The sequence below is a fragment of the Martes martes genome (assembly GCF_963455335.1).
Source record: "Martes martes genome assembly, chromosome: 1".
Taxonomy (NCBI): domain Eukaryota; kingdom Metazoa; phylum Chordata; class Mammalia; order Carnivora; family Mustelidae; genus Martes; species Martes martes.
Window position 1 is genome coordinate 114,161,864 of NC_137888.1, and position 288,358 is coordinate 114,450,221.

The 288,358-nt window shown below is 45.5% G+C and overlaps 4 protein-coding genes across 8 annotated transcripts; all 4 read right to left on the bottom strand.

Annotated features, from left to right (window-relative positions):
- Window positions 1-83,215: 83,215 nt before the first annotated feature.
- Window positions 83,216-91,592, bottom strand: CPN2 (carboxypeptidase N subunit 2). The gene is made up of 2 exons (XM_080813071.1): window positions 91,476-91,592; window positions 83,216-85,184 (listed from the first exon to the last, which is right to left on the bottom strand). The coding sequence occupies exon 2, from the start codon at window positions 85,179-85,181 to the stop codon at window positions 83,535-83,537; it is 1,647 nt and encodes a 548-aa protein (XP_080669197.1). The 5' UTR covers window positions 85,182-85,184; window positions 91,476-91,592; the 3' UTR covers window positions 83,216-83,534.
- Window positions 91,593-94,159: 2,567 nt separating this feature from the next.
- LRRC15 (leucine rich repeat containing 15) lies at window positions 94,160-99,597 on the bottom strand (the record flags this gene model as incomplete). The annotated part of the gene is made up of 1 exon (XM_080817640.1): window positions 94,160-99,597. One exon carries the CDS (start codon window positions 99,595-99,597, stop codon window positions 97,846-97,848), a length of 1,752 nt encoding a protein of 583 aa, XP_080673766.1. The 3' UTR covers window positions 94,160-97,845.
- A 7,644-nt stretch (window positions 99,598-107,241) lies between these two features.
- GP5 (glycoprotein V platelet) lies at window positions 107,242-144,975 on the bottom strand (the record flags this gene model as incomplete). The annotated part of the gene is given in 7 exon segments (XM_080805675.1): window positions 107,242-107,433; window positions 107,520-107,631; window positions 141,834-142,069; window positions 142,071-142,601; window positions 142,604-143,254; window positions 143,258-143,348; window positions 144,929-144,975. Coding segments are annotated over 7 exon segments (1,860 nt in total).
- Window positions 144,976-147,552: 2,577 nt separating this feature from the next.
- On the bottom strand, window positions 147,553-239,537 carry ATP13A3 (ATPase 13A3). 5 transcript variants are annotated; one of them, XM_080802151.1, is made up of 34 exons: window positions 239,234-239,537; window positions 238,436-238,479; window positions 213,812-213,910; window positions 212,545-212,718; window positions 210,001-210,183; window positions 209,652-209,722; window positions 207,891-207,971; window positions 206,680-206,749; window positions 205,086-205,220; window positions 204,331-204,403; window positions 201,551-201,682; window positions 200,239-200,418; window positions 199,941-200,098; window positions 199,011-199,199; window positions 197,243-197,304; window positions 193,226-193,376; window positions 183,064-183,180; window positions 182,224-182,241; window positions 181,977-182,130; window positions 181,760-181,880; window positions 177,061-177,185; window positions 175,283-175,458; window positions 173,973-174,095; window positions 173,810-173,889; window positions 173,179-173,221; window positions 172,981-173,090; window positions 172,579-172,675; window positions 171,669-171,741; window positions 169,786-169,963; window positions 168,177-168,364; window positions 163,093-163,181; window positions 159,760-159,840; window positions 158,135-158,224; window positions 147,553-151,016 (listed from the first exon to the last, which is right to left on the bottom strand). In XM_080802151.1, the coding sequence occupies exons 3-34, from the start codon at window positions 213,860-213,862 to the stop codon at window positions 150,819-150,821; spliced, it is 3,771 nt and encodes a 1,256-aa protein (XP_080658277.1). In that variant the 5' UTR covers window positions 213,863-213,910; window positions 238,436-238,479; window positions 239,234-239,537; the 3' UTR covers window positions 147,553-150,818. The 5 variants fall into 5 exon arrangements, with proteins under 5 accessions (XP_080658277.1, XP_080658281.1, XP_080658279.1 ...); XM_080802155.1 differs by lacking the exon at window positions 199,011-199,199; XM_080802153.1 differs by lacking the exon at window positions 239,234-239,537 and having other exon boundaries at window positions 213,812-213,907; window positions 238,436-238,473.
- Between the last annotated feature and the right edge of the window lie 48,821 nt (window positions 239,538-288,358).

Consider the following 288,358-nt stretch of genomic DNA (forward strand, 5'->3'; position numbering starts at 1 on the left):
GACACCAGGGGAGATAGAGGATAGAATGAAAGCCCACACTGCTGTGCGATGTCTGACCTTAGGCACGTTGCTCAGCCTGCCTGACCCTTCGTTTTGTCGTCTTTGAAATGGGGTGTGTGCCTCACCCCCAGCACGCCCTGAAGATGACCTGTCCTGAAATGTTAAGCAGTGAAGGCAAGTTCCTGTTGGTTGTTATCACAGACTAAGTCCTCCCTGAACCCTCTCTCAGCCAGCCTCCAGATCTACTCTAGGTCCAAGTCTCCTCCCCGCCCCCAAGTCCCCTTTGCAGCCCTTCTCAGTGCCCCTCCCTGGAGAAAACTGCCTCACCACCCAGTCTCAGGACCCAGGAGGATCGCAGACCCCTCCTGTCACTCATATCAGGCTCCCACCTTTTTTCTCTTAGACGTGGTCCTTAGCCACATGTTCCTGGCTGACAGCACTCCCTCTTCCCCTCCATCGCCTCCCATTTCAACAGCCAGTTCTTTACCCATGTGAAGCTATAAAATGTGAGCTCAGCCATTCACCTCTCAGCTGAAAACAGAGGCGGCTGGCTTTGACGTTCAGGTGCTCTCCCCTTAGGGAATGCTTTCCTTCTTCCTTGGTCTGCCTTATCCTTCAGGACTCAGGGGAGTTATGGCCTCTTCTAGGTAGCCCCTCACTACAGGATCAGAGCCTCTGCTAAGCTCAGCGGTGCTTTCAGATCGCCCTGCACTGACCACAATGGACTAAAGTCACGTGGTCTTTCTTCCACTTGCCGGTGTCTGTCTCTTTCACTTGAAGGTGAGCTTTTGGGGAACAGGCCTGCAGTTTAATTCATCTGTGTACTCCCAGCAGGTAGGATGGTTAGCTTAGTGTCTGGAAGAGAGCAGGTACTCCATCAATACATTCTGAACTAATTTATGGCTCTCCGTTGTTACTCATCTCCCGCCCAAATTATCCAATCCAGTTGGAAGCATCTGGTGAGATGGAAATGGGTCTGCTTCATTCGGTATTCTACACAGTCCCAAGCACAGAGCAGAACCTCAGTGAAGAGTTGCTGGTTCTGAAGTCTGGCATCGCCAGCAATAATACGCCTGTGGTGTCTGGCTTGATTAGTGCTATTCCTACATCATCAAGAACAGACCTTTTCACATACGTGCTCAATAAACACATTTTGAATGGATGAATAGTGTGGCATCATAAGAGAAACACCATTCCTGGTTGGAGGTTCTGGGTTCTAGAGGTAACAAATTCAAACTCAATGAGGCCAAAAGAGAACTTCTGATTTTTTTAAAGATTTTATTTATTTATTTATTTGACATACACAGAGAGAGAGAGATCACCAGCAGGCAGAGCAGCAGGCAGAGAGGGAGGGGGAAGTAGGCTCCCTGCTGAGCAGAGAGCCTGATGCAGGGCTCGATCCCAGGACCCTGAGATCGTGACCTGAGCCGAAGGCAGAGGCTTAACCCACTGAGCCAGCCAGGTGCCCCACAACTCCTTATTTTCTCTAAAACTCAGTCCTTACCCCAAAGCCCCAGCAAACATTCCCCACCTTGATAAATGGTACCACCATCCATCCAGTTGCCCAGACTGAAATCTAGGTGTAATATTTGATTCATCTATTATCTTTGGGTTTTTCATTGAATCCACCAACAAGTTCTATAAACTCTGCTTCCAAAATATACCCACCTCTGACTATCACCCTTACAACCACTATCCTAGTTGAACCTGCTATCACCTTGACCTTGCAGCTGGTCTCCCTGCCCAGTACACACACACACACACACACATGCACACGCACACGCACGCACGCGCATGCACACACACACATACAGTATATCTTTTCATTTTATCACCATGGTCTATTCTATCACTTCAATGCCTTCCCACTTAGAATAAAATCCAAGCACCCAAACACCTCATGATGATCTACACACCATCTGACCCTGCCCCCCCCCTTTCCAGCTTCCCCTCGTACTAATCATCTCCTTCCAGCCACACTGGTCTTTTTGCCATTTCTGGAATGGTCAGGATTGTTTTTGCCCTAGAACTTGTTATTTCCTCTACTCTGAAAGCTCTTCCTCAATGCTACCCTTAGCCCAAATGTCGCCACCTCAGTGAGGCCTTCACAACCCTGCATGTGATAGTTCATTTTATGTGTCAACTTGATGAGGCTACAAGATGCCCAGATATTTGGTCAAACATTATCTTGGGTGTGTTTGTGATGAGATGAACACTTGGAGTGGTTGACTGAGTAAAGGAGAGTCCCTCCCTCACGTGGGGGACCCTTGCCCAATCAATTGAAGGCCTAAATAGAACAAAACATCTGGCCTTTCCTCAGGTAAGGGGGAATGTCCTCCTGCCTGACTACTTGAGCTGGTCTATCAGACTTCTCGAACCTTTGGACTCAAACGGAAACATCAACTCTTTTTGGATTTTGAACCTGCCAGCTTTTAGGCAGGAACTTACACTATCGACTCTCCTTGTTCTCAGGCCTTGCCACTCTGACTGGAACTATACCATCAGTGCTGTGGCTCTCCAGCTTGCCAGCTGCAGATCTTGGGACTTTTCAGCCTCCATATTCTTGTGAGCCAATTTCCTACAACAAATATTATTTATATAGTGATTCTGTTTCTTGAGAGAACCCTGTCTCATACACCAGGTCAAGCTGTATCCCTTTGCTCCACCCCCGTGAAGTTTTTTAATTTACTCATTGACTTGTTTGTATCTGTCTCCCCTCACCCACAAGGCAAACTCCTCATTCATCACTGCTGCATATCTCCAGACCTGTGCCTGGCACAGTGAGTGCTCAATAAGTAACAGTGGGCTCCCTTTTTGCCTCATTAGCCACATGACCTTGGCCAAGTCATTTTACCTGTGAGCTGATTTCTTCGTCATTGAATTAGGGATGACATTGTGTCTACCTAAGCCCAGAGCTGTTTGGAGGAGCCCTAGGTAGATGGCCATCAGAGTGCTCCTTACAAATGTAGGCAGTTTTCCTGGGCACGATGGGGTTGTGTTTTGTTCATCTTTGTATCTTCCGCCCCTCCTTTTACTCCCCCACCCTCTACAGCACTTTGCATGGAGTGGATGTTCAGTGGTGTTCATTTTCAACAATTAGATAAATCATTCCATGGTTGTCTTAATTTTTAGTCAATTACATTAATGATAGCAACATTCAAAACTCTCCTTGTTGCTGACTATCTTAATACCTAAAAAACATTGGTCAGAAAAGGGTGAATGTTGAGGGAAGGATAGCTGGAATGTGGTTGTATCTCATTGAACAAGATTAATAGGAACCTTAATGAAACTTTACAGTGCACAATGAAATGGGCTCTTACTTGTTAATGAGCGACATATTGGTACAGTCACTTCGAAAAGCAACTTGGCAATATACATCCAGACACATCAAAGCTTTCTGACCATTTAACTTGGTGAATTCTCAGAAAACCACCCTAGGTGTTTCCATGGAAAACAGACTCTGACACCTAAAAAAGGAACTAAAAATTATGAAACTCCTAGAAGAAAACAAAAATGCATATCTTTGCAACCTTTGCCTAGGCAATGGAGTCTTAGATATGATACCAAACAAGCACATAACCAGAGCAAAAATAGCGACATTGGACTTCATCAAAATTTAATAATTTTGTGCATTGAAGGACACTATTGAGAAAGTGAAGGCAACACAAAGAACAGGTAGTTGAATTTTTTAAATTTTTCTGCATATATCTGGTAAGGAATTTTTATCCAGAATATGAAAGAATTCTTACAACCTAACAATAGAAAGAAAAATAACACAATTTTAAAATAGGGAATTAATCTGAAGAGGTATTTCTTCAAAGCAGATAAACATACGAATGGCCCATATGCACATGAAAAGATGCTCCACACTTAGTAGGACGGCTGTTAAAAAACAGACAAACGAGCAGAAAATGGTTAAGTGTCAACAAAGATGTAAACCAATTGGAACCGTCATACACTGGTGATGGGAATATAAAATGGTACAGCGGCTTTGTAAACCAGTGTGGTAGTTCCTCAAAAAGTTATAGATTTAGGGGCGCCCAGGTGGCTCAGTCAGCTGGGCATTTGTCTTCCGCTCGGTAATGATCCCAGAGTCCTGGGATCGAGTCCCACATTGGGCTCCTTGCTCAGCGGGGAGCCTGCTTCTCCATCTGCCCCTGCCCCTGCTCATGCTCTCCCCCCACCAAATAAATAAAATCTTTTTTAAAAGATTTTATTTATTTATTTGACAGACAGAGATCATAAGTAGGCGGAGAGGCAGGCAGAGAGAGAGGAGGAAGCAGGCTCCCCAGCGAGCAGAGAGCCCGATGCGGGGCTCGATCCCAGGACCCTGGGATCATGACCTGAGCTGAAGGCAGAGGCTTTAATCTAATGAGCCACGCCGGTGCCCCAAATAAATAAAATCTTTTTTTAAAAAGTTATAGATTTAGCAAAGGACCCAGCAATTTCACTGCGAGGTGTATCCCTGAGAATATCGAAAGTATGTGTCCACCCAAAAACTTTGCCCATGAATGTTCATAGCAACATTACTCATAATGGCCAAAAAAGTAGAACTGCTGCAGATCAACTGATGAATGAACACCGAACATGTGGCACACCTGTACAGTGGGAGATGATTGGCTGTAACAGGTAGAAACACTGATCCATGAGACAGCATGGACCATATCGAATGATAATGAAATCATATTAAGTAAGATATAATTACAACTACATATTTTTTTCACTCGTACCTCTCTGGCTTTTTTTAGGTCTGGAGGAAAACACACCAAGTTTTAAAACAAATGTTGGCTATGGGTCGTGAGATTTGAAGAACTCCTCTTCCTTTTGTCTACTTTTCTATATTTCCTAAGCCTTCTTCCAATTTTTATAATAAAATTAATTTTTTAAAAGTTCCTAGCTGTGGTCGATAGTTAAAGTGTCCAAGTTTTCTCTTCTGCAAAGAGAACAGAGCGCAGGATGTCCCGAAGGAGACCAGACCAAGGATGGTCGTGGGGGGCGACACACAGCTCCCACACAGATGAGTCCAGGCCTGGCTGACGGAGGGCGGGGGCAGCCTCCTCACAGGCAAGGAGACTCTTCTGTTCCTGTTTTATGCTGTGCTCAGTTTTGTTTTGTTTTGTTTTGTCCATTGTCATTTCAAAAGTGGCATGAAGCAATCCAGTCCCCAGGCCAGCATCTTTCCTTTGTCTGCCCTCCCCTGACTATTTATTTCCTTTTCCATCTGGTGGCGGCAGCCCTTCAGGCGGTGACACCAACGATGTTGTTACAGGTGTCGGCTCACTCTGGTCTCATTTGCTCTGGAAAGAATTCTCGTTGGATCAAATGCCCCTGTGGAAACTCAACCTGAATTGTCTTCATTTTCTATCATTTTATTTTAACATCCCAGCGGTCCCCGCCAGTCAGGGTCTCCACCAGCAATTCAGCCATTCATCAATTTAAAGCATGGCCATAAGGTTCTGGAAAGCATCCAACTCCACAAAGAAATCACGTCTTTCCTTTTCATTTTTCTTCCAAAGCAAGAAAGAGTCTGTTCATCTGGAAACAAGGGATAATGACTTTTGAGTCAATTGGAAGCCGCTTTGAGGTGGGAATATTCAACGTTTTAATCACAAACCAAAAAATCCCCCCCCCCCGCCAACATAAGGTACCAATACTGTTACTGAGAAACTGGTGAGGTCACATTTTTATTTAATAATAAAGGTACTTAATTATTTAATGAATTATATTTCTCTTGTAATGATAACGACACTTATCACACGACAGGAGAACTTCTCTTATATGAACTCAAAACTCTCTGAACCACCCATAATATTATCCCCATTTTATAGATGAGGAAACTGAGGCATAGAGAGGTTGGGTAGCTTGCTGAAGTTCACACAGCCAGTCCTAGCAGAGGTGGGATTTGAACTCTGGGAGTCTGGCTACAAATCCTGTCAGTCGTTGCAGCTCTCCACTTTTCATTTACCACCACGGTGAATTACCATCAGGCCAGGAAAAAGACAGCCAGACTTAAGGATTAAACGAGTGCTAGAGCTACATTAAGGAACTTTTCGGGAGGACCGAGTTTTGCTTTCTGGAGTTGGAGTGGTTTTGCTCTAGGCTGATTTCATCCCCTAAAGGGAACCCACTGGGGTGCTACATGGGGAAGCAGAAGAAAGAAGACAGAATGTCCCTCATCAGCCTAGGCCTAGCCATAACAGGAAATCCAGACCATTCCCACGAAGGAGCCCCCTGACCCCTGGTGGGACAATCACTATTCTAGAGAATGCCCCAGCAACCTCAAAGGAGGAAAATGCCGAGCCACGTCATACACCTCTGGGGATATTGGCCCCCACTGTAGTGCATGTGGACGACATTCCGGTGTGTATCTCCCCAGTAGACTAGGTGTGACTGGTCCCCCCAGGTTGTGCAATATGGATTCTTATCCCTCGGTTTTCTGAAGGAAGTCTCTGAGATCCTGAGGAGATAGCTGATGCAAAACTGCCTGGTACGCCAACTCCAGACGTTCCTGCTCCAGCTGGTGGGTATGGGCTGTCCATGGAGGGGTCAACTTCTCCCCTAAAAGGGGAGCGTTCCACTCTGCCATGGGTTCTCCTCAGAGAAGTCTTATCTGCACCTGTCATTTCCCATTTCCATACTTCTCTGATTTTGGTAAACATCTGCCTAAAATTTCTCCTCACATTGTTTTTTTCCACAAAGTCTCAATCTTCTGGAACCCAACCCTGGATAGTGCTTTCCTACCCTACCTTTTCTCCATATTGAACGGGCCAGGAAGTTCCGTGGCACCCACTTTCTATGGCTTGCACGCGTCAGCCTGTGAATGTGCTTGAGCACACTTTACTTGCTCCTGCCCCTTCATTCTGAGGCAGAAATCGCCGTACTAGGCAATCACGGCTACACTGTGTTCTTTAGACACCTGGCTTTCCCCCTGGATTTATCCCGACTCTACGTCTGTCTGGACTATCCCACAATTCAGAGTTTGTTGAGCCAATATTCAGAGTAACAGCATATACTGCCCAGCCAAGCTGCTCTCATTTTACAAACATCACACCATTCGGGAGGCTTCCAAAAGTGCCACAGAGGACCAACTTAGAAGGGTCCCATGTTTTGTTTAATGCTTCTGTTGTCACTATCTCAAAGCTCTTGATAATTTTCATTATCACAATAACATCTTCATCTCGAAATAACCTTGCAAATTATGTGGCTGGTCTTGCTACAGCCTGTTATCCCCACTCTCCCCACCCCCACCCAACCCTACCCCGCTCCACAGTCCTGGAACAGAGAGGTTTGGTTCAGTGTAGAACTTCCAGGTTTGGTTCTTGAAGCCTTCACAAGATCTCTATTAGTTCTCTTTTTCTGATGAGGAGTCTTAGACCAGCAACATCTCTGGAAAATACAAAGGTCATCATCCCAGTTCTGCAAGTGAAACAGAGAGAGATCTGAGGCTTCAGCCACAGTCCCAGAACTAGGTAGGAAGAGTTCTAACTCTAGGACCTGCGGAAGAAGAAACTGGTTGTATCGGGTAGGGTGAGGAGTGAGTATTTTGTAAAGTGGTCAAACTAAGAAGTCCCTACAGCTTTCCCGCCTAGGAAGACATTACGGTGGTTCTTGAGCATCCAGAGAAAGGCAAGCGGCAATCATTTTCCAGAAGGCTGAGGGTTCCAGACAGACGGGCCACATTTGTGAATCTAGCTTGCAAAGCATTGCCTGACAAGAAAGCATAATTCTTATGTCTACAAGGGGACCTTGAGATGAGGAATCTGGATGTGAGTGGCTGTCCCAGAGGCAAACTCCCTAAAAGATAAAAAAGGAATTTGTAGCTGACGCACTGTTTTGAGATCACAAAGGGTCAGTCAGAGGGAGAAGGCAGCATTTCAAAAGCAAGCGAATGATCTAGACCTGGAAAGCCCCTAAGTCAAGGACGGCCAGAGACAGGACTGTGTTCTCTGACAAACACTGTGGGGAGATTTGGGGCAAGTGATTTCATCTCTATGGGTCTGGTTCCCCTTTTCTCAACTAGAATACTTACTAGTATTGACCAGAAAGGCTTAAGAAGAATAAACAAGTTTTTACATTAAAAGCAATGAGAACAGTACCCGGTGTAGTGTAAACACTCAAGAAGTGATGTGTGTTATGAGGAGGAGAAGGACCCTTCCTAACTAAACAGTGCAGCTAAAGACCTCAGGTTTTCTAGAAGTTTCTCTTGAGCCATTTCCTTTTCACCTTTGCCCCACTGGATCCCAGTGTCCTTACTCCCCACACACGTTCTTTCAAAATGGCATCTTGGATCCTGGGAAGAAAAGAGACTAGTAACTGGAGGACTAGAGGAAGGAACAGGACACCACCTTGGAAGTGTTCTTGCTAAAAAAAAAAAAAAAAAAAAAAAAGCCAAAAACAATGACTCCAGGCAGCCTTCTAGATGTAACTCCAATACACAGAAAATCTAGGGGACGGAAAAAACCACACCACAAGCAAACTACAGGACCACATCCAGTAAGAGCCATACTGTGGCGAACTCTACAGGGCAAGGAACTTAGTTTCTTCAAAGAGCAATAACAAACAAAAATGAAGGAAAAAAATAGAGGAGGAAATCTGTGGATTAAAACAATCTTAAGATACCATTTAAAATGTAAGAACCTTATTTATATCCCGGTTCAAATATGAGAATTATTTTCATCTATAAGAGAAACAGGGGAGTTTAAACACTGAATGAAGGATCATTGAATTACTGTTGAAAGTTTGAGGTGACCTAATAGTTTCACGCTTAATGCTTTTGGAAGAATCCCTGTCTTGTGGAAATACCAAAAAAAATGCACGTACACGTGATGTCTGGGCTTTGCTTCAAAAGAATCCAGGGAGGGGAGGGGATCGAGATAAAGCAAATTGGCCAGGAGTCTGAGAATCAATCCAGCGGCTATTTATGTGACTTTAATAATAATATTCTTGTTACTCTTCTATATGTTGGGATATCCTATAATAAAAAGGAGAAGGAAACCCGTTGAATCTGTGGGTCTGGGGAAGAGATGGTCCCCTGAGGAAAGTGTCTGCCCGGTTGAGACTATTGCCGTGGAAAGGCTTGGGAGGTTACTTACCTCTTTCTGCCTCTGCTTTCTTATGTGTACAGTGGGGATTGGATCATAACACATTCCTCGTGGGGCTCCTGTAAGTCCTGAAGAGCTAGATAGAAGTAAAGCGCACACTACACGGCCTGAGGGACAGGGTATGTCCCGTACAACTCTCGCTATTACTATTCCATACGAACCATCCTACCTCACGGCATCAGCCACAATTAAATCTCCACAGAACTCCACCCCTCACAAAGCACCTTCCCAGACAGCCCTCAGGGGAGCTTTGCCATAGCCCTTGGAGAGAAGTACGAGGCTTATTCCCATTGAGCAGATGGGAAAACTAAGTCTCAGTCCGTGGTGAGGAAGGCAGTTAATGGCCAAACCGGCACCAGGGTCAGGTGTGTGACTCCCTCCCACGTCCTCTTCAATGTACCAAGGTTGCCCTTTGGGGATGAGTCAGAGGCTAAGATGAGATATTCAGCTTTACGTCATCAAAAGCTCGATTTTGTCTCTGCGTGTTGTGTCCGGCGTCCTCTTTCCCTGGCTGGGGGAGGCTGACCACACTCATGGAGATAGCAGATGGTTCATAGCCCCCTCCTGGGCCAAAAGAAGGCACTGGGCTTAGGCAGCCTTTCCAGGGAGAGTTTGGCCAGCCAGGACTCCCTCCTGTGGCCAAGGAGCTTGTCACGGCTGTGCTGGGTGTGTCTGGAGCATGGGGCTGCCAGCAGGGCTAAGGAAATAGAACAGACAGGAGCCACCCCAAGTCCATGTAACTCAGGAAGGAGACTTCCTCCAATCTTCAGGGGGAAGGGCCAGGCAAGCGGGTCCCAAAACATTAGTCCAGGATTTAAAAACTAGCTTATTGCAAAGGGAGAGATCCCTGGGCACCTGTAGGGTGGTGTCTCTTAGTGATTTCTTCCAAGAACAGGTCTGGAGGCCCTGGGCTCTTTGAATATGCATTAATAATAATAATAATAATGATGAAACCTACCATATCTTGAGTGCTGGCATTGTGCCAAACACAACAGGCATAGTTCAGACATTCCTCATTCACCATATACTGTGGGGGAGGTTTTTGCGTTTGTTCAAACAATGCCAAAGTTTAGAAAGTAACTCCTGAAAACCTCCTTCCACGTCACCAACCCTGCCCTGCAGAGGTAGACATTACTTACCGTCCTGTGTGTTCTTCCTGACATCCTGACATTTGTCAATATCTCATCCAAATGATACATGCACACTCGCTCATGTGTTTGGCATGCGCGCGTGCACGCGCACATACACACACACACACATTTTTATTTTTATTTTTATTTTTATTTTTATTCAGCAACTTGCTTTTCCATATATTCATTGATCTTTTTTCCAATCCTATGCATAGAAACATGTGAGGGGCTATCAGGAGACCTGGAATAAGCTAGAAAGTTTCCTGGGTGTCTCTAAGGGAAAAGTATATATTGTTTAGAGCACAGCCTTCTAACCTCTGAGTTCATTTTGCAGCCCTGTAAGTTGTAGGGGACGGAAAGATCCCCAGGGGCTCCTGACTGTGGACACAGAAATGAGCTTGGCAACCTTCCCCTGTCCAAGCAAAGCCAGTTCGTTCTGTCCATTTGAAAATGCATTTCAAGATTTCTGATCTACGCATGTGTGTTTTATGGATTCTCTTTTGAGCCATTTGTGACATCTCTCTAGTTCCCTTCAACTTCCCTTTGAAGTTAAATCAAATCTTTCACAGGTATTCATTTGTTATCTGAGAGTTGTAATTTTACCTTTCCTGAAAACCCTCTTTTTTTTTTTTTAAGATTTTATTTGTTTGACAGAGGCCACAAGTAGGCAGAGAGGCAGAACAGAGAGAGAAGGGGAAGCAGGCTCCCTGCTCAGCAGAGAGCCCAATACGGAGCTTGATCCCAGGACCCTGGGATCATGACCTGAGCTGAAGGCAGAGGCTTTAACCCACTGAGCCACCCAGGCACTCCCTGAAAACCCTCTTTTAACAGCAAACATTACTTTCTTTATTGTAGAGGTGGGGAAATTGAGGTTTAGAAAAGTAAGCAAATGCTCAAGGTAACACTGTCGCTAAAGAGCAGAGTCTGGATTCAAAAGCGTGTCTGTCCACCCCTAAAGTGACCAGGAAATCCTGCCTGGACAGTTTTAAAGGAGCAGGTATTAGCTATCTAGGTCCTAGCTGCCTAGCCAGCTGTGTCCCTTCTCTGAACCCTCTCTTCAACCTACAAAGTGAGCGTGAGCCTTGTTAGCCCCACCGTATAGACAAAAAAGTAAGCTGTGCACAGAGAGGTCAAGCAGCCGAAGTAGGCTGCAGAGCAGGGCACCAGAGCCACTCTTCACTGCTACCTGTCCCTCCCTGCTCTTTTTCTCTGTGTTTTGGTAAACTGAAGCCACCCCGGGCTGTTGGGATGCTTATCAGTAGGCTCACACTGCCAGGAAACTTTGGTTTTGAAAGTTGCTGGAAGCAATGTACTCATTTCCCACGGGTGCTATACTCCCATGCCACAACTTGGGTGGCCGCAGACGACAGAAATTTTTCTCTCACATTTTGGAGGCTAGAAGCCTGAAATCAAGGTGTTGACAGGGCCATGCTCTGTCCGACGGCTCTAGGAGAGAATCCTTCCTTGCTTCTGCTAGCATCTGGTGTTTGCCTCTGGTCCCCCATGTTCTTTGGCTTATGGTGCGTCTTTCCAGTCCTCCACCTTCACATGGTGTCCTCCTGGTGCATCTGTGTCTCCACAACATCTGCGCTCTGTGTCTCTCTGTCTCTGTATCCAAATTTCCTCTCTTATAAGGACACCAGTTGTGTTGAATAAGGACCTGCCCACAGATCTCGTCTTAACTTGGTTAAATCTGCAAAGACCCTATTTCCAAGGAAGGTCACCTCCCGAGGTACCGAGGGTTAAGATCTCGATGTATCTCTTTTAGTGGGGGTGGAAGGGACACAATTCAGCCCATAACAGGCAGCATACTGGAGGTCAACCCCTCCCAAGTATCTTCCATGCACGCGAGTCTCACGAGAAGCTCTATAGAGGAGAGGTTCCTGTGGTGTCACAAATGTGGAAGACCCCGTACCCCGTGGCGATGCTCAGTGGTCATAAGCATCTAACATCCTGAAAACAGCTTCAGTGAAGAAACCCGTGGACTTTGTTGAGGTTGGCATGTCCCAAGCTTACTTGAGCATGGATATTCCTGGGCGTAGTGGTAGCTGCTGTTTTAATAATGTTCTGAATGAACTTGCTTGGGGAAACTCACACGGTGCACATGCCCTTAAGACCAATGAGGTCTAGACTCCAATTGTGACCTTGCTATCTACTCGATATGCGACCTTCGGCAATTTCTTTTCCTCTCTGAGTTTTGGTGTCCTCAGAAGTGCATAACATGGGAGTGAAAATTCCTAGTCACTTAGGGTAGGTTGACTGATAAAACAGAGAGACCCCCAAACGTATAACGGCTTGGAAACAGTAAGATATAAGTTTATTTCTTGCTCAGGACTGGGCAGGGAACATACCGGCCGGGCAGTCTTTCTGCACACAGGCATTCAGGAGCCATATTAAATCTGTGGCTTCTAGGGGCATCTGGGGGTGGTCCCCGTTCCCCCTGGAGCGGAAGAGATAGGGCTTGGAGGATCCTTCTGGGGAGGTTCTCATGGGCCGGGCTTTGTGTGGAGCAACTTACTTCTGTTCACAAGCCACTGGTCAGGACCCAGTGCTATCGCTGCAACTGACAGTAAAGGGGGTTGGAGAATGTGGTCCCTGGAGGAGGAATCATTTCCCAGCAGGACTGGCCCTAAAGAAAGAGAAGGACGCACTTCTGGCTGCCAACCAGCCATCTCCGCCACCCTAACCTTGCAGGTGTGTTCTGAGGCTCAAGTGCAGCTTCTGACACATGCAAAGTCCTTAGCATCACACACAACTAAATGAACGGCAACAGTTTAAAAATGAAAAAGATAGAGAAGAGAAGCGCCTCGAACTAGGAGCCAGGCGCTGGGGCACAACACAAGTGTGGGACCCTCCTCCCTGCTCTTCCCAAGGCATTCCGGGGGCTGCTGTCTGCTGTGTGGCAGGGAAAGGGGAGCAGAAGTCCTTGGGGTATCATTCAACCCAGAGCACCTCTCCCTCCCCCCGCTTCCTTTCCAACCAGATGGAGAAGCGTGTGCTCCAGAGTCTTGACAGCCTCGGGGCTCCCCAGCGGTGGCCCCCAGGACTGCAAACCCCACCTTCCTGCCGTTGCTGAGCCAGCTGAGGGGTGGGCAGCCCGCCAGACCCCCGCCGCAGCCCCTGGAGCACACGCCAGTTGCAGACTTTCAACATGCTGGAGGGAGGGATGCGGTTCTCACCAGACCTCCAGAGCCACTGAAAGCCTGAGCCTTTGTCCTGTTCCAGGCTTCCCCACCTATCTGGTGGCAAGGCACAGGTGAGAAGGAAACATCAGGAGACCTCCCGCCCTCTGGCCAACTTTGGTCTGCAAGGTCTCTCAAAGAATGCATGTTCTCTTTTTAATTAAGTCCGCATTAATTATTAAACCAACTGTACTTCAGATCACATCCCCAGCCCCTCCACGGGAGCCCAGTTCCAACAGATGTCTCTCACAGCCCCTCCCCACCTTTCTCGAATGTAAATAAGCTTTCCAAGCTGCCGTCAATATGTACACACAGCTCTGCTTTCCGCTCTTCCCATTCTGCTTTGTATACACTTTCCCATGGATCTGGGTCATCCTGGTGCTGAGTATCTCCCAGGACTGCAAAAAATATGGAAGACGTATTTTGTTTTAGACTCTTAATACCCAGAACATCTGGGGGATGCTCAGACAACTGGAGAGATTCTTGCTGATGCTGCAAGTCTCCAAGTACAAGTTCCCTTGAAGACAGAAAACGCTGGATTTTGCATCTGCTCAGAAGAACATGGGTTTTCTCAAGCACTGTGGATGGTGGGGTGTGACGGTTAGTGATTTCTGCCCTGGAAGTGGCATGATCTGCCTGAGTTCCCGTTGGCTGGAGCTGCGAGTACAGCCCAAATTTATTGGTTTTGATTCCTGCACTGTTCCCTGCGTAAATTAAAATGTGACATTATTACACCCTCCAACAGCCCACTGGTGACCTTTAGCACACTCCCCCCTCCACAGCCATTATTCAGCATAATTTGACTGGTTTCAGGCAAGTTGGGGGAGCGGGGAGGGACTGGAGGGGGCAGGGGAAGGCAGAGTCCAAATTAGAAACAGATTTAAAGAGCATTTGCAGGGAATTAGGCAGTGGGCCAGGAGCGCTTGCTGGCAGCACGCACAGCCCCTCTTTAGGGACTGTCAGCTCCTCCTAGGTCTCCACAGCGGATGTTTCCCCGGCCTGAGCGCAGCTGGGTTTCAGTTGTCAAACCCACAGCCAAGACATCTGAGAAGGGGGCGGAGTGCCTGCGTGCACACGTGTGTATGCGCCCAGGCCACATTCACACACACACACACACACACGCACACACACACACACACACGCATGCACCCAGCCCCAAGGCCACTCCCAGCACAGTTCCACACGTGCACACCTACAGAGGTGCACACTGAACTGTGCACGCACCCTGACGTGCAGGAGAGGCACGGACAGATGCGGGTGCCCACAGAGAGAATCAGGACACACCAACTTGGGCTGTGCCCCTCCCGATACTTCCCAAGAGGACTTTCAGAGCAAGTTTCTCAACCCACAGCCCCTCCCCCATCCCCAGAATGGCTCTGCGACATTGGGTTTGCCTTCCACCTCCCTGAACTTTTGTATCTTTCAACTACAAGGTGTAAATAAGGCAGCTGTGACTATCAGAATGAGATCGTAAAGGTGAGCACCCAGGTAAACTTCCAGCAGGTGTATTCAGACGTGAAAAATGGTGAGGAGGGTGGTGGTGGTTGATAGGGACGAAGATAACCAGCCTTTGGTTCCCTGTCCTCTCTAGAGGGGACATAAAGCTCTTGCTGACCTGATTCTTATCTTGTTATAAAGAGTGAGAAGAGCTTTGCATCACCTGGGGGAATGGGGGCAGAGAAGGACCAAGGATCCCTCCCGCTGGAGGAGGGCACGTGCAGCTCCCAGCATGCACCTCTCTGTGGCTCTCCACTGCCCGGGAAGCCTGGCCATGGGCTTGTGCACCAGGTACTCTGCTCTCCCATCTCCCTCCCCACCCCCCCCACCCCACTTCCACCCATATGCCTGCTATTCCTGCCAGTGTCCTTCACATCATCTCCTCCTTGGTACACACTCTTGGTGGGGAATATCTTCCCTTTTTCCCCTCTCCCTCCTCACCTTTACAGCTTCTCTCCAGTCATCCTAATTCCCAGAGCTTGAGTACCTCCAGCTTCTGATCAATCTCACCTGCCCTTTTCTAGGAACCTACTATGTACAAAAAAGCCTTTGTTCTGGGTGCTATGGGGCTAGGGGGTGGTCAGGGGTGCTGCTAGACATGAATTAGATGTCACCCCTGCCCCAGAGTGTTCCCAGCCCGGTGAAGGGATCAGCCTAGCACAAAACACCCTAAGAGACCCAGTCAGAAAATGTCAGAAGAGGGCTCAGCCCTGGATAGACTCTGGGAGGTCAAGAAACACTAAAGCCTAGCCTCTGTGCAGGTCAGAACACTCTATTTCAAGTGGCCCAATGTTGGCCAAGAACCGGAATGGGTGATGCCAGTTCCTGGAAACCAATTTCCACATGATGCTGGTCGTGAGACTCAGAGACCCCACTGCACATCACAGTGACCACTACCAAACTGCACATGGATTTTCGGGGTGGGGGGTCATGTTCACTGGTGGAGACCTGAGGGTGGCAAGGGGTAAGGCACAGAGGCAGGCTTTTCTACACCTTCATTTAGTCAAAAATATTAAAGGAGCACCTCCTATGCATTAAATGCTGGGAATACGATGATTAGCAAAACACAGACCGCGCATCATGGAGCTCAACGTCAATGAGAGAGCAACCCGTACACCAAATGGTGATCCAATGCAGGGGAATTTGTGTTCTGTGGGGACACGCTGGGCATGTGGGACTCTGGGGCACAGAGGAGCTGTCTCATTCAGACAGGAGGATAAGAGGCTTCCAGAGATGGGGGGAGCACAGGGGGCCCAAAGGAGTTCAGGATGGGTGCCAGGTGAAGAGGAAGCTAGAGCGAGGACAGAGGTGAGACAGGAGAGATCGTCGGGGAAGGTCTCGACGGCTCACTCTCTCAGTCACTGACTCAACAAGCACTGTAAGCAGCCACCTGCCAGGGGATCCCGTGCCGGGCACTGAGATTGTGACGGGGAGCTGGACAGGCACAGGATGGCTGAACTGAGGTGGTAGCACTGAGGATGGAGGGGAATCCATAGATTTAAGACACTGACAATCAGCTTCAGTTGGATGATGGAGGAGAGGGAGCAGGAATGACTTCAGGTGATTCTGAGATTTCCAGCCGGGTGCTGAGTAGGATGTGTGTCCTTCCCTGTGGGGGAAGGAGGCACACAAAGGGGAGCAGGTTGAGGGACTGGGGAAATGAGGAGGCACTGGTCTTGCCTGCCTGCAGGGCCAAAAAGATGGCAGCAGTACCCAGCACCTACATAACCGCCCAGGCAGGAGCCGAGCCCCAGGGGAAGATACAGGGAGCGTCTGAGACCGCACGAGCTTTGCCAGTTGCCTGGGGCCCAGCTCCGAACAGTAGGGTTTCAGTGTTCTAGTCATAGAGGGGACCTGCAATACAAAAGGCAAAATGTCAGCTCCTTCTGGGTCTTCAAATGCTGCCATTGTGACAACAAAAGGAATGCCAGCCCCCCCACCCCCACCACCACTGCCTGGTTAGGGCGCCCCCTGGAGGAAGTCTGCTAGGGAAGGAGCCTGCCCTTGTGCAGTCCATCTCTCTGGTGTTAGTCTGTTCCGACAGCACTGGCCCAGAGCTGGCCAGGTACTAAGTGCTCAATAAATGCTCTGCTAGGAGCAAGGAGACACTTAGCAGAAAGCAGGAGACTCCCGGTGATGAAGGCAGCACTAGCCTCACCTGGCCCCCCCCCTGAATTCTCCTTGAATTGAATTGGAGGGGCGCCTGGGTGGCTCAGTGAGTTAAAGCCACTGCCTTTGGCTCAGGTCATGATCTCAGGGTCCTGGGATCCAGCCCCGCATAGGGCTCCCTGCTCAGCGGGGAACCTGCTTCCTCCTCTCTCTCTGCCTGCCTCTCTGCCTACTTGTGATCTCTGTATATCAAATAAATAAATAAAATCTCAAAAAAAAAAATTGAATTGGAGTGGCTGGGTCTTCAGCCGCATTAGGAGAAAGTCCCATTTGCTTATTATCCTCCATGAAGATGGCAGCTTTTGCTGTCTGCCTTTACCCTTCTGGAGCATAGGTAAAAGGCTTAAAGCTGACACTCCTTGAAATCCCAAATGTTAGCCCTACAGATGTTTTCCCTAAAATACGGCGATTTTGATGAAGTCCAGGCTGACTTGCTGACTTGCTTAAAATAAATAGCCAGACATCACAAATCGTGCTGAAATTAAGGGCCTGGAATAAATGAGAACAGCCAACCCAAAAGAGAAGGAGATCATTTCAATGCTAAAGCTCACCTCCCTTAGAATGGCTTCATCTGAGCAGGTAAGTTTCCAAACTTTGCACCAAAGACACCTGGGTGGCTCAGTCAGCTAAGCGTCTGCCTTCCAGTCATCGTGATCCTGGGGTCTCGGGATCAAGCCCTGTGTCGGGCTCTCTGCTCAGTGGGAAGCCTGCTTCTCCCTCTCCCTCTCCCCCTGCTTGTGTTCCCTCTCTTGCTGTCTCTCTCTGTGTCAAGTAAATAAATAAAATCTTGAAAAAATAAATAAAGTAGGCTCTATTGAGTGCCTCACACAGAGTAGTTGTTTTTCAAAATGTCTTACGAAAAGTAAATTCTTGTATCTTCGAGTTGAAAGTAGACATATTAAACTATGAAGCCTAGTATTATTTCAGTTAATGAACAACAATGTCAACGGGAAAAGTACTGGGAAAAACTGAGTCACAAAAATGTCTCTTCCCAGATGCTGGGTCAGGAGTATCTTGCACTGGAACCCTAGATGCCCTGAAGTTGTCCCTGAGATATAAAATATGAGGAAAACACAAACAACTAAGAAATGGACCAAATGTGGCCCATCCTAGAATAAAGTGAGCAGTCGGGCCTGTACTGCGTGCCCAGAGGGTGTGTGTTCCCTGCCGGGCTGAGAATAGAACCAGCCGCCACCGGGATGGGAGTGGGCCTGGCGGACTTCCTGCCTTTTGGTCAGACAGACTGCCTTCCTGAATTACTAGGGCTAGGAAGTGGTGTTGACAAGGGTGTGGGGAGAGGGGGGAAAAGTCACACGTGTCACATACAACCCCCGCCCCGCCCTCTCGCCAGCTGCCGGCCGCACTTCCCCTCCCACAGACCAGTTACCTAATCTGCACCACGCTGAGATGGTATCTGGGATCTCTAACGGCTCTGCAGTCCCACAGTGCTGTAACTCAAATACGAGACCAGTTGTACGAGATAGGCAGAAGCCCAGCCCCGACTCCCAGTTTGCTGTATGTCATAATGCAATACAGCAGGTACGGCTGTCAAGGACTCCAAGAGCTGCTCTGTGCTGAGCCCTTGGCATGCACTCAGCAAGGTGACGTGACTCTCTGTGTGCCATCATGCCGCCGCGCACCCATAAGGGCATCGCTAGCACCCGTGAGAAGACGGAGCACACCCGAGATGGGGGAGATCACCCCCACCGGATCAGCCCCTGAGGTGTCCAGACCCTCACCCCAGTCTCTCCCCATCTCAACACGCTAGACACTGGACTCTTCTGGAGTTTCAGCCTGGACACACATAGGTCTCGGTTCTTCTCTCACGTGCCCCCCGACACCGTCAACGCCGGGAGGAACACTTACCCCAGACCTCCCCGCTCCCCAGGAGTGGGCCATGTGTCTGACCGGTGAAGCTGGGAGAAGAACCTGTACCTGCAGGACTCTGCTCCTCCGCCTCTCAGACCAGGCGATGGGCTGTGCCAATGCATCCAAAAATTATCATTTCAGTACGTGTTCAAATGCCACATATGGCTACCGGCCACTGTGAGGGATGGTGCAACTTTAGAGGCTAACCCACTGACCTCTTGTGTCCCTGCTTAAGCACTTCTGGTGGGGGAGAGGTCCCCACCTTCGGAATCCCTCTAGTTACTTGATGGGCACCTCTGATTGCTAGAAACATCTTCGTATCGTGTGGAAATCTGCCTTTTTATACTTTCCCACCTCCAGATTCGAGCCACACCTTCTGGACTACCTCTTCCCCCAAGGTGGCTCTTCCAGTGTTTAAAGATGGGGAACACGCTTCTCTTGTTCCCCAGCATACAGTTCTTATTAGGGTTAAACCCCCTCTGTTCCTTTAGCTGTTCCTCACATGATTTTGCTTCTTCGCTCCTCATGGGCTCATTCTCCCCTGGACCCCAATCTGCCACTAAACTTGCTTCTGTCTCTCTGAGAGACCGTCGGAATGGAGCACATCCCCCCAGAAAGTTCCTCAGCCCTTTTTTAATAGCCAGCTCCTTCTTTTCCGGCTACTGCCTCCCTGAGTCACTGCTCCACGTTGCTATTGTTTGATGGGACACGGCTTCTGGTTTCTCCTCACTGGAGAACGCTATATTTATAACTGCCGTGGGCACCTGTTGTTTTTTGACTACCCAGTATCCAGTCTGCCTAATTTAGAATAATCCCAAAATAGAGAGAGCTAGGGCCCTGCCCCCTGTGGCGGAGGCCAAAGGGGAGCAGACATTCACGCTCCACACCTCAAGGAACCCAGCCTCTCACAGGCTCATGCCTGAGCTTTTGAATCTGACAAAGAAGCACCAAGACAGAGGTTTCCAAGGTTTATTTATGGTGGTGGTGGCTGTCAAGAGTCCCCAGAAGAGGCAGCAAGCATCCTGAGGTGGCGGCATCGTGGGCAAGAACCCACGGCTGTTGTTGGCAAACAAGGCCCCAACCGACAAGGGAACCACAGAGAGATGGTGCCCTGGGCACACTGGCTGCTCCGTGGGTAGTCGCCTTCCCTCCCTGGGCCTCTGTGTGAGCGGCGGTGTGAGGTCCATCCCGGCGACGCACTTCCTTCCTGAGTGTTTAATACATCCTTACTGATGGTTAAGAGATGTGGCTAGGGATGCCTGGGTGGCTCAGTCAGTTAAACGGCTGCCTTTGGCTCGAGTCACGATCCCAGGGTCCTGAACTCAAGCCCTGCATCGGGCTTCCTGCTCGGCGGAGAGCCTGCTTCTCCCTCTCCCACTGCCCTGCTTGTGCTCCCTCTCTCACTGTCTCTCTTTCTGGCATATAAATAAAGTCTTAAAAAAGAGAGAGAGAGCTAAAAGTGAAATGGAGAGAGAGGTCCAGAATATCCGACAGACTCCTCTCCACCAGTTCTTCAAAACAGTTCTCCAGAAATCACTCCAAATCCACTCAGGGCACTGAACTCCAAACGGGTTCCTAAACTGAGGCCCAGACAGAGATGCAGACACTCCATAGCTTTCTCCGCTCACACCAGCGACAGCTGTTTCCACGGACAACTTGGAGGAGAGCCCTGAGGGCGTGGATGTACGGTGGCAGAGAACTTGGAGTCAGGAGAACCTGGTCCTCCTCACAGCGCCAGCCCCTCATGCCGAGGGACCACAGGAAATGGCGCTCCCTTGCCGGGCCTCAGGTTTGCCACAGGGAAAACAAGGCGCCGAGGGATTTCTCAGTTTCTTCTCAGCTCTGATATTCTGTGACTCTGAACCCTCGAGATGCTATTTCCTTGAGTCCCTTACTGCGTTTCCCCTTCTTTCTGGCTTCTATATAAAACGTGACAAGTTTATGAATAGATAAACAAAATGCGATCTCTGGATGCCATGGAGTACTATTCAGCCATAAAAAGGAATAAAGTGCTGACGCATGCTACAAAATACATGAACCTCAAAAATGTGAGGCTACGTGAAAGAAGCCAGTCACCAAAAAACCACACGCGGTATGCTTTCCAGAACAGACACATGTACCACCACATGACGCAGACTAGTGATTGCCTAGTGTTAGCAGCAAAAGGGTGCTGACTGCCAACACATACAGGATGGTGATGAAAATGTTCTAAAACAGTCTACAGTGGAGCGTCCAGGTGGCTCAGTCAGTTAGGTGTCTGCCTTCAGCTTAGGTTATGGTCTCAGGGTCCTGGGATTGACCCCCGCATAGGGCTCTCTGCTCAGCAGGGAGTCTGCTTCTCCCTCTGTCTCTGCCCCTCTCCCCTTGCTTGTGCTCTCTCTCTCTCTCAAATAAATCAATCAATAAATAAAAGCTTTAAAAAAAAATGAAGCAGAACTATAGAACAGTGCCCACCATACTCCAATGTGCTCACCATGCACCTGGGGGAGCTTATTAAAATACGAATTCTAATTTAGTAGGTCTGTGGTGAGCTCTGAGAGTCTCCATTTTTCTTCTTCTTCTTCTTTTTTAATGTTTTATTTATTTATTTATTTATTTATTTATTTACTTTTGAGAAAGGGAGTGAGCAAGCTGGGAGAGGAGCAGAGGGAGAGGGACAAGCAAATTTTAAAAAATAATTTTTGTATCAGTGGCATGTCAAAATAATATTTTGGATATGCTATATTAAATAAAATGTATTATTATTTTTTAATCACAAATTTTATTTGTGGATGATACCAGTAGTCCCCTGCCCCCCACTATTTTTTCATTTTCCTTTCTTCCTTAATAATAGATTTTTGGCTGGGCTCGTGGGGGTCACCCGGAATGAAGACTACATTCCCACTTAAAAAAAAAAAAAAAAAGGAGAAGAAGAAGAAAAAGACCACATTTCCCAGCTTCCCTTGCAGCTAGGTGGGACCATGTGACTAATCACCACACGGAATGTATTGGGAAAGAGTCATCTGGTTTCCAAGAGCTTTCTTTAAAAATTATGTAGGTGCACATTTGCCTTCCTCTTCTTTATTCCTTCTTTAGTCTCCATCCTACTGCCTTGAATGCAGACCTACTGCCATCTCAGGCCCTGAGTTCAAGGCCAAGCACAATGGCTCAAAAGGCAACTCTCATGATGGTAGGGATTTTTGTATTCTCCCACCCCCCCACTGCTGGAATACCAGTGCCTAATTGATGGTGAATAAATACTTGCTGACTGACTGATTCAATAAGTGAATAAATGAATACATCTGGGTCTCTAATGTACAAGGAAGGTGATGTCAGCCCCATACCACCCAACCTGGGCTTTTACAGGAGAGAAAAACAAACTTCTACCTTGTTTAAACCCAAACCTCATCCCAATCAATAGAATATCAAAACATCCCATAACTGCTTTGTGCCACAGACGGTTTACCTGAAATGTTATGCTAAACCTCAGTAAATCAAATCCCATTCCAAGTGCGTTGTGAGATTCATCTTTTCAATGTTGTGGATTATTTTACCATGACAAAATCTATCCTTTTGCTTGTTTAATAAGTTGAGGCTTCAATATTTCAAGTTCCTAAAATCAAGATACACCTCTGACCTTGCTTTCTTCCTTACGCGATTCAAAGCACTGTAGAAATCCAACCGAGCCACACTTCTCCTAACAACTCTAGGGTATAGGTGAGTTAGCATCAAAAAGAACATTTTGGGGGCACCTGGGTGGCTCAGTGGGTTAAGGCCTCTGCCTTCGGCTCAGGTCATGATCTCAGGGTCCTGGGATCAAGCCCCGTATTGAGCTCTCTGCTGAGCAGGGAGCCTGCTTCCCCTTCTCTCTCTGTTCTGCCTCTCTGCCTACTTGTGATCTCTGTCTGTCAAATAAATAAATAAAATCTTAAAAAAAAAAAAAAAGAACATTTTGTAAGATAAAGATGAGCTAATTTCCCTTCCTGATTAAGAGAAAAATTTCCATCTCATTTTCTGTCCAGTACACTTTGCTGTTTCTAAACCAAACCAGGAACTTTACATGAGAGAGGTTAGTAAGAGTGGATTTTAAACAAAAACAAGAATCTTTCGCATTTTTAAGAAAATCATTTCACTGCATTTGCCCGTGTTTTCAGCCCTACTGATGTCTGAAAGGAATTAAGCCTTTGTACATTGCTCCCTAAAAGAAAAGAAAAGAAAAAAATCTTTGTAGCTTTGGAAAAGACAGCAGGCTATTTAATCCTGGTATGCAAACAGGTGAGGATGGGATCCTCGTTGCCAATTCTCAGAAGAAAGAGATGCTGGGAGGGTTTCAATAAGCTCCAAGAGAGCAGGCAGCAGGTTAGATGAGGGATGGGCTTGCAGGAGAGTGGAGAGGGGTTAAGGGAGCGGGAAGAAGATCCATATGGACTGGCCCAGGATGTCTGCGCTCAGGCCCTTCCCAAGGACCGGCAGAGTTACAATTACCCATCAGCAGGACGGCAAAGAGAACACCCATGTGAGTCTTCACCCTTCCAATTCCTGGGCCTGGAGGGCCTCATGCTTCATTCCAAACTCACCAGGCTTTGAAGTTGTAGGAGGCCACGTATCAGCTGTTGGTCATGTCGGATTCCCGAGTGGTCACCCGGTGACAGGTCCTGCTAGAGACTCCCGCTGCTAGAAGGATCCCTTTGTTTATAACCCTAGAGGAATTCTGGAAGGAGAATTTAATCAGATGGCATCCTTGCTTGTCACCTCATTCTTCGCCTGGACTAGACATGTCATGTTTGCTGTTAAAGCATTGACCCATAAGCCCAAGTCCTGGATATTTCTAGATAGAACGTATCTGATATATAAGTTCCCCTTCAGCAGAAAAAAAAAAAAAATTAACTATACCAGTAGTACAGATTTTCCCAGAGCTAATTTCCAAACTAGAACGAAGTAATATACCTTTAGAAACTGTGTTTCTAAACTCTGGGGCCGTGTGATACTGTTTAATGACTGATCTGTGCTATCTTGGACAGTATGCGGATTCCGGGGTGTGAGAAGGAGGGAGCAGGTAACAGATTAAAAAATAGCAAGAGAGAAGCATGTTCAGAATGACGTCCACCTGTGAGGCCAGAACACGTGGCAAACGATGCCGTGGGGGTGGGGGGAGAGATGAGGCTGGAAAGACCCCAGAAGATCAGGGGACATTGGCAACGGGGAACCACTGACGATTTCAGAAGCTGAGCAGGACGGGTTAGGAAGGTAGCTGCTTGGGTGGCTACTGGCCTGAGGGTAGGAGGGAGCCAGCGTGATGACCACTGAGGGATCCGAGGAGATGGAGAAGAAATAGCAGCTTGGGAGGCAGACAGCAGAGATGAGGAGGTGTGGTGTGGACAGCGAGATCGGGACACCTCCAGAAGGGCCACGTGGGGACACCTCTGCAAAACCACCTGGGTTTACCTAACCCTCCCTTTTCCAGACTGCAGGGTAGCTTCCCATTTATCCTCACACTATCCTCCCCTCCATACGTCAGAAGGGAGAAGAATCCCGAGGCCCCACCTGGAGCCTGACCCTGAACACACAGGGCTGTCCGCAGTAACACTACATCCTTCCAGGTGGCAAGTGGCGCCATTTCTCCAGCACTTCCTGTGTGCCCAGCACGGGCCCCAGGCTTCCCGCACATTCTCTGGGTTTCCCACAACAACCTTTTATCTCATACAGGCAAGCCCAGAGGCTATGCCACATGCCTGTCTTCATGGCGCAGAAGCAGCTGAACGGTGTTCAAACAAGGCCTACAGATTCCCCTCGATGAGATTATACTCACCCATATTCTATGGCTTCCTGACAAGGATCAGATTCAAAAACTAACCAGTTCTATATCGGTTTCATTTACAAAGTCTTTCATTCACGCATTCACTCAGTGAGTTAACACTGAATTCCTCTGAGCACAAGGTGTAAACCCAGTCAACCCCACACTGGTGCTGGGGGTGAGGAGAGGGCTCGTGGTTGTATAAAAACAAAGAAGAGTCCCTGTCTTCAAGTTCAAAAGCAGAGATCTGAGAATGACAGCCCACTGCCTGTTTTTGTGAATAAAGCTTTATTGGAACTCAGCTGTGCCCATTTGTTTACATGTTGTTTAGGGCTGGGTTTGAGCACTGGCAACAGACGCCAAATGCCCACAACTTCAAGTATTTATTCTCTAGCCCTTTACAGAAAAAGTTGCCGACCCTCCGTCTAGAGTCAGAACCACAGAAGTCATAGATGATGATAAAACCTAGAGTATTGAAATGCCACAGATAAAAACCTGTGGGGATGGCAAGGAGAGACTAAAGCCACAGGCAGGATTCACCTAGGAAGTTTTCAAAATGCACATGAAACGATGGTCCTGGAGCCCATCCGTCTCCTTCTCCCATCCCCATGACCCCCACTCCTTACCCCCCCCCATCTTCCCACCCCCCACCCGGGCTGGTGCTAGCACGAAGTCCAGGATAAGGGAGGAGATGCTCAGGTGCTTGGAAAGTAATCCTGGAAGTTCTCTTTCTAGAACAGCCAAAGTTATGGCAGTAGCGGGGCTCTGCTGAGCTGCCTGACCTTGAGCCAATCGATCTACCCCCGGTCCCCAGATAGCAGCCACCTCTTACTGACCTATCGGGTTGTGAGAAGCAACTGTGGGGGGCTGGGACTTGTGAAAAACTGAAGTGCTCTGTACTTCCTGGGGGTCCCCGGGGCACACCCATGTCTGCACAGACAGACCGCCCTGAGGGGAAGGGTGCCCAGACCTGAAAAGCAAAAATGTCCGCCCTCAACGCAAAACCGCTTTTGTCCCCAGCTCAGCACGCGATCTTTTATTAATTCCCTCACAATACAACTGGGTAGGTTACGAAAGAGTCCTCCCCTGAGAGGAGTCATTCTTGCAGCTGGGAACGTGTGGACATCCCACCCCAGGAGACCGCAGTGTGTTTTCACGGAGGCGGAGGCCGCCTGGAGGCTGGAGCCGGCCTGGGTTTATGCTGGAGGTCTGGACCCAAGTGAACACATTTTTGTCTGGAACCGTCACAAAGGGGTCCTTGCCTGTCCACAGCCAGCTGGCCCAGGCCTGCGGGATGTCGTGTTCCCGGCTCCCTCGCCCTCCTCCAGGAAGCGCCTCCCCTGGCCCAGCGTCCGCGGTCCTTTTCCGCTCACACCCTGAGCCCACGTCCCAGCCCTGTCACGGCAGGCCGCAGCACCTGGCCGGTCTTCCTCCACCCTGGGCCAGACCCTCAGACGCAGGAGAAACCAGAGCTCGCTCAGCTGGCCAGCGCCTGCGCTTCCTGTCCAAGTGTTTGTGGCCGGGCTTCCTGCTGACGGAAGGGCGGCTGCAGCTCGCCTCTGACACCCCGAGAGGTGGCTCCCGGGGCCCCAGCCTCTGAGCACGTCCAGCTGGCACCAGGCACGGGGGCTGCAGTGCGCTCAGGCAGCTGTCAGACAACATTCACGGGGACACTGGGGTCAGGCCTCAAGAGCCAGAAAGGGGATTCCTCCGGGAAGAGAGGAAGCTGTGAATCAGAGCAGAAAGCCAGGAGATTGGGCTTGTGGCTGGTCCTGGGCAGACAGCCAGAGTCTGCATCACGGGCGCCCCGCATTCCAGAGTGACAGACCCCCATCACTTCACTCTGGCCCACCTCCATCACCACCTGCAAGCCTGACCCCTGCCTCCGTCTGTGGCTCTCCCCCACGCAGGTTCCCTCTGCCCCAGGTGAATGGGGAACAGGTCTCGAGCCCCCAACCCCCGCCTCTGGAGATGACAGCCCCGGCTCTGACCTCACGACCTGGAAGATTTTACCTTCACAAAGAATCAGCTTCCCTTTCACGAGTGGAAACTGGACAGTGAGAACATTTTCTAAGCGTGCCATGTTTATTTTTCCCCGTTTCAAGGGCACTGACATAGGAAATGGGGTTAGACTTGTTTTGTATAGCTCCAGAAGTCAAAACAAGCACTGCGGTTTAAACAAGGAAAAACTAACCTGCAGAAAAAGGCTATCCCATACGGTAGTGAGCATCCTGTGTTGGGAGGTATTCAACAGAAATCATTTGCAGAGACTTTCAAGGGCTAGACCGTCAGCTCTGTGAGGATAAGGCCCATAGCTGTCTCCATTTCTGTCGCAGGACCAGCAGCCGGCACAGAATCCAGCAAAGAGCAGGTGCTCCAATCATTCCAGGATGGAAGGGAGAGAGCGAGGATGGGAAGGATCAGCTTTGAGGACTCTGGAGAATAAATTTCCTCCTTTAGGAGAGGGTTTAGAGGAGCTGACTGGAATCCAGCTGCCTTTGATACTGTGGTTATAAGGCAAGGGTTAGGGGTGCCCACTCTGACCCCGAAACAAAGCTGAGCTCCCTTCCTGTCGTGGTACGTGTTCCCAGGCACAAGCCTTTCTATCTAAACATTCTGCAGTCCACAAATCCCCTGACACACTTTTTGTTGCTCACTTCTACAGAATCCTGGAAAATGCAGTCTCCATGAAAGATGTGTAGCTGGAGGCTCAAAGATGGTAAGCGGCTTGTCTGAGTTGAGACTTAGCCTCAGGTCTCCTGCTCCCGAGTCCCACCGCCCTCCTAACACGCATGTTAGTCTGCCTTACTGCTTGCCACAGATCTTTCTGTCCCTCAAGGCTGATATTATGGTCAAACCTAGTGTTTGGTCAAGCACCAGAAGTTCCTGTAGCCTTTGAAAAATGCACAGAAAACAAGAAATGGTTCTTTCTCTGCCTCAGTCCCAGCAGGGAAAATGCTTAGGCATTACCACTAATTGTAGTGACCAATAGAGGATCTGGGACAATTTCCAGAGGCAAGTTGACTTTCCAGGGCCAACCCTCTCCATCACCCTGTTGGAGGGATACAATCTCTTCCAAAAGTCTGACTAGCTGGAGATTAGGCAGGTCGTTTTGCTTGTTCGCCCTCTGATAACGGCCCTCCCCTCCCTAGCCTCCCTCCCCTTCCCTACAGGGGGCTGACCCCTGCAGGTCACATTTGCCAAGGCCCCAGCAGCCACAGCCAGGAGGGTAGAAACCAGAGTCTTTTTACCCTGGTAGGTCACCCTCTGTGGTGCCAGTTCCTGCCAGGAAACCTCCACAAGGGTTCCTGTCTCTCTGGTTCTGGAAACACCATCTCCTCTCTATGACTTTCCACCTGAGAATTCTCCTGTGGTGGCTGCCCACAAGGCTGCCTTTCACCCTCGTCTGCCCCTTTCAACCCTTCCAATGCCTGCATAACCATAACTGTGGAGGTTTCTGGAATGGGTTATACTTTCTGCCTGGCCTGTGACCAATTCCATGTCAGCGCGAGTCTGCTGAGACCCAGCCCAGAGAGGGTTAAACACACGGAATTATGGGACAGTTTTATCTTGACCACCTGTAAGGGAAGTCGAAAAGGCAGGCCGGCCAGAAGGCTCCTGAGGAAAAACCGGGTCTGCAGTTGCCTGGAGATGAAGAGGGAGGCCAAGTGTACCATGGGTCTGCACAGGAACCAGGAGACCTGGGGTTGGCCCAGCTGTCTCATCCCAGGCCCCTTTTCTTCTCACAAGACCCCACCCACCCCAGCATCCTTCAGGGCTATGACACTGTCGGTGCTTCTCCCACATGTGGGCCACACAGCGTGACTCAGCCTCTCAGAGCTGGGAGCGGGCCAAGCGCTGGGTCCACGTCATCTCTGCGGAGCTGGAAGAGGAGAGCTTGCTCAGAGATGGCAGCAAAGGGAGCAGGTGTCTTTTCTCCCCACTCCTACACCTGTGGCATCCGGGACTCAGAGAGGAGAGTCACAGACCCTTCCTTCCTTCCCCTGCCTCACCCCGCCCCCCAGCCCCTCACTCCCTCACGTCAAAAGGATCGAACAAGGACCTTTAACAGTCTTGCCTGGACAGGGACCCCAGGGGAGGCCATGTTCTCCGAAAATATCATTGGTGAGCACAGCTACATCATGTAGAGAGGAGGAAGGCCGGGCCTCCCCTTCAGATTTATGGACCTACTACACACAAGCTTGCCCCCGAGGTAAGTACTTTCACGTATTTTATGTCACTTCATCAGACTGTAATGGGAGAGAAACAGACCCCTCCCCAAATACATCAGGCCCTAGTCGATGTTTCTTCATTGGCTACCTGCCAGGTATCCGGTGCTCTACAGAGACAAGTAGACTGCGCTTCCTGCCTTCTAAGAAACTTCAGAACCTGGGGTCTGAAATCAGTCAGACCTGGCTGGGTTTGACTCCACGCTGCAGCAATCAGTGCGCATGTGACCTTGGGCAAATGACACTCGTCCCTGAGCCTCAGTTTCTTCATTTATAAAACGGACATAAGAAGGCTCTCATCTCATTGAGTTGTTGAAGGATTCATATAGGTAACACGCTTAGCAAGTGTCCAGTACTTGGTCAACACTCTTCACGAAGTGTTGGCTATGACTTCTTTAAATTAAAAAAATCTAGATTACACACACAGCCCCCATGAGAAGCATTTTTGGAGGCTGCCCACTGTTTCTGTTCACTCTATGGGTACATCACAGAGCCTTCTGACTCCAGAATAGGATAAAATATGGCTCTTCCTTTCTCAGGCTGTAAGTTGCCAGCAAAGCTGACCTCAGAGGGATCCCACACGCACTCAGTCCCCCTGACAGGCCCTGCCGCTGAGTTGCCGGATGTCCGCTGAGGTCCAAGGCTTGGAGAGTTTCCGGGACTGGCGGGGTCACACTGTGGCTGGGCCATGCCCGGCAGCCCCACCCTTCCTGGCAGCCTGGCCTCCTCCTTGTCTCTGAAAGCCTGCCAGTGCAGAGGGAGGGCGGGCAGAGGGAGATGGAAGGTCCTGCTGGGATGTTTGCCCTAAGGGAAGCCTGAGGGAGGGGGGAGAGGAGCGGGAGGGGGAGGTTCCACTCCACCCTCCCGTCCTGCCACGCAGAAAGTCCCGGCTCTGGAAGTGCCGAGTGCTCCTCCTAGTGGGGAAGGAGTAATGCAAAATCCCAGCCTTGCCGCCCCCTTCACCCCCCCCCCCGCCCTCCCCAAGCGGCCTGGCCCACCCCCACCCCCCTCACATACACCGTGAGAGGAGAGCCATCTCAGCCAGGCCTATTGGTGACACCAGTCCTGGCCTACAGCACTTCCCAGCTGAAAAAGTCCTTTCACATCCAGTTCCCACACTCAGCAATGTTTCAGAGGGTACATTTTTTTAACACCTCCTGTCCCAGACAAGAACATGGAGTCCCTCCCTGGCGGTCAGTCTCTGGCCGAGCTGGGACTAGACGTCTACCGGGCTTTTCATCCCACTTGGTACAGGTTTTGTTCAAGGCAACGCATTTAACAGCAGCAGAGAGGGAGAAATGGTTCCCTTCATGCCCCCTGCCCGCCCCCTCCATCTCCAGGCCTCACAGGAGCATGACACTGTCCTGGGAACAAGACTGCTTCTTTCATGTGTCCCTCAGTCACAAGAGCCTCAGTGCCCTGTGGTAGCCTGACCAACACCACCCCCTCTTTTCCTGCAGGATCTGCCTGTCTCTTTAAACCCCACCCCTCTCAGAGCCAGCCTTCCCTTCCACCAGCAGAAGAAAGGCTTTCTGCTTACTGTGGTCAGATCTAGGAATCCATAAGTCTCCTCCCCAAGCTATCCCAACCACACGGAAGCTCTGCGGAGCCCGGGGAAGCCCAGATAGTGGGGAAGTGGGTGCAGCAGCGAGGACTGACTTCAGCCCTGTGGGCCCTGTGGTTCCTCAGGTTGGAGAAGGGCGGTTTTGAAGTCACTCACTCATCAAGGAGAGGGAGGTGACTCTTGCCCTGCCTTCTTCACTAAAAACATAGTCCTTCCTTTGAGCTCTCCAGAGGCTGGCCTCCCACTCTGGGTGCCCCTACATGCAGCCCTGGGGATCCCCAGTCCCGGTAACGATCCCAGAGGCCTGGCTTAGAGACCAGCTGCCACTGGCCCGGCTCCTACAGAAGAGGGGTCTCACGGGGAAGGTTTCCCAAGCCTGGGAGTCTGCTCTCTTCCCTGGGAGAGAGGAGGAGGCCAGCTCTCTGCTCCCCATCCAGATCCTGCCATGGGTCAGAGCTGGGCCTGAGCTCAAGGACAGACCGACCAGACAGTGACCTATGTTTTCCGGGAAGGCAGCCAGTCCTTGTGCCCTCGGGCTTCCAGGCACTGAGGAGAGTGACAGAGCAGGCACCTGCCACTATCCTGGGTAGGCCTCACCCAGGCTCCAGCAGGCCAGGCATGCCTGGCTCTGGTCTCTGGGCCAGAACATTGCCCCAAGAGGGGACCACTATGCTCAGCCCTTTCCCTTGGCCACTGCTTCATGAACTAAACAGTGCTGCATGGAAGGGAACGAGGGGCATGACTGCGGCCTTAGGGCTGTCCCCCTTGTGCCAGAGAACACAGGGCTGTTTCATCCTCGGCAAGTCTTCTCTCCCCTGCTAGACTGAGCTGTTTCAGGGCACGGGAAAGGCATTTAACTTGGCCTCAAAAGTCCTGGGCTCTATTCCTGGGTGGTGTTGCCATCTACCTGGGACCACGGTCGTGTCACCTCAGCCCCCTGAGCCTCAGTTTCCTCAGCTGTACAGAGTGAGGGGGGAGGCAGTAACCCCCTGCTGTCCCCAGCTCCATGGTGGCTCCAAGCTTTAGAGTATAAGATGTCTGCGAAAGTCCCCAAGGCGCGACACGCTCATGACGGCCTCTCGTTAGTAAAATCTTATTGACCTGGGTTCATACTTCCGTCTTCCACATGAGAGGAGGGGAAATGAAAAACAGGAGAATGGAGCCGCTGGCTGGCAAACTTGGGCTCTCCTCAGCCCTCTTCCCTGAGCCCCCAGAGCACCCTTTCCAGGGAGGGCCCCTGTGGCTGACACAGTGTGGCTCACCAGGCTGAGGGCAGGAGGTGGGAATGACCCCATTTCTCACTTGGCAGAAGGGCCCTCCTGCCCAACAGAGGATGCAAGGGACCCTCCAGCCCCCTCCTCAGTGCTCACCCGGGAGGCACATTTCTAGCAAAGGGAATGGGGCTTGGACAGCCAGTGAAAAGGGTCTAAATCAGGTTGTAGGAGGACCAGCTGAAGAGACACCCGAACCCAGAGACCTAGTTCCCAACAGCACAGAGCAGTCCCGGGCAAGGGGATCAGACCTTATCCCACCCCAAACAGCCTTAGAGGGAACCATTAGAGGGCACATTTCCAAAAGCTGAGCTCTCCCACAAAGAATAACCAAGGGCTTGGGCAGCAGGTTGTGATGGCTGGAGGTGTTCTGTGCTCAGATTTGAGAGACCTGCTAGTGGGAGGCCCTCCCATAAGCTGGATCAGAGCGAAGGACATCAGAGATCCTCCCACTTCCTGGGGACCCCAGGACCCCCCGGTCACCTGGAGATGCGTCATCAGCCACACCATTCTGGAGGATTATTTGGAACAGAAGTTTGGCTGGAGCATGCTGCTGGTACCGCCAGAAGGGTGACGCACGTTGTACATATTATCCACACGCACGAGGGGCCCGTGTCTATCAGGACAGGAAATTTAATGGCTTGTAAACTGTTCTGGTCTCATGTCACCTTCTATTTACACACACACACACACACACACACACACACACACACACACACAGTGTATCTCTCTCCCTTCGCTGTATCCTAGTGCCAGGAAAAACAAGTCGGTGCATGAAAATAACCCACCCTGAAACGCAGCAGGCCGGTTGCCCAGGGCTGGGTGGTCCCCTGGTTGCCACACACGAGTCTGGCGCTCGGCATTCATGTGCCAAACCACCCCCTCACCCCCCCACCCCCCCCACCCCCGTGTCACCCAGAGTCAGGAGGGAGGCAGGTGCAGCCAGCAGCCAATTCCTCAAGAGGCTACTGGTGATTCTTAAGGTGGAAACAGCCAGGGCTGTCATGGAGCTCCCTGTCCTCCAGCCGCGCCACCAGCCCAGCAGCCCAGCCAGCAGCCAGTTGGTGGTACAGCAGCTAAATTTACAATCAGGAGAGGAGGGACCAAGTAGGTGCTTAACAAACACAGTTGAATGACCAAAAGAGAAAATTTCATGTTTCATTGCCGACAGTCCAGTGTTGGTGGAGATGTTGAATATTTGTGGAGATACTGTTAAACCTTATGTGTTGAATAATGTGTGGGTCCCTTGGGTGGTTCCTAAGGTCCTTGCACCCTGGGCTGGCACCTCCAACATAGTCGGGGTCTGTGATGCTCACAGACTCTGCTACCTAAACAGGACAGAAGGACAAAGCATTTTTCTGGTCTCTTAAGGAGCAAATGGGATTTTCTGAGAATAACCCTTCTTTGTTTTCCTTCTCACTTGCAGAAGGAGGGCTCAGGAGTTGGGGTTGACAGCCCTCTCTCTCCTCCCTTCCCCCCTCCCATAATTGCTTCCCTCCCTTCTTCCTCTCCCATCCTGACTATTTGTCATTCTCTGCTTGTGGCAAATTGCTTTTCACCTTTGAAAACCCAGAATGGTTGCTAACCAAGACAGCCTGGAAGGGTTTTTTTTTTTTGTTTTTTTTTTTTTTGCAAGCAGGGGGTGTTTAGAGATAGAAAACACTATTGATTACTCTCTCCAATAGCAGCGTCACTGAAATTCAATTTACTAAGCATTTGTGGGCAATCTGTGAGGCCAGTATCCCGCTGGACATCCTGGTGGTGTGGAGGCGGATCCTGCCTTTGAGGGGCTGTCAGACCAGTAAGAAAGAGATTATTTTGACTCAATAAATGTTTTCTTAAGACCTTACTAAATGCTAACCACTGGATGGCATCCAGTGAATGAGGGATAGGCCTGCCCTGAGCAACTCATCAGCATGTGGCGAAAAGAGAAATTCCTGACCATTTCAATACTCTGTTTTGGGTTCTGTGGAGGAAGAGGCACAGAGGAGAGGAGAGGCCAGCAGGTACTAAGAGAGCAGATAGGGAAGTTAAGTTCTAAAGGAAAGGTCGGAGTTCACCTGAGTGGGGGGAGGTGTGTGTGTGGGGAGGTAGTTAGACAGAAAGGCTTCAGAGAGAGGGACAACAGGTGCAGAGGTGGGCATGTGCTTGCTGGGTCCAAGGACTGAAAGGAGCCTCCTGTGGCTGGAGGAGGGAGGGAGGGAGCAGTCAGCATGAGGCAGGATGGGGGAGGCAGGCAGGGAAAGGATGGAGGACTGAGGCTGAGAGAAGATTTGCAGAATAACAAGAGGTCTATCGCAACAAGAAGATAGAAACTATGTAAGGGGGCAGTGAAGGAGTTTAGACATTATTGTGGAGCAACGGGGAGCTCAGGAGGGGATTGCTCAAGGTGGAAGTGGGGAGATGGCAGTGGGCAGACCATTCTGGAGGTTGTGGCCTGGAGGCGAGAGAGATGACAAGGGCCAAGGCAGTGTGACGTTGGGGTGCTGGGGATTGACAACTACAATAATAATAACGTGGTCTTTCCACCCCCCTACCACGTGAAGCCCTCATGTCAATTGCCCTCTCAGACTCTATCCCTAGGTCCTCCCTCACTCCATCCCTCCCTGCCTCCCTGCTCCCCACTGGAGATGGCATCAGGCATCAGAAAGCAAATGTTCCTGGAGAGTATGTACATTCTGTCGCAGGGAGAGAGAGAGCCCAGAAGCAAGGAACCCGTCCTGAAAATGGACACCCATGAGATGCCTCTCTCACCCCAAAGATTCTCACCCCTCCTGTGTCCATGTGTGTGCACTGATGGTCGCCTTACCTGCATTTCCAACACCTAGAAATGAACCAGAGGAGGAAAATCCTCCTTGAGAAAGTACAGTCTGACTTATGCATGAGAGGAGGGGCCTTGGGCACTGGGGGACACAGTTGATCACAAAACTTTTTTTTCTGTGAGAAAGCGTACCCCTGCTCCAATCAGCTGGCTCACAACCCTTTGGCCCACCAGTACACTAAGGCCCCTGGATTTGTTTGGTTGGGGAAGAGTCGATAGGGGGTGAGAGAGAAAACACAGGGTTGACGTGCCACGAGGCCTGGGTCCTGGTACATACTCTGTTACCGTGTAGATCCCTTCTCCTCTCTGGGCCTCAGTTTGCCCATCTGTAAAATAGGAGGTCAGAGTGGCTGACAGTCAAATGCCTATGGTTTCTGACCTCCTCCCTGTAAGGTATATGTGGGCCAATTAACCTGGTTCCCCCGCAGGACCAAGGGCACATCCATCTCCTGCCCCGAAACCAGCCCTTCCTGCCAACTCCAGTTATCTTTTCACACTGTGGTGAAAAGCAGCCAAGGTCAGGCACAGCCTGCCCACTGTAGCGCACTTGCTGGCCGGTGGGCAGGCAGGTGGGCAGGCACAGCTGATGAGGGAAAGCCCCTTCCCAGCCACTTCCCCCTCCCTCAGCACCCCCAGCTGGGCCCAGGTAAGGTTTCCCTGGCAGCTGGTGGCAGCCACCCCCAAACAGGTCTGGCCTATTCCCCTCCCTCTTCCTTTTCTAATTGGGCCTCTGACAGCTGTCAGGACTTCCCAACAGCTCAGGCGAAGGCCTCCACCCCAACTGCACCCAAGAGAAATGCTCCCACGCCTGTGCTAGGGTGGTCAGCACCCCCCTCCTCTTTCCCCCCCTGCCGGCAGGCAGCCAGTGAACCCCAGCCCCAGCCCCTGGGGGTGGCCAAGAACAGCCAGGGGTAGACTCCGGGGCTTTGCCTGTGTTCCCAGAGACAGCTGTGGAACTGGGGCTGGAGGATAGCTGAGAAAGGCAGGAAACAGTGGTGGGGAAACAGATCACCTGGTTGGAGATGAAGAGGAAGCTTCAAGCGAGGGAAACCGGGCCAGCTCGGTAGCGGGCAGGGAAAGCAGGAGAAGCGTCACCTCCTGCCCAGCACCCCCTCCCCAGGCCCACTCCCATCACCCTCTACAACCTCTCAGCCTCCCCTCACCCTGCCGTGCCCCTAACCCCGGCCCAACTGAGAGCCAGGCCCTCACCAGAGGGTGTTTGGTTAAGCCTTAGAGTCATACACACAGCAAGTGAGCTTGGTTTTTCTTTCTCCTTACCCTCCCTCAAGGCTCCCAGGAGGAGTAGAAACAGACCCAGCCCAGATTGCTGGACCTAGAGGCCTCTTGGCTCCACCACCCACACACCAGAGAGCCCCGTCTAAAGCGCAGTGGGAGAAATGGGGCCAGGGAGAGCAGGCAGGGCACTGACCACCCCCCTTGAGGAGACAACTGGCCCCAGGTCCCGGATGGGTTGGCAGCAGCTCTTTTTGGCTCTGACGAGCTCCCTTGGAAACAAATCTCTGCTACTCACTTCTTTCCTCTATTTGGCTGAAAACGGAGCCAGAGCTGTTGGCTTGAATTCTTTTTTTCTTTTTCAACTCGCTCCCTCCTATTTTCTGCTGCTTAAAAAAGGAGTTTTGAACCAAGACTTGGTGCAACCTCTTTGGCTTCTTAAAGTTTCTTTAAGAAAACAATGGTGATCCCAGTGAAAACATGGTGCCCCCTCCCGCCCCCCGCCCCCCGCCGTGTCTGCACAGTGCCTCACCAGGTAGAAGCTTCTTACAGGAATCTTGCATGGCCCCTGAGCTGTGGATGACACAGGGGTGACCCTGCCCACACCCAGGGAAGAAGAAGTTGCCCCAGGTCCCAAAGCTGGCCAGGGAAGGACCCAGGTTATCTGGATTCTGCCAGAGAAGGCCCCGGGGCAAGTTTCCTTGGAGCCTCTCAGGCCACAGCAGCAGGAAAGTGGAAGGAAGCCCAGTTCCTCACAAGACGAATTTCCCTCTGACTTTCTGCCCAGAACAACCTCCAACCGGACAACTGGGGGGCATACAGATGTCATCAGAGCTGAGGAACTACCTCACTAGTCCCCATGGGGATGAATCTTAACCCCCTCCTCCACCCAAAAGGCGAGGGTAGTGACTGGTGTGACATTTCTTGAGCACCTACTGTGTACCCAGCATCTGCCAGACACTATCTCATTTTAAACATGACAACAACTCTGCGGGGGGTGGGGGGGTGCAAGGGATGTTGTCCCCATTTTATAAGTAAGAAAAGCAAAGGTGGGAAATGGCAAAGTCATTGCCAGGGCAACACACAAGAGGATAGGGAGTCAGAATTCGAACTCAGGCCTCTTTGGCTCCAAAGCCCCACCCTCTGTCTTAGGGTCCCCGTGCCAGCACCTCCCGAGGGCACACAGTCCCTGCAGAGTCTCCCCTGTGGTGGGAGAAGCCAAGGGAAACACAGTGAGCATGGGCAGATGGCTCAGTGGGGCTCGGAACAAATCTCTTAATGGATTTGCAGGCAGCCCCAGGCCTGAAATGGGGCTGGACCTGTCACCTGAGCACCGAAGTCCTTTTTTAAAGTGTAACAGTCATGGCGTGAATTGCAAGAATTCCATCTGGCTCAAAACGTTCTTCATTGAGTCCCTTCTGTGTGCCTTGCACAGAGCTAGGTCCCAGGGCAAGCTTCAACCATACTCCATCCTTGTCCTCTCCGGGCTTTGAACAGGAAGTGAAGGGGCCGTGGACCATGAGAACGACCCACCGGCTGCTTCTGGCCTCCCACGGCTGAAGGTGGAAGCAAGACATGGAAGACGGAGGGGCTGCGCACAGTCTAGACAACTCAGAGGGTCGGAGTTGTCCATGTACTCAGCAAGCTCTTCTCCACAAGCAAGCTGCACACCCCCCTCTCCTGCCCGGTCTGGGGGCCGCTGCACCCGAGGGGCCTCCCACCCCCGGCATCACTAACAGCACAGGTTCCTTCTCACCTCCTGTCGTCCGGGGCAGGTGCTTCCACGTACAGGAACGTGAGTTCTAGGTGCTGGCTCTAGCTACTCAGAGATCTGCTGGAGGCTGGGGACATATGGTAGAATTGGGGGACATGCCCTGTGAGGCCGAGGACCCTCGGAGTGACTTCAGTTCCATACTCAGTTGAACCTGTCGTGGGCCATCATTGTGCTGGGATGGGAGAGAAAAACACGTCGGAGCCCCAGCCTTCAAGGGACTCCAGTCCGCAAGGACTGGGAGACTGTCTCTGGTCTAAGGAGAAGTTAAGGGGGCAAGAGAAGGGTAGACAAAGTGCTACAGGGGCTCCGGTGGGAGGAGTCGCCACTCTGCTTGGGAGGCTCAGGGAAGGCCCCTTGGAGGAATTGACTCAGAATGGACTGAGAGGGCAGCGGCCAGGGTTTCGACAAGGGGGAGCGGGGGTGGGAGGGAGGTCAGTGATGGTTCTATAGAAAGAGGAATGCAAAATGCTGCCTGAGCCCCGGCCTAGCCACACTGCAGCTGGCTTCTCCGAGGCTGCCTCCTCACTTCTAGAGCGGAAAACACAATCCTCTGCCCCTAGAAATGCCTTCCTGGGCACACTGGCCATTGAGACCCTCCCCACCCCCCCACCTTCCCGTCTTCTCAGCCACTCCCTGCCCCAAACACATCCTTTTGGGAACTGCACACTTACACAACAGAAATAAAACAGAGCATGAATGCCGGGGTGGCTCTTAGCTGTCCATCAGGGGCTCCTGATGTTTTACAAAGAGGGAAACTGAGGCCCAACAGTATCATATGACTAGCCCAGCATCGCTCAGCCAGCCAATGGCAGAGCCAGACCCGGAAGCACCTCATCAGTCCCAGTCTGATCACATGTTTGTGATAATCAGATTTTAGGAGTATCTTTTGGGGGCTGGGAAGAGTCAGCCTTGTCCCCCTTCTCTCCGTTCTGGTCCTCTGGGTCAGATCAGGTCCTGGTTTTTCCTTCCCATTCATGGGAGCCTCTTGCATCCACACTGTTGTGGTGTTTACTGCTACAGTATGTCCGAGTCAGGACTTACAAGACAGTCCCCGGCTGTGCAACTCGGTATCTGATTAATGGAACAGTCCCAGCCCGTCACTCATGGGGTCCTATCTGTCCTCAGCCTGAGCCCCTGAGGCTGAAGGTGAGAAGCTCCTGTTTTCAAGTGGCTTCCTTCCTTGGGACCTGCGTGGATGGACGGCAGCTTGCCAAGGGCAGCCAAGGGGTCTGGGCAACTGGAGAGGTAGGGAAGGGACACACGATGGGAGACAGCAGGGACAGATCGCCCAGAGTGTTAATAACTGCTCACCTGAGTGCCATCGCACAGGCCCCAAAATGTCAGCGGCTGAAGCCATCCTGCCTATGGCACAGGGAAGCAAGGGTGGAGAGGAGGGTGGCAGGTGACACACGGGACGCCAGGGTGGTATTTCCAGGCTGTGGATGAGGCTCTCTGCACACAGGGGAGAACAGCTGTTAGGGCGGCGGGCTCGTGCCTATGCCTGTGTGTGTTGCACTTCCGGTCCTCCGTGCAGGCTGTGTTTAGATTCCAACCGCATCTCCCACTGTGCATCCGCCTTGGGTTCCATGGCTGGTGGGGCTCTTCCTCAGGGGCAGGCAGTTTGGAGAAATGCCTGCGTGCGGGGGTGGAGGGGGAGCGCGGGGTCCAGACATCCCAGGCCTCAAAGCAGAGCTATAAAGCCGGGAGCTGGCTACAGTCCGGTGGCCCCAGCCACTCTCAGAGGGCAGGTGGGGTGCAAAAGGAAACAGACAGCTGCAGACCCGCTTGCACCTTCCAAGCTCTCCGGCCTGCATCTCCCTCCCGTTGACTGACGCTTTCGTTGGCTTGGATTTCACAGGATTTGGGGTCTGGGCCCTTGTTTTTTCTCCCCTGATGGAGGAATGGCCCACACTGTGAACACCATGGGTCCTGGCATCCTCGGGGAGGGGAAGGGGTCACGTCTGGGGCAGGATCGGGGAGGTACTGAGAGACCTCTGTCTGCAGCAGATACCACAGAACCTCAGGGCTGGAAAAGACTTCGCAGACCGAGTACTCAGAACCTCTCAGGTTACAGCTGGGGCCACTGAGGCCCGGGGCCAGGAGCCACCAGCCTTACAGAGGGGTGTAGGACATTGTGTGAAGGCCAGGCTCCCTCTGCACGAGGGCAGCCATGAACAGAAGCCCTGGGGACCTGGCCCTGTGGAGCCAGTGAGCCGGGACAGTGAGAGAGGGAGGGTACAGAGGGAACTCAGCCATCCAGCATGGCTTCAGACTTCGCCAAGGTCCCTGCTACCAGCAGGAGACAGTGAACAGAAAACCAACTCGCAGAGACCAAGAGTGAACCAAGAGCCCTTATTTGGGCCAATAATTGCCAGTCCCTCCCTAGGAAGCCATTCCCGAGGCCTCCAACAGGAAGCCAGGGAGCCAGTAACAATGACATCCTGGCTTCTTCCAAACTCCTGTTGCTCTAGGTGAAAATGGGTCACGGCCAGAGATGAAGGGGGACAGCAAGGAGACACCTGTGGTGGCCGGAAGACACAGTCCAGCCAAGGGCTCAGGTCAGAGACTCGAGTGCCGTTCTTGCCTGTGTCTCCAAAGCTTGCAAGGCCATCAGCAGTTCTCAGAGCTGCGTATTGTACCCAAGAGGCGGGAGCAGAACCAGAGTCTCAATTGTGCTGAGTCCCAGCCTTGCCTGGGGCGGGTGGCGGGGTGGGGGTGCATTGTAGGAATGCAGATTACTAGACCCCTTCTCCAGATTCAGAAGGGCAAGGTGAGGGCCCAGCCACCCACACTACCCAGCCCCCTGCCCAATGGTTCAGACGTGGGTGGAGGGGTAGTCCACCCTGAAAACCCAGGCCCCGTGAGCTAGGGATATAAAGTCACCCTTTAGCAACGACAGCCCAGGTCCCTCAACCACAGCCAGACTGTGCAGCCGCCAGGAGCACCATCTGCCTGCCCCTACAGTACGAGGGGTCCGGGAGACCAGCCCACAGGCCCACAGCGGAGGCAGAGGGCACCAAGACTCGGGGCAGTGCTGTGCGATGTGTTCCAAAGACTGCCCCAGGCTGCGAGGGCTGGGTCTGGGAGCCTATGGCAAGGGGGTGAACTGGGCCACCGGGAGGGCGGTCTGGGTGAGTGCCAGGCCCAGCGGGCTCAGAGTTCCCCACCCCGCAGGACCCCTGGGGGACAACGGACACTTGCTGAGTGAGGAAAGCAAAACTCTTAACGGTCTACACAGGCCATTACAGCTGTGCAAAGAACACGAACAAAGAGAATTTGGAGAGATGTAAATAGCTACATTTCGTGATCACCGGGTTCCTTTTTTTCCATAAACTTTGCTTAAGTTCATAATAAAAAAATAAACACAGGCAAATTACACTTACTTCACACAGTCATTTCTGGGTGGTAAGTTCTGTATTAAATTCAAAATTCATATGTGTGGGCTGAACTTCCCACATGGGCCAAGACACGAGTTCTGGGAAGGGGGGTAGATGCAGGGGCTTTTACTCTCTCAAACAGCCCCACGGGGGAACCTGTGTCCCCAACCCCCCCAAACCCTGTGTGTCCCACCTGTTCAGAACACAAAGCCCCGAGCTCCCGGGCAGGCAGAGGTCTGTCAGATTATCTCCTGGTCCCTTAGCGGGAAGTGGGAGTGAGGGGCGGTCTGACGTAGTACAAAGAGCACTAGACGAGATATCTGCATTCATTTCAAGAACTGAGTTGTCATTTGTGAAGACGGGTGAGTGAATCCCCCCACGGTGCCTCCATCCTCCCAAGTGATCTGTGCGGAAGTGCTGTGGACCAGCTACCCCCACAGAGGTCGTGGCTCCAGCCACGGTCCCCGTGGTCTTATGGTTTCTGTGGGCCGGGAAGCTTTGGCTCACAGTGTCTCCTGAGGTTGCAGTAAATAGTCCACCAGGGCTGCTGCGGGCAGCTGGGACCCTGCTGAGGGAGGAGCTGCTCCCAGGGTCACTCCTAGGCTACAGGCAGGCTCAGAAGACCATTGTCATGCTCCTTTATGCCACTGCTAGCAGGCTTCTCCGGAGGCTGCTGCACAGCCTGGCAACTGGCTCTCCCCAGAGCGAGTGATTCGAGAGAAAGGGGGACAGAGAACCCAAGACAGAAGCTACTGTCTTTTCAGAACCTCATCTTGGAAGTGACATCCATCAGGTCTGCCCTGTTCCCCAGTGGGCTCGTCACTAAGTCCAGTCCGCCCTCAGGAAGAGGGCAACTGAGATTGGCCTCTTGAGGGGAGTCGTGTCAAAGACACCATAGGGAGTTAGATCAATGATCCCTAAAGGTTCCAGGCCTGTGACTATGGCTCCCTGACCCCTTGGAACATCAAATGTGGTGGATACAAAGATGATCACAGGTGTCTAAGTGAGCCACATTCTCAGCTCACGAGAGAGGACCTGAGGAATGAGGAGGTATGTTTCTCAGAAGGTGTGCAAAGACCAGGAGAGCTGCCATTCTCCTCAGTGAAGCCAATGCCTTCAAGTAAATACCTGCTGAAAGAGGTTGGCCCATGGATGGGGCACCTGACTTGGGGGCCCTCCCGCTGCAGGGGAGGTGCAATGTTGGACTACCCGAATGTCTGGGGCCTGGCAGCTGGTGTTGAACCCTGCCCAGCCTAAGGTAGCCTCCCGCCAGCACAGGACATTCCCCGGTTTCCCTCATTCCTCCAAAGGACTGGAGAGGAGAGACCTTGTGGCAAAACGGGATGAGCCGGGTGGGACACGGTCAGTCCCCTCCTACCGACCAAGAAAAGGAAACAGAAAATTATTCAGAATCAAGTTCTCTTAAGAGGCCTCGTGGCGAGAAGTCAGTAGCCTAAGCTTGGTGTCAGATGGGTCTGGATATGAATGCTGGCTCTGTTGATACCAGCCCTGCCCCCAACTTCTCCAGTCTTGTGTCCACAACTGCAAAATAGGCATGAGAGAGCATACAGAACAGAGCCGTGAAAATTAAATGAAATAATCCTTTAAAGTCTTGGAAGAATGACTAGCACATCGTTAGTATTTCTAATGATATTATTGTTAATATTAGGATTACACAAGACATCAGAGTTCATCCACTTCAGCTATACATCGGGTATGGGACTCCCACCCAATTGACGATGACAGAGGACAGCGGGTCCACAGACCACTGCTTGAATACTTTGAGAGCCTGGGAGCTCACTCTCTGCCCTGGCGGCCTAGGACCACAGTGCTGACCCACAGTTGAACAGCTCGAACCAGACCTGGAGCCATAATCGGCCTTTCTGAGGCTGCCCCCCTCCCTTGCCTTCCTTTGTTCCTTTTGTAATGCAACAGCAAGTGATCGGTTTGAACTTCAAATGGGTCCCTAACATACCAAAGGAGAAATAACAGGGCACTTTCCTATTTTCCTATTTTAGTGTAGGTAAAGTCTCCTTGGCAATCTCCAGAACAGTTTACTTACCCTCGTTTGCATCTTGCTTCATTCTAGAGCCAAATTATAATTGAAACATTTGATTAAAAAAAAAATACACCATAGCAGATGTGCTCGGGGAATGGTTAAGAAGACGTTTGTCCGTAGGCTACCTAAACCAGTTTAGACCGGGAGAGGGTGGGTGGGTGCCATATTTGGGGGTGGGATGTTGTGTGTGTATTTGTAACCGCAAGGATGCACGGACACGGGAGTGAGCGGAATGGGTTGTTACATGCGTATGCGCGTGTCTGTGTGTGTGGAGGGGAAGGCACGCCTGTGTGTAGGTGTGGGAAGGCGTGGGGTGGTGGTGAGTGTGTGAGTGTAGTGAGGACCATCTCAGAGTGCTCCTGCCAGAGTACAAGGTTCCCCAAGAGCAAAACAATCACAAATTTGGGAGCACATTTCTATCTGGGCCAAGCTGCCTGCTCTTCTCAGGAAGCTGCCTCTGTTGGCCGGGATTTGAGATTTCTCTCGCTGAGGCCTCCAGAGAGACTTTCCAGGAGTGAACATACAGCCCAAACCCCCCAAATAAAATCACACCAGCACCTGGAAGGCCCCAGGCAGGAGGGTGTAGAAAACCCCAGGGGAAGATACAAGGGCTCACACCCCCTGGAAAGAGAGTGGAGAGCCAGCTACCCCCTCCAACCCCAGATTCACAGTTTGAATTTTTTAAATCAGTCTTCCAAGCAAACATCTGCCACTCTCCATCTTCTGAATGAAAGGTGAAGATCAGAATAAGAAATCTTTGTGTTTTCATTAGGTATTTTAGCAAATGCAATGAGGACATTCAGATTCGATTTCCCTGTTTTGTACACACACATAAGTAGTGCTAAGAGGATTACTTTTCCCGGGGGCTGCATCCTTCCTAAAGGCCCCAGTCAAAAGAGACCCTTGTTAAACAGCGTTTTCTCTAATTCCCCTGGCTTTCTTCCTTGCCTCGCGGGCAGACACCTCGCCCCACTCCCGAATCCACCCACCTCGCGGCCACCTTTGCGGTAAAGAGGGTCCGGGAACTCCATTCTCCTCCTGCCCCCGGTTCCTTAATAAAGCCGAAGATGAACATGAGCGCCTGCGGCAGCAGCAGCCGAGTGGGGAAGGCGGCCTCACGGAACCCTCGACGACCCCAGAGAAAGATGTAGCCTTTTTGCCTCTGCGCCAGTGAATGGCTTTTCGGGGGTTTTCATTAGGCCCTGGGTCTGCTGGTGCAGAAAGCCTCACAGATGTTGACATTTTTTTCATCCCTGGGTTAAGATGTCTTCCATAAGCTTTTATTCCTCATTTGTTACTTCTTTATTATCAGGGAGGTTTGGCCGCCTCCCTCTTCTCGTCTCTCTGAAGAGAGCAGCGGTAGCTGAGCCTGTCATTATCTGGGCCCTTTTCTCTTGCCTCCAGAGGCAACCGGGGCCTCAGGGGCCCCATTGTGGGGAACAGCAGGTAGCTGAGGCAGGCCGGGTCACTCCTCAGACCCTTTTGTGCGGAGGCCCCCTCCTCCCCGCAGCTTGGCTCTGGGGATGTGAAAGGTCAGGGGCGTGCCATGCTTCCATACCTGAGCTTTTGTTTGGGGCTGGAGGCCAATGATTCTAGAAGTAATTTCTTGGAAAGCGGTCTGGAGCTGTACCACTCCGCTTGGGGCTGGGGATGAGGGGACAGGGGGTACCTTTAAATCACTTTATCCCAAAAGACCCTGAGGGAAAAAAAATGTCTACCCAGAGGATGGCTCAGAGACATATCTGAATGGAAGCCTGAAACTTCCCAACTGTTGAGAAAAGGGTTTTGTGATAAATACGGGGAGTGTTCCACTGGTTTTCATTGTCCTTTGTCCCTATTCCCAGGAGCCCAGAGCCCACCCACACCCTCAGCTTCTTCATCTGTCAAATGGGACTATTACAGCCTCCTCTGCACACGTCATTCAGTGATCCTGCGTATTCCAATGGCCCCAGTGAACAGAAATACAGAAACAGAATACAGAAACCGTTCTACAAACTAAACGTTTCTGTCCAGTATCTTGTCCAGTAGGGGCTGTGCGGACCCTGACCTGAACGGGAGCCATCACACACGTTCAGAGGGCCAGGGAGGCCTCGGGGCAAGACAGGCTCTGATGATGGCAGATCCTCTGAGGCTTGAAGCCACGCTTCTTTGAAGGCAGCAGAAGGACCCCCCAGTCCTTACTGACCACCAGCTTCATAAGAGCCAATTGCAACGTGATTGGGAAGTACACCAATGGGAACAAGGTGCCTGTGGAAAGAAAGGGGATCTCTAGGCTTCCCAGACCTTACTTACCCCAAGTATCAGGCTCTTTCTGGACATCACATGTTAAGGAAGCTAGGTAGGGACAGGATCCTACTTGAGAAAAGGAGATCAGAATCACATGGGTACTAGAAACCAGCACCACAAACACTGGCTGGGAGAGCTGAAGCTGCATCCCCTACCTGAGGGCTCAGTGACACTTTGGGCGGGGGAGGTCAGGCTCATTCTATGTGGCCCTGAGGGTTGGAACTGGAATGGAGGAGCAAAAGCTGATGTGAAGACGTTTTGAGCATATCAAAAGGAAATATTTCAAATGGTCAGATTGTCTTAAATGGAGTGGGCTGCTTTAGGCCGTAGTGAACCCTCTGTCACAGAGAGCAATCCAGCGCAGTGGGATTCATGGAGATTTATCCCTGGATAAAATTTGGGGAAACATATCATTTAGGGCTGTCCCACCTAGCAAGCTCTTTGTAATTCTGAAAGTCCTGAAATTCTCCCATTCTTAATAAAAGGAAACATATCGTTCATTTTCTAGTGGTTAAGTTAAATACAATCAACTTCTGCCTCTGATAATGGTTGATAAAGATCACACTCAGTGAACAAAAGCAGATAGAATACGAGGGAAAGTTCGTGCTCTGAAGAGCCAAGGTCCATATCTGCAGATTTTAGTTGATGCCAGATACAATGGACACAATGTGCAGTGCAGTGAGGGGCGGGAATGGGCACTGGTGATAAAAACAATCTTTTCTTGTCTGGAAACCAGAGACACCATGATGGTGAAGAGAAAGAGGGTAAATGCTTAAAGGTAAAAAGCAAGAAGGAAGATCCCAGAATTGTCTGTCCACATCTCTGTCTGAACCCTGAACCACACTCACAAAGAGAAGATGCAAAGCAGATAAACTATAGTATAATCCAAAAATGGATTTGGTTTCAAAAAACCTGAAAAAAGAGTTCATCTTGTTCTCCCCTTCCACTATCCCTTCATGTCACTCTCCGACACACTGAGTGGGGATAATGCAATTCCACATTGAATACATTAGTTACCGTGCGTCAGATCCCTGTACTAGGGACGGGGTCCCCAAGAGGAATCAGGCATGGTTTCTGGCCCCGAGAAGCTCCGAATAAGCAGGGAGAGAGGTGTGCACTCAGAGAACGCTAATAAAAAACAGACTGATGGGGCAAAGAACAAGATAATCTTCACAGAGGGGACAGTAAGCTCTGACCAGGCTAAGAGTCTGAAGACTGGGGCTTCACCAAGGTGACACTGCATAGGACCTCAAAGGATGAGACAGAGTTCACAGGCAGAGAAGACGGACAGATGATGACAGAGGAAATGGCAGAAGCAAAATCATGGGGCAGGACCTCTTGTGATGTTTGGGCAGATGAACTGGAGAGTAAAGAATGGAGAGCGCTCAGTCCGTATTATAGCTTTTTGCTGTCTGATTATCTCTGTGCTTGGTCACCAGTGCCCCAGCAGGGCCATTCCTCGGGAGATGGGAATCACCGAGGCACCTTGGATCTTTTGGTTCCAAGGGAGCTGCCAGTTGTTAACTCCGAATGAAGAATCTTCTTTTAAGCCAGATCATCTCTGACACTGGATCAATGGAGTCAGGTCTACAATAACAGGTGTGTGTGTGTGTGTGTGTGTGTGTGTGTGTGTGTCTGCGCAAAATAAACTCATCTAGCACCTTCCACTTTATTGACAAAGAACCTTCTCACCTGTTAATGAGTTGATTCTAGCAATGCTCCCATGAGTTAGAGAGGTACAGAAGTGTGTCCGGTTTTATAAATGAGGACACAGGCTGGAGCAGCCACTGGGTTCAAGGTTGATATCCCCTGTTACAAAGTGCCTGTAGACTATAAGCACAGTCTGAAGCACAGGAAAACAGTGATTTATTGGCCACTATACTTTTTTAAGGCTATTAGCCCTCCATCAAAATGTCAAAAAGTCCAGTTTTCTGTGGACATAGGAAAAGTTGATTTTGACCAGATCAACAAGCCCCACACAGGGTTAAAAGTCATATCCTCTGGCGTTTCCTACTAATGAGTATGAAATTCACATTCAGTGATCCACTTAGTCTCGGGATGGAATGCTCTTACATTAATGCTAATTAATAATGCTCCTCTTCTCCTACTCCTCTTTGGTATATCAAATCATAGGGCATCGATGCTGGAAGGGCTTTAGAGGCACTGATAATGTGATATTAAGGTTTCTCCATTACTGAGCAGCATCTATTGGCACATTGGCCTGTAACCTGCTAAGAGGGGAATTATCAGGATCATTATTCCCATCTTACCAGTGAAGTAACTATCACAGAAAGAAGCGAAGCCACTTGCCCAAGTCCTAGAGCTAAGCCTGAAGCACAAATCTCACCATGCTTACCAATAATTGACCTACTACATCCAATTCCTCTCCCTCCCTCCCTGCAGACTGGATGTAAATTACATCTGTGCATTTCACAGAGACAGGCTGCTCAGAGTAAAGCAGAGGTCTGGCCTTGATGGCATTCTGGAGGGCTCCCCATCTCTCACACTCCCCCCAGAGAGGGAGAAACACAAATACCCTCTTTGTGCCATCATGCCTGTTGCTGCACACCAGCCGGGTCTTAACTTAAATATGACTCTAGGCCAGTATCAAAAGGAAGGGGACAGAGCCTACCTACCCATTTACGGGGAGCTGGCCACATTGTGTTGTTCTGGCCATGGCGGAGGCTGCTCCAGGGCGTTCTCTGGAAGCACATAATAGCATCCCCTGCTGACAGGCAGGCTCTGAAGCCAGCAGGCTGCAGCCAGAAGCAGCTCCCAGCAGGAGCTGGACGAGGCCGACAAGGTTACAGGTGCTTTTCATCCAGCCTTGCAGGAGAGCTCCAACTTCCTGCTGCTAGAAATTTGTCTGCAAATTTTTGTCTTCATTCAAATCGATGGATGGAGGCCTGGAGGCACTGGGGTGATATGATAACTTGATTAAGCCCCAGGACAGATGACATGGTAGCTCAAAGGCCATGTGCTCTCCTCCTTAACCTCTCCAAGGGAGACGGCTGGCTTTGCTGGTAATTGGCCCATTGTCCCTTCCACTGCACTTCCTACAGAAGCCCCCTAATCACCATGTCCCTGGGCTCCTCTCTAGGGCAGCCTTAAATACCCTCAGACCCATTAGACCCAGTGAACTATGAAAAATACCTATGCAATGTGACGTGCCAGAGTCATGATTTGAGAGGCCCAAAACGACCCTTACTGGAAACAATGACTTGTTAAGATACCCTCCATCCTCCACCCTGGGTGTAAACTGCAACACATTTAGGGATGAAAACCCTAGATGGTTTTGTTTAAAGGGGAGTTCAGACTTGTAGAATATTTTGTTCTCTAGTGGGAATATACCCCCTGACCTTCCATTCTTTTTCAGTTTAGTGTCTCTTGTTCGACTACACTTTATTGAGAGTGTTTTTGATCAAACTTTTCCAGATATGCTGGCGTGCACTGATGTACATCTGCCTTGGGTGAGCCAGTGTGAGTACGTCATTGCTTCTGGAACCGATGTAAGGTGTGGGCCTGGGGAAGCAGAGTACCAAACAGAATAGGATGGGTAGCTGGTAGAGAGATCGTTTGTCGCCGTGATAGGATTTTCCCCACTCTGTTGGAAAATCTGTCAGCCTCTGTACACTGGTAGACTTAAGGAACTTTAGGGCTGAGAGAGGGTTCAAAATGAGTCTCCTCAATTCTTTTTTTTCTTTTTTTTAGGAATATGTTAAGGAATAAAATTCACCATTGTTATTCCACATTTGAGATGAGTTCTTTTCTTTTTAAGATTTTATTTATTCATTTGACAGAGAGAGACAGCAAGAGAGGAAACACAAGCAGGGGGAGGGGGAGAGGGAGAAGCAGGCGTCCCCCAGAGCAGGGAGCAAGCCGGATGTGGGGCTGTATCCCAGGACCCCAGGATCATGACCTGAGCTGAAGGCAGGCGCTTAGGAGAGCCACCCAGCCTTTCTGAGATAGGTTCTTTTCTGAAGGACATCAAGAAACAGTTATTGGCACTTTGAAAATACGTACACTGTTAAAAGCCAAAGAAATGCTATTTTAAATTTTTCATTCATTTTGATTTATTGCCTGAATCTCCCTCTAAGAGAGAGGGCTCCGGTAGGCCAGCATCACCGTTTCTGTTTCTGTCATGGGAATGGAATGTCTTTTGAGCTGCTAAAGTAGATAATTCCATGCCTGGAAGAAAAAGGAAGGGATGGGGGAGGGGGAAGAACCGTAGGGGGAAAAAAAAAAAAAGATCCTCTCATTTCCCAATAATTGCAAAGGCCAGGAATGCGCCACAGTGGCATTCAGGGAAAGGCAACGATGCGTCCCACGGTGGCGTGCGCGCCTCAGTCCCCTGGTGCCAGCTGGGTGACCGGGAAGGCACTCCGGCCATCTGCTAAGGACCCACAGGGCCCGAGTCTTCCCGCCACGGCGCAGTTTTTTTCCAACCCTGGTTGGTGTTTCAGCCGCGGCCTCGTGGCCCCCAAAGGGCAGAGCGCGGCCGCGGGCTGAGCCCCGGCCTCGCGGCGCCCCGAGCTTCTGAGCCCGGGCCCCGCGGCTGGAAAGGCCTCTCTAAAGGGGGCGTTCCGCTCGGCCCACTGCGCCGCCGGCCATTGTCCCCGCTCGCCCCGCATGGGGGCTGAGGAAGGGGCTTCTTAAATGGTTTGCCGGGAACAAAGGGGTCCCGGGCGCCCGGCTTCATTACGGGCTCATCGGCCACACCAGCGGGCCCGCCCCTCGTCACACAGGCTCCCGCGGCTCCGGGCCGCCGCCCACTTTCTGGGCTGACCCAACCCTCCCCTCCTCTCCACCTCCTTAACCCCTCTCCCCTCCGCCCTTCCACCTCTCGTCCCCCCTCCTTCCCTCCTTCCCTCCTTCCCCTTCCTCCCCTGGGCTTCCCCCTTTCCCCTCCCTCTCCTCCCCCTCCCCCTCTCCTCCCGGCCTTCTCCTCCCCACTCTGGCCTCCCACCCCCCCCCCGTTGAGACTGCGACCCCCCCCTCCCCTGGAAACGCTGTCCCAGCGCTCTGCACCTGCCTCCCCATGCGTCCTTGTCCTCATCCTTGTCCTCATGCTCGTCAGGGTGGAGAAGCCCTAGCCACCTGGACTGAGAAGCACAGCCGCTGCAGGGAGGGGACACGTGTCTAAGACACCGGCTCTGGTGAACACGGGCTTGGCCCCACCGGCCCCACCGCTGTGTGACCCTCCTTCTGCCACCGCAGGCAGACTTGGCTGACTGCAACCGCCATCTGTGGGGCATCCGAGGGCCAGGATTCTGGCCTCAAATAGGCATATGGGTGACCCCAAACGTTCTCTTGGCCTCTCGCTGGACAACACGGAGAAAGGCATTCTGAGGGTAATAAAGTTTGTGGTGCTCCCCTTTCTAATAGGTGCTGCTGACATAATTACAACGTCATTAGAGCAGGGAACGGACTGGCTCCCCCAGCAGCCGCTCAGGAAGGGGCCTCTGAAGGGATGAGGTCCCAGGAAGCACAGGGCCAACAGCAGGCAGCCGGGCGGGTCCCAGCGGATGCCCTTTCCCTGGGAGAAAGCTTGCCCCAGAGTCCCACCCTTCCCCACCGCCCCCCAAGCTCCTTTTCTGAGGCACCAACCAGCCTGTGACAAACCCTGTGGACAGGCGCTCCCCGAGGCCAATCCTGAGCCTTCTGAGAATGGCCCAAAGGCAGGCAGAGAAGTCAAATGGGCCCTTTCCCGGAGCCTGGGGGTAGGAGGACGAGGCAGATCTTGCCCGGGTGGCTAGGAGGACGGTATCTGTGGACCATTGCCTTGATCCTCTCTCGCAGAAGCTCCGGTCAGAGCCCTCACAGGACGTGGGCGAAAGAACATTCACCGTCAGAACTAGAGCGCAGCCTCCCTGGGGAACTTCCAAAGGACAGAAGAGCCCTCCACTCGAGCTGTTCAGCACCATCTGCCCTTTCCTTAGAAGGCGGCCTCCTGGGGGTCCCCACGGAGAACGGGTGGTAACATTGGCCAGTGGGCTTGGGAAGGACGGGTGAGAAGCATGGACCCACAGGCAGCTAGGGACAGCGACATATCCTGCCACCATCCCAGCAGAAGGCCATTTGCTTCTTCTTACTTGCAGCGGCCCACGAAGAAGGCGGTTTATTACAGAGTGGAGCCCACAGCAGTTCAGGCTGGGGATCAGAAAGCCCAGTCCCAGATCCCAGATCCCAGATCCCAACCTAATCCAGACCACCTGCTGCGAGCCTCAAGATCAAGAGAATGTAGCCCAGTAGCACTTCAGACAGGTTGGCGCATGCCTGCTCCTCAGCGCTGTTCACCCCGGGCTGCAGTGATGCCCACTGTTCTCACCAGCTGTGCTGAGGTCTCCAAAGGAAAACAAAGAAGGAGCCGTGGAGGGGAGGGTCCAAAGCCCACCATCTTTTGCTTGCTGGGTTGATTTCTGGCAGACCTGCCTGCTAACCAGTCTGAAAGTATCACCTTCTTGGATGTGTATGTATTTCAATCTTCTGGTATTACTTTTTAATATTTTCACACTTCCTCCCTATTTCTCTACAAGGATCATGCATTAATTGCAGATTTTTAAAAATTTTTTATAAAAGAAACAAGAACTGGGGCGCCTGCATGGCTCAGTCGTTAAGTCTGCCTTCGGTTCAGGTCATGATCCAGGGTCCTGGGATCAAGCCCCACATCGGGCTCCCTGCTCAGCGGGGAGTCTGCTTCTCCCTCTCCCATTCCCCCTCTCTTGCTGTCTCTCTCTCTCTGTCAAATTAATAAATAAATTCTTTTTTTTTTTTAGATTTTTATTTATTTATTTGACAGAGATCACAAGTAGGCAGAGAGGCAGGCGGCAGGGGTGGGGGTGGGGGACCAGGCTCCCCACCAAGCAGAGAGCCTGATGTGGGGCTCGATCCCAGGACCCCGGGATCATGACCTGAGCCGAAGGCAGAGGCTTTAACCCACTGAGCCACCCAGGCGCCCCTAATAAATAAATTCTTAATAAATCTTTAAAAATCTTGGGGCGCCTGGGTGGCTCAGTGGGTTAAGACCCTGCCGTCGGCTCAGGTCATCATCTCAGGGTCCTGGAATCGAGCCCCGTATCGGGCTCTCTGCTTAGCCGGGAGCCTGCTCCCCATACCCCTCTGCCCTTCCTGACTCTCCACCTACTTGTGTTGTCTGTCTGTCAAGTAAATAAATAAAATCTTTAAAAAAAAAAAAAAAGCTGATTAGAGAGACTGAAAGCTTACATATTCCAGTGAATGAGATTCCTAGTTGAGACTGCAATAGACTCCGAAACTACCCAAAGACGTTGCGGCTTTAGCGTACTTGTGTAACATCATGTGTGGGGCACGGATGAGGAAGGCTGATGCCCCCAGCCCTAGACCCCAGGCTTATACAGTGTCTCTGCTTATGTCCTCTCGTTCCTTTTTCTTTTTTTTTTTTAATTTTATTTATTTATTTGAGAGAGAGGGAGAGAGAAGCAGACTTGCCACTGAGCAGGGAGCCCGACACAGGGCTCGACCCCAGGACCCCGAGATCATGACCCGAGCCAAAGGCAGACGCTTAACCGATTGAGCCACCCAGGCTCCCCGTGTCCTCTCCCTCCCGAAAGCGAACCTCTCAAAGCATCCCAGACTGATGACTACCATCCAGTCTGTCCAGTGTGAAGGGATGCTGTCCCAGAAGCACAAGGAGGCCAACTGCAGTCTTCCCGAGGAAAACGTGCCAAACAAGTTTTTGCCCCATCTGGGATAGTGGAGCAAATGGTGGCTCCACTGTTGGAATGCTCTTAAAACGGTTCTGGTGCGCTGGCCTCAAGCAAGGTGGGCCGGGGCCCAGGATGGATGATGTAGTCCTGGCCCCCTCTCCAAGGCTGGCTTGGGAAAGAGGTGGAAGGCTTCCATATAATGAGATTCCCAGCCCCACTCCATCAGCCAGGGGCAGCGAAAGTATCCAAGGGCCAGAAACCTTGCTCTGGCTGGAGCAGAAGGCTCTGGGCTGCTCTCTTGGAAGGAGAATCTGTTTAATCTGGAGCAATAGAGACCTCAAAATGAGCGGTATTTGTGTGTACCTGGGGAGATGCGTTGGGGAGGGGGGGAATATGTAAATATTTATTGGTGGTGGTTTTAAAAGTCTGGGGAGGAATCTGCTAAATGAAATTTAACATATATTTAATACTCAAAAGCCCTGCTTATAATGAAAAGTTGATTTTAAAGTCTAAAGTTTTGCTTTTTTTAAAGTCTATGAAAGTTTCAAAATTAATTTTGTTCAACCTCCTGTCTTAACTGGATACTTGAATAATAACTGAACTGTTTTTGAACTCTGATTTTGAACTAGTGAAAAATCTCATTTCATTAGACTGATTTCTAAAGCCTATAAGATTTCTCTCTAGTGGTGTAGGGCTCACCTGCCAGTCGTGGCTGAATCAGTATACGGGCATATGACCAGCCTCCACATCTCAGACCGCATAAATGCATAAAGCCAGCATTTTTAGGCTAGCACCATTCAGTTAAAATAAAAAAAATTGGACTTCAGTCTAACTCACTCTCTTTGGAAGTCGTAACATATCTGATACTTTAATAGGCACTCTGCATCAATAATGTTTGAATAATTGTGTGTGATAATGGGCCTCTGGAACTTTAAAGAACAGAGTTAAGTGACATCACCTTTGCAGAAAAAATGTATGTTATATCTACATTCTATATTTTATGTAATCACCATGGACTAGTCACTCTCATTATTATGATTGGCATTCAAAAACATCATCACAATAACCATTATATTCATTTGATCTTGGTATATCTCTTTAGTCAATATCTGCTTTGTTATTTATGCATGATTTCCTCCAATGTGCCAGGTGCCATGCTAGGGACCAGGAACTGAAACAAATGTGCATCGTTTCTGGTCTGGAGTCACATTCATTAGAAGGTACAAACACGGAAGCAAATCAAGATGATAACATGTTACAAATGTTACAGAAGTGAGGGGTGCCTCATGGCGCAATGAGTAGAGCATCCGACTCTTGACTTCAGCTCAGGTCATGATCTCAGGGTCGTGGGATCGAGCCCTGAGTAGGGCTCCCCACTCAGCACGGGGTCTGCTTGGGATTCTCTCCTTTCCCTCTGCTCCTCTCATGGCTGGTGAGCCTGTGCTCTCTTTCTCTCTGTGCAGAATGGATAAATAAATCTCTAAAAAAAATAAAGAAAGAAGTGAACAAGGAGCCAAAAGGAAGAAGATACAAACTCCACCCAGAAGAGGGAAGAGAAAGTAGGGAAGACTTCTCAAAGGAGGTGGCATTGAGAGTGTCTCCCTGCTGTCATCGTCACTCTATGGGACTGTTCCTCCTGAGTGGTCTCCTGGAGTCCACACTTATCACACAGGATTTATGCCTGTGAAGGTTCTGACAGTGTGTCGGAGGCCCAAGGCCTCCAGGTCTTCAGAAGGGATGGAGAATGGCCATTCTGGTTAAAAGTAACAGCCCGCTCTCTACAAGACGCCACCCTGGATCCTCTACCAACGAGTAGTAAAGAAAAGGTTAAGGGATGCCTGTGTGGCTCAGTGGGTTAAGCCTCTGCCCTCGGTTCAGGCAGTTGTCTCGGGGTCCTGGGATCGAGCCCCGCATCGGGCTCACTGCTCAGCAGGGAGCCTGCTTCTCCCTTTCTCTCTCTCTCTCTCTGCCTGCCTCTCTGCCTACTTGTGATCTCTGTCAGATAAATAAATCTTAAGAAAGAGAGAGGGGCGCCTGGGTGGCTCAGTGGGTTAAGGCCTCTGCCTTCGGCTCGGGTCGTGATCCCAGGGTCCTGGGATCGAGCCCCACATCGGGCTCTCTGCTCAGCGAGGAGTCTGCTTCCTCCTCTCTCTCTGCCTGCCTCTCTGCCTCCTGTGATCTCTGTCTGTCAAATAAATAAATAAAATATTTTTAAAAAATTAAAAAAAAAAAAAAGAAAGAGAGAGAGAGAGAAAGAAAGAAACGTTTAAGCACCTGCCTTGGCCTCAGGTTGTGATCTAAAGGTCCTGGAATCAAGCCCCACATCAGGCTCCCGGCTCAGAGGGGAGTCTGCTTCTCCCTCTGTGCTTTCTGAATGGAATCTTCAAAAAAAAAAAAAAAAGGACACATTTATTTACTCAACATTAACATCATGAAGGAAACACTTATAGTGACGACACATAAATTCTGAATCCTACTCTAGGCTTGGTGGCTCTGAGAATGAAGTTGGTCCAGGCGTTTTGTCCTTCTGCCTAGACCACGTAGCCATGGATTCATCATTCAGCAAACCCTCCTGACAACTGTGGCTGCTCATGGCTTTCCCCCCCTCACCTCTCATTCATTGGACTAAAGTTCCCTGAGCTTACCACATGGCAAACATGAGAGAAACAGCAGTGAGCAAAACAGACAAGACATCCTGCCTCCCATGAGCTTAACATTCTAGTGAAGAAGAAAATAAGCAAATAAGTAAGGGAAACCCAAGAGTCTCAATCAGGAGAGAGTTAGTGGGAGCTGCCGGTCTTGGTAGGAAGGAGCATCTTAGAACATTGTTAACAATCGCCAACACACAATGCTGGTGAAGAGCTGACCAGCCTTTAGTACATGTCATGATTATTGTGACATTTTCTACAGATGCTGTAGCTCCTTGTGCCCTGGTGGGTTCCCCACACCCACCCCACTACTGAATTGCGATGGCAGGGAATCAAAGAATAAGAAGTACAATGTAGAAAATAGAGCAGGGATACAGGGTGGGGAATGAGAATGGGATAGGTGGAAATTTTAAGTAGGATAATCAGGAAGGGACTTACTGAAATGGCATTTGAGGAAAGAGCTTGGAGGAAAAGAGTTCCAGCAAAAGAAACTGTAAGTGCAAAGGTCCTGAGGGAGGAGAGAGGGAGCAAAGGGCTGAGTAGCACAAGGCAGTCAGAGAGGTAATGGGAGCATAGACCATATAGGGTTCTACAGGCCTTGGGATGAATTTGGTTGACGCTCAGAGTGCCGTGGGAAGGAAGAGACATGATCTAAATTGCTTTTGAAAGGGTTATTCTGGAAGCTGTGTGCAGCGCAGACTGAGGCAGGGAGGGGGTCAGGGGAAGGGTGGAGGCAGGCAGAACCCGTTAGAAGTCTATTGTCATGCTCACGGTGATAGCAGTGAAGATGCTAAGTGTCAGATCTTGGAGGCAAATCTTCTGATTGGATGATTCACTCAGTGAGCCTAAAAGAAGATGCAAAGAGGATACAAAGGGTTTTTAGACTTGCCCTTAGCTGGGATGGGGAAAACTGCAGGCAAGAGGAGGTTTATGTGGGGGTGGGTGGGGGTGAGCAAGAGCCCAGTTCTGGAAGAGATGTGTATTTAGCTGCCCAGCAGAAACGTCTCATACGCAGCGGGTGCCAAGGAGCCCTGGGGAGTCGGTGTGCATGGATCATTTAAAGCCATGAGCCAGATGAGGGAGGATAGATAGATGAGAGTCACAAGACGGAGACTGCATGTTTGTCTTTGTCCCTCCTCTTTCAGGAAGCTGTGGAGAAGCTAGTCAAAGAGGCAGATGGTGCACCCCGAAGTGGAAGGGAACCCCCGGGATGGTGGTGTCCTAGAAACTGAGCAACAAGAAGGGAGGGGCGACTGTCTAATGCTGCTGACGGGTCAGGCACGGTGAGGACCGTGAACTGTCCATTGGATTAGCAAAATGAGGACACTGATGATGCTGACAAGAGGGTTTCATGAGTGACAGGATGACGGGAGTGGATTCAAAGTAGAATGGCCAGAGAGGGTTTGGAGTGGCAAATACAGATGGCTATCTTAAGAGCTTAGCTATAAAGAGAAGAGCACTGGGGACCTTTTTCTGGGGGAGGCAGCGGAGTCAAGAGAAGGTATATTTGTGTGGAAGAAATGGCAGCGTAGCCCCCCACCCCCCCCCACCCCGCCGCTGTTAGGAGAGACACAATAAAGAGGGAGAGGCTGATGTCGCAGGAGAGAGAAGGGAGGGGCTGGAGCAGTGTCCCTGAGCAGCCCAGAGGGCATGGGAGGGCTGGCGCTGGCAGAGGGGCTGGGCTTGGCCAGCGTGGAATGTTCATCCATAGGAACAGGACAGAGGCAGGGTCAAGGGCACGGATGCAGGCATGGGGCGTGGGGGGTGGTTACTAAAGCCCATGCCCATCCCTGATTGCTCTGTCTTCTCAGTGAAGCACAGGAGGGTAGGAAGTGGGATTGTAAGCTCCCGAGGGCAGGAACCTTGTCTCTGGTCCCCATAGTCTCCCTGGTACTGGCCGAGCACATGTGCAAAAGGCACTTCCTGGAGGATGAATGATTAACTAATTAATGATGTGTAAAACGGGCCAATTATCACAGGACGTGGAACCCATTAGCCCTTTCCTCAGTGGTCTCAAGCCAGATGCCTGGTGCCATCCCAACACACTTGCGTCCATGGCCGTCAAACCTCAGGGATGTCTGGGCCACCAGGGGACTGCAGCACATCCCTGCTCTTCCCTCTCTCGAGGCTGAGCGACAGGGGGTTGGCCTCGGCCTCCTGGTAAAACCACCAGTTTTATCTCATTGGAGATTAGCGGAGCATATCATGTTTGTCTCCATTTCTTGCTTTTTCTTCTTCCTGTTCACTCTCACGTGGTCTCATGTGTTGCCAAGCTCACCAAGAAGGACGCTGTGGGACAGTCTGGCCACCTGTCGTTAGAAGGGAAAGTTCGAAAACCACAACACATGACCCATTTGCTTTTATAGGCACATTAAAATTCAGTGGCTTCGTCGAGGCTTTCTATTAATGCCTTTCTATTAATATTACTAATATTCTATTAATATTACTAAGAGCTTAAATGGTTTGGAATGTTTGCGTCCAAGGCCATGCTATGGGCTGTGGAGGACAAGGTCTTGCCTGGGCTGGGGTAGGATGACCATCCCACAGGGCTCTTCAAGCCTAAGCATCTGGGTCCTCAGCCAGGGGCCACACAGCCTGGAGCCCACAGGCCACCAGAGTCGCACACTGGCGGGAGTCCCCGGGCTCTGCCATGTTGTCTAGTGCAACCCCCTCCGATGCTGAACAGCTTATGTGGTCACGTGGTCAGCCGGTCTTCCCCTTCTGGATGGACTGTAGCTTTAAAAGCAATCCGCTAGAGAAGCAATTGCCCCCAGTGGCTCTAAAGGCCCTTAGGGTAGGGTGGCCTTTCCTCTTACAAACAGGTGACACCATGGGTCAGCACTGGCGTACTGGGAACTCATTGCTCCCTAGTGGCCCCTTGGAAACCTCTGCAGAAAGGTGACAGTCTTCCCAGAAGATCCTTTCTTTGCCACGGGGGCACCAGAAGAGCAGCTGAGAACTGGGAAGAAGCCCTTAAATTCCCTTCCCATCAGGCTTGAGGGGAGGTTTGGTGGGGGAGCGGAGAATTCAGTTAGTCAGTCACCACATATTTGCTAAAAACCTACTGTGAGCCAGGCACTGCTCTAGATGATTCGGATACGTGAGGACAAAACGAATAAAATACACGCTTGTGGAACTCACATCCGAATGTGAGGGGAGGCCAAAACCGGTTCTGGGTTCAAGCTGGGCCCAGATTCCTCTCCTCCCGCAACTGCCCAGAGTGAGCAGCAGCTTCAGATCCTCGAAGACCTCCTGTCCCCTGACAGAGGCCCAGACACTTCCCAGCTGCAGCCTGTCGCAGCAGATCTGCAGAGGACATCAGCCAGTGCCGTCTCCTCAGAGAGGCCCAAAGCCACTGGCAATCAATGAGATCAGCACCAGCCACGGTTGGTGGCAAACCCTGGCGGGCTCTGGGTGAATCTGTGGGGTCAGCTCCCTGCCACCTGCTTCCTGCCTCAGTGGCCACAAGGGAAACACCCCCTTCTGAGGAGGGAGAGCCTATCACCCAGATAAGCTGCCGCCGGTGCCCCCACTTCAGCAGGAAAACCCACTGGTTGAGAAGCTGTCTCTCTTCTGGCTGTTTTCCTGACTGAGTAGAAGCAGCTCGAACACCTGCAGAGAGCAAGGAGATGGGAGATTACCTCTGAAACACCCTCCATCTCCCCAGATTCAGAACCGCCTCCCAAATACACCGTTTTTAGAGAAAAAGAAAACAAACTCAGATCTGCCACTGTTTGCAAACCCCAGACAACCTAGGGTACATCTTCTCCCTGTCATGGGCAGTGAAGAGTGGCTCCTGACATCTGTTTTCTTTAAAGAGCCTGTCAGAAAAAAAAAAGAAAAAAAGAGCCTGTCAGAGACACAGGGCAGCAACAGCCCACTGCCCCTCAGGCCTGGGGCCATGATCCCCCAGCTCCCAGGGCTGGGGAGGCAGAGGCAGCCTCCAAGGTGGGTCTCTGGGGGTTGGGGGGGCGTGGCCGCAACATCCCCTCACCCACAAACTACTGGGCCGGATTTTCCCAAACCGCTCAGAGCAAACTCCTCTTTTGGACTCCACACTGTGCATAGAAGTTCAGTCCTTGCCTACAGCTACGGAGGGAGATCTCCAGGCCAGGCACAAGTCACTCTGTGATATGATAAAATTTCTGAAGCTTAAAAAAAAGGTCAGCAAAATACAAAGACAGTTGCACGAGCTGTCTTCCCATGCACGGTTCCTTCTAGATCAGGATTTTCAAGTCAGGTGGGGTAAGGTAGGGGAAATAGTAGTTTTTCTAGGGGCTTTTTCAAACCACCTATAATCCCCCCACTTGCAGTTCTGGAGGCGCTAGTACAGGCCTCAGGGACCCTCGGACACAAGCGGCATTGGAAGCCCAGAGGGTCTGGTCAAGCACAAACCATTCTGCACCCCCGCCCCCGGAGTTTCTAATTTCATAACTCGGAGCCGGAGTCCAGAAGATACGTGACTAACTACTGGTTCGGAGAATAAACCATTTGTTGTTTATTGCAAAGGAGCAAGACCAAATGTCCCTGTCGTTTCTCTTGTTGCTGCCACTCTGAAATGGGGGGCGGGAAGCAGGGGGCAATGGCTTTGAGATGAGAATGTGACTAAGCCTCCAGCCCTATCTGTGTGCACTGCAGACTGCAGACTGCAGTTCCCTGCCGGTCATGAGCTGAAACCAGGCTGGGAGGCACCAGCTACTCTTTTAGCTGGAGCTTGGACATGAGGAGAACAGGGCACAGATGCCCCCCACGAGGGCCGAGAGCCTCAGCTCGTCCTGTGGCCATGCTGAGGGGCCTCTTGGGGATCAGTCCTCAAGCCGGTGCAGAAGCATTCAGAGGTGAAGGCCCCATTCTCAGAATTCAGAAGGGACATTGTGGCAACCAAACATACAGCTTTTATGGCCAAGTCATACCATTAACCCCAACTGGTCCCAATCATTACATACAAAGGAAGATGGCCTGTGGTTCCATGGAAGGAAAACCACAATCTTGGAAAAGAAGAATTTTTTTTTAATTTTTTATTTATTTGACAGACAGAGATCACAAGTAGGCAGAGAGGCAAGCAGAGAGAGGGGAGGGAAGCAGGCTCCCTGCTGAACAGAGAGCCCGATGCAGGGCTCGATCCCAGGACCCTGGGATCATGACCTGAGCCAAAGGCAAAGGCTTAACCCACTGAGCCACCCAGGCGCCCCAAAAGAAAAATTTTTTTAGAATTGACTTCTATCTCCTATGGTGTTCTCATCACATAAGAGGTTGTAGGGCTCCTAATTATACGAGGGGGGAATGGATTCCTGCACTTCCTCGAAGGCTGGGAACCACATGTCAGCATCTCCAGGGCCTAGCACAGTGCCTGAAATACACTAGGTCCTCAGTGAAAGATAAATGAATAAAGCCCTTAAATTTGGTTTACAAGTCAGGGCACCTGAGTGGCTCAGTCGTTAAGCATCTTCCTGGAATCAAGCCCTGTGTCGGGTTCCCTGCTTGGTGAGTCTGCTTCTCCCTTTGTCTGCTGCTCCCCTTGCTCGTGCTTTCTCTCTCTCTTTCTCTCTCTCTCTCTCTCTCTCTGTGTCAAATAAATAATTAAATAAAATCTTTAAAAAAATTTTTGGGGAGGTTTTAAGTCAATGCCTTCCAAAGGGGGAAAAATGCCATCACAGGGCAGAGCTGTGGGGGCCTCGGGCAGTCTAACAAGGAATCCTGCAGTCATGGAGCAAAAATCCTTTTCCTGATGCTGTTGGTCCCAGACATTTAGCTATTGGAGTAATTAAGACTGTCACCCATAGGCAGTCACCCTGAGCATTCAGAAACTGTCCTGTTACTCTTCCCAAGAGTTAACGATCTTCAGACCTTGAGATCTTCTGTTTGGGCTGGTTATCTGAATTACCGACAGAGGGCTGATTCCAGGATTCTGAGTCTTCTCTCCGGTGGTGTGTATGTTGAGGGGTGGAGAAGTAGGACGTTGCGAGAAGGGCTTGTATTCACACCCATTCACATACAGACATGCCCACGGAAGCCAACACCAAACCCAAGGTATTAGCTGTTTCACCAGATGATTCATTTTCTGCTCTCTGGTGGGGACACAGTGGGGAGAGCTGGCCATGTGTGGAATTAGTGACTCTCTGGAGATACACTCCACCTCGCACCTTCGGGGGCTTGCCTTTCTTCTTTTTTTTTTGCCCCAAATCCAACTCAAAGTGCCCTTAAGTAGGGATTGTATGATGTACAGGCCAGATGAGTTTACCAGTCCTCTTAGAATTTCCCACATTTCATTGTACCCCAAGACCGACTTCCATTTCCCAGACCGGTCTCAGTGATGTCCTAAGTGTTGGCCAAGATCATGGTAGAAAATATCCATTCATTTAGCATAAAATAGTTGTTGACACATGGCTCCACTATAGCACTCTACAGGAGCCCCTCCAAACATTAGAACTCAAAGACAAGATAAACTTTATCTCCCCTAAGGAATGAGTCTACTTCCTTTCCTTTTCTTGGCCACTAGGAGCCTCGGCATTCACTTTAGTAATAGCTTCAGGTTTTGTACATTTACATTCCTCCTCCTTCCTATGGTCCTGAAATAGGCAGATAATTTTAATCTTATTGAATGTGTGTTCTTTGGTCAAAAGCACCCAATTTCTTTTCATGTTTTATTTCTAGCTAAATTCAAGGTATCAATGATCTTTGTGTAAAACAGAGTGTGAGAAATATAAGAGCTGACTCTCAGAGAAGAAACCAGCTGCATAAAAAAAATTATTTGCCACAAACAAAAATTCCTGAAAACAATTAAGAGGTCAAAGTGGGGTACAAGCCAGTGATGCAACAATAACCTTGTGCCAGGGGGCTACTCCTTCTCTAGACCACCACTTTCTTTCATTTCTCCATGAAGCTTGGTGTTTGAGTCTCACATTGACCTCTCGAGATGATAACGGTCTTACTAAGACTTGCAGGAAAAAGTCGTGTCATGCTTAACTGCAATCTTTCCACATAGGAAGGCTTGTCTAACAAACACCCATTAGACACCCAGTGTTGTCAGAATCCTGCCAAGCTCTGGAAAAAGGATCTTCCGGAGAGCAAAGAAAAGAGTCCAGGCCTCTTTCCTCAAATGGTTTTCTCCCACCCGTGGTCATCTGTGTAGATAAAGGCTGCTGGTTCCCCAGCCTCCCAGATGGGTGTCTGAAAAAGGCTTTGGATTCTCCTGTTCTCCGGGGCTTTCAGAAGATCATCATGCATCGGGACTGGTGTGAGTGGGACCCAGTCTGATCCCTCAGGACTTCCGCTCTATGGAGCCTGGGTCCCACCACCGCCTTGCCCCAAAGCCTGACCACGAGCTCCGGGAAGGCTGGCGTGAGGTGTCCCTGTACCATGTAGTCCTGATTCTCTCCTCTAATCCTCCCCAGGCTTCCTCCCCGGAGCTGCCGTGCTGGGGGTTCATGAGCTGTGCGGGCTGGCCCCTTTCCCTGCCTTTTTTTAAATATAAATTTTAAAATGTGACTTGGAGATGAAAGCAAGAATGCCAAAAGGAGGCCGATGCTTTCTTGTGTTCAATTACAGCCCTGGGGAGCACCCCACAGAAGGAGCCGCTCACAGCTCCAGCCAAGATGAAATCTGCTTTTCCAATAAGCACTTCAAACAGCGAAGGAGGTTTTTGGCTGGATTCGGCACCTGGGAAGCCAACAGTTAATGGGGTTGGGCACTGAGGCCGGGCTCTCCGCCATCAGGGGAGATCTGAGGCAGCCGCTTTCACTGCCACTCAACTTATAAGGCACTTGCTTGCCTGCTTCCGCCAGACAAGAGCACGAAGCCCACCTTTGGACCTCACTGAACAGATCTTCCAAGAGGAGAGATTTTGTTAACCCAGTTAATTTCCCTCCATATAATTTTTCTTTGTTAGTTCTTCAGGCCAGATTCCTTTAAAAGAAGTTCTAGGTGTGGAACAGACCCCATTAGAAATGCAAATAATATGGAAATAAGGAAATTGAGGGAGATGGCTGGTGAGCAGGTGGATGGATGGACAGACAGACAGACGGCTGGATGGATGGATACACAGACTGGCTGGGGATGGAAGGGGAACAGCACTGCGACATAGAGGGGAAGCTTCAGCAGCTCTGTTTCATAAACCTGGAAACCGAAACTCCTCAAAGCAAATGACCCTCCCAAGCTCACCACTACTGAGCCCAGGCTAGACCCCAAGACTTCCAGGTCATGCCCTTTCCATGACACCAGCCTGCTGCTCCAATAAGCTGGGCTGCACCTTGATGGGACGACATCAACGTCTTGCCCTGCACTGACACAGGGCTCTCCAGACCCAGTCGTGGTCAGGAGTGCATCCTACCTGCTGGAGTTACTCAGTATTAGCCAATTATCAAGTCATACAGGGAATCGTCACCAGGACCCTGGATTCCAGCTGCATTCATGACCTCCTAAAGTCATACCTGGATTTGGGCAAATATTTCCTGAACTGTTAGGTCAGAGAGTCTTTTGCATGGAGAGGAAACACCAGGGTGCAGAGCAGGTATTTCCCAATTTGGGTGTGTGCCAAGGACTTGTCAAAATACACACTCCCAGGCCCCTTTCCGGGAGGCCCTGAGGGAGCAGGTCTCCATGAATACAGAAGGCACAAGTTCAAGAGCAAAACACCCATCTCTGAAGTTTTGGGTCAAGAGTCACCTTCTGGGCTAGGCCTCTCCTGACCATTATATTTAAAATCACAACCCATATACCATCTCTCTGGTCCCCCTGCCCTCCCCTGCTCCTTCCCCTCACAGCAGGACACGTTCTGTATACCCCCACGAAGGACCCCACGTTAGTGTCCTCCCCACACACCCCTATATTGCAGTCCTCACTCCAAAGGTGATGGGGTTTGGAGGCAGGGCCTCTGTGGCGTGACTGAGTTTAGAAGACGTTATGAGGCTAGAGCTCCCATGACGGGTTTAGCACCCTTCTAAGAAGGGGAGGAGCCCCGAGCTCTCAGTCTCTGCCCGCTGAGGACACAGCAAGACAGTAGCCATCTGCAAACCACGAAGAGGGCCCTTATGGTATTTTGTTATGCAGCCCAAGCTAAGATAGCCATAAAACCAACCTGTTACTTACACTCCTTTTTGGTCTTGCCCGCACTGGCAGCTCCCCAAAGGGAAGACCCATCTTGTCCACTGCTGAATCTCACGAGCCTGGAACAGTGCCTGGCTTGGCCCTCTCTAGGTTAGCGGGGCTGACTGAAGGACAAAGGGATTCCGGGGTAGATGGAATCACACACTTGAGAAACCCTGCTCCAGGAAGAGCTCACACCTTTGGTACTGGCCCAAAGAGAGTTGGGATTAAACTCTTCTCACTTCCGTATGACTTTAGACCATTGAAGCCCCCTAAGCATCAGTTCTCTCAACTGTAAAATGAAGACAATACTGGAATCTTAAGGTTGAAACCCAAGGACCCAGGGAACTGGGCATAGAGCATCACTCCCCTCAGTATTTCCTTCCTCTTTCCTCGTCTTCTGGGTAGGATTTTGCATTCAATGTCCTCTGAGCAGAAAATCTGCCTGAAGCCTCCCCCAGTGGGAGGGGCGAGCATTCTGCTTCGTGCCAGATGGAGAGAGGGGAGGAGGAGGAGTGCATGGAGGTCCCAGGGAGTGGGGGGAGGGGATAAGTTTAAGTGACCCAGGGGCTCCCTCCGCAGAGCACACAGGTTCACCCCTCTGTCCTCTGTCCCTCATCCCTTCCCACCAGCAGACGCTAACAAGCAATTTCTGGGGAAGCAGACTGCAAATCACGAGCTGGGATCCCCAACCCCAGAAACAGTGGCATCCAGGATGCCAGGCAGAGAGAACCCAGGCCAGAGACAGCAGGGTGGACACCCGGAGGAGGCATTCCTCAGGAAACAGCCCACCCCAGTTCCCTGGGGCGCTTGGACTACATCCCAGACTCTGGCAGCCCCACCTGGAAGGACTTACACCAGAGCATGGGAGCTTTGGGAGAGGTGATCCTGGAATCGGTGACTAAGGTTGTAGAATCCTTTTTCTCCGGGTGTCATGAAACAGGATTTGGAGGCAGAGACACAGAAAACAGGAAATGTCTGTGCACGTGTGCGTGCACTCAGACACGTACATTACATAGCCAGAAGAGAGGAAAAGAGGCAGCCCCTGTAGAGTGGGGTTGGGGCCTCTTTCCATATGGAACACAGGACAGTGGTGGGACACATGACTCCGAGCCCAGCACCGGTATGTAAGCGCTGGCTTGGCCACTTGTTGGCTGACCTAGGGCAGCCCCTCTCCTGCCCCCCTCGAATTACTCCCCTATGCGCCCTGAGCACAAGTCTCCGTGGTCCTCCCTGTGCTGGTGGCACAGGAGCCCCAGATCCCAGCTGGGCTCTGGCCAGAGGCACTCCGAGGCAGCAGCGACACCCCAAACACACCGTGACCTGGATATTCCTGCCGGCCACCCCCGCCCCACCCCTGCCCTGACCCACTCACAATCCAATTCAAGGCTCAAGCCTTTACTTTGTGAGGCTACACTGGCTGGTGCACAATGTGTAGTGACCTCCCACACCTCTTCCCTGGCCTCCTGTCCCCCGTGAGTGAAGGCCGGCGCCCACCAGGCTAAATTCCCTCCGAGTCCTGGGGAGGCCGTTTCCCTGCACAGCTCCTGCTGGGTCTATGACTCGGTGTTGCCCCAGATTCAGGTCGACACCTGGAATGACATCTGCCCCAACAAAGGGTCACTCACCCAAATTCAAAGAGAAACTGGTGTTCTTCAAATTGAACCAAACCGGTTTCCTTTGGAACCCAGCCACTACTCTCTCAACACTGCCTAAAATGTCACACCCAGCACCTAGTAGGAGCTCTGAAGGGCCTTGGCAGGAGCTTCTGAGGAATTAGCTTGAAACGGGACCTGTCAAGAACCAGTTGTGTGACCTTGAGCGACTCCCTTCCCCTTTCTGGGCCTCTGTCTTCCCCTCTGGGCTGGCCGGGCTCTCTGGCATCTGCCCAGTGTGGACATTGTGTCCCTCTCCCACCTGCAAGCAGCCTCCCTCCCGGGAGGGGGGGGTTGCAGGATGCCCACCTCACTGGCTGGTCGTGGTTGGGGGTGGATGGGGTGGGATTCACACAGGAGAAACCAGGAACAGGTCCTTGAAGTCAAGATCAGAAGCGGGAACGAAGCCTGCTTCCTGCTTCCCAGAATTACCTCCTCTCCCCTTCCAACTGTGAGCTGTGGAAGCCGGAAGGGTCATCAGGCACCATCCGCACCAGAGAGATTCAAGCTGCTTTGACCCGCACAGACCTTCACCAGATGAAATCTCACACCAGTGAGGCCCAGACAGCAAACAGATTTTGCGGGGAGAGGGGTGGGGGAGCAGGGATGAAATGGAACATTTATGATCCAAGCAATACTGGCCGGCTCGCTGGGAGAATCAACTCTAGGAGAGGGAGGAATGTCTTCAGCCAATGAGGGAAGCTAGATAAGAGAACATCACTGTGCTCCACTAGGCTCTCATCTCCAGAATAAACTCCCACCCTTGCTTAAAGAGTGTTGTTTTGTTTGTTTGTTTGTGTTGTTGTTGTTGTTTTTTAATTGACGTTTCATTAACAGCCAGAACTCACCCAGCTCCCACGCACCAAGATAGACAATGTTCCTTGGAAATGGCACACTGCCTTATCTGTTGCATTAAAGCTTGGCGATCTGGCCCTGGCCCTTCCACTCCTGCCTATCAAAACACATGAGCTGGAATTTCTGATCCACACAGCTCAGACAGGGGAGAAAGGGAAGAGCAGGCAGCAGGGAAGGAACTGAGCCTCGGAGTGCCAAGCAGAAGAGAAACTCCTAAGAGGAAAGAAAGTTAAGAGTTGGTTCCTGCTGCTGACCTGATAAATCCGAGGACTCAGGCCTGGGGGGATTTCCTGGCCCTACAGGGTCCTGACATGGCAGAGGAGAGGCAAGAAGCTGCTGGGAAGATAGGGTAGGGCACAGGGTCTCAGACCCAGTTGTCGGAGCGTGAACAAAGGCTCAGTACTCAGAGTGGGCCCGGCATCCTGCCTGGAGGAGGCGGGCAGCAGGGCTGGTCGCGTGAAGCAACTTGTCCCCGGTGGCCGCAAAGGCCGAATCTCTCCAGCACGGGGCACATCGCTGACGTCAAGCGGAGCGGGACCATGGCCAGCACTAACTAGGTACAGACGCACGGGGGAGGGCGGCCTCCGCCGGGAGCAGCTCCCGCAGGCGCCGGCCCGGATCCCCCGCGCGGCTCCTGCGGCGGGGGGGAGGAGTCCGGCCGGCCTCGGAGGTGGTGCGACAGCGCACTCTAGTGGCCAGGGCTCGGAGAGCGCCTCCGGGAGCCCCGCAGGCCTAGGCGTGGGGCCTGACGTTAGAATCTGGGACGTTCTCACCACTCCTTGGCCTCACGTTAGAATCACTTGGGAAGCTTTTAAAAATCTGAATGCCCAGCAGGCACTCCATCCCAATCAAATGAGAAGCTCTGGAAGCGGGACCCAGGCGCCAGTATTTGTAAAAACTCTTTAGAGGGGTGGCTCAGAGGCTAAAGGTATTCACTCTGCCAAGTTGACATAGGAGCTCTATAAATACATATATGAGGGCGCCTCGGTGGTTCCGTCGTTGGGCGTCTGCCTTCGGCTCAGGAGTCCCAGGATCGAGCCCCGCATCAGGCTCCCTGATTCTCAGGGAGCCTGCTTCTCCCTCTCCCACTCCCCCTGCTTGTGTTCCCGCTCTCTGTGTGTCTCACTCTGTCAAATAAACAAATAAAAATAAAATCCTTTAAAAATATACTTAAAATAATAGTAAAATACACATATGATAATTAGTTAATTAATTAATTAAAGAAAAAACCGAAAACCTCTCTAAGTGCTTGCCTGGTACGGTCATGTTCAGAACCAATTTCCTTAACAGCAGCAGTTGAGGCTGGAGGCTTCATCAGAATCACATGGAGGGCCCGTTAATACACAGATCAGGGAGCACCACCCCTGAGTTTCTGATCCAGTGGGTCTGTGGTGGGGCCTTGTTAGCTCCAGTGGCTTCCCAAGGGAGGGGATGCTGTCATGGCTGTGAACGCACCTGGAGAACCCCGGGCTAACCTTCTGTGCAGACTGGGCCATGGGCCGCAGCCCTGACATCCCCTGGGAGCTGGTTAGAGATGCAGATTTATTTGCCGGTCCCACCTGGGATCCACTGACTCAGAATCTATACCTTCTCTAGATGCAGGTGATTCTCATGATGTGAAGGCTTCCAAGGGCTGCTCTAAGCACCGTGTGGTCAAGCCTCGTGTGATGAGGCTGTTTCGAGGGCCAGCAAAACCTCTTTCCATCCTCCCCAGAACCTCTGGATCAGAGAACTGGATGGAACATTCTGGATTATCTGATCCATTTCTCTGGCATGACAGAGAGGGGAAACTGAGACCCAAAGAACGGAAGGAACTTGTCCCTGGTCAGTCATCCCGGGCGCCTCCAATTTCCTATACTCATGAACGTGCCCTTCCTCTCCCCAAGAGGGGGCACACATGAGTTCCGATCTTCATCCAGGCACCTTGTGAACTCAAGGGGGCCGGTGGAGGTCCGCATCCTTCCTGGCCCATCCGCTTGGAGTGCACTGAAGCAGGGAGCACAGAGGCAGGAGAAGCGCCCCAGAGAGCACAGCGGGAGGTGGCCTGCACAAGATGACCCAGGAAGACCAGTTGGAGACTTGAGTGTCAGCCACTGACTCTAAGTGTTGAGACTCATACCAATTTTTTGTTCATGATTCTTCTTCTGAAATGTCAAGGAAGAGAGATCAGAGGCCCGTCTCACAGTCACCTATCTCATAGACAAATCTGCACACGCTGTGCAGCCTGTCCCCAAAGTGGCCTGAATGGCCAGCTCTGGCCAAAACTCATAGTGGGTTTCCATCTTTTTATGTTACTGTTCATGCTGGTGGTCTGAGGGGCACGCAGAGTCCAGGTGGAGGGACTAGACGAACACGTGAATAAATGACAATGAAATACTTTATCACAAGATTGGAGGATTTGATGTCCAGGACAGTGAGGGGAAGGATGGTGTTTGAACAGATGGACGCTGGACAGATGCACAACAGGGGTCAGGGAAATCAGAGAGGGCTTCCTGGAGGCTGTGTGGCCATCCCAACTGGGGCATGGTGGAAGCTTGTAGGTGACCTCTGGCCTGTCCAAATTTGGATTTCACATTTCTTTTTTTTTTTTTTAAAGCTTTTATTTATTCATTTGAGAGAGAGAAAGAGAACACAAGCAGGGGGAGAGGCAGAGGGAGAGGGAAGAGCAGACACCCCACTGAGCAGGGAGCCCAATGCGGGACTCGATCCCAGGACTCTGGGGTCACAACCTGAGCCAAAGGTAGATGCTTAACCGACTGAGCCACCCAGGCGCCCCCGGACCTCACTTTGAACCACTCCCCCGCACTATCCGCGAAAGGTGCAGAATGAGACCCACCCTGTGGCATGTCCAGAATCTAGAAACAGTATGTCTGGCTGGAGAAAGGGCAGCTGAGGCTGAACAGAGAGGGAGGGGAGGGAGGTGGGGCTTGAATCTAAAGTTGAGGAGTTCAGGCTTTATCCAGGATCCCACTGGAATCTGAGTGACAATGCGATGAGGCGAAAGTGACTCCCATGGAAGTTTGGTGATGATGGAGCCTTTTTAGAGCCAGGCAGGCATATTGCTGACACTCACCGCCCCAGCTCCACGGGCTGGCGGTGAGACAGTCTCGAACATCCTTGATAAGTTTCTCACATTTGGGACGGCTACATCTTACCGTTCTGCATTCATTCACACTCCTTCCCAAAGAGCTGGGGGCAGGGGGCCGATAAGCAATTTGTAATCATAAAGAAAAACGGGCGGGTATTTGTTTTCTTGTGGTCTATCACACTGCAGCCACAGCCCCCTGTTCCCCGCTTCACAGAAATCAAAGAAACCGAAATTAAACATTAACCAGGATCATTGACAACATCCACGAAATGACATGGCCCGGTGCGAGGAGGGAGAGGACCCCCGACCCTCTGAGGGATTGTTCAAACAGGCCCGGGACCTGGGGGCGGGCCCCATTTGCAGGGGACTGGGAGGCCCGCTGATGCCAACCAGCACACTCTGTTCCAGCCAACAATCCCGTCTCAGGGCCGGCTGTGGCACTGGTTCCCTGGGGACCAGGAGGCTAAGAAAATCACATCACACAGGAGAAGGGCTCCCAAGGAGGTACCCCCAGGGGGCCATGGAAGGCAGAATGGAGAGTGATGCATGTCAGTGCCCTGTTGTGGGGGGCAGCCTTGGATGCAGGTCTTCAAGAATCAATAGGTTCTGTAGTAAGGAAGAAAGGGCAGTCAAGGCAGAACAGGTGAACTAAGGGGGGGGAAGAGGCAGCGTCTGGGAAGTGACTAATCTGGTGTGGTGTGTCAGGAAGATGGCCAGAGAGACTGCCAAGGCCCGAAGGCAGCTTGGGTCAGATTGGAAAGCCCAGCTCTAAAGGGCAGGCTTGGCTGGGAGGGTTCTGAGGGCCTTGTCAAAAGCCTCTGGGCCACTGTGGGGAGGGTGGGCTCGCCGGGAGGTCACGGTAGAAGGCTGCAGGGGTCATCCGGGCCAGGAATGATCAGGACTTGCCCCCGGCTGCAGCTGTGGGGAGGGATGGGCTCAGCAGGCTTTTCAGAGACACAGTCCCCCCAATCGAGTGACGAAACTGGGTGGGGGGAGGCGAAGTCAGGGACTGAACACTTTGACATTCTGAGAAAGGGATGTGTCCATCCGGGGTCCAGCTGGGTTGGCAGGAAGCCCGTAAGCACTTCTGAAGAAGGGAATTTAATACAGAGGGTTGGCTGCATAGCACCATAAGAGCTAAGGAGCTGAATGGGGTGTTGAGGCAGCACAGAGGTTAGCGATGGGAAGAAGATACCAGCTTCCACTAGGGCAGAAAGGACAAAAAAGGGAGGCAGGGAAACTAGAGCTGAGAGCTCCCCAGCCCAGCACAAGCCCCAGCAGGACATGGAGGAGGCCCAGTGCAGGGCTAGGGGAAGAAATGGCCCGGCTTCTGTCCCCACCTGCCCTCCCACCTTGCACCTGCCACTGGCCAAGCCTGCTTGCAAGCCAGGAGACTCAGACACCTGGGAATTGCATCTCCAGCCCACAAAGCAGGCAGAGAAGCCTGGGGCACATGTGACAGCAGCAGGCCAGGGCCTCACACGGGCACTAGAGAGCCGGCAACTGAGGATACTCGGTGAGTAGGAGAGGCCACTGGCAGGGAAGACACGGGCCGGGGAGGGGGGTTTGGCAGATATGGAAGGGTTGGCATGGCTCCAGCCGAGGTTTTCCCAGCTGAGCCAGAAGCTGATCCTGCCTGAGCCACGCCGTCCGTCCGGAGCGGAGCCTCAGGGGTGGTGGGGCAGGGCGAGGTGCGCTCAGGAAGCTCAGCGAGATCTCCCAGGCCTCCGTTCAGGGAAACAGGACGGTGCCGGGGAAACAGGGCTGTCCCAGGGCAGCCGCTGGACTCCCGGCAGTTTCCAATCTGACAGCAGCTAGCTGTGGAACTGTGAACAAGTAAACGAAGCCTTCTGGACCTCAGTTTCCCACCTGTGAAGTAAAGAGCATACCTCTCTTGTTGGGAGAATCGAAACCACAGAGAAGCACCTGGTGAGCAGGAACGCTCTGTCTACTCTGGGAAGACCAGGGATGCCACACAGACACCAGGCCCAGCCAGGACTCAGTAATGCCACTGAGTCCCTTGAGATGAGGGCAAGGCTGAGTCTGATGGGCTCCTGGGGCCCCCCAGGATTACCTACCTCCGCAGAGAGGCTGGGGCCACGAGCCCGCCGCTAACAGCTGTGCTCGAAGGCAAGTTTCTGTTGAGTTATAGCTGGCCGGCCACATCTCTGGCCGTTCTGTCAGGACCAGCCACCCATATTCCAAATGACTGAGAAGGCAGAGTGGCCGGCGAGGCCCTAAGCACAGCCAGACCAACCCATCCCTGCCAGGCTTCGGCCTGGGACCCCATCGCTGGCAGCGGGGAGGCGACCGCCCTGAGAGGAGGTACTCTCAACACCCTGGGAGCCATGGGGTCTGTAGATGGGAGAGACAGGATACAGTGGGAGGTGACTTCTTCTCCCCTTCTCCTTAGAGCCCCATTCACGACCACTGGCGAGTGTGGGGCCCAAGCTGGCTCCACAGAACACAGGGCAGGAAGTGATCTGGAGGGCCTCTTGGGCTGCAGGCCTTGCCCTGGTCCCTGAAATGGTGTCCAGTATCCTTTGGGCACTTTTTCCTGAGCGGAGGGCCATAGCTTTCTCCTGGTTGTGAGGGGAGTCGGCGGACCCCCTTGTCACAAGCTCCAGGTGAAGCCATCCACTATGCGGCCCCATCCCCCGCCATCCCCGTCTCACACAAGGGCTCCAGCACACAGAACTCCTTGTCATTGCCCAAAGTCCCCGTGTTTCCTAGGGGGTACTGTCTCTCCACCTAGAATCCCTCTCCTCCCCACCTGGCCACACATCTTGGATTCCCCAGCCTTTAAGGCTCAGAGCAAGCGTCGCCCCCTCGCTCCTCTCCTATACAGCATGGTGGACGGTATTTCCCAAAGATGGCGGCTCCGTGTACTTAGCCCATTCCACAGGACCTGCTGGCAGCGTGAGGGACTCTGCTTCCACGGAGAGGTGGGTCTCAGGCCCTCCCCTTGGGTCTGGGTGGGTCGCTGTCTAGCCCCACCAGTGGCGTGTAAGGACAGTGAGGCTTTGCGACTTCCAAGGTGAGGTCAGGAAAGGTCAGCTCTTCCACCTGGTTCTCACTCATATTCATGTTCATTCTCCCTCTCTCTCCGTCTCGGTCTCTCCCAACACCTGCCCTTGAACCCCAGCCACCGTGCTCAGGAAGCCCAGGGCCGACAGTGAGTAGAGGTGCCTTCAGGTCATTCCAGTTGGGGCCCCATGAGGACACCCAGACGAACTGTTCCCGCCATGCCTGTCTGCATGCTGACCCACAGAAACCCAGAGAGAACAAATGATCACTGGTGGTGGAAACCACTGTGTCTTGGGTAATTTGCTGAGAGCGATGGACAAAAGGACTGGTCTGGAGTCCCATGACGCCTGGGCTTCTGTCTGCCAGCCCCCTCGATCCCTGAGTCAGCCTGTGGGCTGACCGCACCAGTTCCCCACTAGACCGCGAGCTCCCGGGCCCCCCGCCGCTGGCCACCTCCAGGTCCCAGGCCAGACCCACTGCTGGAGCTCTGGGGGCTCTCAGTGAACCTTCATCCAATGAAACCCAGGAACTGGGAGAGAGACAATTAAGTGTATCAAAACCAAACTCCTGGCTGATTGAGTTACTTGAGCGACAGCTCTACCTGTGTGAGATACAGACTTCTTCAACCAACGAAGTGTCCGAGAGAATGTCTTCATTTAAACCCTTACAAGGGTTTCATGAACTGGTCCCACCAGGCTCTGGTCGCCTATGCAACCTGCAGAGGTTCATCTGCAGAGTAAACAGACATCAGGGACATGAGAGGACAGAAATGGACCCTGTGGCAGCGAACCCCTCCAGCCAAAGTAATCTCAGGGAACCGCCCTCATGTCCTTGGGTTTCTTCCCCCTGTGACTGCATAGCCACCTTCTTCTCACGCAGCCTCACTTCCTCCCTCCCGTTCAGTGCTGGGACTCTGTAGGACCCCTAGATGGTCCCCCTACTCCCTGAGGCTGTTCCCCACGGGGCCGTCCTGTGAGGCCCCAAGCACAGAATGCGGCTCTGCTGTCGTCTGGAAGGCCCTCCAGGCCGAGAGAGTTCATGATACAGACCTCCCCAGGAACGTTGCACAGTTTGGGGAGCATTTGCTCCTGCCTCATTTCCCCTGATTTCTGCACCATCATGGAAGCAGACTTAGCAGGAATGACAAGGCCCATTTTATAAAAGGAAGTGGTCCCCCCAGCTCTCCAGCCCGGACTTCTGCCTGCACAACACAGTCCCTCAACCCGTTCTGTCCGCTCTCAGCCAGGCTGCTCCTAGTCACCAGTGGAGGGAGGGGTGTCCTGCTGCACGTGCCCCAGGGGGAGACCAAACCATCCACAGCCGTTTGGCCCACTCAGCTCACCCCTGAGCATCCAGAACAAGTCTAGACCTCCTTGACCTGTCAGATAAATGAAAGAGGATTAGACTTGTACTTCTGTTACCAAAAGACACCCACACATGCACAGGTAGCAAAAAACAAACAAGGAGACAAGCCCAAACCTTTGGTGTACGTTCCCCGATTACAAAGACCCGTTTTTGGATTACTTACTGTTTGGGATGGTTCAAGATCTCTTGCCCTGTATCAAATATAAGAATCAATTTTGCTGCACCAGGCCTGTTTCACGAATGTCTACTTCTGTAAATATTTAAGGGGTACAGTCATGGGTCCCCCGTGCACACACACCTCTTTCTGGATAAAGAGGTCTCCAGGTTAGGATGTGTCTGGAATCTTTCCTTCTACACCTATCGGGTCTGGTCGCTGTCTGCAAGGCTGACATTCCTCAAGGGGAGGGATGAGCAGGCAGAAGGCTGTGGGCTGTGTCCCAGCCGGGTCAGGTTCCTGGGAGCTGTCAGCTTGGTTTCTGACGCCCCAGCGAGGCCATAAATAACCACAATGAAAGGGCAGCAGGCGGCCCAGGCCTCACCGGCAAGGCACCCCCGCCCATCAATCTAGTCTAATGAATGCTTGGCATTCAGGCTTCCGCCGCGACCCGACCCCGGCCCCAAGCATTCTTGGGGGTGCAGCGTCCCTTCCCAGGCACAGACTGGGTCAGCCAGGAGCACGTGGCTTTAGTCTGGCCCCGTGTCTTTCCCATATACTTTATGGATGCCGGAGACAGGCAGGAAGGCTCTCATCACTCAAAACGCATCCCCCCCTTCCAAGATGGGCTCCAGAAAGCAGAACTACAGCCCCATCCATGCCCACGTGGTGGGTCCCGTCCACAAAGGGCCCCACGCAGCAATCCCAGCTACCCGTACCTTGTGACAGCTACTCCACGGAGGGAGCTGGTCTTTGTGTTCCCTGCTCTGTGGGTGAGCAAAAGCCAGATGATACTCTAGCTCAACTGTTTGTCCTCCTTTTGTCCTGGCCTCAAGTGGCAATTACCTTTTATTCTTTCATTTGTACGTTTTGTTCTTACATGGAGTTTGCCTCGACTATCTCAACACTTTAAAAATACCCACCTAAAATCACATACCCCCCCCCCCCACTTCCTCTCTGTGTCTCTGGTCTCTCTCTGAGCTCTTGTGATTGAATTTGCATAGGTAAAATGCTCAGACGATCCTATTCTACCACCAAATAAAAACAATTTGGCTTATAACAGACTTTTCACCACATACCTCTACAAAAAATAAGATGCACCCTTTATCAGTGCATACATACCGCAACGTGAAGGCTCTGTGACCACGAGTCAAGCCCCCTCACTTCTATATGGGAAACCAAGGCCCTTCAAGTTACAGGGTTGGATAGAGGACCCATGTCTCCTAGGGTCTAGTGCACTTGGGGTCAGGAATGACCCCGGGACATTCTGGATGCCCCTCAGGCAGTCCTTATGGAACCGAGCCCCACGGGCAACAGCACCTTCCACAGAGCATCCTTGGTTGGCATTTCCCCTTCTGTCTCATGGTGCTGCCTCCTGGAATTACCTCCCAATTAAAGCCCATCCAAGTCCTTGTGCCCAGCTCCGCTTTCGTGAGCGTGCAAACTAAGCCCATGTTATACAGAATGTCCACTTTCTCCAGGCAGCTCAGGGTCATCATTACCTACCTCAGCTCATTATCCTCCTCCAGCTCAGTGCTGGACTAACGTGTCGCCTCGGGAGCCATGGAGGTGCCTGTCCCACTGAACAGCCCAGGCCCCTCTTCTCTGGAAGTTTCTGTCAGAAACTTTCTGTCAGTTTGCCATGTTTCCGTCTCTTTCTTTGTTGCTAGCAAGTCCCCAGCAGGACCACCACCCTCCTCCCAATGTGTGATTTTTTTTTTTTTTACCTTTAATCTACTCCAGTCTGGAAACCATATGACCAAACTTGATAGATTTGTGTCTAACATAAAAGTGAACAGAGTCTGAGCAGAGGGACGTTCCTTTGAGCAGTGCATGAGCTTTCATCTAAGGCACTGGAAACTTCTTTTTTTCTTGCTGCTTGGGAGATGTTTTTATTTTTTCCTGGTTTAGAGCTCTAACTTAGAGGCTAAAAGTTGGGTAGTGAAATTTTGCATGAATGACTTCTTATGTTTCAATTTAAATAGGGGATGTGTTCATGGGCTAATGCAGTGGGTCTAATAATACTTATCGCAAATGCCCTAAGGCTTTTGGCTTGCCGCTTGTTGGGATATGTCAATTTCATAGATCTGATTTTCAAGGCTTGGGAGACTTCAAGAGTTTGCCAGCTTCACAGATGTCAAAACAATATCATATACCAGAGAATAGTGGCTGACACACAGATTTGAGGGCAAAAATAGAATCAGTCCAGGGACTGAATACAAATCTCCCCATCCAGCCTCCAAGTCTAATTCCTCCCCGGAGAATCCCGTGTCCCCTCTCCTGGGTGGGAAGGAAGACGAGCTCATCAGCCGCGGCCGAGGAGTCTAGCTTCTCCCACAGATCTGAGAGTTTAGAATGCGCTGGGCCCTCCCCCAGGTGCCCATCATCTCCCAGGCCAGGTGAGCAGCCCTGGGAGGGGGGGGGCAGGATGTGGGACCCTCCACACCCCCATCTGAAGAGACATGCGCTCTCAAATCTTTCAGCACCTGCTAACCCGTTGAAGGTTCGGAGGCCCGGAGAGAGGAAGTGACTTGCCCAAAGTCACAGAGCAAAGTTGAGGCAGAACAGAAGCCACAAATCAGGTATCCTAATCTTTTCCTTCCCTCCAAGCCCAATTGGAACCTCTGTTCCCATTTACAAAGCCCTCCGGTAAAGTGGAAGTGGCAGCTGCTCTCACCAGGTAAGGGAAGGAGAAACATGGGCAGGGACCCAGGACCGCCATCTCCACCTCATAAGGAAAGGCGGGCCCAGGAACCACCTCAGTCAGTGAAGACAGTGATGGTTCATTGTATGTGTCCCCTTGACTAGGCTAGGGGCTGCCCAGGTAGCCAGTAAAACATGACCTCTGCGTGTGTCCGTGAGGGTGTTCCCAGAAGAGATGAGCATTTGAACCCGTAGACTGAGCAAGGCAGATCCATCCCCCTTCACCAATGATGCCAGTGATGGACTGGCATCACCCAATCCATCGAGCAAAAAGTTGGAAGAAGGGAGAATGTGCTCCCTTTGCTTAAGCTGGGACATCTGTCTCCTGCCCTTGGACATCAGAGGGCCTGATTCTCTGACCCTTGGACTCTGAATTACACCACGGATCTTCCCGCTTCTCTGCTTGCAGGTGGCAGACCATGGGGGACTTCTCAAGCGAGAGGGAGAGAGAGAGAGAGAGAGGTCCTACTGGTTCTGTTTCTCTGGAGAACCTGACATCCAGTTTTTGATCCTTCCTTTACTTTGGAACAATGGATTTCATCACTGACAGATCCAACACCCCTAGTATAACAAATGATTCTTAGCAACCCCTTCAGTCTCCTGAAATAAATTTCACAGAGAGTATAATCAGATCTCACAGAGAATTTAAAAATTAAATGCCCTAACTGCAATAAATTAGAAATAAAAGGTAGTGTATGATAAACTAATATTCCTCTCCATGTGAAAATGCTCAGGTATGACCTCACCAGAGATCTGATGAAGGCCTCGGAGGCTTTCACCTACTAGATAATGAGGAAAGGATGAAACTAAGAGAAGCTGCTTTCTGTTTATGTTTGAGTCTTTGAAATAAGCATTGCCAAGGCGGGGCAGGGATATTTTCCAAAGTCTGAACAACTGTGATGAAATTGTAAAGAAGGCAAAGCCCAGTCTTCCCAGCAGGTACATGCCAAGTTGCACTCCTGGAAAAGGGAAAGTGTCCAAGCCTGAAGGACAATTTTGGGGTCACCTGTGTCAGGGTCAGTGGCAGGCTGAGCTCACTACAGGATTTCACCCACAGCGGTGCCTGGAGGCCCGTCTGCAAGTCGTGGGCAACGCTGACAACTCACTGTCCTGCACGGCTGTCCCAGGGTGCAGGACGCGCCGCATCACCGGGACAGACCAGAACGCGCCAGGAAGGGGCGGTGCCGCCCCGGCAACCGCCGGCCGCCCCTCGGGCGCGGGCCCCCAGCGGCCGGCACTTGCCCAGAATTACAGGAGACAGAAGCTTCAGCAGCTCGTCCTCCTGCCCGAGAGCGGCTCGCGCTCCACCGAGTCGATGGGCCCGGCTGTCCCTTCGTGGGGGGAGGGCGGCTTGTGACTCCCAGGAAGAAAAGCGCAGCGCCCCGCGAGGGGAGCCGTTCCTCCAGGGTGCCGCAAGGGGGCGCCCTGGGCCGCTGGATCGCCGCGTTTGCGGGTTTCTGAAATGTTGAACCCTACGAGATACAGAAGTGGGGTGAGTTGAACACACAGCGTCAGAAAGAATTCTTTGATAGGCTTACATTGTGCTAAATTGTCTGATTTTTGGAAGCGTCGGCCACTCTCCATCATCCACAGTAGGTACTGAACAGTGTTGTCAATGGCATTTCCAGTCCTCCCAAATGATAGAATTTTGATATGTAAACAGCAACTTTAATATCCTCCCAGAAACGGATGGGAAGAGGTCACACCAATGCAATGGCCAAGGTCTTGCCTCCTGCCTGCCACACTTACCGCACTTCTCTGGAAATCATAATAACAGATAACATTTCTGAGAACCCATGTGTCCTTCTTAAATGAATGCACTTACTTCCCCCTCACCAACAGCACCGTGAAGTGGGCACCACGAAGCCCGTGATCAACAGTACGCATGAGGAAACTGAGGCACAGAGAGCTACAGTACATTGCCCAAGGTTACACAGCTGGCAAGTGGCAGGGAATCATCCAACTGTAGAACATTCAGGACATCAGGGCAAGGCGCCCCACCTGTTGGAAGGAGGGGCTTTGGGACGCCTTAGCAAGAAAACAAGGCAGCACGCAGCCAGCTTGCTTCTTCAGGATCTCCAGAGGGCATGCGGATGGCAAAACAAGAAACACCAACAAGAAGAAGAACCCCTATGAAATCTCTTTATATGGCCCGTTTCGTGGCTCGTTTCGTTCATGAATTCATTCAGACCACTACAGCGGGTGGGTCCAACCAAGCTAGCATTCGCACCACTGCCCTGGGTCTAGCTCCAAACAGCCATGAGACCCAGTGTGGTACAAGATAGAGACCAACTTTTCAACCTTGGCTCAGTGTTAGAGTCTCTGCGGGAGTTAAAGATAAAACTGGTATCTGGGTCGGTCTGCCCCAGGTGGATTGAAACAGAATCTTTGGAAGTAGGGCCCGCCCAGGCGCCTGTTGCTGGGGTTAACTTCACCTCTCCAGGTGATTCTAAGGTTCGATCAACATCAAGAACCAAACTCCTGGGGTGCCTGGGTGGCTCAGTGGGTTAAGCGTCTGCCTTTGGCTCAGGTCATGATCTCAGGGTCTTGGGATCATCAAGCCCCGGGTTGGACTCCCTGCTCAGTGGGAAGTCTGCTTCTCCGTCTCTCTCTGCCTATTTGTGATCAATCTCTCTCTCTCTCTCTCTCTCTCTCTCTCTCAAATAAATAAATAAATAAATCTTTAAAAACAAACAAACAAACCTCCTGGGGTGCCTGGCTCAGTCATTTGGGCATCTGACTCTTGGGTTTGGCTCAGGTCATGGTCTCAGGTTCGTGGAATCAGGTCCCATGTCTGGCTCCACGCCAGGTGGGAAGTCTGCTTAGGGATCTCTCTCTCCCTTTCCCTCTGCCCTTGCCCCCACCCCTTGTGCTCCCTTGCTCACTAGCTCACTCGCTCTCTCTCTCTCTTTCTCTCAAATAAGTAAATGAATAAACCTTTTTTTTTTTAAGACTTTATTTATTTGACAGAGAGAGAGCAAGAGAGGGAACACAACCAGGGGGAGTAGAAGAGGGAGAAGCAGGCTCCCCACTGAGCAAGGAGCCCAACGTGGGGCTTGATCCCAGGACCCTGGGATCATGATGTGAGCGAAAGGCAGATGCTTAACGACTGAGCCACCAAGGCACCCCAAATAAATAAATCTTTAAAAAAGAAAAGAAAAGAAAAGAATGAAACGTCTTTTTCTATAGCTGAGGAAAGACCTGGAGAGGAGCCATGATTTGCCAGAGGCGGAATGCTAAGGAAGGAGGGAGCCAAGTGTCTGATTTCTATCCTGGAACCCATCAAAAGCGTTAGTACCACCCCAGACAGGGCCAGCTCCACAAGGAGACAAGGACTCCTGGGGTGTGGGGCACACTCAGAGTCTCTTCTCTGCTGCCCTCAGTCTGAGCTGCAGGGCTGCTCAGTGCCTCCTGCTTCCCCTCAGGACCCTGTGGCCCCCTCAGTGATCAGAACTCCCCGCACCACAGATGCCGCTTCCCCAGTGTCCATCGGGTGGTTGGGTCAGCAGATAAAACACTGGATACCCAGTTAAACTCAGATTTCAGATAAACTACAAATAGTTTTGTATTGTGAGGATGTCCCATGCAACATGTGTATGTTTATTTGCAAAATTCGGCCATGCTACTCAAAAGAGCACAGCGACTCTGGTGTCGCCCAGCCAACCGGAAAGGGAAAACACGCCGCTTGCCCAGCCCACCCAGCCCCTGGCTGTCAGCCGGGGCTCTTTCCCCAGTGTCATTCAGCACAGAGAGAAATCACTCTATTTTAATTTAATAAGGAGTTAGAGTTTGGGGAAAACATAAGTAAGAGAAATGTCTACTCGATTATCTTGTTCCTTTATCTCTGGCAGTGGAGGTTTGACTCTTCGGACCGGCATCCATTGGGTAGAGGCCTGGGAAACTCCTGGATGTACTGGGGCGGCGATGCTCTCACCGGACAGCGGGCATCATCCCCAGAGGGAAGCCAGCAGTCTAACGGAGCCGGCCTTGGGCCTGGGGCTGGGAGAGCACTAGCCTGGGGCTGGCCTTACAGGACCCATAGACACTCAGGGCCTTGGGCTCCCAGAGGTGGCACAGTTCCCTAGCCTTGGAGGACTGATTAAAATTATTAATCTAGGGGTGCCTGGGTGGCTTAGTCGGTTAGGCAGCTGCCTTCGGCTCGGCTCATGATCCCAGGGTCCTGGGATGAAGCCCTATATTGGGCTCCCTGCTCACAGGGGGGTCTGCTTCTCTCCCTCTGTCCCTCCCTGCTGCTCGTGCTCTCCAGCTCCCTCTCTCTCAAATTAATAAATACGATCTTTTTTTTTAAAAAGGAATATTAATCCAAATGCCTCCGGGAATTGAACCCAGTGAGTCTGTTCCTTTGGCAAATCTGCTCAATTACCTTCCGTCACCTTAGAATTATGGTGGTTTTGATTTGAGCCTTGGGAAGCGTATTTTTTAAAAGGGCATCTCTGGACGCGAAGGAGGAGTTGCAGTTCCTTGCCTGCAGCTGACATCGTGCTCCTGCCTTCCCCCAAACCTGTCCCTGCCCTTGGTTCATGGCTTCACTGTCTACCCTGCCCACCACCCAGGAGATGTGCACCCTTGTCTGATCTCTCACTTGCCAGACCCTGAGTGAGTTCCTGGAGGGCCTGCCAGACATCAGATTCGTGTCTCCCTCCCCTTCCCCAGAATTTCATTCAGACCTGTCTACGCCGGAGGCAGGAGAACCAGGAAAGTGGCTTGCCACTGGAGGCAGGGGATGGGAAGGGGGAAATGGATAGACGGGTGCTCAGAAGACTTCCCAGATGGATGGGCCATGAGATCAAAGGGGAGGGGAGACTGGAGAACACACCCAGCTCCTGGGCTTTGCTGGAGGGAAATCCCAGAGGAAGCCGGGATGGGTTTGCTTTACACGTGTTTGCGGTGGGATAATCGAACACAGCGCAGCAGAGCAGGCAGGTATCTCCTCACAGAGGCAGTGAAAACCTGAGCCCGAGGTGGAGATGCAGGTCACCATGCATCCGAGCCCGGGGACATGCATGCGATTCCCCGGGGAGGCAGGACAGCAGGTCCCCGGCAGATCCCAGCAGAGAAGGGACGGGCGGCTGGGAGACGGAAGGTATGGCCGGACTGTGAGAGCGTGGTGTCCTGTGATCCAGAGGAGAACCATCGCAGGGAGCAGGCAGCCACAGGGGCAGATGCTGTCAGAGAGCTGAAAGCTGATGCACCTCCGAGCCCTGCTCACCACTCCTCCCCACTCCGGGCTCAGGGAGCAGCCCCCGTGTCTGCTGGACCATGGGGCAGATAGGGATGGGGGTGGGGAGAGCCAAACGGAGCCTCCTGAGGCCCCCCATTCATCCTGGTCTCCCCTGGCCATGGCTCTGGAAGTGGCCCCAAATGACACAAGTCCCCCCCACACACACACACCAGTCAGACCTCTGTCCCTCATCCTTCTGCTCACTTCTGCTTCTCACACCTCCTTTGTTTTTCTCTATATCAATTGAAAACAAATTTCCAGTGAGAGAGATGGAAAGGGACATTTGTCCTTTGAGCTAAAAGTCCCAACAGGACCGGGGTGGGCGATGCCTGAGGCTCAGAACCTCGGGCGGGGTGAGAGTGGGGGGCGGGGTGTTAGATCATCAAGAAACACCAGAGAGAATGTTCTTTTATTCTCCAGACCTCGGCACAGCTTTACAACGCTTGAGGAAGGCCCAGGTAGGGCTCCGCCTGGGTGATAGGAACAGAAGAGGGGAAGGAGGGAGGAGAAGGAAGGAGGACGGAGGGTCCCCCCCCCACACCACCCGCAGTGCCACCTCCTCCCCCTGGGAAATGCAGCTCCTTCCCAGCACCTGTAGAGGCAGGGCTTCGGCTCCTTCTTGGACCCCACCTCTGGCCTGGCGGGGCCCCCGGAGGCCACCTAGGCAGGCTCCCGGCTCCGCACGCCCTGCACCTAGCTCCCCCCTGGCTGGGCCTCAATGGCCACGGTGACCCTCACAGAGCCGCAGCTTGACTTCAAGTCCCAGTGCTGGCTGCCATTGAACGTTAGTCCTTGGGGGCCTGACCCCAGCCTGGGGGACAGCTGGACATTCAGCCAGCGGCACCGATCCTCACCATCGCAGGCAAGCACCACGGTGCCCTCAGGGTTGCTGTAGGTGCACCGGCTCCCGACCACCCTCTCCTCCGCAGCCAGGTCCCAGGGGCCCCCCAGCTCCCCGTCCTCTGACCCTGGGGCCTGGAAGCCCAGACGGTTGCCGGTGATGGGACACACCAGCTGCTCCTCCTGCAAGGCAGGCAGGAGCTGGCCCTTCAGGTAGGCGGGGCCCGAGCAGTAGGTCTGCGTGTTGAAGAGCCGGTCACTGTACTCACGCAGCCAGCCGAAGAGGTAGGCCAGGTGACAGTCACACTGCCAGGGGTTGCCGCGCAGGGCCAGGTTGAACAGGTTGTAGTTCGTGTCGAAGATGCCCTCGGGAAGCGTGGTCAGGAGGTTCCGGGAGAGGCTGAGCAGCTCCAGCTTGGACAGGTTCTGGAAGAGCGCTGGGTGCAAGGTCGTCAGGTTGTTGCTGCCCAGGTAGAGCCTGACCAGCCCCTGCAGGTCCCTGAAGACGCCGTCGGGGAGATGGGTGAGGGCGTTGTGCGACAGCGTCAGGGAACTGAGGCTGGACAGGTTGGCAAAGGCGTCCTTGCTGACGGCCTCCAGCCGGTTGTAGGACAGAGACAGGCCGAGCAGGCCCGGGGTGGGCGAGAAGAGGCCGGCGGGCAGCCCCTGCAGTGCGTTCCCCTGCAGGTTCAGGAAGGTCAAGTTGCCCAGGGAGGAGAAGACGGAGAGGGGCAGGTGGCCGATGGCGTTGTGCTGCAGCCACAGCTTCTCTAGCCGGAAGAGCCCTGAGAACACTCCGGGGGGCAGCTCCTTGATGGCATTGCCGTCGAGGAAGAGCTCCCGCAGGCAGCCCAGCTGGCTGAACACGCCGGGGGGCAGGCCGGACAGCACGTTGCTGCTCAGCCTCAGGGTCTGCAGGCTCCCCAGGGGCTCGAACAGCTCCTCAGGCAAGCGGGACAGCAGGTTCTGGGCAAGGTTGAGGGCTTTCAGCCTTCTCAGGGGCCGGAAGAGCCTCCCAGGCAGGCTCTGGAACCGGTTACCCTGCAACTGGAGAGACTCCAGGGCGTCCATCTGCTGGAAGAGGCCCTCGGGCAGAGCCTCCAGCGTGTTGAAGTTGAGGGTGAACTTCCCCAGCGAGGTCAGGTTGGAGAAGGCGTCGGCGCTGAGGTTGGAGAAGGTGCTGCCGGTGATCTCCAGGTCCTCCAGCCCGGGCAGCCCCCCGAAGGCGTTGGGCCCGAAGTGCTGGAGCTGGGTGTTGAGGAAAACCACCTTGGTCAGGTTGGGGCTGCCGCTGAAGGCCCGGGCTCCCACCGTGGTGAGCGAGGTCTCTACAAAGATGATGTCTGTGGCATGGGGCGGGATGTCCGGCGGGATGATGGCCAGCCCTTCATCGGAGCAGAACACCTCCTGGATGAAGCAGTCACAGCCTGCAGGGCAGGGCCGGGAGGGCCTGGCCAGGAGCAGGAGGCCGGCCCAGGGTAGCCAGGCTCTGGACAGCATCTCCTGATCCCAGCAGGAAGAGAGAACAGAGATGATGCCTTGATCAAGGGTGGCCAGTGCCAGGGTGGGCCAGCCAGGAGACAGGGATTAACTCTATCAGGGAGGCCACCCCTTGGGACAGTATGTATTTTCAGTGGTTGTTTTCATACAGCTTCATGGCAGCCTTGCAAGGTTCATGGGACCCGGGTTCGGACCTCCTGACGGGCTGTCACATGGCCTGTCCACAGCCACCCGGCAGGTTAGCGGCAGGACAAAGACCCAGGTCTCCTGGACTTCCCATATGCTTTCCAGTGGAGGGAAAGGGTGGAAGTGAGATTAAAAGGCGTGGAGGAGAGGGAAAGGAGGAGACTGTGGGTAGTATGGAATTTTTACGGTAATGTGTAAAATCTGAGCAGGTTATTAGTGCACAGGGAATTTTTAACCCAAAACCCTTCCTGGGTTCCCAAATCTCAGCACCTTGCAGAGCCTAATGATGAGACTTACCATATGCTCTTGTACATCAGCTGGGGCTGAGAGCAGCCGCAGGGAGAAAATGGGCTCTTTTATTTATTTTCTTTAAGATTTTATTTATTTATTAGAGAGATAGCATAAGCAGGTGGAGCACCAGCAGGCAGTGGGAGAGGGAGAAGCAGGCTCCCCCCTGAGCAGGGAGCCCAATGTGGCGCTCGATCCTAGGACCCTGAATTCATGACTGAAGGCAGGCGCCCAACAGACTGAGCTACCCGGGTGCCCCAATAAAACAGGCTCTCATCTTGAATTAGTCACCTGCTCCTTGCTACCACTGCCAAACGCTCCCTTCCCACCACCCCCCCACCTCCCCCACCACTAAGCCCATGGAACTTTCCAACATCATCTGGACAGGAGGATCCCAGATGCAGGGCTTCCACAGACCAGTGGATTTGGGGGTTTGGGGGTTTGTTTTAAATAAGAAAAGAGGATGAAGATTTAGTCAGCTAAAAATATTGTTTTAAACGCCAGCATCCAACCCCAGGTCACAGATTGGTGCTGCAGCTCCCAGGTGTGTTTTATGGCTCGTTTTTTTCCTATGTGAACCATGAGCCAACATGGAAAATTGAGAAATCTCACATTAAAAAGTCCAGATTTCAGGATGATTTAGGAGAAGGGAGCTCACGTTCCCACATGACAAGACCAGCTGAAGTTGGGCTTAATTGCCCCATGGCTTTGCGGGGGGCGGGGGGGGGGGGCTCCAGGCCACTACTGCTCCCACCTGTCATTTATAGGGCCTGTCGGCGGCCAGGTTCCATGAGTTCAAATACCAGCTCCACCACGTTCTAGCTCATTCTCACTATGTGACCTTGGGTGTGTTACTCAACCCAGTTGTGCTTCACTTCCCTGGTCTGTAAAACAGGGATAGTGCTGACCAGGTCAGGATAAGGCAAGGACTGAATGAGAAAACATAGCCAAAAGTTTTAGGTCAGTGTCTGACGTGGAGTGAGAAATTAATAAATCATGTTAATTATTGTTAAAAGTTGTAAGCCACCATCATAACAGAAAGGTGATTTGAACACCAAAAAAGTAGGAAGAACAGAATGTCCTTTAGATAGAATACATTTGGCTTTACCAGAAAGAGACAGACAAGCAGGAAGGGAGGAAGGAAGGAAGGAAGGAAGGAGAGGCAGAGAGGAAGGAAGAAAAGAGAGATGGGGGAAAGGAAGAAAGGAAGACAGACAGAAAGAAAAAAAACCCTTGAAAAACATAATCCTAACTTTTCTCAATTTACCAGTCCCCTAATAGCACTCACAATCCGTCTTGGCCCCAAGCCCTCTTTGCTGGCCGTGTCTCTACTGCCCTCTGCTGGCTGCCTCCTCCCTCCCGCGATTCCACTTGAGGCCAAAGGGCTCCCCATGGGCAAACACGGTGCTTATAAAAGCTCCCTGTTCCTCCTCCTATTCAGACACCCAATAGTCCAGTTTTTCCAGGAATATTTCTGCCTAATCAATAGAGAGGGACCATTTCTCCCATAGAAAGTGCGTATCTCCCTCGAGGCCCCTCTGTCGCTTGCACAGATGCTGAGTTCGCCGCAAGAAGTGGCAGGGGAGGGCTCTCACAGCAGCCGCTCCTGCCTGCCACTCAGGACACGTGAGTCTGTAGCCTCTACGTGCAACTACCAAAGAATAGAGTCTCGGGCTAAAGCTGAGCTCTGTAACTGCTTGCCTGGGGGTCGTAGAACCAGGGGGCACCCACTCATCTGAGGCGTGTTACAGATAAAGGGAGGGCTCGGGCTATAGAAGGATGAGATGGCCATGGTCTCAGCCCCACCTGCCAGCCAGGCTGGCGCTGGGGATCCTACACAACACCCCCAGGGGTCCTCACAGAAGCCTTCCCTGACCCCAGGAATATGGTGCCTGGGAGTAGCTCCTCGACCTAGGTAGTTAGCATAGTTCCCTGACACGATCGCTCATTGTGGCTGTCCCTGCTGTAGGAAAACATGTGCTTGGCATCTGGCCCAGCGCTGACCTGCGTGGGCTTGGTTCAAGCCCCAGTGAGTGATTGCCAGCCAGACCACGAGACTGCACAGGATTCGTCCTTCTCCGGAGGGTAAGAGGGAGTAATGTTTATCCTAAACATGCCATAATGCATAACAATGCATACTGTGCCAGTCCCCTTCCTTGCTAACCCCTTCAGTCCTTGGTTCTCAAAGGCAGTTTCCAGAAAACTTCCACTACAGTGGACATGAGGCCCTAGAGCGAACATACACAAGGGACCTCACCTGCTGTCTGTCTGCTCATGCTTAAGGGCAGGCACTGCTGTGACCTGGTCAGCCTAGGGAAGATAGACCTGAGGAGGCGACCCACACAAGCCCTGGTTCCTAGGTACCTGAAGCGTGATTGAAAACGGGGGCATAGCCTCCAGATGGATATGTGCCTTTGGTTTTGCACCGATGGAGGTGTCAAGGTGGGAAAGAGGACCAGAACGGGGCCTCTGAAGTTCAGGATGGGGGCCCAGTCTATGCAGTTGGAGGAAGCAGGGGATGGTAATCATCGTGAGGGTGTGGAATGCTCCCAACTATCCACTCCCAACCTAAGACTCATTCTCACATCACTCTAGAATGGCTAAGAGTTTGTGCTCTGGAGTCAGATAGTACAGATACAAATCCTGTCCCTAGCCCTCATAACTATGTGGCCTTGGCTGAATTGCTTAACCTCTCTGTGCTCCATTTCCTCATCTTCACAACAGCAAGCTTCAGTACTACCTTCCTCATGGGGTTGTTCTGAAGATTGAATGAGATAAACCGTGTTGAAAGTAGCAAACCCAGAGCCTGGCCCATAGTGAGCATTCAGCAATAGAACCTTAAAGACCCTGATTATTCTGCACTTGGACCAGCCCCAACTTTGTTCTCCAGTTGTTACAGGGGTTAGCTGTGGAAAACCTGATGAGATCATCCAACCTCCCCAGTTATGGACCAGCAAGCTGTCTCTCTACAGCATTTTTTTCCAGCTCTTTCCTCTCAGCCAAGGGAAGCTAATCATTGTTTTGCCTTTGGTTGAGAGGAGCACAGATTCTGATGGCTGTAGCTAGGCTACCCTGGCCATGGGCCCATTTCCCAACTGCCCTCACGAGCAGGTCACTGGGGGCTCTGGAGATGGAGAGCGTCCCTGCCTGGGCACTGTGGAGGCCAGCACCGGAAGGGACTGTGGGGAGCAGCCAGAAGATTCCAGCATCTCTCTGAGAAACCACCTCTGCATTTCTGCAGAGACCAGCACACGCCCACAAAAAATGTTCCATGCTCTCAGCAAGCCAGGGGATTCTGGCTCTGGTGGGGGCAGGGGAGTGGTTGACTGGTTGCAAATGGACTTTTTCCCCTTCTCAAATTTCTTTTAGGTTGATACATATCTGTGTGTGCCCCAAGCCAGTCTGTCATTCACCGCAGAGCCAACCCTCACTCCTACCAGAGGGTGACAGGAGCCCAGAGCCTGAACCCCAAACTGTCAGGGAACTGCTGCTCTACTCAGAGATGGCTACGTTGCGCTCTGCATCACCAACGGGGCCGGATTCTGTCCCAGCACATCTGGGAGCAGGAAGAAGGGCTTCAGAGGTCCATCTGGAGCCCCAGAAGGCCTCATCCAAGTCCCCTGGGAAGTCTGGTCTCCTTTCCTGAGCTCCTCCTTTCCCCAGCCCCAGCCAGCTGGCCCTCCCCAACCTGCTACCCACTTTGTCCGAGGTGTCTGGTTTCTGCATTTGTAAATGGAAAACAATCATGATAGGAACACTACTACCTAAATGACAGCTTTGTTAGAGTTGTGGTAATTAACTGAGATCACCGGCATTGAGTTTGTGATATGGTGATATAGTTAGAAATACATATTTGGTCTTTGCCTTGACTCCTGCTACAGAGATCCAAAAACCCTGGAAATTTCCTGAGAGATAATAGAGGGGCATCTTTTGTTATACATAATAAGGCCCTCTCGACGCACACGTTCATATTAATGAAGTGACTATCCATGGCTCTTAGTAAGCTTCAGATTATACACAAAGTATTTGCAGTAGTTATCTCTGGAAAACAGAATGGTGGGTGATTTTCACTTTTTCCTTTTGCTTTATCAGAAATTCTCTACAGTTTCTAAAAAAAAACAGGTCACGTTTGTAATAAGGTTGAAAGTCATGGGACACCTGGGTGGCTCAGTGGGTTAAGCCTCTGTGCTCAGCTCAGGTCATGATCTCAGGGTCCTGCTGTGTGCTCAGCAGGGAGCCTGCTTCCTCCTCTCTCTCTGCCTGCCTCTCTGCCTGCTTGTGATCTCTGTCTGTCAAATAAATAAATAGAAGTCTTAAAAAAAAAAAAAGAATGAAAGTCATAAACATTCGGATAATCATGTAAGACACATAGCCCCTGAATGCAGACTGTGGGCTTCCTGGACTTCTCCCCTCCCTAGAACCCATATCAAGAAGGCTCCCGGCGGCCCTGGTGGGAGATAGCCCGCGTAGTGAAATGAAAGAAGCTTTGGGGGTGGCTCAGTCAGTTAAGCATCTGCCTTTGGCTCAGGTCATGATCCCAAGGTGGCTCAGGTCATGATGCGAACGTCCTGGGTTTGAGCCCTCTGTCGGGTTCCTTGCTCCGTGGGGAGCGTGCTTCTCCCTCTCCCTCTCTCTCTGCCCCTCCCCCTGCTTGTGCACCTGGGTGCACGCACTCTCTCTCAAATAAATAAATAAAATCTAAAAAAAGAAGAAGAAGAAGAAGAAGAAGAAGAAGCTGTAAACCGAGCACTCCCCTTTCTTCAAAGGCTTCCGCGAGGGCACCACCTCTAACTCCCGCTTACACAGCCCTTTCTGCTTTAGGATGTCCCCGTGCCTCCTTGTTCCACCTGCACCCCAGGCCCGCACAAGTCACACAAGTCACACCTTCCCCAGGAAGCCATCCTTGACTATGGACCCCACAGGTCATTCCCGTCCTCAGTGGAATGCTCTAACTTCTGGTCAGTTGCGACCGTCTTGACTGTGACTTCCTGGGGGCTGGGGATGTCTCCTGCAGCTTGTCTTACAGGGCTGTGCACTCCAGCTCTGAGTGGCCCAGAGCTGAGTGCAGACCAGGTGTGCTGTGTCGAACTGACCCGAATGTATCTGCAGCTCTTGGTCCCCTGTATATCATGTCTTGTGCCCCTTGTGCTTTAGTGGAATGGGGATGCCCTTGAGCTCTGCCAGGGCTGTGACCTGGGTTCAGATTCTGGCACTGCCCCTACAGGCTGCGTGGGCTTGGACAGGTCCCTCCTTCACTCTAAGCCTCAATTTTTTCCATGCACGATTGTAACCTCGTCCCTTAGGGTTAAAATTAGTCCCCAACTGGATAATACATATGGTTACATTAGATAGTAAATACAACTCAATTAACACAATACCTGCCGAATAGTGAGTGTTGGATAACAGGTAGCTACCTACAGATTTTATTCTTGGAGTGACTATATCAACGAAACCGGAACTCAAAGGCGAGCCACACGATGGCATAAACAAGGCATAAACGAAGATGGAACCAGGCAAACTTGGACATATGGTCTTCCTGCTTAACCCCACCATTCCCTATGCACTCCCGGAGCACAGAGCCCAGACTACTTTATCTCAGGACCCCCGTGCCGCCACCTGCCTCCTGCCCCAGGCCAGCACCACCTCAGCTAGGGGCCACGGGGGCTTCTCGTCCCACAGCAGAGGACACGCATGGTGTCTCCTGCTTGGAGCCAGGGCCAGGCTCTGCCCCTGGGAGGAGTGGCCTGCTCCTCTTCTGCCCTGGAGCTGGGACCCGAGGCCAGATTCCTCCCCCGTCCCCACAGACCCCAGGAGACCTACCTCGAGGGGCTGAGAGGACGCACACCAGCAGCCCTGGTTCTTTCTAGGGAGCAGAAGTGTGTCCGGTGTGGCCTCTGATCAGTGTGAACCCAGCAGCCCCAGCGCTGATCAAAGTTCCCAGCAGTGGTCCCTCCCCTCACGTGGACAAGTGTTCCCGGAATGTCACCAGGGTCACAGGACAGGAGAGGAGAATCTGGGGCAAGGCCTCTGAGGATTAACGAAATGACCCTGAACTGTTCCCACGGACAGATCCCCACTGAGGCCAAAATCCAGCAAAGATCACAGGCCTGGCACATTTAGGGTCCTGGGGCATCCACCAGGCCCTAGAAGGTTTCCAGTAGGATGCAGGGGTGAGGACCGGAGCCAGGGATCCACGCTGACACCCCCTCCCGGTGAAAGGCCGGGCTGGTGCTGGGAGCCAGACAGACGAACGGCTAGCCACAGACACCTGCCTGGCTCTCAATGCCAGGAGGAAATCTAAGAGGGCTGTGGGCTTGTTCCTTGGTTTGCTGGTTTGTTTCATGAACTAACTTTCTAAACCCTCTCTGAGTTGAAAGGAGAGAAGATGGAAAGAGCTGAATTTGGGCCCAATACACAGAGACACACTTTCACCACAGGGCTAGCCAAGGATGAAAGAAGTTGCTTTGGAAAATAGTGGTTTTCCTGGGGCACCTGGGTGGCTCAGTCGGTTAAATGTCTGCCTTTGCTCAGGTCATGGCCCCAAGGGTCCTGCTCAGCGGGGAGCCTGCTTCTCCCTCTCTCTCTGCTGCTCCCCCTGCTTGTGCTCTCTCACTCATGCTCTCTCTCTCTCTCAAATAAGTAAATAAAATCTTTTTTTTAAATGGCGGTTTTCCTGTCTGGAGATGTCCATCCAGGGGCTGCAGAATGAGGTAAAGAGAGAGAGAGAGAGAGAGTGTGTGTGTGTGTGTGTGTGTGTGAGGTCCGCATGTGTGCACATGCGCACATAGCTAAGTGTGTCTTTGTTTTAAGGGGTGTGGTGAGAAGGCATGACTTAGATAAGCAGCCTCGGTAGTTTTCAACGTCCAGAGGCTACCATTCAAAGTAGACTGATGACTTTAAAACCCGTTGTGTGGTATTAATATCAATCTCACTCTTTTTCGTGACTTAACCAATATTTCTTAGGTATGCAAGTGGCTTTCATCAGCTAAATCCCAACGTTCTGAAGACTGTAGCAAGGAAACATCTTTCGGTGGAGACATAGTACAAATACACACTCTGGCAGAGGTACAAGGGAGCGAGTCAGAGGGAAGAGGGACTGGGAACACAGTGCGCTCCGCCCCGCCCTCCACAGTGCGCAGACCAACAGCCACAGGAGGCTGTACTCCAGGAACGGCCAGGGGCGGGGTGCTGAGAGAAGGGGGTACACCTCCGGAGGAGACCCACAGCCTGGCTAGGGGAACAGTCCGTTCTGCCCTGCGCTCTGAATGGCTTCTTGAGGCACTGACGCTGAGTTCTAGAGAGAGAGCTTATCTATTTACCAGTGTCACGGTGAACCAGAGAAACTGGGCATTCACTGGGATCTGGGTTCAAATTCTGATTATTCAACTAACCAGTCCTTACACAAAGTATTTAATCTTTGCAAGTCTTTGCCTGCCCATCTGCGGAATGGGTGTGGTAGCGGGCCAGGCTGGGTGTGTGTGTGTGTGTGTGTGTGCATGCACACGCACATGCGTGAAATCAAACCAGATAGGAGCAGCTGGCAGAACCCTGGGCGTATGTGCGCATGTGCAGAGGGGAGACTTGCGTTAAGAACTCTAGGGACCTTCTGGGAAATAGGATGAGAACTGTAACCCCTTTTCCCATTAGCCAAATCTCCAGAGACCTGTCTGAGGGGACAGGCTCAGTGGTGAGGGAAGGACGACAGGCCCTTCCCCCACCACTGACAGCGTCCGGCCCCATGATACTGTGAGCACATTACTGACCCGTTTGAGCCCAGCTTCCCGGGACAAGCTTACACCTGGCAGACAGGATCTAAGAGCTAAAAGAGCCCAGGAAAATACAATCAGAAGTGCCTACCCTGGGCACAGCAGTGGGACAGAACAGCAGAGCAGATCACCCCTTTCTCAAACACTGTGTCGCAGCTGTGCAGCCCCTGGCATCCCCGGAGACCTGGAAAAGTCCTGCGGACACCTGGACACTTTGGAGGGAGACACCTTCACTCAGATGGTGTCTTCTGAGGGCCTGTGACCCACGGAGACTGGTGCTAGGCTCTGACAGGAACGTGCAGTGTGCAGGAAGAGTCCCACCCACCTAAGTCTGTATGCATGTGTGCTTGTGCGTATGTGCGTATGTGTGCATGCACGCAGACAGGTTAAATGAACGCCTTTCTGGGGACATAGAAGAACCCCCAGTCTGGGAGTGTGAGCTCAGGCATTAGTTCACTAGGTGACTCGAGGAAGTTCATTTCCTGCCTTGATCTCAATTTCTTCGTCTATAAAATGGGTTGAACCTATTCTTAAGGCTCCTTCCAGCCACAGTGGCCTAGAGATATCATGTGCTCTTGCATTTAGGTTCCCCACTCACTTTCCAAAGGCTTTTTCTCAGCTCAGAATCTGTTCTCCATGAGGGTCTGCCTGGGTCAGCCTCGCACTCATGAACAGGAGTGGAAGCAACAGGTGTGAGAGCCCTTCGCCGAGACATCCACAGAAAGCACGTGTCCTGTGTACACCGTTTATTGTTGATTCTGTATACCAGATTTGTCATAGGCGGCATCCAGCAGACATGGACCCCCAACCCTGCCCACCAGGGCTTACACTCTATAAAACCCTGGGGGCCTAGAAATCTCTAAATGCGTCACCAAGCACCTGGGACTATTTGCAATGATTCTCTAAGCGAGGCAAACATGATCTACTTTTGAAGGCAGCATGAAGGCAACGGGTTGGTGAAAACGATCTTCCCTTAGGTGAAGGAGAGAGCACAGCTGGCAGAAGTATGGCCTGGAGAAGCACCCACCCCCTTCTCTGAACCACAGAGAGGGCTTCCTCCCCGAGCCCCCCACCCACCGCCTCCCCAGCCACCCCAAGGTTCAGTTCTGACTGTGGGATCCATGGGCTGAACTCTGTGAGCGGTTTGTAGCTAAAGGCTTGGACACAGCAGTGTCTGGTTACCAGCTCTTGTACCTAGTTATCTCTAGCTGTCTGCTCTCCACCAGCTTCCTGAGGGTGGAAACAGATTCCTGAAACTGTTCTTTTTCTTTAGTGGGTGGGTGAGCTGAATGTTCGCCTGTATTGACAAAGCTTTTGATCTACACGGTAGCAAAGGAGGTTCCGATGGCTAAGACTGTAGGAAGCAACAGGAAAGTGATTCCCATCTTCTTTACGGATAAAAGCCCAGGACAGGCCATGAGGTCTTGTACAAAGTGTAAAGAGAGAAAGAAAACCCACAGTCCACTGAAAATGCTGCAGAAGAAAGAGTGAGTTTGGACCCATTTCCAGGGGTAACAATAGTACCTATGCAGATAGGTGTTGTCCAACTTAAAGAGTTGATCTTAAAGAGTTGATCTTAAAGAGAAGATCCTCGTTCTGTGTTTTAAAGATATCTATACACAGTAGGCACTCTTGAAAAACAGTGGTTCTAACTGGCTTTTATTCTCTTTCCTCCAACACTGACCCTTCACTCCCAATGGAGACTGCTGGGCCTGGCAAGGTGACCTAGGGGCCAGTGAGCAAACAGGGAAATTAAAGTGGACTCCATGCCCTACCTCAACTTGGGGGGACCAAGCAGCTCACTCCAGGCCTGAGAATTGAGCAAATGTGATGTCTTTTTGGAAAGGGAACTCCATCCAGCTTTTCTGGTAGTTCCCTGAACAGACAACACGGTTCAGAGAGCCAAAAGGCCTGCCATGGAAGAGGAGGCGCAAGGGTTCCATCCAATCCACTCAGGCAAGCTCAGAGCATCGGGTAAAGAGTTCACCACTCCCAGCTGGGGGTGCTCCTACATGGAGACATCTGAGGACAGCTGCCCTCGGGCCAACCTGTGGCCTGGAGAAACATGTTGCTATCTTGGGCCCGGGAGAAAGGAACTCCAGTGTCATGCCCAATGCCAGGACTACCCAAGGGTTCTGGGTTTAGAATGGCAGGACATAGTGGGTAAAAAGGACTCCTTCCTCACCTCTCTGCCATCTTCCTCGATGACCCCAGGATCAATCAGGCAGGACATCATTGTGGAATGATGCCCATGTCCCAGGCTCTGGGCTTACTTCCTTTTGGCCCCTGGCAAGTCTTGGTACATGTCCCCCAGTTGCTATAAATATTCTGAAAACATTTTGGAGACCCAGATTTACCTTGGAGAGAAGATGTCTTTTGCCTTTGATAGGCCCCATCGTTCCCAGATTCTCTGGGACAGAGAATAGAAACTATGCAGTGAACTAGTTCTTACACACATCCCTTCCTGGACCCTTTTTGTCAGGGACCTGTCAGCATCACACGCGGAGGTCTGAGGGGATTTCTTATTTGCCTTGTGGGACAGAGGAAACTAGTAAGAGCCAGTCAGGATTTCCAAATCCTTACAGCACCTCCTGAAGTTCTTTCCTGAACAAACACAGAAACCTGAAATTCTCCATGTCACGGTTTTTACTTCTGAACTGACAGACCACTTGTCGGGACAAAGACATGAGTTGCCACGAGCACAATTTCTTTACCGGTGTGAGTACATGGCTGGCAGGAAGGGTGGTGAATTTATGTGGCTAGCACTCAAGGAGGGCGATAACTGTGCACCAGACGGCTCAAGTCTTAACAAGCAGGCCACAGGCAGCAGGAACTCCAGAGAGCCCCCCAGACCCAGGGTGACCTATCTGTGTACCCAGACGTTGCCTCCCATATGTGAGCATTCTGAACTTCAGTGTCTAGCCGACTGGAACACTGATGGAGAACTTTACCTCCCTGGAAGGATCACCAGGTTCCATTACACTCGGCTGTTCAGTTGAAGGATCTCATCTCAGAACTATTTCGCTTCCCCCAAATGGAAAGTGAAAATTAAAAACAGACAGAGGCAGAATGTGCCCAGAAAAGGCCCAGGCAGAGAGGCCTCTGCTAAGCAGCAGACAGCTTGCTGGCAGAGAAGCGTGTGTGTCTGTGGGGATCTCTGCTGTCTGCCTCTGACCGGGTCGTTCTGGGGGCCGCGGGGTGGGGGGATCTGCTAACATCTCCCAGCCAGACCAGAACGTACCCACATCGTCTCCTCTAGCCCTGGCACCTGGGCCTCAGCAAAGGCAGGCTGGCAGGGGCATCGAGGGGCCGTCCTGGCTCATGGGGACCCATCTCCACCAGCCTGTCTTCTCCAGTAAAAGCCCGGGATGGAGGATACTAGCGATGTCCTGTTTCTTGGTCTGGATACTGGTTACACGGGTGTGAACTGTTTGTGAAGAGCCATCATGTGATCTACACGGTGACACGCCCACGTTTCTGTACGTGTTATACTTTGGTAAGAAGCTAAAAGAGACAAACCTTAGGGATGAACATAAGGACCCCGTCCCCCCCCCCCACCCCAGACCCCCGGTACCAGGGTGCTTTCTCCATCCAGTACCAGTAAGCTGATTTTCCAGGTTGTTAAAGGTCAGACATTCTACATATCTTATTCCTCAAAGGACCAACATTTTCCAAGCAAAATTTGCAGTTTGGAAATCTCTGCGAGGCTGACGTGTTGCCCAGGTGCCTGTCTTCCGTTTCCGGGTATCGATCCCGTGAGAGACGCTGACTGTGGCTCTCTCTGCAGGCACGGAGGGACCTCTTCCACGACGTCCCGAAAGCCAGGTGCTTGGCAGCTCTGAGGAACCCAGCTGAGGGGATGGAAGCCTTCTGTGAGGAGAGAACTCACCCTGCCTTCAGGAGCAGAAAATCAAGGGAGACCTTTCATTTGCGGGGACCGGGGAGAGCCATGCCACGGCCAGGAGCGGAGCGAAGGAAGGGAAATCAACTTACATCCTACTTGGGAGAGAAGCCGTCCCTGTGGAGAACTATTCCCACAAAGTGAGCAGGCGTGGTGATTGAATCTACTGAGGCCGGCAGGACCAGGGACGCAGGGAAGCTTGATGTTGGAGGAGAGCTGGTGAGGCTGTGGAGAAGGGCTTTCTCGAATGAAGCCCAGGGATGAGAATGAGAAACCCCACGGGGTTTTGCCATGGCCGGTGGGATCTCCCTGGTGGTAGGGAGTCCCACAAGAGCTGGTTCTCCTCTAGTTCTCTAGAGGCGAACCAGGCAGGTCAGGAAAAGGTGGGGCGCACCTTTCTCTCGGGGACCAACGAGAGGGAGCGGGGGTCGCTCTGCGGACCCAGGGGTGGAGGCGCAACAATGAAACTCCCAGATCCTCCAGCAGCCACACGGTTCCCCAGCCCTGCCCCTGCCCTGCCTCTTTAGCACTCATTGGGTGACTTCATCTGCATCAGGACTGTGTGGTCCCTCTTCTTGCAACAGCAACAGCAGATGCAGGCAACCAGAGAACAGACCAGGGCAATGATGCCGATGACAATGGCAGCGATGGCCAGCCCACTCTGGGCCTGTGTCATGCCCCATGTGCCACGGTCTTCGGTGACCTCGATGGTGGTCAGATCGGTGTAGTCCTCCACGGGGCTGGTGAAATCGGTGGTGGAGATGGAGGTGGTATCGGGGTAGCTGGGTGTGTCTGGGTACTGTGGTGTCTCCGGGTAGCTGGGCACCTCAGGGATCACTGGGACCTGGACACTGGGGACAACCGCGTTGACGTTGATGATGATGAGGGACTGGCCTCGGACGCTGGGTGGGCTGAAACACACCGGGAGAGTATCCGTCCCCAACCTGGGCTTGTTGAGCAGGAGCCAATTGTGGAGCGGAAGGATGTCTGAGTCACACCTCCAGGGGTTGTCATAGAGCCGCAGCTCACACAGGTTCCCCAGGTGATCAAAGATGCCCATGGGCAGGTTCTCCAGCTGGTTGTTCTGCAGCTGGATGGTCATGAGGCCATTGACGTGGGCGAAGATATTCCCCGGGAGCTGTCTGAGGCGGTTGTTCTGCAAGGAGATGTTCTGCAGGTTGACCAGCATGCGGAAGACGCTCCCGTCCAGCTCTTGCAGCGCGTTGGTGTGGAGGGACAGCTCCCGAAGCTCCGCCAGCCCGTTGAAGGCATCTGGGGAGATGTAGTTGATCTGGTTACGGCTGAGGATCAGCACCTGCAGCTGGCGGAGGTTGCTGAAGACGTTGTCCGGGACAGAAGTGATGTGGTTGTCGTAGAGCCAAAGCTCACGAAGGTTGTGCATCGGCCCAAAGATCCCCGGAGAGAGCTCCTTCAGGGAATTCCCAAAAAGGGTGAGACGGTTGAGCTGGGGCAGCTGCATGAAGATGCCAGGAGGCAACTGGGAGATGTGGTTGTTGGACAGATAGAGCTTCTGGAGGTTACGGTTGTTGTGGAAGAGGCCAGGGGAAAGCATACCAATCTGGTTCTGCTGGAGGGCCAGCTCCTGGAGGTTTCCACACCCATCGAACGTGCCCATGGGGATTTCGGAGAGCCTGTTCTCATACAGCCGGAGGACCTGGAGGTTGCCCAGCCGCTGGAAGATCCTGGGCGAGAGGTGGGTGAGGCTATTCTTGCCTAGATTGAGCTTTGTGAGACCCACCAGGTGGTCGAAGACGCCGTCAGGGATATATTCCAGGTGATTGCCATGCAGCTGTAGCTCTTTGAGGTTGCTGAACTGGGAGAAGTGTGCCGGCTGGATCTGCACCAGCTGGTTGCTGGACAGAAGGAGTGACTCGAGGTTGTTCAGGCCGTGGAAGAGGCCAATAGGCAGAACCTGAAGCTTGTTGTTGGCAAGGCTGAGGTAACGCAGGGAGCCTAGGTTGCGGAAGGCACCGGGCATGATGTGGGACAGCTCATTCTTCTCGATCCTCAGCGCGATGAGGGCCGAGATGTTGAGGAACGGGGACTCGTTGAGTTCGGTGATGTGCGTGTTGAGGATCTGCAGGCTCATGGCATTCCAGGGCAAGGGGGTGGGCACTGCCACGATGCGCGCCCCCGAGCACTCCACCTGGGAGGCCCTGGAGCAGGTGCACTCACTGGGACAGCCATAGTAGGCCAGCCCCGCGCTCCAGGCTTGGCAGCCCACCAGCAGAAGAAGGTAATGTTTCAGCGGCATGGCCTCTGCAAGGGGAGAGAGCGCACATGAGTCAGGGTCATCTCACCAACACTGCCGTTAAATTTAAGCCAACATCTTTGGTGCCAAACACTGGCTTGCCTTCGAACGCCATCATCACAGACCCCAACTTACGCTACCTATTGTCTGGTCAGTCAGTCTCTTACACCTTCTCCCCATGCCTTTGCCCAAGCAATTCCCCCCACCCAGGGTACTCTTTGTCCTCATCTGAATCTTTCCCATACTTCAAGTCCAGCTCAAAAGCAGTCACCTCTCGGAAGCATGACTCAGATACCGTGAGTCGGCATTAGTTACCCTCCCATGCCGGGGTTCTTCCCCATGTCCACTAGGACCACGCCAGAGCTGGCACCATATGACATTTGCTGTGTTCCCATCTGTGTCCTTCTCTAGTCGATAAGCTTTTCAAGGGCAGGGATGTTCATCTTTCATCCCTATAGGTCCCTTAAGGCGGGAACAGTATCTTGTCAGGATACAAAACCCCCGGATCAGACTCATCTGTGTATCCCTCAGAGCACCTGAACTTGCTGTTTGGACGTGATCTCCTCAGGAGGAACAGAGAGGAGATGAGACCAAATAAATAGGGCCTGAACCTGGGAGAAGATGCTAAGACCACACTCTTGGAGGTCTGCTGGGCAAGCAGCAGCAGCCAGCTAAGGTGGGACGCACTGCCAATCTGGTGGAAAAGGTTACAGGGCAAGCTCAGCTCTTCCCCTGCCTGGTGCCAACCCCCACCCCCACTCAGCACCGCCCTGCCCAGCCCCATCACCTGAATCGACAACCTGGCCCTTTGTGAATCCGTTCACAGGTGCTTAATGGAGACTTAATTCAAACCACCTTCCCAACGAAAGAAAATGATCTGGGCCACTTCCCGTCTCACTGGAAGAGACTCTTGTGGCTCAGCCAATGCCTGGAGCCAGCGTTCTGAGTACTAGTTCCAGTTTCCACAAGGAAACATTAAGTGACCTTGAGTAAGTCCCAGAAAACCTAAGATGCACTTTGAGCTCAAAGGGGATAGGGCCAGATCCTCCCACAGGCGTGGTACTGATCTGGGGGTGGAGCCCAGTTCATGAAAGGTTGAATGTTTGCGGTCAGGGGTGACAAGAATTACCTACCTACATAATTAGAGATCACGTATACAATATGGTGGGGATAGGAGGTCTGGACGGAGCCCTACCTGCATGAATAGTTAAGAACCACTAACCAGCTGTTGGACCTTGAGGGAAACTTGGAGCCTTCAAGCTCAGCTTCCTCATGTGTTAAGTTGAGAGGATAACCTCCGCCCCCTTTTGAGGCCACTGAGAGGAACAAATAGTTGAATGGACGTGAGGGTGTCCCACACGGTGCTGTGCAAATGCGTGCGACTGTCCAGGCTCATCCACAACATGGACTCTGCCAGGCAGGAAGGCCTCAAAGTGGTTTTGATCTTGGCACTCTTACTCCAGGAACTAAGGATTTCTGTGTCTGTGTAGAGCAGCCTCTGTAACTTCCATCTGAGGTTCAAAGGAGTCTCTAACTTCCAAAGGGTTAAGAGCTGCTGATCATACGTTCCCACTATTTTATGGGGATGAAGGAAGCAGGGAAACTGAGGCTCAGACCTTAAGACCTGGAGCTCCAGATTCTTGGGTGAGCACTTTGATGCTCTTTTAACACAATGCATCTCCTTTTATTGAGCAAAAATCCTGAGTCAGAAGAAAGAATTTCAAATGATGATGTGTAGGACATAAACTGGTTGGGTGGAGAAGGTATTTCTCAGGCTCTCTTCCTGAACTCATGGGGTCCTAGTCTTGGCCCACGACTCAGAATAATCCAGACTTCCCCACCTGGCCTTGAGTCAATGCACCTTCATCCTGCCCTGTGCTGACAAGCCTGCTCTGAGGACAGAACCCAAGTTCACCCACCCAGACCTTGATTTTTTTTTTAATTTATTCACAGCCATCCAAGCACTGACCTGTTGTAATCTTGCATTAAAACTTGATGTAGGAAAGAAAGAATAATAATTGGCCAATAGAGTCTAGATGCTGAGGCATGGGGCCAAATGAAGTTATGGACACATCTAGAAGGACGAACCTACCTAGACAAAAGTCAAGTTCAGAACCTGAGAGTGGAAAATGAACAGCCTAAACAGGGGGCACAGAAAAAGTGACTCAACAACCACCCCAGGAGAAAGATTTAAGGCTTTTTATTGAGAGTAACAGAGAAAGGAGACTACCTAGAAAAACGAATGTGATCTTAGCTGGCACCATCAACAGAAGTATGAAGTATGGAACAAAGGAGGTGACCTTCTTCCTCTGCCCTGCCCCGGTCAGGCCACACCTGTCCTGCCATGCCCAGTCCCACCCTGAACTTCAAGAAGACTAATAACAAAACTGTCTCTTGAAGGCCTGCTAGAGAAGAGCAAGGGGAGGGTCAGGAGTCCCAGAAACCAGAATATCTGAGCATCCGTTGAAGGAACTGTGCATGGATAGCTAGAAGAAGACCATCTGTGAAGGAAGCTACTGGCACTTTCCAAGGATACAGGAAGGACTGCCCTGGGACTCACTATGGCTTCTGAGGTCAAAAGTGGTGTGTTGAAGCTCTGAGGCAGCAGATTTCAGTTCACCCCCAAAGAGAGCTTGTCTGAATCAGAATGGACAACTCATGGAGGTGGTAAGCTCCCCATCACTGGAAGTGTTCAAGCAGAGGCTAAGCAACTGTCTGGAAAGGAAGCTGGAAAGAAGATCCCTATACCTGCTGGGTACGGAACTGGATGACAGCTGATGGCCTGTCTATCCCCAGGACTTCAGGATTCTAAGGCTGAGTCCCAGAGCCAGGATATGAGATCCATCTACCAAGACGGATCGTGCCTATGCTCCCAGGGGCCTGAGTGGGCAGGTAGGGGTGTTTGGCCATCCCCCTGGTACGTGTGTGTGTGAGACTTACTTCTGGACTGATTTACAAAAGGTGGAACTCTGGGGCTCCTGATGATGTACTAGCTGGTACTTAGCTATCTTTAATGCCTACTCCTATCCCCAGCATGCTTCAGAATGGTGTCGTAGCCCAACCGTCAGAGACTAAACTAAGGGTCCATAACGCGGCAAACCCAAGGCAGTCTCTGTCCAATGTCCCCATCTGTCAGGGAGGGTGTGGGAGGAGGTGCCTTTGGAGGACCATCCCAGATCTTCTCTGCACCTGCACTCCCCAGCTGGGGTGGGGGCATCAAGCCAGCCCCAAGAAGGGCTCAGGGCCAGGGCAGGGTGCCTCCTGGCTTGGGAGGAAGAGAGAAAAGAGAATCCCCCTTATGGGAACAGAGCCACTGTTGTTTAAAATGGACCACACTCAGCTTGACAAATATTGCAAGAATTTGCAGATTTTCCTTTTTAGAAACCCTCATGTCTGCACAGTGAGTCTACCCTGGCCCCACATGTGGTGGTTTCCTGTTTTCCAGCACTTGTCACCGCCACAAGGCACTGACTGCTCCAAAGGCCCTCCGAAGAGGCCACCTCAAACCCAGCTGCAGAGCCCTCTCGGGAAGGAGGGGCCACAGAAGCAGGGCTGGCCAGCCAGCTGGGCCCTGGGATGTGGAGCAAGCGGGGCAGACGTACTCAGCAGCCCGTGGCCCTCAGCAGCTCGGCACGCAGCAGCCTAATAGCCCACGCTGCCCAGGGCCGCTTGGCAGCTGTGACAAATGCCAGTTAAAGACCCACAAAGCTACCCTAATTATACCCTCCTCCCCCTGGGCGGCCGAACGCGTTCCCCATCACTGCAACAACCCAGTCCAGCCCCCGTCCTAGGAGGAGGGCCAGCCTGGGATCTGTCGATGGTCCAGGAATTCCGTGAACCAAGCGGACAGACAGACAGCTCACCTGGACACTCCGACGCGGTCCCTCCCTCAGGAATAGAAGCGCCTGGCCCAGGCACTTGGGCTGTGAGTCTCTTCAGCGAGAACTACCTGTGACTCATGACTGAACACATAATTAGCCTGGAAGCCCTGGGCTTTGTTGGTTGGTGGGCTGGCACTTTTTGCTTTATTACCATCCTTCACATCCCCAAAACATGACGTCCCCTGAGAGCAGATGCCTTCTTATGTCAATGCCACGGAGCAAAGCTTCTGGAAAGAGCCCGGCAGACAAATGTGCTACTCTGGTCTTGATGCTAAATTGGAGTATGAGTTTGGGTAAATTCTCCAGGCCTTAGTTTCCCTCCTGTAAAGACTTCCAAGGGCCCTCAATAGCACTGATATCTTCTGACCAGAAATCTTGAAAGGTCATTCTCTTCATCCTCCCCGATACAGGTTACCCCGAACGGCCCAACACCTCCTGGCCTGGCCCCACCTTCACACGGAGCCCAGAGGAACTCATACCCAACTACCTCGTTTCAGGAGTTTTCCTGGCAGGGAACCACTCCCCACCCCCCCACCCCACCCCCCACCCCGGTAATCAGTGCATCTTCAAATAGCCAAGAGCCATTTCATGGGATTAGGGAGCATCTGGTCCTGCCCCGTCCAGTGCACCTGGGGAAACTGAGGCTCAGAGACAAGAGCTCCCTCCCTGGCCTGTACCCTCTCCCCAGAGAGGTCTCCCTAAACATGACGTCATCGGCAGTGACAGGCTGCCCCATCCAGCCAAGGGAGGCACCAGGCTTGTGTTGCTGAGGGCTTCCGTCCCATGGCCTCACCTCCGCCCCTCCGCAGCCCCCGCCAGCCAGTATCCGCTTCCATCAAGCTGCTCATCAGGCTCGGTCCAGCAGGTCCAAAGTCACCGACTGAGAGGCTCAATGCATAAAGACGCTCCCATCTTGTTAAACAGGGGGTATCCACCCTACACCCCATCATCCAGAAGATGCTGGGACGCTTGCTCCATAGACCTGACCTCACAGCACTGCAGCCATGGGGATTAAAGGAGTACTCCCTACGACGCCCTTAGAGTCCTCCTTGGTGCTACTCTTGGTGCTCCACTAAATGTCAGTGACATTTAGTTCATTCATTAGTTCATAGTTCATAGTTCATTAGTTCAGTGACATTTAGTTCATTCTGCTGTGGAGTAAAACCAGGATCTCCACGGGCTCCACCCACAGGGATCCTGATTCCTAGGTCTGGCTGGGCCCAGGAGTCTGCACTGTTTAACAAATTCCCCAGGTGACTCTGATGTACTTCGACACTCAGAAGCACCCCTTGGGGTCTAGCCCAGCCTCAAGACATGCTCCTGACCTGTGTAATTTACTGGCATGAACGGAGAGACTGAGCTCAGGACCAGGGAGGCTGAACGTTGGGCCACGCACGACCTCGCCTAGAAACCTCTACCCATATTTGCTTCTGCAGCCCTTACTGCAGCTGTGTCAGAAACCTGGTATTGGTGCTAAACTGAAGCAAGCCACAGAGGCTACTTCCAGAAGCAGTGCTTAGAGCCCCCCCGGGCATCAGCGTGCAAGGGCTTTTTGAGACTATCCAGTCAAACCAACTGGTTATTTTGTAGATGAGAAAACTAAGGGGCCCGGAGTGGGGAGGGGACTAATCCAAAGTCATACAGTCAGTTGAAGATTCCCAACACCCAGAGCAGGACTCTACCTAAGTGTAGAGCTTGGTGAACCCCTGAACCTTATCACGAGGCTTCAGGACCTTATCAGCCACGTGTGTGACAGTGCCTGGAAGAGGGGAAGAGATGGCTTTACTCCCTCCATCCTAAAATGGCCTCAGGCTCATATACAAGCCACCCTCCAGCTGCCCAGCATTACTAACCAAGGTCAAGCGCCCCTCCCAACTCCCGGGCTGCACAGTTTGGGGGGATGTTCTTCCTTAAAGCTGCTCTTATGCCCATGTTAGCTCAGTTTCACCTGGAGTGGCCTGGAAGAGTAGATGGAGGGAAGGAACAGAGGGTTGCCAGGAGGGGCTAATCCCATAATTTCAACACACAGCCCCTTCAGGGATTTACCCGAATTAAGAACATTGCACCCTAAACACAAATCATCCTGGAGCCCCAAGGGAAGACCGGCCACACCCTCACTCCCCACTTGGCTCAGCTGTGACCCCATCTCTCCTGGACATTCAAAGCCGAAACATTGTTCGTTTGTTTAAAAAAGAAAATGAGTAAGAAAAAGTAATTCCTTTCCAGCCCCAGGGTTTGGGGAGGTAGGGCTTCCGGCAGAGACCAGAGCAGGGCTATAATTAGCCTGGCAAAGCGGCCGGGGGTACAAACTTGCCAGCAGAGCAGGGAGAAGCTCCCACTCGGGCCTTGTAGGAAAGAAGCTACAGCCCCCTCCTCAGGCTGACACCTAGTGGACCCCAAATAGACAGAGGTGGATGAACCCCCACAAGGCATCTTGGAGACACTTTCTAAATCCTGTGTCCCCAAAGCCCGAGAGGCCATGAAACCAGAAGATACAGTTGTTGCTTCGTGGTCGGGAATCTGGGAAACAATTTGCCATGTGTAATCACAGCCTCGGGAGTACTTGCTGGCAGGACCGAGCTGGGACTGAGCTGGGACCAAGCTGGGACCGAGCTTCTCCCCCGCCTCTGCTTATTTCTCCCCATCTGGATCTACTCCCACCCACAGCCCCCCAGCCCCTCCAGTTACTGAGCAAGCCCCCATGGAGCGTCCACCAGTCCTGGGGGAGTCTGGGGTGCCCTGACTTTCTGCGGGGCGTGTTCATAACGCTCCCCCGCCCCAACTTCGCTCACATGCTGGTGTCCTCGTGGCCGAGCCCGCCCGCTGACTCAAGACCACAGGCAAATGGGACTGTCTGTTCTCGAATGCACCCCAGATGTCCTATCGATGCAGAATGAGAGACGTGCCAGCGCTTAGAGAAGTCCTAGATTCTGGGGGCAGTGGTACCAATACAGATAGGAGCTGCAGGAGATGAAGACAGGATCCCAGATAATCCCAGGGAAGCCGGAGCCTGACGGACGGGCATCCAGCACCTTCAGCCTGAGGGACACCTTCTCCAAGAATATCGCAGCCTGCCCTGAGGGAACACATTTGGCCCTGGCTCGCTCACACTCTGGCACAGGTGGGAAAGCTCTAGGAAAGTTCCAGTTTTCCTCAGCTGGCTCCTTGGCCTTGTTCTGCCTCAGTATTTGGGCAGAGACACCAGTAAAGCTACACCAGCGTCACAATTTTAAATGCACACCACCCTCATCACAATTCCTCTATGGCCCTGACCCCCTGCTCAGGACTGGCAGCCATGGCCACACCTGGACACGTCCAGCTGGCCAGACGGCAAAACCACCCAAATGGGGTGGCCTAAACCACACACAGGCTCAGAACCCGAAACAACTCTGAGTCCGCCGCTGAAGTCCAAACTGGAAATCTGAACCAGGCACGCCACATCGGCTGAGCTCACTCCTGCAGCAACTCTTAAGCCCCCAAAAAGAGGACAGACGTGTCTTCCGGTAACACCATTCCATGGGTCCTGGACAGACCCACACGCAGGTCGGGCCACCACGAGCCACCGCAGTGTGTGCTGGGGAAAAGCAGTGTTCAAAAACTCCAAATCTTTGAACAAGAGAAACTCTTCCCCCAGTGGAGCTAGTTCCACAAAGAGGTAAACTAGAGGGGTCACTGGTGTTCTAAAATTAGCAACTTTCAATACATCGTGCCCCCTGCAGAACATCTGGTCAACACCACCAGATTGACCTCATGGGACGACGGAGGATCAGTGGGGCAGGAGGCTGGTCCAGGAGCAGCCGCTGAGGGGGCTGATGGCCCCAAGCTGGCTGGGCAGTGGGAGGTCTGTCCTGGCACCCCTCCAGCTTGGCTCCACTTGGCCCCTTCCCGAGAGCCCCCCGGGGAGGCACCCCACAGCCCCCCGCCAGCCTTGCCCCAGGAGAGGCAGCGGCAGCGGGGTCTGCGGGCAGCGGGGTACAGGGATGAGTCGGCGCTGGCGGGTCGGTGGGAGGGAGGGAGGAGGCGGAGGCCGGTCTGCCCACTTACCAGCAGCGCGGCGCCGCCCGCCGTGGACCAGAGGGAGCGCGAGAGCAAGACGCGGCTGGCTGACGGCTGCAGCAGGAGTGCGGCGGGCCGGCCCCCGCCGTATTTAACCGGTCTGGGCGTGAGTCAGCGCCGGGGGGCCGTGCCAGAGGGAGGGGCGGGCGGCTGGGCCGGGGGACACAGCCTGCCCTGCCCGCTCGCGTGCCCGGCTGCCCTTCCGTCACGGTTTTTTTACAGGACACATTTTCCTCTTTTTCCTTTTCCTCCAGGGCTGTCCATCTCCACTCCAGAAAAGCATTGACTCTTTCTTTTATCTTTTAAACTTTTTATTAAGATGTAATTGCCGGAAAATTGGCACGAATGATACAAGGAACACTCTTATTTGCCTAACCCAATTTACGTTTTGTTCACATTTTGGCAAAAGCAGTTATTTTAAGTTCCAAAGAAAGATAGTTACCCCCCTCACCCCCAACAACCAAGTTCACCCTAAAAACAAAGTTTCAATTCCCACGGACATGGTCTTCTGTTCCCTCACTGCCCCCTCCCACAGGTGAGTGCGGCTGAGGGGCAGAGTTAAGAAGGAGAAGCTCCCAGAGCCTTTCACCCCTGCTGCCCACTCCTTACTGCCCTAGTGGGGGGACAAGAAACCGGTTCTGTTCTTGGTATCACTAAGGGAGCCTGGGGAAGAAGAGAAAGAGGTGCTCCTTGGTGAGGGGAGGAGGCTGCCGAACCCGGGCTTCTCTTCCAAATTGTAGCCTCAGTAAGGCAAGAGCTGCACTGGGCTGAGCCACCTGCCTTTCCCTGGCTCAGTTTACCCTCTCAGCCAAGTGGGGAGAGTGATATTTACACACCATGCCTCATGGAATGCCAGGAGCCTTAATTAATGTTTGCACTGTGCTTTGAGATCTGCGATGAAAGGCAGACATAAAAGTGCGTAGTGTTATTACTGAAATAGTCACTTGGGTGGCTTGCCGTGGTCAGGCCCAGGACCTGAATCACGGCACATTCCTCCTCATTGGAGGCACCATGATTCACAGCCAGCAACGGAATGCACCCAGTCCATTAAGTGACATGAGCCCAGGAGGGGCAGGACTGCTTGGAGGGGTCTCCACACGGCGCCCAGCCCCAGCTCTCCAATGAGCCTCCCTTCCAAATAATATTCCAGATGAAGAACTCCCTGGCTCTTACCACCCTGGCATTTCCGTATCTGCACAGTGGGGTTGTCAACTGCCTTTCCACAGAACCTGCTGGAATAAGAATACCACGCACCCCCGCTCCCCTTACCTTCTTTCCTTCCTTCTTGATTCTAACATTCAGCCACTCCGCACCAGGAGCTGTGGACAACAGGCATGAATCATACCTTTTTTGCCCATGAGGAATTGACTCTCGGGGTGGAGAGAGGAAGGATGGACATTTATGAAGCACCTGTTGTGAATCAGAGCCCACAGTCACCTTGTCACATCTCTACAGTGTCCTATCTACACCAAGTTTCTCAACCTCGCCGCTACAGATACTTGGGGCTAGAGGATTCTTGGTTGCGGGGAGCTGTCCTAGGTACAGGCATTCCTTGGAGATACTGCAGGTTCAGTTTCAGACCACCACGATAAAGCAAGTATCACAATAAAGCCAGGCAAATGGATTTTTTGTTTCCCAGGGCATATAAAAGTTGTATTTATACTATACTGTAGTCTATTAAGTGTGCAATAGCATTATGCCTAAAATAGTGTACAGACCTTAGTTAAAAATACCTTACGGCTAAAAAATGTCAACTACCATCCAAGCTTTCCGCAAGTCATGATCTTTTTGCTGATGGAGGGTCTGGCTTCGATGTTGGTGGCTGATGACCAACTGGGTGGTGGCTGTTGAAGTCTGGGAGTGGCTATGGCAATTTCTTAAAATAAGGCAACAAGGAAGTCTGCCGCCTTGATCTACTCTTCCTTTTAGGGACAATTCATGTGCAACAGGCAGTGTTGTTTGATACCATTTTACCCACAGCAACACTTCTTCCAAAACTGGAGCCAATTCTCTCAAACCCTGCCTCTGTTTTATCAACTACATTTAGGTTCTTCCTGAACCCTTTGTTGTCATTTCAGCAGTCCTCATAACATCTTCCCCAGGAGTAGTTCCCATCTCAAGATGGGATCCATAAGAAGTAACTCCTCATCTGTTCAAGTCTGATCACGAGATGGCAGCAATTCATTCCCATCTTCAGGCTCCACTTCTTTTTTTTTTTTAAGATATTATTTATTTATTTGACAGAGAGAGATCACAAGTAGGCAGAGAGGCAGAGAGAGAGAGAGAAAGGAAGCAGGCTCCCCGCCGAGCAGAGAGCCCGATGGGGGACTTGATCCAAGGACCCTGAGATCATGACCTGAGCTGAAGGCAGAGGCTTAACCCACTGAGCCACCCAGGCATCCCAAGCTCCACTTCTAATTCTAATTCTCTCGCTGTTTCCCCCACTCCTGCAGTTACTTCCTCCCCTGGAGTCTTGGACCCTCAAAGACATCCATGAGGGCTGGAATCAACTTCTTCTAAACTCCTGTGAATGTGGAATCACGAATGTTATTAATGGCACCTAGAATGGTGAATCCTTTCCAGAAGATTTTCAGTTTGCTTTGCCCGGGGGAGCCTGGCTGGCTCAGTCAGTAGAGCACGTGACTGAATCTGGGGGTCATGAGTTCAAGCCCCACATTGGGCATGGAGCCTACTGTAATTTTTTTTTTTTTTTTGCCCAGACCCATCAGAGTAATTACTATCTATAGCAGGTATGAAATATATTCCTTTTTAAAAAAACATTTTACTTATTTATTTGACAGAGAGAGAGAGAGAGAGAGCCCAAGTAGGCAGAGCGGCAGGCAGAGGAAGAGGGAGAAGGAGGTTCTGAGCAGGGAACCCGATGTGGGACTCCATCCCAGGACCCTGAGATCATGACCTGAGCCGAAGGCAGCCACCTAACGACTGATCCACCCAGGCGCCCTGAAATATATTCCTTAAATAGTAAGACTTGAAAGTAGAAATGACTCCTAGATCCATGAGCTGTGGAATGGATATTGTGCTAGCAGGCAAGAAAACCTCATTATCCATCCCCATCCAAGCTCTTAGGGACCACGTACTTTGTCAAAGAGCAGTAATGTTTTTAAAGGAATCTTTTTTGCTGAGCAGAAGGTCTCAACAGTGGGCTTCAAATATTCAGTAAACATGTTGTAAACAGATGGGCTCTCAACCAGGTGCTGTTGTTCCATTTATGGAGCACAGGCAGAGTAGAGTTAGCATAACTCTTACAGGTCCTAGGATTTTCAGAATGGTCCATGAGCACTAGCTTCAACTTCAAGTCACCAGGTGCCTTAGCCCCTAACAAGAGAATCAGCCTGTCCTTGGGAGATCTGAAGCCAGGCATTGACTTCTCCTCTCTAGCTATGAATGTCCTCAATGGCATCTTCTTCCAACAGAAGGTGGTTGTTTAGTGTGGCTACCATCATGGATGATCTGAGCTAGACCTTCTGGAGAACTCGCTGCAGCTTCTCCATCAGCACCTGCTGCTTCCCCTTGCACTTTCATGTTATGGAGACGGCTTCCTTCCTTAACCCTCATGAACCCACCTCTGCTGGTTTCCGACTTTTCTTCTGCAGCTTCCTCACCTCTATCAGCCTTCCTAGAATTGAAGAGAGTTAGGGCCCTGCTCTGGATTAGGCTTTGGCTTAAGGGGGTGCTGTGTAGGGTTTGATCTTCTATCCAGAACACTTGGACTTTATTAACAGCAATAGGGTTGTTTCTCTCTCTATATATATATATATTTTAGAGATTTTATTTATTTATTTGACAGACAGAGATCACAAGTAGGCAGAAAGGCAGGCAGAGAGAGGCGGGAAGCAGGCTCCCTGCTGACCAGAGAGCCTGATGCGGGACTCGATCCCAGGACCCTGAGATCATGACCTGAGCCGAAGGCAGAGGCTTAATCCACTGAGCCACCCAGGTGCCCCCCCTCTCTATTTTTTTTTTAAATCATTCATGTGTTCACTGGAGCAGCACTTTTAATTTCCTTCCAAAACTTGTCCTTTGTATTCACGACTTGGCTAACTCTTTGGTGCAAGAGGTCTAGCTTTTGGCCTGTCTCAACGTTCAACATGCCTCCTCGTGAAGCTTAATCATTTCTAGCTTTTTTTAAGGCTTTTATTTATTTATTTGACAGAGAAAGACACAGCGAGAGAGGAAACACAAGCAGGGAGAGTGGGAAAGGGAGAAGCAGGCTTCCCGCCAAGCAGGGAGCCTGATTTGGGGTTCGATCCCAGGACCCTGGGATCATGACCTGAGCCAAAGGCAGACGCTTAATGACTGAGCCACCCAGGTGACCCTCTAGCTTTTGATTTAAAGCTAAAGATGTGTGACTCTTCTTTTCATTTGAACCCTTAGAGGCCATTGTGGGGGCCATTCTCTGGCCTAATTTCAATATTGTTGTGTCTCAGGGAATAAGGAGGACCCAGGAAAGGGAAAGAGGTGAGGGAATAGCTTGTCAGTGGAGCATTTAGGACACACACACCACATCTATGGGTCAAGACAACTGTCTTGTATGGGTGTGGTTTGTGGCGATCCAAACCAATTGCCATAATACCAACAAAGATCGCTGATTGCAGATCCCCTTAACAAGTATAATCATAAGGAGAAAGTTTGAAATATTGGGAGAATTACCAAACATGACACAGAGACATGAAATGAACAAATGTTTTTGGGAAAATGGTGCCAACAGACTTGCTCAACAGAAGGTTACTATAAATCTTCAATTTGTAAAAAAAAAAAAAAAAAAAAAAAAAAAAAACCAGTATCTGTGAAGTGTAGTAAAGACACACACACGCACATACACAATTGAGAACTACTTGTCTACCAATAATCCTGTGAGTGGGAGTAATTGTCCCCATTTTACAGATGGGAAGACTAAGGTCCGGAGCAGTTAATTAATTTCCTCAGGATCACATGCTAAGTGACAGAAAAAAATTCAAACCCCAGACTGTGGGTTGTGTGCTTTTCCCAGCACTGTGTGCTCATACACACGTAACTGCTACATAGAGGTGTGGCCATGTTTAAATCGGTCTAGAGTAAGGATTTGGGGAAGTCCATGGGAGTGAAGTCCTCAGCATAAGGTAGCTAAATGTGGGTGTGTTTGGAGGGATGAGGCTTGAGTTTCCTGCAGAAGGTGGCCTTAAGTGATGAGGAGGATCCAGAAGTGTGGGGACAGTGAGTCAAGGAAAATCATCGAATCAGACTAAAGAGAGGCTTTCTACCAACGCTGAGTTTGGTGGGAGCCCAGGGGTTGTGACAGGTCTCCCTGGAGAGGGCTGGGATGTCTCCCTGAGGGGCGTGATGTCCCTTGCAGGCAATAGGAAGACACTGGGGGTTGTGGAGAACAGTAGAGGTACAGTCAGAGCCACACCACAGGACGAACAGCATGGCAGGAGTTCAGGTGTCATGGAGGACCCTTGGCTGTCCACAAGGCACCCAGTTTTCAAAGCACTCCTACCATCCTCTTTGGTCTTCATGACAGGACATGGCTTTCAACACAGTAACCCAGTCCATGCAGGAAGGACCAGTTCCCCAGTGACAGAACCTCTGAGCTTAGGTCCCTGAGGCCCCATCTTTCATAGGGAAGCACAGTCTCTGTTACAGAGAAAACAAAATGGCCCCAGTCAGTCCCCAGAAGTAAGATCTGTTGGTGAAAGTAAAAGCCTGATTCACCAGCCACAGGCCCTGGGAACCTCAGGGCTCACTTTCCAGCCCCCCTGGGAGAACCAGAAGGTCTATGTTGTCCCCTGGGCTTCAGAGAAGTCCAGTCTTTCTCACCCGTGTCCAGAGAACTGGAGGTCATGTTATCCCTTCCCCAGCACCCTGAGAGATGGAGTTGTGGCCCTGCTTGGTTCACTTCAGGAATGGGGAATTCAGGACCACATGGTGAAATCCCCTGGGTAGACTGGCAGGATAAAAAAGATAGGGAACACCCAGGGCTGCTAGGGATGTGGGCGGTCTCACGCACTGCTGGTGGGAACCTAAACTGGGAGAGCAACAGCTATCAAACCTCAAAATGTGTAGAGCCATTCACCAGGGTCTGTGCCAAATACACAGACAGGATTGTGTGTGTGCACAAAGCTACATGCCCAAGAAAGCTCGGTGCAGCACTGCTTGTAAAAACAGATTATTGTAAACAATACAAATGTCCGTCCATAACACAGTAATTCCATGCATTGCGAAAAACCATACCAAGTAGCCCATTTTAAAAGATGGGTTACGTTGGGGCAGTTGGTTGTGTCTGACTCCTGGTTTGGGCTCAGGTCGTGGTCTCAGGGTTGTGAGATTGAGCCCTAGGTGGGGCTCCGTGCTAAGCATTGAGTCTGCTTAAAAATCTCTCTCCCTGGGGCACCTGGGTGGCTCAGTGGGTTAATCCACTGCCTTCAGCTCAGGTCATGATCCCAGGGTCCTGGGATCGAGCCCCACATTGGGCTTTCTGCTCAGCAGGGAGCCTGCTTTCCTTCCTCTCTCTGCCTGCCTCTCTGCCTACTTGTGATCTCTGTCTGTCAAATAAATAAATAAAATCTTTAAAAAAAAAATCTCTCTCCCTCTCCCTCTGTCCCTCCTCACCTCTCAAATAAATAAATAAATCTTTGGGGGAAAATGGGATACAGCTTTATTTGCTGAAGAAGAAAAATATACCTGATGTATTAAGCAGATATAGATATAGATATAGATATAGATATAGATATAGATATAGATATAGATATAGATATATATGGATACATGTATATATATATATGTGTGTGTATATTTATAATAAAAATATGATTGCCCTTACTGGTTTTGGGGGGAAATACACATGGACACCTCCTCAGTTATACTTCAACATATGGGAGATGTAGTGAGGAAAAGTATCTCACTATTTGTCCATCGTGATCACGCAAAACACTAGAAGATGGTACAAAACATCAATTTTCCAATCGAATGGCTCACAGGGTCAGATCAGCACCCAAAGCTCCTGTCCCAGCCTGTCCCCTCCACCGCCCTCCTCCTCCTCCAGGTCACCCTGCTCTGCTCCCACCCGCTGCTCCCCGCTCTGTTGGAGGCAGAGAAACCACGAAGACCCTACCTGCTCCCCCGCTCATTCCCAAGGCCCTGGCTGCTCTCTGAAGGAGGAATTTTAGGTCGTTCCTGAGAGCAGTGACTCTCAAAGACCAACAGACAGCCATCCCTTTCACTCATGTGGACAGCATCTCCTAACAGGACTGAGAAAATAGGTCGCCATCCAAGTCTCTGTCGATTTTCTTGGTTTTATTAAAAAATGTCCGCCACACAGATGAGGAGGAACAGGAAAGAACAGTGCAGGTGAGAGAGAATTTCACCCAGTTATAGATCTGTATGTGTGTGTGTGTTTCTGCTCAGACACGTGTATGCACACACGCGTACCCATGTGGTCTCTGCAGCTCTGTGCACATGCTTAAAGAAGGGTGCGGAAGGGCGCGCCCACATCTGCTGTGGTAGGTAGAGGAGGGGACCAGTGACAAACACGAAATTTTTATCACTGTGTGTTGGCTTATGTTCCATTTAAATAAAAACGCATTTCTGAGCTGCGTCTCATGGACCGTTAGGACAACTGTTTTCAAAGACAAAAAAAAAAAAGTTCTACTTTTTCAAACATTTCTCTTTATTACACTGGGACCTGCCTCCCTAGAACTTCCACCCTTAGGTTCTCGTCCCCTCTTCAGGCCTCAGCAGGCCACCCCCTCACCTGGGGGCCATCGCATCAGACGTTTGGAACCCACAAACAGGCTCACTCCCTTCCATCTGCCCTTTAGACACATCACGCACAGTCCCTTCTCTCAACCGTCCTGGTTGCTCCCCATGGGGCCCCGCGTTCACGCAGCAAACAGAGCATTCAGTAAGTGGCAGGTCCTGGCAAGATGCCGGGAAACAGTAGTGAATTCGTCCTGAGAGGCACTCAAATGCATGACCAGTCCCATTCAAGTGTAAGGTGTATGTGGGATGGGGCCACCTGAAGGAGCCTCCCAGCCTTCCTGGGCCATGGGAAGAAGGCTTCCCCTAGGAGATGGCCCTTGAACGAAGCCTGGGAGGATGAAGGGGCATTTGGCCTCTGAGAAGAGCAAATAGCATTTGCAAGGGCCCAAAGGTACAAAAGACCATGGCTTCCTTCAGCACGTGGCAAAAAGTCTAAGATAACCAGAGAGCAGGGTTCGTGTGAGGGCTTAGAGGAAACTCCATCCTACAAAAAGAGGGTAAGATGTAACACAGGAAGGGCTTCACCAGCAGGACTCATTCCATAGGCCCCAGAGCGCCACAGAAGGGTGCGGCCAGGGACAGACACGGTCAGATTGGTGTAGGGCTGCTGTTTAGCAACAAGACATGATTCTGTCCCCCTCCTGGGGGACATGTGGCGATGCTTGGAGGCATTTTTGGTTGTCATCACTTGGAGAATGCAAATGGCATCCAGTGAGGACAGCCAAGAGAGGCCCTAGACATCCTCCAGGGCGTGAGCAGCAAAGAATTATTTGGATTGAGATGTCAATGGTGTGGAGCATGAGAAACACAGGCTTGAAGGATGAGTAGTTCCAGCAGCAGCATAGAGGATGGATCACCGGGGGGTATGGTGGAAGAGGGCAGGAAGACCTGATAAAAAATGATAGCAGTAGGTCAGACGGGAGACCGTGAAAGCCTGAGCTAAAACAGGGCAGTGAGAAAGGAGAGGAGACTGAATCATGAGGTGACAATAAGGAGTGAAACCGGTACAAGACGGTGATGGGTTGGTTATGGTGGGAAGTGGGGTGATACACTGGGACTGTTACAATACACATTAGGCCACCATTACAAAGTGAATCCAAAATAGCAAGAGCCTAAACAAGATGGACGTTTATTTTCCATCAAGCCTGGAATGGTGGCTTGACTCTATCAGGAACCAAGACCTCGTCTGTCCGATTGCTCAGCCATCCTCGATCCATGCCCAAAATTGTTGCTCTAGCTCCTGCCTTCACATTCATATTCCAGCCAAAGGAAAGGCAGGAAAAAGGAAGGGGCTCAGTCCTTCTCTTTAAAAGCATGACCTAGGGGCGCCTGGGTGACTCAGTGGGTTAAGCCTCTGTCTTCAGCTCAGGTCATGATCCCAAGATCCTGGGATCGAGCCCCACATCGGGTTCTCTGCTCAGCAGGGAGCCTGCTTCCCTTCCTCTCTCTCTGCCTGCTTCTCTGCCTACTTGTGATCTCTGTCTGTCAAATAAATAAATAAAATATTTAAAGGCATGACCTAAAAGCTACACACATCACTTCCACTCATAACCCATTGGCCAGGACTTAGACATGTGACTCCCCCATCTGCCAGGGAAATGTAGTCTTGAGTTGAGCACCATATACAAATTAAAATTTTTGTAACAGTAGAAGTAGTGGGAATCAGTCATTGGGAGGCTATTAACAATCCAAGCCATGGGTGATAAAAGAGAAAAGCCATGAAAGGAACAGCCTGGTTTTTGGCATTGGATGGTGGTACCATTAAGAGGACCAAAGGGACACCTGGGTGACTCAGTGGGTTAAAGCAATCGACTCTTGATTTCAGCTCAGGTCATGATTTCGGGCTAGTAAGATCGAGTCCCGCATCAGACTCCCTCTGCCGTTCCCCATGGGCGTGCACTCTCTCTCAATCTCTCTTAAAAAAAGGAAAAAAAAACAAAACCAGAAAACATGGAAATGGAGGTGGTAAGAAGCAAGGGGACAGACTCATTTGGACAGGCTGTGTTTGAGCCTTGCAGGACCATAATATGGACTGTCCAGTAGAGCCTGAAATCAGGGTCTGAGATCAGGGGAAGGGTTTGGGTGGGGATAGAGGTCTAACAAACCATAAAGGGGAGCTCACCCAGCAATGGAACTTAATCTGGAGTCCGTAAACCCCACCCACTAAAGCAGCCTCTCTATACCTAGAGTCCTGAAGGTGCTGCCTATGAATTCCCTGAAATTGTACGTAAGGTAGTGGAAATGTGCTATACACTTTTTCCAAGGAGACAGCTCATGACTTTCATTAGATTCTCAAGGGGTCTGGGTGCAGAGTGAAGTAAGAAGAGGGTTCAGAATGGCAGTCTGGGTATTTCCTCCCCTTATTATTGAGGCCAACAGAGGAAGAAGAGTCCACCACAGGGACCAAGAAAGAGCAATGAGGGTGGTCTTAGGAGCAGCAGGAAAGAGTGTCTGGAGGGGCCACAAGGACAGGCAGTGGTTTAGAGGGGAGTAGAAGGGGCAGGTGTAGGAGGCAGACTTCCAGAGGAAAGATTGGAGACAAGGCAAGTCTTGGCTTTTTAGGATGGCAGAGGATTAAACATGTCAAAGATTGCATGGAAATACCCAGCAGAGAAGGAGGGATTGAGAGGAGCAAAAATAGAGCAAATGATATTTTCCTCTCGAAACAGGCTCCAGACACCAACCTTAGCACTCGGGTGTGTTCCCAGCAGCACAAGAAGTGCCCACTGTCACAGAAAGGGCTCAGACTCATAGGGTGCTTTCCACCTCAGTCTATCATTGGTTTGGACCTTGGCAAGTGAATCCACTTCTCTGAGCCTCTTTGTCCCCCTGCGTGAACTCAGATAACAACCTGCCTGATGTGAATAACGAAAGGATTAGAAAAAAATCGTGTGTGAAATGCCCAGCTCAGGTCTTGATCACAGTCGATGCTCAGTAGTGGGAGGGCCCTTCTCGCCTCCCCATCCTTCCCCTCTTACAAGATTGTTGCTTTTTAGCTCACATGAAAAGGGCAGTCTTTGAGGAAAGGACTTTATCATCTTCCTACTCATTCCAAAGGGGCAGAATTTGGTCCATTCGAAATACCGCACACCATCCTCTTGTGGGAAGAATGAAGCCAGAAAAACTGGCAATATATAGAATAAGAACAATGAGACAAACAAACAGACAGTCACCTTCTTAAAATCCCCAGTGACAGCCGCCACACTCATCTCCATCCATACCCAGTTATTAGTGGTGTTTCTCCAAGGACAGGTGTCATGAGACGGTTCTTGGTCCCCAGTGTCCTGTTCCTGATGATGATGATGGTGTGTTCAGAGTCATGAGTGTTCCAAAGAGGCTATTTGGTTGGAGGTTGTCAGGCCTGGGAGCAGTGGGTGGAGGAGAGAGGATTTCACACGTGAAAAAGCGATCTTCAAACAAACAACTCAATTAAAACACCGGCAAATGACTTGAGTAGACATTTCAACAAGGAAGACACAGTGATGGCCAATAAGCACGTGGGGAGATGCTCACCACCACTAGTCATCGGAGAAACGCAAATCCAAACCACAGTGAGATACCCCTTCACACCCAAGAGGATGGCTGGTATCCAAAAAAACAGGAAATAGTAAGTGTTGGCGAGGGTGTGGGGAAACTGGAACCCTGGCGTGTGGCTGATGGAAACGTAAAACAATATGGCAATTCCTCAAAAAATTAAACGTAGAATTAGCCCGGGATCCGGCAATCCCATTTCGAGGTGTATACCCCAAAGAATTAAAAGCAGGGATGAAACAGATATTTGTACACCTGCCCCGTGTTCATAGCAGCATTATTCACAGAACCCCAAAAGGTGGAAGTAACCCAGGTGTTTAAAGGGATAAACATGGTAAGACACCGTTTCTATGAAGTGTCTACTGTAGTCCAGTTCAGAGAGGCAGGAGGAAGAGTGGTGGTCACCCGGAGCCTGGGGGGCTGACAGGAGTGGGGAGATGAGACTTCACGGGGACAGAGTTTCAGTTGAGGATGACGAGAAAGTTCTGCAGGTGATTACACAATATGGATATGCTTAATGTCACTGAGCTGGACCCTGAAAATGATTAAAATGGTAAATTTTATGTTAGGTATATTTCATCCCACACACACAGCAGTCCTCAGAGCGCATAATGCTGGGCAGAGTTGAAGACCATTGTTTAACTCATGAAAAGTTTTCTATGAAGTTAAAAACTTGGCCTGTCTAAAAATGTTAACAAAGATAAAGAACACACCAACCCAGTCTAAGTGAGCTGGGTCCTGGTTGCCCTGCGTGCCCTTGTCGCAGAGCCCACCCTCCTGCTCTGGGCTGCCCTCAGCCCTCTCGCCAGCAGATGTGTCTGAGCCTTGGAAGAAGGCGGACTTGTCTCTGGGTGATGGGACTATGAGCCATCATTCCCTTCCCTATAATTTTGTCTTTTATATTTTTTTCACATTTTCTCTATATGACTTGGCACTTTTTATAAGGAAGAAACCATTGCTTAAATTCTTCATATTTCAAAGACCTTAGCCTCCATGCCAGCCCCCATGAGCAAGGGCTCAGTGTTTCTCAGGAGGCACCCCCACCGCCCAGGATTAGCCCCTCCATGCGAGATGTTCTTCTCCCGGGTGAGTCACGCAGGACGGAAGAGGGAAAGGTTTGCTCAGCCAGGGTACAGCCGGAAAGGCGTGGTGGGTGGAAACAGGCCTTTAGGGGATGAATGGGACTCTGAAAGGGTCTGAAGGGGTAGGTGGGCATTGTAGGTGAGGACCATGGGGTTGGTTAGCCAGCACCCAAAGGGAAGAACCCCTACTGTGTTTGTGGGGAGTGGTCTTTTACAGAGAACCAGAATACAAAGCCCTTAGATGTCGGGCTGAGAAACTTAAACTTTTTTCCATAGGTGGCTGGGAACCCAGGAGGGGTGGTGATCATTATTGTTTCCTTTTTTTTTTTTAAGATTTTATTTATTTATTTATTTATTTATTTATTTATTTACAGGGAGCACACAAGCAGGGGGAGGAACAGAGGGAGAGAGAATCTCAAGCGGACTCCCCGCCAAGCACAGAGCCCAACCGGGGCTTGATCCCATGACCCTGAAATCATGACCTGAGCTGAAATCAGGAGTCCGCCGCTTAACCAACTGAGCCACCCAGGCACCCCTGTTTCGTTTATTTTATCAAGAGACCAGCCTGCCTGGACCAAGAAGCCTCAGGGTCTGCCTTCTTGTCCCACCAGCCTCCAGGACCGCCTAAGCCCAACCAGTAGGTGTCCCTGAACCTAGAGACTGATTCAGGTAAGTTTGCCAAATGCCTTCTTAAACATTGTTTTTCCAAGAGCCCATCCATCCCTTTCCCTCAAAGGGATTCGGGGAGAGTTTGAAAGGAGACAGTTAACAGAGGAGGGGAGGGAGGAGTCAGGGCTGGTTGCAGGAGGAAGGGAAAAGTTCTCTTTGGCCTCAAGCACTTTATTCGAGTTACATTTAATTGCACATTTTAATCTGAGACTTCCAAATTTTATGCCACAATAAAACAGGGCAGCCTTTGAAATGTTTAAACTAGCAACTTCGCAGTCCTCACGGCTGCAGCAACTTCCAGAGCGTCCCCACACCTAATTACAGGTCAGGGACGGGTGCTGGAAGAGCTGCTGTGTTTTCCTTAATTATTACATGAATGAACAAGTCTGTTTTGAATGCCTCGCATGACTGACATTTACACAGAAACACAGGGGCACGTGGGCTACATTTAGGGAGCCCCATCCTTCCCCTGCTCCTTCCCACTTCGAGAAACCTGCCTTGCTTCTCCTCTCTCTACAAATTCCTCTCAGCATGCAATCCAAAAAGGAACAGGAAACGCCACTTAGCCAGATAAACAAGTTCGAGAAAGACATGGAAACCTAGGAGCTCAGAACATGGACCTCAGCAAGTCATTTCCTCCCATTGGGTGTCAGTTTTCCCATCTATAAAGTGGGAACAGGCATTACACTAGGTAACCACGTATGGCAGCCTATTATTCTATGGGGAAAAATAATTCCTCTTTTTAGCTCACTTCATCTGATAAAGGGAAGGGAAGGGAAGGGAAAGGAAGTATAGGGAAGGGAAAGGAAGTATAGGGAAGGAAAGGGAGGGAAAGAGGGAAGGAGGCAGAAACTGGTCAGAGTTCAGATTTCCATCCATCTTGACTAATTTCAGACCTTCTTGACTCCTTGCACTGCCCACCACACAGTCAGTGCCCAGGCCAAACAGCTGTTTAGTAAATGATAATTGAGACCCTCTTTCCATCTTTTTCCCATGGCGCAGGCACAGAGAGTGAACCAAGATGGTGGCCCCTCGGGATCTAGAGTTGAAGAAGGTTAGAAAGGGTCTTGAGCACAGGAGAGACTTCCATTAGGAAGCTGAGGGGATTGTGGACAAGAATTCAGAGTGAGGCCCGAGTCCTGGGGAAGGAAAGAGTCTCCAGGGGCCTGGGGAATGGCCGCACAGAGTTTTAGGATGGCCCTGGTCTCCTCAGGCTGGGGGGCAGGGCAGGGCCAGCAGCTCTGGAGGGGAAGGAGGTGGTTTGCCTGGGTCCAGTTTAGGCTCGCGCAGTCGCTGGCCTGTGCTCTCCTTCTGAGCCTCACAGGCTTCAGGGACTCAGTTCCAGAGTAAGACCTAAAGAGGGTGTTTCAAACTGGAGCCCCTTTGGAGGGCATGCCGAGCTAAGGCCTCTGTAATCTGCCTCCTCTTTTGTTTTGAAAATCTCTTAAGTCCAACCTCTGTTTTCAGGCCATTTATCTGATCCCATATTCTGAAAGGTCGCAGTAGCTACAGTTCACAAAGTCAGACATTCTGGTACCAATGCTCATCTCAGGCCTTTGTCCCGCCCGCACGCCCCACACCCTCTTTTCCGAAGGACTTGTCAAGAAAACTAGTAAGTTGCCTAGAGTTTTCCAAATAAAATCAGTGTCAGAAGGAATTGAGCTTCTCCCTTTGCTTAAACAATTGCTTAAAAATGTGTTAGGATCCAGAAACATTTTTGCTGCCTCAGAGTGGTCAGGATTCTCACACCACTACGGACCCCAAACCATAGGTTTTTGGGGAGGGGAGGAAGAGGACAGGGACTGAAAGGCCCTAGACTTCATCTAGTTTAAATATGCATTTAATGAAACTGCATTCCAGAAAAGTGGAAAATCCAGTCAGTGGTTGGGATTAGAATTCAGTGTTCTGTCTTATCCCACACTTTTGGACTATGTTCTTCAGAAGACCAACATGTTACTTCTTAAGACTTCTGGTCAACCTTTGCATAAGAACTAAGACAGTTGAGATTACCATTATTCTTAATATGAAGCTGTTTGTTATTGCTCTGAAGGGCAGAGCACGGCTGCATGACAGGAATGCACACAGGTCCCATGGGAGAGCTGTCACCTGGATCCTTGGAATGACGGTCTTCTCTGGCATTGGCCATTTCCCTACTGGCAAATTAAGGGAAGTGACTGAGCTTTATTTCTGACAGCAGAAACTTTTGAAGACAGGAATGCAATGATGGTGCTTATTACAGCTGGGAACCTAGAATGAGGGAGGAAGTAGTTAACAGTACAGATGGAGGTCCCATGACAAGGGACAATCCACTCACCCCATCTCTCCTGGGGGGGCATTTCATCACATCTTGGATGGAGTCATGGTCCTCAGACCGGTGACTCTGGGTAGATCGGCGACCTGGTCATGTCAGAGAACTATGTGTCCATCCACACACCCATCCGTGTATTCTTTCTTATCTTCTCCTGCACGGTTCCAGAAAGGATTTGAGGTAGCTCCAGTAAAATGTAACCAAAAAAGTTAAAATCAGGAAGGAAAGAAAAAAAAAAAAAAAAACAAAGTGAAGGAAGGACTAAAAGAGATCTAGAAATAAGACCAAATGCCAATATCTCAAAATCCCTTTCACGGTAGTTCATCCAACTACACACATGTGATTTAGGTATATTTATCTGTGTGCCTACACAGACAACAATTTTTTAAATCTTTTTTTTTTTTTAAAGAGACAGACAAGGCTGACATGCAGGTTTTTGGGGGGTTTTTTTAGATTTTATTTATTCATTTGTCAGAGACAGAAAGAGTGTGTGCAAAAGCAGGGGGAGTGGCAGGCAGAGGGAGAGGGAGAAGCAGGCTCCCCGCTGAGCAGGGAGCCTGATGTGGGGCTCAATCCCAGGACCCTGGGATCATGACTTGAGCCAAAGGCAGATGCCCAACAGACTGAGCCACCCAGGCGCCTCTTGACATGCAGTTTTGCCCTCTTCTTCTCTCTTCTCCCCACCTACAATGCCCAGGGGCGGGAAGTGCCACAGCCACAGGCTCAAATGCCACAAGCCATGGCTGGGGGAGTGGAACAGCCCACAGAAGCAGAGACGTGGGGGACACTGCCTAGTCCGCTTCTGCACGCATCGGCACCGGAAGAGAGCCATCTCTAACTTGGCTACCTCGGCAACATCAGCCACCCCACCACGTCCTCTCAGCGTGGGTCTGAAACAGAAGGCAGCTGGAAGAAGCCGATGCCTGAGAAGAGAGGAGGGTGCGGCTCCCTGCATTTAATGGCTGGAAGGAGGAGGCTCAGCCTGTGGGGGAAACTGAGGTAAGGCAACCAGAGAGGTAGGAAGTGGGAGGGGAACCTTGCTAGGGTGGGCCAGACATTTGCCTCCTAGCTTTTTAGCAGGCAGTGAGAAAAAGGAAAACAGGTCCTTTTATCCCCCCAGATATGAGGATCCATGGCTGAGGAGGAGTGTAGTAACCTTGGGACGCAGACCAGAGGAGCCTTTCTCCCAGGGGTCTGTGCACAGTGGCCCCTCTGTCACTTAGTCCAAACGTTCTTGACACTAAGCATCCTCAAGACACAGAACCATGAGTTCCATGGCGTTGCTTCTTTTTTTATTTAAAGATTTGATTTATTTATTCGAGAGAGAGAAAGGGTGAGAGAGAGCACAAGTGGGGGGTGGGGCAGAGGGAGAAGCAGACTTCGCCTTGAGCAGGGAGCCCGATGCAAGGCTTGATCCCAGGACCCTGGGATCATGACCTGAGCCGAAGGCAGACACCCAACCTACTGAGCCACCCAGGCACCCCCATGGGGTGCTTCTCACTACACTCCTCCATGGGCCAGTGGGAATTGCCATAATATAGGAAGCAAATTCTGCAGAGGACCCAGTACGTGTGGTTCGGACCCCAGCTCTCTGCACCTCTGGCCTGTCCAAGGCACAGACTGTAGGCTCTCAGGAGTGCACAGGCCACATCACATGTCTCCTTCCACCACCTCTCCCCTAAAGATCGTTCCCCTCATCAGATCATTTGAACAACATCAGGTGGCCAGGGGCCCAACCCTGCCCCTCAGCCCAGGATTGAGGTGCCAGCTTCTTGGCAGAAAATACAGACCCACCCACGCTGGAGCGGCCCTCTCAGGAAATTCTGTCGCCTGAAAAGAGAGTCTTTAAGTGCCTGACAAACAAACCACCTTGCTTAATCTGAGCAGAAACAGTCATTCCTCCAGAAGAAAGGAAATGCAGGACATGGTTTTCAGCTGGGCATTTAAGTGGCAGCCCAACCCTCCATCTATAAACTGAGTCCCAAGGGCTGGGCTCTGCCTCAGAGTCTGGCACTGCGGGCCCGTCAGGAGGAGGACACGCTCTGGAAGTGGTGACACCCGCGGGCCTGTGATTCAGCCCCACTTTCCTCACAGGCACCTCCCCGTCAAGAGGGAGGCGGGGGGTGGGGTGGGAGGTCCACTTGCCCAGGGCCCTGCTGGCCCCCTCCTCAGGTCGCCGAGCCCCTCAGACCACCCTGGGCTCCTGGGGCCTCATCTCTGCCACATGTCCAGGGCAGCGTGGCCCAGGAGTCCCAGGGAGGCCGAGAAGATCCTCGAGTCCACAGAGCCTCCCCCACCTGAGGGAAGTGTGGATGGCTTTGAGATCCAAAGGAACCTCCTGAACTTACAGGAAACTGAGGCCAGACGGTGGGAGAACTGGCCCAGGGTCATACAGTCAGGGAACAGCCAGGATGGGAGTCCACACGCTCATGTTCCCTCTTTCTCAATCTCTCTCTCTTGCTTCCCTGTCTCTCCAGGAAGCCCCTGACCTCGGCATGTCCGACCCCAGGTACAGCAGCACCTGCCGACATGACGGGCCCATGCAGGGGCCACCAGCGAGAGGCCACGCTCTGGGAGGACCTGCCTCCCTCACCAGGGAGGCCCAGGGGACCTTCCAGATGTGGGAATTCCTCCCACAGAGCATGGCAGCTCACAGAGCACTTCCTCCCCCGTGTCTCACCATGACTGCTCCAAAGACGCCCATTGCCGGCCTTCCATGGGGGCAGGAGCAGGACTGAGATGACCAGGATGTCTCTTGCTGCCGCACTGGGAAACTTGAGACCCCGTGCTGGATGCCAGAGGATGAGCTTTGTCTTTGTGAGCGGCGACTGGCCAGCAGGTAACTGTGGGACACACGGACAGTGACCCCGGTTAGCAAGGAGCCTCGGGCCCAGCCACGGCACAGACCGAAGGAGGGACTCCGATGGCAGCTCACCACGGTTCCCACCAACCAGGAGTATAAGAACCACCAGCCAATGCGTGTTTCTGCCAAGCATGGTATGGGCAGTGGGAACGCACATGGGGACAGGGATAGGCACTTACCCTGATTCCCTGCCTGCTCTGGGAAAGGCCCTTCCCCACTTAAGTGTTAGGCAGGTGCGGAGTGGGGTCAGGCATTCCAGCCCGGGGGTGGGAGGGAGGGTCCGGTGACAGGGATGGGTCTTTGAAAGGACAGAGGTGGATGGATGGACATGGGGGGAAAGCGATTAGATTCAAGACCTATACTCAGGGTTCCAGCAGCATCAGAATAGGGAGGACCTTCTGGTCCAGAGCCCCCACTTTATAGGTGGGGATCTGAGGCCCAGCAAGAGGCAAGATTTGACTCAAAGTCACACAAGCTGGTCAATGGCCGATCAAAGATTTGATCCTTGGGAGGGCAACACTGGGTATCTAGCAGGAGGGACAAAAGCGTGTGTGAGAAAACCAGACACATGCTTTGGCTAGGGGCCAGCCCTGTCAGGACCATGTGGGAACCTAGGATTGAGCTTTTCAAAGCAATCTAGGACTCTAAAACCCATGGAGGCCTCTGCAGGTGGGAGAGAGCCCCCCCCACCCCCTCCCAGCAGCAAGCTGCAGAAAGCTTACTGTTTTGGGCAGCTGGTTTTCCGCGTGTTCGAGAACATGGACCCAGAGCACCCCACACCCACGCCGACACAATGCCTGCAAACTGGTCTTCCACTCAGCACCAGTCAGCTCCACAAGGCTGTGACCAAGTTCTCCAGTGGCAAGTGCCTCGGCAGTGGGTTACACCCATACCCACCCAGTTCAACCCAGGGCTGGGTCAATTAATCACAGACCCTGTGAGGGAGAAGGGATCTTAATGAGCATTTACCAGCCTCACACCAATCTCCATCAAACACTGGAATGCCTTCCATCGTGGGGCGGCTCAGCCACGGGCTGGACTCCTCAAGGACAGACAGCTCACAGCCCCAGGTGGCGGGCCACTCCAGCCCTGGATCGGGCTGACCCAGTTCTTCCTTGGACTCAGCCAAAATCCCTTCCCTTGCTCACCCTGTATTTCCTACCAACTGGTCCTCATTCTATCCCTTGAGACCTTGGGGAACGCATCCCTTCCTCTTCCCCATACCAGCCCTTTAACCCACCATATACATGGTGACCAGCACCCCCAAGTCCTCCCTGTTCTGGCTTGAACACCACTGGCTCTCTAAACCGTTTTCCATGGGACTGGGTTCAGTCCTCCCCCAGCCCTTCTCCATCCTAAGTATTTTCTACTACACACTCTCCGCTCAACTGCTGTGGGTCAACAGGTTTGAACATGGCATTCAAGTTGGAGGCCAGCATCTCCAATCATGACGCACAAGCCCCTTCTCCTTTCTGTTATCTCAAGCTTAAACTCCCTGATCTAAGCTTCAGAGACCCCCATGGGAAGGCCACGCTTGCCCGGGGAAAGAGAGCTATGGGCACCCTGCGGCTCATAATTAAACATATGTGGCAAATCCTGATTTTGCCAAACACTAGGAAGGAAGAAGATTTAACTCAGTAAAGGCAGTGGGGACAAGGGGGAAATCCCCCAACGGCACAATGTGCTCTGAAGCTAATGTGTGGGGTCCCTCTGCAGGGGCCAGCTTCTGGGGGACGTGCATTCAGGTGACAGCTGACTCTCAACACCCACTTTGCACCAAGCCCTGTAGTTCTATGATAGAAAGACTGTTCAGTAGATAGCTTTGGTCCCAAGGAGCCAGTTAGGGAGATCAGTACACACAGAATTAAAGCAAAATGTTCCAGATGCTAACATGGAGGCGAGAAAATGGGAAAGGTTAGTTTCCTATTACTGCAGTTAACAAATTAGCACAAACCACACATGGGTCTCCCTGAACTAACATCAAGGTGTCAGCAGGACTGGATTCTTTCTGGATTCTAGGAGACAAGCCTTATTCCCCAGCTTCTAGCAGCTGCCTGCCTTCTTTGGCCGATGGCCCTTTCTCCATGTTCAAAGCCAGCAGTGTTGTTGCTTCTTTGAATCTCTCTCTGTCTAACCTCCTGCCTCCTCCTTTCACTTGGGAGGACTCGTGTGATTACACTGAGCTCCCCTGGATAATTCACAATAGCCGATCTCAACCCAATCACTTCTACAAAGTCCCTTTCTCGCCCTGTCAGGTAAACCGTGTTCCCAGGGGGCACCTGGGTGGCTCAGTCAGTTAAGCATCTGCCTTCGGCTTGGGTCACTGTCCCAGGGTCCTGGGATGAGACCCTTGTCAGGCTCCTGGCTCAGCAGGGAGTCTGTTTCTCCTTCTGCCTGTTGCTCTCTCTCTCTCTGAAAAGTAAATAAATAAAATCTTTATTAAACAAACAAAACAAATCTTTGGCAGGCACAGGAAACAACCAACTCTGCCCATGGGAAGACCCATTACATTTGAATGGATCCTTCTAGGCTCTGCAAGTGTTTTACGCAGGAGAGCCCTGGCACAGGAGCCAAAAGGGATTCACAGGAAGAAGGTGCTTGCACAAGGCCTGGAGAAAAGAAAGTATGGCTGGTATTTTCCTTTTTTCATGGCTTGCTTATTTTTGTTTTTGGAGACCCAACCTCTGCTGGGTTGCCACTAGGGTTTAGAAGCTTACTACCCTCCACGGCAGTTCATTTCTTCCTATGGATGACTCTGAACAGAGAACCTTCCTTAAATTGAACCCACTGTCTTCGTCATCACTGGAAATGTTAGTAGATCTCATGGTGCCCAGGAGTTGGACCAGAAAGGGGTGCTGGGCAATGGGAGGGTCACGGCACACAGGGGTCTGCTACATTCGGAAGTTTCTCTGAGGTTCATCCTTGGACAGGCTGTTCTACCTAGATGCCTCAGAGCAGGTCACCAAGGCCAATAACTTATTAGAACGATACCATTCCCAAGGCAGGATGGTCTGCAGAATTTCACTGATGCCACCTCCTCTACTCCTGTGCTACAAATCAACTGAAAAGAATCTGAGCTGAGACTGAATTTGAACTTGAACTTGAGTGGATGAAAGCTCAGAAGCGCTGACATGTGGAGCTAGGGAGGAGGCCCAGCTCTCTGCCCTCTGCCAGAGATAAGCTGGGGTTCTGGCATCCTCAGTCCAGGTGGTCACCGCTGTCGCCCTTGGGGCGGGGGAGGGAGGGCATCAGAGGTCCAGGAGCTCTGGGCTGGGGGCTGTGGAGGGAGGACAGTGCCACAGAGAGGCTGGCCGAGAAGACACCTCCAGCATCCCTGATGTCTGTGCATGCTCTGTTAACATCCTTTGCCCCTGGGCCTCCTCTGTGCCAAGCAGCACCGTTCTGGGTGATGCTCTGGGGTGTGAGACAATGGAGCAGACACCACCCTGCCCTCAGTGCTGAACAGAGCTTTACTTTACAGCGCATTTTTATATCCATGACCTTCTCTGACTCTCGCAACCCCCTGGTGAGGGGAACTGAGTCAGTGGCAGGGCTGAGACCCGCATCTGAACCCAACTCACTGCTGTTCCCACTGCAAGTGGACACCACCGGTGGGCTCTGATCATTCCTGCTGGGTCAGGGCCGGGCCTGCAGCAGCTGCTAATGAGAGCCTGCACTTGAGATTTCCAGCACCAGAAGAGACTCTTAACTCTGGGGAACAAACTGAGGGCAGCTGGAGGGGCGGTGGATGAGGCGATGGGGCAACTGGGGGATGGGCATGATCTAATGAGTGTTATTGCCACTGATGAATCACTAAATTCTACCCCTGAAACTAATGATATAGTATGTTAACTAAATTGAATAGAAATATTGGGGAAAAAATATTTCCAGCTTCTTCCTCTTGTTTCGTCCCCTTTCCACCACCTCTCCCCACAACTCTTTTTTCTTCTGTATCTGTATTTCTCTATTTCCCCCTTCTTTTCTCCTTCTCCCCAGCCAAGAGCCCCACAAATGATGCTCAGCTCTCAGGGGCCCCTGCTAGGCTAGAGGGACTAGAACCCTGAATCAGAATGCCTACAACCATGAACATGAGTGTCCTCCTGGTTCCTGTGTCCCCCAGTCAACAGGTTCCAGCTTGGGCGGTTGAGCCATCCATACCAGAAGCAACATTGGGGGTGGGATCTGGGAAAGCTCTAGGCCAGAAGCCGGGAGAGGACCTCACATGACAGACCTGTCAGTCACAACCTTAGATATGTTACTGCCCCACCCTGGACCTCAGTTTCCTCATCAGTAAAGTAGGACAATAACACCCACCTCCCAAGGCAGCTGTAAGGGCTAGGAGAATTGATTTCATGGTGCTGGGCATGTATTCGATATTCAATCAAGGTTGGTTGACTGTGACAGCAGCTGGAGTACAGAAGCCTCCTGAGGGCTGGACTTGGAAATATCAATATCTGTGTTGGGATAATAAGAGCCAGGAAGCACCAAGAGAGAGGTAGTAAGGGATGGAGGAATGGAGTCATGGGGCAGAGGCTGCTCATCGTTTTTTCCCCTAGGCATCTCAGGTTCCCGGTACTCTGGACCCAGACACTGAGTGCAATTAATGCTTGTCTCTTTATGATGTTGATGAAATCATCTTGTAACATTCCAAATACCTAATGAGGGTGTGTGCAGCTACTGGACAGAGAGTCCTGGAATCTCCCTGCCTTTGGCACGCCCTGGGAGTAATGGTGATTTTTAAAAGCTGGGAAGCCCAGAGTGACTTCTCCCCAAACAGACTTGCTCAGTCCCAGTGTCAGTAGGGATTCAGAGCCCAACCTCCAGTGGTTCCAGGAAGAGAAGCCAATTAAAACTCTCAGTGGGTGGGGGAAGGGGTGGAGGATGAGGAGAATAGGGGGGATCCCAAAGTACAGGAGGAACCCAGGACCCAGAACAAGGGAGACTCAATTTTGCCCAGGGGCAATCAAAGAAACTCCAGAGCTAGAAACTTGTAAACTAGAAATAGATGGGACTTTCAGTTAAACAGGCAAATTAGTCACACCCAGTTGTCTTCTCTCCTTCCTTGGAGCTCATTTAGATGGCAGGAAAGGTATTGAAATGGTATAAACCCACAGCATCACAGGGAATGGGAGAGGCGTATCAGTGGATTGGAGACCTCAGCAAGTTTATGGAACAGAACAGTTGAAGGTAGGTAAGGAGAAGAAGGAAGTAATGACCAGCATGAGGAGAGAGAGCCCTTTTTCCTCACAGAGCCATATGGAGGCCTAAAGATTGATTACACCAGGTACAGGGCAGGACAGATGAGATGAGTTATGGAAGTAAAAACCAGGAAGTTAATTGAAAGCCAGTACATGGGACAGTTGTCTCTATATCCATCCCTAGGAAAACAACAACAACAAAAAAGGTTATTTAAAGAAATTACAAGGTCCTGGAGAAAACAACCCTCTACAAACATTCTTGCTTGTCCTAGTATAATACTCAGCTTGCTACCCAGAGCCCTAAAATGAAGCTTGCCAGCCCATGACTCTTGTCCACGTGTACAAAGTTCTCAAAGTCGGCTACCCCTGTTGCCTCACTTTTAAAATATGAACTGACAAACAAGGATTTAAGGGAAGGAAGCAACAAACACAGCAAGAACCACAAATCACAGAGAAAAGAGATAGTTCAGAAAATAAAAGGGAGGGGTGCCTGGGTGGCTCAGTGGGTTAAAGCCTCTGCCTTTGGCTCAGGTCATGATCCCAGGGTCTTGGGATCGAGCTCCGAGTTGGGCTCTCTGCTCAGCGGGAGCCTGCTTCCTCCTCTCTCTCTTTTTCTGCCTGCCCTCTTTGCCTACTTGTGATCTTTGTCTGTCAAATAAATAAATAAATAATCTTTAAAAAAAAAAAAAAGAAAAGAAAAGGGAACTTGAAAAGCTGCAAAATTTAAACTCTAGTGTCCAAAGAAAAATCCAAGAGACCACATCCATAAAAAAAGAATAAGAGTCTAGAAAAAGGAAAAATTAAAGAACAAGAATCACAGAAATGAAAAACTACAACTGCAAGAATTAACATTTTAATTCAAGTGTTAGAAGACAGACTTGAGAAGTCTCCAGGAAGTACAAGAGAGAGATTGAAAAGAGAAGGAAAAAAGAGAAGGTAAGAAAGATTTAAAGAGAGGACAAAAAATTAGGAAAGTAATAGAAAAGAACTTCACAAAACTTAAGGATACTCCTCTCCTGAGAACCCTGGATGTTTTCAGCAGTGTGAATGAAACTGAAATAAAGAGCAACACATGGGTGCAACATATTGAAACCAGAACATAAAGGACATAGAGAATGTCATAAGTCTTCTAAAAGAAACAATGAGTCAATTCTAAGTAATAACAAATTCTCACTGACAACCTTTGGGCAAGAAGATAATTTGAATTCAGAATTCTATACCTAGCTAAACTAGCAATCAAGTGTGAATGAAGAATAAAGAAATTTTTAGGCAAGGACTGAGAAAAGGGGATATTCTCTGTATCCCCTTTATAAGCAGTTATATAATGAGGTGCCCCTATGGTGGAATTTAAGTACAAACGTAACTTTTAGAAAAACTGCAAGTGGTTCTGGAACTTTAAAATTGAATCCCATGAAACTGTTGGTTTTTATGTTAAAAATGGTTGAATATCAGAAATTTCATTTGGTTCACCCTAACCCATATGAGCAGAAATGTACAGTATATCAGAAGATTAAGTTCAATTACAAAAAAAGAAAAATCCTTAACCAAGTTTGAAACAGTCAAACACAAAATTAAATAACGAGATACTGAAGATGGTTGTGTGTTCCCCAGGGAGTGAAGACAGTAAAATCCACAGCATGTTTGGAAAGAGAAAAGATGGGGCACCTGGGTGGCTCAGTCCATTAAGCATCTGCCTTTGGCTCAGGTCATGATCCCGGGGTCCTGGGATCAAGCCCGGCATCGGGCTCTCTCTTCAGCAGGGAGCCTGTTTCCTTCTCTCTCTCTGCCTGCCTCTCTGCCTACTTGTGATCTCTGTCAAATAAATAAATAAATAATCTCCAAAAAAAGGGGGAAAAAATCACTAAAAGAACAACAGACAACAAACAAAAAACCATATATACATATATATGTGTGGAGATATATATCCACACACACACACACACACACACATATATATATATCTGTGTGGAGATATATATATATACACATATATATATATATATCTGTGTGGATATATATATATGTGTGTGTACACATATATATACACACACATATATATATATCCACACATATATATGTATGTATATGTATATGAGAGAGAGGAATACAAATTTATTAATCTACCAGCGAGTGTGAAAAGAGGAGGGCAATAAAGCAAAGACAGAAAAATGGGAAATAGAAAACACAGAGTAACTCCATGGTAACAATACATCAGGGAGAAGCTAAAATAAATGTCAACAGAGCAATTTCAATTATTAACAGAAAGATGTTATCTAGATAAAATTTAGAAAAATCCAACTATATGCTGCCTACAAATACACACCTAAAGTAAAGCCAAAGAGAAAAGGTAAAAATAAAGCATAGAAAAATAGACACCATAGAGGAACAAAGCAAAATAAACTGGTATGGCTACAAAACCAAACCAAATGAAACCAAACAAATAAACAAAAAATCCCACATAAAATAGAATTTTGAAAGAAAATGCTATAGGAATAAAGATTAATACTAAATAATAACTTTTTTAAAAGACCTATAAAGCCTTAGGACCTTAAAAAAAACTTACATAAATAACCTTACAAAATATTAAATTAACCAGGAATTTTCAATTTCTATGTGGCTATTATATATTATATACATGTGGCTATATATATATTATATAGGTGTATATATAAAGTATACATACAATACTTCTATATACATCTATATACTATATATCAATTGATAGAATTATAATAGGAACTTAAGGAATTCACAAACTTTTTTCTGTAGGTCAGCAAACTAAAACTTAGTAAGGATACAGAAGTCTTGAAAAACACAATTAACAAGCTTTATTTATTTTTAAAAAGATTTTATTTATTTACTTATTTGAGAGAGAGAGAGAGAGCATGAGCAGCGGGAGGGGCAGAGGGAGAGAGAGAAGCAGACTCCCCGCTGAGCAGGGAGCTTGATGTGGGGCTCCATCTCAGGACCCCGAGATTATAACCTGAGGTAAAGGGAGACACTTAACCAACTGAGCCACCCCACTGCCCCAACAAGCTTTATTTAATGTATGTATAACAACCTGAACCGGTTTATTTATTTTTTATGTTAATATGTATACCCAGTGTGGGGCTTGAACTCAGGACCCTGAGATCAAGAGTGGCACGCTCCGCGGACTCGGCCAGCAGGGGGACCCGTGAGCCAGATTTAAGAGAATTTTTTTCTCAAGCACATAGAGCCATTTACAAACATTGCCTACGTACTAGGCCATAAAACAAATCTCAAAAACGTTCATAGAATTGGGATCACACAGGGGAGGCTCAGTCAGTAGACCGTGTGACTCTTGATCTCAGGTCGTGAGTTTGAGCTCCACGTTGGGTGTAAAGATTAAAAATAAAATAAAATCTTTAAAAAATAAAATCTTTAGGGGCGCCTGGGTGGCTCAGTGGGTTAAAGCCTCTGCCTTCGGCTCAGGTCATGATCCCAGGGTCCTGGGATCGAGCCCCGCATTGAGCTCTCTGCTCAGCGGGGAGCCTGCTTCTCCCTCTTTCTCTGCCTGCCTTTCTGCCTACTTGTGATCTCTGTCTGTCAAATAAATAAATAACATCTTTTAAAAAAATAAAATAAATAAAAATAAAAATAAAATCTTTAAAAAAACAAAAACAAAAAAATGAGACAAAGTATTCCACGACTGAGTTAGAAGTCAATGCAGGAGAGCTTCCTAAAAATCAGAATGAAAACATCAGAATGAAAGGCACACTTCTAAATAACCGAGTTCAAAGGCAAGCTCGTAATGGGAATGAGAAAATGCAGAAGGGGCCGCTGACAGAGACCAAACAGGAACAGCAATACCCCAGCCTAAAACAGGAGCGGCTGGCAGAGCGGCACCTTGGGCAGACGGCCATCCTGAAGAAGAGAACGGTAGGAAACTACTGGGCTAAGAATCCCACCTACGAAATCACGGGGAAGAAAACACGACAAAGACTCGGAGGAAAGAGAAGAGAGTAAAGAAGAAAGATGCCAGAGAATGCGACAGAAAACAATCATACCATAGAGCGTTGTCCCGAAGCCCAGTTTGCTTTTAGTAAAAGCTAATTAAATAGAAAAAATAGCGCAAGACGGATCAAGAAAGAGGAGGATGAGTCTGAACCACAGTGAGAACGAGGAAAGGACAACTACAGACACAAGAGAGATTTTAAAGCACACAGAAATAAAAATATGTGGAAAATGTGGGGATAACAATTTCGAAAACTTAGAGACAACAGGAACAATTTCCTAAAATATATATATAGTGTAATACCAGTGGGAAATAGAAGATTGAAGAGATCGCTAACCACTCAAAGCCATGAACTCTGTGGTTAAAAATAAGCCACACAAAGGCACACATGAGGTAGGAGCCGGGTTCCAAAGCCGCCCCCAAGCAGTCCTTGCGCCCAGAACTCCTGCTCCTCTGACAAGTGTCTCCCGTTCCAAGCAGGGCAGACCTGCATAAACCAGGAGGGTGCTGTTCAAAGGAGGAACTGTGACTTCCCAAGCTAAACTGTGAAAGACATAGTGACTTCTGTCCTGATAGCTCTCTCTGGAGGGATGAGGGATGCCCTGGGGGATACCAGCTGCCAGGTGGCGAGACACGCTGGCAGCCTGATGAAGAAGGCGGTGTGGCAAGGATCCTGCCATCGGCCAGCGAAGACTGCCAACCACATGAGAAACATCCTCCAGCTCCCGTCAAGACCACTGTAGTTCCAGCCAAGCTTCAGAGATAACCCATGAGCGATCCAGAGCCACAGCCACCCAATGAAGCTGCTCCCAGGTTTCTGACCCACAGAAATGTGAGCAAATAAATTGAAGCATCTAGAATTCGGGATATTGGGACACCTGGGTGGCTCAGTGGGTCAAGCCTCTGCCTTCAGGCTCAGGCCATGATCTCAGAGTGCTGGGATCATCCGCATGGGGCTCCCTGCTTAGCAGGGAGCCTCTTCCCTCCCCTGCCTGCCTCTCTGCCTACTTGTGATCTCTCTCTCTCTGTCAAATAAATAAAAATTTAAATAAATTTAAAAAAAAAGAATTCAGGATATTTTTAATGCAGCCACATATAACAAGGACACACACGATAAAACCAGCCAAGATGGTGTTGGAAAGGAGTTCTAGAATACATTCAAGGAAAATGTAATCATATTTTTTACAAACCGTTCCCAGAGAGATTGTCCCCACCTACTAATGAGGCTGTATAGTTTGAATGATACTATCAGGATCAGTCAAAATTTTCAAGGGAATCTCGTTAATGAACAGATAATAAAAGTTCCAAACAAACCATTAGCAAACTGAATCCAACATGTGTTTTTTAAATGTGTGATTAGGCTTGAGTTTACTTTATAGGATTTTAAGAATGAATTTATTTTTCAAAATCTATACATTTTATTCACCACTTTAACACATTGGAGGAGAAATACTATATGAGCATCTGAATAGCTGAAAAAAATAAAATTCGACACCTACTGACAATTAAAAAAAAAAACCACTCAGTGAACTAGAGCTAAAAAGGTCACGTTTATCGATGAAGCATTCAAGGCGTTCACCATCAGGATGCTTTTAAGGATGTTCCCCGTGACCAATGCTATTCAACATTGTATTGGAGGTTCTGGCCACTGCAAGTAAGATTTTTTTAAATACTAAGTTAATAAAAGGTGAAGGTTTTAATGGGAAGAAGCAAATTATTGGAATTATTGTCAGATAGGAGATAATTACATAAAAATAAATCCCATTTTTACATACTGGTAATAAACCATGAGAAAATGTAATTTTTAAAAAAGATAACATCTACAACAGCCACAATTCACAAAAGGGGAAGGAGAGCTAGGGAAAAATCTATCAAAATCTATGCCAGATTCTTATGCAAAAAGTTCTGAAACCTCCTGGAAAGATTAGAGAAGACCCAAACGGATAGAAAGGCCTACCATGTTCACAGATAATTGCACTGGTTATTGTAAAGGATGCAAATTCTCCCCCAGATTGGTTTACAAATTCCCTGCAATTCCTGTCAGAATTCCAGCAGGTTTCTCGGTGCAGCTGGCCTCACTGACCTTAATGTGTGTATGGAATTGCAGAAGGATGAAATTTTCTCCGAGAAGAACGAGGTGGAGTGGTGACTACACCAAGAATTATGAAAGCTACAGTAATGAAGACAGTGAGTTTCAGACTCGAGCAACAGGCCAGTGTTTTAAGCTACAGAACCCAGAAGCAGAACCCAATGCACATAGGGAAAACTGACAAGTGACAGAGGGAACTTTGCAGACCAGCACGGAAAGGCTGGGCTAGGTGACGATCTTCTGGGACAGTGGCATGCACATTTGTAAAACATACAGTTGGTTCCCTACATCACACTGCATAAAAAACAAATTCTAAAACAAACAAACAAAAAAACAAATTCCATGTAACCTAAAGCCCTATATGTGAAAAATAAAACTTTACAACTTTTCGAATAGAGGGGATGTCCTCTATGACTTGAGAGTAGGAAGAATTTTTTTTTCCCCCTTGAAGATTTTGTTTGAGAGACAGACGACAGCATGCCTGCAAGTGAGGGGGTAAGAGGAACAGAAGTAAAGGGAGACAGAATCTGTTTTGTTTTGTTTTTTAAAGATTTTATTTATTTGACAGAGAAAGACACAGCAAGAGAGGGAACACAAGCAGGGGGAGTGGGAGAAGGAGAAGCAGGTTTTCCTCCAAGCAGGGAGCCTCATGCAGGGCTCGATCCTAGGACCCTAGGATCATGACCTGAGCCAAGGGCAGATGCTTAGCAACTGAGCCACCCAGGTGCCCCTAGAACATAATCTTTATAGGGCCACTGAAATCACTCTTTTGTATTTGGTAGGCCTTCAGAAAATGAATGGCTGTTAATTGTATTTTGCAAATAGTTTTACTTTTTTGTTTTGTTTTGTTTTCCCTGCTTATAATTCTTCTTTTAGAATCTGAAGCAGACTCCACACTGAGCCTAGAGCCTGACCCGGGCTCGATCTCACGACCCTGAGACCATGACCTGAGTCGAAATCCAGAGTGGGACACTTAACCGACTGAGCCACACAGGTGCCTCGAATAGGAAGAATTTCTTAAATGAGATTCTTTTTTCATGAACCATAAAATTATATTGCTAATTTTGACTAGATTAAAATTAAAGCTGCCATTCCACACAAGACAGCATAAATAAAGTGAAATAAGCCACAAACTGAAAAAGAATCATTCCAAAACATACAATTTACAGAGGATTAGTGCCCAGGATATGTAAAGAATTCCTACAAATCAATAATAGTAATTAAAAAAGATAAAATTCTCCATTATAAATGGGTCAGTGTATACAGACAGATAATTTTCAGAAGAAGGAATCTAAACATTTAATTATAAGTTTAAACATTTAAAAATAAGTGTAATAAACATGGAAACATTTAAAAATAAATTCAACTTCAATAGTTATCAGGGAAACGTTAATATTAAACAATGAGCTACCATTTCATACCTACCAGATTGACAAAAATTCAAAATTATGATGCCATCGAGAGTTGAGGAGGATGTGGAATAATGGGGAATAAAAAGAAAAGAAATGGGAATCCATGTCCATCAATAAGAGAACAGATGAGCTGTGGAAAATTCATCCAATTGATTATGCATCTATTAAAATGAACTAGAGCAAATGCTTCATATGGATAGATCTCAAAAAACATGTGCAGGGATGCCCAGCTGGCTCTCGGAAGAGCATATGGCTCTTGATCTCACAGTTGTGAGTTCGAATCCCACGTTGAATGTAGAGAATAAATAAAAAAAAAATGTGAGCCCCGGAGAAAAGTTTGAAGAATGCTGCATGCAGAGTCCCATCATTTATAGAAAATTTAAAAACTGGCAAAGCACTATTTCAGCCTGTTGAGGGTGGTAGACCTATGTAGTTAAGAGTCTAAAAGCAGGGTGGGAGGGTGGGAGAACCAGGTGGTGGGTATTAGGGAGGGGACAGATTGCATGGAGCACTGGGTGTGGTGAAAAAACAATGAATACTGTTACGCTGAAAATAAAAAATTTAATTAAAAAAAAAAAAGAGTCTAAAAGCAGGGAGAGCAGGGAGGCCCAGTTGGTTAAGCGGCTGCCTTTGGCTCAGGTCATGATCCCATGGTCTTGGGATCGAGTCCTGCATCGGGCTCTCTGATCAATGGGGAGCCTGCTTCTCCCTCTGCCTCTGACTGCTTGTGCTGTCTCTCTCTCTCTCTGACAAATAAATAAATGTAAAAAAAAAAAGAAGTCTAAAAGCACCACTAGGAATATGGAATGCCACATTTATTAAGTAGCTCCCTGCAGAGGAGTACGCACAGAGAAGAGACAGGCGGGGGCTTTAAACTTTGTCACATTTCGTGTTAAAAAAATAACTGAAACAAATATAGTAGCATTTTATTATGTGGGTTGAGGTATCCATAGCTGTTACCCCATAATTTTCCAAGTGTTTGAAGAGAATGGCCAGGAGTTTGGGGGAGATGTTTTAGTTGGAGGGGGCACCAAAAGGTAAGGCCCACTGAAGGGTGTACTTGTTCTATGCTTTGCTCTGTCCCTGCACTTAGAACTGGGCCTGGTACAGAGGAGGTACTCCACAGAGAGTTGCTGAGTGCACAAGCAAATGCAAAGGCACAGAGGCACGTCAGGATACTGTGTTCTGAGAACTAATCAACGTAACAGCCAACGTCCGTTGAGCCACCTATGCTCCCCCTCAGCCACTGACTTCACTATGTGGCTTGGGTTATCTCATTTCATCCTTGAGACAACGGTATGGACCAGCATTCTCCTCGCTCTCCTTTGAGAGCTAGGTAGTTTGCCCAAGAATACAGTGGTTAGGACTAGAGTCCACATTCCATCAAAAAGTCTGGGTTTTCTCACAAAACAAACTGAGGGTTGGGGGGGGAGCGTGGGAGGGTGAGGTAGGGAGAGGGCGGTGGGGCTATGGACATTGGGGAGGGTATGTGCTATGGTGAGTGCTGTGAAGTGTAAACCTGGCGATTCACAGACCTGTACCCCTGGGGCTAATAATACATTATATGTTAATAATAATAATAATAATAATAAAAAGTCTGGGTTTTATGCTGTAGGTAAGTCTCAAAAGGTGGAAATAAACAGGACAAGGTAGGGCCCAGGAGCCCACAGTGCAGGGGGCACATCAACACAGACTCCAGGCTCTAGGGTGAAGGGTGAGCGGACCACCTGGCGGGGAGGAAGGTGCTTAGAAACCTGAGAGACGAGTACACAGCAGGGTACACTTGAGGCTGCCTGGGCCTCAGGGAAGGCTTTACACACTTGGCCTGGAAGAAGTCCACGTGGCAATGCCAGGAACCCAGCTCTTCCTGCTCTGTATCTGACTGGCGTTCAGATGACCCTGCTCTGGACCATGAGCACACAGACCCCAACCACACAGGGCTGTGACCAACCACAGGTGAAGACAAGCTGATTTAATGTGATCTCCCATTTGAGAAAGTTTGCTCTCACCTTCCCATGCACAGAGAAAAAGCCAACTCAGAACTCTCCTTTTGCAATCATGACAGCAGGAATAATTGCTTGCTCTTTAATAAGAGCAAACATTTATTAAGCATTGGCTGTATGCAGGGCACTAGGTGGAGTCAGCACATGATTTATTGCCCTTAACTCTCACGAAAGCTCTGTGAGGGCAGGTCCTCTTTGTCCCTCTCCAGGGATGAGGACCACCAAAGCCTGGAGAATTTGGGAGCCTGGCCCAAAGCCCTGTGCAGTTAGTAAGTGGTGGGGCTGGGATTTGACACCATGGCTGTCCACTCTCCAGCCCATGTTTAAACCACTGCTTCTTGCAAGCACAGACACACAATTAAGCAACAAAGGCTTTATAGCTCTCAGCTGGGAAACTAAATGAGAACGTGATGCTACCATAATAAACCGGAAACCAAGCTTATCATTACATTCATGAACACCCGGCCCATGAGAGGTGCTCCATAAATGCTTTGAAATGAGGTAGCATTTAGTTCCAGGAAATGGAAACCAACCCAGTGTCACAATGACACACTTCACCCACAGGGGAAGCTAGGAGAAACTTACAGAGCACGAACACATGCAGACAGAGCTTTCCTTGGCAGGCACACACAGTTAGGCTGCGGGTCCAACCCCCTCGAGGCTTAGGCCTCCCCATCCTCCCACTTCCGTCCCTGGGTGCTGAGATCCTGGCAGAAAGGCTTTGGGCTCTGTACCTCAGTAGGCCGCCTCTGAAAACAGGCGCTGCAGGAAGGAAAGCCAGCACTCTCCCCAGTAGCCCACAGTTCAGAGATACATAAAGTGAGAAAAAGATAGGACAAGGGAAGGAACCCGAAGAGTTCTGCTTTTCTAGGGTAAAGAGAACGATCCATCCTGTCCCCCAGGAAAAGCCACTGTCCCTGGGATCGCGCAAGGTCATTTTATTCATTCATTTAATAAACATTTACCGGACATCCCGTGCGGGAGACAGGCCCCGACCTGGAGTTGGCTGGCTCATCTGCACCCTTCCTCCACCGGGATGAGACCCTTCTCTGCCCCGGGGAAAGTGCAGCCCAAGCACACACACACAATCCGCGGCCCCTGGGGCACAGCGCGTAAGGGTACACAAAGGCCAAGCGTACGCACCCAATTTAGAGGTGTAAAGACTCCTTCCGCGGGGTGGAGGGAGGAGGAGGGGCAGCAGGAGGTGGGAAAGTGGGGGAGGGAAGGAGGGCTGAGGGAGAAGAGAGAGGAAGGCAGCAGCGGCCCGGCAGTATTCTCCCCTAAAGCCACCTCTGCCAACACTCTGACCCCGTTTTAATTAGGTGCAAGGTTTCCCCTTTGACTCGAACAAGAGCTCGCTCTCTCTCTCTGATTAATCTTCCAAAGAGCCGGCCGAGTTTAACCACAGCAAACACGATGATCTCCGTTATGACGGCCTGGGTAGCTAAAAGCAGAAAATAAAGCGCCCAGAACAGGCTGCGGTCTTGGCGTGGACCCCGGGCCCCCAGCTGCGCCGGGTCCCCGGGCTCCGAGCCGGCGGGCGCCAAGGCCGGCCGGGTGGCGGCTGGGGCAGGGCAGGGAGGCGGGGCCGAGGGTGTCCGGGCACCCCGGGTCCTTGTCCGGCAGCGCTCAGAGCCGCAGGCCGGCGCGAGGTCCGCGGCAGCGCGGGGGCAGGCCGCGGTCACAGCGCCAGGGATGGTGGCCCAGCCCGACTTCCGCCAGCCGGGGCAGATCCGCGAACGCGTCAACGGGCAGGATCTCCAGCTGGCCGTATTCGAGCCCTACCCGCTCCAGGCCGCGGAGGCGGCGGAAGAGCGCTCGGGGCCGGACCCGCAGCCGGTGGCGGCGCAGCGACTCGCGGCGCAGCCGGTCGAGGCCGCGCAGCAGGGCGCCGGGGAGCGCGGCCAGGCGGTTGGAGTGCTGCGCGACCTCCCGCAGCGCCGCCAGCCCCCCGAGGGCGTCCTCGGGCCGCGCGCCAAGGCGCGGGCTCACCGTCAGCCCGAAGGCGCGCAGGCCGCTCAGGGGGCGAAGGGCGGCGGCGGGCACGGTGCGCAGCCGCGTGCTGTTCAGCCACAGCTCCCCCAAGCCGGCCAGCTCCCCGAAGAGCACCTCTGGCAGCTCTGCCATCGGGTTCTCGAACAGGGTCAGGGAGGGCAAATCGCACGAATGAAGGAAGAGCGCGGTGAGGGGAGGGGGAACAGAAACTCCAGGCGGTTTCTGGAAAGCGCCAGGTAGCTCAGGGTCCGGAGCCGATCGAGGGCTCCGTGGGCGATGGAGCGGAGGTGATTCCCGTGCAGCGGCAGCTCCTTCGGGGCGCGCAGGGGGCTCAGCAGCCCCGTCCCCAAAGCCTCGAGCCGGTTCGAGTGGAGCACGAGCTTCTCAAGCCTGGCCTGCGCCGCGAGCAGTCCCGGGGGCAGGTGGGGCGGATTGTTTGCCGACACGTCCAGCAGTCTCAGGTGCCCCAGACGGCTGAGGAGGCGAGCGGAAAGGGTAGCGAGCTGGTTTGGGTTCAGGACGAGCTCCCGCAGGTGAACCAGTTTTCCAAACATGTTCTGGTCGATGTCCTTCAGCTCGTTGCGGTCCAGAAACAGCTGCTCCAGCAGCACCACCTTGTCCACCAGCGCGGCCGGCAGGTGCGTGATCCCGTTGCGCGACAGCCGCAGGGTTTTAAGTTTGGTCGGGTCGTGGAAGGCGCCGGGGCCGATGGAGGCGATGGGGCTGTCGGTCAGCATCACGCGCTGCAGGACCGCCATGCCGCCGAAGCTGTCGTTCCGCAAGGTGCCAGGGCCCATTCGGAAGAGTAGGATGTGCGTGAGGTTGGCGGGCAGGCCAAGCTAGGCGGGGCGGGACACGGGGCCCCCGGAGCACTGCACTGCGTCCCGGAACACGCACTTGCAGGCCGGGGGTGGGGGGCGGGTAGGGGAACAGCTGGGCGCGGGGGGGGGGGCAGCGCCGCGCAGAGCAGGCGCTCCTCAGCATGTCTTCAAAGGCGACAGCGGGACGTCTGCAGGCGAGACGCAAGGGCTGGCGCTCGGGTTCGAGCCTTGGAACCGTGCAGAGGCAGGAGTCTTTCGCCAGGACTGTCACTGACTTTGAATGTTACCCAGACACAACTAAGTAGCCCTCTTTTCCCAGGAGGGCAGATGTTCCTGGGTGGTGGAAACACATTCGTTTCACCCTGAGAGGTCTCATTCTTCGGTTCTGCTGATTTTCTACTCCCGGTTGAAAGCCCCGAGATTAAAGCGTTTTCCAGCTATAGTGAAAAGCCAGTGCTTTAAAATCTTTCCACAGAACTAATGAAAACAATCATTCTCACATCGAGGCTCACAGACATCCCCACGGTGAAGAGAGCCCTGCTCTTCCTGCCTTTACTCAGCGGTGGCTATAACCGAGTCAGGACGGTAACAGCGCAAAGTCTGGGAAAACAACAGCAACCACCACCCGATTCCTTGCACCACAATCGTGCTACGTGCACAGCACCTATTCTACAAAAACAGTAACACCCTCAAATAGCGAACACCTTCAGTTAGCCACAGCAAGAAAAACAGGGAATACCTATCACTTTATGCCATTCATTACTCTCAGCGTGTTTTTTTTTTTAAAGATTTTATTTCTTTATTTGACAGACAGAGATCACAAGTAGGCAGAGAGGCGGGCAGAGAGAGAGGAAGGGAAGCAGGCTCCCTGCTGAACAGAGAGCCCCATGCGGGGCTCGATCCCAGGAGCCTGGGATCATGACCTGAGCTGAAGCCAGAGGCTTTAACCCACTGAGCCACCCAGGCACCCTATTCTCAGCGTTTTATTTACATTAATTCATTCAATCCTTACAATAACCCTATGAGGTAGACCCTATTTTTATCCCGGGTTAAAGGATGATGAAACTAAGGCACAGAAAGGGTAAGTAACTTAACCCGGATCACAGAGCTAGAATCTGAGAATAGTATTTCAAAAAGGAACTATGTGTCTCAAAAAGGAACTATCATTTCTAGATGCTTAACAAAAAATATGAACTCGTGGCATTGAATTACATGTGAAATATACACACTACTACTCTGCCAAAACAAGGTTTCCCATATGTAATTTTACACAAATAATTTCTTGTACAAAATTTTACAATTTATGCCCATAACCAAGCCCTCAGTTACCCATAGTAATTTTTGAAGTATTTGGCCTTACCTAAAATGGTGCTGTACCTGAAAGTAACTGAAGGACTCAGGGCTTTGCCTGTGGTGCAGCACTTTCCAAAGGAAGAGGGAAGTATCCTTGCATCCTGAGGATAAAGACTTTACCAGAATAAAGGTCATGGAAAGGACCCTATCTCAGAGGGCAGATTCTGGTTTTTAATGACAGAAAGCTTCAAACTGAAAAAGAGACCATATGTAATTTAAATCCTACTGTCAACCCTGAGTAAGAGCAGAAGAGAGAGCAGTTTCTCCATAAAATGGCACACTATGACAGTGATGCTAGGACAGCTTAGTGACACGGCTGGATCACTGTGGCGACCATACCCCTGGATGGACCACACTTCCGTCCAATCTTCCTTTCCCCACCACATTGCCCCAATTCTCTATTCCAGTTCTCCTCTCCCACCCTGAGGAATAGTGAGGCCAAAAACATTCTCCAGTGTGTTTGAAAATGGCACCACAGTGTTGAAGGGTGTTCGTATATTCAATTTAACTTAGGAATATCCAGCTGCTTTCCACAGTAGTACCCATATGTAATGTCACCTACAGTGGATGACAGTTCCTGTGCCTCACAGCTCTGCCCATACTTGGAATTGATTTTTTCAATTTAATTTTTACCATTCATATGAAGTCATTGTCTCTGCGGTTTTTTCATTTTTCCCCATTTTATGAGCTTGAGCATCTTTTTGTATTTTTAATGCCCACTTGTACTTCATTTTCTCAGAGATGTTTGGTTCTTTTGCCCATTTTCCTATATGCAAAATATGCATTTTTTTAAAAAAAAAACTATATATTCTGGATGCTAATCCTTTTGTCAGTTTTTTGTCGAGTATCTTCAGCTAGTTTGTGGTTTGCCTTTTCCATCTTCTTCATGATGTCTTTTGATGGACCTAAGTCTTAATATAGACCAAGTTATCAATCTATTACGATTTATGTTTTTTGTATCAAAATAAGCCCTCCTCTCTTCCTAAGTAAAAAGAAGAAAGTTCTCCTATAATGCCTTACTGAATTTTATAGTTTTGTCCTTTCTTTTTAGGTCCTTAATCCATATTGAACTGATATTTGCATATGATGTGTTTGAGTGGAATCCAAGTTTATTTTTTTCCATTAACATAACCAGCTGTCCAATCCCATTTATACATAATTAAACGCCTTCCTTTAGAGCTACAATGTCAGTATAGTCATGAGTCCATATCTCATGAACGTGTGGGTCTGTTTCTGGGCTATTTGGTAATCCCTGCACCAACACCATACTGATAGACCCTTTTATTGTTTAAAACCTGAAAATATCCAGCATTTTAAGTGTGAAGAAACAGACATTCTCATACTACAATGGTGGATCATACATTGGAAAAAACTTTGGGGGAAATATTTAGCAGCATCAACCAAATTAAAAATACACATATCCTTTGTCCAGCAGGTCCACTGCTAAAAATACGTCCTATGTCTAAGCTCATTAACATTTGCGCACCAAATGGGGCACCTGGGGATTCAGTCAGTAGAGCACATGACTCTTTATCTCAGGGTCAGGAATTCAACCGGGAACCTATTTAAAAGTAACTGTGCACAAAAACACTGCAGGGGTGTGTGTAGTAGGAAAATAAAGAAAAAACCTAAGTGGCCACTAACAGGTTAGTAGTCATCTAAGTTATGAAACATCTGTGCACTGGGATGGCTTGTGGACTTTAAAAAGAATGAATCTGAGCTGCAAATGCAGACATCTCCCTCTCTGATACACAGAACGATGTGAATCAAGGGCAGCAGAGCATACACGTATGATTCTATTTGTGTAGATTTTAAATCAGAGTAAGACTTCGTGTCAGACTCTCGTAAGGTTCTGTGGCCCATTTCCCCAAAGCACTCTGATCAGAATGACCTCCAATGTTTATTCTTTGAAAAGAGCAGAACATTCTGACTGCCCAGAAGGGTATGAAGTTGTAGTCAGTAGAGGAACATTGTTGAGTCCATTTGCTGAAAAACTGGATGAGGTACTGAGAAGTATTTCAAACACTGAAGTCGGTGGTTCCTGTGTTTTCATGTCCTTTGAATTCTGGACTCATGTAGCAGGTCAGAAATCCGCTATGCTAAGTGGCAACTTCTGTATAAGTCACCCCGGCCTCTGCGGTTCGGCCTTTCCAAAGCAGAGCTGTTTGCCTGAATGAGACCCGCTTTTCTCCTCATTGAGGGGAGACTCTATGCGCTAGAGGGATCTCTGTGCACTTACAGAGCAATCACAGCTCCAACTTTGAACAGTGACGGTCTCATCCAAACTCCTCCTACTCCATCCTTCCCTGCAATACATACTTGAAACACAGCACCTGGCAGTGACACCCTGGGAAGAGAGACATGCAGAACCGCGGCCCTGCCACTTCTGCTACACAAAACACAGTGAATGGGAAGAACCTGGGACCCTAAACCTCCACACCACCCAATCAATCACACCACAGCCAGCCACATAGGCCACAGCAGGAGGCAGGCCTCCTGGAGGACCTGAGACCCAGAAAGACCGCCCACCCCGGCACAATGCCTTCTCAGGGATTTCTAGAACCAACAGTTAGTTCCACAGTTTCTCCCTCCCTGGAAGGGCTCCTTTTGCACCCATGGCTGCCACTTCACTTCCAACTTACAATGCGTTACATGACATTAGCTCTGCGTTTGACCTTCCCAACTGTTAACAGATAAGCCTGTAGTCTTAACATTTTACAATTTCCCTCAGACCTCCTTATACTTACCATCTGGTTCTACATTATATCTAATGAATGGGTTTCCACGGGATGGTCACACACATGATGTGGTATCTATGTGGGATGTGGTATTTATTCCCTTCAAAAATACAAAGTTAAAAAAAGGAAATGCACAAGTATGAAGTAGAAAAATAAATCCAGAAGGGCAGTATTTGTATGGCTAAAAGGTAAACAAATGTATAAGGAGACAGAAAAAACATGATATTTCATTCATTTTAATTTTTATTTTGAATAGCTTCAATCCAAAAAAAGATTTCATAAGGTTATTTACAGTAAATGTACAATTATGAATGTATGCCTTTTCGACATCAGGGTACCATTCTTGAGCAGCAATACAATTTAAAAAATATAAAGATGCAGTATCATTTCTGATATAAAGTTACTTAAAAAAAATCCAAAGTCTTAGGGAATTCACAAATCATAACAGGAAGCAACTATCTTATTAATTTAATGTGCACATAATTACCAAATTTCATTACATTAAAAATGTGTAAATGCCCAGACTGTACAAAAATTAACATCCCACATTTTGTCAAAAGTTCCCAACCACCTCCCACCATAAATATACAAAAACCTATTTTCAGATATGTCAAAATTGCATGCGTGAGATCTTAGAATGTTTTCTAAAGCTTGAATTTTGCTCTTTTCTGGGTATTGTACTACAGCCATTTGGGGAACAGAATACATAAACACTGATATGTTATTTGCCATGCCTCTGACACTGTGCAGTATCTTCACAAACACGGGAGACAAAATACATACAGTTAAGACTGCAACAGTTCTGTTTAAATGCAAGTGCAATTTGGAAAGCTCTCGAATGTAAGAATTATAAAACTAATATAAAAAGTATTTCTTTTGTTGTTGGCTTAGCCGCTTTTATTCAAGCATTATTTGCAGCATTGCTTTACAGCAGTTGGTGCTAGAAGATACAAAACATATAGTTACCACTATTTATATTTGAGGGAGAAAAAAAACTTTAAACAACCCTGAGGGAGACACACATTAAAAATCTTGTTATTTATTTAAAAAGTTAAAAAGTTACATATCATTATTTAACAATTACTTTCCCGGACATTTCTGTCCTTAAGTATGTGCATAAATAAAATTTAAATCGGCAATATTTATTAATCTTTAATACATCAAAATAAGATATGTACAGATTTTTAAATTTCGGTCTGTATACACTCAAATAATTTAATGTGAAGTTCAGGATCAAAATTACTATGTAACGGTGACCTACAGAGAGAGAACTCAGTCTGTCTATGGCACTGAGTAGGACCCACACCTGGATTCACAGACATTCTTCAAATAACATTCTGGAAACCATCAATTGCAACTTGAACAACCCACCTTCTCTATGTTCAAATCCAACATCCTACAAATGCTCTTCCACCTACCTAAAAACCTCATTCCTTTGAAAACAATATGGACAAATGAGATACAAAACCCTTATGAAACCGAAATGTTAAAAAAAAAAAAAAAAAGGTTGTAAAAAATACAGCTCTTTACGATCATGCGCTTTAAGATGTTAAATACAAACCGATAACTGGATTTTTAAGATGCTACTTAGCAATTACTTTAATTATATGCTTCAGTATTTAAATCAAAGAATAAAATTTACAATTCTGGGAAATCACTTAAGAATAATGCTTGTACACACTGAAAACGAATGTGGAAATTAGAAAATGATCAAGAGGATAAGTAACTATAGAAAACAGTGCTAATTCACAGCTCAAGAGGTCTAAGATGCATAGCTTCATAGAATCATTCATGGAACAATTGTTCTTACCTAATGTGTATTAATATCATATTCTACTTTTTGATGGAAAACTTCGATTATATTTTTTAAGAATCATCAGTGGTAACAGCAGTAACAGTGATCCTGAGTGTAACGTACATTTTCCTATAGTTACCTAACATCATTCAGGTCTCTGCAGCATAAAAAAAGAGAACCATGTGGTTCTATAGTTCTGGCTAACATTTGATAAACTGGTAAATATCTATCAGGAAAATAATGATCAGCTGGAAGTGGAAAGCACAAGCCTGCTACCAGTTAAGGAAGAACATAGGATAACATCACATAGTTTTAGGAGTTCAGTCTCCGTTTTATAGCAATATCAGTTTCCTTGTTTATCGTAACTGTGGGCTTTGCCAAACTGCTGGATCTTACCTGGAAAGGCATTTTTAAAGTTACTTTAATTTTGTTTAAAATTTAAACATAACCAGACAAAAGAGAAAGGTGAAAAATACTTTTCACATTTCTTTTGGCTCAATGAATGTCTATTCTTTAACTTTATTTCAACTTTTCTTCCTCCCAGAAATTCTTACAAGCAAAGAATGTCCTTTGTAAACATCCAATCTTAAATAGGTAAGCTCTGACCTCTGGCGCCACCTAATGGCATAAAACAAACGCACCAAGTTCATACTGCTTTGAAAAAATGGCTGTCACTCAAAACCACTCGCTCATTTTTAAGCCTCATTATTTATAGAAGAGACATGTATCAACCCTTAAAAATTTTAGGAGGTTGAAGTCTAACTCAAAAACTAAAACAAAACAAAACCCAATGCATTATTATCCTATGCTGTTAATTAGAAACATAGAAGAAAATAAAAATATTTAAAATGATATAAAACCTGAGGGTGGGGGGAAAGATGTGAAGAGATATTAGACAGATTTGTATCTACTGCCAAAAAAAATTTTTTTTCCTAGTGAAAATGGTTCTACAACATTTAAGTGAAGTAAATTATATTAGTGACAGCAGACATACCACAAGATCCACTTAATAGCTTTGAGGGACATCTGAAGAAGGCAGTGAAGCACCTTGCTGATTAGAAAAATAAAACCCAGGCAGTTTGTACAGAAAATATAAAACCATAAATGGAAATTACCTGAGTTGTTCTATAAGCAACACCATAAAACTCCTAGGCTATCAAAGGGAACTGGGTGTATGTATATACAGAATTCTTTGGAAGAAATTTTGGAATCAAATGAAACGGGATTTCTACCTATTTTCACGAAGGCTAATTAACACCCATTTTATTTACCAATCATGAATTTAGGGCTGGTATGTAAAACGAGGACTTTTTCTGATAAGGGGGTTGTGAAAATAAATTTAAATTGATAAATCAAGTCTCAGAAGCTAACGTTTTAAAAACCTACCAAATACCACTTTCTTCTGTACCCTATATAAGAGTATCACTGAGGGAGGGCAACAAGAAAATTCTGGAAGTATATATAATATGTAGTTACTGAATGAAGATATAGGATTTTACAGACTGATTATTAATTTAACTGATGGGCCAATCTTTTTGTTTTGTTCCATTTATTAAAAAAAGAAGAAAAAAGCTCTCTATCAGCTACTGTATTAGAAGGGACATAAATTGAAATGATGCCATTCTGACACAGAGGATCAGAATGTCCTAAAATTACATTCTCCTGCTACTAGCATACCACCGACAGTGATGCACTGCTATGTTATGGTGATGATTTGACATGATCCATTCTCCTTAACTAAAGCTTTAGCTTCCGTTGTTGTTTGAGGTTTTGGTGGCCATTCTGGATCAACCAAGAGCTCCTGAGCCAGATACATGTACTTTGCCTTTGGTATCTTCTTTCTACAGCGCAAGGCCCAGGACAAGCAGCATTTCCCCCACCGATCCACTGACTCCTAAGAAAATAAGGGGGAAAAAGAACACACTAGTAGATTAAGGTTTGCTTGTTTTTAACAAAAAAAAAAAAAAATTTATTAAGCATAATACATCAAGACAGAAAAATAAGAGGAAAGGACTTCTGAGTACAATAAATGAAAAAAAATCCAAGTTAAAAAAAAGTCAGCTTTTAATTATTTAGGAACATATTTTGTAAGATTGAGACTTTTTAAATTATCAATGCAACTTCATTTTACTTAGTTTTATGTACCTATTCTCTTGTGTACAGATACATTTTTTAAAATAACTTGCAGATCTGGATTCTTTAACACAAAATATCAGATGTGTTAAAATAAGTTTAAACTATTCAGAAAGGAAACATTTTTAATATTTAATATGGAAACCCTCATATTCTATCCCAGGTTATACCATTGCTCCTAGCAATTTAGCCAGCTGACCATTTTTGGAAGAAAGCAGTGTAAAAATATTATTACTATTAACGTCATCTTTCAAAAAATAAAGCATGATGAAAATATTGTTCGGCCAAAATTAGAAACTCAGATCGTGTTTACTGTCAATCACTTCTTTTCACACATTTTCATCAATATAAAACATTTTTCATTTTATAATTATGGTTTCCCCTGGTGTTCCACTATTGGAAAGAAGTATACAGAAAGGTATAAAATCAAGTACTATTTCTTAGTATTATTTCATTACAAAAAGCTCTGCTGGCACTAAAATCCTTCTGGATCAGTCCTGATGTTTTTAATGAATGTGATCTTAGATAAATTAATCTTCGAAGAACAAGAAGGCGGTCCCTAGTTATTATATAAAAATGTAAATTCAGAACGGGCCCTCAGAATTTAACTGAAATTTCAGATTAAAAAAAAAAAACACTGAAATAAGAAAACTAAAATGACTATACTAAGACCTTAGTTTTATTCACCTCTGAAGAACAGTCATTTCTAATTATTTTGGCTGTTGCTCTTTCCAAGCAGATTTTAAATTCCAGGTTGTTTTGTTGTGCCATCAACATGTAACTCAAGCTGCAACTAGGTTTTCTCTCAACTGAAGTACTCTCACCAAACGAAATGTAAAACTGAGGTAGGCATTCTCATGGCATTACTCAAAACGGTTTCATCATCAAGGAAGGCAAATTTGCTAGAACATGTTTTGAAACATGTGTTTCTAAATTGGTCAGCAGAGAACAAAAATAATTTAAAAACTCTTTAGAATTTTTAAAGGTCTTCTAGTTCACTGTGTCAACAAACACAGTAAGCTGCTCTGGTGCCAGGGATCACAGACAATAATAAGCTGTATGAGGATGGGCGGGGGCTACTGGGCATCATTCATCTAACAGCCTCTTCAATATCATAGCTACAGTTATTCTACCTTAAAAGACGTCTACAGGGAAATATCTAGAATACAAAAGAGACTAGGTACTAGGTGATCCAAGTAACACACACAACTGACCCTCGAACAATAATGGGTTTGAACTATGCATGTCCAGCTATGCAGATTTTTTTTCAAAAATACAGTCACTATGGTACTGAAAATTTTCTCTTCTTTATGATTTTTTTTTAAGATTTTATTTATTTATTTGACAGAGAGAGCACAAGCAGGCGGAGTGGCAGACAGAGGGAGAGGGGGAGGGAGAAGCAGGTTCCCCACTGACCGAGGAGCCCAACTTAGGGCTCTATCCCAAGATCCTGGGAGCATGACCTGAGCTGAAGGTAGACTCTTTTTTTTTCTCCTTTTTAGCTTTCATTCTGTCTTCACCTGGAGATGCCATGTCCCTCCGTGAATCGCCACATCTCAGTTTCTCCTTTTCTGGAGAGGACCAGCCTGTTTTCACTTCCCTTTCCAAATATCCAGGGTTCTTTCTGTCCCTGGTCACTTGGGCTATATTGCACTGGTCCTTGCTAATGGCACAGGATCTGAAGGCAGACTCTTAACAGAGCCACCCAGGCACCCTCCTCATGATTTTCTTAGTAACATTTTTTTTTCTCTAGCTTACTTTAAGAATATAATATATAATACATACAACACACAAAATGTGTGTTAACTGCTTACATTATCAGTAAGGGCAACAGCAGGCTATCACAAGTTTGTTGTTTTTTTTTAAGATTTATTTACTTGGGCATTGGGGGGGGGGCAGTGTGAACAAGCAGGGGAGGGGAGCCTGACCCGGGGCTCAATTTCATAACCCTGAGATCACGACCTGAGCCAAAATCAAGAGTCGGACAGCTTAACCAACTGAGCCTCTCAGGCACCACAGTAGTTAAGTTTTTGAGGAGTCACAATTTATTCACAGATTTGGGGCTGCAGAAGGAGAGGGCGGTTAGCACCTCTAACACCTGTGTTGTTCAAGGGCCAACTGTAATTCCTGTCCACATACACACACATGCTGTGTAGGCACATACACAGTACACCTTAATATTTAACCTAACAGGGGACTCACTACTTGGATCCATCTTTTCCCCAGTGTTTAAATTCTTCAGTGTTAATTGTGGAAAAGATCATTGTTCCTAAATCAATCTGAAAGCTGTCTTTTTTTTTTTTTTTTAATACAGCTTGTAGCAGTGTTAAAGGACCACAGGAAAAGGCTAATGGTGAATGCTGACTTTTAAAAAAAGCAAAAACATATAGGTTTGTCTGTCCAGATTGAAAGGCAATGAGACAATGCACAGCAGGCTGAATTAAGTGAAGTCACAGTCCAGTGTCTTCAAATTTAAGAAACAGACATGCCTAAGTCCACTGTTTTCTACCTGGAGGAAGTGAGGCAAGCAATAAAATTAAAGCTAATTTCACTGCAAACAGAACCACAATAGAAATCTTTTAAAATTAAGGTGCATATTAAAAAAAATCATTTCCTTATTAAAAACAAGTACACTAGTAATTAAGACAAAATAAATTAAGTCACAAGAAATACTAGGGAATCCCCATCCCCCTTCCACTATAACTAGAAACATTCTGTTCTGTACACTTTCCCCAAATATCATACACATAAAATACACTACAGGCAAGCATAGGTTTGTTAGTTTACAAACACAAGCATACCACATACATCCTCAAATACAACATAATTCACCGGCAGAGAAAAAGAAAAGGTGCTACAGGCATGCTAGAATGAGAAATGAACCAAGGGAGAGATGATGGTAGCAAGAGAAAGGCAAGTTCTGTGCCTCAAGAAGGCGAAGAGGTGGAGCATCACGGGGCTTAGAATGAGCACTCAGGTCTCCCCAAACATCTCGGCTTAAGTCCCCGAAGCAGGAGAACACTATAATTATAGCAACTGGATCTTCTCATTTGCTCCCGAAAGGGATGGTTAAATAGCCAAGTGTATCCCTCAAAGACGGGTAAGAGGCTACCACAGTCCAGCAAAGAGACCACAAAGAACTTTCAAAAAGATCTACAGCTAAAATTCTCCTGCTTCTTAGACCATTCCAAGCTGTTCATTCTAGAATCCCAATGCCAGTTTACTTTAAGGACATGTTTTCATGGGTAGCATGTAAAATACAAAGCCATGCTTATGGGGAAAATGTTGTAATGATACTGTGGTTTTCATAACAGTCTTCTTCCATACCAATCCTGAACATAAAATAAAGACAATCAGAATAAGCATTCTATCTAAATAAGCTCAAATAGTATTCTAAGTGGCATAAAGATTACAGTTAATACTTGCTTTTGCCCACAAAAGGAAAACATAATCAGGCACAAATCTTCAGGCAGGATCAAACTACATGACATGATCCTAGGTCCACATCTACCACTAAGTGGCCTCAGTTTACCAGACATGGGATACTAAAAAATCCTTCTTAGTAAGATAATATGCAGCACAGATCTTCCTAAACAGGGGTAAAGCTTTATAGAAAACTCTTCTTGCAATCAGAAACCCTGGGTTTCAACTCCCTATTCTATCATTCATTAGATGAATAATGACTTGACAAGTCAACTGAATGTTGCTTCTTTCTATAGAAACTGAAGTTAGAAATACCTTAAGATTGGGAGGATGCTGGAGGTGTTGTACAGTGTGCCTTGTAGGTCATCGATATTCTAGACAAAGTTACTAGAGATTTTCAGTTAAGGCTCTTGACTTCCCAACCCAACTGTCTAAGACCTGGTGCCTAATCCAGGGTATCCAGCTTTCAAACTTTCAACCCAACTCAGTGGCCCTTGGGTCTATATGGTAAGGAAGGAAAAAAAAAAGAAATAGTGTTTTTCTTCCCCCAGAATACATACAGCTGGTTGGGAGTTGCAGTCTGAAAAGACCTCATGGGATTCTTAGTAGTAAAGAGCACAGAGCAGACAGATGTGGAATCAGAGTTTGTGGCAGAAGAGAGTTATTACAGCAGCCACAGAAGTCCTTGATGTAGCAGGTAACTCTCATTTTCTTTTTCACCTTCAACCTTGGCACCAGGACATCTTGGGACTAAAAATTCTTAGTGGTGAGGCTCCTGGATGGCTCAGCATGGCTAAGCATCCAGCTCTTGATTTCAACTCAGGTCATGATCTCAGGAATCATGGGATGGAGTCCCATGTCAGGCTCCACACTGAGCATGGAATCTGCTTGGGATTCTCTCTCTCCCTCTGCCCCTCCCCACGTCCTGCTCATGTACACTCTCTTGCTTTAAAAAAAAAAAAAAAAAAAAAATCTTTGTGGTGAGGGGTTTGTCCTGCTTACTACTCTAGGATGTTTATTTAGTAGCATCCTTGGCTGCTACCTACACTACATGCCAGTAGCAAGCCCTCCCCCTCCAACTGTGACAACCAAATATGCCTCCAGATACCAGCAAATGTCGGGGTGGGAAGGGACAAACAGAACTGTCTCTGACTGCGAATCAGAGCCTTATGGTAATAGGACTAGCTGACTGGTTCTTGAAGGGTCACAAATATGAAAAGTAAAACCGCATTACACATAGACGTGTCAGAAGATGAAACTGTATCATTCTGTGCTAAAACACTACAAGAACTTTTTCTTTCTTTCTTTTTTAAGATTTTATTTATTCATTTGACACAGAGAGCACACAAGCAGGAGGAATGGCAGAGGGAGAGGGAAAAACAGGCTACCCACTAAGCAGGGAGCCCCACATGGGGCTTGATCCCAGGACCCCAGGATCATGACCTGAGCTGAAGGAAGGTGCCTAACCAACAAAGCCACCCAGGTGCCCCCACAGAAGTCTTTTCTAAAACCAGTAATTTTAAAAAATGCTTTCTTAATCATGACTACAGGAACTAAAGACTGAAATTCCTGTCTACCCCATGAATCTCAGGACAAAGTGGCAAACACAGGGGATGGTGGAGCTGCCTATGCTAGACCACTCTCTACTCTGAATACCTGAGGTAGGACTTAACATGAGAGACACAAACTCTTAAAAATAAGGAGGACAGATACTAACAAATTTCTAGAAAACAGGGATTTAGCAAATGACAGAATTTTCACCCACTTAATTTTGGTTGTAGAATGAGGAGACATTTCCAATTCAAATATTTTAAAGGAGGCTTATGATACCCACTTTTAACTAAATAGGGGTATAATGCCTCCTCATCTGTGTTTCCTGTTTAAAGATTTTTTTTTTTTAAAGTAATCTCTACACCTAAGGTTGGGGTCAAACCCACAATCCCAAGATCAAGTGTCACCCGCTATGCTGATTGAGCCAGCCAGGTGCATTTGCATTTCCTGTTTAGATCAACAGTTAGAGAACTCTTTGGAGTTGCTGAAAACTCAATGTAAATGTTTTCCTTGGCCTGGGCCTTTGCCAATACAAACATTTCATATGGGGACTGATGTTATGAGCCAGATTCTACCCTTTGAGGTCATGTAGTGAGGTAACCCCAGGGAAAAAACTTGGACACAGAGGATATTTAGCTAAAGACATGAGCCCCTGAAATAGCTGTGGCCATATCACCACCCTGCTTTGAGAAAAAGGAACTGAAGCTGAAGCCAGACTCATCCCATTACTATCAAAATTTCATTCTTCATCATAAAGCAGTAGAAAAGGAAATAGCATTCCACAGACCTCTTATAAAGAAAGCAATCTGTGATATTACTCTCGGCATCAAGCCTGCTGAATTAGCAAAATAAAGCTCAGGAAGTTGCTACTTAGGTAAGAGAAGGCTAAAAGGAAAATGAATGGCCCAACTCAGAAATGCCAGGGAATCCTCTTAAACTCTGAAAGCTTTCCCTGTGCCTCAGGATGAGCAGAAGATTTAGAACTTCTATGTTTTTGTAAAAGCACATCACCTACCAATAAACAGCAATAAGTCAGATAATGAGGTGGGGAGACATGGTACTGTCAAGTTCTCTATATCTAAATGGGCTGGATCAGAGCTGATTCAATGGTTTAAAAAAAGTAAGACCGACCTTACATGTTACCTTGTATGTTGTATTAAGTACATACATACAAATGCTTCTACACAAACCCTATATTATTTACATTCTGTATGATGGTAGGTTATGGCACATAATGATACTTCAACATCCAAACACCAGGAAATAGGTTTTACTCATTTGTTTCTCTTCTCTTTTTACTATGGAGCTTGCCTATCTGTCATATAACAGGCTACTGAATGGATCCAGACAATCAAAAGTCCTAAGCCATGATTTGTATGAAGATATGCATGGTCTCTGAGAATTTTTCTAAAGAGAGACCCTATGTCTGGAAAAGCTAAAAAACCCATCCCAAATTAAGGCACAGTAATTGCTGGCAAGAGATCAGAAATAACTCCTCAAACTTCTGGCTTCTGAACTCTGATTCATGAACAATTCCCATCTCATAACTGTAGTCATTTACATGAATCCCATTTAGGTTCTAATGGGACTCATGAGAACTGTAAACACAAAAACCAGAGAAAAATGGAAAACTTAACTCCCACCAGTGAGAACAAGACTTTTATAACACAATGAAGATAAGGATTGGAATGGAAAATAGACTTATGAAATTTCTGAAGTCCTGAAAAGCCTGTAACAAATGTTTGCCAAGAATTTTCTAGGACTCCTTACAGGGAATGAAATGCCAGGCACAGGGAAAAAGGTTGAGGCAACACACAACAGAACCCCATCCTACAGAAGGCAGGGCACACAACTAAAAGAGCCTAAATACACGTGAAGAATTGAGAGTAAGTGCTGATTTCCAACCTGTGGTGGCTGTGTGCTGGTGAAGCGATATTCTCCTTGTTTGTCTCGATTGAACACAACTTTCCAAAGGACCATGTCAAGGAAGAAGTTCTGAGAGATATTCCAGTGAGTTAAGAATTAAAAATGACTAAGTCATTCTTTATTAATGCGCACATTTTAAAAGGCTCATACAATGCTGCATCATTAGTGAAAAACATGACTTGGTTTTCATATAGACAATTTCAGTTAATATTTGAAAAGGATAAAGTATAACAGAACTTTTCTTTTACAAGAAAATTCTTGTAACAAATATAAATCACCATAAAATTCTTGATAAAATGGGGCCTCTAAAATTTCCACAAAATATGGCTTTTATTTGAATCCTTGGGTCTTTCCCATATTAAAATAATGCTTGTAATTTGAGGCTTTTTTCTTAACAATGAATTGCTTTCATTGAATAAACAAAATATTAATTCTGTATCTATGAGTATGACTTCATCAGAGTCCAACACAAATAATTCCTTTGATAGTGAGCAAGAATAATAAATTAAGAGATTATGAGAGGATTCCCTAAAAATTGTTTTTCTTTAGATTTTATTTTAAATAACATTTGCGTGAATAGATGGAACTTACACCATAGAAAAAGGAAAGCTTTTAAAATATATTATCTTGGATGTGCTTTCTAGTGTCCGTAAAATAGCAAAAATACTTTCCACTGGGCAACTTAAAAAGATCAGTAGCATAATATCCACACTGCCCACTATGGCCCAAATTTAAATACCAAGTCATCTTTTAGAAAGATAACAAATTAAGCATAATTTTCAAGTCGAGAACTATTATCACAAAAGTATACACATTTTCCAACAAATTACCTAATTTTAATTCAAAAGTTTGCTCTATAAAGAAACCCTTCACTTAAAAATCACAACTCTATCTCCTTCTTCCATTTCATATATTGCTACTGTAGGAGTGAATCATAACAGTTCTGAGAACAGACAGAATTTTATCAATAAGCAGCAAATAAAAACTAACTAGCTCCTTTTATAGAAGTCAACTTAAAGGCAATCCTAGTAGGTGAATAACTATATAATATACAATGGATCAAAGAGGACTTTAAGACCTCCAGAGGAAACTCGGAAGTAAATACCAAGGAGGCAGTTCCAGTAAGCAGCACCAGTAAGTTCACAGTGGTCATTATTTTATACTTTCAGTAAACTGTTATTAAAATTTACATTTTAACGATAAAGCCCCCTCCCTCTTTTCCTTCCTTAAATGGGAGATTTTACTGTATATCACAGGTCTCTGGTGGTACACACCCAATCTGATTTCATAGCACTGATTTACTAAGTTTAGGGCCACCTGAGCACCAATCTTCTCCCCTTTCTATAGATCACTAATTTTTGCTACCTCGCTGCTTATTTTCTCTTATCTGTGTAAGTGCAGCTGTGACATATCACTTAACCTAACAATTATCAGTTGTTTCTTTTCCATGGAAAAGGTCACGAGAGCTAAATCAATTTAACTAAAATGAGACTGAAACTCTTTGTGGGCTTTCATAATGTTACCTGTCCTCTTCCCCCAGGACTGATAAATCACCAAGAATCCTAGAGCAGCAACGTAGCCATCTGATTATCTGAAATGCTTACCTCCACCATGATAGATACAAGGGCATTGACAAGAACAATCATGAGCATAGTTATACGCCACTGATATGGTACACACACTATCTGTAAGACAAAAAATTTTTTATAAGACAAAATTTTTAAGTTAAAATTGTAGTATGCAGTTGATATTACAGCATTATATCATAATTTCAAAATTCACTGAATTCCTATTACATACCAAGCACCTTCATATACATTATCTACTCAATCCTTAACAATGCCACAAGGTATATCCACTTTGAATTCAGAGGATAAAACTCGAATGTGTAACTCAGGGTTAAAAGAATAGGGTACAGCAATTGAGCTTAGAGTCAAATCCTATTTACACAGACTGAAAAGCCCATGCTTTCTACTAGTTTATGGATTTCTAACAATTCCCTATTTTTAAACTAAAATCCTGTCTTTAAACAATGAAGCAGATACTGATCGAATAATGAAGTATCACTCAAAACTCTATATATACTATTACAGAAAGAACTGTAAAAATCAATTTAACAAATACAGTCTAAGTTTTCACTTCAAAATCTGGTTAATTCCTAAGATCTAAAAAATAAAACAAAAAAATCCCATTCATGCATTCACCTTTTCGTCAACAAATATTTACTGAGTACCCAGAAGACTGGGCTAGGTGCAGAGAAGTGATACGATCTAATATGTTATAGAAAAACACCTATGACTCCAGCAAGAAAAGATTTCAGGGGTGGAGACTCCTACAGTGATCAAGACAAGATGATGGAAGTCAAAACTAGTGATGGGGGCACAAAATAATAAATATATATTTGGTGTGGTGGCAACAGGAATGTCTTACCCTGAGCTTCTAAATGCCCTGGAATTTCCTGGCGATCATGTTTTTCATTCTAATTAGGCCACTCTTGGTGGGCTCCTGGATGACTTCAGGATGGGGCCTGGTCATCAGAAAGACTAAGCCCTGATCAGAAGCTTGGAACTTTCAGCCCCATCCTCCTCGGAAGGGAGAGGGGCTGGAGACTGAGTTAATAATTGACCATGACATGATGAAGCCTCCTTTAAAAAAAAATCCCTAAACTTCAGGGTTTAGAGAGCTTCTGCTTTGGTCAACACATCCATGTGCTGGGAGGGTAGTACATTCCGACTCCACAGGGACAGAAGCTCTTATGCTCGAGACCCTTCCAGACTTTGGCCTATCTCCCTCTTCATCTAGTCGTGTATCTGTACCTTTATTATAAACCAATAAACAGTAAGTGTTAACCTGAGTTTTACAGCAAATTATCAAACTTGAGAAGGAAGTTCTAGGAACCCTGATTTATAGCTAATTAGTCAGAAGTGAAGGGGATGGATGACTTGGGACTTTCAACTGGTATCTGAAGTTGGGGAGCACTCTTGTGGGACAGAGCCCTTAACTTGTAGGGTCTGTGCTAATTCCGGGTAGTCTGTATCAGAACTGAATTGTAAGATACCCGGTTGGTATCCAGAGTTGGAGAATTAACACATTTGGTGTTAAAAGTATTGTGAGGAAACAAAAGCTTCCCTTTAGGTGGCAAATGGGATGGAGCAAAGCTAAAACAGACTGAGTAAGAAAACAGAATCTAGCAACTGACTGACCATGCAAAGAAGAAAAGGACACATATACACACTTCCAACTTGGATAAACAGTGGTACCAAAAAAGACAAAAGCAGGGTTGAAGGAGAACATGATGATAAGCTTAGTTATCAAGATGCTGAATGAGAGAACTGACAGGTGAACCATGTGTATAATATTCAGTATGTCAGTGGATATTCAGTTTTAAAGCTCAGTTGTGAGAGATAGGCCAATACAGAAGATACTGGGGGGGAAGCCAGCACTACACATGAGCTCATCCAAATATACGGAGTAACACGAAGAAGAACAATGGGACTGTGTGAAACACTAACATGTAAGGAATAGGAGAGTCTGGAACCACTATGGAGAATAAGAACAAGGAGTCCTAGGGGTAGAAAAAATCAGAAGGGAGTACAGCATCACAAAATTACAGTCTCGAGAATGACTGCCTGGATAACTTGTCAAATACTGACAAGTGGTTAAGTAAGGCTGGAAAAAAACTAAAAGGACAAGTCTACTGGATTTAAGAAGAAAGCTGTTAATGCCCTTGACCAGGGCAATTTCATTAGACTGGCAGGGGTAGAAGCCAAACTATTTGATGAGTGTGTGAGAGGTGAGTCAAATGCTGCACTCTTTCAAGAAATAACCTGGCCGTGAAGCTGAAGACACATGCGGCAGAAGAGAAACAAAAATGGATTTTCTTCTGTTTTCTTCTTTTGCTTCAAGTGCTTATCTAAATCCCTCAATGAAGCACATGGGAAAACAAACTCATATACACACTGCTGGTTCAGACTATAAACTGTCATCCTCTTCGAAGTTCAGTAACACAGCTGCTTATACTTGAGACAAACCAACTATGAGCACGGGAAAGACTGCAAGTATACTCCTGTAATGTCGTACTACAGAGTAGTGAAAATGAAACGTACCAATATGGACGCATCTTAAAAATAATGCTAATGGGAAAAAGCAATTCCAGAAAAATACAAACGGTAAGACACCACTGTCACAAAGGTCAAAAGCAAGCAAAACTATCTCTCCGGCTTCATACAGTATGGTTAAGTGTATAATGAGAGAAAAAATGAGAAGAGTGGTTCCCTCAGGGTGTTTGGAGAAGGGTATGCTATAGTGCCTTACTGGTGTTGGTTATGTTACCGATTTCAGTTGGATAATGAACTTGTGGATGTTATTTTTATTACTCTTGTGCTTAACAATTTATTATACAGAACAAGTATTTCATCATTCATGAAGTTTTTAATGAAAAGATGAACTCAGTGGACAGTGAAGAAGAGGCAGTAGGTACAGACTATTCATGAAGTAGGTTGAAAAGGGACAGATCAAGTAACAGAGTCCAAGTTTTTTATTTTTAAAGACCAAGGAACATTTGTTTGTAGACAAGGAAAGGGAACCAGAAGCAAAGACTGAAGAAACAGGAAAGAAACTTAAAATATCAGCTAGACTCAATAAAAGCTGTTGTTTCAATTATGTTCTTTATTCTTTTCAGGGTACATATGGGTTAATATAACTGCATCTTAGAAAATTCAGAAGGAAAAGATCCTGGGGAAAGCAATCTGTCCCCAGTAATAAGAGAGCAAAGGAGGGGGTAGATCATAAGTCCTAGCAAACCTCCAAAAGTCCCATTTGGCTGTGTAAGTATCGTGTAATACTAACGTGTCATTTTCTATTACTGCCTTTCTGCTGCTATCCTACTTATTATCACCCTTAGACAACCAGTAGTAACTGATGTGCTGAACCCTTACCTGAAGAACCTGGTCAATAGAGGCAACTGGATGCAACATGATGAGTAATATGAAAACATACAAAATCATCACAGACACAACAAAAAAATCTGAAAAAGAAAGTAAAACAATTAAATTAGAAGTTCCTTAAAATAAAAATGCATATAATACAACTGGCAATCTTAAATTTGGTTTTGAATATATCTATTTAGGTTGGTGAGGTATATAAAGTCTGTGTTTTATGTTATTTTCTAGAGTACAGTACATTATTTAGGCTCAAAGACTTTACTTATGTGATACAGCATTTATAAAAGTAAGAGACAGACCTTTATGGACATTTATTTCTCTTTTTCCCATAGATAGCTACTCTGTAAGATAATCAAGCCCATATATAATTCAAAGACAGGAGACTAGACTATGTAGAGCAAAATGAGATTATCATTTAAAACATGTATGCACTAATTACTGTTGACTATGAAAGTACTGAATTAATATTTATTCCCAGTATTGGGTAAGCTATAATCCTAAATAAAGGCATTCTAATTTGACCATATTTCTGTTAAATGAATCCTACTTTCTCAATGATTTCCTCTGTAAAAATATTTCCAAAGAAAATGTTAGCTAAAATCCAGAAACTGAGCTGATTTACTATTTTAAATGTGGGTTCATCGCTTGCTGCAGTAGCTGGGAATGTTAATAAGTTCAATCAAGCAGTACTTTGCGTTACTTTACTAACTCAAAAATAAAACTCCTTTCTCATGGCCATGTTCTGTTAACTGTGTATATACACGCATGCATCTGTACTTGTATAAGCATACTCTTATATAATGAGCCTTAATGATCAGAAATTTCCCCATTATACTGATATTCCCCAACATTTTCCCCTTTTTTCTTTGGCTTGGATATTTATTTACAAGTTCTTATTTGAGGTCATCTTCAAACTTAAATGTTACTATAATTTTGTAAAACCAAAATTTTATTATAGAGCCTTCAGATTGGATAAAGAAGTTAATATCCTATTTTATGGACTGTAAAAGGATCTCATACTATTTTTAAATGTAGGAGTCATTTATAAATATAAACACTGTTAGTATGTCAGTTCAAAACCACAGGCCAATATTTACTGTCCCAAAGAAATAACAGCGTATTATATAGTTATTTTGTATATATACATTAATATACATATTTATTGTTCTAACAACTTAGGCTGGAAGTTCTATTAACATTCATGCCAAAGGGGGGAAACTTTTATTTTGAGTCACTGTCCAAGAGGATAAAGAATTTGGAACCCATGTTAGATTTGTAAAAACTTTTTCCCTTTGATTTTTATTTTTTTAAAACATAATACTAAATTGTAAATGGGAAATATAATATCCTGTTCAATATATGTAGCAACCAAAGCAATATGTAAGTTAATTCAAATAGTTATTATGGACAGTTAAAGAAAAAGTGTTTAGAAAGTGCTAGCTGGGAGTACAGAAACACACATAAAACAAAATCAGAAAAAGGACAAGAAGAAATGGTCAGAATACAAATGCTAGAGAATACAAATAGAGAGACATGGAGACAGAAAAAGTTATTTCAAAATAGTAATAGCCCGTATTGAGTATTTTCCAAATCTTACTGCATTTTTACAGCTATAAGCAAAATAGATTTGTAATCTAGTTCCTGATATATTGCCAGAAAACATTTTTTTACTCAGGCTCACAAACTTCTTACATCCACCTCAACAGTATTTCTCAAATTTTCCTGTCTTTCTCCTAGAGCCACTCCCTTTGATCACACCTCCAAAAACCCACCAAGATTTCCATGTGAAGCAGAAAATAAGTAATTAAACCTCTCCTTTGTTTAGCCAGAGGAAAAAGAGAGGCGCGCTGTTCAAAGGAATCTGACAGCGACAATGCATGGCTGACAGATGTATAGAACTACTGAAATGAAAAGATCAACAGAGAAACCAAGAATGGGAAAATCAGGTTTTCATCTTCTAGTAGACTGTGCTCTCTGCTCCTAGACAGTCCTGGCACTGCTACTGAAGTACAGGTAATACTCTTCACGAGAACACAGCAATCAAAACAAATCCTATGTTGGTGGTGACTGGAGATCAGCGAAGAATGTTCTGTACGTTATAAATTCAGGTTCTACCACAAAGCGTGTGAACATGAACAAGTCCTTAGGAGTCAAGGTATCTGAACTAGTAAGATGGGGATATGATGAGGATACCATAGGGAAGAGCCGACTTGGTCCTTAAAATGCAAAGCATTTGTAAATTCAAGTTATTATTATTAAATATGTCCCAACTTATGGCATCACAGACTTGTTAATGATACCAGATGGTTTTGATGGAATATGGCATCAAAATCAGGCACCATAAAGGTTTTCCTTTATATTCGCTCTCCTTAGTATATGACTCAAAAATAAAACCTTACACAGAATAAATAAACCTACAACACTCGTTCATGATTTTGATATATACTCCTCTTGCCGTTCCTTCCTCAAAAATATGAACTGGAGTATTCTAACCTATAACCACAAGTTTCAAGTCTTTGAGAGGCCACCTTATCTTGTAGGGCCTCTAGGTATCTGCTCCACCCAATTCAGACCTGGCAGAGGAACAGGAAAAACATGCATACACCCTGAAGAGGAGACACTGGCAGTTCAGAAGTAACATCTTCACAGACTGAGAAAGGACTTCAGTGTCGCAAGCAGAAAGTTACAGGAGGCAAGTAAGAAACTGTAGCAAAAATCAAAGCCAAATCCCAAGAGATCACATCTAGCTAAATGACAGTGTAAGAATTAAGTCCGTATCATCATGGTCCTTGAAATGACAGCATGGTTAAAGGAGAAAATAGAACTGGGCTAAGCTAAAGCTGAAAATGGGTCACCGCAGACTGAAATTCAGTATCCAACCAGGAGGAGAGAACAAAAACATTCTGACGAGAATGCCTGAAATGCCTGAGATTGAGATTTAATTTTTAAAAACAATAATCTCAAAATAGGTTTAATACATTTCACTGCTTAGATATAAAGAACAGCATTCAGCAAGTCCTAACAAAGAATGCTGTCAATTCTAAAGGAGAAAATGAAAAACTAGTGTCAGCTCTAGCAAAGCCTTAACCTCTCCCCATTCATTCCCAGTCTTATTTATACTTTACACATTGCTTTATACAGTTAGACTTTATTTCTATCACTTTCTTTATTCATCAGTAACTCCAAGATTCAGGGGCTCCAATGAGAGACAGAAACAAGATGTGAAAATTAGCAAAATACGTTTACGTTGTCTTTAGTGTTTCTATTTTATTTTTTAGGAGGCATGTTTTAAGACAGCATGCACTTCTGTTTATCCACCAACAAACACACACAAGCTGTTTATATTCAGGACAAAGGTTTTGTGGCTGTATTTTTGCTAAACGTAATTTTTAATACCAGGTTTTAAAAAAATAGTCCAGTGATCAACAACTGAGTTTACTACTTACTCAAGTCAATTTGAAACTAACTGCAAATACAAAATATCTTAATACAAAATTAAATGAGAATACAAAGCCTTTATTTCTTTTTTAAGTTTTCCAAATGATACAAAAGATACATTTTAAAAACAGGCAATTAATAATCTTTTTTTTTTTAAACTGGAGAAGCATGGATAGGGTGGATTTACTTAGATCTCTAAAATTAATTTCGCTGACATCGCCGTCTTACTTATCAAACAGTCTGAACACCAGGTTTCTTATATAAAGAAAGCATTATTCTCTGATAGAGGTTTTAGCTACACCTGGGCATGCTAAATACTTCCTTGAAATATAAAAATATGGAACTAAAAACAAAACATGTATGTCAATTTTAATTAAGTTCACTTTAACTAAAGCTAACTTTAGTTATGAAGTACTCTTAGAAGAAGTGATTGACCTTCTATGGAAGGCTTTTTGTCCCAAAACATGCTTCCAATATGGCTCTCAGTAATACAGATTCTGCTTTTTAGATAATGGATTTTTGTTTTGTTTTGTTTTTTCAAGATCTATTTATTTGGAGGGGGGAGGGGCAGAGGGAGAGGAAAAGAGAGAATCCTAAGCAGACTCCGAACTCCGCGCAGACTGATGTGGGGCTTTAATCCCATGACCCTGAAATCACGACCCAAGCTGAAACCAAGAGTCAGTTGGAGGCTCAACCAATTGCACCACCCAGGTGCCCAGTAATCAGTTTTTAAAAAAAAAAAGTAAAAAGTAAAAACAGATTTCAGTATTACTGATAGGTGAACAGTCTTAACCTGTCCAAAACAGAAACTAATAAAATGTGACCTACAAACCACATAGTGTAGAAGAATAAATAAGACATACGGGAAAATGCTTTGCAAACCCTCATGAAATAGAGATGTTAGCAGATGTTACTTACACCTATGTGACCTACAGTCTGCCAACCAGAACACGAGCATTTCTTTCTGACTATAGCAAAAGAATGACTATTCTAAAATACTGCAAAAATCTAAAGTTCTTTATGAAAAAAATTAAGTTGTCCCACATGTTAATAGTATATTCTCAATTTTTTAAAAAACTAGCACTTTATATACAGTAACTGATTTTTTCCCATAAACTCTAGTTTTGATCAATCGAGAAGCTATCTCCTACTGCCATAGTTAGATGAGTCGACATAGGCACAAGACTCCATTTTACTGACCCTTTCAGCAGTGAATGCAAAGGTGACACTGATGAAGAATTCCAGGTGAATAATGTCTGTGCCAGTATCAAGAATGATGACAAAGACAGCTGGCACTGTGCAAACCACCCAGAAGCAAAGTATAATACCCACTGTTCCAACTGAAGAACCTCTGTTCCTGTTTCTAATTCTAACTCTGTCTGCAATGGGCTGTAAAAATAAAAGCTGGAGCCAGAAGCAATAGTATGTGAAAACCAGGACTGTTTAGAACTGGTGGCTTTAATTTTCAACTTCAGAGTGGCAGCTACCATGAGAACAAAACAAGACAGTAAACATCTAAATCACTAGGTTCATTTTATGTGAAGACCCATCTCACTTTGAAAGAACAATTTCAACTCTACTCTTCTTATATTATTTTTAAAGAAAGCAAGCAGGATAAAAATCACAAATGCCAAACTTACAATTCTTGTAGCAAGGCTGCCTGAAGGGTTTTCCTTTTGAAAAGGCAATTGCCACTATGAGGTACTGAAAACTGGAGATAAAAAATACTGTGGTATTTTCATAATTTTGAATATTATGTGTATCAACATTGCTTTCATTGTACAAATGTGAAGAATTCCAATATAGGCTTCTCGTTGTATTACAAGCACTAGAACACAAAACATTTTTATATTACTAAATACTCATTTCCCAAAAGCAACCAACTTTACCTTAACGGTCTTAAATCACTCCCATTAACAGAAATAAGGTTTTTATAGGAAAACATCCAACAATATCAAGGTAAAATATATAGAACAGGCAACAGAGTGTTAAGGGTCTCTTCTCCTTAGTCACAGGCCAATCAGTTAATTCCAATCATATTTAACAAGTCCCTCTTATTTTTTAAACTTGGAGATGAAACTAATATCACACTGTACATTGACTATACTGAAATTAAAATTTTAAAAAAAGAAACACAACTAAATTTTGGGAGTCATTTTAACATGGTAAAGGTTCACAGACCTTAAGTTTGACCTTAGCCCTACCACTTTTTAGTTTAACCAAGGAATTATTAAATTTTTAAGCCCCCATTTCCTGGCCTGTAAGGGTGGGTATCACCTGCACTATCACAGGGTTTCTGTGGGGAGTAAGGTAACTCGTGTAGATGTCCAGCAAAGCACTGAGCACTGTCAGTATTCTGTGGCTGTGGTGCTCTCTCAGCTCTACTTCTAGTGGGCAGGACTGTCAAATATGTATCACACCCATTACTAAAACATTAGTTACATAAGCACAGGCAAGTAGTAACAAAATGTTAATCTGCTACAAATGAATTCTGGAAAGCTTCTCCAGAACAATTCCATCTATCTCTTTGCATATGCAGTGTTTATATGTATATATAGGCAAACATTAATATTAAATTTTTCAGTTTCCTAAAACTTTTAAAGACAACTTTTAGTCCCTTCATCAAGCAAGCTATAATGTTTGTATCTAAAAATGTAATTCTACAAAATTACCTCAGGGTATAGCTTACATGTTGTTTTGTTTTTTGCAACCCTGATATCAAGACCTAAGCTAAGATCAAGAATCAGATGCTTAACTGACTGAGCCACCCAGGCACCCCAGCTTATACATTTAATTAATTAAACTAATGTTATAATCTGTGACTGATAGAATACTCTACCCATAAATAAGAGAAGCACTTAAGTGTTTTATTTTTACAAGTTTTTTCAGATTTTAAAATGTCACTTCCTAGGTCTGGGGTAGAAAAGTTAGATGCACAAACATTCTGGGTTTAGAGAAGAGAACACTGGTTAATTTCAATGCTCTCATTTTACAGATAAGCTCAACAGCTAATTAAGAAACTGGTCCGATATCCCCTTCTTGGTAATGATTACGAAGAATATGAAGAACCTGCCTGACCATCTTTCTAAAAATAAAAGGAGTTACAATGATATAAAGTCAAACAGGCCAAATAATTTAATTGTTTAATCAAGCTGCCTGTAAAATTTACATACATTCTAAAACTTATTTCTGCTATGCATATATGTTACACACATTCCACAGATTCTTTAAACGGACTGACCAACTTACTCTGACTGTGGCTGCCATACTTCATACCAAGGTTGCTGCTTGACCCAAAAAAACCCCAAAGATTGAAATCCAATGCAGATGATGATCTGAGACAAAACGGAGAAGAGAAGGGCCCCAGATATAAGACCTGAGGGTGGTCTTTGCGCCACAAGTTCCTTCCAGGCAGGATTTAAACTCACTATAATGAGGAGGAAAAGGGGAGAAGTTTTTATCTATATAGTTATATAATACATAATCAGATTTATTTAGGAACTTAAATTCATTTTTGTCTAACAAATCTTAATATGAAAAATGTCCAAAACCCAAGCCAAATGTCATACATATTTAAGTCATCTGTAAAAGTAAACAATTTAGGCTTTTTCTAAAGTACCTCACAAGTACTTTTACATTAGCCTACTGAATTTCAGAGAAATACTAGTACAAGTAAAAAGAATATTAAACATAAACATATAAACTATAACATTACCATGCTTATATGTTAACTAAGTTTATATGTTAACTAACTATATGTTCAAAAATTTATTTCTGAATATTTAATTGAAAAGCTATAGTAAAAAGACTTATTTTCTTCCTCTTAAGACATTAACACACACACAAAAAGAAGACATTAACAAAGGTTGAAAGCTATATGAACAGTAACCAAAAAAGGCTTTGATAACTTATTAAGGTGATGTCCACCAAGTTTCTCTACTGTAACATTTCTGCTTTTCTTTTTGTAATTAATTTGTAAAAAGATATATAAAAATCCTGTTCTTCATTAAACTTTGACTCGATAGTTTTAGTATTCCCTAAAGATTGTCTAACTCACTGGTTCTCAACCAACATGATTTTGCCCTGTAGAGAACATCTGTCAATGTCTGGAGATATCTGTGGTTGTCAAAACCAGGGGAGTGTTACTGGCATCTAGCAGGAGGTAGAGACAAGAGATGCTCGTAAGCATCCTCTAATGCACAGAAAAGAAGCATCTGGCCTAAAAGATCAATCAGATCAGTGTGTTTCCATGGTTTAAGTCCATCATTCCTTCTATAGTTATTAGTTTGCATTTTACTCTAAGGAAGAGCTTTCTCTTCTCTCCCTACTTACTTATTTCTAATATGGACTTGTGAATTTTTTTTTTTTTAAAGATTTTTATTTATTTGACAGAGAGAGATCACAAGTAGGCAGAGAGGCAGGCGGAGAGAGAGGAGGAAGCAGGCTTCCTGCTGAGCAGAGAGCCCGATGTGGGGCTCGATCCCAGGACCCTGGGATCATGACCTGAGCCGAAGGCAGAGGCTTTAACCCACTGAGCCACCCAGGCGCCCCTGGACTTGTGAATTTTTATTTGATTAAACAGGTCATATCCCATTACATCATTATTTATTCTGACATAAACACAAAGACCAAAATAAACCACTATCTTCTGTCTCCTCATATGCTCTACCTAGGGACATGGCATCACTTCCGCCATACTCCTCCCAAGAATTCACAGCCTGAGTCTAATGAGACTACTTCAGACCAGACAAATCCATATAACTGGTTTCTCTTCTTTCATAAATGTCAACACCAAGATGTCCCCCAAGAAAGGCTGATGTAATATTCTGGATTTAAAAAGACTTAAGTGGGATGCCTGGGTGTCTCAGTTGGTTAGGCACCTGCCTTCAGCTCAAGTCATTATCCCAGGGTCCTGGGATGGAGCCCTGCACTAGGCACTCTGCTCAGTGGAAGAAAAAGATGGAGAAAGAAGAGTAAAACAACTAGGGCAAATAAAAACAACTAGTAGTAAAAAAAAATGAATTTATAGGCAAGAAGTATGCCCTATAATTATTGACATAAATTTACCAAAGTTTAAGGAGTTAATCAGAATTTCATATGCTTTTAAATAAATACTAAAGCAAATTACTCACTTGTAAATACCACTACCAAAATGATTGCCAGATCAATGAAAAGAAACTGGAAGTCTCCTAGGTTACTTAAGATCTACAAAAGTAATTTTAGAAACATAATTAGTTCTCAGAAACTATTTTTATACCACTTTCCCTGGCTTTAGATTTTTCTTCGATTTTAGTTCCCCCACTCTACCCGCGCCCCTCCCCCCGCCATCAATAACAAGGACCTGCTTAAAAATTAAAATACATTTGCCTTTGATAGTAAAATCTTTTAAGCTTTTTGACAAAAAGAAAATACAAGCTCTTACTTATTATATTCAACACCCTTGGAAATTAGTATCTCAAAGCTTCCTAATATCCATTTAACACCATCCCTCCTGATCCTTTCTACAAATGGTAGAAAGGGATAACTTCACAAAAACTCCCTAGGATGTCACTACTGTTTGTTTTGAGAAAATTCTAAAGTGAGATCACTTCAGTTATAAAATCTGACGGAGTACCTACGGACATTACCGTTTACAGTTTTTTCCAAATGCATAAAGTCCTACAAACTACTACTGAAACATCTTTCTCACTCTGGCCTTTTTCTGTAAATGTTTAGCAGAGTTAACTACAAATGTGAAATATGTCACAGCTTAACATTTTGAAGAACTCTCAGAAAGATGCCCAATCTGTGCTAAAGGGGGAAAAAAAAAAATACAATCATCTTTTACTCACAAAGCTTTAGCCACAACTGTCAGCCTTAAAGAAAATGCTATTCCAGATTAATGAGATTTTCAATCTGCTACTCAAAATATAATAAATTAAAGGAAAATTTATAGATGCTAGTTATGTAAGTTCCCTAATTAGTGGATGCATACATACTCCATTATTTTGGTTTAAATGCCTTAACAAAAGCACCACCTCTGTAAGCAATGTCAGTACTCACGGAATATAGCAGAGTAACACTGAAGTACTGTATAATGCTGTACAAAGCCATGAATTTAAACACACAGAAAGAAGTCATTAAAGCAGCACGGCCTTCCCTGGGAAAACAAATGTTGGCATGTCAATAAAAGCATTTGAACTCCTCTTCCAAATCACAGTAATATCCTGACTGATGAACATTAACATTCAATAGCTATGACAAAACACTTTTCTACTAAAAGATCAAAACTAAAGCAGAACCTGAAAGAGATGAAGAGTAGCAACCTGCTGCTAATGAAGTCAGAGATCGAATATACTAACACATCATCACAACAAATTCATATTAATTTCTATGATGATTTTTTTTCTACTTTAACAGAGCACACCACAAAGAGATAATGGGAACATGCTGAATTTGTGCTACCTGATAAGGTTTGGCACACAGGAAATACTAGGAGTTTTGGAGGTAAAGGGAGATGCCACTGAAGCCTCGAGCTCTGATAACGAAATGCCTCCATGTGCCCTCTTCAAAGCCTAGTGGTTTGAAGAAGAAAAGAGGTTAAGTTTTATAAATGTGACTTAGGCTAAAGAAAGAACTATAAATCACAAAAACCATACTTACACCACAATCATTTGCACCATCACCGCACATCCCAACAAAGTAACTAGAAACAAAAATCACATAAAGATTTTGATTACTTTTTTAAAACAAACAACATTTAACTTAAGATTCCACCAATGTTATTATGAAGAGCTAATAGACCGAGACCTCCCCACTGGAACTAAAGAATCTTTTTATCGCAAAGACTACAGGCATGTTGCTTTTGCAAATGGCATCAGCTTGTAAGTCAAATGACCTGGGTTATTGTCCCATTTCTGTCACAAGCTGGGCAAATCAGTTTTTCATCTGGCATCTCAATTTCCTTATCTTTAGAGCAAAGGTCTTGGGTCTGTACAGTCTTTAGTAATCTACTTTTACACTAAAACTTAAACATAATTATTTACACAAACTATGAAGTCACTTCTACAAGCTGAGTAAATGAACTCTATCTTACAGATATTACCTGGAAAAGGAATTGTAGATATTGTACTTTAACTAAATAAATTAGCACATGAACCTCTTTTAAAAAGGCACTTCAGAGCTGTCACCTATCTGATAGGTGACAATACTATATACATGAAATATTAGTTATTTTTCTGGTTTTGATAATGACATTAAAATCCATAAAAATAAAAAAAAAAGCAATACTTACTCTACATTTTGCAATGCTTCTATTAACTGTGTCTTCTGATCAGGTGCCATACGAGCAAATACAGTGCCATGCAACATCAACTGGAAAAAATAGAAATTTCTTTAAAATATTGTTCACAGTTTATTCATGTGAACACACACATACATAAACCCACATCACTAACCTTAGGAGCAAGGTCTTGGAAATGTTCTAATATCACTGAAAATGATTTTCCATTCATTGCAAAATGGTAACGAGTCACCTGAAGATCCTCTAAGCTATCATGGACCAGTTTAATTGGAATAGCCTGTGCATGAGACATTTAAAACAATATTTAGGCAGCCAGACCAAGTAATACAATCCTATTTTAAATACATTTGATCTAGGGGTGCCTGGGTGGCCTAGTTGGTTAAGCATCTGCCTTTGGCTCAGGTCATAATCCCAAGAGTCCTGGAATCAAGCCCAGCATCGGGGTTCCCTGCCCGGCAAGAGAGCCTGCTTCTCCCTCTGCCTCTGCCTGCTCTTCTCCCACTTGTACTCTCTCTGTGTCAAATAAATAAAATCTTCATTTAAAAAAAAACAACACATATATATTTGGTCTAAAACGAAATTCTTTTATTTGATAATTTACATAAAAAAATGAAAGTTTAACGTTTATTAAAAGTAAAAGGAAATTCAGTTTTAAGGTAATCTACCTATAGTGGTTATTTAAAAAACAACCAACCAACCAACAAAGGCTAAAAATCAGCTTTGGTTTGAAATAACGCATGGGGACGCCTGGGTGGCTCAGTTGGTTAAGCGGCTGCCTTCGGCTCCGGTCATGATCCCAGCGTCCTGGGATCGAGTCCCACATCGGGCTCCTTGCTCAGCAGGGAGCCTGCTTCTCCCTCTGCCTCTGCCTGCCTCTCTGTCTGCCTGTGCTCACTCTCTCTGACAAATAAATAAATAAAATCTTTAAAAAAAATAAAAATAAAAAAAAAAAAAAGAAATAACGCATGGACTAAATATTATAGACCACCTGCGTCATTTATCATTACTTTTAAAATAGCTGCCTAGGCAGCTCAGTCTGTTAAGTGGCCACTCTTGGTTTCGGCTCAGGTTGTGATCTCATGGGTGATCTCATGGGTGATGGGATCAAGCCCTGTGTCGGGTTTCTAGCTCAGCAGGGAGTCTGTTTGGGGATTCTCTCCCTCTGCCGCCTCCCCCATTCTAACACACTCTCTCTCCTCTCTCAAATAAATCTTCTTAAACAGTTAAAATAGGATAAATATCTGGAATTTTCATACTTTAAAATGGTGCTTCTCAAGTTCGGGCTAAATATCACAATTTGAGCTAGCTGGGTCTCATCCAGCCCTAATGAATCAATCTCTGAGGATGTGGCCCAGGTGACTGTTTTCATTTCTTTTCTGTTGTGTTTTAATGCACCACCTTTTATTTTTTCAGACTAAATTCAAACAAGCAAGCTTCAAAAGGGAAAATTCTTCTTGACATTACCTCTGAGTCAATTGCTGATGAATTACTGCACTGTGTTAGGGTGTCTGCATAATGCCAGTTTATCTTGGCAACTTTCCCATCCTTCGGAGGTAATGCTTCAGCAATAATAACTTTATCCTGAGGTAGTATCATTCCACAGTCTCTGGCCACAGAAACAGCAGTCAACATATTGTCACCTAATTTTCAAAATATTGAAAATACATTACAATTAAAATGGAAACATAAATGTATTCAACAATGAATATTTATCAAGAACCTACTACCCCATGACTGTGCTTGGCAAAATGAAGATAATGTACAGTATTACTCTTGAATCTTAAAGACAACAAAAATCAAAACATACTTTACAAAGGAAGCCTCAAATAATTCAAGCACACATATGCTGAACAGTCACACCATTCTCACAATTACAATTTTTAAAGCCAAATACATTGTGATCTCTATCGGTCAGGCACTAGTAGTACCTACCGACACCTGGCACAGTGCCCATATGCACAGAGCAGGTGCTCAAAAAATATCTGTTGGAATAACTTAGGAGTCACTGGGTCTGTACAAGAATACCTAGTGTCACAGGAAAAAAGGAACGGGTTCCAAAAGCAAAACAGTGAGCCAGGTAAACAAGAATACAATCTTCACAAAATAGGAAGAGAAGACAGACATCCTCTCAGTCAGGAGGAGAGAAATGAAAAGAAGCCCTATAAGGACAGGATCAAGAAAATATGCACACATGTGAGAGGCAGGCAAAGGTCTGCAAAGCCCACCGCTGCCAGAACTGAAGGGCAACAGGATTTCTTCCCCCAATTCCCACACACTATTTCCAACAGTGGCCTCTTGTGACCAGACAGACCCCCCCCCCCATGAGACAAAGGTCACAGTCCGTCATGGCAGGGAAAGAGAGGAAAGAGACAGAGATGGAAAGTGCTTTGAAGGAGCAATCCTTAGAACCAAGGAATTGCTGGGATGCTAATAAATTTCTTTACTTGAGCTACATAGTGGTAAGTTTGCTATTAGATGGATCTCAGAGTCTGAAACAAAAAAATGTCAATTGCCTTTTGCCCATAAGTCTTAGTGAACACATAAACAAGCCATAGAATGATTATCTTAATTCTTATTATTTACTAAGAAAAAAAATACTTAAGAGTTGCCACAATTTCACACAACTAAGGAATGGGAATTATCTAATATCAACAATATAATAACACCAGAGAATCATTTGGATATAGTCGTCAGAAATCAAAAACCAATCAAACAATGGCTATTTTCACTAGTACACATTCAATCAATGAAAATAAACATACTCTTACACATAAAAGTGTAATTCTAACAAATATCTATTAGTCATTTTCCATGCATCTGGCATGGTTCTAAAAACTGCACAAGACCCCAAAACGAACAAAACATTCTCTTAACTCTCTAGCGACACCTGGCGCAGTGTATACTTGTGCTCTAGTACAGAAAACAAATCTACAAACAGCTTACACAAGATAAAATAAGTGCTATAAAAAATATATGATTAGAGGGACAACAAAAAAGAGCAAAATCTAAATTTTTACGATATGCCCTTCACTGTTTTACTACTTCTATAAAAAGAATTTGTTAGGCCTCAGGAGAGTTCTGCAAAGTTATCTTATACCTTTAAAAAACACTCTGAGTTGAAATGAGGCAAGGTAGGATGGAGCCACTATATGCTTTTATAACTAATCATTCCACAATATCCTATAACCTGAACTCTTAAGAGTTGCATTCAATTTTTCCTGTGTCCTTTTATAAAGTCTAACCTGTGACCATGACAGTGCGAATGTTGGCTTTATGCAAATCTTCAAGTACTGCAGGGGTTTCTTGCTTTAATTTGTTCTGCATTACAATTAATCCCATAAAATCCATATTGTTTTCAATGACATCTCTGCAGAAAAAAGAAATTTTAACACAAAATGGTTTAGTTCAGAGAACAGATACTTTTCTCTTTTTATTAATAAAGCAAATTAAAATTCCCATAAATTACAAACTGAAACATTTCATATGCTGAATAAGCCATATATATGTGTGTTCAAGCTTAATATCTCAAAAAATTCATATCTGGAAAAGTAATTCTGAAGAGGCATATTTTGAAATAAAACATTACCCTCTGAAATGTGAGAAATAAGGATAATGTGAAAACATTATCTTTTAAGACACTGAACACCTGAAGTACTGAAAAATGTTCATCCTGTATTCTATCCACAAAATGAATGAACATAAATAAATCTATGCTTTACTGGCCCCCAAATATAACACAGCCTAACATAAATGTTAAGAGAAAAGGGAAAAACTTGACCATAAGCACATTCAACACAGTTATACTGCGTTCATTATTATCAAGCCTTTGATGATTTTAGAAGTGATCAAATCCTTTTTTTAAGATTTTATTTATTGGAGAGAGAAAGAGAGTGAGAGAACACAAGAAGGGGGAGGATCAGAAGGAGAAGCAGACTCTTCACTAAGCGGGGAGCCCAATATGGGGCTCGATCCTGGGACTCCAGGATCATGACCTGAGCCTAAGGCAGACACTTAACTTGACTGAGCCACCCAAGATGTCCCTAGACTCTTGATCAAATTCTTGATCCTGGAAGTGTGATACAAAAACTATTTAGCAGTCTGACAATGAGCCCCAGAGATGGGGCTCTTACAGTATTTATTAATATTCAGGGCACCTGGGTAGCTCAAACATTAAACATCTGTCTTTGGCTCAGGTCATGATTCCAGAGTCCTGGGATGGAGCCCTGCTTCAGGGTCCCCACTCAGAAAGAAGCCTGCTTCTCCCCCTCCCTCTGCCTGCTGCTCCTCCTACTTGCGCTCACTCGCTGTCTCTGTCAAATACACAAATGGAATCTTTAAAGAAAATTTCTTTTAAAAAATATTTATTAATATTCAATAGCTATCAAGATGCTATTCCTTCAAAAGTTAAGTACCCACTCTGCACCACCTGGAAGGTCAAAGATGAAAAGGTATGATCTCTACCCTCAAGGGGCTTTTGTGGGAAAACAGACATGCTGGCAAAGAGATATATGCAGGGGCGCTCGAGTAGCTCAGTTGGTTGAGCACCCAACTCTACTCTGGCTCAAGTCGTATCTGAGGCTATGAGATCAAGTCCCATTGGTACAGAATCTGCTTGAGATTCTCCCCAGTCTGCCCCTCCTCCCTCCCTCCCTCTCAAATAAATAAGTAAGTAAAACCTTTTAAAAAGATGTGCATGCAAAAATAACATGTGCTTCAGTATCATCATGGAGATGGCTGCATTCTTAAGAAATCTCAAGCTACTGGGGCGCCTGGGTGGCTCAGTGGGTTAAGCCTCTGCCTTCGGCTCAGGTCATGATCTCAGGGTCCTGGGATCGAGCCCCACATCCGGCTCTCTTCTCAGTGGGGAGCCTGCTTCCCCTGTTCTCTCTGCCTGCCTCTCTGCCTACCTGTGACCTCTCTCTCTGTCAAATAAATAAAAATAAAATCTTTGGGGAGGAAAAAAAAGAAATCTCAAGCTACTAAAATTCTATCACAGAATTATTTTTTTTTTTTTTAAAGTAGACTCCACACCCGGCAAGGAGCCCAATGCAAGGCTTGAACTCACAACCCAGACATCAAGACCTCAACTACGATCACAAGTTGGACACTCAACCAACTGAGCCACCCAGGTGCTCCAGAAATATCCCCCACCCCCGCAATGGAGAAAGAAGACTTGAGGTTAAGAACCAAAATTTCAGACTTCCAGTAAGAAGTGGTTTTTTGACACAAAATTCAATAAAGGCACTTTAAGTACAAAGCTCTAAACCCTAAGCAATCTTTGAAATATAATTTATAACTATGGGCGGTAAAGGTATTAAAGAATAGCTAAGAAACAATATAAAATGACACTGCTGGTGGTGATAGGAGAAATGCCTGAAGTCTGAAAGTATGAAGTCTGAAATGCACTTCAAGGAACAAAGCTGTACCAATGTGAAACCCTGGGGCCCAAGCACTGTAGCCATTTTCCCATGACCTGCTAGTTTCTGGCTACTACTGGTTTCCTAACTTTTTCCTAACAATAAATGACACAGGTCATGGAAATTTTGTCCTCTAATGAATGAACAATACAATATTCAACTCAAGATGTAAAGGTTCAAGCAGTAATAGAAATGCCAAAACCTGCCCCTGTAAGATAGAATGGAAAGACAGAGAAGGTCTTGGTTTATAGATGCCAAAGAAGGAGAGAAAGAGAGAAAGCAGTAGAGAAAGAGAGAAAAGTTGACAGGGATAGGATATTCTGGGCAGAAGGAATAGCTTATTCAAGGGCATGGAAGGATGTCTGATTAGGACAGGCTCAAGAACTACAGTCAAATCAGTAGTTAAGTCTTTAAGGGGAAAAAATGGCAAAAGGTGGAGCTGTAGAGAAAAAAGAGCCTCATGTGCCTTTCACAGGAATTAGAACACAGTATTTTACTGCACCTCCCAACCATGCACATCAGTACCATCAGCTGGCTACTGCTTTTCTTTTTTTTTTGAAATGTTCATGCTTAAACCACACCCCCCAAACATTCTCTGTGAACAGGCAGAATTCCTAACATAGCTTCTCCTGTTAGCTATTGGGCTATCCACTCCACTCCTTTAGTTCTCATTCAGAAAACCAGGATTCTACTATAAACACTGCCCTAACTCTTTAGGCTTAGGAATCACCTCCTTTTCAAAAGCTTGCATTAGGCCACTTTTACAAAGACCTACAATGGTACTTGTTTTCAAAAACCCAAAGAAATCTGAAGATTTTTCACTTTCAAGAAAAAAAGGGGAAAGGCAAAAACAGCATTCAGCATTTGTTTTACAGTGAGCCAATTCAGAAGCAGTGCACTCCCAAGCAGCTGGGAGTGGCCCTCCCAAGCTCCATCCCTGGGTATTACAATCAGCACCTCAGCATCAAGCCACATAGGTCTGAACTGTGCCTGTGAGCATCTTGCTCTATCTTGATTTATTGTGCCTGCATTAGCAAGATGTGTCCTAAGTTATGAGAGCTTAAGAGAGATTATTTTTGGGGTCTGGAAAAACTCGGAATTTTTTCCACATAAATTAATGGTAACGGTTTCCTCACTTTAAGCTATTCTGGCTTATGAACAGCTTCACAGGAACACTCTACTTTTGCATAGTGGGAAAAGATGTAATTAAAAGAAGTGTTAATAGTCTGTAATTTAGCCACTGCCCTATTGTTGTGCTACTGACACTATTTAAACCTGAACCTGGTGGGGGAGGAGGGTCGGAAGAGGGTGGTGGGGTTATGGACATTGGGGAGGGTATGTTCTATGGTGAGTGCTGTGAAGTGTGTAAACCTGGCGATTCACAGACCTGTATCCCTGGGGCTAATAATACATTATATGTTTATTAAAAAATTTAAAAATTTAAAAAAGAAAAAAAACCTGAACCTGTGCATAACTTGTGCATAATACACGTAGATAATAGCTCTTTAAGCTGGATTCCTAGAACTGCACTTGCGGGGTCAAACTGTATAAGCAATTTAAATTTTGACAGGTACTACACATGTTCATTAAAATCTTCTCAAGCCTTCACTAACACTTGATATTATCAATCTTTTTAATTTCACAAACCTCAGGAAAGAAGTGATGTCTCACTGTGGTTTTATTTTGTAGTTCCCCAAAGAACTAAATAATGTACTACAATTTTCATTTGTTCACTGGCCATTTGTATGCCTTTTTCTTTTTATTTTTTTTAAGATTTTACTTATTTATTTGAGAGCAAGCAAGTGAGCATGAGCAGGGGGGAGGAGCAGAGGGAGAAGGAGAAGCAGACTCCCTACTGAGCAGTGAGCCTTACTAGGGGTTTTACTAGGATTTTTTATCTGCTTCTATCACTTTCTCTTTTTCAAATTAAGTGTTATGTGTTTTGTTTCTTTCCTGATGCACATTCCTGATGGTGAACTCTTCCAGTAGATGATGGGAGGCCATTTACTAGAATTCCAGGTAGGAGACGGTTATTAGAACTGAATGCTAAAAAGCTCTGGAGACACTGTGGAACACAAATTGAAGAGAGGAAGACTAGAGAAAAGTAAATGTGATGATGGCAATGTCATTCGACCTTTGGGATTGGGAAAGAGTACTGGTATAATTGGTTATTGTGACTCATGAAACTCTGACCAAAATAATACTTGGTTCCAACCACTTGGCAAAACCAAGTAGATTCTTTGGGAAGAACAAAATACAAGAGAATTATGCTTACATTTTAAAACTGTATTCCTAAAACATGCCTGACACATAGCAGGCACTAGATAAATATTTAACAAACAAACTGGTAAGAGTTCTGAAGAGCTGTACTTGTATCTCAATCACCTAAAACAAAACACTGCATTAGGTGCAGTTGCACACATTCGACAAATATTTAATAAATACAACATACAAATTGCCATATATGACCCATATAAACAAACTTTATTGGATAAACTGTAGAAAAACCGTTCATCAACCTTACCTGCTGATATTCTGTACTTTATGCCATGTGAGTTTTGACTCTAATTTTCTGTGCGCAAGAGCAATCACACGGAAGCCTTGTTTAGTGTAATCCTCTAAAACTTTTTCAAAATCAACAGGAACTTTTAAAAAGGAAAAAATAAATGTTATTGTTAAAATTGCAAGTACAAGCTCACCCAAATACCAGAATTTCACTCAAAGCCTAGTTGCTTCCTTACCTGTTTCAGGTTTACAAAGACTGGCAATGACCTCAGGTGCTCCTTTCATGTAGGCATCCATCTTCTTATCCCCCAGCACCCTTGCAACCACACTCATACGTTGCAAAGCAGAAGAAAACGGGAACTGGCGAACAATTCCTATCTCATAAATAGCCTATGTGATTTCAAAAAGATGCATAAAGCATTTACTATTTTTTCAGAATTAAAGCAAGTATACTTAAGTAACAAGTAAACATTCTTTACTTACTGGAAGTTCAAACAGCTCCTAAAAATAAAGCGAAAAGAAAAAAGAAAATACCAATTAGATTCATTAACACACTCAAGTTTAAAAAAAAAAACAAAACTTGATACATCCACAAAACATTACTTAAAAAATAGCAAGGAGCTTTGATTATTTCAAACTCAGTTTTCAAGACTGCTTCTCTACTACCTCTCATTTAATAAAAATATATCCTTCGGTATTTTCAAATAATTTTGCTATCCTAAAATATTAACATATTAAGTACTAAAAGAAACTAAGGGGGAACATAATTTAAAATTCACCTAAAAATAAAGCCTTCCACATATCTTTTACTGAATCCTAAGAATACAGTTGCAATTTATTTTTTTTCTTTTCTTTTTTTTTTTGTTTAAAGATTTTACTTATTTATTTGAGAGAGAGAGAGTGAGAGAGCATAAGAGCAGAGAAGGTCAGAAGAAGACGCAGACTCCCCATGGAGTTGGGAGCCCGATGCGGGACTCGATCCCAGGACTCCGGAACCATGACCTGAGCAGAAGGCAGTTGCTTAACCAACTGAGCCATCCAGGCAATTTAAAAAAGATAAATCACCATGTATCTAAACCACAAGACACTAAGTTGCTCAATAAACAGGAAGGAAAAGTAATGGTAAAGAGAATTAAATCTTAATGTTTTACACAAATAGTGCTTGAAACACATCAGGTGTAGCTTTGGATAAATGCAGTTAAAATACTCTTATCAGCACAAGTTAAATAAAGGACATGTGATTTCATCTTCTAGCAACATTTCAAAATGAGAATTAAACATGAGCATCAACAGTTTATTATCCAACTTAACATGATTTCACACCATTTCTTGGTTTCCTGCAGGTGTGGATTCAGGAAGCAGCTGTTTCGCTGGACGAACCACAGTGGGCATAATTCGATTATGAAGTGCTGTTTCCTCTTCAGTTGCTTCTTCCAGAATCTAAAAGGAAAATATCCAACACATTACTTCATAAAATTCAATTCACTGGTTCTACTTTAAAAACAAAACAAAACAATAAAAAACATTATGGTTACCTTCAGTAATTACAAAAAAAAAAAAAAAAAAGGCAGTGCCCAAGGAATAAACAAACACTACTAGATCACTAAGGTGAGTAGAGTAAAATATAAGTGAAATCAGTTAAAGTTCTGACAACCCATGGAAGATGAGAAGCAGAAGTTAGAAGTAAAATAAAGAACCAGAGAAACAGAGAAAAACTTCTCATTTTGCTCTTACAACCTGCTGAATTAGATTCTCTCTGCAAACAACAACAACAACAACAAAAACCCAGAAGATTCCTGCAGTACCACAAATGTTCAGTCTATCATTCAGGGATTATCTTCTGCTACCAGGAAAGGATACAAAAGTATACAGAGCACAGGGGAGGATTTAAAATAGCATCGTAGGGGGATGCTGAGCTCACCTTGGCCCTCAAACACAGCCAGATCAACATCCAACCATTCTGAGCAAGTAGGAATACGATCTAAGTATTAAGAAAACAATCTGCACAGCTGGAGAGAATGTAGCAGATGCAGGGTTTGGAGCCATGAACTGGGAGGGGAGGAAAGCCAAGGAGCCCCGTAGGAGCAGGAACCCTTTTCAAGGAGCAAAGTAAGAAAGAGGGAGAGAGCGGGAGAGACCCCAGCAGGTGGGGAGCACACTGTAAGCCAAGACGAGGAGACCCCTTGGGCCGCATGTGGGAGAGAGTGCTCCTTTCCCATCATACATTTGGAAGTGTATTTTGCCTCTCCAAGGACAAAAGGCCAGCTGTGAGCCACTGAGCTCAGCAGGGACAGAGGTGTGCACAGAGGGCAGATAACCCCCAAGCAGCTTTTCACTGTGAGCCACAACAGACCTAAACCAGCGAGTGCAGATAACCCGGCTTCTGCTTTTCGCTGTCTACCACAATCGATTCAGCCTCTGTGCAACTGCTTTTCTGAGACAGAGTCGGGGACTGAGCTGCGGCTTTCCACTGTGAGTCACATGAAATCTAGCCTGTGTGTGTGAGCTGTATGACTGTTCTTCCCGGACAGGACGGTGCTGGTGCACCACAAGGTTCTCCTCTGGGATAGGGACGGGAGTGGGTATGCACCTTGCCAGGCCCCTTAAAACTTGGGAGTTTTGAATCCTAGCCACAGGCCAGAGATAAAAATACAGAAGATCTGTGGCACCAAGGGTACTGACAGCCCAGGAACCAGACAGGTAAAGAACAGGGAAATGAAAAAGGCCTGGGACACAAGAGATTATGGGCTTTTTTGAGAGGGCCTCCTGCAGAACGGTGGCCAGGAGTCCCCTCTCCAGGGACAAGAGGGTAGAATGATGCCATATCCTTCCTCTTCCACCACCATCCCTGCCCCACACCAGCTCCATGCAACTTCTGAGAGAAACACAATGCCTCCCCAAAGGCTGCAGTCCCCTACACTAAACCCTGCCCCCTGACCTGGCAGGAGCATCTTTACAAGGGCAAGTCAGCCTATAAACCAGCACAGCAGGCCTCTCCCTCAGAAGACCAACACAGGTCTCCACATGTACCAAGTCTACTGATTAAAGAGTGCTCCAAAACGTCAGCTTCTGGTGGAAAGAGGACCAGACTTGCTTCTTCTTTTCTTCCTTAATTTTAAAATTTTTTTTATTTTTCCATTTCTTATTTTTTATCTTTTACTTTATATTTTTTCTTTCTCTTTTCTCTTTATCTTTTTTGGGGGGTATCAGACTTATAATTTTTTGTTCATTTGTTGGTTTGTTTCCTACTCTTATTTTTTAGAACAGGCCTATATATTTTTTCTTCTTTTCTTCTTTCCTCACTCTTTATTCCTTCATTCTTTCTTATTCTTTGGCATTAGGCGTTTACAGTTTTTTGTCTGTCTGTGTTTTTGTTCCTTTTCTCCTGTCTTGGATCAGGCTTTTTTCTTTCTTTCCAAATTAACAGACAAATCAAAGCACACCAAGGTAAAGATCCAAACACTCCCTACTACAAGCACAGAAGGACTCTGTAGAGGACAGACCAGCAGGATAGAGAAGCCAAAACACAACAGCAGAGTGCACACAGCATACACCAGAAACACTTCCTGAAGTTTTTGTTACTTTTTTTTTTTTAAGATCTTATTTATTTGAGCGACAGAGTACAAGCAGGGGCAGAGAAAAGGAGAAGCAGACTCCCCGCCGAGCAGGGAACCAGCCGGGCTAAATCCCAGGGGCCTAAGATCATGATCTGAGTTGACGGCAGTTGCTTCACTGACTGAGTCACCCAGCCGTCCCTTCTTGTTGTTGTTATTGGGCTTTTTTTTCCTTTTTCTATTTTTCTTTTCCTGACAAAATGACAGGATGGAGAAATTTCCCCCAAAATAAAGAAAAAGAGGTAATACTCATAGCCAGGGATTTAATCAATATGAACATAACTAAGATGTCTGAACTAGAATTTAAAACAACAATTATAAAGATACTAGCTGGGCTTGAAAAAAGCAATGAAGACATGAGAGAATCCCTTACTATACAGATGAAAGAATTAAAATCCAGTCAGGCCAAGATTAAAAATGCTATAATCAAGATGCAGTCCCAAGTGGAGGTCATTAAAATGAGGATGAACAAAGCTGTGATACAGAGGATAAAATTATGGAAAATAATAAAGCTGACGAGATGAGGGAAAGACTATTAGATCATGAAGGTAGACTTACGGAACTCAGCAATTCCATAAAGCAAAATAATATCTGTATTACAGGGGTCCCAGAAGAAGAGCAAGAGAAAGGGATAGAAGGTTTACTTCAATAAATTTTAGTTGAGAACTTCCCTAATCTGGGGAAGGAAACAGGCATTCAAGTCCAAGAGGCACAGAGAACTCCCCTCAAAATCAACGAAAACTGGTCAACACCATAACAGATTATTATAGTGAAACCTGCAAATTACAAAGCCATAAAGAGAAAATCCTGAAAGCAGCTCAAGACAAGAGGACACATAAAGCTGGCAGCAGACCTGTCCACAGAGACCTGTCAGACCAGAAAGAACTGGCATGATACAGTCAACGAGCTAAATGGGAAAAATATGCAGCCAAGAATACTTTATCCCAGAAGTCTTCATTCAGAATAGAAGGAAAGATAAAGAATTTCCAAGACAAACAAAAACTAAAGAATTCATGTACCTAAACCAGCCCTGCAAGGAATATTAAAGGGGATACTTCAGGCAGAGAGAGCAAAAGTAATAAAGACTAGAAAGGAACAGACACAATCCATAGGAACAGAGACTTAACACGTAATACAAAAGCACTAAATTAGTATCTCTTTTTTTTCCAGAAAAAGAAAAGTTTTATTTAACCAAAAGTCAGCATTAACTGCTTCCCCCCAGTGACAAATTTTTCCAAATACCATATATTTATAAAATTCAGCATGTTAAAATTTACTCAAATCCTTCAATTACTTTTCTCTATTAGAGAATGTTCTGTTTCTTAGAGTTCCAAACAATAAAAGAGGTGATAATCTATTGAGAAAAAGGTCAGATGAGTGTGATGGATATGGCAAAAGTTCTTGGCCCAATGCAGTCATTCCCTATGGTGGTCTGGGATTTCAGTGGTCAAATGTTGTCATGGAAAACTATAGGCCCAGCCATATCTGATAACCAATGCAGAGTGCTTTTAGATCCATTTTTGATACATATAAATTTGTATCTTTCAATAATTATTCTGAATGTAAATGGACTAAATGCTCTAATCAAGACACAGGGTATCAGAATAGATTAAAAAAACAAGACCTGTTGATAAGCTGCTTACAAGAGACTCATTTTAGACCCAAAGACACCTCCAGGTTCAAAGTGAGCATTTATCATGCCAATGGACATCAAAAGAAAGCTGGAGTAGCCATCCTTATACTAGACAAGCTAGATTTTAAACCAAAGACTATCGTAAGAGATGAAAGACACTATACCATAATAAAGAAGTCTATCCAATAAGATCTAACAACTGCAAACATATATGCCTCTAACTTGGAAGCAACCAAATACATAAATAAATTAATAACAAAATTAAATAAATCAACTGATAATAATACAATAATAGTAGGGGACTTTAACACCCCACTCACAGCAATGGACAGATCATCTAAGCAGAAGATCAAGAAGAAAACAAGGGCTTTGAATGATATATACTGGACTTGATGGACTTGAAAGATATATACAGAGCACTTATCCTAAAGCAGAAGAATGCACATTCTTTTCGAGTGCACATGGAACATTCTCGAAAATAGATCACATACTGGGTCACAAATCTGGACTCAACTGGTACAAAAAGAGTGAGATCATACTATGCGTATTTTCAGACCACAATGTTGTGAAACTTGAAGTCCACCACAAGAAAACATCTGGAAGGACCACAAATACATGGAGGTTAAAGAATATCCTACTCAAGAATGAATGGGTCAACCAGGAAATTAAAGAATTTAAAAAATACATGGAAGCAAATGAAAATGAAAACACAATTCAAAATCTTTGGGATGCAAGGTGGGCTTACAAGGGAAGTATACAGCAATACAGGCCTTCCTCAAGAAATAAGAAAGGTCTCAGATACACAAACTAACCTCACACCTAAAAGAGGAAAAAGAACAGCAAATAAACCCAGCTAAATGCAGCAAAGAGAAATAATAAAGATTAGACCAGAAATCAATAAAACAACAGAGCAACAAAACTAGAAGCTGGTTCTTAAAAGGATTAACAAGACTGATAAGCCCCTGGCCAAATGTGTCAAAAAGAAAAGAGAAAGGACCCAAATAAATAAAATCATGGGGGCGCCTGGGTGGCTCAATGGTTTAGCCTCTGCCTTTGGCTCGGGTTATGATCTCGGGGTCCTGGGATCGAGCCCCATGTCGGGCTCTCTGCTCAGCGGGGAGCCTGCTTCCCCCTCTCTCTCTGCCTACTTGTGATCTCTGTCAAATAAATAAATAAAAACTTTTAAAAATAAATAAAAATAATTAATTAATTAATTTAAAAATCATGAATGAAAGAGGAGAGCACAACCACCACCGAAGAAATACAAATAATTACAAGAGAATATTATGAGCAATTATATGCCAACAAATTAGGCAATGTGGAAGAAATGGATAAATTCCTAGAAACATAGAAACTACCAAAACTGAAACAGGGAGAAACAGAAAACCTGAACAGAACCATAACCAGCAAGGAAATCAGATCACTAATCAACAATCTCCCAACCAAAAGGACTCCAGGGCCAGATGGCTTCCTAGGGGAATTCTATCAAACATTTAAAGAAGAATTAATACCTACTCTTCTGAAACTGTTTCAAAAAACAGAAATGGAAGGAAAATCCAAACTCATTCTATGAAGCCAGCATTACCTTGACCCCAAAACCAGAAAAAGACTCCATCAAAAAGGAAAATTATGGACCAAAATCCCTGATGAACACGGATACAAAAATTCTTACCAAGATCCTAGCCAAGAGGATCCAACCATACATTAAAAGGATTACTCACAGGTGCCTGGGTGGCTCAGCTGGTTAAGCAACTGCCTTCAGCTTGGGTCATGATCCTAGAGTCCCGGGATCAAATCCTGCATCAGGCTCCCTGCTCAGCAGGGAGTCTGCTTCTCCCTCTGACCCTCTACTTCTCGTGCTTTCTCTCTCTCTCTCATTCTCTCTCTCTCTCAAATAAATACATAAAATCTTAAAAAAAAAAAAAAAAAAAGAAAGATTATTCATCACAATCAAGTGGGATTTATTCCTGGGCAGGGATGGTTCAACATCTGCAAATTAATCAATGTGATATACCACATCAAAGAAAAGATCAGAACCATATGATCCTCTTAATAGCTGAAGAAAAAGCATTTGACAAAGTACAGCATCCTTTCTTGATAAAACCCTCCACAATGCAGGGATAAACAGACATACCTCAACATCATAAAAGCCATATATGAAAGACCCAAATATCGTCCTCAACAGGGAAAAACTGAGAGCATTTCCCCTAAGGTCAGGAACATGACAGGGATGTCCACTCTCACCACTGTTATTCAACAGAGTACTGGCAGTCCTAGCCTCAGCCATCACAAAAAGAAAGAAAAGGCATCCAAAATCAGTAAAGAAGTCAAACTTCCACTCTTCACAGACAACACGATACCCTATGTAGAAAACTCAAGACTCCAGCAAAGAACAGCTAGAACTGATACATGAATTCAGCAAAGTGGCAAGATATAAAATCAATGCACAGAAGTCTGGTGCATTTCTATACAGAAAGAGAAATCAAGTAACTGATCCCACTCAACAAACAACTGCACCAAAAACCGTAAGATACCTAGGAATAAACCTAACCAAAGAGTTAAAAGATTTTTTCTCTGAAAACTAAAGAACACTTATAATAGAAATTGAGGAAGACACAAAGAAATTGAAAAACATTCCATGTTCATGGATTGGAAGAACAAATATTGTTAAAATGCCTATACTACCCAAAGCAATCCACACATTCACTGCAATCTCTATCAAAATGCCATGAGAATTTTTCACAGAGCTGGAACAAACAATCATAGAATTTGTATGGAACCAGAAAACACCCCAGTATGGTTCTGGCACAAAAACAGACACACAAATCAATGGAACAGAATACAGAAACAGAATAGAGAAATTCAGCTCTATGGTCAACTAATCCTCAACAAAGCAGGAGAGAAAATCCAGTGAGAAAAAGACGGTCTCTTCAACAAATGGCGTTGGGAAAATTGGACAGCCACGTGCAGAAAAATGAAGCTGGACCACTTTTTTACACCATACACAAAAATAAATTCAAAATGGATAAAGACCTAAATGTGAGAGGAATCCATCAAAATCCTAGAGAACACAGGCAGCAACCTCTCTGACCTCAGTTGCAGCAACTTCTTGCTAGACACGTCTCCACAGGCAAGCAAAAATGAACTCTTGGGACTTCATCAGGATAAAAAGCTTTTGCACAGCAAAGGAAACAAGCAACAAAACTAAAAGGCAGCCAGCCTATGGAATGGGAGAAGATACTCACAAAGGTCTTATCAGATAAAGGGCTAGTACCTAAAATCTATAAAGAACTCACGAAACTCACCTAAAAAACCAAAAATCCAATCAAGAAATGGGCAGAAGACATGAATAGACATTTCTCCAAAGACATACAAACAGCTAACAGACACATGAAAAAATGCTTGACATCACTGGGCATCAGGGAACTACAAATCAATACCACAATGAGATGCCACCTTACACCAGTCAGAATGCGTAAAAGTAACAACTCTGGAAACAGATGTTAGCAAGGATGCCGAGGAAGAGGAGCCCTCCTACACTGCTGGTGGGAATGCAAGCTGGTGCAGCCACTCTGGAAAACAGTATGGAGGTTCCTCAAAAAATTAAAAATACAGCTACCCTACAACCTAGCAATTGCACTACTAGGTATTTATTCAAAGGATAAAACAACAGTGAATCAAGGGGCACATGCATTCCAATGTTTATAGCAGCAATGTCCACAATAACCAAAATACGGAAAGAGCCCAGCTGCCCATCGACAGATGAATATATCAAGAAAATGTGGTAAGTGTGGTGTGTACACACACGTGTACACACACGTGTACACACACACACACACATCGGAATATTACTCAGCCATCAAAAAGAATGAAACCTTGCTATCTGCAATGACAGGGATGGAAATAAGTCAGCACTGAGTGTTATACGCAACTGATGAATCACTAAATTCTACCCCTGAAACTAAGAATATACTATATGTTAACTAAATTGGATTTAAATTGAAAAAAAATAAAAGTATATGGAACTCAGATATGGCTGGCAGAAACACTGGATCAAGCACATATTGAGGTACAAAGACTGGAGTTTAGCGTTTCAGACTGAACATTTCTGGTTAAGATACTACTATCCTGTCTGAAATTTAATTTAAAAACACTTATTTTTGTTGAAAGAATTACAACAAAACGTGTATTAAATACACATATAGGGGCACCTGGGTGGCTCGGTGGGTTAAAGCCGCTGCCTTCGCTCAGGTCATGATCCCAGCATCCTGGGATCGAGCCCCGCATCGGGCTCTCTGCTCAGCAGGGAGCCTGCTTCCTCCCTTCTCTCTCTGCCTGCCTCTCTGCCTACTTGTGATCTCTGTCTGTCAAATAAATAAATAAAATCTTAAAAATAAATAAATAAATAAATAAATACACATATACAAGAAACAAGAAACTAATTTGACTTAAAAATGAAGGAATCAATCAATGGGAAAATGACTGGGAAGGGAACTGTGTCTAATTAACCATCTGGATACCAAGACATGTTTTAACATCTCTGAAACTGAAATATATCTTATATGGCATCGATCACATCACATAACAGCAGTGTCTGGTTATGTGAAAACATTCCATTGATACTTTGTGGTAAGCTCAAACATTGAGGCATCTCAGAGTAAACAAGACATACTATTGTACAAACAATTATAAAACCAGTTGTTTTTTAAGACCTACAAACAGAACACTAAATCTACTGAAAATCTGTTCAGCTGGAGAGAAGTTTTAGAGAACATCAAAGTTGATCAGTCTTATTCTGCCTTACTCTTAAATTTTTCTCTGTAAGCCTTTGGGGAATTAAATTTGATAAGCATTTATTTTGGGCTATCAGAAGATGGCCAGCCATTCATCTCCCTCCCTGTCAAAACATTAACCAAAATACCAATAAATAACCAAATAATAAACCAAATAAATAAATAAACCTACAGAATAACCAAATAAATAACCAAATAAATAACCAAATAAATAAACCTACAGAAGTAAACAGAAAGTTAAAAAAAAAACGAAAGGAAAAGGATCTCAAATATAAAAAGGCAAACTGAAACACACTGATGGGTATACCAATGAAATAAACAGTAGTAGCCCAGAATAAATACAAGTGGACATACAGGAAAGGTACATTTCTGAACAGCCAGAGTGGAGCTAAGCCAAAAAAAAAAAAAAAGAAAACCAGGGTCACCACCTAGAGATATGAACTACCTACCTGGGAGGAAGAAGGGCTGCTAATGGGAGCATCAGCACTCCAGAACACAGCTCTGCCCGGGCAAGCATTGTGGGAGCAGGTGAGGAGAGCAACCTAAAACGCTAGTAAAGTAACTCTGCACCTCTGGACTGAGGCATGCCCACTGGAGCCCTCACCCTCAGCACTCCCCTTGGTCAGCCTTCCCCCTCAGGGGAGACACATCTCAAGAAAACAGGCTAACACACTACAGGCAAGAATAAAATCCTAACTACCCAGAATTACCAAATCAAACCTTCATTCTTAAACATGGAAGTACCATCTAGATGTATAATGAAAACCAAAAGCATGAAGGAAAAAACCAAGTATAGGGAGGGGGGAAAAGAAAACTGACCCAGAGAAAATAATTAATTCAGAAGTCAGAAGGGAACTTCAAAACCAAGCTCATTACTGCATCTGTAAAAGAACTCAATGCTGTGAAGTGATAACCAGAAAACACAGCAAGCACTCAAATTAAAATGATCACCAACAACAAACAGAAAGCTATAAACAAATAAACGTGTGTGTGTGTGTGTGTGTGTGTGTGTGTGTGTGTGTGTCTCTCTCTCTCTCTCTCTCTAAAAACACTGAACGTAGAAAATGGCGACAAAAAAAACACTGAAGACACCTGGCTGGCTGTACTTTCCACCTGTGGTCAACAATTGTTGCTGTTGAAGATCATCTTACCAACCAGAGCCTACTACCCCAAGTTGGTGAGAGCTGACTTCTGCTATAAACATAAAGCAGGCACCTGAGCAGGTTGTCCTCTGTTAAAGGTGTTTAAGTGAGTTAATTTAACTATAACAGACACTTTTTTTTTTTAAAGAATTATGAATCTTTTTGTGAGGATGTATCTTTGGAAATTACCTAGTCCCTTTAATGGTACCATCAAAACAACTAGCAGAAACAATCTCCTTCTGCAAGGTAGTTTTTACTATTATTTTTCTTAAAGTTACTTGTGCTTTAAAATATTGAACTTACCCATCCAATGGCTTCAAACATTTTCAAATCAAGTGGATCACCAGAAAGCACTCCTTCAATCTTTGTGAGTGAATGACAAGTAGCCATACAAGCAACAAACTGAGACTTTACCAATATCTCATTGCAAACATTTTCTTCTGGCAAAAGGAAACTAAACAGAAAATGTACTGAATTAGATTCATAAGTCCCAAGATAATAAATATTCTATACATACTGTTTTATAAAATTAAAATATGGAAATAAAATTTTGCATTTCTGCATGTATTTTCACTATAGTTTTTGACATTCAAAAACATTTTCTTCCATGTAAATTATACTTAACTAAAATACCATATTACCAAAGATTCTAAATAATAATGCCAGACAAACCAAGAGAGAAAATACCAGATACCAAATAATTAAAATTCCTGCCTATGGCATATGATAGATCAGAATACATAAAATCTCTTCTGCAAAAACACAAAATGAATGTGTAACATGATCTTTTCAATGGGAAACCAAGCTCATAATCAAGAAAAGGAAATTTTCAAGCGCCGAAAATGGAAGGAAAGGAAAACAGAGGAGTATGAACCTGAGTTCTGCCTGAGGGAGGAAGAAAGGAAGGGAGCCAGCTCAGTACCCTAAGGCCCTGGGCTTTAATACCTACACAGAAACAGAAGACAAAGTCCTGGCCAGGTACAAAGTGGGGAGTTCAAACTGAGAGGATCTTTTTCACCAAAACTAGCCATTGCTCTTGAAAAGCATCCTTGGAAAAAGGATATACTAACAAAAAAATGGAGCATCCTGGACTACACAACCAAAGGCATAACTAAGAATAAGCTTAATTTCTCCTCCCCACCCCCGCAAAGTTCAAGAAAATAGTTAATATCTGTATAATATTTACTATGCGCTAGACACCATTCTACTAACTTTTTTTTTTTTTTCTTTTTTTTTTTTTAAAGATTTATTTACTGACAGAGAGAGAGAGAGAGAGAGAGAGAGATAGATAGATAGATCACAAGTAGGCAGAGAGACAGGCAGAGAGAGAAGGGAAGCAGGCTCCCTGCTGAGCAGAGAGCCCGATGTGGGACTCGATCCCAGAACCCTGAGATCATGACCTGAGCCGAAGGCAGAGGCTTAACCCACTGAGCCACCCAGGCGCCCCTCTACTAACTTTTTTAAACATATCTGATTCATGTTCTCCTCACACCAGAGGAACAGGTTTTATTGTCCCCATCTTACAGATGGAGAAACTGAAACAGAAGGTGAAGTAAGTTTCCAAAGTTACAAAGTGTGTTAAGTTGCAGAGCAAGGATTCAAACACAGGAGGTCTGGCTTTAGGGCCTCAACTCTGAACCACTATACCGTTCAGGAGAGGATCTGGGTTTGAACACAGCTACTGCAGGTCCAGAAATCCTCAGGTTATGAAAGCAACATTAAAGCTCATCTGGCACCACTGATACTACTCTTGGCCAAGCACAGTCAATATTCTCTGAGGAGCTCCCACAACACAGCCACAAGGAAATCACACAGAAAAATTCTGCTAAGCCCACGTCCATAATTAAAAAATGCACTGGGAAACATTCCCATGGCTCAACAGACACAACAAAGACAGGATTAGAATCCCATAAATTTGAGATAATAGAATGGCAATCTGAAAGAATGCAAAAAAGGGGGGGCACTTTTAAATTAAAGACTTAGAAAAAGAACCCCAGGGTGGGGGGGAAAGGAGGAAAATCAGATTTACAAAGAACCAAATGCAGTTTCTTGTTTAACCTATGGTTAGGATTCCCAAATGGAGAAAATAAAGAATGGGGGAAAGGTCATAATAGAATAGGGAAAAAAGCTGCAATTTTTCCAGAATTTAAGAAAAGCATGAATCTTTGGAATCAAGAACCAAATGAGTCCTACACAAATAAAAAGAGACTGCAAAAATCAAGGATAAAGAAGTATTCTTAAAACAACAGTAAGAAAAGGAGTCGGGAGAAACGGAATCACACCATCAAAGCGCCGGAAGAACCGCTGACACCCTGGAAAGCTACGCAGCTACACCATCCTTCAGAAGTGAAAACGGAAGCATCACTAACAAATACAGCTGCAGAAGAGGGCAATGCATTCCAGGGGAGTGCGACCGAAGCAGCAGTGGCTGGCAAAGACAGTCCTGAACTGAGGGAAATCTCAGCATGCAGAGTATAAAACCCAAGTCCTAATCATAAAATACTGTGCAACAAATACATATAAATAAGGGAGGGGAATAATCAAAAAAGTACTCTCCAGTCCATGGGTTTCCTGGGGGGTAGAGAAACCCAATAAAGACACCCATGAACTTTAGACACTAAAGATGACCATTAATAATTTAAGGACAAGCAGTAAAAGATTAAAATGTATAAATTCTGAGAAAATGTACGCAAATGTGAAAGAGAAATTTGAGAAAATGTGTGTGTGAACTGGGGCGAGGAATTATAGAAATAAGTCCCAATATATCTGAAATTACAAATGGGAACACAACAGCACAGGAAGATTAAAAAGCAAAGTGATGGAAAAGACGACACACTGGGCAAACATTAGACCAAAGACGACTAGGATGTGTAATTGCAGAAATTTAAGATGAAATAGAATTGAGGCAGAACGCATTAGGGAGAAATAAGGTCACAATGTGACACACTACTAATCAAGAAGATGTAACAACTCTGAAATTACACGAACCAAACTATATTCTCTTCAACTATAAACCTAAATCCCACAGACTTCTGAGGGGGGAAAAATGACATAAAACAACTACTAAGCCATCAAAAGACAACAAAAACAGAAGTAAAAAGACCAGACAGACTGTTGGAGTATTTTTGCAATGCATAGTACTGGAAAAGATTACCACCCAAAAATACAAAGGACTTCTAATAAATAAGATATAAGACTAGGAACACAACAGAAAAATTGTGCCAAGATACAAACTGACAATACACGGAAGAATGCTAAGTGACCATCCTTCCAGAAAGGTGAAAATAAGATTGGCTTATTAAGTACTGAGGAAACTGCAAGGAGCCACAATGAAAGACCATTTTGGATCTATCCATGTGGCAATAAAGAGAAGTCTGACAATACCAAGTTCGCCAAGGACTGGAGCAATAGGATCTTACACATATGAAGGGAGAGAGTGTGAGCAGCATCACTTAGAGAGTAACTAGGCAGTCTCTACTAAACCTGAAGCCATGCAGGTGCCCTATCACCCAGCACCCACATCTTTATGAAGCTAGTTTACTGAAACTCAACCACATGCTCACCAGGAGTTGTACAGAAGAACTGCAATTGCAGCACTAGCTGTGAAAGGGGAAAGGGAGAAAACAATGAAACTGCCCCATCGTAGAATAGATACTATGGTTCATTCCTATCATGGAATATTAAACAATAGTTAAGATTAATAAATTATATCTATACATACCAACCTGGACAAATCTTGAAAACAAGGTTAAAGAGGCAAAGAAAGTGAAAAGATGTACAGTATATCAGTCACGTATGTTTATTAACAGACAGGTCTTGTTTAGAGACATGTGAATGTAGAGAAAATATAAAAACATGCAAAGATAGTAAGAGAACACAACTTCAGAATGATTGCAGGAACAGATTAAGACTTTTGCAATATCTACAATATTTTATATCTTTTTGAAAGAGATCTGAAGCCAATATGACAAAATGTTAACTTATAATCTTTTTTTTTTTTAAGATTTAGGATTTGACTTATTTATTTGACAGAGAGAGATCTATCAATGTTATCTGACCCGGGGGAGGGGAAGGCAGCACGCGGATAGGAAGCAGGCTCCGTGCTGAGCAGAGAGCCTGATGCAGGACTCAATCCCAGGACCCTGACATCATGCCCTGAGCCGAAGGCAGAGGCTTAACCCACTGAGCCACCCAGGCGCCCTTAACTGTTTAATCTTGGTACTGGGTACACAGCTGTCATATTACTTTGTTTGAATATTTCATATTTAAGATACTTATTAAGAAGTAACTAATAAATGATCAAATCTAGCTAATATTTACCGTGTATTTTCCACTCGTTGAATCCCCCAAAGATCTAAACCATCTTCAGTAAGAGTTCCAGTCTTTAGAAAAAAAAAAAAAAAAAAAGCACACATGTACAAATTATGAGTAATTCCTCCAAGAACAGAAACCACAAAAAGTTACGCTACATATACATAGTAAAATAGAATACAGCTGTCAACAAAGGAAACTAGTAAGATCTCTGTATATTATAAAGTTAACTTCCAGAAAATAACTAAAGTTAGGGAAAAGGTGCAGAACATTCCTTACAGTACTGTTCCTCTGGACAGGTGGGGGAGCATAGGTGTTGAACCATATGTTTATGTGCTTGTATTATGAAAAAAACAGAACGTACCAATCAACCTATCATTCAATAAAGGCCTACACAGGAAGGAGACATTAGGACAGAGGCAGCCAAAAAGGGAAGAGGAACAAGTTAAATGACATCAAGAAGAAGCAACTGGCTAAATCCAGGATGTGAACGACCTGGTTTCTTTAATAAGATGATTTAGGACAAGGGGCAAGAAAAGCAACTGTTACAGATTAATTATAATCAATGCAATCATTATTAGGATTCTGATAGAAAAGACAAATTGTAAAATTTGAGGCACTTTTTGTGAAAGACAAGGAAATCTGAATGAGAACTGAATATTAGATAAACCAAGAATTATTAATTTTGTTAAGTGGAGTAAGATAAAGGTATTGCAATAATTTTTGGTGGGGGGCAACATCTTCTAGAGATAAAACTGAAGTATACTGGGTGAAAGAATGTCTGATGGTACCACCTTCAAAATGTGGGGACAGATGAAGTAAGACTGACAAAATGCTGATTAACCATTAAAGCTGGGCAATGGATAAATGCAGGCTTTTTATACTTGTATCTTCTCCACTTCTGTTGACCATTTAAAAATTTTAATAGTAATGTTTCCCAAAAAGGCATAAGTGAAATTTTTCAAACCGATAAATATGAAATACAGTCATGGGATATGATTTTTTTTTTTTAATAATCTATATGCCCAACATGGGGCTCGAACTCAAACCCGGAGATCAAAGAGTCGCACGCTCGGCCAACTGAGCCAACCAGGTGCTCCAGGATTTGACTTTTTTAAAAAACAGAATGTCTCACATTTTTTTCCTTCAACTGTGAACATGCACAAAATCATACACCTATCGTATCAGTTACCAAGAAGAGCTTGATGGGAGGTTTCTTGGTTAATATTTAATTCTCAAAATAAAACTTCTAAGAAAACTAATTTCAGCAGAGGAAGAAAAATTCTTTATAAGAGGCAAGGAATATTTCACACAGGTACGTAATTTGTCACTTTCACATAAGATCAGTGACTTACATAATTTTGAAACATATTCAATAAAATCACAGAGCAAATTTTAACTAAACATATATACATAACACCAATAAGATTCCAGTAAATATATCTATATGGAGCTTACTCTGTTAAAAACATAAAAGATCATGTAATTTTGACTACTACTATATGGCACAATTCTAGATATGAATGATTAGACAACTGCAGATTTGGGCAAATAAGCAATATCCAAAGTATTTAAAATCGAAAAAGAAAAAAAAAGCAGTGAGAAGAAATATACAAAAATCATTCATGTGCCAAGAAAGTTGAAAAAGAGGACTATTACAAGAACATTAAACAATCAGTGTAAATTGGTTGATAGAGAATACATACAGAAAACCTTAATCTAAGTATTTAAAAGCCATGAAAGCAACCTTTGAGAATGATTACGAAACTGAACCAACCTTGTCAAAGCAAACAAGATTCAGCTGTCCACAGATATTTATCCTTTGGGGACTGATACAGAAAATACCAATTTTTTTCAGTCTTCTTTGGGCATACACAATACCAGCTGTCATTGCAGCAGGAAGTGCAGGTGGCACAGTAATGGTAATGATATCCAGAGACTCGATAATTATTACCCCAATTTCTACCTACAATTAACACAAAAATTAATGTCAGGACCTCCCCCCATATCAAATATTTACTAATCTAATGTGAAGAATCCATAAACCATTTTCAATTTTACATTTAAAGGTGTATGGAAAAAAAAAAAAGGTGTATAGAGTTACATTCATCAACCATTTACAATTCCTCTTCCCTTTAGAGGCTGTAAAATAGGAAGCTCAGTGAATTGTCAATGGACTGTGGAATGAAAGCTATTTTTAAGGAAAGTTTTCATTTTAAGAGCTCTACATGCGTCACACACTACACACTTCAAAGTTCAATACACATCTATCAGACAATGACTCTTAATACCAGCACCGTACTATGCCTGTCTCTAAAGGGAATGGAAAAGGGAAATTTGACGAGGTCTCTTAGAAGTACCTTCAATTAAGTAATCGCAAATAACTTTAATGCTGTATATCCCAGAAGTTAAAAAAAGAGAGAGAAAAAATAAACCTTTGGTGAGTATGTGATCACCCCTCCCTCTCTAAAGTCACAAGAACAAGAAAAAGACCACCTAAAACCACAGCTGTCTCAAAGAACTTCTTGCTATGACGAAAACGTTCTATATCTGCACATTCTAAAATAACAGCTACTAGTTTCATTCGGTTAATTTAAATTAAATCAAAAGTATAGTTCTTTATTCTCATTAGCCACATTTCAAACCCTCAGCAGCCACATGCAATCATTAAGAATCAAACCCTATTTAAAGTTTACCATTTACATACCTCATTTAAAATGCTATTGATGATAGTGTAGATAAATCCAATACCAGCCACTGCCACAAGACACAGTAGAAACAAGTAGGCATCTCTGTAGAGTTTAAAATCGGTTGGTTTGGGATATAATATAGAACGAACAAGCTGTCCTTTGGAAGTACTAAATCCTTTAAAAAAATTTAAAGAAGAAAATTACTGTATTTTTATAAGAAAATGAGAATTATCTCCCAAAACAGAATCTCTTTTTAAACATTCAGTAGGCATCAAATACATTAAACCATGCAAGAAGAGATGTCATGTTTTCTACCTGTTCTAACTACTACAGCTTTGACAAGTTCTCCAGTGTAGAAACGAGTTTGAATTACAGTAGTCCCACAAAACAAAGTGTGTCGTTTATGTATTTCTGGACTATAGAATTCATCTCCCATTCCTTTTATGTCCACTGAAGGATTTGGCAAATTAGTCTTTGTCACTGGAACACTCTCTCCTTTAAAAAAAAAAAATCATAAAGCACAGAAATCAGTATCAAATGCACAAATCTTGAATTGTAAAATAGCCTAAATGTTATTATACTATTTCAATAGTTACTAGGAGTTCTCATATGAGGATAACAAAACTTACTCAATTAGCTTTCTGTCTACCAATTTCCTTAACCAAAAATATCAAGTCTTACCTCTCACAATAATTCCTGAAAGTGAGTTGCGAGTCAAAGTAATAATCTGGAAATGATTTTGTCAAGTTTCAGATAAAAAGACCAGGCAGCTGCCACAGCCCCAGCACCTGTTCACTGATCCCCAAAAACTGAACTGGGAAGCACGCTACAGCCTCAAGCACACCCAGATGTGAAGACCTACCCCTACCCCCATTATACACACATACACACACACACACACACACACACACACACACACACACACACAGAAGAGAAAAGGCATCTAGGAAAGGGAGTAGAGAAAATACATAGTATGGTAGTTCTCTCAACAACAAATTGCCAAATTCTTTTCAAGATTAAATTTTAATTCTCTGTAGCATTCACATTTCTTGTTTCAAAGGTGACAAGTATGTGGGGATATTTGTTGACTGTGTTTTAAGAGAAAACTCTTAACAATTTTACAACATAGCAATCACTTCTTTCCAGACTGACTCTGACAAAAAATAAAGAAAACATAAAAAGGTATCAAATTCTACCTTCAGATTATGGATTTCCAAACAGAAGTCATTTCAAAGTCTACTTTCCCACAATTTAAGGAAAATATAAAATCTTTATTCCCACTTTCTATACATCAAATAGGGAAGTAAATATGCTGACACTCTCTGCAGGCAAAGGACATATTTCTAATTCCTCTTCCCTTACTATAAAGTATTTCCTCATGTCAAAAGAAGTATGCCCAAAAATGTAGTGAACACCAGCATAATGATTTAGTACCACAACTGAGTATAACGCAGAATTTGCTCTCTTCAAAATAAAAAAAACTTCATTATCCATCACATTCATGAGTAAATATAAATAATAGTTTTAGTTATAGATACAAAATAGTTTTTAAATAGTTTAATCAGTAACTACTTAAATCTTCAAATCACTATAAACAACTGATCTCATTTTTACTCATTTAGTTTACCTGTTAACATGCTTTCATTTACAATGCAAGTACCATTAATAAGAACTGCATCACAAGGCATGACTGTCCCATTCAATGGAATGACCATAACATCTCCTGGCACAAGGTCTGTAGAGAAGATCTCTTCTATTTCTGGATTTAAAGAAAGAAAAAGAGAAATGTAAATATTCTTTAACTTGAAATAAAAACAGAATAAATAAAAGATCTGCCTGAAGGTCAACTGACCTCAATGCTAAGTTAAAAATATAATGAAGTTAAATAGGACAATCTCAATACACGAAAATAATACAAGATTATTATGCCTTAGGGTAACAAAGCATGGTGTTTAAGTATGTCAGACAGTTTGTCCCCTGACAGGATGCCAACTGCACACAGGTGATGCCAAGTCCCTTCTGACCAAACAGGCAGCCAGACGGCAATACTCAGTACAACAGCCATCTTAGAAAACAGAGCCCAAGCATGAGATCCCAACAGGTAAATAAGCTTAGATTTCTAAAACTCCTTGGAAACAACAGAAAGCATTGACAATTTTAGTGTATTTTTTAAAATTTTTATGTATTTGAGAAACAGAGCATGAGTGGTGGGGGGAGGGGGACAGGGAAAGGGAGAAGCAGGCTCCTTATTGAGTAGGGAGCCCAACACAGGGCACGATCTTAGGACCCCAAGATTATGATCTGAGCAAAGGCAGATGCTTAACCAACTGAGCCACCCAGGCACCCCAGTGTATTTTCTTTTTTAACAGCAATTTTTTTACACCTTTTTCTCACTGCCACTATTTATAACTCATAACGTTCCAATACCTTCTCAATATTCCTAAATAGTCCTAATATTTTAGGTCTATTTTAAATAAATTTATAACACTGCATTATTTTATCTAGTCCATTTCCTTGGAAATCTGTATTATATCCAATTTAGCCAAACACTTTTTAAGAAGAGCTTCCCAAGTAAAAGGAGGTTTTTCTTTAAGACTGTCTTACATTTAGACTCTTTCTCTCATTCTTTCCCTCCCTTAGGCTTAATACTATCCTCAGGAAAGAGTCCTGCTAGTTTGTATGTAAAGAGAAAACTATTATTTGTGATGTTAGTCTTTGGGCAAAAACTCTTTGCCTTTCTTTGCCTTCAACTAACCTATGAGGAAACAACTTCTGAAGAATTCTAATGTTAGTAAAAGCACATACTAGGCATCATACTTTTCATTTTTAAATAAACATGACTCTTTCAAAACTTTAATGCCACTTGTGAAAGTCTACACCTCTCAGATATACCAGGAAACAAAATACCAATGGCTCGTTAGCCTTTACAGAAGGGTAAGGAAAACATGAGTTGATTGCAAAGTCCTGGCATCCCCAGTGCCTTCAGCAGCAGCAGAGCAGTAAGAGGATGAGTGAGCACCAACAGAGAAGAGAGATACTCCCAACTAAAAGAACCCCAAGTGACCAGGAAGCACAGGGAAGGAAGCACCTGCCAGGCCAAACCGTGTTTGTGCTTGGACGTAGTGTACTGAGTCAAGAGAATGGAGACTGATTTGGTATTCTCAATCAATCAAAATAGCCAGTGCTTCCAAGGCCCATGCTGTTGTGTTGTCTCTCCTTTATGTCCTTTAACACTTCTTCAATATCACACCAGACCAACTAACGTGTCCAAAACATTATCCTTTCCTACAATACTGCTTCTCCTCCAGTGTTCCTTATTTAATTAAATGACACTGATGTCCATCCATCAAGCCTGACACTGCTCTATCACCTCACATCCAATGAATTACTAAATCCAGCTCAAGGCCCACATTTTTAAGTATCTTTCAGCCCCACCTCATTTTTCTCCATCTCCACAACCTTCACCTTGATCCATTTCATGCCTTCAACATTACTCTCCTCTAAACCCATCTGAACACAACAATGATTTTTGCAAAAAGGAAAACATCGAATCACTCCTCTGCTTAAAAACCCTTCACTGGCTTTCCACTGCCTTTTGAAATGAGCTCAAATTCCTTAACATGCCTTAGATGGCTGTCCATCATCTAGCTGCTGCACCTGGCACGCTGAATTTCTTTCAGTTATTACAGTGACCAAGCTCCCTCTCATTTCCAGAAGACTGGGCACTTAAAATCCTCTTCTCTCCCTCTCTCACCACCCCCTTCACCTACCTCTTATCCGACTAATTCAACCACTTAAAGATACTTTCTCCAAGAAGCCATCTCTGACACCTACAGTAGGTGAGCTCCAGTATCTAAATTCCCCGACCTCTAACCGTGGCATCTATCACCCTTTGTTACTATGCCTTTTCAACTAGACTGACGTTCAATGACAATAAGCAGTGTCCATCTTGTAATCACTGCATCTCAGTGATTACATCTCAGTACCTGTCACACAGTAAGAAAAAGAAAAATGCCATTTTACAGGAATGAATCTGATACACCCTCAGAGAGCAATACAAATCCAAACACTTTTTTTTACTTCTTAACAAATGAATGTATAGAGGCTCAGGGGTGCTGGGTGACTCAGACAGTTAAGTGTCTGACTTTGGCTCAAGTCGTTATCTCAGTATCCTGGGATACAGCCCCACATGGAGCTGCCCACTCAGCAAGTCTCTTTCCCTTTTCTTCAGCCCCTCCCTGCACTCGTGCACGCACACATGCACGCACACAAGCTCTCTCTCAAATAAATAAAATCTTACCAAAAAAAAGAATGTATATGTATAATATATTAGTCTTGCTTTAGTTATTAGTGCTTAATGGGTATCCTATTTGGTTTATTTTTCCAAGAGTTACCTTAAGTACTTACCTTCATTCACTCTGCAAACTGAAACTCTCACAGTACTGTGAGCTGCCACCATGTCATGCAACATAATATATTGCTGAAATAGGGAAAAAAAAATGTAAAAACTAGCTAACATAAACCCACTCTTCAAGACATATTAAAAAGCAAGGGTGCCATAAAATAAGGTAAGTTAATATGGCAAATACATATTACTCTGCCATTAAAAATGTCAAGACTAAAAGATTCAACGATTATTGAATGATGAGCTCAAGACAAAAAAAAAGACGCACTTTAATGAGACAGTCCTGCAAACAACAGAATAAGCCCTCCAGTATTCCAGTCTGTGGTAAGTACCTATAGATCCCTATGGCCTCTAAGCAGTCAAGTGGTAGTTTTACTCTAAAAAGCATCCACCCCTCGGCCACCTCAGAAAGAGAGGGGAGGGGCGCCTGGGTGGCTCAGTGGGTTAAAGCCTCTGCCTTGGGCTCCGGTTGTGATCCCGGAGTCCTGGGATCGAGTCCCGCACTGGGCTCTCTGCTGAGCAGAGAGCCTGCTTCTCCGTCTCTCTCTGCCTACTTGTGATCTCTGTCTGTCAAATAAATAAATAAAATCTTTAAAAAAAAAAAGAAAGAAAGAAAGAAAGAGAGGGAAGAAATACATACTCATATAATGAAAAGAATAACTATACTGAGTATTACTTTGTACCAAATACTGTTCTACACACTTTACATGTTACTACAAAATACACAGTTGTGAAAGCCATAATAAATTGGACTTACCTTTCTAATGGAATACAGAGAGCTTACAATTGACACTATAGACATAATCACAATGGCTAGAGCATAATAATAGTATTCATCAGTGCTCCACAGTATAACACTGAACAGCTGGAAAATGTAAAATGGGTTGAGAACCTAAAAAACAAGATTTTTAAGTCAAACTTATAACCATACAGATGTTCCACCTTTTCATTAAGAAATAAACAACAAGATATTTAGCGGATAAGCTCTATAGTGCCCTAGGGCAATATGTACTACTGAAAGAGCAGGGCAAGATGTTAGCAAAGTACTTTTTTTTACCACTAACCTACTAGGACTTGGCTAAATAAGCTTAATTTAAATTATTTGTATCCATTTAGATACATACCAAACCCAATAAAGACTAAGCTAGAAATAGTTTAAAATGTGTGTATTTAGCTGTTCTTCATTCTGCTTCAGCAATAAAGTACATTTGCTTCCAATAATTACCGGGCAACTAAAGGATATAAAATTCTTAATTAAACTGAACAAATGTTTACTTATTATGAACTCCAAATACCAATTTTCCTATAAGTCAAAGGTTCACTGGAGTCTACAGGAAGACAAATATGAGATAATAAGTTACACTACTTTGCATTCTCTAAGGAAATAAGGATTAAAACCTAAATGAGAAAAAAGAGATAAGGGAATCCTGGCAATGGACTTTATTTAGCCAAATTTCACAGTATCCTATCAATTTTATTAATAACGTCCCCCAAAATCTTAAAATTGATGCTTGTACGCTTTTCAAAGCATTTTCACATATATAGTCCCATTTTACTTCAAAATTAAACAAGATGATTTTAAAGGACTTCGGCCAATTTTATAAAGGAGCAGCAGAAAGGTTTTCTGATGATCAAAGCTAGTTACTCACAGGATTATATTACAAACCAGACTTTCTAATGCTTACTCACTACAATCTGCTATGTTGTACAACAACATTATATGGTCATTCTCAGGAACTGAGGGAAAACAATCTGTAACATCTACTGAAGGTATTCACCCAACTCTTGATCTTTAGCCAAAAATCGAAAGGAAGACTAGAGAGCCTAACTCTGCCAGGCAAAATTCTGTACCTCCTTCCTTTACACATGTAACTTTATTCACAGCTCTTCAATGGCACCTGTAACTGAGCTCTCACTGCAATAACTATTGACCCATTTCCCTCCCAGGATAAAGTACAAGTTCGTCAATGTCAATCATCAGGTCATGTTTTGTATTCTAAACTTATGGCACAATGCCTAGTTCCCAAAAATGCACTACAAAACACCACATGAAAAATAAACATGGTAAGTCAGCTGCATACATCTATAAGATAAGATTTACATGTGCAACATACTAAGAGTAAAAAAAAAATTGTATAGGCAAAAAAAGCAAAACAAAAAATAAGGTAACTAATAAAAAGGTAATTTATGTTCCCAAATTATTTCTCTACCACAGTTACTACTTTTACATTTCAACTTTAAAAAAAAAAAGAGTGAGGGGGAAACTAAGAGAAAACCAAGAATATTATATTACTTAAAAATCATGGCTCTTTCCAAATTGACAACTCTACTGATCACAAATGTTGTCTTACCTCCTTAATTAGAAGCTTAAAAACAGAAGGCACTTTCACAGTAATTTCATTTACTCCATAAAGCAATTTTCTATAACAGGAAAACACAATAATAGTGTTACATTATATTATATAATAACAGTATAACTTAGGGATGGCATTTCATTAGGTAAGGTTCAAACCACAGATTGCTCTTAAATATGGAACTTAAACATTCATGTTTCTACATACTTGTCTTCTACAATTCAATTCTCTACCTACAGTATTTAAAACAAAGTAGTGAATCTGGATAACTATACTGTTGTTTCATTCTGCCTCATTATCTCTGTGTGACGAGTATCTTTCCCACTAGTCTATATTAACCATGTCTGCAAACGCTTTCTTTTTCATCCTTGAACACAGCAGGAATCAAAAATTTTGAACTGCAATTAATTTTTGCAAGAGACTATAATATATTTGAGGGGTCCTGTATATTTTTCTAATGAGAATATTATACTAAAAATATTTATTTCAAAAACTATACATTTGACTTAAAAAAAGTTTTCAAAACTTTTTAAAATCCTTCCAACTTAAACTCCTAGTAGTACTTTCCATATGAAAGAGTAATGAGTAATTCTGAATAAGTCTGAATGAATTAAATTTTTAATATCCTAACCTACTGAAAAAAAACAGGAGTATAAAAAACTGCCAATTCAATTTGAAAATGATAATTATCCTCAAAATATACAATATGCTGGTATATTTTTATACTGTAGCAAAGAATAACATGATTAAAAAAGATTATGCATCTCAATTTAAAATATTCATTGTCGTAAATTTTTAGCTCATGCTTACAATTCCCAATACAATTCACAAAATCTAAGATGCCATCAATTATAAGACATACTCATTATTTTACATGCCATCAAGCCAAAAATGCTCTCAAGGATAACACTCTACCCAATATGACACATCCCTCCTTTAGATTAGGTTAAATGTGGAAAAATGTGCAGCTCAGAATTGATGAAATATGGTATATTTTCAGGGATATCAACTTCAAAAATTCCAGCTTCAACATTTTCATAATTCTTAAACTAAGAGACAGTCTTACCCAAATAAAATATAAGCTGTCAACTACTATGTCTATAAATACCTGTTAATATGTACAACTATACGGTAAAAGGGTGGGCTACATATACTACTTTATTTAGGAACTTTGATAACAGGTCTAACTTTAGTTGGATAAAAATTACCTGTAGGCATGCATCCCCTTTGTCAGTCCTGCACTATGCTTTTCATAAATTGACGTACAAGAAACACCTTCATCCAGTCCCCTAAATAAATCCAAAGTTTTTACTTTAAACAAAGTTTAAAATATCCAAATGTCTTAATGCCTCATTTTTCTATATTCCTGATTTTAAAGTGTGACTTCCTTACAAATAGAAACCCTTAACAAAAACTGAGATAATAAATGAGAATTTTTAAATCTCAAATTCCTAAGATAAACAATAATGAAAGTTCTAATTCTCAAATGTGCCAAATTCTAAGTTATCCAATGTATCTATCACACGATAAAATGGCTCTAAACACTCAAGTTTATGTAATAATATTATTATCCTTTAAGGTTGTACCAAAGCTATAAGAGCTAATAATTAAACTAATAAAACTAAAGGTAAAGTATGACTAACTTGAGAATTCCAAAGTAAAATCTCTTTTTACTTTTTATCTATGTAATTTTCCCTCTTCAATTTTTTAAGCTTCATGCTAAAAAATCCTATTCATTGATTTTTCTTTCAATGAAAGCATCAATCCAAATCTGTCCCTGTTCTAATACAAACCTAGAAGAGAAGTACAAAATTTATATAAGTCACAGGCATTGCCTAAAATCTGTTAACAGTTCTAACTGGATTCAACCAACAGATCTACTTTTCCCCCAAAATGTCTTAATTATGCTTATTTTAACTGAGATACTGGTCACAGCACTCTAAGGAGAGTTTTGTATATCACTTAACTCCAATCCTTTTGTACTTTTTTCAGGTAGAAAAACTAAGCTCCATAATTAACAGCTATCATTGGGAAAAGTTTAAATTCTGCGAGTTTCTATAGTTGGCAAACACCATATGGCAAATAGGTTTGAAATTTTTTTCCAACTTTAGCTGGTAACTTCTCAAAAGCAGCAAGGATCAGCTCCAAGTCTTTTTTTAAAAAACAAAATGGCAGCTCACTGGCAGTGTTCTATAAGGCAATAGTTCTTAATTAGGAATGGTCTTCAGAACTAAGCATGTGGAAATGCCCAGGGCTATTCCAGAGTATTCCAATTCTTTAGTGTCTGAGGAAAAAAATCCAGACATGAATATTAAATGTTCATAAGGTGATTCTCTTTATATTACTAATATTAAAAATTCCTTCAGCACTCAAGTAGTGATACTTAATGAGTGTTTGTAATAATCACTTTAACAATAGAAATAAAAATAGAATCCTAAATATCCTAGTACTTGCATAATTCGAAGCCTTCACAATAAATACAGTTTAAGGGATTCCTCCAATTTGTCCTACTTGAGGCTTAACGCATTTGACAATGTCTGAATCTTTATCCACATAGTAAAGTTAAACTTCCGTTGGTCTATGACTCCATCCCTCAAGGATAAATACATGGAACTATCGGCAAGTTGGGAAATGAGAATTCAGGTATTCTGACAGGCTGTAGAGTGTACTCAAAATTCACTCTGAAATGAATCCACAAAAAGAAAAGAACTCCAACTCAGAGTAGATTTGGAGAATCATACTGTTTCAAACTTTAATGTAAATCTTGCCAAGGTATAAGTTACAAGTAGGCTTTACCCTAAAATGGTTAATAAGTATTCAAGTAACACCAGGGAGGTTTTATTAAGTGAATAAAAAGTTATGCAATAAACTCCTCTTTGATTTTATGTAACACTAAAATGAATTCTTTTTTTATCTAGAACATTTTCAAGATACTCATAATATAATCCAAACAAAGGAAGAATACTTACTTTAAAAAATCAAAATTGTGAAGGGTATCATTCCAGAAGTATTTTACACTGTGGTGGGTGAAATAACGGACCTGCAGAACACATATATATGTTACATCAAAAGGCATTGTTTATGATGAAGTTTACTAATACAAATCTATCATCTATTAAAATTAAAGTGATCACATACAAATGCAATCTGCTTCTTCTACTAGTACCTAAACTGTGCCATGTATAGTAATAAATATTTTATATGTATATGAATTTATCCCAAACAAAAATAACTGCATGTACAAAATTATAGGTTATGATAGCATAAAATATAACAATTCCGGTTTTCAAAGAAACTTTGACACTAAGATCATTATACCTGCTGTGGTTGAGTCTGTGAATATTTATTCATCTCATGCCTATTCTCTTCAGCCAAATTTTCAGTTAGATGAACAGCATGGCCATTTGCAACTTTATTAGTCATAGATTTGGGGTTCAAAAATGGGTGAGTTTCCAGAGAAAGAAAGCGAATTTTTGCACAAAACCACATTCTGAATTCATCCTTACAAGAGAGAAAAGGATAAAAAGTCAATCATGTATATTACATAACTACCTGCATATTTTTTAATTCCCATTCTTTACAGATTATTGATTTGTCCCTGAGAAAGCATCACTTCCTACTCACTAAATGTTACACCATTTCAAGATGTATAAATTTTTTTAAATCCTGCTCAAAATTTTTGTTTTTCCATCTTTTTTTAAAAGATTTTATCTATTTATCTGACAGAGAGAGAACACGTGCACATGCGCACACAAGCAGGGGGAGGGGCAAAAGGAGAGGGAGAAGCAGATTCCCCACTGAGCAAGGAGCCCAGTGGGGGGCTCTATCCCAAGACCCTGGGATCATGACCTGAGCTAAGGCAGAAGTTTAACCAACTGAGCCACCCAGGCACACCCAAGATTTATAAATTCCATACATGAAGATGTATAAAAGCTTTCCAGTGTTCATCATTTTATGACATACTTCACTAATATAATATCCCATGCAAGATTATGAGTAATTTCTTAATTTAGCTATCAACATACTGAGGCTAGAAATTAAAGCCTCTGAGGAAACCATCAACAAAATGAAAAGGCAACCTACTGAATGAGAGAAGATACATGCAAAAGATTTATCTGGTAAGGGGCTAATCTCTAGAACATACAAAGAATTCATATAACTCAACAACAAAAACCCAATTAAAAAATGGGCAGGATGGAATAAACCTGTTTCCAAAGAAGACATAAAGATGACCAAGTGACAAAAGATGCTCAATATCATCAATCATCAGGGAAATGCAAATCAAAACCATAGTGAGATAATCACATCAGTCAGAATGGCTAATATCAAAAAAGACAAGAAATAACTAGTGTTGGTGAATATGTGGAGAAAAGAGAACCCTGGTGCACTGTTGTTGGGAATGCAAACTGGTACAGCCACTAAGGAAAACAATATGGAGGCTCCTAAAAAAATTAAAAATAGAAATACTATGAGACCCAGTAATCCATGTGCAGGTATTCACCCAAAGAAAGCAAAAACACAAATTCAGAAAGATATATGCACCCTTACGTTTACTGCAACATTATTTACAAGGGCCAAGATATGGAAGCAAGCTGAGTGCCCAGCAATACATGGATTAAGAAGATGTGGTATATATATTTATAATGAAATAGCACCCATTCATAAAAAAGAATAAAATCTTGTCATTGGGACAACTGGATGGACCTAGATGGTATTATGCTATGCTTATTATGAAATAAATCAAACAGAAAAAGACAAATACTACAACAAAAATCAAAACAAATACCAAAAACAAAACAAACAGAAACAGACTCAAAAATACAGAAAACAAACTGGCGTTGTCAAAAGGGGGGGGGAGGAATGGGTGAAATAGATGAAAGAGAAAAAAAGGTACAAACTTTCAGCATAAAAGAATTAGGTTATGGGAATGAAAAGTACAGCACAGGGAATATAGTCAGTAATATAATAACTTTGAATGGTGACAGATGGTCAGTACACTTACTGTGGTATTTCATGATGTACATAAACATCAAGTCATACTGTCTACCTGAAACTAATACTGTATGTCAACTCTACTTAAATTAAAAAATACATATACCAACAACAACAAAATGAACTCACAGACAACAGATTAAGTGGTTACCAAAGGTACAGAGTAAGTGGGGGTGAAATGGGTAAAAGTTGTCAAAAGGTAAAAACTTCCTGGGGATCTAACATCCGGCATGGTGACTACAGTTAACAGTACTGTAGGGCATATTTGAAAGTTGCTAAAAGAACAGACCTTAAAAGTTCTCATCACATGAAAAAAAATTTCTGTAACTTTGTACGGTAACAGATGTTAATTGCCGTTATTGTGATCATTTAAAAATCTACACAAATATTGAATAATTATGCTGTATGCCTGAAATTAATATAATGTCCTATGCCAATTATACTTCAATAAAAACAATTTCTTTAATTAAAAGAAAAGAAAAAAAATTAAAGCCTCCAATAAAATGCTTCCAATTAAGATTTAAAAAAACAACAACAACCAGGGAAGCAGCAGCATCACAAAGTAGAAACGCAGCTGGTCTAGTGGGTAACAGATCTGATATAGTCCTTAAACTGGCTGGTGACCTTGACAGACAAGCATCTTATTTCTCACTGCATCAATAATTATAAAAGGAAGGGGCTGATACAATCATTTTAAGATTCCTTTCTATTCTAATCACTATCACTTAGAACACAAATGCTTTTAGGATTAGTATTCCCAATTATATCCTAGCAGTGATGTGCTCCTCATATATTATTTTGAACCAAGTACACACAAAAGCATTATATAATGCTTCGAATAATCAGCTCCCAGTAAATACACAGACTTACAGTAGTCCTCAGCAGCACCACTTCACAGTCTCTAACCGCAGCTCTAATACAGGTTGCCTTCACCCGCCATTCAGGCATCCAGTAGAGGAGGAGAAGAAGAAAGCCACCAGTGCAAACCACTCCCAGAGAAACTATGGCAAGCTTCCAGCGACACAAATTATAGCCATAAATCTCCTGCATGGACACAGTGATCACACAATTGAATATCAAATGATAGGAGATAACTGCCAAAGTTCTTTGTTTTCCCAGTAAGTATTAACTCTAGTCATATAAAAGGCTGACTTTGTTTTTTTTTAATAAACTTTTATTTTTGGAATGATTTTAGATTTGCAGAAAAGTTACAAAAACATTAAGAGGTCCTGTATGCCTTCCTCTGGTTTACCCTGTTAACTTGGTACATTTGTCTAATTGAAGAGACTGACACTAGTACATTACTATTAACTAAACCTAGTCTCTATTACAATTTCACTAGTTTTTTCACTGTCTTATTTCTGTTCCAGGATATAAGCCATAATATCACACTGCATTTAAATGAAGTAAGTTTTAACTTTATTTTTCTCCCAATTAGCTAATTGTCACGATACCACTATGATTGATCAATTTGACCTCTTGACACAAATTATTTCATTGTTTCAGTTTACTACCACCCCCACCATTACCCAACAATAGTTGCCAAATTTAGCAAATGAAAATGTAGAGGGCCTAGTTAAAACATAAATTTCAATTAAAAATTAATTTTGTTTGCCCTATGCTATGTTTGGGACACGCTTATAAAAAATTTATTCCTTGATTATCTGAAATTCACATTTAATGGGGTGTCTTATATGACACCTGACAACCTTATCACCCCACTTCTACACACAAAGAGCTGAAAAGCTCTTTTTTTATTAAGCTGATTTCAAACATTTTTTATAAATCAAATTTAGAAATCTTACATTTGGGATTACACTTAAAACATTAGCTAATATAACTTCTTAAATTATCAAATAAAAAATATTAAAATATAAGAAATATAAAATGAAATAAATAAAAAATACATAAAAAATTTTTAAAAATACTTTAAGTATTAGAGCTCACAGTCAAACGAATTATACTAAAATCAACAAATAGAGATGTTACATAATCCCAATTCAAAAAGGCAGTGGGGATGAGAAAAGCACATTGACTTAGTGTTTTTTTGTTTTTATGTACTTTTCTACTTTCCTAGAATAATAAATTACAAAGATAATTCTTCACACTTGACAAATAAATTATAAAAACCAGTTACCATTTCATCTTCTTGACCCTGGTTGATAGTCTTCCTTTCTTCTTTGTCCATATCTACAGTGGTCTGATAGGTCCTGTGCTTCAGAACAGTTGAAGACTACTGAGGGGAAAGAACAACAAATATTAGGGAATTCTGCTATATCTTAGTAGACAATACAACTTCATACTGTTAAGACTTTGTTGTAATTATGTATCAAAGTTTAACTGATATTTAAGTACTCACTAAAGTGCTGGCTGGTTTTAATGATATTTTCAATAGTGTGCTAGTTCTTCTGATACATACTATCACAAAATCTGACATATTTCATCAATTAACTTATACTAACAATAGCCTTGATAGAAAACAATTTAAGCTCTGTGAGAAACTACTGTAAAATCTTCCCTTTTCATTTCCCAACTCAGAGAACAAATCCAGTTTAACCATCTTGAGCTAAAAATGCTTCACACAACTCAATTTATTGCTTGAAGTATAAAGGTAAAGCACCAGCAGTGAAAGCAACCCTAAAACCTCTCCATGATTATTAAATTAATCATCTAACAAATATTTACTGAGCACCTTTTACATGAATGGTAATGCTTGGCCAAGAGTCAATTCCTAAAGCAGGTGTACCCCTATTGGAGATCACTCCCCCATTCTGATTCTGATTCTGAAGTGCACTAAGCAATCTTCTGATTGTTTGACTACCCATGATGCTTGTCTAGGAGAAAATTCATTGAGCTCACTGACAAATTTTTTTCCTGTATTAAAAAAGGATACTGGAAGGGCGCCCAAGTGGCTCAGTTGGTTAAATGTCTGCTTTCATCTCAGGTCATGATTCCAGAGTCCTGAGATGGAGCCTGGCATCAAGCTCCCTAATCAGCAGGGAGTCTGCTTCTCCCTCTGCCTCCCACACCCCCAGCTGTGCTTCTCCCCTACCCCTGGCAAAAGAATAAAATGTTAAAAAATAAATAAATAAAAAGATTTATTTGAGAGAGAGAGAGCACACATTCAGGGGAAGGGCAAAAGGGCAAGAGGCAGACCTCCCATGGAGCAGGGAGCCCGACATTAGGCTGGATTCCAGGACACTGGGATCATGACCTGAGCCAAAGGCAACTGCTTAACCAACTGAGCCACCCAGGCACCCCTATTACTTCATGTCTTAAAGAGTTTTGTTAGGTAGAACCAGAGTAGCTTTTAGTTGAGGGCTAATTTGATCCCGCTACTGAAGCCAACACCCTTCTGAAACGCTCTTCCTGAATCCTTGTGCCCAGTGAGGTTTTCCACTGTGGGTTGGCAGGAACAGGCATTCTTCTCAGCTCTGTGTAAGCCCTGATGAGTTTTTCTCTTAATCCTTTTGGTTGGTGCTCTCCCTGATCTTCAGGAGTTTCCTCACACGTGCGCTGATCCATACTCAGCTGAAGACTTGAGGGGAACTACTTTGGATATTTTCAGTGTTTTTTTCTCTGTAAGGATCCCTTTACTGATAATCTGCCCTGAAAACCTGCCTACTCTGATGTCTCCCAAGACTCTTAGCTTCATCTCCCCAAATCAGGGAGACTCCTGGGCTCCCTCTGGGTTCCCTGTAGGATTGGGCTATGCCTTTCACATTCAGTCAACAATAGCTGATCTTTGTGCAGGGGAAGAGGTTGGGCTTGCTCATTCTCTCAGTACTCTATAGCAGTAGATTACGGTCCTTGAGAACAACTGCCACTTCAAGCCAGACTGATTTGGTGAATCAGGCTTACCATGGTAGAATGACTCCAGTAATATGCTTCATAGCTAGTCTCACCCTAGACTGAGAAGCAATTTTTACTAAATTGCTCACAGGGTTTTGTACGATAATGTGGCTTATTTTGGAGATGCTGGACCAAATATCTCTAAGACTTCATTTCCAAGATGGCACTGAGTCAAGGAATTTATAGGAATGCAAAATATCTAGTTCCAATTAAGTAACAATATCTGACATCCAATTAAACCTTAACAGGTATGCAAAGAAAACCCATAATGAGAAAAATCAATTAGCAGAAAAAGACCAAGAACTGACACAAATAATAGAACTGGTAGTTAAGGACATTAAAACAGCTGTTGTTAACTGTAGTCCATATGTTCAAAAAGCAAGAGAAAAGACTAAACACATTAACTACAGACATGAAAGATATAAAAAAGAACCAACTTGACTATAAAAGTACAGTATCTGAGACAAAAAAAAAATGACTAGATGAAATTAACAGCATATTAAGTATGGCAGAAGAAAAATCAATGAACCTGAAGACAAAATAATAGAAATATCCAAAATGAAAAACGAGTAGAAACAAAGAGAAGGGGAAGAAAAACCTGTAACATCAATAAAACATCAGACAACTTCAAGTACCCTATTATACATGTAAGATAGGAGGGACCAAAAATATGTGATGATATAATGGCCAAAACTTTTCCAAATTAGGTGAAAAACTATAAGCCTACACATCCAAAAAATCCTATTAAGCAAATAAAGAATGAAAAATTACACCAAGGCATGTCATTATCAAACTGCTCAAAAGCAGTGATGAAAAATATCTTAAAAGGAGCCAGAGGAAAAAGATTGTTACAAATACAAAGGAAGATAGGTTAGGAATAACATCAGATTTCTTGCTAAAAATAATGCAGGTGAGAACAGCTAAGCAACATCTTTGAAGCAACGAGAAACAGAATTCTATGCTCAGCAAAAATATCCTCCAAAAATCAGAGGTGAAATACGTTTCTAGACACAAAACCTGAAAAAAATAATCATGAGCAAACCTACATCATTAAAAAAAAGTGTTAGAGGAAGTCCTCAGGTAGAAAAATGGAAATGGAAACATGGAATTCCACAGAAGAAGGAAAAGCATCAGACATGGTATGTACATAAATAAATATGTATAACAATAGAACAAACAGCACAAAGAAATGGAAGTATACTCTTGTAAGGTTCTTACAGTATATGTGAATGAATGTAGTATTACTTGGAGATAAATTTTAGTAAGTTAGAGATATACACTATGAACTCTAAAGTAACCATTCAAATAAAAGAGAGTCACAACTAAAAAAAATCAACAAAGGTGATTAAATGGAACCATAAAAAAATACTAAACTGATCTAATAGGAAAAAAAAAGGGGGGGAGGAAAATGGAAACTAGAGATGAGACAAAAAGAAAACAAATAGCCAGATGGCTGATTTAAACCTAATAATATCAATAATCACATTAAATATGAATAGTAATTAAAAGGCAGAGATTGTGGTTTTATTTTTCAAAAGCAAGGCTGCAGAGGCACCTGGGTGGCTCAGTTGGTTAAGTGTCTGAGTCCTGATTTCAGCTCAGGTCATGATCTCAGGGTTATGAGATCCACCTGCTTTGGGCTCCATGCTCAGCAGGGAGTCTGCTTGAGATTCTCTCTCTCTCTCTCACTCTCCGTTTGCCCCTCCCTCTGCTTTCTCTCTAAAATAAATAAAATCTTAAAAAAAAAAAAGCAAGGCTACAAATATATGTTGCCTATAAGAAATGCAACCTAAATTAAAGGCACAGTAGGCTAAAAGTTAAAATATACTGTGCAAGTACTATTCAAATTAAAGCTTCAATAACTGTATTAATATCAGACAAAGGAGATTTCAAAGCAAAGAATATTATCAGAGATTAAAAAATATATATTACCAGGGATGTAGTCATTTCATAACGACAAAGGGGTTAACTGATGGACATAAAACCATAATCCTAAATATGTATACATTTAACAGATCATCAAAATACACAAAGGACACAGAAGATCTGAACAACATTATCAGTCAAATTGGTCCCAACTGATATTTACAGAACACTCTACTCAACTGCAGCAAAATATACATTCTTTTTACATATGCACAGAACATTCACCAAGAAAGACCACATTTTGGGACATAAAACAGATTCAAGTCATACAAAGTTCTAAAAACAATGGAATTAAGTTAGAAACCAGTAACAAAAAGATAGGTAGAAAAGATTTAATACCTAGAAACAAAATACACTTGTAAAAAATCCATGTGTCAGAAATCAATAGGGAAATTACAAAGTATTCTGAACTGAGTAACACTGAGGACATATCAAAATCTGTGGGATGCAGCTAAAACCGTATTTAGAAATTATTTATAGCACTAAAATTCCAAAATCTGAAAGAAGAAATGCCTAAAATCGTGACCTCAGCACTGGCCCTAAGGAAGTAGAAAAAGAATAGCAAATTGCACCCACAGCAAGCACCAAGGAGAAATTGATAAAATTCACAGCAGAAATCAGTGAAATAAAAAAACAGTAAAATGGAGTAAAATCAATGAAACCAAAGGCTTTTTTTTGAGATCGACAAAAGTGATCTTTTCTAGTAAGACTCAAAAAGGGGAGGAAGGCGGCACAAATTACTAATATCAGGAAGACGAGAGAAGACATTACTACAGATTCTGCAGATATCGGAAGTATAATCAAGGAACGTAATGAACACTTTACACCAATACATCAACTTTTCTGCAGGTCTGAACCTACTTCCAAATAAAAAAATTTTTAAATTTTTAAATTTTAAATTTTAAAATTTAAAAACCTCTCTATCCGTCATGGAATGGCCACAAGTTAGTAATTGTTAAGCTGAGTTAAAAGCTGAATGTAACAGGTATACGAGAGTTCATTATACTATAATCTTCTTTTTTTTAATCTTCTTGTTTTTTAACATGTAAAAATTGTAATAGAAACTGTTTTTAAATAAATAAAAGTCACCCATCTGAAACTTTGAGACAGAAAAACATTTTCAGAAGATACTCATTTCTGGCACCAAAGGCCATAAATCTTAAGAACTCTGACTCTATAAATCTCAAATTCACTGACCTAACTGATCATATACCAGGCATTATCCACAGTCTCTTACTGCTGAATTTTGACTCATTCTTCTTCACTTTTGTCTTTTATCCACTGCCTAGAAATAGAGATGTACTTCTGCACTTTTGTAAATCCTAATTTTTCAATGAAGAATGTATTAGATGAATAAGCATGTGTTTATAATTTTAGAAAAAGAATTACCATTAATATTCAATGTGTTCATTAACTTCATGTACTTACACTATTTAAAACCTTTTCGCCAAACACATCTCGACAGAGCTCACCTCAGTCTAACACAGCTATACTATCAACTCATCCTCCAGAGTTAAAAAGTGACCACAGCAAAAAAATAGTGCAGTAATTTTTTAAACAATCTATTTGTAATGCTCTTCTAAATTCAATTCTTGACCATTTTACCTCATTACTCTTTTTATAAGTGTTACTGCTCTAAAATTTAGCTTACTTTTTAAGGCAAAACTATTGTCTTACCAAATTTTACCAAACTGGAGGCATTAAAAATAATTTAAATTAAAAGTTGCTCTAAAAACTATCGGTTATTATTCTCTTTGAGCACACTATACCACATAGAAAATTATCAAGACTTCACCAAGACTTTCACATAAACTTTTAATAAAAATCCAGTAAGACAATAATTGCAACAGCTTATGTTTAACATATAAATATATATTTAAACTCTAAAAAACATGTACATAACAGAAAGCCTCTAACATTTCTGACTAAAGATAAAAATCTATATATTTTAAATGATATTTCCTATTAAGATGAAAAAAATACATATTAAGCTATTCTACCATGTATCTATTTAGAACATTTGAAGCATTAATATCGAACTTCTGAAATCCATTTAACTTTCAAAATAAAACTATTGTAGCTTGCAGGAGTGTATGTTTTTTAATCAAGTCAATTTCTAGATCATAGGAAACAAAGAAATTTTTCTTACCAAAAGCACTTTATCGTCATTCTTCCCAACTGCTGTATCAGCAGCACTTTCAAAAGCTGGCTATTAATAGTAAAAATAAAACTAAGCATAAAAATCCATTCGGATGAGAATTTTCTGCCAAATATTGTTTGATTCTTTGTGAACTGCTTTCAAAATGATTAAGATATTAAAATTTAGGATTTTTAAATTCACTGACTTTAAATGGGTTTTCAGAAGATATACCCTGTGCCACTGGTAGAGCTACTATTAAGTCCCATCTAGTCAGCACACTGAAGTCCCAATTCCACAGTGCATGCCTCAGCCTTGATCTTATCTAAATTGCAAGGAGCTCATAGGCTATTGTGCTTAACCAAACCCTTCCTTGCATTTACAATGAACATGATTTTTTGTGTGAGTAAAAACAGCAGCAGAGGACAAAGTGAAGCTATCAGAAATATAGCTCACTAAATCAAATGCGAATTCTTGGACATTCACTTATTTTTTTCACATTATATAATTACTAAGAACCATCTGTAGTGTTCTAGGATAAAAGTTAGTCATATCTCATTTCCTAAAACAAGAGGAGTTGGCCTCAACAGGCAGAAATCCCCAAACCTCTAAGCCATCTTTGCATCAAACCTGAGTTTCTTATTAGCTGGAACAACAGTTTTATAGTAGTCTGCGCATGGAAGGTTTTCTTCAAGGATATTCCACGTACATACCCAGAATTATGAAGTTGGTAATTTCACAAGGTGATTTAGAGTGTGATCTATAACTCAAGTAAAACTTCAAGTAGTTATTTTGAATAACACATTATTAGTTTTTCACTTGAGTATTTGCCCAGTTCAGAGAGAGAGAAGTAAAAAACTAAAATTAAAAACGTATTACTCAAAATTCACAAAACTAAGTTATTCTGAAAAATTCTTAAATAATCTTTTTTATAGTTTGTAACATATACTCTGCAGTTTTAGAAATTAAAACTACATTAAGATTTGGGGGACACTTTGTCGTGCACGGGTGCCACCATTGGTTAAGTGTCTGACTCTTGGTTTCAGCTCAGGTCCTGATCTCAAGGTCATGGGATTGAGCCCCATGCCCAGTTCACTCAGCAGAGTCTGCTACGACTTTCTACCCACCGCCCCTCTCCTCTGCTCACTCATACATGTGTGCACTTTCTTCTCTCTCTGAAATAAATAATCTTAAAAAAAAAAAAAAAAGGACTTTTTGGGCCACTCTGCATTGTTGAAAGACAGAATGAACATCCTACTTGGCTCTGTAGTTCTAGATTTTTTCCCTGAGACTTAAATATGCCTACCCATGTTAAACAGAAATTTGACAAACCTATCTTTAAGGACCATTCAGCACAAGATTTTTTAAAGATCCTTGTATGAACAGTTCAGCCAGCACTCTGAATATTATTTCACTGTCAAATCTGTAGCGTCCACACCAACTAAGATAACCTTCTGTAATTCAAAAGCAGTTCTCCCTTTGAAATAAAAAGTACCCTAATACATATAATATCCTTAATCTACTCACTGAACCACCTCAATTTTAAAAAGCTATACAAATATTTGTATAAAAGAATTTTTTAAAAAACTGAATCCCCTAACTATAGAAATCAAATTGTCACAACTCTTTATGAGGACAAAACTTAACACTTCAAGTCAGCTCCTAACAATAAGAATGACATAATATAATTTAATGAATACATGGAAATTTTACAAGGATACCAGCTAAATTTTAACAAAGCTCTAGTGAATACCCCTTTTATCACTTCCCATCTTGAACTTTCTCTTATAATACATGCTTTTGTTTCTGTGTTTAGGCTTAAGGAAGACCATTGTACCAAATATACACCAAACCAAGACTATTTACATTTGTAAAGTGCAGTCTTTGTATAATTATCCTTTTTTGTATGTTACAAAACAATGCCATAGCTAAAACAAAGTAAGTTATAACTAGGAAAAATAATGTAATTATCTGCCTTAGGATCAATATTAGAAATATTAAGAGTTACAACTTAGCCCACAGTACAACATACTTATATATGTCTTTATCACTTTTATTAAATACACTATTTAACAAATCAACCCTTTTATTCAGAGAAAACTCCATGTGGTAAGAGTGTCATCTTAGGTGAAACAGTGGCTTTGAGTATCAGTCAACTGCAAAGTATTTAATTAGTAAAAATGGGAAAAAGTAGCTTTGGACTAACAACTAATATCTATGTTTTAACTTTTGCTTTGTAAAAATGGAAATGTGTAAAAATTCTTTTATATACAACATAACTGCATTTTTAAAATGTCTACTTACATGAATGAGAGATTCTCATTTATTGAAACTAATGTGATCTTAAAACTTCTAAATTTCCTCTTAAATCCTCCTCATGTATATAACTTTTCAAAACTTCATATTCAAGGACTGAGAGTTACAAAGTGTTATAACTGTTAAACTGATTTCAAAATCTTACCTCTATTATGAAAAGTGCTGTACCAGGTATTAGGAAATAGTAGATAACATCATTGTGATAAGACCAGTCCTACAGACTGAATATTCAGAACAGGGAGAATCAAAAAGGCCTAGAAAGAAAACTGGCTTCTAATCACTTAGATAATCAAAAACCCAAAAAAATTGAAACAGTGGCCAGTAGTGGTGACAGTATATTGCAGAGTGAGAATAAGGGAGAGACTTTAGTGCTTTTTGAATGTTTTTACCATCTACACATATTAATATTTTAAAATAGTTTAAAGAAGGTAGGCTGAGCATATGTATAACTTCTAATTCTACTGTGCTTGGCCAACCTTGGGTGTGAAAATTGTAGGAACCTGCAAAACACTTCATGGTGCTCTATCAAACCATTCTCCAGATTCTTTGGATCTCTCTCAATTAGGTCTCTTTACCCCAGGCAAGATAAAGTGGTGATTTTGAAGTCCCCCTTAACAAGTACATTTCTAGTAAGTGACAGTGTGATTATATTTATTTTTGTACAACCCCTCCAAATTTTGACTCCACTAGGGAAAAGTAGCAGCCACTCACACACCATAAAATAGCAGCAAACCCTAAATTATTTAATCAAATTAATCCATCTAAAAAATTAATCCACCTACAAGCGTTAGGTAAGTATATATGCCATGTTCATTATTATACTAGGAACTGTAGGAGATAAACAATTTTACCCCAAAATACAAAAAAAAAAAAAAAAAAGAGAGAGAGAGAGAGAAAGAGCACACAACTCAAGAGTCAAGGTTTAACTTGTTTTTAAGACAATTCAACATGAACTATTTTGCAAGTTCCTTCACCTGTCATGGTTTCAATTTCTTCTCCACTGAAATGAGGCAGCTGTAATAGGCTATATGATTCATTCCAACTATGAAAGTTTTGACCTACAGTAAGTATTGGTTCTGTATGCATCTTGCTGTTACACTCATTCACCACTAGGTGATGTTCCAACATTGGTATGGAAAAGGGCTGACAGTTTTCAGTAGCCTTAACAGAAAAGCTGTGGATCAAAAGTGATTATGAGAAGTTGCAAGATTTTTGTTCTTGTTTAGTATGACTGGAGGTACTAATCTGGGAAAGCAGGGGTTGGCTAAATAATATAGCCTCTGTTTCATGTGTCTCAATGGAAAAATAAGACACAAACACAAAACAAATGATAATGGTGGTAGAGAGGAGAGAAGGCAGGTATGTTATTACTGCCTTTACAAAGATTACTCCCAAGTTCACAGTTGTCTAAAACTAGAATTTAGGGATTTTATAATGTTGTGAGGCAAGGGAGGGAGAACAGTAACAATCAAAGAGCACATGAACCTATCTGAGAACAAGATGAGGTGAAGTATAAAATTATGTGGTAAAATTACTACTTGCTCATTAAACTGGGGGTGAGGAGGAACACCCTTATACACTGTTACAAGTGAATCTGGGAGCATATGGGTGGTTTAGTTGGTAAGTGTCCAACTCTCGATTTAGGCTCAAGTTATGATCTCAGAGTCGTGATACTGAACCCTATGTCAGACTCTGTGCTGGGTGTGGACCCTGCTCATTAAGATTCTCTCCCTCTCCCCCACTGCTCCCTCCATAAGAAAAGGAAAGGAAAAAAAAAAGTGAATCTGTACTACATTTTTGGAAACCGACGGTATATTAGAATTTAATACTCCAACACTTTGATCCAACAATCCCAATTAAAAATCCATGTCACATGTACATATATAAACATGTTACCATTCATTAACTGTTTCTTCAAACTCATGAAATAGAGTACATGAGTTTTGTGCTTTGAGGGTAAGAGGGGTACTTACATGCAGAAACACCTAACTGAAACAAGTTTTAAAGCAAACACTAAAGAAAGTGTTTGGCATTTAATACAGTAAAGAATTGACAAATCTAGAGTTCTAATAACAGCTTGTATAAACAACCCAAACTGGTAAGTGAGCTTAACTGCCCAAATAAAAGCTACACTTTTAAATTTAGAAGATAAGCATTTCTGGGGTGCCTGGGTGGCTCAGTGGGTTGAGCCTCTGCCTTCGGCTCAGGTCATGATCCCAGAGTCTTGGGATCAAGCCCTGCATCTGGCTCTCTGCTCAGCGGGGAGCCTGCTTCCTCCACCCCCTTCTGCCTGCCTCTCTGCCTATTTGTGATTTCTGTCAAATAAATAAATAAAATTAAAAAAAAAAAAAGAAGATAAGCATTTCTGTTAAGCAATGTATTAATTAATGTTTCTTCCATTTTAATGTCAATTAGTGATCATTTCTTCTTAAATGTAATGCTGGTTTTTTTTTTTACTTTTTTTGAAGATTTTATTTATTTATTTATTTGTCAGAGAGAGCGAGCAAGAGAGAGCACAAGCAGGCAGAGTGGCAGGCAGAGGCAGAGAGGCTCCCTGCTGAGTAAGGAGCCTGATGTGGGACTCGATCCCAGGACTCTGGGATCACAACCTGAGCGGAAGGCAGCGGCCCAACCGAGCCACCCAGGCATCCCTAAAATGTAACACTGTTAATCCAAATCCCTAATAACTTGTTGGACGTTTCAATCAGCAATTTAAAATTAAAATTTGGGGGGATGGGATAACTGGTTGATGGGCATTAAGGAGGACACATAATGTGATGAGCACTGGGTGTTATAACCCAACTAATGAATCACTAAACACTATACCAAAAACTAATGATGTATTGCCTAAAATGAATTTAAATTTAAGAATAATAGTAAAATTAAAATTTAAACATTCAGGGGCAGGTACCTGGCTGGCTCAGTCGACAGAGCATGCCTAGAGTATATGGCTCTTGATCTTGGAGTCTTATGTTCAAGCCCCACACTGGGTGGTACAGCTCACTTTAAAAAATAATAATAAATGAAATTTCAACACTCATCAATTCTAAGACTCATATTATCCACATGTTTGCACAGAAGCCAGGATATAGTTTATATAAAACCTTATACTTGCTACTGGCAGGTGACCATCATTATGAAGTGGTCACTGCATGCACTGCTTCAAGTTAGTCTCAACTTTTCACAGTACTGTGTCATTTCAGCTGAGCAAAGTACATTGTTGGTAGTACAGTGCTGAGTTGAAATTGTTGATTAAAGGTATTGAAAAAGATTACACTGCAGCTGCATTCTGAAACAAAAATAATAGTGTACACAGGTAGGTACCCAATCAGAGCAGCAAGGTGCAGAGGAAGGGCTTGGAGGAGAAGGGGTGGGGGTGGGTAGGGAAGAGTCAAAAGGGGGGGGGCAAAAAAGCGGGAAGAAAACACTACAGAAAATTATATTCTAAGTCTTAAGTAGTATGTTAAGAAGGTACACACAGAATCCAGAGATTTTCAATTTTCTTATTAATAGCAAAACCCAAAATATTTTTTCTTTATTAACTCAGCAAGATAAACTTCAGGATTACTGTATTGTGTTGAAAAGAAAGCAAATTAGTTTTACTTGTCATCTGTACTACACTGTGGTTCACATTTGTTTTTCCAGACACGATGAAGGCCTGAACCTGACCACAAAGGAAGCATGAAATCACTAGGAAGCTATTCTGTACAAAAAGTACAATCCTGCTAATTTACAATTATAACTGACAGGCACTTCAATCACCTTTTTAAAATTATGTGAATTTAGGGGCACCTGGGTGGCTCAGTGGGTTAAGCCTCTGCCTTCAGCTCAGGTCATGATCTCAGGGTCCTGGGATCGAGCCCGGCATCATCGGGCTCTCTGCTCAGCAGGGAGCCTGCTTCCCCCCTCTCTCTCTGCCTGCCTCTCTGCCTACTTGTGATCTCTGTCTGTCAAATAAATAAAATAAAATCTTTAAAAAACAATAAATAAAAATTTAAAAAATTTTTAAAAAATTATGTGAATTTATCTTTTTCTACTTTATTCCTTTTCTCCAGTTGAAACCTACCCACGCTGACTCAGCATATAAAGGCAGTGCAAAGCCCTTAACTTCTGCATTCAACAAATATTTCAAAAACACACTTTAAATCACTGTTGAGGGGCGCCTGGGTGGCTCAGTGGGTTGAAGCCGCTGCCTTCGGCTCAGGTCATGATCCCAGTGTCCTGGGATCGAGCCCCGCATCGGGCTCTCTGCTCAGCAGGGAGCCTGCTTCCTCCCTTCTCTCTCTGCCTGCCTCTCTGCCTACTTGTGATCTGTCTGTCAAATAAATAAATAAAAAATAAAATCTTAAAAAAAAAAAAAATAAATAAATAAATCACTGTTGAAGAGGATAATGGCCTTACTCATTGTACAATCATCACAGAAATCTGAACTTTCTCTCTCATTTCCTATGGTCATTCTGTAATCCACTATCCAGGATTTAAAAAAAAAAAAAAAAATCAACGCATTTGGGTACTATACCAAACATAACAAAAGTAACTGACATTCGTACAGGGGTTTTTAGTTTACAAAACACTTTTACAGGGCTTTTCTACTTTACTTACCAGTTTTCAATCAATATCCTCTTTTAAAAACAGAAAAAAAAATCTTCATTTAATCCAAAATTAGCATTTTTGACTTTCCCACAAAGTCAAGCATGAGGTGACTTTATATCAAAACGCTTTACCAACAAATTAAGGAATTAACATGCAGACAGCACCATCTTTCAAGGGCCTATTTTTCAAAAATTCATTTGATAGTCAAATGTAGTTGAAATACTGACTAGGTTCCCAAGATTGCCCACAAATGACCTTTCACCTCCCACAATTCTGCTAAATTATACTTCATACTACAATAGCCTGGATCATAAGGCAGGCAGCCAGGTAACCAAGTTTTTTACTTCCTCTGCCCACTTCTTTATTATTAGTATTCCCCCAAGACTCCACATCCTCTGCCCAGTACTTAATTATTAATATTCTCTGGCCTTCTCTCTATATAACAACACAAAGGGCCAAGAGGCGCTCCACTGACCCACCTACGGTGAAAACTGCCAAGAGCTGACAATCAGTGTTTTCAGCACTAATCTCTCAAGCTCCAGACCCACAGATTTAAACATCAACCGAACATGTTTACATACAACTAAAATTCAACAGATTCATTTTATCTTTCTTCCAAACCCACCCCCCACCACAAACCATTCCCTCTACTCCTTAAATGAATATGATTTGCTAAAATTTCATGCCAGGATTTTGGAAGTCATCCCAGACTCCTTCCTACCCCACAAGGAGGTACTCAGTCATCATTTCTACCTTTCTCACACCACCCCCCCATGCCTAGCTCCACTGGCACTGCCCTCAACTCAGGTCCTGATGCCCTCTCTAGTCTCCCTCACTCATATCAACATATAATCCAGACATGATCATTTCTCTGCTTGAAATCTCAATAGCTTCCCATTGTCTGCAGCAGCATTTCCCAAACTGGCAAGAGTCCCTCCAAAATAAAAATTTGAAAAAGCATCCCCTGCTCATATAAACTGAAGAAATATACTGGATTAAGCAAACCTGAACAATCCTCTTACTAGCAAGACACTTAAAAGTCTAGGGCACCTGCATGGCTCAGTCAGTTGAGCATCTGACTTCAGCTCAGGTCGTGATTTCTAGGTCATGGGATTGAGTTCCAGTCGGGGCTTTCTGCTCAGGAGGGAGTCTGCTTCGCCCTCGCCCTCCACTTCTCTCCCCTGCTCATGCTCTTTCTCCCTCCCCCCCCTCAAATAAATAAATAAAATCTTTAAAAAAAAACAAAACACTGAAAACTCTTGACAATGCACAATACTATGTGCTTCCCTACCACAGAGAAGTAAAGTAGGAGAGTAGGAGAGAGGCCCAAGTGGGCTCCAAGGACAAAGTTTCAACTAAATGGACATGTAATACTCTCCAGAATGTGGCCCTGCCTAGTTGTCACCACCACCTGCCTTTCCCAAATGTTTATCATTCGCCTCTTACAAACCTTACATTCCACTTATATACAACACATTTGTAATTCCTCTAAGGGCTACTGTTTCCTGACTCCATTCCTTCTACATTGTTCCTTCTGCCAAGAATGCCCTTCCCTAACAGTGTGGCTGCAGAGCTCTTACAAGTCCTTCCAGACCCTGGTCAAGTTTGTTCTCCACCATGCTTTGACTGTCCTTTCTACCTTCCAGCAGAGGATAACTCCCATCTTTTTCTCTCCTTGTAAGAATCAGAACATCTGTCTCACAATGTTGGACTTACAGACTAAAAACCTTAAAGGCTGAAAACCAGGCCAGCCCCAAGCAATGGAGAAAGAATGAAGAAACAGAGCAAGACAAGGGGTGTGAGGAGAGGATAGAATCCTCCCTGGCTTTCTGGGTTAAATTTCACAACAAGTACATTTTATCTTTGGCATGCTCCACACTCATCCCAATGCCCTTTTCCAACTCTCCCAATACCCTCTCCTAAGTCCCTTGGTGACTTCATGTAACCGGGCACAAAACCTCCGTCTACAACGCTATCTTCAGTATCGACTACTTCTTCAACAGTCATCCTGCTCAGAAATTAATACATAAATAAGTTATAACTTCTCAAAGCTGAGAAACAGAAGATAAATCTCCAAATAACAAAACAAAAAAAAACTAGGGAGGAGATGCAGAGAGTGGGCATCGTAGTTCTACCATCCCCCCAATATAAAAGTCTTGGGAGTATTCCTGACTGGGCTTCCCTCAGTGTTCTCACTCTCCACTACATCCACTCCTGCACAGCAGCAGAGATGGGCACTACAGGCAGAAACAGAGCTAGAACGAGTGCTACTGCCATCCTCTGGGTCACCCATTCTTGGAATGAAAAGCTTTGTTCATCTGAGAGGCCATATATGACCAACTTCTCATTATTTGAGAAGTCTCAAATAATGAGAAGTCTCACTAACATGTTCTCCAATGAACTTAAAACAGTGCCTTTATCCTAGCCAGGCAGTATCTTGAAATATACCCTACACCATTGCTTGATTTAGGAAAAGGCAAATTAGCTGAAAAAAGCCAATGTTGCCCAAGTGTCCTAACAATTCAGAATAAATCTGCAAATACTAAGCTAGCATTTAGCAAAAATTATTATGGCTTATCGCTGTTTCTGGTTTCATAGAAAGTCATGTTGTAGGAAGTCACTCTCTGGGGAGCCTGGGTGGCTCAGTCTGTTAAGCACCTGCCTTTGGCTCAGGTCATGATTTCAGGGTCCTGAGATCGAGCCCCATGTTGGGTTCCCTGCTCAGCAGGGAGACTGCTTCCCCCTCTCCCTCTACCCCTCCCCCCAGTTTGTGTGCACATATGCCCACACTCTCTCTCTTAAATAAATTTAAAAAAAAAAAAAAAAACTATCTACATGTGCCAAATACCATGCTAAATGCTGGAGATTATATCCCTTGATCTATATCCCTTGACCTAAGACCTGAAAGGTGGGAAATTCATCAGACAAAGAGGCAGTAAAAAGAGGGGAAATAAAAGAGGCATGGAATCCAAGCAGAGGAATTACCACAGGCAGAAGTACTGAGGTGAGGGGTGGGGGTTGGAAGGATGGGTTTAACAGCTGATGGGCATGAAGCAGTATACCTGCCATGAGGAACACCAAATGATATATGGAATTGTTGAATCACTGTACCATACACCTGAATTTTTTTTTCAAGATTTTTATTTATTTGACAGAGAGAGAAATCACAAGTAGGCAGAAAGGCACAGAGAGAGAGGGGGAAGCAGGGAGCCCGATGCAGGGCTTGATCCCAAGACCCTGAGATCAAGACCTGAGCCTAAGGCAGAGCCTCAACCCACTGAGCCACCCAAGCGCTCCTTAATTGGAATTAAAATAAAAACTTGAAAAAAAAAAAAAAGTACTAAGGTGAGAAATCCTAGAAAACGTCATGAATACAAGTTAAACCCGCTAAAGCACAGGGTAGTCTCTAGGAAACAGCTAGAAATGGAGCTAAAAACATGGAACAGGATCAGATTACCTGTTATGATAAAGATATGGATTAACTTGCATGTGATGGAGATTCTGAATTTTTTTCAACTGAAAAAGACCAAAGCCCATATCACAGGGCCATATTCCAAATACAGTATGAATGGTGTCTTCGGACTTGTACAGTGCAGCAGCACTGTGTTCACGTGCTAGACTGTTTACCTTCAAGATGGCAGAACTCATTCATCAGCATATAGCCAATATCTAGCCCTGTGCTTGGCACATACAGGAACTAAAAAAAAAAATACTGAATAGTTAAATATGCCTGAAGGCATAACCAAGAGGCCCTAACCAGGCTTGCTTATTTCCTTCCTTCCTGCCTGCCTGCCTACAAAAATCACAATTCTTATGTACCACAATAATTGATAATTGCCACAAGTTTTAAGGGAACATGAAGAAAGGCCATTCACCATGGGCTGCATCAGAGGTAAGAAAGGATTTGGGGTGTGGGGGTGGAACACATTAAGATGCTTCTGAACCTAACTAAATTAAGCACTTTATTCTGTTCTCACCAAAAACTGAACAGAAAACAACAGTGGGTTAGTTAAAACTTATTCATCAATGAACTCTAAGGCAGTGGGAGTAACTATTAAAAGCCTATTTTCGTAGCAAAAAGATCCATGAAATAAAAATCCATTTTAACAGAATTTGTCGGGTTAAAAGATTTTATTTATTTTTGCGTGCGCACGAGCTAGGTAGGGGGACAGTGCGGGTAGGGCAGAGAGAGAAGCAGAATCCTCGATGAGCAGCGAGCCTGATGCAGGGTTCGATCCCAGGACCCTGGGAACATGACCTGAGCTGAAGGCAGACGCTAAACCAACTGAGCCACCCAGGTGCCCCCTATTCTTTCAAATATTTAAGTGCTCCAGACAAAATTAGGCTACTTGCCTGCAGTACCTTACATTTAACTTAGCAAACTGAATCACATTATTGCAACTGGCATTAAATAAGGATTCCATCTCTTATGCTTGGTGAAACAGTAAGGCAAAAAAATTTAAGAGAAATCTGAGGAAATCAAAGCCAAAACTAAATTACAAATGAGCTTAGAAAACTGATGGCTTAAGAAGTTAAGGCGCTAGGGCACGTGGGCTCGGTTAAGCTAAGCCTCTGCCTCAGGCCCAGGTCATGATCCCAGAGTTATAGGATGGAGCCTCACATCAGTCCAGTCAGGCTCTCTGCTCAGCAAGGAGTCTGCTTCTCCCTCTCCCTTTGTATGCACACTCACTCATGCATATGCGCGCACGCTCTCTCTCTCTCTCTCTCAAGTAAATAAAATCTTAAAAAAAAAAAAAAAAAAAAAAGAAGTTAAGGCATAATCTAAAGCTGGACGAAACATCTTTGGTCTTTGAAGAACCGGTGACCCACATTTAAAGCAATCAATCCAAAGGCCAGAGAAGTAAAATAAAATTTCAAATCTTCCTTTTAAAGAAAAGATGTAGACACATTTCACTAACCAGTATTTTCTATTGTTTTATTTTTATTAACCATTATTTTTAAATAAGGCACATGAAAGTCTATTAAATAAACCTAATTTAACATATTTTTACATTTTATAATGTGACCAGGAAGAGACAGAATCAGTAACAGTAACACAAAGGATGGGGGGAAATGATACACCCAGAGACAGAAAGGGAAAGACAAAAACACACATAAAATGTACATTAGAGATACATGAGGTTAACAGCTTGAGCCTTTTAGGACGCTGTTCCCAAAGATGCAAAATCATGGTATCTTTCCATGAAAAGCCTGAGTATAACACTATGTCATTACTGCCCGCTGCTCTAGTTAAAATAAAACAGGCAGCAATTCTCAATCCCACCCCCACACATTCTAATCTCTCTCCCTCTCTCTCTCTCTCTTTCACACACACACACACACACACACCCAATACTTGTTCTGAATACATTAAATGTTATTAAACCAATAATAGTACATTACCATTTACTGAGCCTCTTATCCTCACAATTCTCTAAGGTAGCTTTTATTCCCTCCATTTGTCAAATGAAGAAACTAAAAAAAGTTAAGTGACTTGAACCTGACTACAGAGCTAGTGATGAGGCTGGAACTCAAGTCACTTGTATATGGCTCTGAAGCCCACATTTTAACCACTATACCATGCCAATTCCCCAGACATCTTTAGCCACTATTACATTATTTTTATTTTTATTTTTTATTATTTTTTAAAGATTTTTATTTATTTAATTGACACACAAAGAGAGATCACAAGTAAGCAGAGAGAGAGGGGGAAGAAGGCTCCTTGCTGAGCAGACAGCCCGATGCAGGGCTCGATCCCAGGACTCTGAGATCATGACCTGAGCTGAAGGCAGAGGCTTAACCCACTGAGCCACCCAGGTGCCCCTACATTTTTTTTTTTAAACTGGTGTTTTTTACTATGCTTTTCCAAAAATAATGTTAAGATTCAGATACTTTAAATTTCATGAAAAACATCAAAAACTTATACAGTTCTATCTCTCTACCATTTACTTTCAAGTAAACTCTGCACCCAAGGTGGGGCTCAAACTCACAACCCCAACATCAAGTCTCATGCTCTAGCAACTGACTGAGCCAGCCAAGTGCTCCTATACTTCTTTTAAAATAATGCAGATTTTACTAGCAGTAAGGAAGATATTAACACTGAATATAGCTGAGTTTCAGTCCAGAATTACACAAAGTACAAATGGTCCCCCAATACTCCCCAATTTTATTACCTAGCCTTTTAATTATGCTAGGTTCTTTGTATGGTGTAATATACCCCGTATAACCCTAGGGAGGTAATAGATTTTCATAGATATCTAATTTCTTTCTCCATTATTCACATTGTGGACTCTTATCATATATGCATTTAACTACTCCCATTCAATTATCTGTGCTACACGAAAAAAAGAAAAACAAGAGAATACTTTAAATGATAGCAGGATGCCTGCCTTTACATCTTTGTCCCAGAGTGAACATGAAATGAAGACTATAAATTTGCTGTTCCTCAGCCAGTCTAAGTCCCATTCACTTGTCAAAAGGTATCTTGCATAGCTAATTATGATCCCCCCTCACCAAAAAAGTAACCTATTTTAAAAACTGGAGGAAAAACGGGCTGTTGGAATTGAAAAACAGTATGTCAGTTAAGAACCAGTTTTCTAACTGGTATCTTCCTAAAGGACCTTTTCAACAGTAATTTTGCCTATACAGGATTTCTACCTTAAATGAGAATTTAGGCCCAAAGCCCCCACATATAAGGTAAGATTTCACTTTACCCAGCTCTTTAAATTACAAAGAATTAAGAACCCAAACATGTGTCTTGTATATCAAATTAAGTTAATAACTAATGCATTATTCATCCTATTTCACAAATGGGAAAAAGCAGAGCAATAGGGACATTGTTAGAAGGCATGCTTGGGGCGCCTGGGTGGCTCAGTCAATTAAGCATATGCCTTTGGCTCTAGTCATGGTTCCATAGTCCCGAGGATCGAGCCTCACATCGGGCTCCCTGCTCGGCAAAGAGTCTGCTTCTGCCTCTACCTCTCCCTCTCCCTCTCCCCACCCCCACCTTCATGCTCTCTCTCCCAATCACTCTCTCTCTCAAATTAATAAGTAAAATCTTTTTAAAAAGAAGAAGCAGGCACACTAGATACATGTGGGAACTATTCCATGATTTATTTTAAAATAAAATAAAAATGTAGTAAAAGTCTGTCATGTGGGGCACCTGGGTGGCTCAGTCAGTTAAGTGCCTTTGGCTCAGGTCATGATTTTGGGTCCTGGCACAGAGCTCCAAATCAGGATCCCTGCTGCTTCTCCCTTTCCCTCTGTCCCTCCCCCTGTTCGTGCTCTCTAATAAATAAAATCTTAAAAAAAAAAAGCTGCCACATAATCAAAAGCAATCCTTAACACTGGTTCTCAGTACGGAAAAAAAACAAAAAACAAAAAAAACAGTGAGTAGTGAGATGAGCCATTACCAGAGTACAAAACCAAGCCAAGAGTGGAAAGAATAACCTACCAACAAACACTGTCTAACCCCAGGTCCTTTACTGGCATGCTATTGCTTATTCTCCACACGTTTCCTTTTCTGTAAAAAGAAGAGACTAATCTATCATCTATCTGTGACGATTCACCATATTGTTTTTCAATCTCACACTTCATTATTTCAATATCCAACTCACAAATTCCTTGTGAAGAAAACAGGTAAAAACCAAATAAAATAGAGGAGTCAATTAATCTAGCTTGCTATCAGAGGTAGAACTTTCATATCACCCACCTCAAAACAGATACAAATATTTTTTTTTTCGAGATTTTAAGTAATCTCTACACCCAACGTGGAGCTCAAACTTACAACCCCAAGATCAAAAGTTGCATGCACCACCAACTGAGCCACACAGGCATCCTCTAATATTTTTATTTAAAGCTTCTGAGAAAATCTACATACATCATCAAGTTCCACATCATGTAATCAGTAAATTCTACATAGTTAACTCACTTTTCTCAGAAATTCGTTTTCTTACCTGAGTATCAATAGATCATTAAAAAGCATGAGGGTCGGCAAAGAGAGGAATTTCAATTAAGAGATTGATTACAACTCACTTAATTCATACACATACACAAATAGACAGAGGGGTACTTCTTATTGGATTCTCAGTTCATACTAGTATTAGTGGTCCTGGGTGACAGGAAGAGGTAAAACATGTATCTTCATCTATACCCTCAAAGAAACAGGTCTCTGTGGAGCTCTGTTTCCAAAGATCTATATGGCCTCTTTCACTGGGGAGATGCCCTATGGTACACTCCTTTTTTTAAATTTGGCAGTTTTGTAGTTTGCTATTTGAGTTAATGTTTTACTAGTCAGACCTAACAAAGGCCCCATTATGAGCCTTCCGAACTAAGGTGTTACCAGATCCTCTGTTGGGACAGTCCTCTAGAGAGAAACTCTCGAGAGAGAGAGAACTGTCCCATGGAAACTCTTCAGCAATCCACATCCTCAACTTTCCTCGTTCTCAGACATTTGACTATCTGATCAACTTTCCCTTTCCTTCATTCCATTCTTCCCCCTCCTGACTAATGTGTTTTTTAACTAATGATTACAAAAGTGGTAATTTTTTATTACCATTCATTCATGACATTTCACATCATCTCTATTTTTTTTCATCATCTCTATTTTTAATCTTACTAATATAAATCTTTGGTGGGTTGTTTTGTTTTTTAATTAGAGAGAGGGCCCAACACAGGGCTCAATCTCATGACCCTGAGATCACAACCTGACCAAAATCAAGAGTTGGACACCTAACCAACTGAGCCACCCAGGCACCCCACTAATAACAATTTTTTTTAATTTTTTAATTTTTTTATAAACATATAATGTATTACTAACCCCAGGGGTACAGGTCTGTGAGTCGCCAGGTTTACACACTTCACAGCACTCACCATATCACATATCCTCCCCAATGTCCATAACCCCACCACCAACAAATGTTTTTAACTCATGGCTTATATAATCACTAGTTACCATTAAATCTAGGACATTCTACCCCACAGATACCACCTACTTTTCCCTAATTAAATAAACCCAGAACTTTTACTTTTTCTACATAAATCTTAAAAGATGTGCTTTAATTCCAACGCTCTTTTCTTTCTCTATCTCAAAAAATGAAGTCAACAAAATTCAAGTAAGGCTCTCTAATAATTATTTCCTTGCCTCTCTCATGTTTCCTGGACTAGTCAGATGGGTTAATAATTAGAACATGCTTTTAGTGACTATGGATTCATTCTCTCCATAATCCAGTTAGCTTCATTTCACACAAACTATCTCCCAAAACCAAAGATTAAATCCCATCAGCTACCTCTGGGGTGCAGATTTAACTAGATGAGCTATACAGCACATTCAGAATGCATTTCATCACTGGAACAAACCCTCTGCTGATGTTAGATGTCAAGCACCAGACTATCTTCTTTTACCATACCACTATGAACTGGTTTAAAAGTGTTATCTTTAATAAGTGATAAGTTGATAACTCCTATTCAACTTATGTTCCATTCACAATGTCTTCCACTTACTACATATATAGTTAATTTAGGTTACCAAATATACCAGTGGACAGAATCCAGCGTTAGACAAACCAAGTAATCAAGATCATTTCAAAATTCTATTTCTGTCTTCCCAGATTTTTAGTAATTACAACCATTATGCTGCCATTCAAGTATAAAGTTCTTATTTCCACCATTACCAGGACCATTGGGGAAAAAAAAAATACAGAATAAAGACAAAGTTTCACAGGATGCCCCCATATCACTGATCATGGCCCATCTCCTAGGACTGCTATTAATCTTAGGAATAAAGTGTACTCACATTTTTTTTTAAAAGATTATTTATTTATTTATTTATTTGACACAGAGAGAGATCACAAGTAGGCAGAGAGGCAGGCAGAGAAAGATAGGGAAGCAGGCTCCCTGCTGAGCAGAGAGCCCGACTCGGGGCTCCATCCCAGGACCCTGAGATCATGACCTGAGGCAAAGGCAGAGGCTTAACCCACTGAGCCACCCAGGCGCCCCGTGTACTCACATTTTTAAAACCTCATATTCACAGTGGTTACAAGACCACCATGTTATATAAGCAGAGCTTAATTTAGTATAGAGAATAAAAGGGGGAAAGGGAGAACATAAGTTCTCAGCTAATCCTCAAAATTCTCTGAGGTAAGTATTAATATTTGTTTTCAATAAAAATGAATTAGAAACCTGGCGATTCACAGACCTGTACCCGAGGCTAATAATACATTATACGTTAATAAAAAATAAAAAAATTTTTAAAAAAAGAATTAGAAGATGATGATAATCAGGGAAGTTAAGCAACTTACAATGTAAGGGCCTCTGAAGACAGCATGAATCTAGCTCTGTTACTGTATGTGACAAGCTGTTTCTATTTCTTGGTTTACCATGTTAGCTGTCTGTGACTCTGGGTAACTTAACATCTCTGAACCTCAAATTTCCCCATCTGTAAAATACAGTTTAAATGAGATAATCCATGTTAAGTGTTTAATTCAAAGCCTAGTCAAAGAGCTAGTTATGAAAAGTCAAAAATCAAACTCCAGTCTGATTTCCCAAGTCCGTGCTTTTTCTATATTACATTATGTTGTAGCTACCAACACACAATTATTAGCCACATAAGAATCCATATTTGGTATACGGTACAGGTGGAAAACTGATGTACCTAAATGAGACAACCGTTAAGGGCTAACTAAACCAACGGAAATATTTTAGCTCTAATAACTAATAAGCAAAACCACACAGAACTCATTAGAAGATAATATTCAGACATTCAGGCTTAACAAAGCTTTGCTCTAAATACTATAAAACTATTTCCCTACCTATATAAGATTTTTTTTTTAAGATTTTATTTATTTGACAGACAGAAATCACAAGTAGGCAGAGAAGCAGGCACAGAGAGAGAGGAGAGGCAGGCCCCCTGCCGAGCAGAGAGCCCATGGGGCTGGATCCCAGGACCCTGGCTGGGATCCTGACCTGAGCGGAAGGCAGAGGCTTTAACCCACTGAGCCACCCAGGTGCCCGGAATTTATTATACTTATCTCAAATCAAACCAAATTAAAATTTTAATAACCAAGCATACCCCAAGTAAAGTATTCTGGTTGACCTAGACAAAGAAATCAGCCCTCTCACTACATAATTTGAACACTGCATCAAATTGAAGCCTGTCAACTGTATTTTCAAAATAAATTGCAACTTCATATTTTCATTTATAACTATACTACTTATAAATTGAGACAACCAGTGTCATCACTTTTCCTACCCAATGCCCTGAGCAAAAACAAGCTTTGTTGTCCTAACAAAGTTCAAAAATCTTACTGAACAGTCTCAGGCTCCCCGATCTAGTATGGGATAATGCAAAAGGATAGTAGCAAAAGTAAAAAGTTGCATCACAATTAATAATAGGCTTACTATTTGGAACTTCCAGGAACTGATCTGCATTTAAAAAAGGGTTGCTAAACCAGAATGGAATACCCGAACAGATTTATTTTGGCATCCGTAGCCTATTCGGCAAAGCAACAATCCTCAAAGCAACAATCCTCCGGAGAAAAGAATGCCATAAAATATATGTACCTTGGTAAGGAGGCTGAGATCTAACAAAAGGCAGAGCACTTTTAACTATGAAATCACCCCTTAAAAGATAAGGAAATCAAAACACCTTCACTTTAGCCACAAAGCCTTTAGAACACAGTATTCACTTTGCAATAATCTTTAACGTTCCTGCATTTCTTGGATTTTAAAAAAATTCTAACTTCCTGACTCATAGATCTAAAATAGTCATTACATACACAAATCTTCTACTTGTACAGTTCAGAATCATAAGTAGGAAACATAGGTTTCTGTTTCTACGTTTACGACTCCATACCCATTAATTTTGCACTAATATAACCACTAAATATAGCTCTAAGACACTGACAATTAAAAGGAGTGAATTACGTGAGTGATTCATACCTCCTATGTCCAGACACCAAGATCCAAGGATGTTTCTGTCAGATCTATGGGAACAGGAAATGATAAACACCTGTCACAAAATCTTTCCAAATTGGGAAGCCCCGAACCGAGTTATTGTCAATCTCCAATCCATTCCCCCAGCCACAACCCCGCTAAAGATACATTGCCAAACCTAACTCTGTGAAGGTAATGGGGAGAATTAAAGGCCATAAAGAGAGTGGCCACGCAAGTAATGGAGAGAACCCCGGGGTTTTTCTACTATTCACTTACAGAGTCAAAGTGAGAGGCCTTAACCAATTAAAAAGTCACTTTTCCTCTCTGGGCCTCACTTAGTCATCCATAAAATGCGGTGATGGCAAGAAGCTGTTACTACTCCGACGTTAAGGACGAACTCAAGATGCCTTTAGGCAGCACCCGCAGAACACATCATGCGTCCTGCCCTTCGACCACCCATCTGCCAGACTTTCTAAAAGGGCTGGACCACCATCCTTACTCCCCAGTCCCAACGCAAGCAGCGTGTCCAAACCAGGCCTTCACACCCACAACGTGTATCCTTTTTTCTCGCCTCACCTGTCCCAGGCAGACATTCCGCGGTCTCAGCGCTCCCCTCTCCATCCCACTCATCTCCCCGGGGAAGTGATGCGGGATTCTGGGCCAGGGAGCCCAGCAGAAGCTCACCTGGTACCCGACAACACCCTTCTTCTCCTTCAACCCCCCGCCATCACCACCACCACCACTCACCTACTCCGCGCCCCGCTCACCCTGCCCCCGGCGTCCCGGCAAAGCCCGACCACTCACCCGCCGCCGCTGCGCCGTCTCCTCGGCGGCCTCTGGGCCGGAGCAGCCGAGGGACCGCGGGGGGCCGGAGCCCGGGCCCGCTGCTGTAGCCGCCGCCGCCTCGCCTCAGCCCAGCCCCATCGCCCTCGGCGGGCGCCGGCGACCGCGGGTCGCTCGGATTCGAGGCGCCGCCGCCGCCGCGCGCTGCAGCTCGGGGTGAGGGGAGGGAGGCGCCGCGGCCAGGCCCTGGCTGAGCCGGGCACAGGGGTGTCCGCGCTCTCCTCCTCGGCGCCCGCGGCGGCGGCGGCTTGCAGCCGGACAGAGCGAGAACAAGGGACTGTGACGGGGGTAGGCGGGCAGGGGAGGGGGGCGGTCTGCACTCCGAAACGGCCTCCCGCCGCCAGCGACGAAGCGAACCCCCCTCCCCTCCGCCGTGGCGCCCAGATCACGCTGCGGGGAGAGCCGGCGGGCGGGGGAGCGCGCGGCAAGCTCGGGACTCCCGCGCCCGGATGTGAGGTCACGTGGTTGCCTCATCCCAGCGCCGAGCGCGGAGGGGCGCAGAGGGGACGTAGTGGGGCGGGGCCAGGGGAGATGGGCGGGGCCACTGGGCAGGCCCTGCCCACCTCGCCTTTAATCCCCCTAGACCCGCGAAGGGAAGAAAGGGGCGAAGAGGACCTTTCTAAAGAGCTGTGTCCGGGGGAGGCGAGGTTACCAGCGGAGGACGGGTTTATTTGGCCTGGAGGAGGTGGAATTTGCCACCCTGGCCGTGCAAAAACAAGATCATAGTACAGATCTCCATTTAATGAACAGGGAAACAGAGGACCACTGAGTGACCTAGAATAGACTTGCCCAGAGTCAAGGTCAAGGTGGAAACTTGTGCTACAACGGAGACAAAACCAGACCGTGGTTCTAATCCAGGTGTCCTTCATTCCTTAAGAGCGCCACCACCCCCCATCCAAAAACAAACAAAAACTGTAATTCGCCTTCGACAACTAGCTCAGCGCACCCGGCCTCCGGCGGAGGACTGGGAAGCCTACGCAGGAGAAAGCTCCCACGCGCCCACCCCACTGCCTCCGGCGTAAAGGAGTTTCTTCCGATGGCGCGGGAGGCAAATTAAATACTTCCCTCCGCAGGAGCTTTATCTCGGCGCAGAGCCCCGGCCGGATATACAAATCGCGCGTTTGGTTTTCGCGGCGTCCCTTCGGCGACGCGCACAGGGGGCGCGCCCCGCCACCTGCAGCCTCGTGCTCTGGCAGTCTTCTGGCCCGAGCCTACCGCGCCCGCTCCCCTGAAGCTCCGCCATCGGTGTTGTTGTTGTTGTTGTTGTTGTTGTTATTATTATTATTATACCTTGCGGCTAACAGAACTCTTAGCTGCTTGAACGTGAGAAAGGGAAGGTAGCGCGCCTGCCCGACCCCTGGTCCACCGCACTTAAGAGGCACCTCGCAGGAAGCGGAGAAACACTCAGGCTCTGGTTGGTAGCACATGGTGACACTTCTCTGGGGTTACTGCCCGGGCTCCGTGACATATGCTGACACCTCATCTGGGATAGCAACTGCCCCGAGTCCACGGCGCAGGGAGCCAGGAGCACGCCACTTCTGGCCCCCTAAGCTGTGTGGAGCTGGACAGTTTCCATGCATATTTCCTCACGTGGCAGAGACAGCACACTGCACCTGGTAGGTGCGCATCTCTCTTCACAGCCCCTGGGCACAGTCTCACCTTTGTCTGAAGCCTCACAGTGTTCAAATGATGACAGAAGATAGGGGGTGTGGAAGCGTTGGCAAATTCTAAGAAGCTAACTTGGTGAGATTGAGCCCTCAAAGCCTCCTCCTCCACCTCTCCTGGCTTTTTGGCTCCAGGCTGTTTCCCCTCAGCCTTTTAACAAGTTCAGGTCTCACGTCTAAAAACCAAACTCCGGTGCCAGCCCTCCACTCCAACTGCCCTCTCCAGTTAGCTTCCAAGTGCTTTTCTCCCTCTCACACAGGCTGGCAGCCTCTTAAACGGTGTGTGTGTGTGTGCCCTCCTGTCCTGTCGTCCCCTCCCCACCCCATGTCCTCAGTTCTCAACACTTGGCCCTCTGGCTTCTTCGCCCCACCCATACCCCCTTCCCTAACCCTGCTAGGGCACAAGTAACTCTGACCTTCATTTTCCCAAAGTAGGCAGTTAGTTACTTCTCAGGCCTATCTCTCTGGATCACTCTGCTCCTTTTGACACCTCCAGATCGCTCTCACCGTCTGGAATCTCAATACTATCTTGGATTCCAAAGGAGTGCCCACTCCCAATTCTCATGTCTCAGTAAATAAGGCCCCTGCCTCCTCTGGTGACATCCATAAGTGACACCAGCTGTGAGTCTGCACCTTATGTGCCAGATTCCCTGTAAGCCCCACAGCTCCTCTCACTCCACTCTCCTAGCATTGCCTCCATCCTCATGGTTTCAACTACTGGGTCAGCCCTCTCCAGCCCCGACCTCTTTCACAAAAATTAGACCCAACTCTCTGGCTGCCTGTCTGCCTTCCTGCCTGGCAGCTCTATCTGGATACATCACACAGGCCCCCCAAACTCAGCATGTTGGAGAGACTGAACCCATCCACTAGCTCCATGTGGGCTCTCTCTCAGTTGGTCCCCACCAGCACCTACTGTCCTCAGAACGAGAAAGCTGGAAACCTTGATTCAGCCCTTTGCCTTATCAAGTAACCCAGTCCTATCTACTTCACCTCCTTAATAAGCCTCGAATCCCTACCTCCATCCCCACTGGTGCAGTTCTCGCCATCCTTGGTAGCAGCCGCCTGACAGTGGCCTTCAAGCAAACTCACCCTCCACTCAGCCTCCAGAGTGAACTACCTGAAATGTGCTCTCATTGAAAATGCTGTACAAGTTCCCCCTGGCTTCTCTGGCTGCCTGGGTGCCCTCCAAGGCATCCAGCATGAACCTGTCAATGCATTGAGGCTTTTCAAAGTCCCAGAAGAGCCCAGGGCTTCAAGAAGCAGCCAAAATCCCCAGGGCAAGGCAACACCCAGCCGGCCAAGGGAAAACTGTAGGAAGAAAAAAAGCAATTGAACATTTCAAGAAATTCTCTGCTACAGATGTCCTGGGGACGAAAGAAGAGAATTTGGACACTAACAGGAGGAGATGCTGAGTCACTAGGAAAGGCCTGAGCTTGTTTCTAGGCTCAGGGGAAAGACAGAGCCAGGAAAGGAGGAGAAGGCCAAGAAGGGTAGAAAAAGAGTGAAGCAAGTCCTGAGAAGTTCTGGGAGGCTTGCTGACTCTACACCCATGATGATTCTGGGCCCTGCAGCCACGCACACAGGGCCCAGCCCCTCCCTCCTCTGATCCTGCTCTCTCTTAAGACCCAGCCCAGGATCACAGCATCAAATAGACAACAGTCCTCCCCTGTAAGCTCTGACTTCACCTTCCACAAGGACCATGTGGCATCTCCTCCACCCTCAAGACCCCAATCGTGTTTGCCTCACCTATTCACCGTTACCTAGCCATTCAGACCCCACCAGGAAGAAACACCCACACATTAACTGCACCCAGTGGCTGTCCTTCACGCTAGTCAGCAAAGGGTCAGTGCCTGCTCCCAAGAGAGCTCACCCTTCACAGGTATGGTCCTGGGCCTCCCCAAGATCACACTGTTGCCAATTCTAGCTGATGCTTTTCAGACCTTATCTTCAGGATTTACCTCCTATCCTTGAAACACTTTTCTCTTAGTTTCCATAACTTCTTTCTGGAATCGCCCCTCCCTTTTCATTACCCCTCTCAACCTCTAGTGGGTGGAGGCCTACTTCTAAATGGTGCTGGTCTCCAGGGCTCAGTCCGGGTACATGTCTCTCTCTACACAAATTTTATCATCTCTTTGTTTAATTTGTCATCTATCAACTTCACAGGGGTTGTGGATAGGCTTCGAGGGGTCTACAAATTTCTTAAGCTGCCATGCAAAAACTTTTAAAGGAAGAAGTATAGCTTTCATCAGCTTCTTCAAGGTGTCAGGGATCCCAAAAAAGGAAAAGAACACTGAGCCACATGCAACCTCCCCTCGTGACCTGTCCATCATGGCTGTAGCTAACATCAAATAAATAAATAAAATCTTTAGAAAAAAAAAAAAAAGTGACCCACCCAGTGCTCAAACCAGAAACTAGAAACCTAGGAGTCATTCTTTCCAATCAAATATGTAGTCCATTTCAAATCCTTTCACATCTCTCCATTGCTACTGCTCTTAGAAATACCCAAGCCACCTCCTTCTCTCACCTGGGATACTGCCTTAGCCCTCAAAGAATTTCCTTACTTTCAACCTTCATGCCTTTCCAATCCTTTCTCACACAGCAGCCAGAGTTTATTACTGTGTATGACTCAGAGCACAGCTCTTGATGAAGGCTTCCAATTGCTTCCCATTTCTCGGAGAATAAAATGTGAATTTCCTTGACCTACAAGGTCCAGTGTTGGGCCTGCCCATTACTCCCCCTTTGCTGGCACTCCTCCACCATCACCCTCTTCTTATTCCACATCTGTTTCCCCAACTTATCTGATCCATATCTAAATATGCCTTCTTTTAGTTCCCCAAACATACCAAACTCCTTCCTGCCTCAGGACCTTTGCAAAACCTGTTCTTTCTGTCTCCTCCCTTTTTCCCTCACCTGGCTAGCTTCTTACCAATTCAGCTCTCAGCTTAGATGAGTATACATCAGCTTTTGAAAAAGCCCTTCCCTGGCCACTCATTCTTTATTTTTTGATGACCTCCATTTATTTTCTTTACAACCATTATCGCAATGTTAACTAATTGTGTTAATTACACAATGTAATTACATGTGAGTTTATGTACGTATTTAACACCTGTCTCTCTCACCAGACTTCAAGCTCCGTGAAGATGAGGACCAGCTGTAGCTCCAGAATTTTTCTGAAAGGAGCTTTAAAGTGGCAGTCTTTTTGGAAGAGGAAATGAGGGTTTGTCCCAAGACTGGTTGAGTGGCACTTAATTAAGAGTGACAATGTGTTAGTTGTTCATTTTTGTAAAAGGGGAGAGGACATTGGGAATTATGGGAAAGAGGCACATAAAATACCCCTCCCAAGCCATCCCTTGGTGCTTCTCCTAGCAGAGACTGAGTTGATTTCATTTATCAGTATATACTCCACGGTAGATGAAGCCTGGCATATGGTAGACAGTCAAATTTTATAGTCAGATGAATGAATGAGTAAATGAATGAGTAGTTGAATTCATGATCTCAAAAATCATCTCTCTGAAATGCCTTCCCTGAATCCCAGGCTAAGAATCCCTCTTCTGTGCATCTTTTTTTTTAATCACATTTACAACCTTAAATAAGTATCTGTTTGGTGTTTCTATCTTCTATTTGTTTATGTTGTGTATTCATATTTTTGTTTTTATACTTCTAATATTTTCTTGTGTTATTTGATCATAACAACATTGTCAATACTGAAAGTCGTAGTTACCATTATCTGTATTTTCTTTCTTTTTAAAGATTTTATCTATTCATTTGACAGACAGAGATCACAAGTAGGCAGAGAGGTGGGGGTGGGGTGGGGGGGTGGGGGGAGACGCAGGCTCCCTGCTGAGCAGAGAGCCCAATGCAGGGCTCAATCGCAGGACCCTGAAACCATGGCCTGAGCCAAAGGCAGAGGCTTAACCCACTGAGCCACCCAGGCGCCCCCATTATCTATATTTTTTTATAGGTGAAGGAACTGGGGAAATTTTACATAGATTATCTCATTTAATCTTTAGAGCAATCCCGGGAAGTAGGTACTATTATCATCTGTATGGTTACAAGTGAAATTGAGGAAAGCTTAAAATCCCATTTTACAGAATAGGAAAAGGTGTGAAATAACTCACTCGGGTTCACAGAGCTGGGAAACAATAGCATAGCCAGGATTCCACTCAGAGAACTTGGCTCCTGATATGAGCCTAATTCTTCACCGATATGATCAAATGAAGCCATAGGGATTCCTCCTCTCGGATCCAAACACTTTGGATTATCTGATTAAGACCCCAGACTCTGACTTCTTTCTAAGCAAGAATCTAACTAACCCATCTCCAGATCCTCAGCCCTTAGCCAAGGACCCAGCACCTGATGGCATTCAGTAACAAATATTCTAGGTTATGGATTACAAAGAATCCTTGACTTTCACAGCACTCCTTCAGACTAGCGGGGAAATGGTTATGATTCCCATTTGATAGAGATGAAAATTCAACTTCACAACTTCACAAGGGGAAGTGACTTGTCTAATTGTCTTTTTTTTTTTTTAAGATTTTATTTATTTGACAGAGATCATAAGTAGGCAGAGAGGCTGGCGGGGGGGGGGGGGGGGCGGGGAACAGGCTCCCAGCTGAGCAGAGACCCTGATGCAGGGCCGGATCCCAGAACCCTGGGACCATGACCTGAGCCAAAAGCAGAGGCTTTAACCCACTGAGCCACCCAGGCACCCTCTAATTGTCTTTCTGACTGACTCCAGCTCTCTTTTGTATCTCCTCTGATGCTTCCCTAAAAGGTTAGAGGACACATGTTTAGATTAGGAAGACTTTACCTTCAGAAAGACTGAAAAAGAAAAAAAAAAAAAATACTACAGCACTCATTGCCTTTTCCTAGAGAAAATGGCCATTAAAAGTTCTTCAGTGGGCACTGGGTAGCCCAGTCAATTGAGCATCTAACTCTTGATCTTAGCTCAGGTCTTAATCTTAGGGTCCTGCGTTCAGGCCTTGGGATTGGGCTCCATGCTGGGCATGGTGCCCACTTAAAAAGAAAAAAAAAGTTATTTGATTATGATGTTTGCCTAACACGCTTTCTTTCCTTTAGCTCTACCTAAGCTATTCTGTCCCCATTTAGCTGGAACCATGCAGGCCTGTGTGTGTGTGTGTTGGAACAGGAACAGGGAACAGAGCTGTGAGTCAGTTGTCTAGAAATCAGAGTCCAGGGGCTATCATTGACTTGTTTTTCTTTTTCTTTTTTTTAAAGATTTTATTTATTTATTTGTCAAAGGGGGGGGGCACAAGCAGGGGGAGTGGCAGGTAGAGAGAGAAGCAGGTCCCCCACTGAGCAGGGAGCCCAATGTGGGTGGGACTCCATCCCAGGCCCCTGGAATTGTGACCTGAGCCAAAGGCAAATGCTTAACCACTAAGCCACCCAGATAACCCTACTGACTTGTTTCTGTTGCAAATCAAAGTATATATTCTTTTTTGCCTCTGCCACAAAGCAAAAGCCAGGGGCCCCACATTCTTCTCTGGCCATGGTGCACTAGGATCTAGTGGTCACATGACACTGAATATTATTTACTAACTTGCTGTTTGGGTCATAGGGCCCTTGCTGGAGAGTGCTCAATGATGACATATAACCAGTCATGTGCTAGCAAACCAATCCTCCAAGAGGAAAAAAGCCCGGATTTGTAGCACCTACCAATGTCCTGGTGTAAATACTCCCACTACAGCCAATTTCAGGCTACCAGCAGTTTAAGCTGCTCACAAAATTCCTGAAAATTTAGCAACCTGCTCTAATGAGCCAACACAAACCAGCTCTAGCACATTGCTGCTTAGAGGAACTTCTCATGTGATGGGGAGAGAGGAAAAATACAAACAGCCCTTTAGGGACAAGACCTGCCCTATCTGCTGTTACAGGGAATTTCCCTGTGTTTAGATGTAAAGATTTCATCTCTGATGACAAAAGAGCAATTGTACTGGAGATGGGAAAACTGTGCTCAAGTCTCAGCTTTCTTAGAAGTAATGTGTTTATTTCTTGGAATTTCAATGTTAATGGAATGATATTACCCACCTCACAGGATGGTTGATTATCTAATGAACATTTACACAGCATTTACTATTCCCTAGACACTGTTTAGTACTTTAAACATACTCATTTAATCTTTATAATAACACTGTGGGGTGAGGCGCCTGCGTGGCTTAGTGGTTTAAAGCCTCTGCCTTCGGCTTTGGTCATGATCTCAGGGTCCGGGGATCAAGCCCCGCATCGGGCTCTCTGCTCGGCGGGGAGGCTGCTTCCTCTCTCTCTCTGTCTGCCTCTCTGCCTATTTGCGTTCTCTGTCAAAAACAAAAACAAAAACAAAAACAAAACTTAAAAAAAATAATACTGTGGGTTAAATACTATGATGAATTTAGAGCTGAAAAGACCAAAGTACAGAGAATTTAACTAAGTTCTCTAAGGTCACACAGCTAGCAAGTAATAGAGGTGGGATTGGAATCTGCTCCAGAGTCTACACTTTTACCTTCTAGAACCCCAAGTCAAAGCCAGCCTGTTTTTATAAGTAGTTTTATTGGAACATAGCCATGCTCATTCACTTACATATTATCCGTGGTTACTTTTGTGATACAACAGGAGAGTCCTCACAAAGCCCATGTGACCTGCAAAGCCCAAAATATTTATTATCTGGCCCTTCACACACACACAAAAAAGTTGTCTGAAGTTGTCTGACCCCTGCTCTATGATAACCTGCCTGTTTGAATGGGGTAAGACTATAGTCCCCAGGGTCAAGCTTGTTCTGAAATTGTGTTCTGGGCCAATAAGACAAGTAGAAAAATCACGTCAAGACACTAACTGCACCCAAAGGTTTCACTATAACAATTGTATCAGTGAAGTCGCATTAAAATGTAAGCTTCAGTAACAAATGATCCATGGAAATGTGTATTAATAGAAACATGTATCTGAATTCATGAGATCCCAACATCTCAGGGGTGGAATTATTTCACAGATTGTTCATTCCAACCCCAACTCTTCGCTTGGAGATACTGTTTCAGGTTTCCAAAGTTAATCCTGGAAATCCCTCGTGATCATCCCTTGAGTCCTGCAAGATGATTCCCCTCTATAGACATGGGCTTTTGGGGTTTTTTGGTTTTGTTTTGTTTTTTTAAAGATTTCATTTATTTATTTGACAGAGTGAGAGAGCACAAGCAGGGGAGCGAAACAGTAGGAGAGGGAGAAGCAGACCCCTGCTGCGTGGAGAGCCCGATGCAGGGCTCGATCCCAGAACCCTGAGATCATGACCCAAGCCAAAGGCAGACGCGTATCTGTCTGAGCCACCCAGATGCCCCATCAGGGGGTTCTTGCACAGCAGAGCAAAGGCATCTCTCTTACGGAATCCGGCCTCAGGCTCACATCTCCACACCTGTTCTGTCTCCAAGGAGCTCCACCACATGGCTGTTTCAAATGCCAAGCAGAGAAACTCCTCAAAGCCTATCACACTGACCTCTGGGACAGTCATTAAAAACTTCCCCTGACCTTTGCAGCTACTTCCTGTGAGTCTCTCAGGGACTGCTAGTGACTTGTGACCTATTTTGGGTTGACAGTTCTGGCTACCAGGATAAATGAGGAACAAGCCCAGCTACATTTGGTCAACTGTTTCCTTTGGGCTCCTGGCACCAAAAAAAGAATTGTTCAGTGAAAGGACTGTAGGTCAGACGGGTGCCTAATTGCCCCACTCAGGTCAGGAGATTTTCATTTCACTGTAAACCATGGGTCAATACCTCAAGAGCACCAGAAGGCTGTGGGTCACCTTATGTTTGCTGGAAACAGTTGCTTCCTTATAATCGTAGAGGAAAAGAATCCACGTGCTCTTCTTGTTAAGTTTGTTTTTTTTTCCCCCTCAAAGCAGAGACGCCTCACTGGACTGGGTAGATTAAGGAGACACTGGTTGAGCTCCTGTGTGAAAGTCCCATTGCCAAGGAATTTCTTTCATAAACATTCAAAAGTGAGTTGATCCAAAACATGCTTCCCTCAGGAGGTTACCTGTAATCTAATCCCGCCTGGGAAGCACAGTCCAAACAGCTCGAGGTGCTGCAAATTCCACACAGCTGCACAAAATGAAGAGAGAGGAAGACCTCAAGGTAGAAAACATCAGAAGCGTGTCGTGATTTCCACACTGTTCTTTGGCACTACGCTCCTTAAATATATTTAAGTCGCTCATTATTACTGGTAAAGACAAGCAAAGCAAAAGCTCTTGGGGCTTTACTAAAAATTCCCTCCGCAATTTTGTAAGCTGTCTGATTTTTTAAGGTATATTTATGAATTTATAAACTTAATTTCATTTTTAAATATACATATATACATATCTAAATATTCACAGACTACTTTACAAGCTCCAAGACAGAAGGCAGAGGCATATACACCTTTTTATCACTCACAACGTGGCCAGAGTAGTAGGTGGTCAGTAATTGCTCTTGTTGATATGTAACCTTCTTGAAGATAGGAACTTTCTCTATTCTGTTCATTCTGATAGCCCCAGAAACTAGAAAACTAGATCAACAGGTAGTACCACTCAATAAATATTGAATAAATTAGCCTATACCCTTAAATGCAGGAGAAGGAGGTTTAGAATTCGCAATACATTTTTCAGTAAATTCAGTCCTTCCTGTAAGGAATCAATCAGAGAGTTAGAGTCAATAGAAGATACATATTGACAAATAATGAAAGATTTTTTGCAAGCATTTGGCTGACATGATTGTGGGGGCTGGCCGGCAAGGCTGAAATCCGCAAGACTGGTCCCTAGCACTCTTGGATGGAATTTCTTCTATGGGGAAGCCTCAGCTCTACTCTTCAGCCTTTCAAATGGTTGAATTAGGGATGCCTGGGTGGCTCAGTTGGTTAAGCACTTGGCGGCTCCTCGGGTCATGGTCCCAGGGTCCTGGAATCAAGTCCCGGCATTGGGCTCCTTGCTCAGCGAGGAACCTGCTTCTCCTTCTGCCTGCCGCTCCCCCTGCTTGTGTATGCACACTCTCTCTCTGACAAATAAATAAATAAAATCTAAAAAAATAATAATAATAATAACAAACAAACAAATGGTTGAATTAGGCCCACTCATATTCTTTAGGATAATCTCCCTTACTTAAAGTCAATGGATTATGGAATTTAAAAACCTCTCCAAAATACCTTCATAGCAACATCTAGATTAGTGTTTTATTGACTAGCTGGAGCTATAGCTTAGCCAAGCTGACACTCCAAAAAGACATAGGAAAATCAATAAATGTAATATACCATGTTAATAGGATAAAGGACAAAAACCACATGATCACCACAATAGATGGAGAGAAAATATTTGACAAAATTCAATACCCTTTCATGACAAAAACATTCATGCCAAAGTTCATATCATTATTTGTAATAACCAAAAAGCAAAAATGATCCAAATGTTCATCAACTGATAAATGAATAAACCAAATATAGTATAGCCATACAATGGAATACTACTTGGCAATTTAAAAAAATGAAATATGGCTACATGTTACAACATGGATGAACCTTGAAAACGTTATGCTAAGTAAAAGAAGTCAGCCACAAAAGGTCACAGATTATATGATTCCTTTTCCCTTTTTTTTTTTTTTTTAGTATTTTATTTATTTAAGAAAGAAAGAGTGCTTCTGGGTTGGGTGAGGGTGGGGAGCAGCAGAGGAGGCAGGAGAGGGAAATAGTCTCCCGCAGGTTCTGCAATGAGCACACAACGCAGAGCTCAGAGCCCTACCCAGGGCTCGTCCCACAACCTTGAGATCACTACCAGAGCCAAAACCAAAGGTCAGTCACTTAACAGACTGAGCCATCCAGACACCCCTGATTTCTTGTCTGTGATATATCCAGAGCAGGCAAGTCCATAGAGATAAAAAGTAGACCAAAGGTGGGTTGCCAGGACTGCGGGAAGGCGTGAATAGGGAGTGACTGCTGATGCCTACAAGGTTTCTTCTGGGGATCATAAAAATATTCCGTGGTCATACAGTGGTGATGGTTTTACCACTCTGTGAATATGCTATAAACCACTGGTCTGTGTACTTGAAAAGGGTGATTTTTATGGTATGTGAGTAATATTTTAATAAAGGTGTTATGTCCAAAGAAATAGTATATTTACAAAGGGTTTAAATAACATAATAAGGGCCACAGGCCATGGTTCAGTAGTGCTTTATGTAAAGCTTCTATTCGTCTGGGTAGCATAATTCAATTCTTTCTTTGAATTAGACCATCAGAAGGCTCCAAATGGAATCATATTAATTTGGTGCACACAGTCACACTCACAAAGCTTCGTCTGAATATTTTACCCACAGTTTATAACAGTCACATGGAGCTTACTTCTGTACTTTTTTGCACAAATAATGAGGACATTGCCCATCCCATCATCACACCACTATTGTTCCTTGTGTTATAGAATATTTCATGAAAATTTGATGTTATAGCTTATTTTAGGAAAAGCAATATCCCTTAGGAATTATCATTTCTGATAATCAAAACTATACAACGGATTTTAATTTCTTTTTAGCCTGGGAGGAAACTCAGTTGAACCATAGCAATTACATTGATTGAAATAATTAACATTTTTATCTCCATTTTTTTCATTCTGTTTTTCTTCTTCTGTTCTTAATTTGCTATTTGATTACATGGAATTTTGGTGTAAGTCACCTCAAATCCCAAAATTTATTTGAAGGATTGATCCAGAATTTTTTTTTAAGATTTTATTTATTTATTTGACAGACAGAGATCACAAGTAGACAGAGAGGCAGGCGGGGGGGCGGGGCGGGAAGCAGGCTCTCTGCTGAGCAGTAAGCCGGATATGGAGCTCAATGTGGGGCTCGATGTGGGGCTCGATGTGGGGCTTGATGTGGGGCTCCGTGTGGGGCTTGATGTGGGGCTCGATCCCAGGACCCTGAGATCATGACCGGAGCCAAAGGCAGAGGCTTTAATCCATTGAGCCACCCAGGCGCCCCTGGAGGATTGGTCCAGGATTTTAGACTAAGGTTCAATATTTAATCATGCCTCACCTTAAATCAAGGTTTTTCTTTTCTTTTCTTTTCTTTTTTTAAAAGATTTTATTTATTTATTTGACAGAGAGAGACATAGTGAGAGAGGGAACACAAGCAGAGGGAGTGGGAGAGGGAGAAGCAGGCTTCCCGGTGCCCCTAAATCAAGGTTTTTCTGTACTGGCACTTTTGACATTTTGAGCTAGATAATTGGGAAGTGGGGGTTGGGTGGGCTGTTGCTCTGTGCATTGTAGGATATGCAAGAACATCTTCGGCCTCCACCCACTAAATATCAGCAGCAGCTCCCCAGTTTAACAACCAAAATGTATCGATACATTGCCAAATGTCCTCTGGAGGGCAAAATTGCTCTCAACCGAGAACCATGGCCATTAAACCATCATTGGAAAAACTGACCCCACCATACTTCCCAGTAACTCTTGAAAAGCACCTGAAATGCATCACTCTAGATGGAAAGGTGATAAATAGATACATAGATCGATACATAGATACATACACAGATACATACATAGATTCATACTTTGCTGGCTTACTTGTGATAAAACCAGGACATCGCTTCACTTGGGGCCAATTCCTAAAGCAGATCTGCTTCCATGTAGATCTCATATTACAAGGTAATCATTTTCTGATCTATTATGTCATTTGAGCCCTATAATCCATTAAAAAGGAAATTATTATTATTCCAATTTTTTGAGGAGGAAACTGACGAGTGAAAATTATCAACTTCTGGGCCAAACTCCAAATTCAGTGCTGCTCCCCTCACTGCTGGGGAAAGTGCCCTTTCTCCCTTTCTGTCCAAATATCACAGCTATCTTGCCCTAGGTGGGTAAACATTAGGGATGGAGTTCTAAAGGCTAAAGATGGTCTTACAAAGCACCAACCATCTAAAACAGCGTTTCACCCAGTCAAAACCAAGAAAACAGATTACCCCTTCCCGGAGGACATCATACTTTAATTAAAACGCACACATTTCCATTAGTTCTAGCTTTCTATTTACGGAGAATGCAGGGGATGGAGGAATGAGTTAGACACTGGTAGGGAACAATCAACCAAATGCAGAAGTGGGAACATTTTATAAGACAACTGGTCTGAACTTTTCCAAAAAGTCAGTATCTTGAAAATAAACAATCAAAAAACAAAACCATGGAGGGACTGTTTTAGAATAAAACAGACCAACAAAACATAACAATCCAAAGCAATTTGTGAACCTTGATTGGTATCCTGGTAATATATAAAAGGAATTCTTAGAATGAAGAGAATTTTGAGTTTGGACTAGATATAAGATTGTGGAATCAGTTTTAGTTTTCTTAGATGTGATAATGGTGTTGTTCTTATTCTTAAGAGATGCCTGTGGAAAGTATTTCAGGATAAATGCCATAATATCTGCAATTCTCAAATGGCTTGATGACATCAAAACAAGATAGAAGATAGATGGATAAAGTAAATACAGTAAAATATTAATATTTTTAAAAATGTAAATGGAAGCTATGAAGGAGTTTGCTGTACTATTCTTTCCATTTCTCTGAATGTATGAAATACTTTCATAATAGAAAGTTGAAGGGAGGGGTGCCTGGGTGGTTCCATCCGTTAAGTGTCTGCCTTCGGCTCAGGTCATGAACCCAGGGTCCCGGGATCGAGCCCCACAGGAAGCCTGCTTCTCCCTCTCCCATTCCCCCTGCTTGTATTCCTCTCTCACTGTCTCTCTGTGTCAAATAAATAAATAAAGTCTTAAAAAAAAATCAAAGGGACATTAACAAGCCTCCTTGATGCACTGATTTTGGAGTAACCCACATGTCACTTTGGGTGGGGTGTACGTGGGGAGGCTCCAAGGACCCCATGAACCCCCATAGCTGTGAACAACATTCTTTGTACAGATGGGACTCTACCTTCCTCTGGGGAGATGTTCTATAGCTCCTGATATTTTTCAAAGGGGACCCAGAAAGGACTTGAGGCTTGTCTGGGGATTTTAGGTCTGGGGCTGCAGATGCATAAGATTCTTGGTCTTGGAGACATTTTCTGGTGGCTTAAGCCACATATTGGAAATGGCTGCCTAAATGCATAGGATCTTAGAACCCTCCTTCTCTGCTAGCCTACCCTGGCTCCCTCCTCCCTGCCACGTGGTCTCCTTGGCGTTCTTCCCAAGCAAGAGGCACACACGGTCTTTGGGCGTTGCTTTGGCTGGTCCTTCTTGCAGCTCTGTCCTCCAGATGTGTGATTGCCTAACAGCCTCACCTTCCCCACCTATGCTCAGATGGCTCCATGTGGAGAATCTCCTGTTTAATTCTGCAGCTCCCCCCCCCACCACTCCCCAATAATACTGGGACCAACCTCTTATTTTTTCCATAGAACTGGTCTCCTAACTCCCATTCAATTTTATTTATCATGCTTTTTGTTTATGGTCAGTTTTCCCTGTTAGAAAATAAGCTCCCCAAGAACAGACGTCTTCGTTTTATCTGCGGATAAAATCCCAAATGCTTAGAGCAGGGCGCAGTACAGAGAAGCCACTCAATACTGGAAACATTGGTTGAATGAACATTCTTTCTCTGCAAATCAGGATTTAATTTCCACTGAAAAGGGACCACAAAGAGGCAAGGAGGGTGGAAAAGACCAGGAAAGATGGAGGACAGAGGTTATACTGAATGTTTTCATTGTTTAAAAGATGGACTATGGGCTTTGGGGTTGATGAAATATACAAACGGGCATTGGAGCTGTAGCTCCCCGTGTCTTGCACAATGTCAGCTAGCGCTGCTCTGTACTCGAAAGAGATTTGCAGCATCTCTTCCCGCCTGAGGGCTTACATGTTGCAATTCTCTTGTAATAAGTTCCTAAATATTTAATACTTGAATGACTTCCTAATAGGGTGTTGATTTACTACATCATAGGCATAATTAAGAGGCATCAATTCAGGTCTGTTGGGATTAAATTTAAAGCCTGAAAGCTTAGCTTTCAGAGCCAAGCAAATCAGACAACAGCAGTGTATGATGCAGGGAAACATTGACACACAAGCTCAGACTTGCAGCTGTGTTTTTCTAAGATCCTCACCTTTGCTTCGGGCCCCCTGGGCTACACCTTCTTCTGAGTGAGCAAAACCCAGATGAACCCCGAGGGCTGCTCTCATGGTGGGACTCCATGGTGGGTCCCACAGTCACAGTGCTTTTCAAGCATTGGGAGGAGACCCTGAGCTAACATTTATGGAGACAGCTTCCCTCTCATCTGCAAGTGCAGATGGATGTAGGTGTTCATTGTGAAATTTCACCAAAAACTGAGACTCAGCATCAGAGGAAAAACTGTTTGCTCGTAACACCTAAACACGCCATATGTTTTGCTAGTAACTTTTCATTGCAAACGTGCATGTGTTATCTGACCAAGCCCTCAAGTTACAGATGAGCAAATGGATGGATTGGGAAGGGATTATGAAAAGCTCTGACAAAATGTGGACAGGTGTTCTTTCCCCACTCTCAGCATATTGTGCACCCGGGCCTCTCAGTTTTCCCAAATCACAAAATCCTTCTCTTCCCTATGGATTCATCTCGTCCCTTTCTTAAAAAATTATTTATTTATTTATTTATTTATTTGAGAGAGAGCAAGTGAACGAGTACAGAGGCAGAGGGAGAGGGACAAGTGGAATTTCCACTGAGAGCCCGACATGGGGCTCAATCCCAGGACCCTGAGATCATTACCTGAGCCGAGGGCAGATGCTTAACATACTGAGTCACCCAGTAGCCCCTCATCCCTTTTTTTTTCATGCAAGATTACCTAAATCATTATTGGCCTCCATTCACAGTGGAATCTATCACCTCTGCTCACTTATTTCTGGATTATGAGATGTAGGGAAAATAGGTTTAATGAGAACTTCCTTTAAAAAAAAAAAAAAACCTTCTGTTTGTGGTTGTTGTTGCCATCGCCCATTGAAGAATTATTTCGTGAGTGACTGCCATGTGTTTTAGAGTGTGCCAAGCACCGGAGAAACAACAGTACGAAACTGCTCCTGTTTCTAGGGGTTGATAGTCTAAGATGGTAAATCAGAGAAATAAGAAACCAGGAAATTGAAACACAGAAAGAGAGATGCAGCAAAGGAGTAAGTACAGATGGTTGTGGAAACTTCCTGGTTACGTAAGGGACACTTTCGATAAGAAACAGCGTAGTACAAATCTCTGAAATAGGAAGCGAGAATGAAGACAAACACCCATAATGGCACAACCCGGGGGAGGCACTGTACACAGCGTGCCTATTTCCTTTCTGTCACTTTCACTCGTTTTCATATGGTTGTGCTTATCCTGAGGGTAGAATCTTTCGTCTGACTTTTTTCCACTTAATACAAGAATATGAACATTTCAGGGCACTCGGGGGGCTCAGTGGGTTTAAGCGTCTGCCTTCAACTCAGATCATGATCGCAGGGTCCTGGGATCGAGTTCCGTGTGGGGGGGGGTGGTCCCTGCTCAGTGGGGAGCCTGCTGCTCCCTCTGCCTCTCCCCCTCCCTCTTCTTGTGCTCTCTCTCTCTCTCTCTTGCTCTGCACTTTCTCAAATAAATAAATAAAATCCTTTTAAAAAGATAAGAACATTACCCCCCATTAGTAAAAATTGGTTTTGCGTGTTATTTTAGCCATATCAATATGCTGTCATCTCCTTATCCGGCCCCCCATTGTTCATTGTTTAATGTTTACATTAAATACTGTTTTCATTCATATTAACTCATTCTGCATTTATTGAACTCTTACCTTTCAAGAATCAGGCACTGGGTTTGATGATACAGAAATAAGTACGTCTGAGCCTCGAGGAGCTCCAAAGATGGAAGCAAAGCATCTACAATTAATATAAGATGACAAAAGGAGGCACAAGGGGTTTCAGTAGTCTAAGGAAGAAAGGGCTTACAAAGCAGCACAGACCATCAAAGAACAGATGTGTAGGGCACCTGGGGGCCTCAGTCGGTTAAACATCGGACTCCTGATTTCCTCTCAGGTCATGATCTCAGGGTTGTGGGATTGAATCCTACATCCAACTCCATGCTGGGTGTGGGGCCTGCATAACATTCTCCCTATCCCTCTGCCCCTCCCTCCCTAAAAAAAAAAAGAGAGAGAGAGAGAGTGCGCGAGAAAGAACAGATGTGTATTTTCTCATAGTCCTGGAGTCTGGAAGACGAAGGTGTCAGCAGGTCTGTTTCTTCTGAGGTCTCTTCCCTGACTCACAGATGGTCACATTCTGGCTGTGTCCTCGGACAATCCCTTCTCTTTGTGCTCACATCCCTAGTGTCTGTGCATCCAAATGTCGTCTTCTTACAAGGACACCACCCCCCGGAATGGATTAGGGCTCACCTTAACCATCTCATCTTAACTCACCCTACATCATCACTTTAAAGGCCCAAATTTCCCCGGGGGTGCCTGGCTGGCTCAGTCCAGAGAGCATGTGACTCTTGGTCTTGGGGTCATGAGTTTGAGCCTCACATTGGATGTAGAGATTACTTAAACAAACACATAATTTTTAAAAATAAAATAAAAAATAAAGGCCTGATCTCCAAGCACAGTGACGTTCTGAGGCTTGGGATCAGGGCCTCCACACATAATTCAAATCACATAAATTCAATTCAGCCCAAAACATTTAGTGACAGAAAATGCTTCATGAAGGAGGTGACACATAGCTGATTCTAGAAGGATGGGGAAGAATGGAAAATGAAAGGCGATAGAAGGACACAGCATATATATACTAAGGCCTAGCAACAAGAGAGAAGCTGCAGCATGCTTCGGGGAAGCATTTAAGTATTAGAGTAGGACCAGGGCAAGGGGTGGAGAGAAGCCTGCTTCTCCCTCTCCCACTCTCCCTGCTTGTGTTCCCTCTCTAGCTATGTCTCTTTGTCAAATAAATAAATAAAATCTTAAAAAAAAAAAAAGTCCGAGTTTAATTCCTAAATATTGTCACAACCTGAGGAAAAAAGATCTAGGCACAGTTTTAGCCAGCTAAAAGGGGGGGAGGGGCACTGATGTTGGGCTAAATGGTACTTTATTGGGAAAGGAAAATCTCCCCACCCCACCCCATCCCCCGCCGTGTTTGTTTCTATCTAAGTGGATTGACATGCATTCAACATTTCAAATTCAACATTACTCAGCTTTGGTTCTGTCATTCTATTTTATGTGAAACTCTGACTTCAAAATGCAGCTTTTCTCAGAAGAGTGCCGTGCATTCTGCTGTAGCCATCCTGAGTGGAAGTCGCTCCTCAGCACCTGCCTGAGACCAGCGGGAGGCACGCCTGGGGCAGGTGGTGCTCCACCCCCTCAGGTGCAACCTCTTGTAAATAGAACCTCTCCTGGTCTGGCAACACCACCAAGGGTCCGGTTTCCCTGTGGCCATGAGTCTGACGCCAATGCTAAGGATGGTGAACTTTTAAAAACAACCTCCCCTTTCTTCTCTAATCTGGTAGATAAACAACGCTCAAGCCAGGAACCAATCAAGTGGAGGAGAGTGTGGCTAAATCAAATGAACATTGAACTTCACTTTCTCTGATACCAGTGCCTGGAATCTCTTGACAGGTACAAGGATCTATGGGACAGGCTGTTTTGGAGAGCGTGGAGGAGGGGGCTGTCCCAGGGCCTGAGGTACAACACTGAAGAGGGTATGAAGAAAAGGGGGGTCCTCTTATCTTACTGCCTTCCTCCCAGCACCTACCCCCGAACCTCAAAAAGCCTAAGAGCCAGGCCATCAGTATCACTCTCCCATTAGAGCACTCCCAGGTGAGGTCAGAAAATACCTGAGTTGGGAGAGATTTTTGAGACTTTAAGTGCAAAAGTTTCATTTTACTGATGGGAAAACTGAGGTCTGGAGGAGGAAAGAGGCTTTTGCCAAGGTGATAGCCAGCTGGTGGCAGAGCTGATAATGGAACCCGAGCTCCCCTTAACATCACTCCCATGCTTTCCAAATTGTGTTTTGCCCTCCAAGTACTAGTTCCCCTCCTAGTTTTTCTATTGTTCACAGAAGTCCTTTTTCTCCCAGTTTATGACAATGGGAACCTGAGAGTCCTTGTTAACTATTCTTTTTTTTTTTTTTTAAGATTTTCTTTACTTATTTGAGAGAGAGAACTCATGAGCAGTGGGGAGAGGCAGATGGAGAGGGAGAGGCAGACTTCCCACTGAGCCAGGAGCCTGATTTGGGGCTCCATCCCAGGACCCTGGGGTCATGACCAGAGCTGAAAGCAGTCGCCCAACCAGCTGAGCCACCCAGGAGCCCCTACCTATTCTTCTTCATCCCACATTTCCAGTGAATGAATCCTACTGGATCTTACTTTAAAATATCTTGTTCCCTCTTCCAGTGGCCATCACCCTTGGCAGCAATGCTTCAGTCCTGTGTCCTGCTGGCCTCCCTGCCTCTGACCTATCTTTAACTGGTCCCGTAGGCAGCTAAACATTGACAGTAGCTGACAGTTGTAACACACATACGTGTTATCATTTTTTAAAAGACTTTACTTATTTATTTGACAGAGAGAGAGAGATCACAAGTAGGCAGAGAGGCAGGCAGAGAGAGAGGGGGAAGCAGGCTCCCCGCTGAGCAGAGAGCCTGATGCGGGGCTCGATCCCAGGACCCTGGGATCATGACCTGAGCCAAAGGCAGAGGCTTAGCCCACTGAGTCACCCAGGTGCCCCTATACGTGTTATCACGGCTCTAAGAGCTCTACTTTTATTATCTCATATACTGTCATAAAACCTGGATGCTTTTATTACCCCCTTTTATAGATAAGGAAACCAAAGCACAGGGCAGTCAGATAATATCTCTAAGATTGTACAGTTACCAACTGGCAATACTGGGATTTAAAAAAAAAAAAAAAAGGTTGGTGTCAAAGTCCAAATTCCTAACTGCTATGCCTTATTGCCTTCTTCTGAGGCACCACGTCACACCTCTGCTCAAGAACCTTCAGCGGCTCCCCCGTGCCACTGCGGAGAATTCGGAGTCCTAATTTGGCATTCAAAGCGCTGACTATTTTGGCTCTCTGGAGCCTTCATGGAACTTAATTAATTTCTCTGGGTCTCAATTACCTGCTCTATTGGTTGAGGATAACCATAATAGTAACCGTATCATGGGGCTGTGGGGAGGACTGAACAAGGTCACCCAGGCAAAAAGCACTTACCTGGGTGCCTGGCACAACGTGAGGCTTGATCAGTGTTAGCTGTCACTGAGTTATTTTGGGACCCTCTTTCTCACAACTTCTTCCTGGGCCCCTCTGACCAGGATGTTGCTGCAGATGAACGGTGTTTGTTGCTGAACTGAGCGCTGGTGTCATGCTCCCAGGCTAGAAGTTGTCCCCATTCCCATATGCCCACCCTGGTGGCCCTTCTTCAGCAGCCCTCCCCCACTGTGATCTGAAGTTCTGAAACACTAACTCCCTCCACATCCTCCTTCTCCTCACCATCTTCTGTTGACTCCCTTGTTAAACATTTATCAAGTGCCTATCTATTAAGAACAGAAATTCTATCTGGCATGAGACTTTACAAAAGGTTTCAAGTCACAAGCCTGCCTCTGTAAATCTTTAGGAAAGCCTGGGACATCGAGCGTGGGTCCCAGGGACCGTGGGCAGCAAGATGGTGACACAGGTGGGAGCCCATCCTCAGGAAGCCTGCAGCCTTGTTCTCTCCACAGGGGATGACCATCCAGGGCAGACAGTGGCAAGGCTGGGCGGAGCGGATGAGAGCTGGTGCCATCACTTTCCAGGCACAGGCTGGCTTCCGGCTGGGCAGACCCACGTGTCACCGGGCAGTGCTGGGGCTGGGGGGAGCATTACCCACCCTCAATGAAGGGAGGCTGTCAGACACAAAAGCTGCTTGCTCTCCAGCTATGCAGACCTCACCAGAATATCCTTGATGTCACCATCAGCCGAAAGAGCGACCCTGGGAGAAATGGGGACCGCTCTCTTCCCAGCTAAGTGAGGTGACCAGGTCCGCCCGGGGTTGTACTCTTCCAAGCACAGCTGAAGGCCACGTGTCACCATCTCCCCACCTCCACTTGGTTTTTCGGAGAAAGCTGACTGAACTTTCATGGTAATAAATTGCTACATTATCTTGAGCTTTTTAGTTGAATGGGGTCAATTTTGCTGTCACGTATCCTCTGCCTTCCTTCCACGGGGCCGGTGGGGGAGCAGAGCCCATGGTCCCCAACGGCAGGGGGCACCAGGTGTCTGGCAAGGGTTTGGAAAGGGCCCAGGAGCTGCTGCAGAGACAGCGCCAACAGACCACGAGTCTGGGGCTGGGGGTGGGAGGGTCCCTGCTGCAGATACGGTGGGATAGCCCTTGGGGTCCTTGGGGTACCGTCACAGTTGTAATTCGCTGTGCCAGAGAAATCAGTGTCCCAGCAAGGCTGGCAATAGCTCACAGTTTTACCGAGACGTTTACTCTGACTCGGAAATATGACTCCTCGGAATCCATCTTGAAGACACACAGGCAAAAATTCAGAAATTCAGTAATCTACCCAGGCCAGTCACTGCACCACTACTGGTAGCAGAGGACTGAAAACCGCCCACCCGGTACAATGGGGCCCCCGGAGCATCAGCTAGGGTTGGGACACGCTGGGGCGCTCTGCAGCGGCGCAGGGAGAAGAGGGGTAACCCTATATTGCTGGAGCGGGGAAGGGAATCGCCAGGAAGCATCCCTATGTGGAAAACGCCAGGTGAAGAAATTGGTTACAGTGTGCTGTCACAGGGGAAGGACACACGAATAGATTTTAGATGCTTAGTTACAGGAAAAGAGGAAGATAGACCAAAACAATTTTTTAAAGGTTATACGTAGGCAACGGGGACCCGAGTAAGGACTAGATGGAAGGTTGCCTCTTCTAAATATATCTTATTTGGTAGATTTCTTTTGATGTTTGTAGATACATTAGAAAATCATTTTTAAAAAATTTAGCTTTGGCATAATTTGAACAAAACCAAACAAGCCAACTTGTTTTATGGTGGCATAAATACACAGCAAGCGGCTCTTTCAACGACCTTGAAACTCAGGAAAAGTCTTCTCCCTGCAGAACGGCAGCCCCAAGTACAGGTTGCTCTCAATAACCAGGTGCCAAACCCACGCAGGTTTAGAGGTGTTGTTTCTCAGGGCACCTGGGTGGCTCAGTGGGTTAAAGCCTCTGCCTTCCGCTCGGGTCATGATCCCAGGGTCCTGGGATCGAGCCCCGCATCCGGCTCTCTGCCCGGCGGGGAGCCTGCTTCCTCCTCTCTCTCTGCCTGCCTCTCTGCCTACTTGTGATCTCTGTCTGTCAAATAAATTAAAAAAAAAATCTTAAAAAATAAAAATAATAGAAATGTTGTTTCTCTCCGGTTCGGGGCGTGTCTCCCGGAGCCCTGGGCTCCAGCTGCGGATCCAGCAACACCAAGGAAGGCAAAATTCATTTTGCAAGATGCAGGACGCACTTCCTTGTGGCTGCCTCTACTGAGAAGCTTGGTCCTTCGTTCTTACCCGTTTTTTCACTGCACGATTTTTTAAAAGTTTTTTTATTGTAATTCCAGTGTAATTAACAGAGTGTTACATTAGTTTCAGGAATACAATATAGTGACTCAACAATTCCACACATCACCCAGCGCTCATCAGGATAAGTGTGCTCTTTTAAACCCCATTACCTATTTCACCCATCCCCCTGCCACCTCCCCTGTGGTGGCCATCAGTTTGTTCTCTGCAGCTAAGAGTGTTCCTTGGTTTGTCTCTTTCTCGCTCTTTTTTTTTCCCTTTGCCCATCTGTTTTGTTTCTTAAATTCCACATAAGTGAGATCATATGGTATTTGTCTTTCTCTGACTTATTTGGCCTAGCACTATACTCTTTAGACCCAACCATGTTGTTGTAAAGACAAGATTTCATTCTTTTTTTAATTTTTAAAAAATTTTTTAAAGATTCTATATATTTATTTGACAGAGAGAGACACAGCGAGAGAGGGAACACAAGCAGGGGAAGTGGGAGAGGGAGGAACAGGCTTCCTGCCAAGAAGGGAGCCTGACGTGGGTTTTGATTCCAGAACCCTAGGATCGTGACCTGAGCTGAGGGGAGACGCCTGACAACTGAACCACCCAGGTGCCCCTCATTCTTTCTTTATAGCTGAGTAATATTCCAGAGTGTGTGTGTGCGTGTGCGCACTACATCTTCTTTATCCATTCATCTATCAGTGGACATTTGGGCTGCTTCCATAATTTGACTATTGTAAATAATGCTGCAGTAAACATAAGGGTGAATGTACCCCTTTGAGTTATTAGTGTTATTGTATTTTAGGGGTAAATACCCAGTTCACTACACAAGTATTAAGTGTCTGCTATGTGTGTGTGTGTTTGAGTGTACCACATGACAACATAAAGCCTTTTTTTTTAAGATTTTATTTATGTATTTGTCAGAGAGAGAGAGAGGAAGAGAGCACAAGCAGGGGGAGCGGCAGGCAGCGGGAGAAGCAGGCTTCCCCCTGAGCAAGGAGCCTGATGCAGGACTTGATCCCAGGACCCTGAGATCATGACCCGAGCCTAAGGCAGAGGCTTTGACCCACTGAGCCACCCAGGTGCCCCTTGAGTGTGATTTTTTTTTTTAAGATTTTATTTATTTCTTTGACAGACAAAGATCACAAGTAGGCAGAGAGGCAGGCAGAGAGAGAGGAAGGGAAGAAGGCTCCCTGCCGAGCAGAGAGCCCGACGTGGGGCTCAATCCCAGGACCCTGGGATCATGACCCGAGCCAAAAGCAGAGGCTTTAACCCACTGAGCTACCCAGGCGCACCGCCATGAGTGTGATTTTTTAAAAAAAACCATATGCATCTGTTTCTCCTCCTTCCTCCTCTCTTTAAGGCTACAAACTTCCAACAAGGCAATCTTCATGACCTTTCTTTTCTCTCCCAGATGCCTAGCTCCGTGTCAGGCACATTGTATTCCCTCAAAAAATGTTTACTGCCTTGAAAATGTATCCAGCAAGAGCCAGTTGTATGATGAGGAGACCCAAAGTTTCCTGCAAAAAGGTGAAAATGGCAGGCCTCGCTTTCTTCCCTCTAACCTCTCATTTCATCTTTATTTCCGCCAGCCTTGTTCAGAACTTGGACATAAGCACTCCCCTAAACGGTTGCCGTGCTTTGGTTCTCTCTTTTATTCCAGATTAATCACCAAGCAAGAGCACTTTAGCGCCATTGCCCCTCACTGAGAAAAGGCAGTGATTTGAATTCCTTAGCCTTGCATGCGGGGCCCTTCAAGATTTGGCCTTATGCATCCTTTCTAAGGTTCTTTCATACATACCCACCCATTGGCTAGGAGGGCTTACTCAGTCTTGACCCAATGTGTCTGATAGATCCGTTTATTCATGCTTGGGCTATCGTTTCCAGAAAGCTGTCTCCCTGTCTCGTTCCCAGATGGTACCCAACCTTCAAGGCCTCATTCCCTTCCCCACTCCGACTATCCCTGCCTCGCCAGCCAATTGTCTTTCCCTCCTGTAAACTCCAGTGCCAAGCATGTATTTCTTGCTATATGTGGCCTTTTACCCTTGGTTAGCTCCCTTATATCTGCTCGGGTTTTACTTTCTCAGCTACTCTGTGAGTTCCTCAGAAGCTGTGCACATCATTTCTCTCTCTAGGTCCCTACCTACAGGGCCTGCCTGGAGTGCGTACTTGATGATTTCTTTTCTATGGACTGATTTTGTAATCACCGTGAGGTCTGAACTCCTTAACGTGGCCTACAGGCCCCATATGTGTTAACCTTCTTCGGCCTCATTCAAGTCTCCTTTCCCTTAATACTTTATAGCTAGCCACCCCCAGTATCCATCAGTTCCTTAAGCACACCAGCCAAGACATCTCATGCCACTTCCTCTGCCTGGATATTCAGTTCCTCTTTTTTGTGTCTGGGTGACTCTTACCCAACCTTTGGGTCTGAACCCAAGCATTGCTTCCTAGACTCCTGCAAAACCACAGGTCAGTAAGGTGGGGGCAGCCAAACGCAGCATAGTGTGTGCATGTTTGGCAAGAGGAAATGAGAAATATCCACATCCAACCATTCATGGGCTCTCTCCACCTTCCTCTTTTCCCCTAGAACCCTTTAGGGGGCAGCCCTTTGAAATTATTCACAGGACCCCTGTGAGGGGGTCTTTCGTTTGCTTCAGTGTCTTTGTGTGCACTTTTCATTCTGCCTGGATTCCATTGAATCTGCCACTACCTTTCTTCACCTGGTTAACTCCTATTCATCCTTCAATGCCCAGCCTAGGAGTCTATAGAGTGGGAATGGTAGTAGTAGTTTCCACCTCAGAGGATTGTTGTGGGAAGACTACTTCTTGGTATATAGTAAATGGCTGACAATTTTTAGTTATTATTATGATTATTAGCACTAACATCATCTTCTCTTTCATGATTATTATCAGTATATATGCTACTTATATACAAGGGTCATGCCATTTATCATGCTATGCAGTATTGCTTTTCATGTGGGTCTCCCCACTACCATACGAACTCCTTGTTGATTGAATGGTCCTCAAGTAACTAGGTCATTCTACCAGCCCTGGAGAAACACCAACAATCAAAACTCAGAGCTGCAGAAATCCTCTGAGGGCTGTGAAAAGATAAACATCAACTGGATGAAAAGGCCGTGGGAAAAGGAACAAATAAATAAGCTTAAAAAGACCAACCACAGGACTCTTCTTCACCACTGGTGGGAGTACAAGTTGACACAACCTTACTTTGCAGGGAGATTTGATTCTTACAACTAAGATTTTAAGTGTGTATACCTTCTGACCAAGCAATATCACTTTCCAGAATCCATTCAATAAAACACTTACTCAAGTATGTGAAGATATATGATACAGTTGACAATTCCAACATTATTTATAAAATAAAAAAATTGGAAATAGCCCAAATGTCATCAAATGTCATCAAAAGGGAACTAATTAAATTCTAATTGGGAAATAGCCCAAATAGCCCAAATGTCATCAAAAGGGAACTAATTAAATTCCTCGTGATATTATGGGCACCCATACAACGAAATACTATGCAGCTGTTGTGAAAAGAAGGTAAAGCTGTATGTATGCCCTAAAGCTAGAAGTCCATAATACGTGATTAAAGTGGTCAACTTTGTTGAGGTGTAATACAATAAAATTCACCAAGATTAAGTAAGTTCACAATTAGATGACTTTTAACAAATGTATACTGTTGTGTGACCACAACCACCACAATCATAATGTTGATAAAAGACATCCATCATCCTAGAAGTTTACTTTGAAACATGTCATGGTCATTCTACACACTCATCCTCTGGTCCCTGGGCACCATTGGTCATCTGTTTTTTATTACTATGGCTTTTACTTTTCAAGAATTTCATATGAAATTCTAGAATTTGTCTCAAGTCTGGCTCCTTTTACTTAGCACCATGCTGTTGAGATTCATTCATGTTGTTGCCTACCAGTCGTTCGTTCCTTTTTATTGCTGAGTAGTGTTCCATTGTTGAGGATGTATCACAATTTACGGATGGACATTTGGGTTGTTTCCAGCTCTTGCTGATTATGAAAAATCCACTCTAAATGTTCATGTGCAGTTTCACTTAATTAAATTTTATTTCAAAATAATTAATAATTTATTTATTTATTAACTTATTTCAAAATAATTATAGATTCACATGCAGTTGTAAGCAGTAAAAGGAGAGATCCTTTTATACAATTTTATACAATTTCTGTCAGTGGTACCATTTTGTGGGCGTGGAGAGAGGATCACCATGAGGATACTGACATGGGTATAGTCAGGATACAGAACATCTCCATCCCCACAGGGGCCGCTTGTGTTGCCCTGTTAGAGCCACACTTAACCACCCTTTGCCACTCTCCAGACTCCCGCAGCCACTAATTTCTTCTCCATTTCCATAACTTTGTCATTTCAATACTGTCATGTAGTAGAATCATACAATACATAATGTGGGGGGAATCAACTTTTTCTACACAGCATAATTCTCTGGAGAACCATCCAAGTCTTCGCAAATATCAATAGTTTGTTCCTTTCTATTTACTGAGGACTGTTCCATGGCGTGGGTGTACCATGCTGTGTTCACCACAGTATGTTCAGCTGGTATGTTCAGCCATTCACAGGTGGGGAGGCATCTGGCTTGTTTTCAGTGTGGGGTTACTATAAACAATGTTGCTATGAATCTTTGTGTACAGGTTTTATGTGAGCATGAGCTTTCCTTTCTCTGGGATAAGTGCCCAGGAGAGCAGTGCTGAGCTGTAGGATAGTCGTGTGTTCAGGTTTTTGTTTGTTTAGTTTTTCTTTTAGAGACTATTTAATTATTTATTTATTTGAGAGAGAGCGTGACTATGGAGGGAGCGATAAAGAGAGGGAGAAAGAATCTTTTATTTTATTTTTTTTAAGGTTTTATTTATTGGGGCGCCTGGGTGGCTCAGTGGGTTAAGCATCTGCCTTCGGCTCATGTCACGATTTCAGGGTCCTGGGATCGAGCCCTACATCTGGGGCTCCCTGCTCAGCTGGGAGTCTGCTTGTCCCTCCCGCTCTGCACCTCCCATCCACTTGTGCTTTCTTTCTCAAATAAATAACATTTTTTTAAAAAGATGTTATTTATTTGACAGAATGAGAGAGAGAAAGAGAGCACAAGCAGGGAGAGTGGGAGAGGGAGAAGTAGGCTCCCGGGAGAGCAGAGACCCCAATGCGGGTCTCAATCCCAGGACTGGGATCATTACCTGAACTGATGGCAGACACTTAACCAACTGAGCCATCCAGGAACCCCAGGAGAGAAAATCTGAAGCAGACATTGCACTGAGCGTGGTGCCTGACACAGGGCTTGATCTTAAAACTTCAAGATCATCACCCGAGCTGAAACCAAGAGTCGGACACTGAATCTACTAAGCCACCAGTTGCCCCACGTGTTTAGTTTTAAAAGAAACTGCTAAATTAGTTTTCAGAGCAGCTGTACCATTTTACATTCTCTCCAGCAACTTATGAATGATTCCGTTTCTCTGGACCATCTCCAGCCACTTACTTCTTTGGTGTTGTCATTTTTATCCTGGCCATTCACTCTGTTAGGTGTGAAGGGATATCTCATTGTAGTTTAATTTGAATTTCCCTTACAGCTAATGATGATGATCTTTTCATGTGCTTACCTACCATCTGTATATCCTCTTCAGGATGTCTGTTCATGTCTTTGTCCATTTTCTAATTGGATTTTTTTTTAACAATTGAGTTTTGAGAGTTCTTTATATATTCTAGAGACTAATTCTTTTTTTAAAAAGTGATTTTATTTATTTATTTGACAGAGAGATCACAAGTAGGCAGAGAGACAGGCAGAGAGAGAGGGGGAAGCAGGCTCCCTGCTAAGCAGAGAGCCGACGTGGGGCTCGATCCCCGGACCCTGAGATCATGATCTGAGCCAAAGGCAGAGGCTTAACCCACTGAACCACCCAGGCGCCCCTAGAAACTAATTCTTTGTCATATATGTGGCTTGCAAATAGTTTCCCACTCGTTAGATTGTATTTTCATCCCCTTAACAGCACCTTTCATAAAACAAATTGTTTTAATTTTGAGGAGGTCCAATGTATCTGTTTTTCCATTCATAGCTTATGTATAGATTTTTTAAAGGTGGACATATGTTTCTATTTATCTTGGATAGAAACCTCAGCATAAAATTGCTGGATCATATGGTAAAGGTACATTTAACATTATTTTTTAAACTCCTGAACCGCTTTCCAAAGTGACTGTACACTTTCCCATTCCTAGCAGCCAAGTACAAAAGTTCCAGTTGCCCCATATTCTTGCCAACACTTGTCATGGCTAATCTTTTAAAACTCAGCCATCTAGTGGGTGCATAGTGGTATCTCAGTGTGTCTTTAATTTGCATCTCCCTAATGACTGATGATGTTGAGCATCTTCTCATGTACTTATTTACTGCCATATATTTTCTTTGGTGAATTGTCTATTTGAATCTTCAGTCAACTTTTTTTTAAATGTTTTTTCTTTTTTTATTAATTATTTTTATTAACATATAAGGTATTATTTGCCCCAGAGGTACAGGTCTGTGAATCGTCAGGCTTACACACTTCCCAGCACCCACCATAGCACATACCCTCCCCAATGTCCAAAACCCAACCACCCTCTCCCTGTCCCCCACCCCCCACAACCCTCAGTTTGTTTTGTGAGATTAAGAGTCTCTTATGGTTTGCCTCCCTCCCGATCCCATCTTGTTTCATTTTTTCCTTCCCTACCCCTACACCCTACAGCCCCCCGCCATGCCTCTCAAATTCCTTATAAAAGGGAGATCACATGATAATTGTCTTTCTCTGATTGACTTATTTCGTTAAGCATAATACCCTCTAGTTCCATCCACGTCATCGAAAATGGCAAGATTTAATTTCTTTTGATGCCTGCATAGTATTCCACTGTATGTATGTGTGTATATATATATATGCATATATATATATATATACACCACATCTTCTTTATCCATTCATCTGTTGATGGACATCCAGGTTCTTTCCACAGTCTGGCTATTGTGGACATTGCTGCTATAAACATTCGGGTGCACGTGCCCCTTCAGATCACTACATTTGTATCTTTAGGGTAAATACCCAGTAGTGCGATTGCTGGGTCGTAGGGTAGTTCTATTTTCAACTTTTTGAGGAAACTCCATGTTGTTTTCCAGAGTTTCGGTCGACTTTTTAAACTGGTTGTATTGTAAGTGGTTGTTGTAAGAATTATTTATATATTCTGGATATAAGCCCTTTGACCAATCTATGTTTTGCCAATATTTTACCCCAGTCTGTGGCTTACCTTTTCATTTTCTTTTTCTTTCTTTTTTTTTTTTTAAGATTTTATTTATTTATCTGACAGAGAGGGAGAAAGCACGGCACGGAGAGCAGCAGCAGGAGAGGGAGAAGCAGGCTGTCCGTGGAGTAGGGAGCCTGATGCAGGGCTCGATTCCAGGACCCTGGGATCATGACCTGAGCCGGGGGCAGACGCTTAACCAACTAAGCCACCCAGGCATTTCCACTTTTTCGTTTTCTTAATACTCTTTTGAAGACCAGAATTTTTAAATTTTAATGAAGTACAATTCATCCTTTTTTCCTGCTTTCTATGGTCTATTGAGTATATTATTATAGTCTCAACCCAAGGTCACAAAAATACTTATTTTTTTATCCCAGAAACGGTCTATTTCCAGCTCTTACATTCAGGTTTATGGTCCACTTCAAGTTAATTTTGTATACAGTAAGAGGTAAGCATTGAGGCTCATTTGTTTACATATGGTATCAAGGATTAGAGTACCACTTGTGGAAGAGTGCCATTTTCTCAATTCTAAGGATGTTGCCAAACTGCACGGTCCATAGGAAGAGTCCCTATAAGGCTGCCTTCACTTTAGACACCAAATTCAAGTTTAGGGGTTTCCCAAAACCATCTTCAGCTTTGATACTTCCCTGGAATGACTCACAGAACTCAGGAAAGCTTTATTCCTACAACTACAGATTTATTATAGTGAAAGCATACAAATTAGAACCAGCCAAAGCAAGAACACACAGGCAAATCTGGGATTCCAAATATGAAGCTTCTGTCATTGTCAGGAATGTGTTACCCTACTGGCATGGATATGGACAGAGCCTTGCCATCCATGGAAACTTACCCGAGCTTTCTATCCAGAGATTTCATTGGGTTTCATTAGGTAGGCACAATGGATGGAATCATTGCCTGTGTGGTTGAACTCAGTCTCTAGCTCCGTCCTCCCTGGTGGCTGGCCTGATATCACAGCACCCAATGTCCCGAACCTCTAATCACATAGTTGGTCTTTCTTGCATGGCCAGCTCTTACTCCAAATCATCTTATTAGCATAAAATAGTAGGTGTAATTCCAAGGGCCACCATGAATAACAAAGACACCCTTCTTGCTCAGAAAATTCCAAGGGTTTAGAGGTTGCTTCCCAGAACTGGGACAAAAGCCAGACCTCTTTTGTGAAGCCACATTTCTTACTACACTGCATCTTTGTCAAAAATAGATCCACAACATGGTTCGTATACAAAGGCTTAGGCTACATATGCATAGGTCTATTTCTTTATTTTATTTTATTTTATTTATTTATATGACAGAGAGAGAGAGGTCACAAGTAGGCAGAGAGACAGGCAGAGAGAGAGGGGGAAGCAGGCTCCCTGCTGAGCAGAGAGCCCGATGTGGGGCTTGATCCCCGGACCCTGAGATCATGATCTGAGCCAAAGGCAGAGGCTTAACCCACTGAGTCACCCAGGCGCCCACATGGGTCTATTCCTAGACTCTAATCTGTTCCATGATCTATTAGATGGAACTATAGAAACTTTGTATTTTCTATGGAAAATATTTTTGTAATAGTTAATTTTTAAATAATGCGCACATAATACTTCAGTAGTCAGTAAAAAAAAAAAAAAAATAGGGATTTTGAAAGGAATGTTACCTGCCTAAGTAGAAATAAGAAACTAACATAATGGTTGGAATATAATATTGGGGAAATTTTCCAGCAAATAGAGCAAGAGGTAGAAAATAAGAGAGAAAAGGTAAGAAATAGAGTACTAGTTTGGAAGGCCTCGCATCCAAATTGCAGTATTTTCAGAAAGAGAGAAGAGGAGAAAGGGGTTGGGGAGAGGACTATCAATGGTATAATTCAGAGACAGAATGAAGGACTGCCAGATTGAAGCACTCCTAAGTGGCCAGTACCATTTTAGGGACCAAGATATTTCGCTACTTCCAGAGAGGATAAAAAAGTGGGTCGTATACAAAGTTGAGGAACCAGAATGGCTTCTGATTTCTAATCAGCAACACTAGAAACCAAAATAGTAAGAAGGCTTTGAAATTCTGGGGACGCCTGGGTGACTTAGTCAGTTGGGCTCTGGTCATGATCCTGAGGTCCTGGGATTGTGTCCTGCATCGGGCTCCCTGTTCAGTGGGGAGCCTGCTTCTCCCTCTGCCTGCTGCTCCCCCTGCTTGTGTTCACTCTCTCTCCCCCCCTCCAACAACAAATAAATAGAATCTTTAAAAAAAAAAAAAAAAGCAGAAGAAGGCTTTGAAATTCTGAAGGTTGTCATTTCCAATCTAGAAATCTATACGCAGCCACACTATCAAGTATGAAGTCAACAAAACCAAAAGACAACTGACAGAATGGGAGAAGATATTTGCAAATGACATATCAGATAAAGGGCTAGTATCCAAAATCTATAAAGAACTATTCAAACTCAACACCCAAAGAACAAATAATCCAATCAAGAAATGTGCAGAGGACATGAACAGACATTTCTGCAAAGAACATCTGAGTGGCCAACATACACTTGAAAAGATGTTCAACATCACTCAGCATCAGGGAAATGCAAATCAAAACCACAATAAGATACCACCTCATGCTAGTCAGAATGGCTAAAATTAACAAGTCAGGAAATGACAGATGTTGGCGAGGATGTAGAGAAAAGGGAACCCTCCCACACTGTTGGTAATGCGAGCTGGTGCAGGCACTCTGGAATACAGTATGGAGGTTCCTCAAGAAGTTGAAAATAGAGCTGCCCTATGACCCAGCAACTGCACTACCGGGTATTTACCCCAAAGATAAAAATGTAGTGATCCGAAAGGGCATGTGCACCCCAGTGTTTATAGCTGCAATGTCCACAATGGCCAAGCTATGGAAAGAACCCAGATGTCTTTTGACAGATGAATGGATCAAGAAGATGTAGTATATATATAAAATGGAATATTATGCTGCCATCAAAAATGAAACCTTGCTATTTGCAACAACGTGGATGGAACTAGAAGGTATGATGCTAAGCGAAATAAGTCAGTCAGAGAAAGACAATTATCATATGATCTCCCTGATATGTGGAATTTAAGAAACAAGGCAGAGAATCAGAGGGGAAGAGAGGAAAAAATGAAACAAGATGAAACCAGAGAGGGAGACAACCATAAGAGAGACTCTTAATTTTAGAAAACAAACTGAGGGTTGCTAGAGCGGAGTGGAGAGGGGAGGTGGGGTAACTGGGTGATGGACATTGGGGAGGGTATGTATTATAATGAGCCCTGGGTATTATATAAGACTAATGAATCACAGACCTGTACCCCTGAAATAAATAATACATTATATGTTAATTAATTGGATTTAAATTTTTTTAAAAACCCACCCAAAAAAAAAGGAAGGAAAGAAAGAGAAAAGAAAAGAAAAGAAAAGAAAAAGAGGTTGAGTTTGCAACAGAAAAATAAAAGAGTATGAGAGTAAAAACAGTATTTTCAAGTCTGTAAAGTCAAAATTTTTCCTATTGTGCACCCTTTCTCAAAAAGCTCCTGGACAATGTACTCCACTAAAAAATAAAGCAAATCAAGGAGAACGATCCAAAATAGCAGAGAGAAGAAGAGATTTCCCTGGAGGATGGTGAAGGGAAATCCCATAATAGCTGTGTACCGGATGTAGAGAGCAACCATTCCATTTGGAGAAGTGTGACTCAAGAAACAAATCTTATAGGAACTCTTGCCATCAAAATCCCCACTAACATTACACCCTCATTTAAACTGGAGGATGGGTTTATCTGTATTTGTCATGCCTTCACCATGTATTGAAGAAATTCCTGCCCATCCTTCTATGCCTTGCTGCTATAAACAGCTGAGAACATTCATTTCCCCCAAAATTCCCGTTTCTGCAGTGTTCTGCTTTGACTTACCCTTGAGAGGTTCACATAAGCTATCGTCCCCTTAGAAGCAGAAAATACGAAGCATCACTCTCCCTCTGCCTCCATTTCTGTCAGGTGTTCAGCACATGGCCCATACTGCAGATGTCCCCAATGCCCAGGCACAGGTAAGCCCTCCCTGCTAGGGACTTACTTACCTTATAAACTTAAGTTCTTTATTCATCATTGCCCCACCCAAGGCCCTGTACCCAATTCAGTACTTGTAATTTTGAACTCATAATCTTTTTTTTTTTTTTTTAAGTAGTCTCCACACCCAGTGTCGGCTTGAGTTCATGACCCTGAGATCAAGAGTCCCATGCTCTATCGACTCGGTCAGGCTGGTGTCCCTAAACTCATAATCTTAAAGAGCCCCCCAAATTACAAAATTGTGAGGCCCGGCAAATCCTAGATCTGCCTCTACTCATAATTTTGTCTTCTGACTTCCCCAAAAGAGGCTTATGAAAACTCAGAAAAGGGGCACCTGGGTGGCTCAGTGGGTTAAAGCCTCTGCCTTCGGCTCAGGCCATGATCCCAGGGCCCTGGGATTGAGCCCCTTATCCAGCTCCCTGCTCAGCCGGGAGCCTGCTTCACACACCTCCCACCCCCGGGCCCCCGCCTGCCTTTCTGCCTACTTGTGATCTCTCTGTCAGATAAATTAAAAAAAAAAAAATCTTTAAAAAGAAAAGAAAAGAAAACTCAGGAAAGTGGCAGCTTAACCCAGTGGCTTTATTCCCCTTGTCTTTCTGGAACCATCTCATCTAACACTGGCAAGAGGACTCATTCCTCACACAGCCAGCTTTGTGTTTTTCAAATCCGAGGGATAGATTGTTTAGGGCGTGTAAGGCGGGGAGCAGAACAGTAAAGAAAACTAGAATGATGAACAGCAACGTCAGCACAGTGCTTCCCGGGGACCACGGCGTAGTCAGAAAAGGCAGAGACTGGGAAAAGGAACTGGGCTTCAGATATTACTGGGTAACAGGGGTTTGTTTTATTATTTATCTTTAAACTGTGCATATACTTTTCTGTAAATGTGATGCATTTCATAATTTAAAAGGAGGCAGAGGTGCTTCCGGGGCGCCTAGGTGGCTCAGTCTTTGAGTGTCTGCCTTCGGCTCGGGTCATGATCCCAGGGTCCCGGGATCAAGCCCCACATCGGAATCCTTACTCAGCAGGGAGCCTGTTCTCCCTCTTCCACTCCCTCTGCTTGTGTTCCCTCTCTCGCTATTTCTCTCTGTCAAATAAATAAATAAAAGATTAAAAAAAAAAAAAAAAGGAGACAGAGGTGTTTTCAAGGACCTTGTTTCCTTCCGTAAGGGTGGGAGCTGGAGAGAGCAAGGGAATATGCAGTCGCTGTCAACAGCAAGCTAAGTACAAAAGGAAATGATTGTTTTCTAACACTGTCATAAATCTATGCCTGGTTAGAGAGGAAAGCAGTTTGTGCAATAAAATCCATTGGCTGAGCAGAGAAAGGGCAAAATCCAGCTGGCTTTCCAGGCCCTCCTGGAGGTGATAGCACCTTGCTGTGGTCCAGCCGTGTTGAGGTCCTTGAGATGGGGAAACTGAAAGGACCCCGTGAAGGGCTGCCTGTTTGCTGCCTCTGTCTTTGCCAGGACCTGCAGCCCTGCCTTTCCCATACCTTAAAGTACGTACTCCTCATAAAAGGTGAGAAACTTAATGATTTCTTTGGAGCCTTCCAGCACAAGAGATAACATCTAAGAGTGACTTGTGGCGGGGATGGGGGGAGTGGGAGGGTGTCATGATGTAATTTTCCAGACCAATGACTCACCAAGACTCCTGGTTCCAGGGTATAAGGGACTCGTGACTCGTGGAGGACCCTTATTTGTTTTAACCAGTTCCTGGATGCCTGAGAAGACTCATATACCAGACCACAATCCTCAGTAAAAACCCCGACACCAAGCAAAGATGAGACTCACTCTTCTGTCCTTTCCGTCCAGTCTTACTACTCTAGAGGAATAGCTCCCTTCCCCTGACAGAGGAGCAAAAGCCAAGCCGAGGACAAAGCACAGGGTGACATCCTGCAAACCCCCTCCACCACCCCTGCTCCCTGTGGGATATGTGTGACATTCTTCCAGGAAACTTCCAACTACCTTTTTTTAAGACTTTATTTGAAAGAGAGAGAGAGAGAGAGAGCCTGAGCAGAGCAGAGACAGAGGGAGACAGAGAAGCAGGTGCCCCGCTGAGCAAGAAGCCTGATGTGGGACTCAATCCCAGGAGCCTGTGATCATGACCTGAGCCAAAGGCAGACCCAAGTGGCTGAGCCACCGAGGAGCCCCAACTTCCAACTACCTTAATGCTTTGCTAGAGGGAAAAAAACAACTTTAGCCTGATAATAGCAAGGCCTCCAGTATCCTGAGGGATTAGATATCTCCCTTTTTCCTTACCTCCCCCCAACCCCATAGAATATAATCCCCCATTCCTCACAATGCCAGTGCAGCAGCTCATTCTGCCCATGGCTTCTGTCCCTATGCTTTACGAAAACCACCTTTCTACAAAAACATCGCAAGCATTCTTCTTTGGCTGTCGGCTCCAGACCTCACCGACATTCAAAAACTCTATCACCAGGACCTGGAGGCTCGATCCTCTGCTGAGGACAGACAGCACCCACCATCACCCTGCCCAGGGCTGATATATTCAACCCGGAGACGGTCCATTGCTCATAGTAAGGACTCAGGAGTTCCAGAAAGAGACGTAGAAGCCATGCAGCCCAGGCCACAGGAACATTTTTTCCCCAGTCAGTTCTCCTTCTGGTCTCTGCCTCCCTTATCTACACATATGTAACCCTCTAGACAAGCCTGTAGATAAGCTCAAACCAGGAGTTTCTGGACCAGACTCAGCCCTCGCAAATAAAGCACAAGTGATTAGAACAATCGGACTAGGCTCCGCACAGTCACTGAGAAGGGCTAACTGCCCTGGGGACAAGCAGCTGGTGGCTGTGCCTGAAGGGACAAGCAGAGCGTGTAAGGCCTGGCCCACAGCCAGAAATAGTTTAGATTCCAGAAGTTCTTGCTGTGTCAGAGCAGCTAGAACCCTTCCTTTTATCTAGTCCATCAAGAAGCAGCCTCGGAAACGAAGTAGTAAGACCAAGCCTAGAACAGAGTTCTAACAGCCACGTGTTTATTGTTCTTGCCATCGTACTGTGCGTCTTTGATCCCACGATCTGAGCATCCCACAGTCAAGGGCCTGCCACCAGCCACAGCAAGGTTATGGGTCTTCTGCTGGCATTTATATAGGGTTTTATCTTTGTAACTGCAAAAACCATATGCTCTCAGCTAGCCTGTTGAGTGGATAAACAGTGATTACCCCTTCTTGATTCTACCTTCATAATATGGCAAGTTCTCCGTGGTGAGAATTCTAATTTGCCGTCTATTTTGCATTCCCCAGGCCCTGAGGAAATGCCATGAATTAATTAGTGGAATCTGTAATAGCCAAATCCCTGTACGTTGTGCATTAGGACATCTGCAATAAACTGAAAGACTTACAACTTTTTAGTGAGTGGACTGATACACCCTAAAGGTATGAATTCTGAATTCCTTTCCAGAACAATATGGGGTATGTATGAATAAATATGTTATCCATGTCCCAATTTAGGGAAAGAGCTACTGTAGGAATTGATGTCTGTTACTCTGAATGTCAAGGAGACTGGGCACCTTTTTTCTGCTCTATCCTTGGCTTATTTGGAAACAGGGGTGTAGGGGTAAGTGCGGAATTACATACAAGATGGACTTCTCTGTAAGGAAGAGTGAGACAGAAGAAGAAGGACGGCCTGATTGTCCATGATTCACTTACTGAGAAAATATTCCTTCTCTATGCGAGGTTTTATGTGAGGGGGTGACCGAACATCTAGTGAGATCTGCAAAGAGCCTGATGTAAATAACCACCATACAGGACAAAGAGAAGATGGGATAACTGAGAAAATGTCTGCGGCCTTGTGATGGAAGTGTCCTCGGTGGGAAGCCCAGCCATCTGATGCCAACCAAAGCTTTGCCATTCACTCTGGGCAAATCACATCCCCTCTCTCTGGGGCTCGGTGTCCCTCGGCTGTGGCATTAGAGGTGGGGAAGAATTACAGATCCCCCACCTGTATAAGGACCCCACAGTCCCTCTGTAGCTTTCAGTCTATGGCTGTCCTGATCCCTATGGAGACCATTTCAAACCTTCTCCACTTTTCTCAGATCCCCAATCCCCAGTCTTAGCAAATGATCTGGCTCCTTCATGCACAAAGAAAAGACCAGTCTCTACCAGGGCCTGGGGATTGCCTCAGTCTCCCTCTGCCACATCTGTGCCCGTGCTCTTCCCTGTCACTCACAGGCATGAAGGAAGCATCCTTTCTCATTGGTGTTTAAATGACACACGTCTAGGGATGCCTGGGTGGCTCAGTTGGTTAAGCCATCTGCCTTCAGCTCAAGTCATGATCACAGGGTCCTGGGATCCAGTCCTACATCAGGCTCCCTGCTCAGCCGGGAACATGCTTCTCCCTCTGGCAGCTGCTCCCCCTGTTTGGGCTCTCTCTCTGACAAATAAATAAAATCATTAATAAATTAATTAATTAATTAAACATGTCCCAGTCATTCCCACCTTAGAAACAAAACACCTAGATATTCTGCTATGTTACCATCTAAGAGTTTTATAGTTTTGTGTTTTACATTGAGATCTATGATTCATTTTGAGTTAATTTTTATGAGGGGTATAAGGTCTGCACCTCAATTTCTATTTTTGCTTGTGGATGTCCAGTTGGTCCCGCACCATGTGCTTTAAAAGACTATTTTTTTTTCCTCCATAGAATTGCCCTAGGTACTGTTGCTATACACATTATATAGAAGAAAAGAAGTTAAGGAACTTTCTGTAGGATCACACCGCAAGTCACTGGAAGACAAAATCCAACTCAGGTTATCTACTGATGAACTTACGCTCTTGTCCAGGGATCTCCGTGGTTCGTCTCTTCCATGGTTTCCACTCTTGCCTGTCTATGTATTAATGAAGAGACACATTTCATTCTAGAAATAAACAAAGAGGCTAAAAAAGACAAGTAAATATTAGCTATAACTCTGTTACACGGAGATAACCGCTGTTAACAGAAATCAGAAATCCTTCCAACCTTTATCCTCTGCATTCATCCATGGTAGGTTTTTACTATAAAAATTGGATGATGGGGAGTGTGGGTGGCTCAGTGGGTTAAAGCCTCTGCCTTTGGCTCAGATCGTGATCTCGGAGTCCTGGCACTGGGCCCGGCATTGGGCTTTCTGCTCCATGGGGAGCCTGCTTCCCCCTCTCTCTTGGCCTGCCTCTCTGCCTACCTGTGATCTCCTCTCTTTCTGTCAAATAAATAGATAAAATATTTTTAAAAATTGGATGATGATAATGTATTCTGTTTTATAACCTGAATTTTTTTTTCTTTTTACTAATACTAAGTCACGGGACAGTTTTCTTGTCAGTAAACATACCTTTGAAACATAGTTTTTATTGATGTGTAATACACCCTCACACAGGTCCCCATTTTTTAGCCTGTCCTTTTTGGTGGTCATGTCATTTGCTCTTCTTTGCCCTTTGTATTTAAATTTTATTCCTCAAGCTTAATTCCTAGCAAAATAATTCTTGGGTCAAAGAGGCAGGCGCTCACCTTTCTAAGCCTGTGCTCAGGCAGCAGCCTTGGTCAAGTGTCCAGCCACAGCCTTCTTGGAACCACAGTGGGAAGGTATTTGATGTGCCCAAGTCCCAGGCTATGTGCCAGGTTTTCTTTGTTTTTGAAGATGTCAAGTTTCATCTTTTTTTGGAATCCTCATATAGGAAATTAGCAGAAAGTACATTGCTGCTAGCCTGGTACCATTTTGAAACAGAGAGTCTTCTTTATCTTGCTTCTGTAAAAGTGCCTGAGCGCCTGCCAGTGTGACTGTTGCCAGTGCTAATTTGCCCTCAAAGAGCTCAACCTCCAGTATGCACAAGGTGGGGTGGGGTGGGGGCAGAGACAGGGACGGGAGCATTGGGGGAGGAACCCACACAGCTAGTGAGTGCCATGCAGACTGTGGGAAGTCATATTATAAATTCCTCTGACCAGAGGAATAACCCAGAGAGGAGAACAAGGTTAATTTAGGGTTTAGGAAGGTGGATTTGAGAGCCAAGAGACAAAGGAAAGGCTTGGACAAAGTTCCCAGAGATGTGGGAAGACTTTGTGGCCACACTTGTGGCCATAGTGGATAGAACGTTAGAGTGTGTGTGTGTGCGCATGTGTCCCATACAGGAAATAGTGAAAAGGATTTGATTTATTATTGTGAAGGGTCTAAATGATATGAGACTTTGAATGAAGAGTCACAAGGTTAGTTCCTGTACTACAGGTACCAGGAAATTAAGGAAGGACTTTTCAAAATACTATGTACTCCGATCAGGGTCCTACAACCAGGAACAAAATCCGACTTTCTGTGAGGCTGTATTCTGGCCCCAGGGTTGTTCCCTTCCCTGCCCCCTCCTCCCTCCACCCGGGTCGTTAGGAGAGCTACCTGCCCCTCCCTCAGCCTGACAAGTACACGCTCAGAAGGTTTCAAAATGTTCAACACGTCTCCCTTTTTTTTTTTTTTAAAGAATTTATTTATTTATTTGAGAGACAGAGATAAGCAGAGAGGCAGGCAGAGAGAGAGGAGGAAGCAGGCTCCCTGCTGAGCAGAGAGCCCTATGTGGGGCTCGATCCCAGGACCCTGGGTTCATGACCTGAGCTGAAGGCAGAGGCTTAACCCGCTGAGCCACCCAGGCGCCCCCACGTCTCCCTTTTTGATTCAGACAATATTTAACTACACTGAGTCTCTTGGGTGGTGAGCCTCCAAATTCTCCTTGTCTTGCAGGCCAGGGTAATCATTTCGGGAGTTTGGTGCTCGAAGGGCCAAGAGGGTGAAAAAAAGAGGGGAAGGTGAAGGCCCAGGGTGTAGTTCTGGAACTCACCGGGTCCTGGCTTGGTTGCCCAGAGAAGTTACCATAGAATCAGAGAATTGGTTGCCGGGGAAGGAAAGAGGTCCAGCCGCAGAGGACAATGGTGGCAGTGGTTGGCGGGGGGCAGTTTAGGAAGTTTTCCTAGGGTGCAAAAATTGCTAGTTCCGTTTGTGGCTGCTCCTAATATAGCAGTCTGCTTTCCCCTCTAATCTCAGTGTGGCCACCACAGCCTTCCAGCCGCCTTGCCCCAAGGGCCCACAGGAGCTGCTGTTGAGATCCGGCACCCACAGAAAGACACCCCCTGCGCCCCTACTGGTTTTGCTGAACATTGCAGTTTGGACGCCCCGCCCCCCCCCCCGCCTTTTCTTCCCCCCAGAAGACAAGTTTTCATGAGCCCTGGCTTATATTCCGTCCTTCTCAACTTGAAAATTCTTCTGCTCCTGGCTGGAGAGCTAGTCCTAAAGCCTGAGAAGACACTGAAGAGGCGTGGGCTGAGGGCTTCAAGCTGGCTTTCCTGGGAAGGAAGGAGCGATTTCCAGGCTCGAGACCTGGTCCCCGCTGTCACACTGCAAGAGGGCCTTCATGCGGGTGGACAGGAGCAGAGTTGGGGGGGGGGGTCCAGTCTGCAGGGGCCCTCCACGCCTGGGGCCCATCACCGGTCGGAGTGATGGCTGAAAGCAAATAAGCTGCCATTACCCACTTTTTTCACAACACCAAGAAACTGGAAGAAACTCTGAGTCAGTCCCTATGTGTGTATTTCCACTTAACCCGCCAGGAATCTTCTGCCTCGCTTTATGCAAGAAGCTATCATCGTCGTAATCAGGAATGATAATTTTAGCAATGATGGGTAGGAAAACCATGCTAATTATGTCAAAACAAAACCCGCATTTTTCAGATTTTCCTCTTCTCATTCAGCAACCTCTTCTATAAAGAATCAGAGAGTCAAATAACATTAGCTGGTTCTTCCTCATTTTTTAGGACCCCTCGACAGTTGGGGGGTGCCTGGAGACCAGCCCCGGGGGCCTCTTCTAATCACCACGTAGCCCCTCCTGAGGGGGCCGTGGATCCAGCCCCCTGACTTTCTGTCTCATCCTGTGATTGTTCCCAAATGCCTCTCCCAGATCCAGACCGCCAAGTACCACTGACATCCATCACCATACGCACGTCCAAGAAGCAAGCCCTCCCTCACATTTCCCTCACCCTCCCTTCCTCAAAGCCTTTCCTCCTAGCCTCTTCATCACCCTAAATCAGAACTATTTCCAGCTGCTCAGGCCTCACACCCTGAATTCATCCTCCATCCTTCTTCCTCCCTCACTTCCTATCTAAACTATCAGCAAATCTTAACTTGTTCTATTTCCAAAATATACATCCCTCTCCCCTCCCCCCTCTACCACCCTGGGGCCTGACGTCATTATCTCGCTTCTGGAGGGTTATGGGAGGCCCTGAGCTCACCTCCTCAAGTCTATGGGGATCCTTTTGTGACATGAGTCAGATCAGGGGGCTTCCCCTCCCCTGGCCCTGGCCTTCTCCCTCTGCCCTGCCAGCCGGCCCCTATCCCTGACTCTGCTCCAGCCGCTCTGGCCTCTTCCTTGAACAAGGCAGACACATTCCAGCCTTAGCAGATAACTGCTGGGCCGGAGCCCGTCACTTTCTTTCTCAGTGTCTCCACTGAGTATCACCTTATCAGAGAGGCCTCCCTGTAAACGACAAAGCCCATACCCTTCAGATGTCTCCTGCTGCTTATCCTGTCATCCCTCAGCATTTTATCTATTCCTTTGTTTGCTGATTGTCTGTCAACCGAAAAACCCCAGCCCCAGCCCCAGAATATAAACTCAGTGAGAGCTAGGTCTTTGCTTGCTGCTAAATCCCCAGAGCTTGGCACCTAGTAGGTGCTCAATAAACATGTGTTAAGGGGGATGGAAAGGCCCTGAGGTCACTGGGGCCAAATGGACTTTACACATGAAGATACCAAGACCAGAGAGGACTTGTGCCTAGAGGAGGCCACTTAAGAAGATTAATAGCTGTGTTGGAACAAAGGCCCAAGTGTCCTGAGGAGGAGTCAGCTCTAGTAAATTGAAGCCCACAGCCAAGAGGCATTCCTACACAAATAGCCAATACACTTTTGTCTGTGTGTATTGTGCACTAGTTAACTTTAGGGTATAATATACTCCCATGCTCATATTCTATTCTTACTCCATTTTGTGAGATTTTGTGAAAAATACTGACCATTAATTGAACTCCATGAACTATTTCTGGGTTGTGACCTGGAGTTCGAAACTAGTACTCTATGCTACAGAGTAAAAAAAGAAAAGAAAAGAAAAAGAAAAAGAAAAAAAAATCTTTCTATACCTTCTCCCATTTTTATAGTACTAAGAGACATGGCCAATGCACACACTCATTAGTTTTAAAACTTTTAAAAGTGCCGTAGGAAAACGATCTGACAGTAATTCCATAGTGGATGTGGCCATGCAAAGCCATAAAAGAAACACCTAAGGTCTGGTGTCTTGGCTTTCCCAGTTCATGTATATTAATCTCAAAATGTCATCCGATTCCTGATTCTATCGCTGTCAGTTTACAGTTCTGAATTTCATGCTATGCCGTGTCATATTCATTTGCTTGGTTTTGTGTCTTGTTTTCTGCAGCAACTCAGGCTTGAAAATTGCTGCTTTGTGCTTGCAGTCAGAACAGTGCATTCCAAAAGGAGGCAGGCGGAATGGCGAGGGTTTTCACATAGCTGACTTTGTTTTGACAGTGATGGTATCTGACGGAGTGGGAACTGATTACAGCCCGACACCCAGTTGCATTGTACACGCTGACTATTCATAGCTGCTGGGGGTGGAAGGTACACAGGAGTGTGGGGGCAAGAGACTGAGAAGCTGGTCAAGCCCAGGACAGGGAATACGCAGTTATGCAAGGCATGGAGGTCAAGGTCATGTTTAAAATCAAATCTTTAAAATAATTGGCTCCGGCATAATAACCCTCTGGTCTAAATTTATCCCCCTCCTAGCTCTCACAGGACTGAGAGCAGCTAGTGTCACCAGTCAGGAAAAAGGGAGAACAGGGTCCAAATCTGTGTCTAAAGGAAATCTCAAATGAAAATCGGAGAAGATTTGACCTGGCTCCTTCCATGTTATGGGATGCTCCCTGTCATGGGATCTTACTGCAGGAGAACATGGTTATATAAGACTCAAGATAAAGTCATCACCTTCATATTTATTGCTATCGTCAGCCACGTGGCTGGGAATTTCCTTGGGAATGTGCCCCCCTCCCACTCTGCTCCCACTCTGCTCTTCTCACATTGTTGGGGAGAAAGACCGGGTGAGATCTGAGACCGGAGTCCTTGATATTCTCCACCTGTCTCCCCATCCGTTCCCTGCCCTGCTCTGTGCCCTCTGTTTGCTGTGCCCTCTGTTAACTGTCACATCGGGCTCCCTGTACCTCTAGCTTCCAGTTGGGCTCAACCAATGGGAGGCACTGGCAAGACATTCCTGGTCGACTTGCTTCCCCCGCTGCCTCCCACCACATCCGCCCTGCTTTGCTCCCCGCTGGACTGCTCTTCCAACAACGGTCACGGCCTTTGCTGCTCTGGCTTCTGTGGGGAAGCCCTTCTGTCATGGCTAAAGCTGTCAAGGCCTCAGGCACACCATCGGCTCCCCTAATCCTCCGGGTCTGGTCCTATTTCTGGGCACCTGGCCATTCTGTTTTAGTTCCTTCACTCTAGCCATACCTTTGTAAACAGTTCCTTCATGAAGCCCTTATTCTCCCCACTTCCTCCAGTTAAACACTTCTGAGTAGGCACCTGCTGCCCGCTGGGACCCTGATGGGATGTGCTCGCTCTCATATCCATGGATGCTCTGGGCCTTGCTCGTGCTCTGGATCTCACCGAAGTCCAAGCAGGCAGAACACTGTGCAACCTTGAAATCTGACCTATGCTCCCAGCACAGGCCTGTGGCTCTCCCTCTGTGTCTATTCAGGTCCTGCTTTTTTTCTCTTTCTTTCTTTCTTTTATGGATAGTTATCAGCTACTAAACACCCAGCTGAAGGAATCTCTTGATTTTGTTACACAACTTTGGGCAGGATCCGGTCCGGTCAAAGCTCACGGTAGTCACTCCAAGTTTTTCAGGCCTCGTTCCTTTCCAAGGGCTGGGGAGAGCTGGAAATGTGCTGGTGCAAGCTAGTCCCTAAGGAAAAGTAGATTCTCAGGTCTGGAAAGAACAGGAAAGGTCATCTGGGCCAATCCATTCCCTCTGCAGCTGGGAAAGTAAGATCCAGGAAGAAAAGACACCCTTAAGAGAGACAGGATGGGAATTCAAAGCCCCTGAATATTTGTCATCAGATCTCAGAGTTGGAAGGAGGACTAAAGGTTGCACCACCTGGCCACAGTCAACAGCGAAGTTCAGGGCTCTGCCGGTTACAAGGGGGCACTGCCAGAGCCACAGTGGCCCCTGGCAGCATCCCAGGCTGTCCCTAGCCAAGGACAGTTCAAACAGCGCTCCAGGGTGCGATCTGCAGTGAAGACACACCAACCATGTCCCCTCTCCTGGCAGGGCAAGCTCCCTGCCCACAGATCGGCACCCCCAGGGCAGCTCAGGTGTGGGCGGCACAACCTTCCAGTTGGGGGGAGTCAACCCCAGGCTGCGCACTGGCTATGTTCCCGACCCAGACTCACTTCCTGGGTCTATGTCTAAACCAGCTTTCCCAGCTCCTGGGGGCTAGATGGGGCCTTGTAAATCATCCTTACCCACAGAAACAAGTGAAAGTGTTGGATCACTGCCATCCGTGGTGGTGGGGACAAAACTTCACTTTCTCTTCTGTCCATCTGGCTGGAAGCAAAGGATTCCAAGACAGTGAAGTTAGCAGAGGGGTCCAGCCAGGATGCCAAAGGAAGTCTCTGGAAGAGAGCTGTGTGGGAGCCCTGCCCCACCAGCGCCACCCACATCTTACTGTTAGAGGAGTGGGAAATAAATAAGTCTTTGTCGCCCCTAATATTGAGATGAGGGGTGGAGAAGGGGGGGCGGCAGCTAGTGCCAAGAGCCCAGGCTAATACAGAAATTGAGTCACTTTCCCGGTAACCCCTCAATCCCTCGGGCTTGATCTTTGAGAGACATCTTCAAACCCTCCTGTCTGCCCCTCATGGTAGTCTCATTCCGCAGTGTCTCCCTCCCACCCCTCCTCTCTCCACTTTCCCTCTCCCCTGCCGCTACCACCTGGATGGCTCAAAGGGCCTTCTAGAGGGTGGTTTGCTTCCCTTGGAAGCTCCCTCCAACTCTGCCAGAACCATCTCTTTCTGGGGCCCTCTGACCCTCCTCGGTCCTCAAACAACACACCTAGTTTGCTCTGGGAATTGCCTGGATCCCCATGGTCATCTCTCGGCCAATTTTCTTAAAGCAAAGTTGCTGGTGAACAGCAGTATTCTCTCGGCAAAAGCACACAGAAGGCTCCATTAGCTCCTTTATTGTTTTAAAGGGACAATCATTTAGGAGCACTATTTACAAGTTTTTGATAACAACAACAATAATAGCAGTGACAGAGATGATAACCCCACCTTTTTTTTTCCATTGTAGAAACTTCCAGTCATTCACCCTATCAACCCCTTAAAATAGTCCTTCCTATCTCCACTCTTCCCTTTTGGGACATGACCTGGGTTTCTATGTCTAATCTCCAAGATCCTAGGGTGGTACCCATGTAGAGATTTTTTTTTAATTGCTTCAGGCCATAGGGGAATTTTCTGCTGAGAAAACAATGAAATGTGTGCTTTTTCCCACCCTTCTGGAGGAAGAAACATTTCAGGGGGCACCCCACCTAAACATCCTGGGCATTTCCAGCAAATCTCAGCAGACGATGAGATGGGGCAGGGGGAAAAAATAGGACAGCTGAAACCTGTAATACGGTAGGGTTTTAAGTTTTTTTTTCAGTCATTATAGGTGGCCAATTACAATAGATTAGCCTAGTCTTTGACTAGTTTCTCTTGACTAGCTCTTGAGTTCTTAAAAGGGCAAAAATCTTTAGCGAGATGATTATGTACGATTATGGGATGGTGTTTTAGTGATGAGAGAGGGAAGGATGAAGTCAATTATTGACTAATTATCCACTGGCCTCATGGTCATGTTAGGGCCATAGAAAGCGGGCTTGCCAGAGTCAACAGACCCGGGCCTAAGCCTCAGCCCCGACACTTGGTGTCATCACTCATAAAATGAGGAGGTTGGTCTATACCGGGGATTTTCATGTTTCTGTGTGGACATAGATGGCCTTCTTGTTTGTTTTTTTTTGTTTTTTTTTTAATTTAAAAAAAATTTTTTTTAAGATTCTATCTATTTATTTGATAGAGAGAGAGAGACAGCAAGAGAGCGAACACAAGCAATGGGAGTGGGAGAGGGAGAAGTAGGCTCCCTACTGAGCAGGGAGCCCAATACGGGGCTCAATGCCATGACCCTGGGATCATGACCTGAGGTGGAGGCAGACGCTTAACCACTGAGCCACCCAGGTGCCCCGAGATCTTGTTTTATTTATTTATTTATTTAAAGATTTTATTTCTTTATTTGACAGACAGAGATCACAAGTAGGCAGAGAGGCAGGCAGAGAGGGAGAGGAGAAAGCAGGCTCCCCACCAAACAGAGAGCCCGGTGCAGGGCTCGATCCCAGGACCCTGAGATCACGACCTGAGCCAAAGGCAGAGGCTTAACCCACTGAGCCACCCAGGCGCCCCCCCGAGATCTTGTTTTAAATGCAGATTTTGATTCAGGAGGTCTGGGATGAAGTCCAGGTTTTTTCATGTCTAGCAAGCTCCATGTGACGCCAGTTCTTCTGGCCTGCAGGTCACACTTTGAGTAACAGAGGTCTCAATGGCCAAGGTCCCTTTCCTAATGTTCTGTTTTTGACACATGAGTAATCAGTTTGTTCACCACTCAGCTGCCAAACTCCTTATAAAAGGTAAGTTTAGGGATGCCTGGGTGGCTCAGTTGGTTAAGCCTCTGCCTTCGGCTCAGGTCATGATCCCAGCGTCCTGGGATCGAGTCCCACATCGGGCTCCTTGCTCCGCAGGGAGCCTGCTTCTCCCTCTGCCACTCTGTCTGCCTGTGCTCACTCTCAATCTCTCTCTCTCTCTCTCTGACAAATAAATAAATAAAATCTTAAAAAAAAAAAAAAGGTAAGTTTATTTGACCCTTTGGTGGCTTCCATATAATTCAGAAAAAATCCAATTTTGGCAATGTAGGCCTACAAAGCCCTAGATGATCTGATTCCCCCCACCTCATGACTTCTCTGACCCCATTTCCTATCACATCTTCCCTTTGTTTATGTATGTATGTGTGTGTCTATATATATATAGCTATATATATATAGACATATATATATAGATATAGATATAGATATATATGTCTATATATCTATATCTATATATATGTGTCTATATATATATAGCTATATATATATAGACACACACACACACACATATATATACACATACATATAGGCCAGCCACACTGGCTTCTTTCCTGGTCTGCTCTAGACTCAGAGTTGTTGTTTTTTTCCCCAAGATATTTAGTTGAGAGAGAGGGACAGAGAGAGCAACAGTGGGCACAAGCAGAGAGGAAAGGGAGAAGGAGACTCACCACTGAGCAGGGAGCCCAATGTGGGGCTTGATCCCAGGATCCTGGGATAATGACCGGAGTCAAAGGCAGACACTTAACCAACTGAGCCACCCAGGCGCTGGGACTCAGAGCCTTTGCATGTACTGTTCCTTCCACCTGGAATACATTTCCCCCAGTATCTGTGTAGTCTGATCTTTGCTCAAATGTTGCCTTATTAGAAAGACCTTCCTGATCCCCCTATAAAAAT

Excerpts from the sequence above, each read along its gene's own strand:
- CPN2 (XM_080813071.1), bottom strand. The coding sequence starts at position 85,181 with ATGCTGTCCAGAGCCTGGCTACCCTGGGCCGGCCTCCTGCTCCTGGCC.
- ATP13A3 (XM_080802151.1), bottom strand. The coding sequence starts at position 213,862 with ATGGACAAAGAAGAAAGGAAGACTATCAACCAGGGTCAAGAAGATGAA. Across the intron at positions 209,723-210,000 it reads CACAGACTCAACCACAGCAG|GTCCGTTATTTCACCCACCA; the intron begins GTATAATGATCT and ends TGTGTTCTGCAG. Across the intron at positions 201,683-204,330 it reads AGTTTGCAGAGTGAATGAAG|AAATAGAAGAGATCTTCTCT; the intron begins GTAAGTACTTAA and ends CTTTAAATCCAG.